The 260,253-nt window shown below is 45.7% G+C and overlaps 2 protein-coding genes across 2 annotated transcripts; both read left to right on the top strand.

The window, feature by feature from the left end:
- The first annotated feature begins 105,300 nt into the window (after positions 1-105,300).
- Positions 105,301-217,541, top strand: SYNPR (synaptoporin). The gene is made up of 6 exons (XM_075052549.1): positions 105,301-105,684; positions 105,776-105,841; positions 187,312-187,436; positions 205,591-205,789; positions 214,699-214,890; positions 215,643-217,541. Exons 1-6 carry the CDS (start codon positions 105,667-105,669, stop codon positions 215,907-215,909), a joined length of 867 nt encoding a protein of 288 aa, XP_074908650.1. The 5' UTR covers positions 105,301-105,666; the 3' UTR covers positions 215,910-217,541.
- Positions 217,542-218,478: 937 nt separating this feature from the next.
- Positions 218,479-227,296, top strand: SNTN (sentan, cilia apical structure protein). Its single transcript, XM_075053101.1, has 5 exons — positions 218,479-218,525; positions 223,947-224,081; positions 224,713-224,747; positions 225,510-225,649; positions 227,138-227,296. The coding sequence occupies exons 1-5, from the start codon at positions 218,479-218,481 to the stop codon at positions 227,294-227,296; spliced, it is 516 nt and encodes a 171-aa protein (XP_074909202.1).
- The last annotated feature ends 32,957 nt before the right edge of the window (positions 227,297-260,253 follow it).

The following is a 260,253-nucleotide window of genomic DNA, read 5'->3' as shown; positions in this document are numbered from 1 at the left end:
AGCTTGGCCATGGTTGGCAAGAGCAGAAGAGTTTGCAGAGGTAGGGGCTGGGGGATTTACTCAAACTGAGAGCTCACACACTTAGAAAGGGTCTGTTTCTCCTATGGTTATTTTGGAAATGATGGTGAGCATCTTGATACACCAATGCCCACTGGGAGGAGAGCGCTTTGTTCCCCTCCTGAGCTGTTCAGGAATTGCTGTATTTGGTTGAGTTTTCTCAAAGGAATTCCTCTTTGACCACTCCAAAGGATCATTTTTTAATTATTCACATGGGCAACGCCACAGTCAGGCTTCCTGTGAAATTCCTGGAGAGATCCCCTGGGAAAGTTTTAGGCTCCCACAAATTCAAAGAGCTTGAAAGCTGCTTTTAACCAATCCCTTGCCAAGTTAAAGGAAGACTACAGCTAGACAAAACAAAAAAAAGAAACTCAGCTTCATGCCCTTCACTTTGAATCACCTAGATGTTTCAAACTCTCAGCTACACCCACATTTTTATGGATAAGTTAGAAACGCAGCACCAGGGCACGACGACATAAATCCGAAGCGGAAGCCCGTGGCTGTGGTTTCACTGGTGGGGGCTGCTGCATGCAGGGGACCTGGGGCGACTTTGGAAAGTCAGTGAAGAAAAATGCTTGACTTTTTCCTCTCCATTTGCTACAGGCAGCCAGCTCTGATGAGGGGCTGTGCCGGGGTCCGGTTGGTGCCCACAGGCACAGCCTGCTGCCACCTCACCCTTCCCACTGTGGGCTCTAGCCTTCCCAGGCAAGGCAAACGAGAAAGCTCTGTCTTATAAAGTACCCCTTCGCAACCACCTGCCCTGAGTCGGGGATGTGCTCACCCAAATGAGACGCAGCCGATCCAGGCTTACAGAGAAATACAGCCCAACTACGGCCCTGGTAAAATTATAGATTGATAAAGCTCCTGTAGTTTGCACAGAGAAAGCGATTTTCCCGAGCAGTGAGAGGGCTGGGTCTGTACCGCCGCGTGTGTTGGCTGCGCTCACGCTGCACATTTTACAAGCTGGTAGAGCAACTGCTGGGTGAATTTGTCCCATAAAAGCATATTAATGCAGGGAAATATGCCTCTCTACACCATGGAAACCTCCTCAAATAGTTTGATTACACTTTGATTCTCTAATTTACTGATGGGAAAGGTGCTGAGCTGCACAGATTTCAGCCTTCTAAGTAGTTTGACATCTCTGTACATGATATCGCACAGCAACAGCAACAGAACAGGAAGGTTTGATGTAGGTTTTAAAAGCATCGGTCTGGATCTCTTCCAAGCACTTGTGCAACGTTCGCATTTCCCATTACTCCCCAAGTATTTTTGTTGCATGCAGTATCTTTCAGGTTAGATGTAAAATTTTCTCCTTCACTAAGAAACTTGATCCTGGGGTGATATCAAGCACTGTATACATATATATACACACACAAATGAATATTTCTACATGTAAATAGTGGTTAAGAGGATAATAATAGCAGTAAAATTGCTATAGAACAGCCTCAGACTATTACTTAAAAAGATTATGTTCTTTGTAATAATCCTAGGACACTACTCATTTTAAATAAATAATAGGAATAGTCAGATCGCTTAACTAAAATAATTCTCCTGTATCATGGTTTCTGTGATTCACAGGAACATCTTACTGCCTTGGTCTTGGGCGGTGCTCTGAACTGAACACCATCTGCAGAGATACTACACAGAAACAGAAAAGATACTGTTTAACAGCAAATCAAGCTACAACAGCTAGTCAGTGCCACAGGACGTATTTTTTCAGATTGCGGACTTGCCGAGTTGCTTCTACCACCGCCCTCAGCTAGGGCATGGCTCGTCCTACAGAAAAATCCTATCTCAGCAGGTGGTTTGCAGCAGCTGGTCTGCGATACCAGCAAAGCCCTGGTATCGCACAGGGACGGCCACTCCGCTTTCCCAGGGCTAATATATCTCTCCCCATCTGGCGTTGCCTTGAGGGCAGCACATGCTCCGAGTACAAGGGCATCCCAGCTTACAGCCACACAGGTGCTGGGTGTCCAGGACACCCACCAGCTCCCCATCAGTCTTGGTGGGAGCTTCTCCACCCGGATCATCTTCGCCCTCTGTGTATCAATCAATCACACATCTTTAGGACAAGTCCCAAACTTCAGCAGTTTTGCAGAGCCAGGCTTCGCTTCTCCGACAGGATTGTGCTGATCACGACAGAGCTTATTTCTTCCGAACAGCAGGTTTTGAAGAGCAGGGCTGAAACACTGTTTGAACACTCGTTGCTTTATTGGCCTCACTGGCATAATCTCTGGCAAGCTGATTTACTGTAGCCGTTTTACTGTGTGCAGAGCAGAGGGACCAAGTCTGTATGCCTCCCCGGCAGCTCTTCAGGCTGCACGGGTAGAAGAAACCAGCTCCAGTCAGCCCCATGCCATTACGGTGGGACGGGGGGTAAGGACCAACAAGGTATTGTGGTCCTTGGGTGGGCTGGGAGCGAGGTAGAGAGACACCCAGCTGCACAGGGAAGCCTGGCTCTGTCAGAGCCATCAGGACTGAATCTACTGGGGAGTTCAGCTCCTTCAGAGCCCCTCAGGTGTCTTGCCACCAGGCTCTAGAGGGACCTGGCGGAGGCTTGTAATCTTGGGCGCTGTGCCATACATGCACCGTGCTGTATGTGCTCGGTGCTGTCTGTGCACCCTGCTTTATCTATACCACGCTGTACGTGCATTGCTCTCGCTGCACTGTGTTGGACGTGCGCAGTATTTTATGTAGGCTGAGCTGCATGTGCCCTGTGCTGTGCACACAGGGTGCTGTACGTGTACTGCGCTGTACGTGCGCTGTGCTGCCCATGCCACGTCTGCTGTGTGCATAGCAGCCCCTGGTCGGTGCCCAGCCAGCACGCAGAGGGCCAGCTGGCCTCTCTGAGTATTTGTGGAAGCCGGGCTGGCAAAAACACAATGTGAAAACCACAAGCAACAGCTCGCGCTAATGATGACCAGCCGTTAGGAGGGTTAGCACCACTGCCGAGGGCAGGGCAGTGTTTTACAACGACTACACAGAGGTGGAAATAACTATGAAGGCCAATAACTCTAGTGGTATTTGCGATGAGAACGAAAGAGCCTGTTTGCTCCCCGGACTGATCCAAATTTCCAAACACATCTTCAGGTGGGAAAACAGCCAAAATATTCCCCGCCCAGGGAGGCCAGCAATGGCAGTGGGGAGAAGCAAAGCAACATTGCTCGCTAGATTTCAAACAGCTGGAAAAAGGCTAATATCAGTTAAACCCTGCAGCTTGAAGCACAGTGGGAGGTAAGAAGCTCTTCACTGGGAATAACCATGACTACAAAAAACTGCCAGCAGACTCCACAGTCATCGCAGGAGCCAGCACTTGTATCACCCGGGCAAGCTGTTCCCGAGCAGCCTTTGTGCTGTGCCTTTTCCCTGCAGGATCCCGCTGCTGTTCGGTGCCATCCTGTGCGTGCACAAATGTGTCCGTCACCACAGACAGTAAGGACGAGCCCCAGAGGGCTGCTCCACCATTACACGGGAGGTACTGGGTTTGTACCCGCTCCTGTGTGATCAGAAAATCCGGGGTAGGCAGGCAGGGCCACCTCCCTGCAGAGCGGGAGGAAGGTGTCCCACCTTCCCTGCCCTGTGATGACACTGCCCAAGCTGAAATCAAAGGATACAATCAAATATTTTTTGGCCACGAGTGATGAGAATTGATTTTCGAGGCTGACTGCAGCCTCCAAACCTGAATCTCACCCAGTAATTCCTGACTGAACGTGCCTGGAGTTCAGCAGTGCCTTAGTTCAGGATCCCCAGTCCCAATGCAAGGGCCTGCAGTGCGGAAGAAGCTGGCGTATCCACACAGCTTATTAAATATTGTCTTTATTAAACATCTTGTGCCACCTTTTCAGCCTTTTGTCTGGATTTGGCTCCCATTTCATTGTGCCATTTTCTGCTAGGTGACAGCATCATATACTCTCCTGCATAGACTTGTGTAGGCTCTGGTCAAGTCACCTCTTAGGAGGCAATAAATTATACCAAAGTACCAAAGATGCTAAGCTCAGGATTGTTCTTTGAATGCTTGCCTGGCTTCCTTGCACTATTTTATGTGAAGTTCTACAGCACTGCAAATACACCTTTCTTCTATATAATATTTCCTACGTATGAGATAGCATGTTTCTCTGTCTAAAAATATATAAACCAATAAAGGTGTCATGTTTATTTCTAGCCTTCCTACTGTCCTTCATCTCTTAAAAGTCTTACAGTTGTAGATGAGTGAGAGAAAGCAAGCTCTCAGAAGGCCACTTTCCTTAATGTTTGCTGCCCTTTTTCCCTCTGAAATAGAAAGTGGATGAGTAGGTAAATATTGCTGCAGTTTATCAAGCCCCCTGAGAGCATATGTCACAACATCCATAGCAGACTGCCTCTTGCTATCTAATTTCCCATGGTAATTCACGGCCGAGGAGCTGCTGCTCCTGGTCCCCTCAGCAGAGCATCGTCCCTGCAGCCAGGGTGGACAGGGAGCAGCAGGGCTTCCCGGGGAGCCCTTCCCAACCTCACTGCCACATGGAGGTTGTTTTTTGAGGCAAGGCTCCAAAACTTCACCACCCCCAGCATTTACTGGGATTTACTGTTTCACGTGCTCACGCACCCCCCTTTCAGGGCGATGCGCGGGGGGGATCGGTGCCCGCTGGGATGTGCAGCCTGCGTGGGGAGATGGGGCGAGCATTTCAATGCTGACACTCTCCGGGTGGCCGCGACAAGGATGGGAGCCACCATTTCCCTCACAGGGAACTGCAAGACATTCCCATACTGCTGGTATTTACAGTCTTCTTCGGTTTATTTTCTTTGCAAAACACGTGTCGACTTGTACTCCACTCTGAGAGCTTCTCCCATTTCTGCTTTGCTCTGGTTAAAGAGCAGCACTGGGCCATTTTTCTTGGCATTTCTCTGTTTTTGCCTGCCCTTTTTTTTTATATCTTCTCTTCTTGGCTGCAAATGCCCCTGCATGCAGCTGGCCATGCCTCGCCAGCCGGCTCAGCTGCTCGGGACTGGACGCAGGACGATGTTTGAAATGGCAACTTGGCACTTGACCAGTCATGGAAACAGCTGTGACCACAAACATTTCTGAGACCCGCAGGGAAAGAAAAAAAAAAAGCAATTGCTGCTGCCTGTGATTTACAGGTACCACGGGGGACTGGGCAAGCCACTCTCTCGTACAGCCATATTCACCCCGTCTGTAAAAGTAATCAAGGGACACAGTAATCAACGAATGAGCCAGCCTCTGAAAATGCAAATGCAACATATATTCTTCAAAGATCTAGCACTACTTTTCATTTTTTGCCTTTCAACATAAATCCAGGCCCTTGTCTATTAACAAAAAATTGCTTGGTTGCAGCCCGTTAGAGGTTTCATTAGTGTTCTTGGTGCAGGAAAGCTTTGGGTAATTAACTTACGAAAAAATGGTGCTAGAAAGTGTATGAGATATAAGTTTAATAATACTACACAGATAATGAATCATTCCCTTAATGATATACTGAATTTGTCCAATATTTTTAAAGCGTTTTGAAACCTAATTTAGTCTGACAAGGATGAATATGAGTAAACAAAACATGAAATTTAGCGAGCAGTTGCCAGTCATACAAACACCCCTGTGCTAGTAGCTTCATGTCTTAGACATTTCACTGGTTTCAGTAGGTACTTGAGCTTTTTGATGGGTTGCACAGACTTGGTGTCACACTGCCTGTGCAATGCTCGGCCAGGCCCACTGAAGTACTCACCTTTTCTTTCCCTTTAATTTCCGCCTTATTCTATAACACTATATTTGAAGTTATGCATTTGAATGTGTGGTGTCCTGTTAACATACTGCACTGCAAACTTTAAAATCTCCTGGAGGTTTTGGGTTTGGCAGGCAATATGGAAGTCTAGCCTGTAGGCTGTGTTGGGGCAGTAAAGCAGAGCAGAAGAAATCCCCAAGCTCTGCTGCTTCCAGGTCTCCAGCCCACATGGCCACGATGATAAAACTGCAGTGACATGGATCGTGGGGGTGTTTCAGGCTATGGCCAATCTCCTTTTGTGATAGGTATCTTAAATGTGTCTGATAGCTTCCTGCCTTAGCGGTCTTGATTTGTCTCCTTAGCTATGAAAGGCACCCATGCCACTAATGGAGATGGAGATGTTTATAATAACATCTCCAATGTCAGGAGAGATGTATTGCATCGCAAAAGCCACTGTATTTCACTTGCTTCTGTGTTGTGCTAAGACGCTTTATCTGACAAAACATTTCTCCTAATCATAGAGCACATCCTATAGTGCATCCATAGCTTGAGGTGCCTAGGGAGAAATATCAATGGAAAAAGCTTTGTCAAACCGCAAGATATGATCCATTTATGTTTGACTTCTCCAGTGAATCTTTACATTTCTGGACTGCAGCCATGCTGGCATTTATTTCCACAAGAAATCTCCAATAAAACAGAGTATCTGATATTAATGTGATTGACCTGCTGGCCTTGCTGAAGCTGCAGGTAAGTGAATGTACATTTAATCAATTTTGCTGTGTATGCAGAGGTCATCGTTGTGAGTGGACTCCTGGAGATTCTGTTCAGTTACTACTTCTCTGTAGAGAAGATTTTAGATCCTGATATCATCTTGAGAATGCAAAATGTCCAACAAATGTCTTCCTATAGAAACCTGCTGGGAAGGACCTTGATGCTGCAGATGCACACTGTGCCATGTGCTTTGGAAATGTGGCTTCTTCCCTGTCCCCTGGGCACCATGAGCATCCCTTCACCTGGCAACTGGTCACTGCTGAGAGCACACTCGACACTGCTGGCTGCAGAGCAAGTTATGGTTAGCCAAACGAAAGGTTTTGGTGTAAATAGAGAAGAGCAGCATTCCTGAGAAGCTCAGTGGCTGGGAAATGCATGGACCGGCATACAAGACGAGGAAGATGCTAGCCAGGCTTTGCTTTAATAGAATGCTTTTTTGTATTTAGCACTACAGTAAACTTAACACAGGCTCTGGGGGGCTTTTTTGCTTAAGTAAATACATGACTTTCTATAATAATTTTAATGTGAGCAGAGTTGATGCTTGTGATGTAATTGTATTTTATCTAATATCAGCCTGATCTGATGGCTAGCTATGGATAGATAAGGCCCGCCACGATCCTATGTTCATTAATATGGCACTACTTTCTATGTCATTCAAACTGCAAGTTCCTAGCACAGGGGCTATTTTTATATTTTGAATTTATACAGAGCTTCGCACAAGAGTATTACTAGAAAATAATTACAACCTAGTGACATAAATTAGTGGAGAACTACTTATTGGCTCCTGCGTGGAACAAGCAGTTATCAAAGTGGGTAGCCATATGCTGAAAGATTAAAACTTCTCAGGAATATAACATGTTATTCTCCATTTATTCATAACCTAATATGCTATTTTTTAAGATTCAGACTGTGCAGTGTGAAGAAAATTGATGCAATTTGTTTTAAACAATCTGAGCAAAATGCAAAGAAAGGCACCTCCATCAGAGAGGCGGGTGTTGTCTTTGTGGTTTGCTGGCCTTCGTCTTCTGCTGAAATCACCAGCGGGGCGTGTGACCAACTCGCGTGCTATCCAGACGTGCTGAATTTTGCATTGGGAGCTCTTTATTTAAGAAATGCACAGAAAACCCGGAGTGCCTGTATTTGGGGAGATTATTAAAAAGGGAGTTCCCTCGAGGCTGGCACTGTGTGTTGAGTACAAGTCCCCAGAGTCTGGTTGAGATGCAAGAGGAGAGGTGGCATCCCAGAGAGAAGAGGTTCAGGACAACAGATGCCAGCCCTTGCAAGCCCAGCCTCAGATCTGCTAGCCTAGGTGGCCCAGGGAAGGCAGCAGCCCCAGGGCACCCATCTGAGCCACGGGCTACCAGGTTTCCTTGCTCATCTCACTAATTTTTTGGTAGAGCCACCACGGAGGTGAACGCTTTCCCTGAAGGAAGACAACACACCACCAAATCGTCGCCTGCGTCAAGACCTTCCTGTCAACCTTACTTCCTCTCTCAGAATCCTACCACCGAGAACATTGCATGGTTTTGACAGCAGCAGCTGGGCCAGACTCACATCCTTAAAAGTGGCCATAGGATGACCTCTGATAATCTAGGTTTGTTACCTAAAGGTAGAAACAGAAATAATTGAGAAAGCGTGCTGCCTGTCCAGCAGAAAATACTCATCAATTAACAAACTGACCCCATGCAGAAAAGCCAAAGTTAGAAAGCCCTGGCCCGATTACTCCAACAATGACAAACTGTCTGCATTTTTGGGGCATCCTCTTTTCAGCAATAAGCTGCTGCTCACCTGAGTGCATTTATTCTCCCAGCCCAATAAATGTGTGCAGCTCAGGGTGCAGCTCTGCTGGAGGTGGAAGCTAGGGATGAAAACATGAGAAAGTGTCTGGGGAGGGCTGGCTGAAAGCAGGCAACTCTGCGTACCTGTCAGCACCCACTGAAGCTCTAGAGTTTATTTCAGTTAATGCAAAAATAAGTGGCATCCAACAAGACAGTATTTGGTCTCAGGCAGAGAGGAGTTAACTCCAGGACAGAAATGTAGCCAACTCCTCCAGGAGCATAAGATCAAGTGTTGATCATAATTCATGGAAAGCTGGAAAAAAATCTCAGCTAGTCACACATCCATTTGGTAATTTGAAAGAGCCAGTTTCACAATGCAAAACAATTATGTACCAGGGCAAACTGTGAACGTAACTCAGAAAATACAGAAATACCTTTATAGGTATCCTACTGCAACCAAAGCCTCTGAAAGACCCAGTCCCTCCGCTGGCAAAGGATTCCCGAGATGGTTACGGAAATTGAATGTGTCTCAGAGAAACAATGAAAGGAGAAATGTTTGCATCCAAATAGAAAACAAACAGAAAAGGGGAAAGTCACAATTAGTGTAATTTGGAAATTAGAAACTGGATAAATTAGATAAGGGAAGGAAAAGAATACAAGAGACAGGCTACAGCTACAGAGAAAAGAGCAGTAAGAAAAAGTCTTTAAAATATATTAGGGATGAAGAGAAGCCAAACAATGTCTTTGGACTATTACCAAATTGAAATTATAGAAATGGCAATAATTATGCAGAAAGGCAAATGTTTCTAATGAACAAATATTCCTGTTCTGAATCTGGGGAGAAAAACAACCACAAATGATGCATTCCCATCAGATGATGATGATACAACAATTTGCATAACAGCAGAAGTTCAGGGGGTAGCAAGCAATGGTTACAACAGCTAAGCATCTTCAAATCAGCAGTCTAAATAATTTGCATAGAAGTGTTTTGAAGAGAACTTGCTGTTTTTTCTGGACTGCTAATGCTGATTTTGCAGAGATCACGGAGTACAGGCAAAATTACAGCAGGAGAAGAAAAGCCAGTATTTAAGGGAAAGTTGAATGATTTGGATATTGATAGACCTGCTGAGCTTTGATCCTGGGGAGATAATGGATCCCAGACAATGAGAAACAACTGCAGAAATTAAAAAAAAGGAAGGGATAATATCATTAATGCCCATCAACAGGGGCTGACGAGGAATAGATCTTCTAAAACTAACTGGGTTTTTTTTTATAATGAGATTACAATTTTCCTTAATAAATGAAATAATGTTGATTTAAGCTTCTGTAAAATATTTGACTTGGTATTCCACAATGTAACATTCAAGAAGCCAGTTCAGTACAAAATCAACACAGCACACAAAGTGAATTAAACACGAGCTAAAAGAATTACCTGGCAAAGACTAGTTGATGTGGGTACTTTTCAAGTGGGATCTTCACAGAAATCACTCCTTGGCCTTAAGGCAGGCAATGTTTTACTGGCTACCTGGAAAAAAATCACATGAAATCCCATCAGATCTGGCTGGGTGCTGACCCGTGCTGGGGCGAGCGGTGAGCAGTGGAGAGGAAAGGTCCCTGATGCAGGGGCAGGTGTCCTGCTTAGCTGAATGTGATGAAACCACACACGTTTTCTTTTAGTTATAGGTAAGGTCATGTGCTGAAAGAGGTTGTGGCACTTGTGCTTGGCAAGAACGGGGACGTGGTGGAGCTGTGCCCAAGAGATCATCTTCTGAGAGAGAGAATTGGGTCTGAGGATGGGTAATTAGGTATAAAATAGCTAAAGGGCTAATACAGGGAGGGGGGGCTGAGGCAATTATTTTGAAATACTGTGCAGTGGGAGGGCTGCTGCCGCAGCAGCAAGCTCTTAAGTGCTGAGGTGGATCTGCTTGCAGTGGAAATGTTTTCATCAGGCTTTGCACTGAAAAACAGGATCTTTTATTAGAGTGATGGCACAGCTGGACACTGCAGCCCCTGCTATCAGGACTCTACCTATTGAACCGAGATCTCTGTTCTTTCCAGCATCAAGTTCAATGGTTTTCTTTTTTTAGCAGTTACTTCGGTGCAACAAAACTAGTGTCTCATCTCTTGGAGAGGGCCCAGTCTGGTGTAGGCAGATTCTTCTGTCTTTCCTCTTCCCCTCTGTTTCATAGAGTGGTTTCATCTCTTCCATGATCAACTGCTGAAGCACCTCATCACACATCACTTAATAGCTGGCACGTGTAATGGTTTTTCAGTCATTTGGCTTCCATACAGTAATGGTGGATTTTTGGTTATTTTTCTTTCTAGTAGCTGATGATGGCTAAAGTGCTTTAGGATATATTTGCATCCAAGCAGCTCATTTCACACACCCTTTGGATCACTAACTGCAGGTCCTTGCTGGGGGGGTCCGGGTACCCTGGCACCAAAGGCTCGGCTGCAGTTCAAGTGGGTGATGCACTGCTGCTACAGACAAGGTGAACAGCCTGCTCTCCACACCAACATAGCACATTGCTCCTCTGGGAACACAAAATATTTACAAAGTACCCTCTGGATCCATGCCTCCACATATTTCTTCAAATCTTTTCTCTTAAGCTATCGAGAGCTGTGAAGAGCTGGTAAAAATCAAGTAACCTGAGTTCAGTTCTCATGAATGTCTGGATGTCACAGACCTATACTGAAGCCAAAAATTTACCCCTTATATTAGTGAGGCGATGCCAGCAATCTGTTTTTTGGACTGAACAGGAAGTACTTCCCAGCCTTTTTCTCCCCTTTTTGCTACTCCTCAAACAAAGCCACAACAAAATACCTGAGGTGGTCTGCTGTATTCACGTGCCATGCAGCAGCTTTGAGACACCCACTTTTAGCCCAATTTACTGGGGTGACCAGAACGAGTATTTGAGCTCTGGCAGATTAAACCACGCCGTAATGTCTGCTGGATCCCTCAGACTTAAATTCAGTAGGAAAAGCAGTAGTGTTTGCCCTTCCCGTTGCAGACAAGCAGTGCTGGAGCTGCTGCATCTTAGTCCCTGGCCAAGCTGGGAGGTCATCTCGCTTCGGTCCCACATCATGGCTGCTTTGCTCATGCTTTCTGCCCTCTCGTGCTGCCAAATGCCGTGCAGGGAATCAACCCACCTTCACTTGGTTGCTTCTTTTGGGAATAAAAATGCTCAAGTTTATTGTTTATTGCATTTCTAATGCATACGCACAGCCTTCATACCAGCAAATAGCTTGTTGGGGTGAGGGCCCGTTAATTAAAATTGAAATAAAGAATATATCAACGTGCACCATCGCTGACAAATAAACCAAATCAGTCCTTGGCACCAACATAGAGGTCTGAAAGCAAACGGGGTGCTCATCTCCCCTCCTGATGGCGTGCTGGGTGCCAGCGCAGAGCTGGGCAGCGAGGGAACGAGACCCACGCAGAGGTGACACGCTCACTGTCCTGGAGCACACGTGTGGGTTTCGGCAAAGGCAGGTCTGTGCAGATGCATCTGCCAGTGGGAGGGCGAAGGAGAAGAAAGGCAATTAGAGCCATTATTAATCACTTGTGGACTGACTGATTACATGGCATTAATAAGGAGGGAGTAGCGATGAAAAACGTTGCGCCGACCCATCTGCCTTTGCTTTTACCTCGCTGGGGATGTGCCGTGCTCCCTGGGCAGCAAGGAGCTGGTGGTGATGGGGAGCTCTGTGGGACACAAGGACAGTGGCCCTCACCCTGACCCAGGTACAGCCACGGGGCTGGGGGAGCCTGGCCCCCACGGGACACCCAGAGCCAGCTGGGACCAACGCTACTCCCTCCAAACCAACCCCTGACTACAAGGCACCTCGGTAGGTACCGGCCATCCCACGCAGGGTTCTCCGGAGATGAGTCCTTTGACGGCACATCCTTCCCCAGATGCAGTCATGGGGACACTGCAGGGCACGCGGGCTCAAAGTCAGACCTTGAGGTATTTGTGGAATTAGGGCTGTGCCAAAGGCAACCGATGATGCCGAGCTCCCAAAGTGAGAATCTCCCCAGAGAGATGAAAAATTGCTTTTCCAATTCTTAATATTTTTTTTCCCCCCCCAGCTGAACATAGCAGAGAGATCAGAGTCTAAAAGTAGAGAGAGCTTTTAAACAGCAGATTTCCCGATTGCAGGGAGGGTTGCAAAAGTAATTTGATGGCTGTTTTGACTGAAGATGAAAGCGTATTGCTCAGCCACACAGGAGGCCACAATCCTGTGACAGAAACAGTTACTTTAGAAAGGAGGAAAACCTAAATATTTGATACTGTTTCTTGGAAGTAATGATCAGAGATTTTATTTGGTGTTTTTTTTTAAGGATACTGAATTATTTATTTTCTGATAAGTATTACTTTAAAAAATTCTGGGAAAACAAACGCAAAACAAACAACTTAACAGAGATCCCCGAAAGCTTTCCTGCATAGCTATTATTTCTCATCCTTTTTGCAAGGAAAAGTCTATTTAAAGTTTCTATTTATGATAGTATTCATATGGCTTTATCTGAGCATGTGAAGTATTTCTTTGTTTTGTCTGTCAATGGCTGCCACTGAAATCAAAGGCTTTACCAGGGGGCCAAACCTGTTGTGCTGCTTCATTACATATTAGTCATACCTACCTCTCCTCCAGCAGCTGAAGATCACAGTGTGACTTGTCCCCAGTGAAGTACGGCACCGTGCTGCTCCTCCCACGCCTTGCCAAGAGGGTATTTCCTTTTGATTAGATATTAGCTGAAAGCAGCTCATCTGCAGGATCCTCCTAAATGTCGTCCTCGCTGCGCTAATGAAGCAGGAGTTTGCAGGGGGGAGCATGGTTCCCTGGGGAGGGTGGAAAGCACCCGGCTCTGCTCCGCCGGGCCAGCCCAGGGGCCTGATGTGCACAGCGGAGTCTCAAATAGTCCCAGCTCTCACAAGGGAGGGTGGTTTGGTACATAAGTAATAAGAAATATATATAGTACCCAGCCAGCCCAGCAGCCAGCCCGGCGCACTGGCCGATCTCTTGAGGTGCTCATCTGAAAACTAACTTCTGCTTTCCATGCTGCTCTTCTTTCTTGTGGAAAGCTTTCCACTGCTGAGCATTTGTGCATGAACAAGAGTTGCTTCAGCCTCCGTAATCTGGAAGAAAAGTGAAGCAAGGAGTCTCAGCTCCCAGGGCCAAGAGGAGATCAGGACCCAGCACCCTCCTGCAAAGCCATGTCCCCTGGGGAAGGCAGCACCGACACCTCCCGCTGCTGAGCAGACGGGTGAGGACAGGGTCAGCTGGAAACACAGGAGTGCAAAGTGTCACATCGACCTTTGAGCTTGACCTCTCCAGTATATCAGTTAATGCAAGCTCATTTTATTACCCCGTGCAACAAGCATCACCCGAGAGTACCTTCCACTCCTCCTTCCCCAAAGCAGCAAACCTAAGGCACTATGTCCCCGAGCCGGTCTAGAGACACCTCTGCTCTTCTCTACCCCATGCCCAAGTGTCCTGGCCACAGAGGTGGGGAATACACTTTGCAGGAAAAACTCTACCCACATATCTGGTACCCAGGTGGCTCGGAGCTGGCACTGGGTTCACTGGGGTGTGAAAGCCTGGTTTGGTGTTCTGGGATGAAGCTTCCTTTTCGTTTTGTGGCCTCCGAAAATCTGCATCAAAAAAGTCCCCTGCCCCGGTTTTTATGCAGTCCAGCCGCGGGCATGAAGCCAGGCAGGATGGAGCTGCAGCCATCTCATCTTCTCATTCAGCTGCACTCAAGCTGCTACATTTCTTCTTGTATTCTCCCACTTGCAGGAAGAGGCTCCCAGCATATGCCAGGAACCTGTCACAGATGTTCTTTGGAGCTCATTTACATTTAAGTGTCTTGTCCATAGCAACCTTGCAATTAAATGGGGTGACATTTTCCCCACTGAATCTGAAACCTGCCTGTCATGGCTGGTGACTGACACTCAGAGACCGTCAGTACCGCACGCTGTGTCCTTGGTCCCCAGCAGAAGATGCTGAGAAAAGGAAACCTATGCAGAAGTCAGGCAGCACCCAGTAAACCACAGTTTTGTTCCCATTCCGAGAGCAGAGCAGGAAATGTAGAAGGACGGACAATATTTTACATATTTGATGCAAAAGTATGAAAGGTTCATAGCATAAGGAAATATATAGAAATCATATGTTCGGTCGAGTCTGACTGGTTTGTGGGGATCACCCTGGTGATGGATGTGAGTGCTGGGGCTCTCTGGCTCAGACGCAGCCTAAGCACCAGGATTTGGGGGGAGCTATGGCAATCCTAACCCAGAGCAGCTCAGTGGGGCGTGCAGCTGGTAGTAGAGTCTGTGTGTAATGGGCTTAAGGTCACAACTCTTGCTCACTAAAACTACCAGGCAGACACTTGCGTGTAGGAGTAGCACCACTGAAGTCAATGAGGCAATGGAAGTACTTGCACGGCAGTAGCTTTAAGAGCAGTCTGGGTCTTTTTCTACAACATCGCGGTCCCCTAAGTCCTATTTCAGGAATAGAAAGATTTAGGAACTGAGTGAATTTTGCACAAAGTTATTTCAAGGTATGCCCCCTCCCTTTATAAAAATATTACAGCTTCTAGGAATTTTGAAATCTTTTCTTCTCCATAACCAAATACCTCCAGGGTGGAAGTCAGAGACATATTTGGGGGGTTTACGGTTGGGGTGGGGGTATGACAAGGAGTGCACAGGCAGGGTGGGAGACACACAATGCAGTGACATTATAGTGTGAAAGTCTATGAAATTTGAAAGCCTTTATCAGCCCTAAAGTTGCTGAACATCCCCACTAACATGCACACCTCCAGACACCTGCATGACCACGACTGGCTCTGGTGTCTGTGGGACAGGCAGACGGTCTGGGGACTCGAGCTGACCGGGCTCACTCGTCAGGGATGTGATGTGAACAGAGATCAAGTATCTCAGCTGCAGCAGGAGCCTGTGCCAGCCGTATATTAGGAGCACGCAATAGCCAAGAGTGGGAAACATCACTGTTTCGCTGCCCCCGTACTCATGCTCCGCAGACACATCCTGCCAATAACTTCAGGCCCTTATCAACCCTGCCTTTCTTTTCAGATAGGATTTATTAAAATATTTATCAGAATCTCGGTGCCATTTTTCAGGGATAAAGCTTATTGTCAATCCAAGCAGAAATCAGAAAGGTTTTTGTGCTCACAGGCAGTAGCCGGTGCCCAGCAGCCCACGAGAAGCTTTGCGATCAGATACTACACGTGTGGAACAGCCCAGGGTGCTGCTGGTGGGCACGAAGAAGCAGCTCCAGCCTCTTCAAGAATTTAATACAGTTATCAGTAACAGGGAAACAACATAGCATATGTCTGCCTGCATCTGAGTTTTGGGGTAGATAGGAGCATGTGATCCTTGTGTATTATTGAATTTTTTTCAAAGCTGCTCCTTTTTGATTTTAACAATTTGGGTGAAGACTTGATCTTAGAATGACAATTTTTTCCTAGTGGGCTGAAGATGTTATGTCTCTGCTCTGTTTGTTGCACTGGAAGGGAAAATATGAACATGAAAAAAATAAACACATAAAATGGATTTTGAACCCACATTTTTTGAGTGATTCAAAGTAATTGTAGCGCTTCAGATTTTTCAAGAGTGCTTTGGGTTTCTGGGCTTGCACAGTTTAGAGCAATTTAAAATTAATGGAGTACTCAAAGTTTTTAAGAGCACTTCAATTTGAAAGTGATCAGAGTTCGGGGATGCAGAGAATAAAGTAATTTAAAATAACTGGAAGTGCTTTTCAGAGTGTTTATCGTAACTGGCATAAATGGCACCATGTTCACAGACTGCCAGCACTTCCATCGTGTCCTGTGTGCCACGGAGTTTTATATCTATGACAATCAGCTCTTCAATAAAGTCACCTGTCTGATCATGGCCTCTTAAGAGACAATCTATATTTTTAAACAGCCAAAAAGCTGCGTATGCTTTGGACACCATTTCTTTGTCAAAGGCTTCTTTTCACTTATTTGAAAGGACTTAGGCCCAGCTGAAAAATTAGGGAAATCCTCAAGGTCAAATTGAAATCTGCCAGCACTCTTGCTGCTGGTTGGACTTGCTGCACAACAACCCTCATGTTGGATTTACTGCACAACAACCCTTGCTCACAACAGCTTTCTACCTTTTCTTGCCTCATTACATGTTTAGGCTTTATTGCCAGTTCTCTGGTTTCCCCTGAATGCCTTACTGCAGAAATACAGCAGGAATTGCATTCTCTCCTTTGCATAGGGGTGTCTATAGTCATACCTATAGGTGTGTAGATACACACAGCCTAAAAAAACTGTTTCTGAACACAATTGTTTAACTTAAAGAAGTGAAACAATTAGATGTTACAAAACCAAAACAAAATAAAAAAACCCTTTGAGACTTCCTGGAAAAATACACTTGTGAAGGTATCTTTTCATGCTAGAAGGAAGGTAGATACACTGCAATGAGAGCACTTGCACAAATTACGTCCAATGTAGCTCCTCAATGGACTATCAGGGCATTTCCTTGCGTATCTATTGAAACTTGTGACTAAGAAATTACTTCTCAGTTGTTCCATTCATCTGCAATAAATCTCATGACTGTATAGAGAAAGATGCCATCCTGAAATTACAGCTTTCCTGTCAATGTGCTTGAACAGGTTACCCAGGGATTGTCATTTTTCATCTGAAAGCAGACATCAGAGTTCCTTTTTCAAAGCATTATTTGAAGTAGTAAATGATGTGGAGAAAAGAGCTGACAGCAGAAAGGAAAATAACATTTGCACATCTTGTGCAGCAATTTGAGATGAGGCGGGTGGGTGCTAGAGGAAGAGCCAATATGCAGGGACGTTTTGCGAAACTGCAGGAGGGAAGTTAACGGGGCTTGAACCCCGATTTGACATCTCTCTAAAGGTTCAAAGCTTTTGCTGTTTGTTTTCTTTAAGCAGGCACTTAACAAATCTTGTCAAGAAGAGCTGATAAGATAATTAGTCTCAGAAATAACTCAGACCACAGAAAGTGCCCACAAACCTCAGTACAGTGAGTCCTTCTGCCCACGACTGTGGTTTCTGAACATTGCAAGAAAAAGAGAAGGAGGATTTGAGGAGGATGATTTTTCTGCTAAGAGAGCACTGGAGAGGCAGAAGGAAGAAGCAAAGGGTTCAGCAGACCTGCCCAGTCTTGGAAATGGGGAGGGGAAAATGTGAAATAAAGAGAATTTCAAGGAGAAGTTTGCTGAAGTTTCTCGTCACCAAACCACATAGTCTTAAGAGAACAAAAGAGAAGCAAAAAGGATAGCAGAGAATGCAGAGAGAACCTCAAACGCTAACAGATATTACTGTAGCCCTTCCACTCCCCCACATCAATGCTATGGAGCTATCATCATGCCCTGCCTTTGAGATGCAGCCTGATTTATGGGAAAGCAATCACCTGCATTTGCCTGCACCACCTGATTTGGCAAAGCGAGTGCAGGTGGGAGCTTCCTTCCCCAAGAGATATTCAAAGACCCACCAAACAAAGACACCCAAGCAGCTGGGTTAAAGCCCGTGAATTCCCTGTTGAGTAATGTGTACAACCCAACTGAATGTGGAAAAAGCAACTGGGATGGAGCAGAGCCTCCCACCGAGCGGCCCCAGGAGCCCTGCATGGCCCCAGACCCCAGTGGAGCACGTACCTGACAGCTGCTGACCTTCAGGAGCGAACCAAATCCACCTCTCACGAGTCAAGAGGATGAATCTCTGGGCAGCTTGGAAAGGAACCCTCTCTTACGTGAGGCACGATAGACGTGCAGCTTCTGCAGCCCAGCACGGGGAGATGGAGAACACCAAGTGGGGAGTCATCAGGGACAGGGACAGTCCCCCCACGCCTGCACGAGGGCTGTCTCCTCGCCCTGCTCCTTCACCCGCTCTCCTGTGAGCACAGCATGGTCAGCCACAGAAGAATAACCATTACAACGTTTCTCTCTAGGCAATAGACTGGGAAGGGAGGTTGCCTTGTCTTTTAATGACTCCAACATCCCAGTCCTACCCCTTCCTAATTTGCACTTGATTATCAAGCTGTTTCAAGTTAATCACTCATTGCAAAACTCTGTGCAGTATCAGGTAGCAGCAATATGTGCCCTGTTAATAAGCACTCTTCGTAGATGGAAGATGTGCGTATGCTCACAGGGAATATTGCTGTCCTCTGGAACGGTATAATCAGGCCTGTTTATTTCCTGTGGCCTTGGGAAATAGCTTAAAATTCAGTAGTGCTGCTTTTAGACAGTTGCAGGTAGCTGCAATATAACTTATCTAACCTACGTCCTGACTTACGAAAGCATTGGAGCTTAAAAATGTGAGATACAAAGGGTATTTTTTATGGCATATGATACATAATTCTACATACCTTATTTTAAGATACTTATAGTTAGATTTTTAGAAGAAAAAAAAATATGCCTGAGATGCAAATGTGCAATTTGTGGGACTTGGTAAATTGCCTGCATATCTAGAAGTTGTGAGCAAGTAAAGGACAATGCAAATGATTGCTTTGTGCATGGGTTGTCATTACATTTAACAAGCACCTTCGGCTTTACAGAACTCTGTAGAAAGTCTCTATAGGATAAACAATGCAATTATGTGTGGAAAACGCAATCATATCTCCTGCAGAATAATTTACAAGGACATTAACTCAATAGGCAAATCATAATTAATTAAGAAGCTTAATGTGTTGACTTTTTCATGTCTAATTATACCTCTCTTTATATCAGCTACAGGTAAGAGTCAAAGAAGTGGAGGCAGAATGCTTTTTAAAGAGTTTTCCTGTTTTTTAAAAAAAACATTTCCCAGAGGGATGTGACATGAGAGCTTGAATTATGAAAAGGGTAAAAGAAGTGATGAGATGGTAAAGCAAGAGCTTCAAAATAAAAATTTAAGCATATAGTATAATAGAATATTTTTATCATTGAAATACCTGAAGTAAACTTAGCTTCCCTATTGAAATAAGGTACTTATCTCTCCACCTTTCCAAACACAAACATCAAACAATTTCGCTTCGAATTTAAAACTGTTCTCGTATGATAGGCTTGGACTTTCTGCTCCTCGGGAACTTGCAGGTAGGCCCTGCTAATCAGCCAGAAATGCTGCCATCTTCTTCCATCACTAACTGGATTATGGAGATGAACGGTCTTTTTTTTTTTTTCCAATGTTTTTTCCAATCTCCGGTGAATGTAGCCCTTTGGGGTTTTCACAGCTTTGCTAGGGTGGAGGAGCTCCACTGGAGTGAGGATGGCTGTGATGGACCCCAGACTTTACCAGGACCAGTAAAGGGGCTGCAGATGTCCTCTTCTCTGTCCCTTCCATCCTCCCACGTGCTCCGACTGAGCAGGTGACCGGTGCCCAACACGGGATACCTGTCCTGACCGTGTCTGAACATGCTCTGCATCTTGCTACAGGCACTGACCAGAGGACCACGCTCCTGCGGTCTGACGGATCAGGCCTGGGTGAGTGATGGACCATCCACGAGGTGCAGAGTGCGCCAGGAGCCGGGGCTGAGCCCAGCTGGGAGGACAGACCGCCGTCGTCCGGCTCCTCGCAAAGCCGAAGCCTCTCTACGCGCAGCTGGATCGGAGCAAAGCGCTTGTTCCTCTATCCTCATCGTCGCTGATACGCGATGCTGCCGAGATGCAGCATCCAGCACAGCGGTACCCAGCACGGTGTGTCCCCACCGCGTCCTGGAGCTCAGCACGGCGGGACTGGCCTCCCGCTCCCTAATTAACATCCAGCAAAACCACATCCCTGCTGTGTCATTAGGCTCTGCCTTTACGTGTGTGTTGGCGTGCCTCGTGCGCATGGGGATCCTGGTAGCTAACCTCTTTTACAGAAAAAAACCATAAACTATGATGAGTAGTTTACTTAATGCCTGCTAAACAATGGTCTTTTCACCGGGTGTGATTTCCTGGTTGCAGTCTGGTTTTATTTCAGTTTTACTCTATGGCCCACAGATTCATAAAGGCGGCTTGTCATTATAAAGCACCGCAAAGCACAGAATATGAACTCTTCATCTTCAGGGTTGAAAAAAATGTTTCAAATTGTATGAAGAGGTGTTAAGTTTTTTATGAAGAGCAGGATTTTATATCTATTTAATGAAGAACAGCTTTAAAACAGGAAAAGGGAAAGAAGGGAGGGAAAAAAGAGGGAAAATGTCAAGAAGGAAATAAAAAACTTTTTTAAAAAAAGAAGAAAGATGATTTGCAGAAGAAAATATTTGAGTTACTTCCTAGCCTGCTACTTTCCCCCATCACGGGCTGGTGTCACATCTTCAGTCCCAATTGTAGGCTAATCTTCCAGGCTGCCCATGGCAAGGGACGAGGAATGCAGACTCACTTGCCGCATCCCAGCTGTTGGTGGTATTCTTGTAGGGTTCAAGTCACAAACCTGCTCTGATCCAGAAATCCTACTAGATTTAGCTGTGGCTGCTAGCTTGAAGCTGTCTGACCTGCTTTCTCCCTTCAGGTCTCCCCCTCTTTACAGCTGCAGGCAGAACAGGCAGGGCGTCTTCAGAATATGCAGCCCTGTCCATTGATTTATATCACCACTGGTTTAAATCTGCGTAATTTCTCTGAATATTATTAATTCCCCGCTTTCCCAAGGATAGAATTGCTCACTATAAATCAGAGGTCTTCTTCATAAATTCTTTTTGTCATCTGTGGGAAGCACGGATTGAAGTTCACTTTTGCAGAGTTCTCCACGTACTCAGCATCGGGAAAAATGACAGCAATACAAATACTTCCCAGAAAACCATAAACCACAGAGAACCTTCTGCAAATTCAGCCAAACTCTTTGCCTGCAAGAGCCTTACCGGCTTTCCCCTGTCCCCTGTTTGGCGGCGGAGGTGATTCATAGCTACACAAATAATGCTAAGCACAAAATGGGAGAATGTGAATAGTTTTATCATCACTCCCACCAAGATATTTTTCAGAGAATGAGTAAGTCCTCATCTATTAAACTACGTGTGTTTTATTAGTTCTAGTAAGAATATATTAGACTGACAAGGATCTCAGAGGTATTTGTCTTTTTTTAATACCTAGGCTGCTATTGTAATGAGAGCTCCAGAGCCAGGCGGGCCAGAAACCATTGTGCTTCATCTGGTTAGGAAATTAAGTGATGGACGCAGGGTGCATTCAAATGAGGAATGCCACAGTGGAGACGTTAGGGGAAGATTAGCTATAGCTCATACTCATTTTAAAGCTCTCTCCAGCCAGCAAAACATGGACAAGAGTTGCATTAAAGAAGGATCCCCATAAAATTGTTGTTGGACTCTGGTAGTGGTAACAGAGAAACAGGAGAGAGTTAACAGTAATATCCTTTTAGATGCTGAGGTTTGTTTATTGTGAGCGGTTTGTTTACTGTGAGCAGCTTGTTGTGAAAATTTCATTTTGAGAAGTAGCCTCAGGAAGGCAAATATGTTCGAGACCACCGAGCTCTGGGAGGGGAAATCAGCTCCACAGACATAAGGTGGCACAGACTGAGGATCTCCTGGAGAAGAAAAGGCCAAGCAGACTGGAGGGATAAGAAAATTCAGGATGTTCTGGGAAAGGCAGTTTTTGTCTTTGAAGAAAGTGAAGGTATAATAATAATGGCAGTTACTTCTAGTAAAGTCACCTAAACAAAAGATTTGAGTTAGTTGAAATGGAGGTCTGAGAAGAACTTTGCTCACTGTTTTAACACTTCTTCCTTAGTTGGTGACTCCTGAAGGGTACCTGCAAGCCAAACAAAAATGACATTTTTTCACTGCTGGCAACGTGGCCAAAGCACTCAGCAGTTTCTTTTCCTCACTGCTGAGAGGTATCCTTCATGCATATGAATTTTCCATGTTTGAAGAAAGCTGGTTAGAATAAATGGACTTAATTATCACGCAGAATGAGCTGGAACAAAGATGATTAATTAAGTGAACCCAGAAACCTTGAGGAAAGAAAAAAGCCTATAAAACGTGTGAAGGTGGCCAGATTTGTCAGTAGTGGTGCAAGAGTTTGGAAGTCCCGAACGATAGTGGTGGTACAAAGGGAGGAGGAGAGCAACAGTTTTGCCCAGCCAAGCCTGCAAGCAACAAAAATTACTGAACTAGAAAGACAACCTGTGCTGCTTCAGCAGGGCCATTTCAAAAGAAAACTTTCAGCAACCTCTGCCAATATTTTGCAATGAGCAGACAGCTAATGAAGATCTCCATTTAAAGAAGATACTAATATCGGATGAAAGCTGGCTCACTGGGCATGTTACTCGCCCTGTAGCTCGAAGCTAAATCCTGTAGCTGAAAGCACAGCCAGGCAATGAGTGCGCGGTATCGACGGTTATTAAAGCCCATCAATAGCATGCAATATAGGTAACTATTAACTGTGATTTTAAGAAAGTTTTTGAGCTGTTAAACTCTGACAGTCTGTAAAATTGATTAATCATTCATAGACTAGCAGCTGGTTCTTTATAATCTATAAATTCACTTTTACTAGTAAGTGTAATGACAACTGCTGTTCGCCACGGCAGCCGCACCACCACTGCGTACAAAAACGCAGTCCCCTGCTGACTCTGCTCGGTCACCCCACGATCATCCCCCTCTCTCTGCCTCTCACGAGGAAAAGGAGATTTCTGACTAGCACCTTTCCAACCCTGCCATGCTGAGAAACAAAGTCTGATGCTCCACCCTCCAGCTGGGAGCAGATACGTTGCTGTCATGAGCAGTGTTTTTCCCCATTGACTGAAGATGCATCACAGAATTTAGCTTATTTTCCAAAAGCAATCCCACTAATTATTCATGTAGAGTGAAAACCGGAGGCCTTTTAAAATTTTTAGTGCCTCTCTCTTGCTGGCAAATTGGTTACTGGTTCAGCTCCATTGAAATCACCAGCCAAGGCCAGCCAAATTACTTTTACAGCTTGAAAAGCAGAAAACAAAAAGTCCCTGTTAATTTAATTGGGTCTTTTCAAGTGCTTCAGAGATTTTGTTAGCAGAGGTGCTAACATTATCATCTTGTGCTACTTAAAACCCAACACATTTCTCACTATGTTTTCAAACATAACACTTGATTTTATTTTTAAATATTGATGTGGCCTGTGAAAATTTCTTAGAAATCTTTTATGGAAAGGGCAATTCTGAGCAATTCTGGTTTTAACTTTAAGGGACCTTTCAAGTACTGTGTGTGTTTTTCTCTTCTGGGAGAATGATAGGCGAACACGGTTCTTAATTAGCAAATGCTTATATAACTTGCCTAAATATAAAATTAGACTTTATTTTCAAGCTGCTGACCTACTAGATTTCTTTGTGTCATGTGGAGTTCTGGCACAATAGTAACTGTGAAAATACTGCTAAAATTGGAGCTGCAAAAATTGACTGCTTTATTTTTTGCTTTCTTATGTACACAACAGAAACGGAGGGTCTAGCAACACCGACGGTGCAGAGGAAAGCTGGAGTGGGATGTATCAAGCGTGGAGCAGGGGGGGTTTGGCCTTCTCTAAAAAGACTGAAATCTGTCTCCGTTACAGCAAGGAGTTGTTTTGTACCGGACTGTCTGGGCGGAGGATAAAATCTCTTTAATTTTCAGCAGAGCTGAGCATCTGCTACTTTTAACTCCAGTTCTCATTATTTCTGCAAGCACTGAGAGCATGTTAGTACACAAGACACTATTTGGGAGATTTTATTCAGCCAAACTCAAGCCAGACCCAGAATCTGCATACTTCTGTGAGGCAGGCTAACCCCTTGTTGTACACCCTTTGGGAATATCCCATCTCAGCTTTGCGTCAGGTCCTCGTCCCTGCAGGAGCCCCGGGCCCCCAAGCGCTGAAAGTTGCAGACATCCAGTCCAGAAGATCCAAAGCTGCAGCTCTCCAGACCCTGAATCACAGTCCATGAAAACAGTTTAACTGGGGTTTGCAGGAGACTAAATTAACTGCAGTTCAGGCTTTCCTGTAAATAATTCACTGCTCTGTGAAGTATGGGACTAGTCAATTCAATTTAATATCCCAGTCAAAGAAATCAAATGAAAGGAACCCAATACATATATTGCAATCTTATTTGGAACGTGCTGTTATTTTAATTTGTCTTGTAACCTCAAGCACTGAATAAAAATAATATACCTTCACTATTCCAACTGCCTTAAGAAAGGAAAAATGCTGGAACAAAATGTTTTCCACTCTGAAATTAACTGACAGATCTATTTATTCTTCCATGTATTGATCACAGAGAAGATACAAACATAGTACAAATGGCCCACACATGTCTGAGCATAAGCCATAGATAACCAACCTCGCTAGCACGTGCCTGAGTCTGCAAGGAGCCGAAGGCAACGATCCAGAAGCAGAAGTGTGGATAAGGCATTGACGTCTTCCCAAGGGGCAAGGATGCTGCCAGAGACCAACCACGTGCTTATCAGCCCTGCCCTTATCTCACTGCCGGAAAAGCATTCAAGAAATACTGTGCTGTGAAGACCTGTGTCATCTAAAAGTAATGTTCTCCAGTAGCACCCTCAGGGCATGAAGGTGCAGGCTGGGAGACCCAGGTCACTTGGTCTCATAATTACATGGTGCTGGGCATTTGTTCTTCAAAATTTTTAAATCGGAGCTTTTGAGAAATGCTTAGAAGAACATGAAACCTCCTGTAAAGCTCACGGCTCATGGAAATCCATAAACTCTCTAAAAAGGTTGTTCATACTGGGAATGAGATAGGCCAGTATCTGAATATTGGAGTTTTTGTTTGCTTTAGTGGTAAAACCAAGGAAAACAGAACATTTTGCCTGAACAGTGACTGTGCTAGAAAGTTGAGGACTCCCACCTCATGTTCTGACCTGAAGTTTTTCAAGCTGTGGAAAAAAGTAAAAAGGGAAACCCACCGAAGCATCCGGTGGCTGCTCCTCTGGGTCATCCAAAGAAGCCAGTAAAGAGCACAAAACCAAGCTCTGGCCATCTGGTAAGGAAGAGGGGAAAAGGAGGACAAATGGCAGAGCTCAGTTCTGTCAGTCTCCTCATAAGAAAATGTAATTTGCTGGTCTAATATGTTTTGCTTGACCTAGCTTTCAATAAGTTTGAGTGACACTGTCAAGATCATTTATGGCAGTGAAGACTGGAAAGTCATTACAGTTAAAAGTTATCAAACACATTTTTTTGTAATTTAAGACCAGGGAGTGATTTCATCCTTTCCCTCTTGCAAGCAGGACTTTGCTTGGTGTTGATGGGTTGTAATAAGGACTCAGCATTTATCAAAATATCTCCCTGTCAACTTTTCCTGTAGGACAATTATAAATACAGGTATTTCTAAATTTTTATAAGACTTGGGCTGGGAGTCACCAGCAGCCAGAGATGCTCAGAAATTGGGTTGACCTGCGGCTGCAGGCAAGGAGGAGCGCAGGGCTGAGCTGAGGCTGATAAACATTCCACTTGCTGAATAAGTAAAAATAAGAAAAAAGTAGAAGTCCCATTCAGCAGGTTCTGTTCCCAGCCGTGGTGGCCGAGCTGCTACATGCCACCACGTCAGCAGCCAGACTTCATTTACTTCAGCATCCTGGGCTCTGCAGCAGGTTTGGCTGAAACAGCACTAAGGAGAAGAGCCAAAAATCAATTATGGAGAGTTAATTGATCAGCAATCTGGGTGCAATGTATTGCCGTTCAGTTGTCCATGGGCAGGTGGGAATAGGGTTGCTCTGAATAATGCAGCCGTGCATGGGCATCTCGATGCTGCATTTTGGCTGCTGAACTGGCTAAACGCTGGCAAACCCTTCCAAAGGATTCTGATCCCAGGGACAGTCCGAGGATGCCCTTCAGCCACCCTGGGGCTCAGCATCCATGCAAAATGGGATATTTTTCCCTCTGGACCCTGGGCAGAGAATGCAGCAGAGGGAAATCCCTCCTGGTGCCTCCTCATGGCCGTGTCCTGGCTGCCACGAGCTGATCTTAGGGCAGGACTTTCTCAGCCCCGCAGCGAAACCCGCAAAGGCAAAGCACGGGGCTGGCAGGATTTGAAAAACCTGCAGCTCACAGTCGTTTCACGCTAGACCTCGCCTAGTCCTACCCCAGATGCTAATATACTGAAGTTCACGCTACGCAGAATAAGCGCAACAATATCAATAACCATAAGAATGATAATAAACACAGCAATAACGATAAATATTAATCCAGAGAAGTACCTAATAAATGACAGCATTGCAAAGATATCGGGTAACCTAATGCACAACTAATGGCTTCTTGTGGTAGCAAAATTACAAATAAACTATAAACGATTCGAGCCCAATCTGTGCTGTCTCTAGAGCTGGGAGTTTTTGGAGCTGTGTTCCCTGGGGAGCGTGGGGCCACCAGACCCAGCCTTGGGTCTGTCCCAAATCCTGCACGCTGTGGCAGGATCGCCACATTTATTAACCTTTCTCAACTCAGCATCTGTTACCTGTATCCAAGTTCTGACATTTTGCCATACCAGATGCTTTCAGAAATTCGTGGCAGTAAGCAGGTTCTGACTCATTTTTTTTGGTGTGTTTAACACAAAATTGTATTAAACTGAATAAATGTGTTATAAACTAATCACTGCACGTCTCTAGATGTAGCCCCAAACTCATTAAGCCGTATGTGGACAAGAAGGGCACGAGGCCACCCGGGGAAATATTCACATTACAGGAATTTTGTCACAGCTGCCAGAGCTGTAGGGTGAGTTGGGCTTTTTCCTGTTAAAGAAATGGGTGCCACAGCAAAGGCTGAGAATAGGCGGATGAACAGGCAGACTGGTAGAATGTAGACCTCAGTTTCGCTTCATACCTAGAACAAAACATCACTTGAAGTAATCAGATGTTAAAGACAAAGCAATTACAACAGCCTGATTCATACGCTTCCAGTTTGTAAATGTTTACTTTGTAAATAAATAGCTGAAATATGCTGTTTATCCCAGACATAAGCAATGCCTCAAAAAGTAAAAGCAAATACGAATTATGCATTACAATACTTATATTTCTCATTTTTCATCAGCAGTTTTCATTTTCTAATTTCAATCTGTTGAGAGTACTTAGGAATCTTGCTGCAAAAATACTTAATTGGTTGCTCAAGATTGCTTTCTTGATGCAATATTGAAAGGGAAACAAAATCCCTCACCCTGTTAGGGCTACTCAGGCAATGATATATTTGGGTGTACTTTGACAGATTTTCCTTTAAGGGCCTGGTTACAAATAAATGAACAGTTTTAAACCTACATAATGAACTCTTTGTTCTTTAAGAGCTTTACATTATTTAAAGTCTTTCAGCCAGCTTAGGTCTGCAATTTCTTTCAAAGCATTTTCTTTTAGATACAGTGGTATCTGAAGATGGATGTAAAGGTTAAAATGCAAAATATTAATCTGCTGAGCAGCTGGAAATTGCATGGACTGAAGGTGCCAAACCTAAAATAATTCCTGCTCGGAATTTTCAGTCATTCTGCTTTTTTTATAGAAGTAATTTCAAGCATATTGTGGTGGTGTCAAGACAACACTTTAGCATGGTAGCATGAATAAACTAGCTACTGAACTTTGCACGTGGCTGCAGATCCATCACAGCCCCGGCATACAGCAGAGCTGGCGTGGGGCCAGCTGAGCCGCTCTCTTCTCCGTAAGTTCAGGAGATGTGTGAAAATTTACCATAGTCACTATCTCTTCCCAGAGCACTTCAGACCCAGGAGTCCTTATGGCTGATGTGGAGAAGATCACCTAACAGCAGCTCCCCAGAGCAAATGGGAATGAAGAATGTAAGAAACCCCATAAAATCCATATGGACATAAAGGGCTTCCCACAGGGCTGAAGCTGCGGGAATGGTGATTAAGTATATGCGTTAGCCAATATCTCACTGTATGGCTTGCGCTTTTTGCTCATTTTTTGCTGGACAAAGGTTTTTGTTTAACACTACTCTGATTACAAAAACCAGTAAGTAGAGTCAATAAGGCTGCAATACGTCATGAATTGTCTCAGTTTTAAAGTCAAATGGTGCTGTCTTCTCCCTTCACTGACATAGCTTTGGTTATAAAACTAGAATTAAAGTTGATATTTAATCCCAGCCCTTCCTTAGCTGGGCTAATCACGCGGCTTGATTTGTTGTATGGACTGTGCAGTCACTTGTGGGGTACATTGTAAAGCTGTAAATAATGGTAATAATTGTGGTAATTGAGTGTAAGATTACTCTCCTGCTAACAAGGGATACTCAAATGGTTATCTTTTGATGAAAAAAAAACCAAGGAAAAAAGATTAATTACTATATTTCCATCCCAAGCCTGGAGCAATGATTGGTTAAACTGCAGGGAAGTCTAATTAATGCACCAGCTTTCCCTGAACTCCCCAGTGACATGATGAAAGGCGGTTTTCTAGCTTCTCAAGGAGTAAAAAGAGAGCCCTTCAGAACTGATGGTGCCGAGTGAAGGGGACACCACTGAATTATTGCCAGGGAATGTCAGATAACATTTCACAAACACGTCTGGCTGATCTTCTGATTCCTGGAGTTCCTGGACCGAGTCCTAGATGTGGTGCGGTGGCTGGAGAGCCCCTCGCAGCAGTGGTGCTGACGGGCATCCCGCCATCCCGACGCGTTATCTCCCCCAGCTTCGGTCTCACTGCGACCGCCAGCACCATCCTCCCGCTGCCAGAGGCACTCGGAGGCTCTCAGTTACGGCAGGTCATACGAGTCCCCCTCGGTGTTGACACAGACCCCCTCAGCCCTCCGAAAATGGGAGGTAAATTGCCTGAGGTGAAGCCTGTGTGTAGGGAGGGCTGATGTGCCGTACCCTGTGGAGCCCGACTGACCTGAGCGTGCGTCAGAGCCTCACACATATTGCCCACCACCGCGTCCCACTGAAAGATCCTAGCCCAGGAAGGTCAAAGCATCTCTTGCCCCTAGCTAAATAAAGGACGAAGTGCCATGTAAAAAGCCATACTTTCTGTGTAGCACCTCTCCATCCTGGCTGAGGGAGCCAAGTGGATGAGTCAGGGCTGCGGCGAGGGAGTGGGACTCATCCTACTTTGCTTCTTATCATCCTCATCCTGAAATTAACGGCAAAGCTCCGGATGAGTACCTGTGAGTCAGGTCAGCCATGACATGTCATAGTGTGTGCCGGTACTACAGAATTGGAAGATGATTCCAGCCAATTTACTCACAAATTCTTCTTGAAATCCTCTTCTAGGAATATAAATGTTATGGAGAGGCATATTTCGTATACTGGTTATTTTTCCTTTCTCTTGCTGGAGTAGCCAACCACTAAGCCAGAGGCTGAAAAGCTTGAAGGAGGGTTATCTCATCTGTCCAAAGTGTTTTTTAAAATCACAGGCCTGTAGGGTTGCCCCTGAAATCCCATGCCCTGGTGGAAATCAAGTTCTCATCCATTTTTGTTATGTGCTCTGTGTCCCCTGGTCCTGAGAGTAAAGTGAAGCGGAAGAATTTCATAATGGACTGAAAGACAGATGCTTGCAAGATGTCAGACTGCAGGCACCATCCATGCTTCACCTTTGTGCCTGGTGGCTTCGGAGCTTTCCTCTCTCCCTGTCAGCTGTAGTCTCCTTGCCTTGATCCTTAGGAAACAGAGAGAGCAATAAGAATGTGGATTATTTTTTGCAGGGGCATAAATTGGAGGCCACATCTAAAGATCTCCTGCTTACTGGTAGCTTGAGAAGCTGAAGGAATTTTTTCTGTTCAAGAAACTGAAAGGAGTTGAAAGTGTTTCTGTGCATGCAAATTCACAGTGACACCATTGATTATGATATCAGAAAACAAGAAGCTGAAATAATATATTTGCTAGTAATCCAATTATGCAAAAGAAATAACTGCCAGTCATTCTTATCTGCACTGCGAATGTCACCCACTAACAGACCTGAATATGACCCAAATTGTAGTACTATGCATGGTCATTTAAACTGGGAGGTTTTGTTGTGTATGCATGGATTTCCCTTCCATATAATAGAGACAGACCTTATTTGGGTTTTACTTATTTTTTAAGGACATCTGCCCTAAGGGTATGGACTGTCTGTTACACTCATAGGCTTACAGGATCAGAAGTCATTATTTAGATGAGAAATAACTTACAGAGAGATGAGAAGCTGGAGCTGGTGATAACGTAATTTCCTTAAAAGTTGTTTGTACCTTTAACTATGCCAAAGACTTACTAAACAGCAAAATTGTTTGCATTATACAGTGACATAGGGAAGCTAATCATGGGAAGATATTTTCAAGCTAAATTCATTTATTTATTTATTACTATTATTCTTATTAGCAGACTTATTTGTGGTATCCATCAAGATTGCCACAGAGGTTCATTTATGATCTGATTCAAAGCCTGTTCAGAAATCAGTGAGAAGACTCATTGATTTCAAATAAGTTTGAGTCTGACTTTTAATTTTATTGTCTTGTGTGGCCATTTATTCTAACGTTTCTCCTGCTTATGCATTACATTTCAAGGATTATTTCTTCCTGGATCATTCATTGTACTGCATATCTAATGCCTGAATCACCAAGTGCCTTGGGATATACATGTCAGAACTACTGGTATTTTCTTAGTATGAATTCGAGTTTGCTCTGGACACAGGAATGGGTTGCCATACTCAGTGGCATAAACAGAGCTCTCTCTTGTATGAGAAAAGATGGATCGAGCCCTGCGAGTGTATTGATAGGGACTTTGTGGGCAACCAAAATCAGTTTAGATCAATGACTTTGAGCCCTTTAACTGACCAAGTCCTGATGACTAGCACTGGGGGGAGGGTGATGCTTCAGTCTTCCAAGTGCTGTAGTTTTCAACTTTCTTCCTAATTACCCAAATCTTGTTTGAAAAGCAACATAAAACAGCAACAAGAATCCTTTTCATTCAGCAGCTCAGAGCACTGTGCAGGGATTACTCTGAGCTCTACTATTAGGATGAAGCTGGGAAGATTTTTTTTTTTAAGAAGTAGGCAAAAGCATTTCCGACTGTCATAAGCCCAACTTCTCCTTTCATGTGACACATCTGGGTTATGGTGAGCCTCCCCGAGGCAGATGGCTGGCGGTAGTTGTGTAACGTTACAGTTCAACAGCCCGGCGCCAGGCACAAAGCAGCAAAGGAAGAAAAATATATAGAAAAAATACAAAATCATTTAGCAATTAAAAAATAATGATGCAGGGGATAGGGAAGACGGAGGGTGTTTTTCATCCTGCAGTGGGTCTCATTACCAGAGGAAATGTCGCTTGTTGCTGCTTTTCTGTGCCGAAATGTTATTTTTGGCAGGGCCGAGGCAGCCGAGCAGGCGATGGTGTGCGGGACTCCTGGGGCTGAGCCTCCCAGCCCCACCGGAGGAGACGCATGGTGCTGTTGGCGAGTTGGCAGGGTTTGCTCGGGGCCACGGCATCCAGCCTGCTGCCCAAGGGCTCTTGTGGCCAGTGTGGAGGAAGCAGAAAGCAAAGGCTGAAATCTCCCGCCTGAGGTTTTTCAGGCTCAGACCAGCAATACGGGGAGGGAAATAACCGCGGTTGCCTCTGCCTCGCCCCTGGCAGCCTCAGGAGCAGTGTTGCACTGTGACACGCTCATGCCCTTGAAAAACATTCTGCTCTTTTCAGGCGATGTGAGCGTTTACATTCACTCCACACGGAGCAATTCCCTCTTACCCAGACCTCTGCTCTCGGTCCAGGGTACCGCAGCGCATCACCGTACAAAACCACTACAGGAAACACAGTTTTCCACATTTTTAAATTAATATAAAACAAAGTCATCGAGCAACAGTCGTAACATGAGCTGGGCATTTGAACAGGCATACCTGCCTTTGCATCTGGTGTCCAGCATCCCCACCGTGCTCTGCTCCATATATGCCACAGGTGCCGTTGCAGGGGTGGAGGAAGCCAAGGAGCAAACGAAGGCACCCCTTCATCCTACGGACAAGGCAACGAACAGCAATATGCACTTGCTGAGTGGTCCACAGAGCCACGAAATTTTGGACTACTGTTGTAGTGACCTGGCAACTACAGCTTTCCTCTGACAACAGTAAGCCACAGCTGCAATGATCATTATTCACTGCTCAGAAATGTCATCCCCTAATAACGGATTCACTTTCTGTGCTCGGGTTCCTTTAATGCTTTTATCTTAGCGAAGAAAGAACATGAGTTACTTTTCATTTTAAATAGCCTCCTCTGGTAATGTTATTAAAATGCAAACTGAAGAATGACAAAGTGGACAAACGCTAAATAAAAATGGAAACACCAGCTAGCTCAGAAGCACTCATAGCTTTCAAGAAAGGCAAAATTAAACAGAAAAATAATTCTGGAAGTGATTATGATTTTGCAGAAAGCAGAAAATACACTGTCATTTCTAAAGTCTAGGTTCCCCCTTGTCCCATAGCTTTCTTAATTTGAACATCACATCGTTCACTGTGATGGTGTTTATAAAGTCACGAGAAGGGAACAACAGTTCAGTCACCAAAGCCTGAGAAATGAAACTGCAGATGTGGATTAGCAATTCTCTGTAAGATCCCTTACAGCCTTCCTGCCTAGCCTTGTAGCGCCGTTGCTATTTTTAACCAATTCTTGAAGAATTGCCACCAACCGTCCTCTTCTGTGACCATTAGGAATATCAATAAAAGCACTATCATTAGATAACCTTGTTGAAGGGCAGGTGACGAACGACGTCACCGGAGCGTGGCACACGATGACTGACTGCAAAGCAACCTCTACAGCACTTTTGGAGGATGCGAGGCTCTGCCTCGTCTCTGCTGCAGTGGATTCGTTGCCGTCAGAATCTAGAGGCTCTTCAGCAAAACAGGGCAGTTTTCCCTCTGGCTCCCATTCCCCCCCAAAGCAAAGGGGTTATTCTCATCACTCGCTGCATCTTCTTCCCAAGGTATGAACCATAAATATTCAGCACTCCAAAAGAAACAGCCGTACATGGCTAGGATCACTCAGGGAACATGAAAATATTTACACTTCAGAGCTAGAAAAGCAATTTCAATGCTATAGGACATGATCTGTATGAATTTATTCATATTACTACTTTCCAGAGAGAGAAAATGCCTCTGAGCCTTCCCTGCTACTGAAAAATACTATAGATAATCTATAAACACATAGAAAGTTGATGGTAAGCTATTTCCCTTTATTTTCACAGATTTTACAAAGCAAGCAAAATATTTGATGTTTCAAATGCTATGGTGACATTTTTGGGGGTGCCTTCTTCCCAGAACCATGACTTATGCTTTGGAAAGGGGGGAGGCTGCTTTAGGTAAACAGAAAGGAGAAAATCTGGAGATGTGCACTGGCTGACTGGAGCAAAGAGATGGTTATGGTTTTGTAACAGGACAGTAAAACAATAAAAGCAGAAGAAAAATGCCAGTGGCCCCTTAGAGTAGCCAGGGATAGGGACGACCTCCCCGACCGTGTTCCTTGCAGTGCTCATCAGCTGCAGTGAATTTCCCACACAGCTCCAAGGCTGCAGGTGCCATATTTTGGATGACTTATTTTAATGCAAATTGATCATCCAAATGCTTTTTGCAGTATAAAAATTACAGCCAAGATTAAAGTGCCTTTTAATGATGACTGCTCTGGTTTACAGCCCTGAGACAGCCAGGAGCCTGAGCTTTGGAGAGTATGTCCAGGATCCACAGAAAATTTTCTGGTATGCTGGTAGAGATACAAGACTGACAGACATTTCAGGCACAAGACTCTTTGCTCTTATGAAGCCTACTAATTTTGTGAGTCTGTGGCATCTGAAAGCACACAAGGATGCCAGTTATTGGGAGAAATTCCTTAAAATCAATTCTCTTAACCTTCTTTTGCTCTCACCAATATCAAGTCACTAAAGGAAATTATATAAGAATGGGGGGGGGGAGTATTTTTTAAAATCTCTTTTAATAAAAGTCCAAAAAGAGTTTAGATACAACCAGAAATGTGCATTTCTCCCAGGCATGATTTGGCTCAGGTGTCTGCTATGTGTGCTATGATGGGCATCTGCTACAGTCCTTTGTGCTAAAATCTGGAATTTGTGCCCCTTCTTACTCCATAGTTCCAAACGGGAGGCACCTGACTAATTCTGCTGAGCACAGGAGGTTTAAAATGTCCAGCTTTTCATCCCACTAAGGGGTTGGTTTGTTGAGGAAGACCAAGGAAAAGGATTATATGGGAATTCTGCCTGGCTGGGCACAGCCAGTGCAGACGAAACCCCTGTGGGCTGTGTGTCTCTTTCTTTGGAGCATTAACCTTGTGGGTTTATAGTCCTCTCTCTTTTTTTTTTCACCTTTGATCATTCCTGTAAGCATTAGCCAGTGCTGACAGCAGGAATTTGTGCGAGCACGGCTCTGCCTACCTTTCTTTCTAACTCTTTCTTCAGATTTTCTTTTGGCTCTCCTTAGCCAGAGTTAATTCTGATCCTCCCCTCCTACTACTGGGAAATGACATAGCTATATATTGCTTATCTCCTTTCATATTTTAATGAAGGGCATGAAAGATAATGGCTGAATTTGTATAGCGGCAGAAGAAAGGACTTGGTAGATGACGCTGTTGTCTACACACACACTGGGTCTCTATAAATACAGAAAGTCTGTAATTATCATTAGAAGGTTTGTTAAAATTGAAAAGTAGAGGAATGCCAGTTATCCATTAATGAAAATCTCTCTCTTCCCCTGTTGCCCTCAGAGGAAGCTGGCAAGCTGTTCCCTATTCTGAATATTGTTCCCCTACCTCCATCCTTTTTCCTCCCTTCCTCTCATTTCCATTCCTGTCAAAGCCTGCAATGCCTTCAGCATGATAAACACACTGCTCGTGTTCCTCCACTCCTATCTCACAGAAAAAGATGAGGCTCATTAAGTGCTAGCATTTTTATTTAACACAAATGCATTGTTTCAATACCATTTTATTTCCTGCATATACCCCAGTGACCGTGTGCTCAGAGTTAAATGTCTGGGAGCTTGTGTATGCCAGTCCCAGCCTGGAGCCCACGTTCCTTCTACTCTGAACAGGAGCATCTCCATAGGGGCCAGCAGTGGCAATCGTCACCTTGTCTTTACAGCTGCACCCTGTAAGATGTGGGCATGGTATAATGATCCAGATTTGCACCCAGGTATTTCTTCAGGAGACTGCTTAAAGAACACTTTTTTATATAAATATACACATATGTATGTATATATAGGTATATTGACACACACATGCATGCACACACACAGACACACACATAGAAACACATATATATTTATATATCTATAAATGTATATAAATATATATATAGCGCATATATATAAAAATATAATTGCAAAGCTTGGGATTAAATGTCAAAACCTAGACACAGTTATGGGTGAAACTAGGCAAACTGCTTTGGTAATTAATTTAGATTTTTGAAAGCACTCCATCTCAGTATCAACCATTATTAAAATTTTTATTTCTATAACCAGCTTCACAGTTGACATTAATATTGCTTGGAAGATGAAGTGCAGGATTTTGTACTGCATGATAAACACCAGCGCCAAAACATTTGGACAGTTTCAGAGACTTTTTCCTCTATTTTGAGCTAAGGAAGCCAGCAAAACTAGTCCATTCCCATGAACAGTTTCATTTGTGAAGACCTACTATTCCCAGGGAATATATGCATAATCAAAACACATAATTCATGCTCAGCTCTAACTTCAATCTGAAATTTGAAAAATCAGATACGAAAACTCAGACAAGATTTCTCCTACACTTGCCAGTAGGATGTCTACAAAGAAAAAGCTTTTCTCACTGTGTTTCTCAAGCCCTGTCCTGAGCCAGGAGTGAAGAAGTGAGTAAATATATGCAGTTGTCTGAACATCATCTGCGGGTAAAGAAATGCCCGTTCCGTTAGTGAAACAGGGAGTGACTCATCTGTGCCCTGCAGAGGCGCGTAGCCGGATTGGAAACCCAACAGCGGGAGCAGAAGTCATACTGCTGCTGTGAGTGATTCTTCATCAATGGGATGAGTATGGTGTAGCCCGAGGGGAGATGATTTCCCTAAATATTAGCCATTATTCAATATTGCAGTTTATCCAGTTCTCAGTAAGTGCCTGCTCTCTTTTGGGGCACTTAGCTGAAGCATGACAAGACTTCCGAAAATGTGTAATTTAAAATAAATTTTGGTGAGTCAGTGTTAGACCTCTTTCACAGAGGTTGCGATAATGTCTTTACAGCTCACATTATCTTTGAGCTAAGAGCACATAGAAGTTACCGCCTCTCAGAAGCTGTGGGGTAAGGTGTGATGTGTCAGGGTCCCAAGCACAGGGGGAATAACACAATTTAACGTGCACACAAACTCACCCTTTAATTTATACTGAATATATATTTTAAGTACCTTCACTTTAAAGACCTTGACTTATACATTGTGGACGATGTAGAAATGCCCCCGATCTATTTGACATTTAGACTGGAGCCACAGACCACTGATAATCACATAGCCACATGCTAAAATATCTGCAGCGATGAATATACAGTATTTACATGCACTGATCTTTGGGGCTGTAATCAGTCAGCTGGGGAAAATCTGCTCTGCTTATTGCTATTTGCATCCCTTATTATTATTTTGCATTCAGACGACTAGGCATCAGTTTAGGATCTAAAATTTAGACATCAGTTTTTAAAAATATCCTTCTAACTCTTTGCATGGAAAGGTCACTGTGCTGCTTGTTGTATTGCCAATTCTGAGGATGCCACAGCTGCTGGGAGATGCAGAAGCCCCACTTGCAGACTTTCAGACCCAGAGCATTCGCACTGTTGGACTGTATTTCACATTATCCTTGTATTATTTTTTCCTTTCATCTGAACTGGGATGTTAATCATCAGGGTTATCCAGGAAATGCAGTACATTCACAAGCTGCTGTGTCTCAAGAGTAAGGTAGAAAAGATAAAATTCAGAGAAATATCAGAAATGCAATAAATTGTATCTATATATATGCAGATTTTTATCCTAACATACACAGCTGGTATGTATAATAAAGTTGTTGGAGTTCTCTTCTTTTCAATATACCATACACTTGAGATAATGTGATTATACTAGAATTAAAATAAATATAATTCCATCTCTGAGCACATTTAGCATTGCAGAGGTGAATCTCATTTGGGTATTGTTATGCATTTCATTTCTTCTGAAGCTTTGCTGCCCAGGGCCAGAAACATTTAAATAGGTCAGGGATAACTGCCCTTATCATACTGCATTTAGATGCTCCCTTTATATGACAGCACTTGTTTCACTTTGATCATCAACTTGTCTTGATGTGCATTTCAATAATTATTTGATTAATCCCCTAGAACTACCCTGTAATCCCCCCTTTTAAAAAAATACTGCTTACAAGGGGAGGACAGATCTAGAGACAGCAGAATGACTTGGCAATACTTGCCCGTCCCAAGCTCAAGTTCTCTGTCCCTACTTTTTCATAACCAGAACGAGACCAAGCGGTCGCTTTGACTGCCACAGCAGCAAAGTGTCCTTTCTCACTAACTTGGGATGCAAAGCTCCAAAGGAGTTGCTTAAAACTGATTTTTTTCAAAAAAAACTTTGTGAGCTCCCCCATCACCAAATTGCCCGGAGCACCTTGTCAACCTGGCCATAACCCTGCCTCCCCAGAAAAAAAAAAGGAAAAATGGAAACCCCACTCACATTTGCTGTATTGCTCAGAGCAGGTTTGTCCTTTCCATTGCTTGGGCAAGAGTTGTATTGTTGTATTTGAGTATGCAAACAGCGGCAATGTTAGGCTCTAGTGCTCATCCAGTGCCTGTTTAAGTCAACCAAAAGACCTTCCCCAACAGCAGTGGGAGTTGGCATGGCCCAGAATGGCTCTAATGAGCTTCCAACAGGCACTTATGAGACTTAATTTTAGAGAAATCTGTCTGTAGTTACTTAAACAGATGCTCATTTCTCTAAGCATTACCAACTTGTCTTACTACTTTCCAAGACCAGGCGCTTCTGGATTTATGTTATCAACCAGTGGTAGAAGAAACTCAAAATCCATCAGTTAGGTTGGAAATGGGGAGAATTGCTTTCTCAAACCAACTGGATGCTCTGGGCTTTGAGCCGAGCTGCAGGAGGGGTCCCTGAGGTGGGAGGGGGGCCTGGACTTGTACTGGCCTAATCCTTGGATGTGGCATGGATGGGACCTGGGAGGTCTGAGTGCTGCCTGTAAATAGTAATGTACCAATGTCTAAAATATCCATGTCCAGACAAAAACAGGAGGGTGGAATTGCTGGGGAAATGGGAGGGGAGGAACAAAAGGCATGTTGCAGAAATTGAAATGGAAATTAAATGCTTGTTGGAAAAGGTTTGAAACTGAACATTGGAGAAATTAAATCAAACTGAAACCAAACATTGGAGAAATCAGTGGCCCCCATCTCTGCTTGTTCTCTCCTCTGCTCCATAGGTGTCCAAACGCAGTTGGTTGTAAGAGCAATGCATGTCCAGAGTGATCATATGAACAGCAAAACTTCAGCCAGCAGCACACAAGTCCCATTAGAGAAGGTTATTTGACCTGTGCCATCTCTTCACTTGTGACATATCAACTAATAAATGAGAACATCAGAAACAAGATAAATAAAAAATTGGATATATTAAAAATTAACAAAATGTGCTCACCTCCTATTTATCCTTCTTGTTTAAAGATCAAGTCTTTGGACTTTGGTTAATTGGAGGCAGGGAGTGTGTTGCCCACATTTTTGCAAGCATGAAAAGATTTTTGACCAGAGATACCATGAACACTATCTGACAGCGCAAGGCCGCTGCCAGGAACACGCAGGCATGTCAAATCTGTATTGTTCGTCTCATTTAACATCTGTGGACACATGAATTTTTAACCTGTTTTAAACCAAGTTGCAAGACCACGGCCATTTGGCAGCAAATAACCCCAAAATGACTGGCCGCTGTGTGCGATGTGCAGTATGCTGCACTTGATCAAGAGCTCCCGCAACCGTGCCAGGGGAGAGCTGGCGCATGGCTGACCTTCCCTGCAATAACTCGGGGAATGACTCAGCTGACATAATATTCCCAGGGACAAAATGCCCACTGCAGCTTCAGCAGGAAAAGGCAGAAATGCCGGGAGGCAGGACGGCTGACGGCCACCGCGGGCTGTTTGGTCGATGGGTGATGCAGTGATGGTTGGGGCAGCGGTTGGGACCATGGAAGATTAAATCCCAGCAGGGCAGAGCGAGGCCAGTTGCAAACCCCGGGGATCGAGGGATGTTCCTAAGCTGTAGGCAAGGCCTGAACTCTTTTCTACCACTCCTTGGGAGCGCTGCCCTGCCTAAGATTTTCATTTCATTACCTGACTTGGCAAAAGCCAGGTGTGTGTTTTTCTTCTAAATGATCTTTTCAGCTCTGGTAGTTTACCACAAATTTAAACTAGCAATTCTGGAAACAATTTTGTTTAATAGTGCTCCTGATACTCAGCCTTGCTTCATGGTGGAAGCAGTCAAAGTCATTATGCGCAGCAAGTATTCACTTCTGCAGTCAGATTTAAAGGAACTTGGACGAGATGCAAACACTACCTTTACAAATAAAATTGAGCATTTACAAAAACTTTGTAAATACATGTGGAATTGTCCAGAAATGGTCCTTCTCCCATGGGCAAGCCCCTTTTGTCCCAAGACCCCAAGTGTGCCCTGTCAGCTTGTAATCAGTGGGACTTGTGCCAGCTGCGTACAGGACTCTTAGAGTTACCTTGTCCTCTTTTTTTGATTAATTAGAAATGAAAAATAATTTTTTTGCCTTCTGCCATGCCTTGCCTGTCATACCATCATGCATAGGATATCACACTTGCAAAGTTAGACTTAAATAGTACTTTTCATGAAACATAAAGAATTTTATTGACTATGTAGTTAATATCCCTCTAAAATCTTGGGCTTTTCTGATCCCAGCTGACATATTCGAGTAGTGCGATGTACGTCTCAGTGGTTTGACTTCCCCACAAAGATTTACCTTGCTCATAGGCTCCTACCGGCATGTTGGTCTGAGGCTTAAAATAGAGCTGTCAATACCACTTTTCTTGGAAGAATGCAGTGCTGCTAAGCTGTTATTCAGTATAAAAAGAGTAGGGCTTCCAAAGAAAACATTCTGTTTAACATAGAAAAAAATGACACAAAAACTACTGAATCAACAACTACATCTTTCTCCTTTTTGGTCTCAGTTTCTGCCGTGAGTTACCCTAAGGGAATCAATGGTCTCCCAATGTCAAAAACAAAAGAATAGATGTTATTCATCCTTGCCCTCCTCTGGCAAAGATGATTTGATATGAAATTTGTTTGGTAGATGAGACAAATAACCTTTTGTGACTGCAACTTTTGCATGTGAAGAAGTGGACAGGTCTGTGATGGTTCCTCACGCATCTCCCCATGGCAGTCACACATCGCTTGCATGGCTGTGCAGCCCAGGAGCCCCACGAGTAACGAGGCACGTCTGCCCGGGAGCTCGGGGGGGCACCGCTAGACCCTTGGCTGGGCACACCCTGCACAGGACTGGGCTACCACATGTGGATACAGATGTGCAAGGGGGTCTCTGTGCACTTTGGGAAATGGGCTCTCTGTGCCCTTAACTACTCAAATCCCCCTGAAATCCACGCCGTTTAAGCATCCAGATTCCTTTAGATATCTTGCCGTCGATCCAGACTCAGTTTTGGGTCAGGCTGCTAGACAGTTCTGAGGCTTGTGAAGATGTAAGTAGGCAAAACATACTCCTCAAGCAATTCCTTTCTTCATTTTCCTCATCCTCCCATGTCCTGTTCCGTGCGACACATTTGCAAGTGAGCTGCCTTGCTTCTTGCTTCATGGACTGTTAGGAACGTGGTTTTATTCCCCTATGGAAATCGTATATAGCATGTTCAGAAAAATTAAATATAATCCTTTAGAAGACTTACTTAGTAGGGATATTCATGGGGCACAGACATTTATTACTCTTGCTGTGTCACTAGGAATTTGTCAAGAGATAAGTGATTAGCAAATGATTAGTCATGTCCCTATTAAAATTTCGTCGGTGCTTTCCAAACACAAAGGAAGTAGGACCTACCATAAAGATGCTTATGATTTATGTCACAAGATAAAGAGGGATTAAAGGCTTTTATAAGTATTGCTGTTAACACATTTAATAACACTAAGACCTTAAAGACCAGCCCATTACTCTGACAAAACCCAGTTTGTTGGCTATGTCCTTTGAGATTTTAGGTATGACCTTGGAGTGTTTCTCATGAGCAACTGAAAAACAGAAATGGGGAATGCATAATAATGGCAATTTCCTGCATTAATTCCCCTAATGGGAAAGAGGTTTATGTTTGGGACCAGGGCTTAGGGAACCCAGGGCTTCTTCTGCTTTCCTGCCCGTAACACCTTCCCTTTGAGCTGTCCCGATGGGAGAGAAGCAGCGTGGGAGCCGAGCAAGCCCTGTACAGCACTGCTCTGTGCTTCGGCTTTCACCGCTGCAGGCACAGTCCCTCACAGCCTCTTGGCCCAGGTAATAAAGTAAAAGAAGATGAGAGACTGGGATTACTTCCAAACAGCTTGAGACAGTGTATTGTTACAGGAGGGCCTTGCAGAAAATGTTGTCATTCTTAATTTGCCCATACAGTGCCTCTCTCTCTGGTGTCTGGAAAAGGCAATATCCTTGCTTCTCCCATAAAAAATGAAAGAAACAGCACTGCATTTGAGGTTGGAGTCCTCCAAGGCTCACCTCCTCATAGCTTGTGGACAGGTTACCTTAAATCCCTGGAAGCTGAACTGAGTTCCTCTTCAGACTCTCAGCTTTTTCCTTCTTAAATCTCTGCAAGAACTGGAGAGCTAAAGCCCCACCATTTCCTCCTAGTCGCTAGGATCCAAATAGGGCTTTTAGGACATCTTCCATTCACCTTCTCTCTGGTGCTAAAGGTGATACTAGTAAATAATTGTCATCCTCACAGTACAGCTGAAGACACCAAAAGAGCAAGTGAGTTGCTCAAGGTCAAAGAGAAGAAGGAGATGAAATTTCCTCTGGCCAACTTGCCTTCCCCTTCAGCCCTCAGCACCTTCCTCCTCTTATTATATCACATTAGTAGTACATCTCAGATTTTGCCAGATAAGAGACTTTTTGAGCGTTGTGTCTCTCTACCTTTCCAATCCTCTAGGCACAGTGCCTAATTGACACAAACAGTTGCAGAGCCAGTAAAACCAACACTGTCTGTTCTACAGGTCTGTGCCTGGAGGAAAGCTCTCCCACGTGCTGTCCCTGCTCTGCCGCAGCTTGGAGCTTGGGAAGAGCCTTTCCCTGAGACCAGGCTCCTCCTGCCACTAGGAATTACCAGGGGATTACAAGGAGACAGTCTGAAAGAAGATGAACGTGCACACACCTGTAGCACACAATGCATATACCTATAGCACAACGTGAACCTACCGACAGCATCACCATGCCTGAAAATCCAGGAAAGTTTAAAATGATACCGTTCTATACAAACAGTATTATTTCCCGAAATGGATTCAGAAGATGTTTTGCTTCCCTGAAATCTCTGAGGCTGGGTGTCACTCCCACAAGGCAGCGAGAACCTTGCCTGGGTGCCAGTCCCCTTTCCTTAGGGACTAGATCTGGGCTCTGCTGGAGACCAGAGGAGCAACCGGACATGCCTTGGCCTTAGGGAGCTGCAGAAGGGCCATGGGTTGGGGGAAGCCTCCGTGCACCCACCGCAGCCCCGGCTGCCCCCGCTGCTGCTCTTGCCTCTGCCACCCCAGCTGTGTCCTGGCTTCCCGCTCCTGAGCACCGAGAAGTCCAGAAATGGCATCGCTACCGAGCAGCATCTCCCTGCAGCTCTCCGCTGGCACCGCTGGCTTCTTGCTAGCTTCAGTCTGTGATTTAAATTGGCTCAAGGAGGTTTTCTCAGCATCAGCAGCCTGGCCTGGGAGCAGCTTTCATAAAATGGGGATGTCAGCCCAAAACCAGGGTGCAGAGGTGCTCTGAGCAGACACGGGAAATAGCGGCACGTTCAGCTGCTGTAGAAAACCCAGCCATATGGGTGTTTTAGACAGATAATTACAAATTAGCTTTCTTGGGCTGAGGTATTAAATCCAGCCACAGCTGCCCCACCGCCAGCTCATGACTTTGTTTAAATTTTTATGAGCTGTTCAATGGCTATTAAACTTGGTGCTCTTGCTATTCAGCACAGAATTGTCATAATATGTCACAAGGAGAGAATACTTGAGGAAGAACAGATTCTGGCGACACGCGAGAGGGATGAGCTCCCTGGGCTTTCTGCAGCATCCTTTATGTTGCAGGCCCAGAGCCATCCTGAGGACCACAGGGAAGGTGACATGAGCCCTTCTGTCACTGCCTGCCAGGGGCTGGTGATTGCCATAGTGCAGTGGCATGGCTGAGTCAGGATGGCAGAAATCAGATAAGTTATTTGCAGAGTGAGTCATACCAGAAGCAATTGTTTCCCATAATGAAAACTTGGAAGGGGGTAGGGAAGGTTTTGGAGTTAAATAAGTAATGAAAGAAGCGATGGAAAACCACTGAAGTTGGTGGAAAACTTGTTGATGGCTTGGAGCCACATGCAAAGAGGGAGAGGGCGGCATGCTGAGACGAACACCTGGAAACTGCGGCCTGAGAGATAAAGAGGATGGCTTTGCTTGATGTTGAAAGGCAATCGTTCCAAGAAGAAGAATGAAAGATGAGATTGCCATTACTGAGTGAAATCTACTATTTCCAAAATGTTCACTTCATCTAGGATTTTCTTTTTTTTTTCAGCATTATTGCTCCACTTTTTTCACTTGAAATAAATTGCTCTTTCATGCATGCTGAATCCCACTCCAGGATTCCAGGCTATAACCCCAGATACAAGAGGTATTTTAGGCACCTAAGCTTGGACAGATAGACTCACACTTGCCCTCCCAAATCCTGTGCATGATGACCTTTGCTGGATTTTTCTGAAAAAGGTCCCAGTGGAAACACCTCGTGTCAGGGAACCCCAGCATACAGTCAACCCTGCACTGCACCATGTACCAGGCAGGCTAATGGCCACATCTGAATGAATGACTAACCTTTGCTTTAAATTTTCAATGCTAATCGCAGCAGTGACAGCGAAAGTTGTTTAAACTTTCATATTTTGTAGCTGTCTAGAGGGTTTTTGATGAAACACTGAAGTGAAGATCTTCTGTGTGTAAGATCAGGGCAAATAAAAAATAAGCTGCATTTTGTTTTGATCTGACACCAAGATGGCTGAGTTATACACATCTTAGCTCTCCTCAGCAAGTCTCTCAGATTTCTGCTGAACAAATACAGTCATTAAGGTGATATGCAGCCTCACAGACTCATTTAAGCTACCCTAACCCCAAACCCAGCCCTAGCAATCTGGAGTTCTTCAACCTGATTGACTTTAAGAGGGCTAATTCCTCATGTAACAAGCTTTCTGGTGTGTACTGCAGTGCTGTTGAGCACTTTGTCTGACACTTCACGTCATCTTCTACTGTTAGAGTCCATGTTTTTTGTTCTCAACTTTGCTTTTCTTTGAACTTAAGCCATTTCTGCTATTGAGGTTTCTGTCTGAGTGTGAGACTGTGTTGCCTTTACCCACCTTGAAGGTAATATTTTCAGGCCAATTTGGAAACAGACTCTACATATCACATTCTGAATTTATTTTCATTGCTTCTAAGTTCCTGCACAGATTTCCTCTCTAACTAATCATCTTTGCAATTAATTTTGTACCTAAGCATCGCCTTTACTCCAGTGCCATGCTTAGCTCAGTCCTTCTGCCACAACAAAATCTTCAATGCCCTTCTTACCACAGCCTTCCTCAGTTGTTACTCAGCCGTCAGAGGATCACCAGCTGGGATTTTTCTTAAAGGAAACGGGGAGTTTTGCATTTGATTTTCACAAGGTCAGTAAAATGAGGTGGCAGTAACTGGGATGTCACCAAATGTCTATTCAGGTCTTTGATCCAGAGGTGGCATGATATCACTTCGTATGCTACAAACTGCTGACTTAAAATAAAAAGGTGTTTTGTAAGTTTTAACACATTTGTGGAAGTAAATTTCTTTTGGCAAGGAAGAGGTAAATAACTTTCTACATAGAAAGTTAAATGTCCAATTTTAAAATCCTACACCCAAATGATTTCAGTAACATTCCCTCCCCTCCGTAAGCCAACAAGTGCTTTTGAAAATCCAGTCTCAGTATTGCACTGGACACAGGTAATGAAACTGTTTCCTAATATTGCTTTTCCCTTGGTTGCAAACTCTAGAGACAGATACCAGAGGAAAGGAAATCAATTGGACACAGAAAAATAGGAAGATGATACCTTCTCACTGCAACTAGTGAAAAGTTGGAGACATGTTTGGTCTTGTTGGTTGGTCCCACTAAGTACTGTGCTTTATTTGTATCATATAAACTTTCCATGATGTCAAAACTGTTCATAACGATAGACATAGCATAGGAAGCTCACTCAAGTATTCTCTTCCACATATCCTTTGCTGACATCCATCATCATTTAGAAGAGAGAAGATGAAAATTCCCATTAGACCTCTTTGTTTAATTGCTGTTATTGCTTCAGTCACTTGATGAGAGCTTAAGCAATATGTGCGCTCATCCGAGAATACCCTGTCCGTCAGAGGAGTGTGACATCTATCTAGATGCACCACGAAGATGGTGCACCAGAAAGGCCTATCTGTGGGGAGGGGGTATGAAATGCAGAGCTGCTCCTTGGTGATCAGCTGGTTTAACACAGAGAATCAACCAGCATTTATTTATAGGGTCAAGAGCCTGTTTGTGAGACCGCCGATGCAGCGACAACACTCACCATTTGTTTGCCATTAAAATTCAATTTGTAATCTGTCATTAAAATACTCTTCTGTTCCCAAACCAACTGCTCCCAGAAGCTATGTGAAACTACCCATTCCATACATTAATCTGCGCCCACCTTGGATGTCTGAGAAGCATACGGAGAAGGCAGAGCAGCAAGCAAGCGGCGGTGTCTGAGCTGCGGGGGCTCAACTGCCTTCCCAAGAGAGCTGGCAGGGAGCAGACCCAGAGCATCTGTCCACGTCCCACCGATGGGATGGTGTCCTTGGGCTGGTCCCCACATAATCCTTATAGAGAGGTTCACAGAGGAGCATTCTGAGAAAGCATTTTTCTTTTTTGCGCCTTACAGCTCTCACTGTGGATAATTCAGTTCAGATCGAAGGACACCAGATGCTTTTGGACTCACGTGCCAGCCTTAGCAGGGTGCCACCAAACTCTGCTGGCCTGCCCTTGGAGCAGTTACCTATACCAAGACCAAGCACATGTTTGGTCTGGAAGTCCCTTTAGGTTTAGTGTAGCCAATCTAGGCCACATCTTATTTTTGTCTTCATTTTTTCGGACAATGACTTCCAGGCAAAACACACATAAAAAATAATAGGTAGCTTGCAGATTGGGCACATCCCACTTATACCTGATCCATCTGTCTGATACCCTTTCAGGCACACTGAGCTGCATGCTAAGAGCTTCTTTGGGAAGTTTCTGTAAGCACCACGAATGTGGGCAGAACACCTTTTCCAGCAGGGTAGGAAGCCCTGGTATGTATGTATTTGTTTCAAATAAAAATAATGCGGGCTGTGACAGGCAGTTGGTGTGGTCTGCGCTAGCAGATGTCTCTTCTGCCTTGTGCTTGCAGTAGGCGACAGGACTCATCAGACAGGTGAAATACCAATCCCTCCGACTTTGTCCTCCAGGAATATGCAGGAGCTCAGTCTGTCTGCAGGCACAGCCTGCACTGAGAGGTGCTGTGGAGACCATTTGCCACCAAAAGCCGTCCTGGAGGACACATCTCCGAGTCAAGACATCTCTGCTGCACCCTCCTCCCACAGCTGGGAGGGAGGTGGCTGCAATTGCCCTCCCTGGAGGAATAGGTGCAATCCTTTCTCCTGCTAAGTGTCAGTGGAGGTCTCTAAGGAAGCTACATTGAATATGCGGCTTTGATTTTTCTTCGACCTCAGTTCTACCTAATCAGCTAAACCAACCTGCTGATGAAATGAAAGTGGGCCTGGCAGACAGGAAACTGGGCACGAGAAGTTATTTTTTATAATACTTCAGGATTTGCAATATACTGGATCCAAATTGTAGTATATGCAAGTGGGTCAATTCTCCTTCCTTTAAGAGGGAAAAGGAGCAGAAAAACACTGCAAGACTAAATTTCTGCTCAAATTTCCAGAACAGTTAGGGTAAGTATTTCCAAGGAGCAACAACTACGTAAGTGACATGGGTAGTTTTAGGAAGTACATGTGGGACAGGGTCTGACAAGGGACAGTTGTCCCATGAGGGTACAGATGGCACTCCTAACATCTACAGTGAATTCTACATGTGAATGCATCATCACTCACAGTCTAACCTAACCAACCATATGAGAAGCCAGCGTATGCCAGCCTACATATTGCAGGACTTTTGAGGTTTTCCAGCTCTGCTGTTTGTCATCTTGGAGATGCTTTTTCTTAACCACTTCCCTGCTGGTCTCCCGTGGAGCTCCTTGGAATCAGGATCTCCTGGGGGGGCTGAGGTCCAGCCCAGAGCACGGCAAGGGCCACATCCACCCAAAGATGTGCCTTTCCACACCGAATTGCTGACATTTCCTGGTTGCAGGTGTTGCACACTTTCTAGGGAACACATTGCACTAGTGCTGGTGAGATGTTCACATACAAGTCTTCCAGATGAAAAGGACAGTTTGGGTGACATGAATGGTAATTTGTCTCTGCTGACAATAGGAAAAGCAGCATTTGGCACCTGAGGGTTTGTCCTTATTTTCTTTTTAAAGAATTCTGGCCCTCCAAGTACGTCTCCTGGTTTGTTTTCTCACCATCTGAAAAATGGAGCCCCATGAAGTGATCCATAACAGACACCAAAACCAGAGCAAACCTGCAGCGGAATTGATGCCCTCCAAGCTTGGAGCAGATATCACTAGGACTTTCTGAGTGACTGCTGCATTCATGCGGGAAGGCTTCTGTCTTGACAAATGTGTTTGAATTCTCTGAGTACATCGGGGCATTGCTAGATAAGTATGTAATAGAGGACATCATCTATCATGATTTCAGGGAAGCGTTTGACAGTGTGCCACAAAGGGAATATGATTTACAAAGTAAGACAAAAATGGTATAAGGAAACTATTGATATCACTTACAAATCAGATTGGCAGTTTGAGGGAGAGGATAGGGATGGGACATATAGCAGAAGCAAAAGGCTGGACAAAGGCTGGATTTCTCTGAGTAATGCTCAAAGTAACCCTAATGTAATCACCCTGAGTACTTGGGACAAGGAGAAAAGAGAAAGCAAATGTGTAGAAGCTGAGCAAGCTTGCCTGAAATGAAATTGCATTCCAATATTCAGCAAGGCAAGGGAATAGGAGGCAAAGCAGTCAGGAACCATACTCCACGAGCCATCAATAAAACCTAATTTGGAGGGCGACTCAGCATAGCAGACTCCCACAGGACTCTGCAACCACTCTGCATCAGAGATGGGGCTGCTCTGACCTGCCCCGTTGGGAGCAGGCTGACCAGTAAATATGAACAGAGTGAGTACATTGCTCTTGCAAAGTAATCGAGCACTGGATTACTGAAAGGTACGTATGAAAACCTTGTTACAAACAGGCTTTGCCAAAGTATCTGACTGTCTCTGGCATGGCCATTTTGGCTGAAGGCTGCCCGGGTGCCCTGGGTGCACGTTCCCTGGCACAGGGGCATTTTGCAAAAAATATCTGCCATGAGCTGGTCCACTCACAAAGTCCATCACAGCAGAGGGAGGTATTGGGCAAATGTAAATCATTTGGGATTTAATCAGGCTACTGATAGCGCTGTTTGTGGAAGAGGGATGTTTTTGTTATCAGGCAGAGGGATTGAAACACCTAACCCTCATAATCATCGGACGACTTGTGCGCACCAGTTCTGGTGCACTGAGGTGAGCACGCCACGCTCACCATCACGGGCAAGTTTTCCTGAGCATCTGCCAGAGGCAGGCAGCAGGGGAGCATCACTGATCTCATTTTGGCTGCAAACAGCTGGCAGTTTGGTCCAGCATGTTTTATGAAGAAAGGTCACTTGGAAGAGGGAGGCAGAGAGCTGCTGATTTCCTTGGACCTCTAAGACATGCGGTTGGGGAGTTATTTGTGGCTGCAGCTCAGGAAACCTGGATCAGCTCCTCAACCCTGCCTCCCACCTCACCTTCGTCTCCCTCGTCTGTTAGGGCAGGAAGCTCTCTGGAGCGGGACCGACTTTTTCTGGGGGGTTTTGTGACAGTTTTGCAAGTGGACTTCTGGCCTTTGTGGCTGTTGAGCTGCTATCAAGCAATGCCATCCCTGGGGGGCTCTGGGAAGGTCCCTCCCAGCTCTCTTGCAGCGGGCAGGTCGGGAGCGATGCTCCTTGCCCCCGTGCAGGCTGGCGCTGCTGCCGGGGTGGGTGGCAAATGTCAGACGGTACCAGGGGTGCACAGCCCAACATGGCAGGGGGAAAGGTGCAACAAGAAATTTCTCATTTTCGCTCCTGCAAGGCTGAGGGTGCAAAGCCTACAATTTGTGCTTGTTTTCTGGTTTTTTCCACCGCCTGATTATTGCCAAGTATTTCATATAGACACAGCAATTTAGTTAGATTGATGGCCCTTGTCTCCCTAGTGACAAATGCAATGCCTGCCAGACGCTTGGCTCTAAACTGTCTTTACAATCATTCCGCTTTTTTAAAAGTTTAAATGCCCACTAGAGAAAAACTTAATTTGTCATCTAGATTGGCCTTGGCTAAATTAGTTCATTCCTGAGCAAACATAAGACACAAAATGAGTACACTAGTCTGGGAGGCAAGGGGGCTTCTTATAAAGAGCAGCTACAAGGTGGATTTAAATTCACATCAAGGAAAACCACTATAGAATTTGGGACAGGAAGGTAATGTTGGAAAGCAGATATATACCCAGAAAGCATGTCACAAGAGTCCAGGCTGCATCACAAGGACAGTGTAAGACAGAGGGTGTATCAGTGAACAAGGGAGGGATGAAACCTTGGTCTTGCTGCAGTCACCAGGAGCAGTGTCACAGCGTCTCACCAAGGTGCTGCATCGGCATCAGGGTCTTGTGAAGCTGCACTGTTTGCAGAGGAACCTTCTCCTTGAAGGAGGCACCAGCGTATAAACCACCTGTGGGAGCAGGAGCGGTGACTGACCACCAAGGCTTTATTAGTGACGTACAGGCAAAGGGAATGCTCCTCTTAGAGCATGTAGGATCACCTGGATGCATAAAGCACCTTCCTGCATACATCAGAAATGTTAAGTGCTGGTGCCTCATAAGTATTTGTATTTGAGATCCTTGATTTTATACTTTTGGGACAGTGAAAGTGCAGGGACCTGAGACCCATGGTAAGAAGTATTCACATGCATGCTTAACTGGGTTAAGTCTCAGGTTAGGGACGGAGGCTGCCCACACCGCCAGTGCAAGGAGAGTGGTTTGCACATAGGTGCTCTTTGCTCCTCTGTCCTTGTGAGAGCACAGATGCCCGACACAAACCTCCCGGGTGGCTTTTACCTCCAGTTTGCTGCCCGTGGAGCTCCTGTCCCGCTCCTACCATGGAGAAAGTTGGGCAGTGTGTACTGGAGCCATCCGATCCTTGCTAGTTGCATGGAGCATCTTCTGCACAGGCTTTCCTGGGTAAGAATATTGAGCTGACAGTGCACGTGGAGTGATTCCCTCTTGAAATCTGCCATGTCAGGCCAGTTTCTACTCCCCCAAGAATGGCTCATCTGAAGTGAATGAGCTGGTTTTGGTCAAGCCCTTGAGGAGTAAGAACAAAGTCTTATGCCTTATATAAAAAACAAAACTAGAAGGTTCCCTGGGGGGCTGAAAATATTTATTACTAGGAAAAACATCCCAACCTCCAATTTCCAATTCCATTTATTTTCATGCAACTTTAAAAAAAAAATGCACCCATACACATTCAAAAATACACTTCAAGAATTAATCTCTTCTTAGCTGACACTTTAAATGTCAACTCTGAGCCTGGAGTAAATTTTCACAGGCAAGTTATAAAACCCTGAAAACAGGATTTAATAATGGTAATGCTGACAAAGCCTCAGCCGCAGCAAAGCTAGTAGGTGCCTCTGTGTATACCCACCAGACAACTGGGCTGAAAAACAGATAGAGGGAGAGCTAATTTATTGTTACTAGCTAGCTAGGTGCACCTCTGAAAGTTTCGTAATTCGTAGACCTTCCTTTTCAGACTGGTAGAAGTCTGGATCTAGAGACAGATTAATGATTCTAGTTTCTCCACCTGTGTTATTCTAGTAGACTCGCTATGGCAAACTGGTATTGTCATTGTTAATGGGCCCTGCATACCTATTTCTCTATGTGCCTCATGCAGAATGTGCTCCATTGTGCCCATCAAAATAATTTTGTTAAAAATGCCGGAGCTGAGCCTGCCGTGCCTGTTAGTAGAGCCGAAATGAAAAATATCTGGCAGGAGCTGAGTCTGGAGCAAACAAGAATTTACTTAGACTAGGGGACAAAGTACGTTCTGATTTAGTGTTCAGCTCGGGTGCATGTTTTATGCATGTACATATAGAAAGGGAAAATTCATTGATTTTCTTCAGAGCTAGTTTATGTCTTGATGGAGCAAAGCATGTAAGTGCCTGCTTAAGTCTATTCCTGTTCAATAAAGTGTTTAAGCAGCTGCCTATGTCCCACTGATACTAATATAAGATTTAAGTGTCTAGTTAGAGTGAAATGCTCTCAGAAGCTTTGTTGTATTGAGTCCTGATGCATGTTGCTGTATTCTGGACATGGCTGGTACACAGCCTAAGGAAGCAGCAATGAAGACCAGAGCAGTCATTACCTTCTCACCACATGATGGCTTGTTCAGACTTTCTCCAGATAAAGCCCTGGGGACATATTTTAAGTGTTGTCAGCACACGTATGCAGGGGTTTATTTTTAATTCTTTCACAAGTTCTCAATCATGTGAGTAGCTCATCCCCAGAACTGCAGCAGAAATTTGCAGGATCAAGACTGGAATGGGAATGCCCTCCAACGCAGTGATGGGCGTGAGAAAGCCAGCACCAGCCCTTCTGAGGTTATCCAAACCCCTCCTCCTCGTTTTTGCCTCTTTTTTTTTTTTTTTCTCATCTGGAATGGTCTGGGAAGGGCTTTTTCTCAGAGTTACTTGGTATTCAGAATGATTTTTACAGCATGTTGCTGTATTTTAGGCAGTGCCGCAGGGGGCTGCTTTGCATGGGTGGGAGAGAAGGGGATGCATGGGCCACTCCTGCTTGGGATTGTAACACACTGTGGTGTGATGTAACGGATGGGTAATAGCAAGGGAAACCCTAAAAATATTTGGCATATTTGTGAAACTGCCTTCTTTGGGAAGGAGGCCATGGCAAGCCCCTGGACAACCTGCCACCCTACAACCAATGGTGTTTTGAACAAGGTAATGAGTCTGCTGGCAGCATCAGGGAATTTGTGCAAAATGATCAATCCCCCCCAAAAAACAATAAAAAAATATGGAGTGCTATTTTTGAGGATCAAAGTCACCTAATAATTTTGCTGGCAATGTCTATGAATGAAAACTGGCCAATTTTTCAATGTCAAGTTCACTTTTCCAGCTCCAGTGGGAGATTCAGGGTTCAGTCCTGCTTGGGGCACATCACAGTGGTTATTGTCACCGTTATTTCTTGATTTATCCCTAGGAATAGGCAGTTCAGCAGAAGCAACAGCCCTCAGGGTCTGACCTGCACGCTGCTAGAGGAAGAAAGTCTAGAACTGATGACGAAACCTTGTTGCTTTTCCAAGCTTTGTAACAGCTTTGGGAAGGGTTCTTATTTTTGCTTTCTCCCATGCAATCAGCGCTGAGATTAAAATTTACTGTTGCTGCTATTTCCAGAGAAGAGTTGGGAGCTGAGCTGAGGTTTCCTTTTTTTCAAGTGGTTTTTAGTGTTGATAATGCGGAAGAGTCATCTGTGACAATTTTGTTTTTTCTGTCAGTGTAGCTTCCTACATGGGATTTATTTTTACAGCCAGGATCCTTCAGAATATTTCTTTTTTTCAATTCCATTTTCATTTAGCAAAGCAGCTTCTGTGGGTTGTCCCCACACAGACATTTTTATGCACTCTAGAAAGCTGAGTTGCTTTGCTGATTCTGGAAATGAATTGCCATCTTCTGCGCATTGCAACAGGATTATTTAAAATCCATATTAGTGTTGCGGATTTCAATAGGAATTTTGCCTTGGTCATTGCCAATATCAGTCTATACAGAGATTTGAGTTGCACACAACAATGAGGTTTTTTCTGTGTGTGATATCCGTGGATTACTTGACCATGAAATTCATTTATCAGATAAAACATCATTGTCTCTTCTTTTCTTTCTGGTCATCTTTCTTCCTCTTTTTTTTTTTCTCTTTTTCCATATCTCATCTTATGTTAAAGTAGTAGATAACTTGTGGCAAGGATCATCATGTTTTATTAGCAATATTGCATGCCAATTTTGAGTGGAATTTATATACCAATGTAAATCTTTATGTTTTAGGGAAAGGAATAGCTGTGTAATAGCAACTGTAAGCATTTAGCTGTCCAGGAGCTCATTAGTCTTCTATGCTTCCCTCGAGTCAAATTAAATGGTGAACACCAGTGAGCCCTTATATCACACAACAAAGCTTTCCACGGGGCATGGGATTACACAGTCGCAGTGCTGTATATAGTACCAAGCCTCTGGTATGGATGTTGCAATGTCTGCCATTATACTTTAGATACCAAGCAAATAAAACCATGTATTTCCATAGAAACTGTAATGTATTGCCGAATACCGCCCTTAAGTATGCAAAAATCTCTTCTAGTACAGTCAAGTGAGGCTGTTACTATATTCTAAAGAAGAATTTGGTGCCCTATGCTGATAGGTAAATGCCAATCAGTTACATATATCCCAATAGCTGTATTTCACCTATTATTTCGACCTTTGCGTGGTGCATGATGACTTCTACACAACGTGACTTAGTGAGCACCCATGGCGCGGGGCTGGCTGGACACCAGGACCCAGACTGAAGGACTGCCAAGGAAGGGGCACCTCGAGAAACCTGGGTTGCTTAAAATTAAAGATTTTTAAAAAGGTGTCATTGCACAGCCACTAATAGTCACAGGATTAAACAGCTAATATGAGAATAGTGGAGGGAGTAGTAATGCCTGCTGTAATGTAGTCTGTTGTCTCCGTTATTCCCAGGCAGATCTCTAATTTTAAATCATCGTTGCATCTTATCTTTTCCCTCATAGAGTAAGTGCAATTGCCATGTGCCCTCTCTGAAACCCTGCAGGTGGAAATGGGAGACTAATGCATTCTTTGTCCCAAGGGCAAAGTAACTCAGGTTTAACCAAAATGAGAATAATAACCATTAGATGAAACAATCAAAGAAAAAAAATTGTCTGAGTACACCTGAAACTTTTTGTTTGTCTTGGAATGAAAAGCTCTGATTCACTGTAAACAATTTAATGATTTCCTTTCATTAAAAATTCAGGTCAGATTTTAAAAGAAGAAAACCCTACTCTTTCAGATGAAGAGTCCGGTAGCAGTTTGAAACTGTTGAGACAAAATGCTTTACATTTCCAAAAACTTTGTATTTTTAAAATAGACAAAATGCCATATTTCCCCCTATTTATTTGCCCCCCAGTTCTTTTCAGGTGGAAGTTTCACATGCATAGGTTTTTTTCCCTCTGAAATGCACCTTGTGCAGAGATTTTAATAGTTATTTAAATGAGTAAGATCATTATCCAATAAATAAATTTTGCTGCATGCAAAATGCTAAAATGCTAGCAGAACCCAGAAGGAAGCATGGCAATGGTTTCCCTGTTTCACTTGCAATCAAAAACTCTCTATAGGCCGGGAAAGTATCTCAGTGTTTTTTGCTTCCTGATCTTTATTACACGGAAAGAATCTGCCATACGTGGATGCTCCTCCTTAACGATCATAATGGTATTTCCAAACATTTAATCAAGTCGACTGGGAACAAAATGAGGATAGAAGTAAATTACGTGCTGTCTGTTGGAGAACATGGCGTCTTGGCTTTAAGAATTTGGATAAGATTTGGGCTAAGTTTATTTACTCATTTCTAAAAAATTTCTTCCGCTTTGAACTGATGTTGGTGTTAAAAACCTTGAATTTTTCAGTATGTTTCAGTTCCAAAATCTCCTGTTTCAAGGCAATGTTAATAATTAATGACAGTAAACAAGTACAGTATATGAAAGCACTGCCCAAAATTACAGCTTGAAAATCACTGTCTTTTAATGCACCCGTGTTCACGCCGCTGCATCACTTTTGGGGGTTCAAAGCCAGGAAATCACCCTATATCCTTCTCTGGAATATTGAAGTGTTTAATGACTCCCTTACACAAATGCTTAGGAAATGAACCGTCAGTGCATAGACTGGCTGCTGGCTCTTTACATGCCATTTTTCATGTTGTTCTGGCTTTTATTAACTATTATAAAATTCAGTCCTTCAGGTCCAGCCATACAGAATATCTTCTAGGGCAGCTGGGCTTGCTCTCAAATGTAAATACTCCCGCAAGAGGCTCTGCAGTATGCTAAAACTGAAAAAATCAATATGTATTCTAATAGACAGGAACAAATTGGGTCTTAAAGTGTAAATAGGGCTGTGTGAAATACAATAAAGTAAATTTAGCTAGTGAACTGTATTAACTGCGGTGATTATTCTGCATTCAGGGAGGATAATTTATGTAATGATCATCAGTGCTGTTGGACTTTCCACCATAGATCTTGAAGGTCATCGGCTGAGTTGGGACCTGAACCTTTCCAAAGGTAAAGAAAATCTTTTCAATTAGATTAAACCTCATTATTATTTTCCAAGCCGTCTCACCTCCGTTACACAGCTGACTTCTGGAAACAGTGCCGGATGGTGTCCTGTAGTCTGAAAGCACACCCGACCGTGCGGCGTTTGCCCGGTCCCTCGGGCCAGCAGCCCCATCACAGCGCAAGAGCTACAGCTATTGAATCACCAAACCACGATTTATTGACTTCCTCAGCTCAGGACTGGTTTTCTCTATGGCAGATGTAGGAGAAGAAAGAGTTTGGGAAATGTGGCTCCCTTCCTCTAGGCTGTACTTGCAAAAGAAGGCTGTGATTTTATGCTAATAAATAACAAGCAAATGCATTTCCAAAGTAACAGGTTTCTGCCTTAGAAGTGCTCTTTTAAAGAGTTGCTTTGGATGAAGTTTTTGAAATCTGAAGTGAATCATTTTGACTTACTCATTTCTCTATTGTGTCAAAATACTTTGTTTCATAATAGCTCGAAGCTGTTTCACCTGGACTTTGATATAGTAGAATATTAGCTGTAATAATAGGGTAAGTACTAGACTATAGCTGTTTCCATGTTATTGAAACAAAAGTTAGTGCTGTATCAGAACTACATGATCCAGTATTAGTGAAAGGAAATGCTCCCATGTTCCCAAACCAAATAAAAACAAAAACCATGTTTACAGGAAAATTCTAGTTTGGTTTTTTTTTTTTTCCATTTAGCATGAAAACAAACCTCAGGATTTTCTTCAGAGCTGAAAACCTGACCAGTGTCCCCTGTGATTGCCACATGTGCAGGTTCAGCTGCTGAAGATGTGCTAGATGAAGTCTTCAAATGCAGAGCATCTTGCCAACACCCAGCACCAGCCTCTAGTCTTAAGGCAGCCTTTGGGGACCTTCACCCTGAATTGAATCTGGTCCACACTCTTCATTATTTTATGGTACTCTTTATCACAGCTCCCTGACTACACGACTGACATATAACACAAGCGAAAAGGTAGGATGGTAGAGAAAAGCCTTATTGCATTAAGGAAGAAAAGATTTTGTTACCAGTATGGATAGCTACCGCATTGATTTGAAAATAATAAACATCAGTAGAAGTAGAAGGAGGAACTGTGCCTGATAAAATAAGTAAACAAAGAAAATGAGAGAAAGTCAATGACTCCTAAGAGGAAAAGGCAGGTCCACTCTCCCTGCAAATAGTCCTAGAAATGATCCCAGGGGCTTTCAAAGCAATGCCCTCACTGCTGCAAGTGCAATATGGCGTAAGCAGCTTGTTGATCTTTAAAAAAACATTTTAATAAAAATAAATTGGTCAAATAATACTTCTGAAATTATCTTGCTAATTTCTGTGTAGTTAAGACCTGAAACAATTTCTATATTTAATGACATATACTGTATGAGTAATGTCTTGTTTGTTTTGGAATGATCTGCTAGCATTAGTGCTTCACAAAATAAGTACAGCTAAAGGGATTTCTAATTGATAAATCTGACTGCATTTTAGGCATGGCCATTAGACTAATTAAAATCCAGTGTGACCAATGCCTTTCAGTTGATTTTGATCGTAAGTATACTCAACAAAGCTGTTTCCATTGCCAGCTCTGTAACACCAGCCTGGCACCCAGTCCAGCTGGGTTTCAGTAATTTCCACTTTTTTGCATATTCTGCTGTTCAGCCTTAAGGTATTACGGTGTTATTTAGATGTATTTTCTTATGAGAAGAAAAAGTTACGCAGGGTCATATTCTTGTCTGGTGGGAGGTGGCATCACTCCACTGAAACTACTGGTGAGAGTCTGATCCGGAGAGGTTTCGTGATGCAGTTCCCTTGTACTGCATTTCTGCATGTTTGTGCCTCAGTGACTGTTAACAAACCCTGATGGGGTCTTTGAAGGGTGGAAACAGGGTCACCTGCTGCTAATGAAAAGCATGAAGAGAGTCGATGAAAACTAAAGAAAACTGGAAGTGGGAGCTGATGAGAGCATAGGAAATTTGGGGGAGAAATTACCCAGGTACTCCCTTTCTGGTAGTCTGAAGGAAGAATTCCATTTCTATTAACAGTATGGTCCCTAATTCTCCCAAACTCTAACATACTGATTACCTGTGTCTTAAAGTGCTAATCTTCATCTGAAAATAATTTTTAATAGGTCTGTCTGTAATGGTCTTCCTACCTGGGATGAACTTGGCCTGAACCACAAAGGTAAAGAATAATAACAGACTTCTTTCTATCTAGGGGTAAAAATTACAAGAGTATTGTCTAACAGTAATATCCTTCCTTCAGCTGGTTTATTTCACCATAGCATTGCCAGGCAAGGTGACATCTGACCCAGGGAAATGATTTGACACCTGATTTCAGAAACCGACATGTGATGTACAGAACCCAATGGCTTGAGGATCCTTTTATTCCTTTAAAAATTGATTAAAGGTGAAGAACGAATATTTATTTTTGAGTTAAAATGTTAACTCAAATCTTTTTTTTTTTTAATCTTATTTTGCATTCCCTCAATATCTGAGTGCCCTCACCTATAACAAAAGACTTGTTGTGTTTCAGTGTCCTCAGGCAGCAGGACCAACACCCTGGCTTGGTACAAAGCTCCTATTATAACATTTTTTGAATGATCTTGAGCAAAAGCTGAAGGGTCCAGACAGATTTTAAGCCCTGCAGGATCCTCGGCATCCTCAAGAAGAGAAAAGCAGCATTGTGGGGAGGCTTCTGCAGATGACTGAAGGATCTTGGCAAAACTGAGATGCTTTAATAACAGATGGTGGGGAAAAGGCTTAGCCAGTTCTCTTTCCATCATTCTTCAGCGCAGAAGATCCCTCCACATGACATCCTGCACTGTCGTCTCAGATCTATTATTAAATGGCCCTCGCAGTGCATCTGCTCCACTCCCTTCCTCGAGAGACGGTCTCATGGTATTGGGCTTTGATTTCCACGCCGGCATGTCTGGCGGAGCCATCCCACCTCTGCGAGGTTCACAAGGTGGAAACATTTAACTCCTCTCCCAACACAGGCAAAACTCCGATCCAAACCAGCACAGAAATGCAGGAACACAGAGGTGTAGTCACTGCATATCAGGCTATACATCTGCTTCTGCTGCTTCTTTACAAGACCAAGGTGCTCTGTAAAGTCAGTTGTTCTGTGGCACTGGGATTCTCTTCTCTTTATCAGCATTTAGTGAAAACAAACACGAAGGAGAAGGGTGATAACAGAAGGATGACAGTGATACTCTTCCTCTGGGCACAAGCTCCAAGCTGCAGTGTGACCCTTTATGGCTCCATGTGCTACAGACAAAGAGATGAAAAAAACCTAAAATCCTGCATTTGAAAAGAACATTCTTGTAACGGTGCAACACCACGTCCATCACCCTGACAAACAAGCAATAGCTGGAGAAAGAAACCCTCCTGGCACTGGGCATGGGGACAAGCGCCTGTGCCAGGACACCTCAAGGACCCTCACTTCTGCTCCACACAAGAATTCCCTGAAATCCTAAGCCTTTATTAAGATATTTGAGCTTAAAACAGCCAAGGGACATTGAAAATGGGTAGGAACTGGCTCATGGTCAGTTAGAGATGCCCTGGGAAAAAAATAGTCTCCTTTTAATTTGCAGCACGCAGTTTCAGCTCTTGCAGTCTTGGACAGGTTTACAGGACAGTCTAAACTCTACAGTGAAGTATTATACATATTAAAATACTGCCCATTAAAAATCACATTAATATACAGGTAATAATACAGGGAAGTACCGTGGCAACTAATAACGCACAGGAGACACATCTGTCCTTGCACTCCCACCCCAATGGCCAAAGCAGCAGAGCTGAGCCTGAAGTCCCTAGGACTGACAGCGTCCTGCATCCAAACTGAATGACTTGAACAGTAGCCATGCCCTGTCATGCCAGAGCTAAATCTGTGTCCAAGTATTTGAACAAATCCAAGGATTTTGTCCCAGCAATGATTGAAGGAGAGTTTTTCCACGTTCTGAACCTTGAAAGGAAATGTACCAGCCTCGAGCTGGAAAGGACTTAATAATGCCCTAGCACTGGTGAAAAATAGCCCATATATTGCTGTGAATGGTACTGCAGCCCTTTCTGAGCATCTGAGCACAGGAAGGTGATCGAGGTGCTGCTCCCCCAGCTCTGCTAGGCAGGTGGCTGCAGGCAGCCAGCAAAGGCTGGGCTGCAGGAGCTGTGAAATTCCACTTCCAGAGGAGTCTGAGAAAAGCAGATTTAAAAATAAGCAATCAAGCTGGTTTCCTTTGTTAATGACTCAATGATTCACCCAAGATAATGCATTTCAGCTTTGAAGGGCTCCACTCCTGGGAGTAGCTTTCTTTGGAATCCATTGTTTTGAATGAAAATGGGAAACATCTAAAACAAGTACGGATGAGACTGTATCCACTAACTTCTTTTTTTCACCTTATTTTCCCCTTTTTCTCCTTCTCCTCCTCAACCATAGACCTACTCAGTCACTAATACCCCCCTGCCAGGGGAAATAGATGTTTTGCTGTTGTCTAACCTTTTAAAATGCTGACCACCTCCACCCTACACTACCTGCTTTGGCTGGGAAACATAGAGCTCAAGAGATCCCCCAGTCTCGTGACATGCTAATAAACTGGTGTTACAAATTGCAGCCAGGGAAGTTTGTGGCTTTTCTCCCACAGCTACAACAGGAACAAGAGGGACCAGAGGGAATGAACATGCAACATGCCAAATTACTAGCGAGAGCTACGATCCATGTGAGGATGGCATGCGTAAATCCTAATGGCAGACTCTGGGAAAATACATTCAATTCCCATCTTTGCCCTAGGCCCAGTGAATAACTTTGGGCAAAACTCCTGGCCAGCCTGCACCTCTGTTCTCTTGCCACAAGCCGGGGATTCCTGTGTGCCTCAACTTCCCTTTCACCAGGTATGAAATTCCCATTGAGAGGAATGGGGCAAGAGCTTTTACACTGATTTCTCCATACACACAAAACTGTGATGAGGAAAAAGACAGTAAGGAGAGGCAATACCTTTACTGGAACAGCTGGTCCAGCTGGAACAAGCAGGCATGCTTTCAGATCTGCAACCGCTTCTTCTGAGCTGAAGATTTACCTCCAAAGACAAACTGGACCCAGGAAAGGAACAACGTGGGAATAAAGGCTCATTTAAGGCAGGTTTTGTTTCTACCTTTCTTTGTTCTCTTTGCAGTGCTCAGCCCACACAGCCCTGCATCAGTAAGATTTCAGAACTGAAAAAGAGCTTGTGTTGCCTCTTCTTCCAGCTGTTAGAGATGATGTAAACCAAGATGGTACCTCTCCCTACAGGTCTTGTCCTTTTTACATCCTTAGACTACTGGGGTTACGACACAAGAGACACAGGTACTTCACCTTTGATTATCATGATGAGCAGATAAAGGAGTAAACAATGAGCTAAACCCCAGTGGATGCTGAAGCCCTTTAGTTGGATCTGTTGTACCAAAATCCAGGGAGCCAGCAGCCTCTAGCGCTGATCTCTTCGACAAGTGTCATGGTCTCACACCGTTTCATATTCACTTTTTAAACCATCTCCCAAGTTTCTGCCTGCAGGGATCTCACCCTGTGATAATGGAGGAAATGCAGAGTTTTGCAGAGGAACAGTGATGCACTAAATAACCCCTGCCAATCGCAGGCTAGTTCACTGCCAGCTCCAGATGGGTTTTTTAATCAAGCAGAGCAATATTGATGGCCTCTGCTCAAGCTCTTTCACTAATTGCCTTCCAACATGAACTCAGCAAAAGGTATGATAAATCCAAATTTCCACCAAACATAAGGCTGGGATGAAGATATATTTTGCCTGTGTACAGGGAGAAGGCAGCAAACAGGGAATCTTGACACTTAAGTCTTTCTTTTGAAGATGCTTTCACTGACTTCTCTGGACCTTGAAATGCGTAATTTAACATGTTATGCTTTATGTCATTTAAAAGAAGCTGCCAAGTCCTCACCTCCTTACCCACAGTTTTAAGGCAGTCTTTAACACTTCCAGAGGTGCTGTATTAAGTATTCAATGCTCTCTGCTCATTTCCATTATGTTTACTAAGCAGTTAGTACTATTAGGTTACTGCTATTTCTCATACTACAATATGTGCTATGTAAGTTCTCAGATCTTCAGCACTTATCTACAGAAATATCTAATTGATTTCAGCTTCAGGAATTTGTGTTTAAATGGTATTTAAGAGGGAGTATTAGCATAAATATGAACATAGCTATAAACCGGTGAAATATGTTCAAGCATTACAGAAAGCTTGGAACCTGCCAGAAGACCTTTTCCAATTTACCTGTGGTTGCTAATAGGAAATATGCATTAAACATCGACCTACAGATGAAAAGGAGGAGATATTTTAGCTGACATTTTTACCAGCTGAGTTAACTCTGCTCTGTTCTCTAACTGTGATGAAGATGACACTGTTTTCAATTATACACTTTATTCCATGTTCCTGAGGGTTATCACTAATCCACTGTGTCCTTGGAGATTTTCTCAGCTTGGGCTGTGCTGCAAGTTTGGGTGAACAAAGCTAGCTCTTTTTTTATACCCATTTATTTCTCTTTATAATTATTTCCACTCAGGGACCTCTTCATGCCCTCTCTCCATTGCCTTCAGCATTTTCAGCCTTCCAAGGAGAGAGTGAGGAAAGCCCCTTTCTTTCAGCAGCCGTACTCTATTGCATGATTTCAAAGCTCAAACTGCTGGAGAGCTGAAGAGCTGGAGGCACCCTCACCTGCAGAGAGGGTCGGCACGAGGTTCGGGTTAGGTGATACTTGCTGCCCACGGGGAGATGAAGGAGGATGAACGTGGCAAAGCGCTAGCGCAAAGTGCTGCCTTGTGCCAGCTCCTTGGGTTGAAAAAAGCTCATTCTGCAGCCCCTTCCCTGGAGAGATGGCACAGGAGAAAGTGCACGCTTTAATCACCCTGAAAGTGCCAGGCTGAGCAAGCACCAGGGAGGGGAGCTGGTTGCAGAGAAGGTGAGGATGTGCACGGCCGAGACATGTTTGCAGAGGGGAAGCCATCCCGATTTTAGATGTATCTGAAGCCTGTCCTCGAGGCTCAGAGACAACCCTGACTGCATCCAGCATTCAACAGTTCACTGTCCAGCTGTGCCTGCTTATGTTGCCCCTTCCAGTGCTTGGACTCATCCTGAGCATCCCCCTTGACAACCCTCCTTGTGCTCCGGGCGTCTAGGGCAATCTGCCCAGCTGCCCTGGGGCCTGGCTGCTTAACTACATTAAGGGACAGTAATTTCCTGGTGAGACAGCCAACAATCTCCCTCATTTCAAATTTTCTGTTTAATTTCATTTTCTGTTTAAATTAATGTTGTTTCCTCTGTGCCTGTCTCAAAGTGATCTCTCTCCCATAGAGGCTCTCCGGGATTTCTGCCTCGAGCAGGCTGAAGGCGGCTCTGCAGCTTTTGGTGTCCTCAGACAGCAGGTCCCTGGGCGATGCTGCCAGCAGCAGGGTGCAGAGGTGATGGGCACCTCCCTCCCTCCTTCTCCTTCTTTCTGGACCTGGAGAGTCAGAGCATCAGGTGCTTGGCTTTTACTGTGCAAGGGGAGGGAGGTTTGACACGGACCTCGGACACGCTTAACTCTTGCCAAGCACCAGAAAGGTACACACACCTTCCCCGCACGTCCGTGTCATGCTCTGAGGGGATGGCAACTCTGCTTTGTCTTTTTGGTCCTGCAAACTCTGGTTTTGGGAGCAGGAAGGCCCCAGCTCTCCCACGCAGCAAGGATTTGGTTCCATTCCTGCAAGCGTGAGTAGGTTTCTTGTCCTGAAACCAAGACTGTCCTCCAGACAGCCCTTGGGTACATTTCCCAAAGGTTCCCAGGTGCCACCCAGAGAGGTGGTGGGACAGACAGTTCCTGACTCCTTTTGATATAAGCTGGTGTGTGTGTGAATGCCTCAAGGCGCATGGCTGTACCCTAGCTCTCCAACCCAACAATTGCTGCTTTTTACTGAGCTGAGAGGAGAGCCTGGCTTCACACATCTTGCCTTCACTCCCTGACGATTTTTCTGTCAAGGAAAATCACGGTGTTAACCCATCTTTGCAAATATACTTTGAGATGTTTGGCTACAAAAAACCAGCAGTTCCATGCAGGCGTCAGGTGTTTTCATTAAGCCCTATGGGGTGCTGTAATTTTCATTATGTAGAAACCACTCAAACAACTTTGCAAGGATGAGAATGCAGTGCTAATAGGACTTTCAAAGAGGGACAATTTATTGATATTACAGAAGTCTCAGAGGTCAGCCTTCCAATGCGCTCAATACTCCATGGCACACTGAAAATACTGGGTCTCCTGCAGTTTAAGTTATTTGCAGAGTGAAGTGAGGAAAACCTGAATGCACAGAATAGTAGAAGGGTTATGCGGTGCCATGGCATTTGCTTCAGCTCTGTGAGCAGAGAAATAAACCTTCCAGCAAACACTTTTAAGCATTTCTTTGTGTTTTAGGACGAACAGGTTTATACGGCGTGAGGCACGGTGCCATATTCTGTTTTTAAGCACGGTGACGCATCCACCGTAAGCCTTTCTGAAGGTAGAGCAGAGGACCTGCCTGAAGAAACCAGGCCAGAGATTAGCAGGGTGCTCACCTATGGCTTGCTCAGCCTGCGTCCTACCTCCAAGAACAGGGCAGTCTGGGGGGGGCTCTGCCATGTCGAGGACTGGGGTACATCTGGTGCCCCCACGAGGGGCAATGCTACCCTCCTTGGACACGAGTGGGAATCCTGCAGTGACCGATGTCTTCAAGCAGCCGAATTGCAAAGCATCAGGTTCCCTTCTTTTGAGATAATCTTTCAATTCCTGACAAATGCCATGGAGTGAAACAGTCAGGTTTGGAAGTGTGCATGGGCCAAGTTCCCAGAGGCCCGGGCAAGGCGCCCTCACATATGTCCCCTCCTGATTTGCCCACTTATTCGATCTCTTGTTAGACTTAATGAGACAAAGACCAGCTAAATCATCTTGGGATTTTTTGCCACTGATTAGTCAAAACTGAAACCTGCAGCAAAAAGCTTTTCCAACAAAAATAGTGAAAAGATGGGTTTGTAAATGCTGCAGTATTGTGTTTGAACAAAGTGCAACCCTGATTTTTATTTTGAAACAACTTTCATTCTTCAAGTCCATGTAATTTTTCACCTCAGTCTTCTCCATGCAAAGATCTTTCAAAAGGATTTCTTTTTAGCGAAAGTAAATTAACTCACTTGCCCTGAGCTGACTTCTGTTTTCAGTTTGACAAGCCAAAAATGTTCATTTGGATGAAAACTTGGATGAGATGGAGAACAACTTCCTGGCTTTCCAAAATGAGAAATTCTTCATCCATCGATTTCCTTCCCCTAAGTGTGGTGTGAGTCATACTGAGGTCCACCTCCCACAGTGGCTGGTGGCAAAGAACCAGGACGAGATTAGAACAATTAAAATGGATATGAATTGATCAAGTAAAAAGTAGGAAAATCCCAAATGCTTCTCCATTTGCAGCAAGTACCGGTGGCTCCCGTGATGTGCCGACCTCCCCGAGAAGCATTTAAAGATGCAATAAGGATTTTTTGTCAGTAAGGAGTCATTACAGAGTCTCTGCTGAGCAAATGGAAGATCGATCTGGCCTTCCTGTTGCAGCTGGTTCAGGTAGATGCTTCCAGGAGCCCCATGTACTCGCTGGCACGGAGAGAAGCTACGTGGTGCCGTGCAGGGCCCTTCGCATTGGTATTTCCTCCTCCACATGCAAGCAGGAATGAATCACAAAGCATATTATTTCTTATCTAAGTTTCGCCTCTAGGGAATTCAAATGAAATACAGGCACGGAGGAAAGCCTGCTCACTGCTGTGGGAGTATGTCAATACCTTAACTTCAATCTGGAAAGATGAGCTCCCCCAGTTTTAAATCTTTCCTAAGATCAGCCTACCCTGAGGCAGGGTATACAGAAAATACACAAAACTAAGATTTCTTTCTTTGCAATAGAGGCATAAAAAAACCTCTTTTGGGTTAATAGATGACCTGTTGCTTCAAAGTGGAGAGCCCCATCAACCAACACCAAGCTCAGGGGAGCTCTTACTCTCTCTTCTTTCTGTTCAAGTACTCCTCCGTGCGGCTCAGGTCCTACGGCTGTTTAAAATGTGCCAATACGATGTCTGTTCATATGAATCATTAATTACATATAGAATCCCATTTGGCTTGACATTCAATTACGTCTCTAGGCTAAAACTTATGGTAACATATCAAATGCTTTACCATTGTCCAAAAACTGAACAGCAAAGGGATTTTTGGCTGCTCAGGGAATTACTCAGACCTAACTGCAGTGACAGCACAGCAGCAAAATAGAGCAGTTGCTTTCCTCTGGATGTTTTCTAACTTCTTTCCAAAAGAGCATGTTGGCTGGCAAGACCTGGTGTTCAGCTCAGAGGTGGCCAGGGAAGATTTATGTGCGATGGATCCGAGTACGTCCCATAAACAAGGTATGTGGTTTAGTCTAGGACTTAGCAAGGGACCTCAGAAAGAACAAGTAGCCAAAGGACAACACTCAATTTTTTCACCTGTTCAGGACTTAGCCACATTCTCAAATATTTTTTAGCCAGTGGGATCTTGGAAACACTCTCCTGGGCTTTCAGCTTATTCTCACATGCTTCATTATGTCGAATTACCTAAAAGAGCCACTGATGGATTGAAATGCAGAGAGTGGTCTTGGTGTCAGTAAAGACTAAGCAGATGCTTTATGCTTACTCTAGCTGCTCATACGTGGAAGTTTTTTCTGGGTAAATGTTGGACAGCCATTACCTCCTTGTCCTTTAATGACCTCATTTTTCCAACAGAGCTTAGTATTAGACTTCAAAAAAAATCAGGTGGAAAACAGGCCTAATTGTTGCATCATCTCCATTTTTAAGAGAATTGTCTCAAAATACTGCAGTGAGCACCTGCCTCTCACAACCACTGTGAAGATTACCTAAAATTGGAGCAATGCCTTGAAGACAAATCGTATGTAGGAAGGCTAACTATCATTACTGTGTTACTAATAAGGTTATTTTAAACTCAAAGTAGGTCACTGAAGGAGTTTTGTAAAAAGCCCCTGCAAAACACAGTATTTAAAACAATGTTAGCTGAGAACAAAGGACTAACAGTCTCAAATGAAAGAAGTAGACCAAGAATTAGGCAGTGTCTTTTAATGGGCACCGTGCAGCAGCTACCATAGCCCAGGTGCGGCTACTGGCTGTGCCAGAGCCAGCCTGTGTGGTGTGCCTGGTCCTGCACCCGTCAGAGCCCTGCCCTGTCCTATCTCCCCTTCCAGTCCCAATTGCCCCTCCAAAACTCAACGTATCTGAGCCCATCCCAAAGGCCATGATGGAGTTCATCGGCTTTTTGGCTCTGTGCCTTTCTGGGGAGGAGAGAAAAGATGTGCAGCCCAAGTTGGTGCATTATGTGGTTTCTTTGGCTGATTGATTTGTGCATGTCTACAAAATGGAGTGGGGCAAGGGGTTTAGTTGCACTTTGAAAGTTTTATGTAGGATTGAGTCCTTCCTCATGGTGCTGTCACAGAGGGGGCTTGGCAGTGCCACCGGAGCCAGACGGAGCCTGGATTTGCTCCCTTCCCTGTGCAAGGTGATTTGGACAACTGCTCAGATGCTTCCCAAAGATTGGCATTGCTGCTCCCTGGAGAGAGGAGCGTAGGTGTCCCAAGCCTAGAAACCCCACGGGTTCGCAAGCACCAGCTCCTGGCCTCAGAGCCGCACAGCCCAGGTGCCTCGCCTCATCTGTATATCCTTACTTTTTCACATTAAAGAATTGGAGTCCTGACAAATGGGGATGACGGTTAAGCCAGTTTGCTTTTGTCTAAAATCCGGTGTATTAAATGCACTAATAATACAGTTAAGCCACGCAGGATGTTCTCTTTTTGTCTATGTGTCTTTCTTGAGTGGAGAAGACTTGGTCAGCTATGGTGGGAGAGCAGCAGTGAGGAACAGCCCCCTCAATGTGACCCCAGCATCATCATGGCCATGAGGCATGACAAAAACAGCCCATAACCTAAAACCTCCTTAAGGACAAAATAAGCTAGAAACGTGCACATGGGGGGAAAAACCCCAACCAAACCAAACCCACCTCCTACACTTGACTAGCTAAGTTTACACTGTAGTCGCAGCTGTGCTTATTCACGAGCTTATACCGGATTTTACATGAGATTGCACCATATGTGCTAATACAAAAGTTATTTTGCATGTCAACCAGCCAAGATTAGCTTTGCTGATGAAGCCTCTCTCCCCACCCCACAGGCTGCGGACACCCTGGGTGTCACAGTGTCCCAAAGGTTTTGTACACCCACAGACCCTGTTTTGTCCCAAGCAAGAAGCTTATCCTGGGATGATTACTGGAGCTTTTAGCGAAGAGGGTGGATGAGGTACATTACTGACGTAATGATAATAAATGGAGTCTTTCACTAATCCGCATAGTGCAACAAGCCATTGCCCTTCCATAAAACGAGCCAGATGCTGATGGTATGATTTAAACCTGGGAAAAGTACAAGCATTTCAGTTCATCCTGGCTTTTCAAAAGGACAGCCTTGCAGAAGAAGGGACCTTTTCCCCTAATTCTCCATGCATGAAGTTGCATGACACCTCACAGGCAACCTGGACTTAGCTTGTAACTAAACGGGACCAGACCAGGGCAGACCAGGGGGGGAAGGCTGGTGCTGGATGAGCTGCTGGTGTAGCACCAAAATGTGGCTGCAACATGCAGACCTGGCTGGAGAGTGGCTGGTTGTGGTGTTTGATTGCAAATATTTGCCAGGAGGGAAGCTGAGCTGCTCTGTGGGGCGATCCGTAATTAAGTTCAGGTTAAGGACCACAAGGTCCTGTGCAGTGCTCTGTCATCTGTTTTAATCAGACTGCGAGAGATAATAAACCCCCTTGTCTGGAGTGCAACCTGAGGGGAGAGGGGACTCATATCTGACAGAAAGACAAAGTGCAGGTTAGTGCTAAGTGACTGATCCACAGCAGCCCCCTCGTGCCATTGGGGCTGCTTGCTTTTTTCCTCTGAAACGGTTATTGCTGCAACATTTGTCTCCAGAAAAGCACAAAAATGGATACCCAGTCCTGGCTGCACCTGGAAAACTTACAGAAAGGAGTGCACGCCAGGGGTTTGTCCGTTCCTGGGACTCTGGCATGATGTTCAATAGCCACGGATGAAATTATCTTCCACAGATGCAGCTGATCCCACTTGAACCCATAGCTTTTCCCATGGCGAGTCCCCCCCATGCACTGATGGCTCTGCTAGAAGAAAGGACCTACCCTGCCACAAGCACCTTGTCCAACGATTTCCATGGAGGTCCCTGCAAACTCAGTTGAGCTGCGTAATCAGTGACTATTTCCTTATGAAATAGCTGAAGTGAAACTCAGAGATGTTGCTAACAACTCATTAAGTCTAAGTAACAGCAGACACCTGAGTGCCTGGATCAAAGATCTTTGTCCAAGCCAACACTGAGCGTGCCAAGCACAGGCTGGGAAGCAGGATAGGTGCATTGGCCCAGCAGCACTGGACCCAGCTGGTTAGGTGTGTGCATTAAAAAATGGGCAGGGGGGGCTCAGGTGCAAGGTCATACCTCAGCTAAGACATGAGTCTTTCTGCAATTGGGAAAAAAGTTGATTTCTGGAGTTTGGAAGGCTTCCTTACCTGATTCACTTCGGCCTTCTAATACTCTAATACTTGCCCATGACTGTACCTACCTGTAAAGAGATTAGGTTGAAATATTATACTGCACCTGAGTCAATGGATTTCTTCACTAGCAGTGAGATACTCCGTTTCTGCAGCCCAGTATTTCCTGGCCAGTGCAATAATCACAGTGTCTTTTAAGTTCAGCTGAAGCAGCTTTCTGGAGCTCCTTGGTACCCACTCTTTATTCACTTCAGTTCGCTGTCCCCCAATTTTTATGTCTTAAATGAGACCCCCAAAACTCTCATCAATTCCTCTTCTGAGTTCTTATTTACAGCTACCCAGTCAAGTAGGACCCCAGATTATTTATTTCTGTAAATAATTATTTAAACCATTTTTATTCCTATATCCATGTACTGACTGCAAACCAAAATATCGTGACAGGTTGGGAGCTCTTTATTTTATGATCCACATTAAGGAATAAAGGTTGGACCAGATGATCTTTCGAGGTGCCCTCCAACCTGGGCTTTTCTATGGTTCTATGAAAAGAACTTAAAAAACCCTTGTAAAATCAGAAATGAGGAGGTTAGGTTTCTAGTTCAACCATTCCTATTAGCTTGAAAGGTATGTGCAACATAAGGTTGTTTTTATACAATATAATTTTAAACCTAATTGTCATTTTAAGATGCAGTAATTAAGAATAAAATCACTACTGATTGGTGTGGCAGCAGCCTGGGTTAGGTACCATGAGGATGAAGTGAACATTAGGGAATGCCACAACAAATTGGCCCTAAATTACATGAAGCTGTTAAAAATATAAAGCTTTAATTATTAGCTCATAACACTAAGTGAGAAAAGAAAACGCTGCCATAATGACAAGGTGCAACACCAGCACATCTGCACTTCATAATCACATTTGTTAATTACGGTGCCACACGCTGATGAAGAGTAATCGGTTGGAGACCGCCGGTCCAGCATGCAGAAAGGCGCTTGCAGGCGGGGAGCTGCCGAAATGCAGGAGGGAGGACCCGGCAGAAGCAGAGAGAGGGTCATCTCTCCTCCCGGGGCTGAGGCACGGGCAGAAAAAGGGTTTGCAGCCCCCCGCTCTGTCCGTGGGCTGCTTCGCTCCCACCCGCCCGGCTTCGGGGTGACACGGGTGCGTGCGCGATGTGCTTGTGGGACCTCGTTTTATTTTGGTCCTCCACCAGCCTTTGCCGCCTGCACGCAGAGGAGACCACGGCGCCCAGCGAAGGAACCCACCCGGCCGCGCTCCCGCTCCTCGCCCGTGGCGTGGGGAGGACCCTGCCGCGGAGCACGTCCTGGGGACCTGGCGGGGAGGCCTTCTGCAAGTACTTGAGATGGATATTAGGCAGGACACTGCCTAATAAACACCTGGAGCCTTTCACATTTGCATTTCACACTCCTCCATACGCTCAGATGGACGTTTTCCCAATTAGCTTAACTTCTGCTAAAGCTGGCAGAACCAAGACAGCAGGAAATATTATCTTGAATGTCAGGGACTTAAAATATAACCTTTTCAGAGCACGGTCAGACTCTGACCACAGCTGAGGCCTCTAAACGATACTTTAAAGGAGATAAATAATATAATAATAGATAATAACAAATGTCAAGTTTGTCATAACTTGAAAATGCAATTTACCTTCTCAGCCAGAGGGAATATAAGCTTGTATGTTGTTCTTTGCCTTTAATGTTCTGCCAGTTAATGTACTAGGTTTCTATAATTATCAACCCTCCTTTCATTATATTGGTGGTTGATTGAATGTTTGGAGATACACACTTGCGCCTCGGCCCACATCTTGGCCCTTGATTTATCAAATCTCAGCAGCCAAGGCTCTGCCTATTTAATAAAGATGGAATGACTCAAGGGAGCTCTGGAGATTGTCGCCATTTGCAACAGAAAAAACAAATTGCCACAGCTTTGATCTGAGCGGTTACCCCTGTCCACAGCACGCTTGTTAGTTAAATCTAACGATAGGATGCTGCAGACAGATTTTAAGAAACTTCTTAATAAAGTTTGGGAGAAAAACGCTTGTAATTGTGTTCTTTGTGCACAGGACTGAAAAACTCCGGGAAATATTTTGCACGCTCCTCAGCACTACCAAAATATCCGCAAGGTCCTGGCTCAGACATGTGCCGGGCTCGGAGAGGAGGGAGGCGTGAGCTGCACTGCAGGCAGGGCTGTGCGCTGCCTGCCCACACACCTCAGCCCACCAGCAGCACTGCGGAGCTGCCTGGCTTTTTGTCTAAGCATCTGCTGGTCCCTAACGGGGCAGGAGCCTCCCCGCTGATGGACTTGTTATATTGAAAGTGCAGGTCCAGGTCAGAGTGGTTTAATCTGCGGGAAAAAAAATGTACAAAGATCCTTTATCTAAAGTCTCTAATGTCCCCCTATTTCACAATGTGTTTTGTGCATAGGTTCTAGAAATGAAAATCTGAAGGCAAGTAATTTACAGAAGTATAGCGTCTAAATGCAAATATTTAAAAAAATATGAGGGGTTTTGGTGCATTGCATATTTTCCCACGCTCACTTGATGTTTTTTCTGACGTACATGGTTTTTGGGATGGAAACCATGGTCCTTTCCGAAATAGATGGTCCCTCCTCCTCGAATATATTTTAAAACTAAAGACCACTTTAAAAAAATGTAATTTTTGAAACACATTATCATTTATAGCCATGTTAACATCTTCTGCAGTGGTGGCTTTTTCGTTCTCCTTAAGACTCCCTTCCCTGAAGATCTTTTATGTTTCCATGTCCAAGAAAATGACGTGAAGCATGTTTAGATATGGTGCACTTGATTGTGTTTTGGGTAGATCAGCAATTGCACGTGTGCGTACCAGCCCCTGCTGAGCTGAAGCCAGTGCTGGCAGCTGTGGTGGGGACAGCAGTGACGGAGATGGCAGGAAGATGGGCTTTATCTGCAGAGCATCACGTGCATTTGTGTCCTTATCTTCAGCGTTGCCAAGAAATACTGTCAGAACGGGGACCTCAATTATCATAAGAGCTCATAAGATAATTAACTGTACAGATAAAAGCAGCGAACAAATTGATCCAAAGCAAAAAGACCGAGAGGGGCGATGTCAACTGTCAATTAGGAAAATATCCTGTTATCTGCAGGCTTGCAGCAGTGCAGCTGCTGCTGTTTTCAAAACAGGGCAAAAAGACGGGAAACCACCAGAGCAACATTAAGGTGGTTCAGATGTTAACTGCAGCATTAATAGCTGTGTGAGTAGTAGAACTTAAAATATGAAATCAGATACTTTAACTACGAAGTCCTGTAATCCAGAAAGTAAAATGTAAAGATACTTCCGAAAGCTAGGAGACTTGATGATTCAGAAAAAGAAGTACCTAATAAAAAGACCTAAGAGGTGGGTCGCATCTTTGGAGCGCAGAGCTCTGCTTCATAATTTTTACAAGTGATTTGAAAATCACCACAGGAGTTGCTCTGGCAAAATAAATACATCTACTGATAAAACAGTTTGCAAGCTTTACATCTAAACAGAAATTAAGGCCAACCGTTTCACAAAGCTAAGTGTGAGAGCAAAGAGGTTTTCATTTGAATGCAGTGTGCTGCCAAAACGTCTCTTGTTCACAAGTGCTATCAAGAAGATTAAAGAGAATGAAGTTTGCATGTTATAAGGCACAGCTAACCTTACTTTTCTCCTGAAATTCAGGTGATGCAAGGTTCCCCATCTGCTCAGATTTGCCCTGCTGTGAGGCTTGCTGTATTACCTCGAATAGACAGAGAGGCACATGGTCCATTAGACAGGCATCTCATCTGGGAGACAGGCTGCCTGCTAGGCTCAGGGCAAGAACACAGAGCAGTCCCACAGCCTGGCCCTCGTGCCATGCTACCCACCCTCACACACCCTCCTCCCTCACTTTCCTCTTTCAGATAAATAAATAAAACATGATTCAGATCAGAGAGAGTCTGAATCACATGCCAAATGTGGTTCTGGAATAAAAATCCCTGGTTTTTAGTAATTATTGTACTTAAACCCCATCCAAAGGCTCTTGCCAGTAAGGGCAGTGCTTGCATGGACTTCAGCAGCCTGCAGCTGTGGCATTTGCTGCTGGAAAGTGTCTGCTGTATCTCCCTGGTTCTCTCGTGTCTCTGAGATAATACCCAGTGCAGCCAGTTGGTCTGAGCAAGTGGCTTCAACAGGGAGCCGGGGACGGTGGCTGGGAGCCATCTGGGTGCATGGATATTAATAATGCCTCTAAAGTCACGGGGTGATTAAGGCAGAAATGATAAGCAGACAGAATCACTGCTTTTGGGGATGCGGCAGCCACCGGCGGGGAGATGCAAATCGTGCAAACTCGAGAGCATCACCAGAGCAGCAGCCTCGTGCCCGTCCCCTTCAGGGACTCCAATTCTGTCCCTGAGGAAGATGCAAACTTGGACAGAGCTGGGTGGCGAAAATCAGCCTCTGGAAGACATTTCGTCTTCTCCTGCAGATTACGAGGCATCTGCTGTATTCTGGTTTTCTGAAATGCTGCTAATATTGGCTATCTCGGCTTGCAAATGAGGGTGAGCCATCCATTAGCATGAGCCTCAGCCAGGGCTGAGGCTGCTCCCAGGCTCTCAGGCTTTCAGATCAAATTGGCTCGTTTTCACCTGCAGACTTGTGAAGGGACTGCATATTCTTTCTATAGGCATCACAGACTGTCTTGGCTCTTTCACAGGTTGTGGGAAAATGGAGCACAGAGCAAGTCTGAGGAGAGGTCTGTCCACTTTAAACACCCGACATAACTGCAGAATTCTTAAACGCCATGAATCTAATGGTAATTTTTTTAAACTAATTCAACAGCACTGTCCTTTCATAAAATAGCAGCTATCGCTCCATTGCAATTTCTAGGAATATGAAGCGTGAAAAAATGCACTTTGAGGAAAAAAGCAGAGAGATGCAAGAAAAAAACACCAAAATAAATTAGGGTGCTTTTTACAATATGCTGCAGCTCAGTTCACCATGAACATCTGGTGATGACTGCTCACAAAGCTGACAAGCAGTCACTAGCACAATCACAGCCTGTATGCCCCTGTGTAGCCTCCGGGGTGATGCAGAAGGTGACCGCACGGCACATTTCTGATGCTTCTTGTGGGCATCCTCATGAACACACTGCTCCAGCAACCTGCAGCATCACCATGTCACCCTCCAGTTCCCGGACTTTAGAAACAGCTCATGCAAAGGAACAGCCCCCTGAGCCCAATTCTGTCTCTGGATGGGTGAGAGCCAAAGGAAGCCTCAGCTTCCCGAGTACGTTGGGGAAACACAGCGCCTGGAGTCTGGGTGTCTGCGGTGGATCATGCATCAAGCAACCCCACGAAGCCTTCGTCTCTCCACTGACTTTTGACTCCAGGGAGACCCCAGGCATGGCTCCTGTCCCCTAATGTTGGCTGAGACAAACTTCCTCCACTCTGGGAAGCTGAGAAGGATTCAGCTTTATATGGGAAGATGTTACCTGGAATCAAACAAGAGACTCATGACCTCAAGTTGGTCTTTGCCTGCTGCAGGAACGTGCCCGGCGCGATGCCGGGGCTCCACTCCCCACCGTCATGGCCATTCCCCCTCAGCTCAGCACCCAGCACCCACCATGCAAAGGTGGCTAAAGCTCACAGTCACCAGCCTCCTTTTACAAGAAGCCTTCACTCGCCCAGAGCATCTCCTGCCCGCTCTTGCTCTGCTCCCACTTCTGCTGGCGCTTTTGGTTTCCCGGATTTCAGCAGGATCTGCCACCTCCCAGCAGCACCAGCAACACAACTGGTGGCTGTCTCTCGCAGCTCCTACCACCCAGACCTGTCTGCTGGCCGCGGGAACGGTTTTGCTGGCACCGAGTCTGCATCTAACCAGCTGCGTGTAAATGCGGGAGGGAGAGGTGCACTTCATTATAGCTTTTCATTATTATTTTTCCCCTCTTCTCTGCTGCTTCTATGAGAAACACTGCCCGTTCCCACCCTGATTCCCTATTAATTTTGCAGAGCTGGGCTGTCTTCTCTTGAAGATCCTGCAGGAGCAAGGAGGGGGAGCAGGAGCAAATTGCATGGCTGTGCTGGTTCTGTGTGTGTGTTTCTGCGTGTGTCTGTGTGTGTGCAGGGGCAGGGGAGGGTGCAGCCTGGATCCTGCCTAATGCCAGGCTGCTCCCGGCTTCATTCACATCTTTCTGTAACTGCTCTCTGGTTAAACCCACAATTTTCATGAGTTAAATCCCTCCCTGCACTTCTTAACACACCCTGGGCTCCAAGAGACTTCCTACACTGCTAAATCATTGCTAGAAAAAGAGCCCTTCACCTAGTGTCTTATTGGATCTGTCCTTCTCCTAAAGGCATTTCCTTGAGATGAACTGAAAACATGTAAGAGCAGGAACCTTCCAAGATGTTTTTTAAGTGTAAAATACCGAGATGACTGAATAGCACAGTTATCTTTTCTCCTTTTCTGCTCAGATACGATCCAAGCTGCACCCATTGTATCAGCCTTCCAAAGATTCAGCCAAGCCGGTGCTCTTTCACACGCGAAGCTGTCACATACACATCACGTCAAATGCAATCATCCAGTTAAGGGGGAACGTTCCTCCTAGACGCCGATGACAGGCACCGAAGTCCCCTTAGGTTTGAAAATCGGTGCTGTGCGTTCCTGCGTTACATAAGCTTCTGCCCTGATCTGCACCCGTGGTCGTCAGCTTGGGAGAGCACCGAGTGCCCGAGCATCACACGGGCTGGGGAAACACGTCTCGGTCGTCTCGCACGGCGCAGGGGGGCCAGCAGCAATGGGCAAACTGCTTCTCTCTTCCATCGTTTATTATCGTATATTTCCTTTTTTTTTGCCTTCCAAGAGACTCTCGCTATCTCAGACATCCTCGTCATTTTTCAGAGTATTTTTAATGCATCTTCCCAATTTTCCCTTCAGTTGTCTTTCACATGTCACAGCTCATATGGCTGGGGCTCGTTGTAACGCCATGTGTGTCTCTCCATTTGTCTTCCTAAATCCCTGCAGGTTTTAGGGGTGGTATTTCGGTATTTCTGAGTTGTCTTCTCTTTGTACTGTAACGTTTCATAAGAAAACTTGTTGGTGTTGAGATCTGTCAAGAGAGAGAGACAGCAATGAGTTAAACAGCTTCACGTACTTGGGAGAGCGACGACAGCATATGAAGAACCAAGTGTTCAGAGAGCCTTGGGATAGGAAAAACCAAAGAGGCATAGAAATCGCAGGTCAAAAGTGGAGCCCCTTCTTCCCTTGCCATGTGGGCCTTTGTAACATTATATATTGCTCTGCAGTGCTGCAGAGCCCAAACGTACCTGAATGTGGGGTATTGGGTAACAGCTATTTCCCTGTGAAACTCCTCACTGATGCTTGTTGAACACCTGCATACATCAATAAATACATGAAAAATAAAATAAATTAAAATTCCACAAATAAGTTGTGCTCAGGGAGGAGTAAATAGGTTTCTTGGGTAAACAAAGTTCAAAGCATTTTGTTTTGGCTGAAAGTTTGTAAGCACTGTCTGAGCAGAGGATCCCTTCCAGATGAAGACGTCTTCCTGATCAGGTCTTGGCAGTTCTTCTTTTCCCTCTCCTCCCCAGCTGCTCTCCTGCACTTCTTCAAATAAATTATGCAAGGATTTCTCTGATGGTCCCTCACTAATACATCATGGCTTGGATTAGTCTCTTTGCCAATATTGATAGCAGCAGCAGTTGCTCTCAGGCTGAGCAAGGTAGTGAAGTGATACCTCTTGCATAATGTTGATCTAATGAAGGTTCATCATTTATTAGATGGAGGGAAGAGAGCGGAAAAGAGCCAGAAAAGTCTTCTAAGCAAAAAGGGGTTTAATTAGCTCTCCAAGCCTCTAAGCCAAAGGAGAGCTTTCAAATCAGAAGCTGCATGCTGTGACTCTGAATTACGCCGGACCCTGTTTCAGCCCCATAGCAGCAGAGAGCATAATTGAACCAAATCTGAATTTCCTGATCCTTCCTATTGCATTTTCTTTCTGATAAGCAAAAAAAATAATTAGTTTGCAGATGTAAGACAGAGACACCCTCTCACCTCCCAGCTTCAGACTCTTTCTACTTCCCACTAACAAACCAGTGTGTTTAAAATCAATGCAGTCTCCTTACAAAGACCTTCCCCTTCGTCTCAAATTTTGCTCCGCTTCAGAGAGAGAAATCACATCAACGCTTCAGAAGTCCCCTGTTCCTCATTTCTCTGTAACAGCCACGGAGAGGTCTTTTTAAAGGGATTTTAGACTCTTTTTTGTGTGAAACAGGCACAAGAAGCAGTTTAGCAGCAATGCTTCCCATGAAGGCAGCACTCTCCTACAAGAAGCTCAGAAGAAGCGGAGAACTGGCTTTCCTGGACACACAGCCAGGGCAAACCTCTGCAGTGCTCCGACATGGAGCCGTTCCTGCATCCCCATCTTGGGCAGCATCCCCGGCTGGAGGCACAGGAGCATGCACTCACTCAACCGGGGCAAATTAAACACGCAATCTTGAAACCAAGCTGTCTTCTCTGAACTGAGGCATGAACCTGCCCTGGATAAAAGAGTTTTCTAGGAAATTTTGGCAGGTTTCCATGCAAAAAGTGCTTTTTTGCAGGTAGGATCTCACAGCATTATACTCTAAAACATAGAGAGAAAGAAGAGACCTACTCCAAAGAGCTGACAAGTGTCAAGAGGTGGTTCCTGACAGATGAGGGAGCAGGAGGAAACAAATCAAAAAGGAGTGGGGAAATAGGTCACGCTGTTGCTATTTTTGTAAGCATACTATTGATTAACCAACAGACTCAAGCAGTGCTTAAACTAGATATGTGCTCATGTTCCCTTGACTTTTTAGTGATGCTTCGTTAAAAAAAATTTACATTCCTGTATGAAACTCTCACAGCCCTGAAAGCATGGCCAAGCTGAAGCAAGTTCTCTGGGCCCCAGCTCCTAGGCTGGGGGCAAGAAAGTTTGTGCAAACTATCAGTGCATTAGTGCACGAACCTCTCCTTTTGTTAAACTCAGCACAATACTACAAATAGTTGGACAACGTGCAGACATTTGAATGGTATTTGTATAGAAAGTTCTAAAAATATTCCACTGTTATTTTATGCTCAACTGCTGTTGAAATCAATCAGGTAGTACTGTAGGTAACAGAGTACTTAACAAATATCCAACAGTTATATTATGGTAAATTTTCCTCAAAATACATGCTTCAATATTCAAATAATCAGCAGGGACACATCAGAAGAGCCCCATACCAAGCTGAAAATAAACCCCTAACTGGCATCAGCCACACAGGGCTGCTCTGTGGTGGTTGGCATTACGCCTTGCCCATAGCTTGGCACAGGCAAGTGTGGGCTTTAGTGGCACTGGCCATAATTAATATCTCCTTGAGCGCGGTGCCAAGTCTTCCAAAGCCAAGTTGCACACCATGCCAGGCACTGAAGTGCATGCTCTCGTGTGCTGCCATTTTCTGCCCGTAGAAGGCACCCAACAAAATGATGGGTCCTTCTCGTTGGCAAGAAAGATCTTCTCCAGCTGTGTGTTGGCTTGCTCTGAGGAGGAGGACAGACTACCCCGAGAGCTGTACCCTACCGAGGCACTTGGAGAAACAGCCAAGCTTGGTGCTCTTCTCTATTGCTTTCCAATCCTGCTGTTGAGTGCTTCTGTCTGAAATTCCTTCAGCTTTCTAAGCCACGGGACCCGCTGGGCTTTTTAGGAACATATTAAAGGAGGAAAAGTGCTTGCAGGCAACTAAGGGAGCCCACCAGCATTGGCAGAGATGATGACAGGAGTGCAGGGAGGCTCACAGAAGCTTCTATGAAGTTGATATAATTTTTGGAGGTTTTTCTACATTTATTTCATGAAGATAGAGATGATAATATAGCCTTTTTCATTAAACACTCTGGGATCCCTATAAGTTCCCCTGATGGAAGGTGCTACGAAGGTGGCTGAGATTTGCTCTCATTCAAGTCTCTCCCCCCTACAGTCTGGGTGTGCTGCCCCCGAAACATTATAAGCCAGTTGGAGTGCTGGGACCCATTCAATGACCAGGCACCCAGTGGCCCTTCCCTGGAATAACGTGGTCAAGAACAGTTACCTTTCAAAATATCTTAATTACCAGGTCAGCCTTGGAAATGATACCAAGCAAATCACTGTGTATATGAAATATCTAGGAAAATTCTTTGTTTCTGAAGCAATTTTGAAAGACGAAATGGGAAAAAGTTATTAAGCCTTTCTTTCAAAGGGGGAGCCCTCTGCTAGCTCTCTAAAAACCAGAGAAAATCAAAATGACTGGGGATGAAATGAATATGGATGGCTGGTTGCTGCGTTGCACTGATAAGAGCCTCTCCAGTTCTGCTGGCAGCGCCATCCGTCCTCCTCTCGGGCTCCCTGCATCCCTCCTGCTCCCCGAGGCAGCGCCCAGCTGATGAGAGCCGCCCTCACGGTGAGGAGGAGTGTGAGGAGGAAGGAGCAGAGCCAGCAGCACCATCACAGGGGCTTTGGTTTTTGGAGCCCCCCCCCCTCCACGCGCTGCTTTTGTAGCTGGATGCAAACACGCAATATCACCGCAGCAGGGCTCAGCCCTCTGCCGAGGCTTTCCCCTCTCAGCCCCACAATTTGAAGGGAGGGGAGGCGCAGAGGGACCGGCAGAACAAAGCAATGGTCTCAGCTGCAAACCCAATAGGCATCTGCAGGCCCTACGGCGTCCCCGTCACCTGGGGACGGAGACAAAGGGTCTGGAAGAGGCACTTGCTCTGCCCCTTCAGCTGCAGCAATCTCACTGCCCCAGAAAGTTAATCAACCAAATATTGTTCTTTCGTACTTAATCTACAACTGCTTATTTTTGCCAATTATCCTAATTTCCCTCTCGCCCCCACCCCCCCCAGTGCTGCCAAACCGCCGGGAGCCCCCCTGTTGGACACGCAGCCCCGTGGCCAGCAGAGCCTTTAGGTCTCAGCATCGCTCAGAGGCGCGCTCGGTGGGGCCGAGAGAGGTGCCGTGCCGTGCTGTGCCATGCCGTGCCACGCTGCCTGTCACCACCGACATCGCCTGCTGAGGCAAGGAGCCGTGCTCTGAGCTGAGCAGGTCCCACGGGCACTGTGCCGCTTGCGGCTGGGGCTGCTGGGTGAGGTGCTTCCCTCCAGCACCGCACACAGCCTTGGGTTTGCTCAGCTAAAGCAGCCTAGCTCTCATAGACCCCCCTCAGAGCCCCCCAGCACCCTAATACTCCCACCCAGCACCTCTTTGCTCGAGATGAGGGCTCACCAGTGCCCAGTTACATCCACGTTAGCATTAGAAGCAGCTCTCTGCTGCTACGTCCTTGGATCCCATTTGCCTGATCCACATTTCATGCCTCTCAGTCTGTTAGCAACAGATACATGGAGAGCAATCATTTCCAAATAATAAGATCCTGACTTACAGTAGAAATGCTCATTAAGTGCATTACCTGGTGCTTTGGTTCTACTAAATTACATCCCATATTTATTCCCCAGTGGTCAGATATTCTCTGTGGTGAAAATGCCTCCAGCTTTCCTTCCTTGCTAAACTTCATTAGCACACACTGTTTGCAAAGGCTGTTAATACATGAAACAGGCTCAAGCCTGGGCTGCTCTTTGAGGAACAACCCCTTTACCATCTCTTTAGCCTGATATTGTGCTAAAAAAGATGCTGATTCCTCACCTTTATCCAACTTTTTGAAATCATCACCCAGTTTTCACCCAAGTCCTTTCTTAACTATCATAACCAATAAACTCCCCGAGGGACACCATCAGCAAGCAATTTGCAGATGTCCAAGCCTGTTAAACCTGCCTCACTTCTCTTGGTTTACAGATCAGTTATTGTATTTGACTGACAGTGATGACAACCTCTTTAATGCCTCTTTTCCCCAGATCCTTGGAGGCTTCAGCGCAATTCGCTGTTGAGTAGTTCAAGGTAATAAACTTTGGTGGAAGCAATTAGAAGTGCTTGGCTGCAAGTAGCTGTGATCATGTAAGGGAGGAAAAAGCCTATGTTTAGCCCATCCCTAGCAAGTTGTGGTCCCTTGGCTCAACGGTGTTGTTGCCATCCTGCCTCATTCCTCCCATGGGCTGGTAATGAGCTACATTCTCCGTGTTCATTACATGAAGATGGTTCTGGTGTTATAAAAAGAGCTCTGTGTTTAAGCTTATATTCAGCAATTTAGCACCACTCCTTTGCCTGCCAGCATACGGCATGTTTGCACAATATAAGGGAGTTTCTTTACAGACAGTGAAGTATTAAGATAGCGATAGTTGGCCCAGTTGGGTGGTGTGCTCCAAAAGTGATGCCAAGTAATGGGTGGGAAGTTTGAAGCCCTCACCCTCAACCAGACCATCAATGCTGCACAGCATGGTAACTCAGGAGCATGGAAATGCTAAAATAGCATGCAAAATCAGTCCCTCCCCAAAGCCTGTGCACCCCACCTGTGCACAGACACTGGTCTAATTTCTTTTTTCCTTCAAGTCCTCAGATGGTTATTCTTCATTAACATAGCGCATGACTTTCATATACTTGCCAGTTCAGCCACCAGCTCAGACAGAGGTACTTCCAAGTGCTGTTGTACGTTTTCTGCAGCCTGTTCATCTCCTTCAACAGAAAATGAAGGATTGAGAGAACTCAAACTGTTTCTGAATTGAGAAAATATGCGCCTGCGAAAGCAGCCCAAAGCGGGTCACCTCAAACCTCAACTCAAGGTAGGAAAACTGGCTCTGCTGGGAATAACAGGGGCAGAAGTGGAGCCCCATTCCCTGAGTGTGTGGCTTTCCTGGGCCACCCAGGTACAGCTGTACAAGGCCTGGGGTTGGATGCTCTCCTTCCCATCCACTCTTGACACTCACAGTTTTCTTTACATTAGTTCTAGCAAGCATAAGGCCATAAAAATGGATGGCTTGTCGTCAGCTCTGCTGATATCCTGTGACTGCACAGATGTTTGATCCAGCAAGAAGGGAACAGAGCACAACAGCTCCTTTCAGCAGCAGCCCCAGGGCATATATTTACAAGCGATGATTTTCTGATACATTGCCCCTCACCATGTGTCCCACTTAGCAGCTTTCCAAGAGTCCCTCTCCTATTTTTCCACATCCCTCTTTAACTGGAGGACCCCAAACTGGATGATTTACACCAGGTGCATTGAGGAGAGGGGGAAAATCGCTTCCCTTGATCTGCTGGCAAAGCTTTCATGGAAGCTTTTAGGTGTACTTAGCCAGTAAAGTTAGGAAATCAAATTCCCCTGCCTTCTTCGGGGAAGTCAGCTCCATGCATGTGCATTTTGTGAGACCATTTGACCCGTCCGAAAGAGCCAGATGCTCCGTACCAGCCTTCTGTCACCAGCTGTCGGATTGGTACCGCTGCCTTTTTCCCTGGGCAAAGCGGAGGGCTTTAAAGAGCAATTTTACCTGCGACCCTGAATTAGTGCAGGAGGACCAAAGCAAGCACAGTGAGATTTGGGAAGGAATGACAGACTCCCAGGCCGGGGATGGATTCAAAGGAATAGGGGTGGGTGGGAAAGCGGAGACGCGGCTCTCGCAAAAGGAGACGTTCGGCCCCATCAAGTGGCAGCTCCGCAAATTGCAGGGAAACGCCGGCTAAATGAGTTGTGCTGGAGGATTAAATAGCGACGTGTTTCACTTTCCTATTGCGCTGCCACGATCAGAGTTACCGGTGCTATGCTCTTTTGCAGATGAAAAGGGTGTTGGCCAGTTTTAGCAACACCGATTTAAATAGTTGAGTTTGCTAAAGGGGAAGCTTAGAAATAGTCACTTTCTCTGCAACAGTAAGTTCAGTTAATTTAAGAAGTACTAACTTGTTTTTTCCAAGTACCACTATTTATAATAGCTGTTCTTCACTGAAAGCGTTTGTAAGGTTCTAGTATAATATACATGCAATTATTTAGTGTAACGCTTAGAAATGTAGCTAAGATTACAGTATGTGTCTGTGCCTCACACATAAGAGCGTACAACTATCCCATGTGCTGCATAAAAGTGGGTTACAAATAATACAGTTTTGGTGAAAGACAACGTGGTTGGTTTTAGCTCCAGCTGAGACTGCAAACCACCCCATTGCCTGACCCTCACCCAGCACAACCCAGGCAGGGGCACAAGTGCAACCTTGCAAATACAGTTTCCCACTATTGGAAGCTTAGCACAAAATGAATTTTGGATTATTAGATGTATTACCCATCGCATGAACTACAGGCTTAGAAACCTCAAGTGCATATTTCAGCACTTGAACATTGTCACAGCCGTAAATGGATATGAGACAATGCTGTGACTGGCATTGAGGTGTTTTCCAGAGTTACAAATCCTAGAGCTTGTGATGAATCAACGAATAGTTGAGATGCTTGATGTCCTGATTTCTAATGCTGCCTACACAGGTAGGGAAGAGCAGAGAACAGGCTCTGCTGTTAGCAAGTCCCTGCACCCCAGCTCAGCTCCATTTCAAGTACACTCAAGAAACCTTCATAGGACAGAAAGTCATGAGAAAGTCTACGAGACTCTGGCACAGAAGAAAAGTTTCCAGTGGCCCTTGCTGTGGCTCACAAGCTGCATTCCCTCCTCCACATGCTGATCTGCCAGCAATGAAATGGCTCCTTGGCATTGCTACAAGGTGCCTGTCTGGCTGGGAAAGCAACTCCATCTCCAGCTGGAGATCCCCAGTTTAAACTCAACCAACCTGAGACCATTTGTGATTACCACCAGCATACTCAAAGTCTTCCCATCAGTTAGGTACTTTTCTTCTCAAGTACCTGTGAAGAACTTTGAAAGCAATTCTGTGATTGAATCTGTTAATTGTTTTCTCTCCTCCTCACCTTCTGTTATGTTCATGTAAGGAAATATCAATCTAAAACCTACTTCTTCTGTGCAAATGAATGCAGACACCTAAAGAAAAGATCAGCTGATTTGCGTCTACCTCGCCATGAAGTATCCCATAAGAAAAACCCTGCACCTCTGCTACCGAAACCCCAAAATTTCACTTTTGTTGAATATTGATCATGATGCTCTTGCTGCTTTTGGATTCAGAGCACAACTTTTCTGATGGATCACACGCACAGAAAGCCACCACGCCAGGCACCCAGCTAGAAGGACTTTTCCCGTTGCCTTGGCTCCAGCAGTGTGTGCTGGCCAGTGCAGAGATTTAACAGAGGGCAGAGAGACCAGGCCTGAAAGTGATGCAGGCTCCAGCAACCTCCCTTGAAATTCAATATAATTCCAATAATCTGCTAAAAGGTCACTGAATAGTGAGTAATTCAGCACAGAGCCGATAGCAAGATGATAGTGTTCCTGGCACACAGCCTACGCGCTCTCACAGATAGCTTGCTAAGTGAGGCCATTTTCCCTGAAAGACAAAGCTTAGGCTAGAAACACAGCCCTCTCACTGGGAACTGGGATTTTCGGTTTAATTTCATGTTAGAGGATTTCTAACGCCCCCAAGGCACCCAGCTGGATCCTGGAAAGAGAAAACGAGCGGATGCATACGCCTAACCGCTGCGCCAGAAAGTTACCACGCGTCTGAAATAGCAGCCAAAAAACAATAGCATCGCTGGGGAAATCACTCGTCCGGCGGGAGAAAGCAGGGCCCTTGTTTTTGGGTGCGTTTGGGCAAAGAGGGAAGTTGCCCAGAGGGTGCTGTGACTGGGTGCCTCCCCTTCTGCGCTGCCACAACGCCTGCCCGCAGCCGGCAGCTCTGCAAAGTGCCCGCCGGCTGCTCCTGCGCCGAATCGTGGCTCTCGCAGGTGCCTGATGCTCGTGGCATACCCACCCAGGAGGGTGACCCGAGCTGTCCCCCCGTGTCCTCGCTGCTGGACAGTCTGGTGCTGGCACCTGCACTGCCTGAGCACCAGATAGTGCCTCTTGCAGCACCTGGGGGGATGCATCCTCCAGCGCAGGGGAAAGCGGTTTCTCTCCAGCCCAGCCGCAGCTGACTGGTGCGTGCGTAAGGCATTTGGGGTCAAGTCCTCAGCCGGCATCAAGGACCTTCATTCCTGAGGTCAGTTTTTGAACAAGGACCCAGTTCAGTCTGAGAAAACAGCTGAGTTTTGTGTTGAGGCAGGGCAAAATATGTAATTGCTGCTTTGCTCTAACAAACTCACTGTTCTTTACATTCCCAAGGATCTCAGACAAAACCTCTGATCTACTGTAATAAATAGAGCATGAAAATCAGGTTTGGGCTTCAATTTTATCCATGACGTTAGCTCTGCCTTCCTTTTTTTCTCCTGCAGGGTGAACTCCTAATAAAAAAGGCAAAAGTCAGTGCTAATAATCTGGGTATTATTTTTCCCTTCCTTTCTTTCAAACCTGAGTAAGGTGGATTTCAGCAAGAACAGATTTACAGTTCAGAGCTCTCCCACAAGCCCTAAGTCACTGCAATATTGGCATGTCCTAACTGCAGGATCTTCCCAGTTCCCAGCACCAGCAAGGATCTGCCTAACTTCCAACTTCTCACCTCCTCCTGCAGAGAAATGCCCGATAAAAAAGTAAAATAAAATACAAAAATCTATTGATCCACCTCTTTCCTACCAAGAAGCCTCGTTTTCTCAAAATGGAAGGGTTACATGGGAATTATCCACTTCTGCTAGTTTTTACAAGGTTTCTGGGGCCTGGGAGAGCACTGACATTAGAGGCCCCAGGTTTGGGTCACTCACCCAGGACACAGGACACATCTCCTGCCCCTTCCACATCCTCACCAGGCAAGGCTTTTTATAGTCTTTTATATCCAGGCCGATATCCACCCTGGGCATCCAGGGTGGGAGGTAGTTTGCCAGAGAGCTGCTGGCTTTGGGACACGCTGGGAGCATCCCTGAACATACTCAGCTCCTCAGAAGCAAAGTTGGGATAAAGTCATAGTCAGGCTCATCCAAAGCTGTAAAAAGCCTGATGGACTCATCTCACCGCGTGTTTTGCTGTACTCGCTCATCAAAAGCAAAGCATGGCAGAGAGGCGTCTCGCTCTTGAAAGGGACTGGCAACGAGCGTGGGTGGAAACACAGTCGTGGCTCTGATCAGGTTATCAATCATCCCTTCACGACGTGGCCGTTGGTGCCACTCAAGTCGCTGCTTGACTGAGCGTCCCGCAGTTGCCAAAAAACCACATGGCCCAAGCAGCTGCTGAGCAGTCAGCCAAGCAAATGCCAGGGACGGCGAGGGGAGAAGCAAAGCCTTCAACCACTTCTCCTGATTAAGAGAAGAAGTAAATTTGAATTTGGTGATAGGCTTGGTTATTACCCCCAGTTTAACTGATCGGGGGGGTTTTGTCCGGGTTGGATAGCTGCGGAATTCAACCCCAGTGGGGAGCCCGAAGCGCAAAGTGCTGTGGGACTGTCTGTGCAAACCCAGGCAAGGTCCTGGCTTTGCAAAGTGATTTGTTGTAGAGATCAGAGTTATCTTCTAATTCAGGAGGTGAGAATTAATGGCATTACTTAAATAATATTGCATGGTGGTGAATTAATAGTGCCTGGATAGTAAACCAGTCCCTGGCTTGGCAGAAGTCCCCCTTTGATGCTCATCTAGAGAAAGAAATACTGCCTTCCAGAAATTCATAAGCAGCAGTTCCTTTGCATCACAAAAGTCTCCTGTTGCTCCGATAACATTTTCCAGAGGATTATTTTGGAACAACTTGCAGGATCAAGGCCTCTGTGTGACTGCATGGTCCATTTGCTAGCTACAGTCCTATTAGTGCTCCTTTCAGCTCCGCTTTCTGTGGGAAACCTTGCCTGTTGCTAATGCTGCTGACCTCCCAAAAGGCTTTGAGGTCCAGTGATGGCAAACGGTGTATAAGAGCAAGATGTTATTGCAATTAGCCAGAGTCGTTAAGCGCATCCTCGCAGGTAATGAGTACATGACATATGTCTGTACAATAATTCAGCAGCTTAGGAGTGTTGAAAAAGAGTTTGTGTTTTCTAAATGCCTTAGGTTTTAAAGAAGGGAATGAGGCCACAGCTGCTTTTCACAGAGGAGCCACGTGAGGGTGAGGTTGAGAGATGCTGAGGCTGTGGGAAAGGACAGACCTCGCCTAGCATCTCTCTTCATCCCCGTCATTTAACACCCTTTACGTTCAGACCATCCAAGGGAAGGCTGTCCTATGGTGAGCTTTTGCCCTGGAGGTAACATTTAGGTGATGAAACCAGCCACCCTGGGGAACTTGGGAAGTCACGACGGGAGGGTGGCGGAGGACCCATGTCCTGAACATGCCCACGGGGCCGTGCCCAGCCACCACAACAAGACGGGTCTTGATGTGGGCTCCTAAAAGTTCCAGGACTGAACCGTGACGTGAAGTGCCCTCAGCTCCTGCTGCCAACACAGATGTCCGTGCTGGCTTCTCCCGCGTGGCACGGTGCTTCTCACGTCAGCGGCAGGAAACCCTCCTCTCTTTAGCTGTTCTGTCCGGGTTGATCCGAACAGTAAACGTACAGCTTGAGTGTGAATCAACATCATGATTCATCCTTCCTGCAATGTATCCTTTCACTGTGATTAAACAGCTATTCTGTAAGACATGAACTTCACTTAAGACTACATGGTTTATTTGGGTTTGGGAATACAGATGCGGTCCTGCTCAAACTGCCATGCCCGGGAGCCAATGACAGAATATAAAAATAGCTTATGCTGTCAGCATGGCTTTTTCTTATTTGTATTCTGAGTATCATCACTTTGGCAGGCACAGGAAGCTCTTCTTGTTTGCATTTTATTTTGCCTGCAGAAAATTTACAGTTCAAATGACTTCTCTATGCTTCATCAGACTAATCGGATGACAAATTGCTTGAGCTACAGAGAAGAGACCTCAGACAACAGAAAATTGTAATGGAAGAAAAAATAAATGCCTGCTTTTGGTAGGAGCAAAGATTTTGCTTCATACCAATCTCAGTTTTCATTTTTTCCTTCTATGTTAGTGCAAAGCTTTGTGAAATGGAAATCAGATTATTTAATCTGATTACAAGGATCTACAGGCTTGACATCATCATTTTCTTCAGTGACACAAAGCCTCAGAAATGCCTCCCTTCCTTAACTGAAAGAAACAGCTACGTACTCTATTTATGCTGTACTTCCTACCTCCACTGAAGCCTCATAAAGCATCCAGAGAGAGGCTTATTTTGTCCTCATCTTATTTATTGTTTTTGATGGCTTGCTGCTACCCAGAAAGAGCAGTTTAACAAATACCCAAAGATTTGTCACTTTTTCAGAAGGGAATGGAGAGATGGGATGGGTTTTCTTTTCCTTGTCGTGCTGGCTGACCTTGCCTGGAGTGACAGAGCAAAAGCAATAAAGATACATTGCCCTAGTTTTCAATAAGAGCCTTAACACAGACTAAATGTCAGGTTTTGAGCTCTGAACTGCCCTTGAAAATAAGTTTGCTTTTAAATTTCTATGAAATATTATTTTCTGTGCAAGGACTCTCTTCTGGGCTGGCATTCATTTCACAGGCAGAACTGTGGCACCATCTTCTGGATGACTCTTTAGACAATAAAAAATAACCCACCTAAAGAGAAAACGTTTCTTTATCATCCCTAACAATGAGAACAGCTTGAATATTCATTGACTGCACACTCCTGATTACGGCAGGCTTTAAATCATTTAATTATGCCATCCATTTTGGAAACACTAAGAGCTAGTCAAACTCTTGATTGCTGAATATTGTTGCCAGGGAATACAGATTTTGTTTCTGAAAGGGTATTTCTACCCACAGACTGGTAACAAGAAGTGCCCCATATAGTAAACACAGGGGCATAACTCTCCCTGTTGTGAGGTTACGAGCTCAGGTTATTCAGTAATGAAACAGGAGTGAATTATTCTGCCTCAGACTGTTACCCATGAAAAGTTTGCATTTTGTAAGAGGAAAATTGAAGAAAGAGGTGCAAAAGGAGCCTTGAGAAGCAGCCTGGGAATGCCTGTAATTGTAACACACAGCCCAAGATATCTGCTCCAGCCTAACACCGGACTGAGGAATTAGAAAAGTTTACAGACTTCTTATCATCACAGCTTTCCTGAACACAGCTTTAGACCAGTAATTACAGTTAAACCACTAAGGCATCCAACTACCTAAGGATAGCAAGCAGCTTTTTGGCACTAGGGAGTTTTAGGAAGAAGGTGCTCATGGATGGCAGCTCTGCTGCCCCACAGCTGCCAGTTCTGTGCATCCTCCCAGTGCAAGTGATTTTCAAAAAGCATTTTTTTACTAATTTACTGGTGTTATTTTCAGGTGGTTTATTTGGTGGCGACCACTGGAAACTCTGTAACAAGTGAGATTACCGGCTGGATTCCAATTGTTGACTGTGGCTCATCCATCAAGTTAATTTTTTCTTTATTTCTTGCGACACTCTGATGTCTTTTTTGATTCTTTGTGACTAAACCAGAAAGCTCTTTGGATTGTGTTTTGGCTGGAGATACGGGACTGAAGATTCCAGAGGCTTCTCACCTCTGCTGACTTTTCCTCTGCCAGTTACCCGCTGAGAAAGATGGAGTGGGTGGGCTGCAGCTTTCCCCCGCTTCTGCCTCCCCCAGGTGCCGCATCCTGGAACCCTCACTGCACCCCCTTTGGGAACTCACTGCACCACATATCATACAAATCTTGCGTGAAAGGCAAACCCAAATACCCAAACCATACTTGGGGCTGACAGTTGATATATTCTCCACAGCCTCGGACAGCATGAAGTGACAGGCGGAGCTCTCTGCCCCTCCTGCCTCAGGTGAGCATCGATGCTGCTTTTCCTTTGCGATGCAAATGTTTCAGGGTATATTCACTTGCACTATCAGCCCTCATTCTTAAAACCAGAGTACAAAGGCATCAGCCCATCTGAAGGATCCTTTTTTTCTCTGTGCTTGAAACCATGCTCTGTGCTCTGGGAAGCACAAACAACATAGGTAGCTCCCCCCCCAAATGAAGCCAGAGAGCCTTAACTGTGTGTGCCCTATCCATATTGTGCTCTGCCTTTTGACAGCTCTCGTATGTTGTATGTGATCACCATAATCATGTCATTTATCTTGGATGAGTGATAACTGGGTTGTTTTTCATAGTTCTATATCATGACATACAAAATCATTCCGAGGGAGCACCATAAGTGGCGTAGCCTGACATTTATGCTGTGCGACTGAGCTGCTCATTCACGTATGGAGACCTGCTACGGTTCCCAGAACCAGCAGCATATTATCACATCAGATGAGATTTCTGGGGATCATACTGCTATATCTATAAGCACAAGAGACAACTTAGGTTGTCTCCTTCAGTGGCAGCTTGAAGATGCAGTATCTTGCTTGAAATAACGCAGGCCATCAGAGACCCGACCCTGTTCCCAGGAAATTCATGGGACTTGTATCACCATCAGCGTTTCTGGGCTCGCTCTCACCCGTGCTAGATGCAGGCATGCAGCCACTCTTGCAGCATGCAATACTCCATCCCTGCCAAAATCGGCAGCTACAACTGCCCAGCTCCCCCTGGTACGATGGGCAGGACCCCGACCACCCAGCACCGACTGCACAGCCCTGCTCCTGCTGCAGAAATCAGCTCTTGGAACTGCTCCGAGGTCCCCACAGGTCACTGCGTGCCACTTACCCTGCACCACTGTTAATCCTATCAGCGGCAGTTTCTTCACTCAAATGTCCAGTAATTGAAACCACTGGGAATTTTGACTTGCATGCTGGGTTATAGAAAAATATTATGGCTAGGCATTAAACTCCCACTGTGAAAAACGACATATGCCAGAGGAAAATATCAGATATTCCTGCTCCTTTCCCTCTGAGGTTATACGTGGTCAAGGTACAGCAGGGATTGGAGGAACATGGGCAAAGGTTGTCTCTCTCAGCTGGCACAACAGGTATGAACTTTCAGGGAAAAACCATTGCTCAGACCTCTGTTCTCTCTCCCCCAAATTAAACTCTAGCTATGTAGTGGAGCATAGACCTCTGCTCCATTTCTCTCTGTTCAAAATTAAACTGAAGCTATGTAATAGAGCACAGATGTCTGCTCCCTTTCTCTCTCCCCCAAATTAAAGTCTACCTGCACGGAATAGCTCCAAAGAGAGCTTTTTGTGCCGTAGCTATAAAATGTATTAGGGAAAGCATATGCATAGTGTAATTAGGGAGTCTGAACGATGAAAAATGATGTATAGTTTAGGCACTTATTATCCCTGGTGTTATTTTGATGTCTTTCTGTGTCTGAAACTGAAGCAAAAGGGAAGTTCATTTGACATACGAGTGCTTTGCTCTTTCTTCAAAGCCTCTAAAGAATACAGGTCCAGATGCTATGCTGTTGATTAGACTGGGACCAAGAGTGTGCAAATGACATGCAAATGTATTTGCAATCTCTAAATCTTGATGATATCTAGTCATGTGTGGATCACCTTCTTTCTTTTCCTTTTCTCACAATAATGTGCATGACAGGGTCTGACTGCACAGATGTTTAGGAAGAAGCTTTTATCTGTGCAAATTCAAGGGCTCCTTCATGAGTGAGTGTATTCCGATCTGTGCCAGAAGTTCTTATTGAACCATCTTTTCTTGCTCAGCAACTACACAATTACCTATGGCAAATGCAACTGAAGAAAATCGAATATCAAATCTGCTAAACATCCAAACTGTACTTGGTTTTCTTGGCAAAGCTTTTAAACAAAGCATTTTTGTCTCCATTCCTACAGCTCCTAGCACATGACCAAGACCGTAAATTACTCTCCAATACAAGTAATAAATCCCATCTCTGTTTCACTCAAACACAGCCAGCTTTGAGACTCATATGCTTATACAGAGCCAGGCAAGGTCTTCCTTTTTACAGGGAGAAAAGATGAATTGCCCAGATAGTGGCTTTGGGCAGTACGAGGCTCATTTGCTCACATACTCTGGGAGAGGCAGAGCGATGCTCCTGGAAGGAGCCCGGGACCTCAGGGTGGTTTGCTGCGGTTGGAGGGTCTGTTCAGTAGGAGAAAACAGTTTTGTGTGTGGCCAGACTGTGGCCAGCGCCAGAGCTAGGGATGGTAGATGAAATGCCATGATGGTGTTTGGCAGAGAGACTGAAAGGGGCTGTTCTGCACACCCCGGTGCCCACAGAGCTCATGATTTAATCACGAGCCTCTCAATGCTTAGGGATTTTCCTAGAGTTGTGGTGGCTTGAGGTACAACTTCAGGCTTTTGTTTGAGGAAACAAAGGATTTCACCCCTCAAGACCATAAAAAAAGTTGATCCCTCTGTATCCTAAGTTTGACTGTGAAGAATCCTAACTTTATTTTAGCAAAACGTGTTTTAAGGTGCCAGGCCTGTGGTTATGAACGACGAAACTGCACTCCTGAAAGGTAGGTAGACACACCAGAAATGATAGCAACCTCTCCTGGATCCTCACGCTGAAGCTAAGGTGAGTGCAAGAGCCCAATAAAAGCCAAGAAAGGTGCAGACAGTCATACCTGCACCGTGCAGGAGCCGGCAGCGGCTGCAGAAAGTGCCATCTGGTCTGGGATAATCTGCCTTCCCGCACAGCGGCTTTAAGCGAGGGAAATGCCACTGATCTCGGAGGACTTGTTCCAGATTTAGCTCCGCGGGATCAGAACGAGACCTACTGCAGCTGCTCCGGGCTGCCGGCCCCGAAGCACCGAGCAGCCCCGGGCGGGTGCTGCAGCATCCTCCGGACCAGCGTTCCCCCGGGAGAGCCCGGGTACGGTGGGAGTGGGATGGCTGGATGGCTTCAGTGCCTTGTGCCGCATCCGAATGGAAGCGGCCAGGAAAGGACTTTCTGTCGGTTAAATGAACCGTCCCGGGGCAGAAATCTGGCTCACTCCAACGTCTTGATGCACATCCCAGCCCCGCAGCAGCAAATGGGGCTGGAAAGAAGGGTGGTGAGTTAACGGCCCGGCGCTGGTGCTCGACTCAAACCCAGCGGTTTGAAAATCATTCTCTCCGGAGCTCACATCACTCATTTAAAGCGTTTGAGTGACAGCTTTCTCCCCCGCCCCCCCCATCCTTTCATCAGTATGGGGACACCGGTCTTTTTCTTTGCTCTTTGCCATCCCAAACCCACTAAGAATTTCAAAACCAGAGGTGGAAAAAAGCCCCTCCTCTGCCCTGTTGGGTAATGCCACGCAGCAGAGAAATGGAGATGATCACTAGTGCGTGTTGCCAGGCGTGTCAAGGCAGTGTGATGGCAACGCAGAGGAAGTTTGACTAAAAATATCCTCCGTGACAAATTGCACAATAAAACAAAAAAGAAATTAATATTTATAAAATATTTAGGCTTCCCTGATTTTCACTTTGAACATTACATTTTTTTTCCAAGCTCAAATTAACATGTAAATATGCATATAATCAGGCTATTCTTTTTAAAAAATTATTCCTGTCATCACGGAATACAAGCAGGTTTTTCTTTTTGATGCATTTTAGGTAAGAGGTCTGATTCTTACTCATGCTGCATTCTTTATGCTGTGCCAGCAAACTACTCTTATTTTTAGGCCCTTTTTGCTTTACCAAAAAGGTGTAAAAAGGCTTTTGTACAAACGAGGATTGGGAATGAACTGTTCATTTGTGAAATGGAATTATACTTCATCTGAATTATGAAAGATAGAAAAAAATAGCTCAAATATTGGAGAAGTGACACATTAAAATACAAACCTCATGATCTTTAACATGTATTGCTGAAATATTTACAGCTTATCAATAGTTCTCAATTTATGTTTTTCCCCATGACCTAAATGTTTTGCTTTTATAAAAGAAATATGATCATGGATTTCCTCACAACATACTGAGTTGCTCTGAGAGAAAGAGATGAAAGACAACTAAACAACCCCAAATCCTGCTGCTTTCATATTTGCACTGAACAGCATGGAGCAGATTTTGCACTAGATGTCCTGCTTGAGAGCCGTGAAAGTCTTCCTAAGAATCTATTTCCTCTGTTATATACACATAAATTTCATTACTGGTAAGGTTTGTACCAAAAAAAAAAAAAACCAAACCTTTAAAAACACAAAGAATGTTGTTCTATTTTTGTTCATTCAATGAGTTAATTGTTTTCTTCATTTAGTGGCATGGTGATTTCTGGCAATAGAGATTTTATTGTAAAACAAAGAAAGCTGTCCCCCATTTTCATATCAAAGGAACGGAACGTGTTATGAAATATTTTTTGAAAAGCATTTTAATTACCTGACCTGTATCTTTTTAAATTAATCCAATTATTTAAATTGATAGAGTGTTTAATACAGCACTGTAAAGACATCGTCTTGCTTTTAAATCAAAAAGTCCCAATAAGAAGGCATTTAATACCAACCTTTTCACATCAATTACCATGATTTTTACTTCTGAAATGTAGCAACTCCTGTGGGTCCTGGGCCTGCATGGTCAGAGAGTGAATAATGAATGTGGGGGAGATTAGATCTTCAGCTGGAGGAGTCCTTTCTTTTGCTCCTTCAATCTGTTACCTGCCCATGATGGATTTTCTTAAATCTTTTCCTCCAGCACAACAGGACCGGATCAGGTACTTGTACGCACACATACACTCATCCGCTTTGCTTAAGACCTCTATAATATTTTAGGATTAAAAATTCATTGATTTAACACAGTATTCTTTAGGTTTTATGCTTATTTCCCTTCTTCTCCCCACTTCACTCATGTGACGGAGACAAAAAGAGCCCAGCCACGTCGGTCGCTGCCGTCCCTAATCTAAGCCCCAGCAACAGGACTAGGGAGCAGAGCACTCTGGAAGCAATACTCCTGTGTTCTCATGTATGTGTTTGGATTTCAGGTGTGCAGGTAGTCTGCGTTAAAGTCAGGAGGAGAGGAAGGAGACTGTCTCAGGGAGACTCATGAGCCTTTCCCTTTATTTATAGAGCATTCAAACCCAGATTATTAAATACTGCTGAGACACAAGCCTGGGTAAAACAGATTTTGGGATATGCTCCTCTCCATCACAGCAGGAAAAGCTGTTGTCAAAACACAATTGAGCTTTCAGTCTAAACACTACCGGCACTGTCAGATCCATCCTCAGAGAGAAACCATGAAACAGCCTAAGTTTCAGCAGATAATCTTAACACCCTCCCAGGGCACACCTCTGTCAGGAACCGATTCAGCCAGACTCAGTTTGGGGTTTGGACTGAACCCCAGCACCAAACTCTCACCCCACAACTGCTGGTTCACCAGGCTCGCTCCCGCACCGGTGACGGCTGCCGGAGAGCCAGGAGAAAAGGAGTGGAGAAGAGCCACACGGTGAGTTCCCCAGCTGGGAAGTCCCAAGATTTGCTCACTGAAGCCCAGAGTTTCTAATTTTTTTTTTTTTTTTCCTAGATTGACAGCTCCCATGCCATGGTACCTATCCAGGGAGGTGCAGGGATGTACTCACACAGCCAAGGGCAGGTTTCGAGCCTTTGGCCAAGGGGCCAGCAGTAGGTGCGTGGGAACTGCTGTTCCTGGCCAGAGACTGAGTTTGAGACTTGAGCCTTCAGCACGTTTGCACCCTGAGGGCACTTGGGTAGGAATGATGCTTTCTTGCAGGTCTTGTTTTGCTCAGATGAGCAGCTAAACTCTTTCACTCTCCTCTCTGCACCTTTCCCTGTGATTACACCTTTCTCATTCCTGGGCGGCCACAACATTACACAACATCCAGAATTGTACAGGGGTACAAACAGCCCTTTATCCCCACTGAAAATACCACCCCTGAGAATATCCATAACGGTGTCTGCCTTTTCATGGCCATATCGCACTGCTGGCTCATAGCTGTCCCCTGACACGTGAATAGCCACAGCCTGTCCTTCTAGTCACACTTGCTGAGCTCCCTGCTGGAGGCCAGCACAGCTGGATTTGGTCCTTTGGTCACTTTTAAGTGCGTGCTAGGACTGTCACCCACTAAGGTATATGTATGTATATATGGGTATACACACACATTGGGCTTCTCTACAGATCTCCAGCCTCACCAGGAAGTTCTGGTGTATACAGGTCATTAAAATAAACTATATGTCCTTAATAAAGATCAAGCTGCTCTAGAAGTTTCTTCTGCCAAGGCAGGTTTGGAGAAAAACACTCCAATGTCACTACACCACCTTTTGTTGACAACAGCCTGGGGGAGGAAAGGAACCTTCTTTATTTCCTTCTCCAGCCTTCTATTCTTCCTCAGCCCTACCAAATGCTCTCAGACAGCCTGAGCTTATCATTTCTCCCAGATAAGTTATTTCAGAGACTCAAGCCTTTGTTTTCCATCTCCCAGACTGATTCTGCAAGAGCTGCCATAGCCCCCAGCTCCTTCTGCACCTGAAGAGATGTCCTTTCAGGACTTCAGATGTTTCTGAAAACTGCAGCAGGAAATATAGCCAAAAGCCAAAGTTTGAGGAAGAGAGACAAGAGGTGATAAAATTCAAGAACAGAAAGAAAGAAGATGCTGCAGAACTCCTTTCTGCTACTCCTTTTTTTTTTTTTTTTAAGGTCTCAAACCTCAAGATGTTTCTCATTTTTAAAGAAAAACAACCTTCAGCAACAAAAGAAAATGTATTTCTCTTAGGAAGTACATAACTATAAAGAAGACTGAACCAGGAGATGCTTAGTAGACGTAACCAGACTTTGGAACAGAGCTCAGTACATAGTCCTCTACCACACCACTGCCTCATGCAAAGCCCTACCTGCCTCTCTCACTTGCCCCCACCTCCCCCAAAAAAACCCAGAAGGCCCCCTCCGGCACTATAAATAGCCTTCCCACCCTTGCTAATGGACTTAATGATGCCTCTGGGAGGAGCTAACTCAATATAATACCTCCCTCCAGCTAAGCTCTTGTGTATCCTCTGCCCAACTGCAGCTAATTGAGATTCTTGTGCTGGGCTGTGTCTGCTTTCTTTTTAATTGCTCTTTGGTTATATTTGTGTTTTTTTAAAATTTCTTTTCATTTTTTTTTGTCATGCTACTTTTCTACTTCAGTTTTCATGCTGTTTCTTGTATTTGGTAACACCCTTTCTCCAGGGTTTCTGTTAGTGGGCTTTGCCTGCTCTCTGTCCTGCAGTGTCCCCTGGTGTTTCCTTTTCCAGCAAAGAAGGAGGGGGGTCCAAGTTCTTCAAAACAAAAGGCAATTATTTTCTCTGCAATTGCATGGACTGTGGGTGTTTGGACAACTCTAAAAGGCTGTTTCTAAGCAGATGGGAAAGCTAATTTATCCTGATAAAAACTGGGTGTTGTCTGGTAAGTAGGAATAATACACTGGCTGGTTCTCTGTGCTTTACAGTGCTTAAATAATAACTTCAGGAGTATTAACCATTTTCCCTCAGAAACAAATTGAGAAGAGGGGCTTTCCCCTTTCACACTGTTCCTCGGGCAGAGGAGAGCCTGGTCAGGGTTTGACTAGTTGTGAAGATCCAGGCTCTGCTCCACCTTCATGCCAGATTTACCTGTGAGTACCCGAGTCCTTGTTTGAAGGGAGGATGAAGCAGAGCCTGGAAGTCATGGTGGGGAGGGGAAACTTCAGTGCTGCCCATCTGGGGCTGGGGAGAGCCGGCGTTGCGCTGGGGAGCTGCGCCCTTCCCTGCGAGTGTCTTGCAAGGCAAGGAAAAAAGAACTCAACAGGCTGGAATGGGCAGTAAAAGTTGCTTGCTTTTTTTTTTTTTTTTTGCATTTTAATCCTTCCACCACACCTCAAAAAAACTTGCATTTTTTCACTAGTTTCAGTTTGATGAAGCACAAATTTAAAACCCCACAAATTTAAAAACATAGTCCTGGGAGGATGGAATGGATTTCACTGTTCTCAACAGTGTTGTAAATAGTACATCAGCAGGCAGCATGACCATTTCAACAGCTTCAGCCAGATTGCAGATCTGAAGGAAATTCAGATAAAGTTTAGCATGAAAGGGATGTTAGGTGAATTGTTACGAAAAGGAATGTCTTTGGTCATTATTGTTTTAAATAGTTCTCTTTATGACAGGTAATAAATCTTCTGTTTTGAGACGCTACTGATAATCTGACTTCAGCACATGCTAGCAAACTATTCATATTGCTAACAAAATTTCCAGTTTGACCCAGCAAAGTTCCTTATTAAAGCCTGAAGATTTACAGCACTGTTTCTTGTTCAACCCCAAAGATTGAGATATCAGTTGGGAAAACTGTAGTCAGTGTGAGGAAAGCAAAGATATCGTGTGAATTCCCTGCAATGAGAACAAGAGGAGTGGGGCCTGATGTTCAGGGATGTTGCAGGCCATCTCTTTTTGAAATCTGTAGGTTCTTGCTTTCCAATAATTTACACTTGCCTAGTCCATTTTCTGTTTCTGATCCCAAAAAGCGGAATGTAGAGAGCTGCTCATTTCCTAAAAGTTTCTTGAAATCCTGTTGCAGATTACAGGAACTGGTGCCATGCTTAACTCTTCTACCCATCCATCAGGTACTAATGAGATGCCTTTTACAAGAACATTCAAGCGGGTCACTGTCTTTAATGCCTAGCATGGCCAGGCTTCCACCAGTGAAACCTGCTGAGTATTTTGATCTTATTTGGAGCATCCCTCTTGCTGCTGTGACCTTGCCTGGGCTGCACAGCGGATGATGCTTTGCCTCTCAGCCTGGCCCCATCTGCAGCCCTGTGCTTGGGGCACCCTCTGGAAAGGACGATGTGAGTTTGAACTTTCCCTGGCTGGTGAAAGGGGTGAATTTTCCTCCCATATTTTGCGTGAGAGCTCAGACCGTGGGGCAGTAGCTCCTAGCTCCAGGCTGTGGGTGCACATGGAGTTACTTGGGTATGCCTTGGAGAGCGATGGTGTTTGGGATGTTTCCTACCCTTTGCATTTTTATTAGCTGTCTTATTACACAGCCAGCTGTGGAAAATGTCTTCCAACTTGCAGGGCTGTGCTGGTGCGAATTTGGGGATTTCAGTGAGTTTGTTTTTTCCACTTTGTGTTTTGGGAGACTGGCACCTGCTGTGCTGCCAAATTGCAGAGCTCTAATCCAGTCTGAGGGAGGCAAATGGATGCTCCCCTAGCAAGGAAAGAATGAGGGAAATACCTCTTGGGATACAGAGATGTGCATGCAGTATGGCTACCTTGTCCCTTTCTAAACATGTAAGTGGTGTGCATGTCCTTTATACCAGTATTGAGGGGCAAAGTCTAATCCCTTACGCTGAAAAGAGCTTTGCTCGTGCAAAACAGCAACAAGGTGGGTTTAGGGTTTTGCTACTGCTCTGATGCCCTCAAGAGGCATCGGGCCAGGGCACAGGACGGATGTGCAGATGTGTCCCTCGTGGGGCTGGGACAGCTGAGGGCATCATCTCCCTGCAGGATGTGGTGCAAGCACCTTCCTCTGTGGTTACCCCAAAGCAGCTCTGGTTTCTGCAGCTGTACCTTGGAGCTGGTGCACTGACATTTTTCCCTCTTCCTTTAAGAAAAAAAAAAAAATCTAGCATTTAAACATTTCCTTTGGTAAAGGATGAAATGGAAAAGTAGGTCGGATTTGAAGGATCCCAGCCCTGACAGCGTCCCTTCTAGAGCTCCAGACCCAGGTTTTTGGAGAGAGACAGAATATGACTGCAGCGGTGCTTCTCACGCTCATTTGTGCTCTTTGTGTTCCTGTGTACAAAATCACCCTCAAAATGCCCAGGAAAAATTATATCCCCATGCTCTTAAGGAAAGGATTTGGTTGTCAGTAATATATTTATGAAATGAAGCTACCCCTGTTCAGCTCCTTTGAAACTTAGCTGGGTTTTACCAGGAAGCAAGGTTATTTTTTGCTTTTAAATAGTCTAAGCTAAATTAGCTGGAACCTAATTACAGAATGCTTTTGATTAAAGCCAGACAATGCGCTCTGGAAGCTAGGATCAAAAATGACAAGACTTGATGTCAGTGAAGGATTAAGAAGGAAAAGAAAAATTACTGATTAATTTTTAAAATCAAATCAGGATCGTTCTTTGTGCATGGAACAAAGGTCACAACGAAGTCAGGCAAACCTTTTGGACTCCGGAAAACTTGACTTTAATAATATGGCTTTTAACTTCATTTCATGGGCACATAACTGAAATCCAAAAAGAAACACCAAAGATGGTTTCTGCAGCTATTCTTGGCGATCAGGAGAGAAATAATTGTGAGTCTTGTGTGAGATCTAGAAATCTTATTAAGATAGTTTGACTTGTAGACATGATACTTTTTGGTCAACATCAGCTGTGCAGCCAAACAGCTGGCTGCTTGCCTTAATCACTGAACCTTTAGAAAGTGCTCCATAATTATTTTCATATCATACTCTGAAAATAACCCTGCTTAAAGAAATTGTGCATGTTGCTAGAAAAACAAATGCTGATTCAACAAAGCTCCTTTTAAAAATACTTTTGTACCTTTAGCTTAATAATGAGCAATGGCCTCATTGCTCTGCTGATTTGAATCCTGAAGACTTTGTATTGTCTATCTGGCAGCATAGTGAGACGTGCATTTTTTTCCAAGCTATTTTGCTCTGAAACAAGCACACATGGGTTTCTGTATACAGACTCTTTTCAGCTTCTGAGGGTGGAATATTCTGCAATACTGTGGCACGTCAGTTTATTGAGCTTAACATATGGTCGGGGGGGGATTGATGTGCCTGCTTGGCCCTATCCTCTGGACACAAGGAAAATTGGGAAATGACATTCCTTGGGAAATTAGGTTTATTAAGGATTATTTATAGGCAGGGGTACAAACCTAGAATTTGAAAATGGAATGGGGGCGGGGGGGGAGGCTCATGGGTGCTGGAAAATGTGGTACAGTAGCTGGCTGGGACCTAAGGGACAGAGACTGGTCTCTCCCATGGATCCCCCCATGTGATGCCTAGTCACATTGAAGGCAATTCTTGGCTATCCCAAGGCCTCATATTTTGTTGCTTATCTGTTATTAAATTTTAGAGTGAAGACATCAAACAAATGGAGGCAAGCCATGAAATGACTGGCAATTGGCATTAGGATGGGAGAGTGAACTCGCCTGTGCCAGAAAAAGGTTAAAAGCTCCCTGGTGCAGAATACAGCCCCGGGGGAAAATATTGTAACCTAATCAAAATGACTGGTAGCTTTAAAAACAACAGAAAGATCCAAGAGATGGCACCAAGCTCTCCCTTTTTGGGGATAATGTATTGCAACAAATTTGATGGAGACCCCGAGAGGATGAAATGACCCTTGACAGTGTGGATCTTGAGAAGAGTGACAGGTAGAGTGTGAGACTGAGGCCTGGCTGGAGCTGGGAAATCTGGTGTGCTAAGCGCCATATGGTCCTCCTAGCGCGTGTGCGAGACCTCATTTCCACACCCAACTGCTCACAAAAAAATAGCACTGGTGCTATCACCAGTTGCCTTAAACTCGCTTCAAACTGGGTGACCCCACCGTCTGGTCCTCGCTGCTGCAGCCTGGATGACCCACAGGTTGTAGGCTTTGTGCTCTGCCATGTGCAAGGAGAAATGCATTTTCAACTCTTTACTTTTTATAGGTGTGCATGTATATATCTGTATGTAAGTATATCCGGCTTACACTTAATGTCCAGTCTAGCAGAACAAGAGATTGTTCCTTACCATTTCCCCATTAGCAGATGGAAGTAAGATTTAAACCAAAGATGTCCCAAGCAAAGACAAACCTCTACTGTCTTTATTCAGCCCCTCAAGGCAGGCACGGCTCTGCCTGTCGCGGTCCTGGGCCGGGGCAGCAGCATCACTATCATCCCCAAAGTTAGTGTCCTTGTCTTGCAATGACTGTTTCTCTGTTCCCACAGGGACAATTTGATCCTGAGCCACGTGCTCAGGAGTGGTGCCGGCATAGCTGTGCTTGCATTGATCTGCTGCTTGCATTGATCCCACGCTTTCCAGCACAGGGTAGTCTGCAGTCCACGGGTGTGGAGCAGAAGGCTGAATTTAGTTGACTCGGTGCTTGGAGGACACAGTAGGAAATTATTTGCCAGAATACAGGTTCAGGCAGGTCAGAAGAAGTCTAACACGGATCTTTCGGTAAAGCCCTGGGATGAAAACATTTCCAAGGTAAGAGTGAGAAGTAGGCACATCTTGATGCTTTGTCTATTGATAGATAACATCTAACAGATGTAGTTCTTGCACTTGCCATTAATCAGGGAATCTTCCCACTCTCTGTACCTAAATGAAAAATCAGGGTATATACTTCCTAGAAACAGGAAAGAAATCACTGCTTGTAGCTGGACAAGATGCTAATCCTGAAATAAGGACTTTAGCTTTTAAACTTACCATATCAGGATTTGTGCCAATTAAATTTATTTTTCTGAAGTGAAGAGGGAAGAGCACTAAAGCAATAGTGTCCCGGGGGGGACTCTGGTCCCCAGCAGTGATGCAGGACCGGCATTGCCACTTCCCCTGGGGCACTGGTGGACCCTCTCCAAGGAAGGGAAATGTTGGGAGGCTCCTGCCTTTAGGGAGCATACTCATGGTGTGAGGTCCTGTCCCTGTGAAACACTTCTGGTCTCCTCAGACTATTTTTCATTCATCATGGAGATTTGTAACTGCACCTCTAATGGCATTTTTTGATTAATGCATGTCAAGCATAGTCTCACAGGAGTGAAAACAGTGAATGCAATTTAGTATTTTGGTGTATAGGTTCTTGCTGTATCTCCAGTAATGGCAGACATATCATCTCTGCTAGTTTGAATGTATGCTTCAAAGTGTGTTTTATTATGTAGTAACAAAAAATTGTGGATCTTTAATGTCAATTGCAGAGCAAGGTTTGTGCTAGGAGGCCCAAGACCTGGGAAGGAGATGCTCTTACTTCTAAGCTAAGTGGGACTGCATATAAAGAGAGCAGCTCTGAAAACCAAAGAGAGTTACTCTGCCATGTTGAAGTACAAATGCTAACAGCCATCTGGAAGACTTAATGGCTAGAAGAGGCACCGAGCACTGACTATAAAATCAGGTTGCTGCCATGGTTCTGCAAGGATTTCCAGCCAAAGGGGGAGCTGAGGTGGGGATGGCTGAGCACTGAAGACCACCAAGCCCAAACACAGCTGGGATGGTAGAAAGGGAATGGAAAATGCAGCATGAGGGAGCTCCTGTAGCTGCTGCAAGCCCAAGCGTGCTGAGCTAGAGAGCAGCAGGGAAACCATCCCAACCCAACCTGGTCCAACCTGCCAGTGGTGAAGGTCTTAAAAGTACTTGCTTTTATTCTTCCGCTTTTGACATTTTTTGAAAGCTGAAGTTCAAGTGCTACTAAAGATCTCGGGATTATAATAGGAGGTAATTAATAAAGGGTGAGTGAATTGGCTTCCAGTTCTCCATGGCAGTCGATGGAGATCGGGCATATGTTTTTTTTCCACAATATACTACCAATTAAATTAAGGAAAAAAGATTTTCCACATGTCCCCAGTCTACTGGTCAGCTATGCCTTTACTAAATGTTTCAGTATTCTTCTAATTGCTCAGGAGGCTTCTGAACTGCTTCAATACATCTACAGCTGTAAGTCTCTCCATGAAAGAAACCTATTAAAGGCAACAGCATACGCGAGTCACGGTAAACCACAGGCAATGAAACTTCCCACAGCCAAGAACTTTGGTGGTTACTCGTGCTGGTGCAAACTAACTATGGCTGATATCAGACACCAGAGCTGGAAAACCCTGCAGGAAGAAGCACGGGTACTGTGTTCTTCTTGGGGACTGAACTCATCTCTTCAGGTGTGAGAGCTGAAGGCAGGAGGCTCGCAGTGACCTGGCCCTGGAGCTCTGCACCGGTGAGACTCTGCCTCCCATGGCACCAGGCCACCAGCTGGCAGTTACTAGAATTGCTGAGAAGGGTTTTGTATTTCCTAGAGGTTATTATTTAAATAAATAAAAAAAAAGTTTACTTGATAACATTTCATAAGGAAAAGCTCTCCATTTTTCTTTCCTGTTTTTTTTTCTCCTAAGGCAGAAAGAAAGGGGGGCACAAAATACAACTTTGGGGTTTTTTTTTCTTGAAAAAATGAAATGTAACTGTAATTGTGACCTCAAAGCTGGTTTAATAGGGTAAAAAAAGATTATTTAAAAGAAAACAACCAAAAAAACCCCTGTACCCAGCCTCATTGCTACCATACACTTCAGCTGTGTTTGTTGCAGATCCATGACTTTACCCCAAATTGTCTGCATCAAATTCCAATGAAGCCTTCAGAAACTCATTCCCCCCCATATGCATCTTGTTTACTCCAAGAATACATTTGGATTTTTTTTTTAAATAGAGCTTTAGTCTGAGCAAAAGTAATTGACTCATTAAACTTTTGCAGATGGCTGATTCCTTACAGGGCATAAAAGCTTCAGGTATTTTTTAGGCAGATATTGCAGTCTCTGACCTACTTAGGGCCCAAATCCTATTTGAGCACTGATGTCCTTCTGGTGGCACAAGTGGCTGTCAAGGTGGCAGTTAAGTGAGTATGCAAATGTTTACAGAATCAGGGTCTAAATCCAGTTGCTGGCTATGTGCTGATAAATAGGGTGATGGGTTTGTGCCCTCAGCGCTTCCCTGAGCCTTTGCTGGGGCAGGACCCTGCTCCATCGCAAAATCCTCATGGTGATGTTTTAATACCACGAGGAACGGGAAACGCTGTCAGCAAGCAAGGGCAGCCCAAGCGTGGATGGACAGAGGGAACCGCTGCTCCCCCCGGGGCTCTGCCACCCAGGATGTGTTATAATTACTAAGGCTATGTTGGGAAAGGAGGCCAGAACAACAGCAAGACAGAAAACGCTGTTCTGCTGTCAAGGAAATGCTACAAAAGCAGGAGGGAGCGAGCGCTTCGAGAGCCGGGGGGCGGCGGGCAAGAGGGGAAAGAAGGACCCGGTGCAATGTGGTGCCGTCCCCTGTCCCAGCTGCCTCCACAAAAATATTAATAGTTTCTTTGCGGGCGAGTGGGGGAGGCAGTTTGTTTTCTTTTTTTGTGCGTTTGTTTTGGTTTTTTTTTCCCTTTTCCCCGACGTCTTCCTTAAAAAAAAAAAAAAAAAAAAAATTTAATACTGATTTAAAAAGTGGCGGAGCTAAGGCGGAGGGGGGGGAGGCCGGCTCGCTGCCCGGGCTCCGCGGGGTGGGGAGCGCGGAGCCCCGCCCGGCTGCTCCGCCCGGCGTGCGCGGGGGCAGCGCCGCGCATCCCCGGCTGCCGGGCGGCTCCGCACCGCTCCGCACCGCTCCGCGGGGCTGCGGCGACATGGAGGCGGTGGACCAGGTACGGGGGAACCCGGGCGGGAGGCGGGTTGGGGGCAAAGCGCGGAGCAGGAGCGGGGGGGGGAGTCTGACTCCTTCTTCTCTGCCCGCAGCTCGCCTCCGCGGGCACTTTCCGCGTGGTGAAGGAGCCGCTGGCCTTCCTCAGGGTGCTCGAGTGGGTGAGTCGCCGCGGGGGGGGGGGTCGGGTAGAGGTTTGGGCCGCGGGGATGGGAGGGTTGGGGTGTCCCTAAAGGGCGCGCACGGCGCTGAGCCCCGCGGAACAGGTGGGAGCCGGAGCTGGGACGGGGGACACGGGGGGGGACACACACACACAGGGGCTGGGGACTCTCATCCTACAGCCGTGTGGCCGGTGGGGTGGGCTGCGGGCTGGGTTTGTGGGTGCCCCCCCCCATCCCCGTGTTGGATATAAACGATTTTTTATTTTTTTTTAAAAAAAAGGGAAAAAAAAAACCCCAAATCCTCATTATGCATTTAGCAAACTTGTCTCTGGGCCGAGCGGGGAAGGAGGCAGATAATTGGTTTGCGGAGCAATGTCACTGTTTGTTGCTCTGATGCTCATTCGTAGTGAAGTCTGCAGGTCAAATGACATTCATCGCCAGTAGGTCTGCGGGAGGAGAGAGCCTCTCTGAACGGAAAGTTCAGAACATGTCATGGAGGATTAATCACATTCCCCTAACGCCGACTGGCTGGGGAATTATGTAAGCCGCGTATTTTGGGGGGCACGTCCCCGCGCGGGTGCGTTTAGCCACATGTTCGCACCCGCCGCGCGCGGCCCGGCCATGGGGTGTTGGCGAGGGGCTGTTTTGGGGTGCTGGGAGCAGCTGCTCGCCCCGGACCCCGTCCCTGCCCGTGGTCAGCAGCTTTTCTCCACTGGGCACCTCGAAACATCAGGTCTCGCAGAGCTGGGTGATGGGGATGTGGCGGTGCCATGGGCTTGGGACGAGGTGGCCCCGCGGCGGGGTGACCCGCGTGTTGAGAATGGCCAAAGTCCTTCGTGTTCCTCGCCCGGAGCTTCTGCAAACCCCCCCGGTGCTGCTGCTCCCACCTCGAGGAGAAATCGGGACGTTCAGGGGTTGAACCCCAGACACCGGTCTGGGGGTGCTTCAACCCCTCCGCAGCGCTCGGCGCGGAGCAGAAGGATGGGGAGGAAAGCTATTTCTATGGCAAATCACTGCTGGGAGCGTGGTCTTTTGACTATCTGCCCAGTGTAGTTGTGTCTGGTGGTGGTGGTTGGGAAGCGAGCTCCTCCGGGAAGGGCTCCGGGCTGGGGGGGGGGCACGGGCTGTTCCCCCCTCGGTGCGTTGGCGTCCTCGGGACAGCGAGTGGGAACTCTTTTCTCTTGGCAGTTTCCTCGGTCTGTAACTTCTTCCAACAGCCGAATATAAAAGCTGCCTTTGTCATGGTTGAAAGCCACATGTAGAACTCTTCTGGCCGCTCTATCTGCACGTTGCCTGGGTGTATATGTATAAATGCACATGCGGCTGTATGTAAACAGAGCTCTTCTGACGTGGTGTATCAGTCCTTGGCGATAAGGGAATGTGGCAGAAGGGTGCAGAGTGTGTTAACATTTAAGATGGTCTGAGAAATTACTTTTTCCCCTTTTGACATGTATGTGTAAGTAGAATTAAGCACATTTTAGTGGATGATACCTCAGAGTGTGGAAGACTTTTTTTTTTTTTTTTTAAATATACTTGAAAGGCTTTTTGGATTACCTAAATTCCAGCTCTATTCACTTCCTCTTGTTGCTCCCATCTTCCTTATCCTCTCACTATGCCTACCAACTGCTATCCGCCTCGCTCTGCCATCTCCAGTCTCAAGGAAGTGTCCGTCTCCCTCAGATTCTTTTTATCAGCCTAATTATCATTTTAAACTTCAAAAAACCGACCAAATGCTCCAGTTGATTCTGCAGCCGCTTCCACATTCCCCGGCAGCCTCGCAGCCCTCAGTATGCTTGATCAGAACAGTCAAATTATACCGCTAATTGCTGGATTTACAGCTGTTTCATTTCAGGTGTTAAATGATGTGTGAGTGGAAGTTTTTTTATGCAAAAAGTGCTGGTGACAGTGGAATTTATTAAACCTGCTCTTGTTAATGCTGATGAGTTTTTTGGAGCTTTAGAGTAATCACCTGTCAGAGGGTGTGACCGGTGTCATGTGAGTGACGTGGCAGCTGAATCATGACACCCAGTTTTACAGAGTTTCAGGATTTGGGAAAGCAAGTGCAAGTAATTTTAATGTTGTCTTCTTTTGGCTTATTTGTCATCTAAAAGGGAGGTGTTAACTTCTGCTTTTAGAAAACTTACGCTTTTTTTAATGCATATTTCCCAGAAAGCCAAGTTTTGGCTTTCTAGTGTGAAAAGCAAGCAGGTAGGACACAGAGGTGGGGGAAGCCCTTTCTGCAATCTAAGAAGGGGAGAACTGGCATTTCTGCCCCGTTGTTTGTGTACTGTAGCCCATATGCTACTCATGGCACCTCTTAACACCTCCCACTCGAGTCCTAGATTGCATCTGCAAAGAAATAAAGTTCATAGCCTAGCTGGTGACGCAGCGATTCTGGGCGTTGGGTGGCTCTTGTGCTCGGGGGGAGGCTTTGTGGTGTTGCAGCACAGATGGCAGAGGTGCGGGGGTTCCTCCGAAAGGCTGGTAGGGTGGAGATGGTGTAGACCGAAAATGTCCTCAGCTGGTCCAGGCAGTCCAGCCTTGAGTTGGCACTCTCATCTTTTGGGGAATTTGGATAGGTCCACGGTGGCTCGGGGGTCAGCACGTCTTTATTAATAAACCTCTTGTACGACAGTGCTGCTGAAATTTGTGTATTAACAAGCGGAAACATTTGCAAGTCTGGAGAGAACTGAGGTGGCTGTAGGTTTCCTGGGTGTGAAACTAACTGTTGCAGAAGCAATCTATAGCTGTGCAAATTCCAGCTTACCTGTAATCTGGCTCAGACGTGGACCTGTGTCTCAAGGAGCAGGGACTTTATCTGACCTTCTTCAATCTTCTACTTTCACTGTCACCTAACACCCAGAGAGAAGATGCTGAGATAAGACTGATTCTTCTGAATATTCACAGCACTGTAACATGTTTTCATTTGTATTTTCCGTGTACTTTGTAATTTTATTTTCAGCCAAGAAACTGCATTTAGAAGCCCTTAAGAGACAACATTGGCTCAGGCCCAGGAAAGGTTAAGAAAAAGAAGAAGAAAAAAAAAAGTAACTTGTAGCAATTAAGCAAGAGTTGCATTTTTTTAACTCTACCTTGGTAATAGATTGTGTACTTGGAGTATGTGGGTCACAAATCATGGCTTGGAAAACCTGCACGCAGCTATACAAGATAGGCCCTGGACGTTTGCAGCTTTGAGTCAACTCTTGCTTCACAGCATGTGCTGGGGGCAGGGAAAAGCTGTTTAAAAGCCGTGTTTGTTCTTGCTCCTCTTTATTCCTCTGGCTGTTACTCCACAGATCTTTGCATGAGAAGAGGGTGTCTTTCTGAAGCTTATTTCTCACGATAATCTGCTGTGGCACTACAACCAGTTGCAATGTCACAAACGCTTTTACAACTTCACTTGAAAAATGACTCTCCTATACGCGCACCTGACAATAATGAATAAGGAAAGATGAAAGAGAAGAAATATGTTCATTCGTCTCCCTGGATTAATTTCAGTCCTGTGAATCTCTGGATACGTTTAGACTGCTTTTATTGGGGTCCGCAAAAAAGGGAGCAAGACAAGCAAGTTTGTCAGCTGGGGTCTATTTGTTTTGCAGTCGTTGCCTCTCTGGAGCCCTACAGAAGCAAATGAAGTGAAAAGGGGGCTCTGCACATGGCAGTGTGCTGGGGATATGAACTACCTCATGCAGGTGCTTACCTGCAAAAATATTTTTGTAAAAATGGAAACTTTGTATCACTAGGCTGAGGTGTTTAATTAACTTCTGCTGCTGCTTCGCTGTGATTTGTCACAAACAACTTTCCTCCTGCAGACCCAAAACAACCTGACACTTACCTGGTTTCCGTGTAAAATAACAGGAGCTGCAGTGCTGTCCGTAACCCCTTTCCCTGTAATCCTTGATAAATAGCAGAGATGCAGAAACTCCACTGTTTTGCAGGTTGGGAGGTGCTGTGATTGCCTGGCTGCTCACCTGCAGGTTGTTGTTGTAAAATACCGTGCAACAAGCTCCCTGCTCCGCCAGCTTGCAGCCCTGCCTAAGCCGATGTGGGCACAGCAGAGGGGGTATTTTGGGCACAAAGTCCGTGCGAGTAGCTCTGTGTAAGCCAGTGCTGCTTGTATCAGGGCAGATGGTGCAGGACAAATCTTGTGGACACTGGGGCTTTTCTTGATAGGACAACTTGGCAGCGGACGTTCGGATGTTCAATGAACCCATGTGTGTCTGAGGAGTTGTTTTAATTCTTGCCTTTGTGCTGAAAAAATACATTCCAGGCCTTGCATGACTGCAGATCATCACTGCTCATGAGCATCTTCATGAGATGTGCCAAATATTTCCAAAGCAGTGCAGGGCATTTGGACGACAAATCCCCATTCATCTCTGGTGGAAATTGGACAAGGCAGAATTGCAAGGCGGTTTGAAAAATCTGTGTGTACATGGACCAAGCTAACCTTGCTTTGCTTCCTTGCCTTCACGGTGTGATCCTTTGACTGGTGGGCCAGGAAAAAGGCCGGGCTGTTGCCAGCCTGGCAAGAGTCAAGCTTGCTTTGATTGTATAGATTCTGAAAGGGTTAGCACCCCTTGCCTTGCAAACAGATGTGTATTTGGAAGGCAAAGGGAATCTGAATCTTGAAAGACTGATAATAAATCTCGTCTTTTGTCCTAATGCTGATTGCTCATCTGGCCATGGAGTGCTTTTGTTGGATTATATTTGCATGCATATGAATGGACATAAGTAGATGCATGCTTTCAAGTATGTCCTAGAAAAGCCTAGATATCTTGAGATGCTGAAAATAAATGAAAAAAAATTAAGAAGGTAATGCTTGCATGAGGCATGGGTGATTAGTGGTTTGCTCTGCATAGTGTATTATGGGCCTCAGATATTTTATAGTTGCTTGAGACTCTTTGTCATGCTTGCTTGTGTGTGTTTGGTTTTTGCTTAACCAGAAGGCTGCTGTCTACTCTGGCATGGGCAGAGACTTTAGGTGATGGAGCAGGGTAACCTTGGTGAAGCTTAGTGCTCCTCTTGGATGCAGGGCTGGAAGAGTTGAGAAGTTGATCTTCTCTGCCCTCATATTGAAAGAAAAGCCTTAATAAAAGGAATATTTCTTTCTGCCTGCTGATGTTGCTTATGCAATGCCAGGATCAGATGCTGCATTTAGTGCTGGGTTCATCCATCTTGATGTGTAAGATGCACAAACACATATGAAAAATGGATTGTCAGTTTTTTTGATGTCTCCCTCGGGATGTAGGTGCCTAGCTGTTCTTGAAAACCTGGTCCCAGTTACTGCCTCAAAGGTCTTGTATGTGTAGCGTCAGGCCAATAAAACATGTGCCACTTAATCAAAAAATGTAAATCCATTTCTATGGTATTTTAATATTAGAAAGGTAATTACCATGTAACTAACGCTTCTCTGTAAGCTGTCATTAATTGGATGATTTCTTATAGGCAGCTTAGCATAATGCATGCAAAATACACTGCAGCTCCGTACAGACAAAAATTGCCAGTGAAACAGCGGGATGTGAGCATCCGAGAGACCCGAGCCCTGTGAACAGGCTTTATCGGTCTTTGTCATTGGACCTACAGCTTCTGGACACATACCAGGGTATCAGTAATCTGCAGGCAGGGAACTCTGTTGAACAAATTATTTTATTAGGAAGAACTGGGAGGTGGATTTTGCCATTAGACACCAGGGTCTGTTGTGAGCGACAGGAAAGATCTGAAAAGTTTTTGTAGTCGCACTGAAGACAGATGTGAAAGCCATATGTTACTCTGTCAGTGGGACTGGGATAAAGGCAGCAGAAGCAATAACAGTGCCTACATGGTATTTTACCTTGTGGTCTTGAAGTCTCAGCTTCTGGGAGTCTTGTGATTCTGAAACCTTTGGCTTTGATGAACCATATGCTTTTAGGACAGGGTAACAGAAGAAGGATGGAAGCCCTAAAGACTAAAAACCCAGAACACAAGTGAAAGGGCAGAAAATCTGTCTTGTGATCCCATGGTTTTACGCAGACTGCAGAGAGCTGCCTGTTCTGCGTGCTGTTCACGTGCATGTTTATCTGTGTGCGTATCTTGTTGGAAACTGAGAACCGTGCTAATCTTCTCCCATCGAAAAGTTGCTGTTAAAATGGTACAAATGCTGGTACAGGCAAGGAGGGAAGGAGGAAAGGTCAGCAATGCCTGACCTCATTGCAAATAAATTATATCTTTCATCTGAAAAGTGACTATGGTTTTCCACTTAGGCTCACATTGTGATTGTGGAAGAGTTGATTTTAAAAGGTCACCTAACAATTCATTTAAATCCTGATGGTTCTCAAGCAGCCCAGAGTGGGACCTGGTATAAATGAGTTATGTAGGATTAGCAAATATAGTTGAGACACAATGCTCCAAGAGGCGGGAATTTTTGGAGTTATGTACTGCTTCCATGGGCACTCCCTGGGTGAAACTGGTAAAATTTCCTCATGGCAAGCCACCTTCTTGATGGCAGAATCTGCTGGCGTTATCCAAATGTGGCTGTTGGAAGCATTAGGAATAGAAGATGAGGAGAGACTCATTAATGCTAAATGTGATTATATATGCAAACCAGGTTTCTATGAAATGAAGAACAAAAATGATCTGACTTTCAAACTAGCAAGAAGATGCATGGAGATAGAGGGTTCTGCCATTAGACATGCATGGTTACAGTCTCCTTGCCAATTTTTGAGGGAGATGTTTCAGCCATCACTCCTGTAAATCAGCATCAGCATAATTGGAGCCCTGGGTAAAAGCCCTGCATGTTGACATCTCTGGATTCAAATGTCGCGGTCCGGGGAGGAGAGGCTTGGAGGTGCTTGTGATAAAACCCTTTCATCATTCGGATCCTGTGGTCCCTGAGTTAACCTGGATTCGTGGCACCAGATGTGATCCCAAGGGGCAGGAGACCTCCTGGTCGCTGGCCGAAGTCTCCCCTTTTCTCCGGGAGAGCGGACCTCCTCCTGACGCAGGAGAAGGGGAGAGGCAGAGAGCAGGTAACGCCGGGCTCTGCACAGGGCTGGTGGTGGAAGGCAAAGTGCTCGCGCCACACTTTCTCCTTTGGCACCGAATAAAAATGGTTAAGTAGTATTGTGGTCCTGGGGTGCAGTGTGGAAAACAGCACTTGGCCGTCTGGCTGGCTCTCCAGCCCAGCAACTGGCCAAAGGGGTCTTAATGGCTGTTACGCTCAGGGGGGATCTGCAGAGTGCCCTAAAAAACATTATGGAAAGGAACATAGTGTGGAGGTGCTGCTTTTAAGGTGTTTGTTCACAGTGGTGTATGTACTGCAAAGTGTGACATAGTTGCTAAGGTGACAGCTTGCTTGCTTTTTGGCAAAAGCAAAAGAATACTGAATATAGACAAATGATAAGCTTTTTGCTTTGTTTAATTTGCACAGTTTTATTTTCTGGCCATTGTAGAGACTTCCTGGGTTTGTCTTTGGAAGCAGTGTTTTCCCACTCGGAATACTTCGCTAGGTTAGAAAAGCTAATATTGCTCCCCATTCTTGAGGAAATGCTTAAATCACATAAAACGATGGGGGTTTCAGTGGTTATAATGGTAGATACAGATTATGGCACTGAAAGGGTTTGGTAATGGCATTCAGTCAAGTAAGGAAGTATTCTCTAAGAACCTTTTATACAAACAAAAAATACTAGGTGTTGCCTCATTAGCAGCTTATGGATGCAGGTACATCCATGAGCGGACAGTCCAGAAGATTTTTGCACTTAGTAATTGCATGCATTTGCAAACTGCTCAAACCTAAGCTGAAATGCATGGTGAGGTGAGAACTCCTGTCGGTCAGGCTCAGAGATTGGTTAGGGTGAGAGGGAACGAAGTCGAGGCAGGGAGTCTTGGCATCGGACTTGGCACGTCCCAGGCATCAGACAGCTCAGTTACTGCCGTGGTTGGGTATTTTCCTAATGCTGCTAGGGGAGAAAGATCAGCAGAGGATTAGACTGACACGGCCCCTCAAGAGAGGGGGTTTCCAGATGAGCAGCCATCTGTGGCATGAAGCAATGTTATGATCCTCTGCATGGAGAGGAAAGCAGAAAGGTCTCACAAGCTTAATGCCAACTTTGGCCCTTAAAGCAGTGGGGTACGTGCACGATCCAGGAAAAACGGCCAGGAAAGGCTGAAGTAAAGTGCCTCATTGCCCTTCATTGTCTTACCTTTCCTTTCTTTGAGATGTTCTAATGGATAGATAAATGTGTTTCTCTGAACAAGCTGTTCTGTCTGTGCCTTTTCCGAAATGCCTTAGCATCTGGGGAGAAGGCTTTGTTAGAGGCAGAGCCTGCGGGAGCTGCTGAGCTGATGCTGTGGTGAGCAGAAAGTGCTGGAGCTTGGGATAAATTTGGGGGGAGCTCTGTGGGCTCCCGTTCCCAGATACGTGCTGGTGCAGATGTCCTGGCCCCAGTTTGGCGGTGCCATCGCAAGGCAGAAGTTAGCGAGGGCATTTTCAGAGTGGTCAGAGATCATGACACCCTACACAGGGCTTTTGCTGGGGGATCGGGGATGTCACTTTGCTAAGAAGACCCCAAAAAGCATCCTCGGCACCGAGATGTGCAGGGGGGAGGGAGTCCCCTGTTTCTCTGTGTTAAGGAAGCAGGAGAAAAACTGTGGAGCAGGAAGATTTCAATAAAGTGTTACACATTTTCAGACCCACTGTCAGAAATAAATCTGATTTGACTCTTTTGCAAAACTCCCGACCTGTCAACCTGATCTTCATTCCATGAGAAATATCAGAGCCTGCTGCAAACAGCCTGACTGAATATTCACTAGAAGTGCTCAGGAACCTGAAGTATTGAGGGTGAAATTCTGCCCAGAAGATCTCGGAAAGAAATGCTGCCTAACATCAGCAAGATCATTGATACATCAGGAAATAATTTATAGTAACAGCTCTTCAGTAGCTCTTTCAATTTCAAAAAGAAGTTTATTGTGCCTGTTTTCAGTCTTCAGTTTTCCTGATGTTAATGCTCTGCCTGCCTGTGTTGTTTCTCAGGTGATGCAAATCCAAGGTATCTTTGGCTTGAAGTGATAAGCCTCAGCTCGTATCCTTTGGCACTTGCACGTCAGGTGCTTGTATTGGGGCCCAATGTTTGACACTGCACTTGCTGATCTTCCTAATATTATGTGAAAAGCCTCTGTGGCACCCCAAATAATACTACAGAAGTAGCAAAAACTTCCTTGCCGGGTTCCCAAAAACCAAGGAGACAACTGGCTTCTTGGTTCAGCCTCCCTGATGTGGGCCATATTATGGCCTATGGCTGCCTTCAGCATCCACGTCAAAATACCCCAGGATGCCAGGAAATATCTTACAGTTATTTAACAAGCAAACTGGAGCCTTGCTTGAACTGTTTTCAGAATAATCTTCTCCCTGGCTGTGTGCTGGAGGTATGCTCGAAGCAAAACAAAACAAGACACGTCCCCCATCTGTGTGTCAGTTTAAAACCGCATAGTTGCTTACCCCTGCTACTCCTCACACAAAGGCTATGTTGCACACAAAAAACAACTGCTCTGCATCAGTTTTTTACCCTATTTAAGAAAACCTTCCTGTGGAGAGAGTGGTGGCTGGGAGCAGTTGAACGTGGCAAGGTCACAGCTCCCTGTTGGGACTGTAAAGGGGAATGGTGCCCGTGGGTGTATGTCGTGCTCAGCCCAATGGGATTAGGTTTGATACTGGAAATTGGCTTAGTGCTGCAGAATACGTATATTGCAATAATTATCCTTTGGAGTTGAGCAGTTTCTCCAAGTGCTTTTTTAGAGACCGTGCTTGAAAACCAAAGCAAGTGTGGGATTCCCCCACCGCCAAATCCAGCAGCTGATAAATCCGGCAGAGCTCTCCTGATTGCCATCTCCAAGGGCAGTCAGCGTGCTGGAGTGGAATTAGGTCCCGGTTTGAAAGAACACGCCTGCCAAAAAATTAAACAATGGATGCCTTCCTGTTTAATTTTAACATTTTAATTAAATTCTCTGCTGCTGTGTGCCTTTGATCTCGGTGAGCTGATGCACATGGTGCCTGCCGTTGTGTCATAGCAGCGTTTTGTTCTAATCTTGCACACAGATGCATTTGAGCACGGATGAAAGTGCAAAAGCTGCATGCTGCCAAGTACCGAGTGCATCGCAAACGGACTTTTCCAACTGGTGGCCAAAGGCATGTGGACAGGGAGATTATTCGGGAGTATGGCTCAATAGAGCTTGTTTTTGAACATATTCTGTCCCCGTTTTTAATCTACTTCTGTGAATGGTGCTGCAAGAAGAATTTCCTTGATGGAATTAGTCATGGAGAGGGTTGAGGCCAGGAGCTGAGATTTTATTGCAAAACAGAATCAGTTTCAAGTGGGATAATTAATAAAGTTTGATCCCTCAGTCAGAGAGCAGAAGCAACACTGTGTGGCATTGGCTGGGGACATCTATTGATTAGTCCCAGTCAAGTGCCCAGTTTGAGAGCATTTGGCAGGCTGCTGGCTTTCTACGCAGCCATGTAAGACGTGGGTACCGAGCGGCACATAGCCAAGCAGCCCCACCGCCGCCAATTTCTAAATGTGTGGAAAAGTCTTCAAATAAAGATGTGGTTACACGTCGTTTCCCCTGCGCTGTTGGTGGCTGGGCTTCGACGATGATGGGAGGAAGGAAGCGAGCTGGGAGCGTGTGGTATTTTGCTGGCAAGAAAAGGTATTAGAGTGAGTTTCCTCATGTGTTACAGCCTGCGGCAGGTGACTGAGGAGCCTCTGGAGTATTTGTCCGTTGTGGTTTGGGCTGTACCTAGATGTCAGGGAAGCATCTGTCATTGCTGCATCAAAAAGAGTCATTGGTAGAACTGATTTGGGAACAGGAATTTCATTTCCTTGGGGGAAAAATAATTTTTAATCTAAGTTTCCACTGATAACTGGAATTCTGGTGAGATCATGAACGAAGACATATTTGTGCCAGAAACTACAATATTTCAGCACAAAATATTTCTGTAAAGAAACAGTGGTGGGGTCGTATTCTCCTTCTCCTCTCTGCACCCTGCTGCAGTGCCCGAGGCTCGCTCCTCCCGGCGGAGTCGGTGATGGATCGTGCCGAGCGTGACCCTCCTGCGCGTCGGGGCAGCGCGGTCCGGCTGTGGAGCCTGATTTACAGAGCAGGGGCAGCACCAGGGGCCAACCCAGACTCCTTGGAGGCACAGCAGTAGTGGTCCCGGGGGAGATACTGCAAGCCCTTAGCACTGGGACTTGCAAAGAAGAGCCAACATCTTTTGAGAGATGACAGCATTTTTGGAAAAAGATAAGCGAGTCCAAAAATGCAGAAAATGGTTTTGGTGGAAGATTTTCATCTGACTTTTAAGACGGTGTGTGCACGCTGGTGTTGTCGTCTCTGCTTGTATTGTGTGCCTAGCCCTTTTTTCGGTCAAACGTGGAGTTTTTCAGAGCTGCACAGAGGCAGCACGGTCCACTTAGGAGAGAATCATAAGCCTCCTTGTTTTGCTGCGTTGGCTCCGTGGGCTGTGCGCGCTCCCGCTGCTGCCGTTGCAGCCTGTCGCTCGTGGCAGGCGGCTCTGCGGAGAGGGCGCCCGTTCCAGCACAAAATCTGTGCCTGTCCAGATTGCGAGGCCCTGGCAGGCAGCAGGAGCTGGCTTCGCGGCGGGCCGACATATGCGGGGGACGCTGGGTGTGCCATGCCGGCAGAAAGCCCCCGTTACGGTGCTTCCCGGGGAGGGACGATGCCGTGAAAGTGAGCTCCTTGCCTGCGGTCTTCCACGGCCTGGCGGCACTCCCTGCTGCGAGGACCAAGTGCTGTCACTGCCTTTTTTTTTTTTTCTTTCCCTTTTTTTCATCCCCTTCATCATGGTTTTGCAGCAGAATGACAGCAACAGGAGACTGAGACGGGGCGCGGGTCTCATGGCAGAACCGATCCAGCGCAGCTTGCCTTGCTGAGGAATTATATAGAAAAGCTCTTTCTGCCATATAGCTCACCGTGGCATAGTTTTTAAAAATAGTTTTCCATCTTTTTATTTATGTGCTCATTAGCACTGGCCACCCATGGGTGCAGCATTGGTTGTTAATGCAGCTGAAGAGGCTCTGACAGAGCTAATGAATGTTTTTTGTGCAGCTTAGTCCCCCAAAAGTAGTGACTCAGCAATGATCAAACATCTCTCATGGGATGAGGCTCTGACAGAGCTAATGAATGTTTTTTGCTCAGCTTAGTCCCCCAAAAGTAGTGACTCAGCAATGATCAAACATCTCTCGTGGGACAAACAGTTCCCAGCTATTCCCAACTTGCAATAAAACCCGTGTGTCACTGGGCTGCTGGGAGGCAGGGCTCGAGTACCCCACATCTGTATTACTTCTGCACAGAGAGATTGCTAAGCATGTCCTGGGTGTTAGGACAAGAGTACTTTTGCTTGGTTTAAAAGAGATATTTTTTTTCTGGGGATTTTTACACTCCACCCCGTGATGCGCTTTGGGATGCATTCAGCTTTCTCTTCTGAATAGGGCTCCAGATGATGGAAATAAATTATCATAAATTAGAATAGATTGCACTCTTCAGCATCTCTACATCTGTCATTATGTTTCTTTAACAGTTCAGTTTAACATTTATACACACTCTGACAGCAGCTACTGGTGTGTATGCTATAAATATTGGCTTGGAGAAGACATTAATGGAGTTTAGGTAAACGTTTGATGCCGCTGAGATTCTGTTCCATATGGTGGTATGCAGCAAAATCGGATTCAGTGTGCCACGTATAGCGCTCATGTATTCCCTATAGACTGGCCTCCTGGCGTTTCATCAGCTTACCGCGTTACCAAGAAAGCGCAGGTGCCTTCAAAGAGGAAAACGAGCTTCCTGCAGTCTATTCTGTTCTTTACCACCTGTAGTGTTTGTGACGTTTAAAGCCAACGTGTAGCATGTACGGTTGGGAAGGGCTCAGGGAAAAGAGACGTCTCGCAGAAGCAGCAGTCGGGAATTAGGCAATGAGCTGTGGGAGTGCTCTGCTTCGAACACGTGTGAGGAAAACCCATGGGATTTTCTGGCCAAGATGCCATTTTGCTAGGCCGTGACTGAATAACAGGGCAAAAGCTTTGCGTGTTGGTTGGTCGTGGTTGCTAAACCTGAAATTTGTGACTCTAAACCCCTCGAGAAACTGTCACCAAAACCACACGTGGGGGGAGCACGGCTTCAGAGTTTGAGCAGTCTGGCTTGTGTCCTGCTGACCTGCAGGAGGACAAATAGCTAAGACCATCACAGCAAGAGGCAGGAAAAAATATATTCTGGTCCCTCTGGTGTTCCTTCCATAGTTCAACAGAATTTGGATGTCTCCCACAAGTTGTTTTTTTTTTTTGTTTCGGGATTATTTTATTTTTCATTTTGCTAATTGCAGCACCTTGATTAGTGTAGCCTGACGATGTGGCTGCCCCCTCTGCAGCATTTCTCTCTGATTTACCCCTCTTCCAAGCTAGCGTGAGGGTACGAAGTGTGCGGTCTGGCTCACCGCTGCGGAGGGGCAGTTGGGGTGAAGCAGCCGGGCAGCCCAGCCTCTGCGCCTGCTGTGGGGCCCTGGGAAACATCTGGCTCGTGCCGGCCCTGGGGCACATCTGCCGCAGAGAGGAGCGCGGCTGCTTCGTTTGCCCCTGTGTAATGCAATGTAAGTAATGAAGTAACCGTGATGTACAAACTGGCTCAAAGCAGGGCAATCCGAAGAGAAAGTGCTCTTCACACTGTAAATCGCTAAAGGTCTTTATGATGCCAGTGAATTAAAAATCCGAGAAGAAAAAACCCTCCAGTGCTGTAAGTTCAAGATGCATCTTTTAAAAGCTGCTGGTGGGGAGGGGAAGAGATAACTTATCTGAATGGAAATGTATTTAAACTCTGTATCTTGTACAGTTCTGGGTTACTGCAGAGAAAACAGTGTATTCCCTGTGACTTGGAGAGATGGAGAAATTTTTGTATAGACTGAATGGATTTCTGTGATAATGTTACCCCTTTTGATCTGAATCGTTAGCCAAATTTTCAGACCTTTGCAGGTTATTTCTTTTAAAAGAAGAAGTTGCTTCAGATGTTTTGGTGATGCACTCGTGTTTATTCGCACTGGCAGTACGGAGGAGCCTGGTTCGCTCCTGCGTCCAGTGAGGGACTCTGCGTCCGCAGCCTCCTTCCCCCCTGGCTGGGCAGAAACCCTTCTCTTACCTTTTCTCAAGTTTCCAGGTTGTATTGTTGTTCTGACTGCTTGTGTGGTTCTTTTGCCTCAACTTTCCTCCTCTTTCTGGCTCCTGCAGAAAAAAATGTTTTGCAAAACCATTAGCAAAATCCTTCTGCCCAGAGCAAAATCTTGCCCATGATTTTCCTTTGAACAGCTAGTTGTGTCTGTCTGAGCTTGAGGCTGGCATTTATGTCTCTTGAACGATGCTATAAAGGAACTAAACTGTATTTGAAGAAAGGCAGCATTTACATTCACCTGATGTTAAAGACATTTTAGCCCAGCCAACAAGATTTCATGGTGAGGCTTGCTCCAGCAAGGAACCCTTCGGCTTTGTCCAAGCTGAAAGAGAAGCTGGACTCCGGGGAGCAGTTTCAAGGCATTGAAACTCTTTTATTGTTATTTGTTGTATTTCTTTTCTGCAGCTTTTGGCTTTTTGAGGCCTGGACACTCTGGGTGCAGCCCCTACCATACAGCTATGACAGTCATGGGTTTTTCCATGATGCCCTCCCAATGAGCATGCTGAATTTGAGAAGGGATGTGCAGCAGGAGGAAATTCATGTAAACAATCTGCATTGGATCACTCGTCATGAGAATATCTCCTTGGATTGTTCATTTCATTAACTGCATTTTTTAAATTTAGCTCTGATCTAGACTGAAAAGATACTCTTGGGTGGAGGGGAGAGAAAGGCGCCCTTATTCTGGGTGGGTTTTTCTGTTTGTTTTCAAATATACATGATGTTCTCATAGGAAATGGGTCTATGTACTTCTATTCCATTAAACCTGCTGGGTTTTAGCATTCACATATGACTGACGTTCATAAACCCCAAAGCTATTTCTTTTAGGCTTTCTGTCCCCATAGTAAACCTGGAGGTGACCCATTCCCAGTTCCTCCTGTCACCTGTAGCTGGCTGAAAGGCCCTTCGGGGTAGGACGGGAGAAAAGTCACACTTTTTGCACTCCAATCAGTGCTGGATCTCGGAGTTTAAAAATATCACAAGTGAAAAACATGGATGTGAGTCATACAGAAAACACCAGTTCTAAGGGAATATTTATATCAGAAAAACACATTCTTTAGATGTTTCCTCCTCCTGAGAGGTAGCCACATCTAGGATTTCTGTTTGAAGTGTTCAATCATAAACATCGGTCCCCTGCTGTGAGTGACCACTAGATACAGGAGACGCCTATTAAATGTTAATAGCTAATACTGTGCCAGAGCTACGTCAGTCATGAGGGTCTGAGTGAGCTTTGCACAAAGGGAAAAGGTGGAGAAGGCTGCGACTTCACTTCTTGGGTCAAGATATTCCAGTGATCACAGTCTGCAGTAAATGCCTCACTTCTGGAAAGTTTGGTGCTTACTTTGGACCTAAATGCTCGTCCACATCTAACACATCTGGTCTCATATTCCAGGACAGCATATCTGCATGTTTCTGGGGGAGTGAGCTCTTTCTTTTCAGTCATCCCCTTTGCCCCTCAGCAGCTGGGAGACTGTGATTTTGTATCAGCTGGGCTTAGTCATATTTTTGAAGCAAGCATGTATTAAAATGCATATGCATTTCCCTGTGTTTTTACAAGATTAATATTTTAAAGGCTATTTAATACCAAATTGCTGAAAATTATTTAAATCTGAGACATGCTGGAGAGATCAGAGAACTCTTACCAACTGTTGAATTAGTAATGTTGAATTAGACGTGAGAAAATCCTTTTCAGTTTAAGTTGCTTTTCTCAGAACTTTTTACATGTGTAATATCTTCGTTCATCCTTCTAATAATTGTTCCAGTTTGGGCTCTCTCTGAGTATCCATGCAGATGTGCACATTGCATACAGTTTAGGCCCTGATCCATCTAGCCAAGCTGTACCTCCTTGTGGACCATCGGGGAGTCCCAAAACCACTTGTCTCAGGGGTACCTTTTCCTTCTGTGGATGCAGTGCAAAGGTTGAGCCCTTCATGGATAATTTCATAATTGTATTTGAAAAATCTGGTTGTGCTGCTGTCTGAGAGAATGGAGATCATGAGTGCTCTTCAGTGTAGACACTTCAGCATTATCTTCCGAGAATCTTAAACTTAAAAATTTGAACTAGAAATAACATTTGCATAATATTTTGCAAGAATGCTACCTTGAGGCTCTGCAAGGGGAATTACAAATATTGCTTTTTTTTTTTCTTCATAACTCTTGGAGGGGTTCAGCCTCTCTCCAGTCCCCCTTGATAACAAGCTGCTGTGAGGGCTTAGCAGAGCAATGTGTGTCCTGGTCACACCAGATGGATCTCATTTGTGTGCTCATTGTCATGATAGGCAGCAAATGGAGTGGAGCCTGAGGCAGCACTTTGCTGCCTGAAGTTGGTGCCTGATGAATTACGGAGATAAATAAGGCGAGAGTCTGCCTTTGCTTTTCCCTTTGAGTGTGCACCTAAGTGTTAGGTGGCCCATGTTTGAAGAGACAATGTGAAATGAGCTTTCAAATATTTCCTTGAAGTTGTCTTAATTATTTCATTAGAATGGTAAGGAACAAAGCAGAAGAATCAATACGCCTAATTATTACATCTAAATGCAAGAGAAATTAGCCAGTGAACTCTCTCTTCTCTGGGGAGGATTAATCTTCCTATGCTCTATTTCAAATGTCTTCCAGAAAAATGAAAGGCTTATCACCTAGGAAACACGCGGTCCTAATCGCCCAGGTCTGGCACTTGGATTTGCAGACGGTGAGGGGACTTTTAGTTGGTCTTCTGAGGCACAAAATTAGATTGTTTTGCTTGTGTTTAACCGTTGTGGTTGGAGTTTTGCAGCTGGGTGATTTGAATGACAAACGCTAGCAGGGCATGCACCACGTGTCATCCAGATACGCCTTGGCCGGCTCGGGGTGAGCTGGTGGGACCTACTCAACTCCGAGCAGTGCCATGGGGAGGGCATAGGATGGATCCTAACGTGAGGCTGTCAATGGGGCAGTGCGAATTAGCTCAGCTTCTCAGCAATGAAGTGCCGTACTGATGCATCTATAATGCTTACAGAGCTATCTCCTTTACCTTTGCACTGTACAATATATGCTTCTTTGACAGCTATATGAGACTCCAAGAAGATATTTTGCTGTGGCCTGGTGGCAAATAGCCACGAGACGCTTACGGGTGGTCCTGGTGGGGTTTGATTCTTCACCCTTGAATTTAGTCACTGAACTGAAATGACAAAAGTATCTCCTGCATACTAGGTTTAGTATGGCAATAAATTCTGGTTCTAGCTCCTTGCTTTTGACTCGCACCAAGCCAATGCTATCTCGTGATACTTTCTACTAGGTTGCCTATAACAATTTCAGGCTGTGACGCAGATGTAAGATGATTTCAGATGAAGTGTTAAATGAATAAATGAATCTTTATATAAAATGTGTTTAACCCCCGCCCCCCATAAGGTCTGACTTTCTTTAGGTTTTGTCATTTGTTGTCATGTGTTGTCCTGGTGGAAATCCAAGTCTGGAACTACTAAGATGTGCTTCCCCAGAATATTACATTTTTGCACAGGCAGATCATGCCCAGGAAGAGAAGGGTTAGGTTTATTCCTTACCTGCAAACCCACCTCAGTGTAAAGAAGACCCAGCAGCTAAAATATGAAGTCTAAATAGAAGGAAAAAAAGGCCATTTCTTTGCATAACACTGGGGAAATCAGCCTTACAGTTCACAAACTGAGATGACAGCTCGCTGTAGGGAAAACTTCAGTCCATCATTATTTTGCATTTTTTGGTTGCGTTACTCATGGCAGTTTATTAATTAGTTTCTGTTTTGCACTCTTTCTTAAAAGAAAAAGATTTCAACTCATTATGTATCACCCTTGTACCTTTCTTCCTTCCCAAATTACTCTTTGTATCATGGTCAGTTCCCATCTTTCCTGGCTGTCGAGTTGATTAACTGGGTGATGCTGACTGGAGGGCATGGGATGGGCCACTGATGCACCACCTGATTATGTGGTCATGGAAACCCCCGGAGGTATGACCTCTGTTATCAAAATAAATTGGGATTTTCTGCCAACTAATGGTTGGTGAAGCTTGCACTAATGCTAGATTCTGCTGGATGATGCACTATGGAAGCCAATTAGCCTTTGCTGATAAGCTAGGCTTTGATTAAGCTTTTCCAGGCTTTCTCATCACAAGAAACATGCATTACTCATTGGACATGCAAATGCATTTGCAGTGTGTAATTACAAAATTTTCTAAAGGAGCGACCTATTTTAAACAGGGCTTTTGTTTCACTCCTCTTCCTTCGTTGTGCTTACCAACTCAGTCACACAGTCTAATTCAGCAAACGTAATTGACTGGTTTTAGGAGTTAAAATATCCTGTTGTTGAATGTTTTATGCTTCAAATGCCGAATATAATGAAGACCACCGCGGTGGGTACGTAAGCTATCTGCAGCCACTCTGAAAGCCTTGCCCTTTGCAGCGAGCCTTTGGGAAGCAGTGGGCTGGCCATGCTGTGATCTGCAGCCTGAGCCAATTTAAAAGTGATCTTGTCCTGGTAATGCTGAGAACAAACTCTTTTGTAGCCATAGGCAGGGATAAGTTATCCTGCTGAACGTGCAGCTCGTTGCACTTGATGGGAATTCACTTATTGATCCAATTAGCTCCAGACCTGTTTACAGGGTGATTGTGGATGAAGCAATGTAATTAAAATTGATTATGGCTGTGTATCATGTCTTTAATCTTTGACACTCAGGATTTGGATATCATGGTATGCCTTCTGTAGCTGATAATGGATTCTGAAGAGCATCAAGGAGTTAACGTATTTTCACACTCCTTAGGGATACATTTTCTCTGTTACATTCTCATTTATGGTGTTGTTAACTGAGTGACAGTATCATGTTTCTTACCCGGTCATACATATTATGATAGCGTTAGTCACTTCATCTACGAGCTTGTGTGAGCTTGTATATCTGCATCTGCATCCATGTGATGGTGCTTTAGAAAAAAGCCTAGGAAATGGAAATTTTGTTTTCAGGTCTAATTCATAGTTACAGTCCTCGAGTATAACAAAGGCATTCCTATAGGTAGATGCATATACTTCCTATTTGTGGCGCCTTTAGTTCGTTGCATGCCTAATAAGATGGAAATCAGTTTTCCTATTCAGAGTTACATACTGTGCTACGCTGATGTGATCTAAGTTTGGCATAGTTAGCATTTTGTGACTGAAATGCCTTGCAAAATTCTCAAATCGGAGCAGAGGGAAAGAAGCGCAGGGGTGGGCAGTGTAATGCCCCGTCTGCGCTCTCCCCGCTGTACATCTCATCTCCTGTGGCATGGCTGCGGAGTCAGAGGTGAGCCAGGGCAGGAACAGAGCTGCTCTGTCTGCTGGGCTGGCGGGGAGGGATGCCATCCAGAGGGACCTCGACAGGTTGCTGGAGATATGGGCCCACGCGAACCTCCCCAAGTTCCACAAGGCCAAGTGCAAGGTCCTGCTCATGGGTGGGGGCAATCCCAAGCACAAACACAGGATGAGTGGATTGAGAGCAGCCCGGAGGAGAAGGACTTGGGGGTTGGTTGACGAGAAGCTCAACATGACCCAGCAATGTACGTTTGCAGCCCAGAAAGCCAACTGTATCCCGGGCTGCATCAAAAGAAGCGTGACCAGCAGGTCGAGGGAGGGGATTCTGCCCCTCTGCTCTGCTCTCGTGAGACCCCACCTGGAGTGCTGTGTTCAGCTCTGGGGTCCCCAAAATAAGAAGGATGTGGAACTGTTGGAGTGAGTCCAGAGGAGGGCCACGAAGATGGTCAGAGGGCTGGAGCACCTCTCCTGTGAAGACAGGCTGAGAGAGTTGGCGTTGTTCTGGAGAAGAGAAGGCTCTGGGAAGACCTTATAGCAGCCTGCCAGTACCTAAAGGGGGCCTGTAAGAAAGCTGGAGAGGGAATTTTTACAAGGTCATGTAGTGATAGGACAAGGGGTAATGGCTTTAAACTGAAAGAGAGTAGGCTTAGATTAGGTATAAGGAAGAAATTCTTCCCTGTGAGGGTGGTGAGGCACTGGAACAGGTTGCCCAGAGAAGCTGTGGGTGCCCCATCCCTGGCAGTGTTCAAGGCCAGGTTGGATGGAGCTTTGAGCAACCTGGTCCCGTGGAAGGTGTCCCTGCCCATGGCAGGGGGGTTGGGACTGGATGATTTTTAAGGTCCCTTCCAACCCAAACCATTCTATGATTCTATGATATGCACTGTCTTGTGCACTTTCTCCCCCAAACTGCCAGTGTGGCACCAACACCTGGGGTAGGGGTAGTGCTCTGGCAGTGATTGCCCTTGCTGCAGGGGGACCAAATCTACTGCTGCTCTCATAGAGCCCCTGACATGCAGTCCAGAGCCCATCAGCATTAGTGCCTTGGTGCTTTAGCAGATGCTTTTTTTTTCCCTCTTTTTTTTTTCTTCTTTTTGCTTTTTGGGGGGGAAGAGAACCAAGGATTTGACCTCTGCAGAAAACTGGTTGAGAGTCATTATAAGCCCCAATCCTGGAGGAGTTATCTTGTGTGTGATACAGGGTTTTGTCCCTTTTGCAGATTATGATTGACTTTGGCTTCCCATACCTTAGCACAGGGGCTGGTGGGTTCAAGAAATGCTTGATAGGAAGGTGTTCTTAGAGCGTGGGCATCCATCACTTGTGGGGCTTTGCTCTCCCAGCCCTTTTGCTGAGCCAGCTCCCTCTGCTAATTGCGCAGATAATCCCAGGGTTTCAGCTAATGATCACAGAGCAGACTTCTCTTCTTGCTCTAAAGTCATGTGTCTGTCCTCTTCCAAATTAGCAGTTTTCAAGTGTCCCACTGGACGTTTGGCCTAAAATAGTCTGAACACTTCTACTGTTCTGTTGTTATCGCCAGCTTTCATGCATGTACACAGGCTCCGGTGAGGCCACAGTCTAAACACGTGCACCGTTGCAGCCTTTATTTAAGTTAAATTCTATCTATGGGAGGAATTTTGCAAGGGAAGCTTCCAGGACTGATGTTTGAGTGTGAATATCTGAATTACGATTTAAATTCTACAGCATTTAGGCTTAAAAAGACTTTTTATAAAATCTTAAGAATTGTAATTCTTTCCCATTCTATCAATAGTAACTGCAAACTTGAGCATATGCTGCAAAAGGCATGGAGGCAAAGCACTCAGAGAGAGAACACAAGTGCCTTTTTCATCTGAGGAAAATTAGCAAAAAGGAGACAACTTCCAGCAAACTGTGGCTTCCGATCTGCAAGCTGATAAAATCTGCATATTAGTCACAAGTTATTTTCCAGATTTCTAGTTCATTCTGTTTTCTTAATTAAAGATGCTGAAATTCTCTTTCAGTCCTTTCAGTCTCTGTTTCATAACTAGTATACTTGGGGGGTGGGGGGGGAAACAAACTCAAAATCATCACCACTACCATTATTATAGCTCACATCTGGCAGGTTGTGATTTATTTTTGTCTCAACCAACAAAGATGCCAAGCTGGTTTTTATTCAGGAGTAAATCTAAGGAAGAATGCATTCTTTTATTGGGACCACATATTATAAAAATGAGATTTTTTTCCCAAAGAGAAGGTGTGGTTTTATGACAAAAAACACCACAAGATTAAATTATTAAATCCAAACCCTTCATTACGTGGGTTTTGTGCTCAGCACCCCAGCACATCCAGTATTTCCACACTGGACTTTTTAAAATCTAAGGTAGATCTGCACATTTTATGCTGGCGTGGAAGCACATAGCCATTCTGAGTCTGTCAGAGGTGGATGTGTGTCTGTCCAGGGCTTGCTCTATGCTGAATTAATTGCTGTGAGGATTAATAGTACTTCACTGGTTTCACTTGCCTATCAAGGGGTTTAAGTGCCATAAGCTTTTCCTAATTATAAGAGATGTCCCTGGCTTGGGGAAGGGGTAACATCACTTGCCTCGTCTTGTAATAGTGCAATCAAAGGCTCAGGGAAACGGCTCCTTATCAGAAAAGACAGTCCCTTTTGGTGTAGCAGTAGTGTCATCAGAGAATCAGCTTTTCTGCCAGAAATAGCAACCACTGGCTACAGCATGGGCATTGCTGCTTAGTATAGTATGTAAGAGTATTTTGGCTGCAAAGCTTAGCTTTTTACAACTTTGTAGCATTACAGTGACCAAGAAAATCTCTTGCTCTTTGCTTCAGTCACAGAAGGTGTTTTCTGCACTTTTCTGGCATGTGGTAGTTTGTAAGAGTTGTTCAGGTGGTGCTGCTGAGCCCGAGTTTCTGCCACATCGCCTCTGGAAAAGCATCCGCATTCTCAGTTTTGTCCATAGAGCAGCTGGCACAATCAGAGCAAGTACCATAAAATCTGTTGGCTCTCATGGTTTCCTAATACTCCTCTAGTTTGGTGCTCCCTGTTGTTAGCATATGTAAATTTTTGATTAGCATTTGCTGTGTTTTCTATCCTAAATTTAAATTTTATTCACTTCCATAACATGGAGGGATGCACAATGGGGAGGGTGCATCAGAGGATATCAGAGAACATACACCGAATTTGCAGACTGGGAATATTGACCTACAAGCAGAAGACAGCCTTCAGCAAGGGCCAGTTTAATGTGTACAGCACATACTCCCAGTTCAGTTTAGTTAGTTTGTGGCAGAAAACCTTTCCCCTGTATTATGCATTATTTTTCCTGCCGAGGAACCATCCGTACTTGTGCCTTTCACTGGCTGATTTTCTTCCTTGCACTCCTCTCTTGCCCCATTTTCACTGCTGTCAGCCCGATCATTGCCTAGAGATGTATGTGCGTTGGTCCATCACTCATGAGGAGGATTTTTTTGGTTGAAACAAGACTTCCCGAAAGAGCTAACATAGGATTCGTATTTTATTCTTCAATCTGTAACAGTGGAACTTAAAGATTCTCCAATCCACTCTGACTGATGTGAGAGTTGAACTGGATCTGCACACTAGATACAGCAGTGAAGACTTTTTTTTATCCCCTATGAAATTCTAAAATGCCATTAAAGTGGAATGTTTGTAGTAATTTTGTGTGTGTGTATGCATAAAGACCATAAAGAGAAGTGAACCTTAGAGATTTGATGGCATTTGTTATCCTAGAGCTATTTTTTCACAGGGTCCTTCTACCACATTTCTAGACCTTTTTTATTTTCTCTTAAAATGTACTCTGATATGTTTTGCATTTTGGAAGAATAATTTTCCCTCCACAAGATGAAACACCATCCTGTCATCTAATTTATTTCTTTATTTTTTTTACTTGTGGCAAGCTTTTAGAAGTTAAATGCTGAATTCATGGTAGGCTAGGAGGAATACATGATTATGTTAACCTTTATGCATTGTTCTGTACTGAAAAAGTCCTCTGTTTATTTTCTGTTAAGGCAAACTAGTTGATTTGCCCATGCAAGATTTTACCTCCCCAGTGATATGTCATTCATTAATAAAGACAGTGTTTTCTAATAGCTATAGCATTCTGTCTTTTTTTATTTTTATTATTTTCAGTGTGACCTTCATGTTGGTTTTGTCTGTTGTTAGGTTGAGGAAGTAACAATGTTCTGCAGTGTTAGAACACTACCTATAACATCGGTGTTGGGGTATAAATTGTGACTATTGTTGCTGCACAGTGTGCGGAGGTGACAGGTGATTTCCGTGCTCCAAGGTACCGCTCTTCTGAAAAGGCCGATAGAAGTAACGCATCTCTTGGCTGAAGGAGGATTTCAGGAAAAAAAAAATGCAAAGAAACATTTTACAAATGCAGCCTATGCTGGAGGAGTTGGCTTAAACAAACTGGTTCAGCTAACGCCTCAGTGTCCGCACCTGCAAAATCCAGGTGGAAATCGTGCTGGGTTGGGTACCAATTCTCTCTGAGTAATTTCTGCTAGGTGGCATCACCATAGATTGCCATGACCATCATCTTGACTTTGCAGCAAATGTGTCGTTGGCAATGGATAAAAGTTGATTTTTATGGTTTTTTTCATGTTATTGTGGTAAGATATTTACAGTCACTGCTCTGGATGCATGCAAGAGAGAGAATGAGAGACTGTGTGTGTGTGTGCCCATAATGGAGCTGGGCTGGTATCTGTCACCTGAGCAGGATACGTGCTGCTTTTCAGAGCAGTCGCAACTGGGAAACTGCCATGCTGATGCTGTAATATTAGATCTGTGGAAAAGATGGCTGGTTGCTATGAAAGTTGGACCTCCTACAAAAATAAATGCAAAATTTTTGGATGATGGGAGAAGCTTAAGACATGGTTCACAGGGCAGCAGCTCCTCTGGATCCAAGCAAGGCAGGTGAGACAGCCTGATTTGGTGGTGACACTGGATAACAAGCCTTTGGCATGTGCCCTTGCCCTGCACCTCCTGAAGGCACGGAGGCTTCTGCTTGGGTGCTGGGATACCGAAAAGCCTGCAGGAAACCTTCCCTGCAAGCTAGAACTACTGTACCCATTTTAAAAATGAATCTCTATACTCATAATTTAAATTTATCTTACCTCTGATATGCTTGAAACTTCACTACCTGAAATGTGCAATGGAGACCCATTCTGCGGGGCGCTGTAGGTAAAAAAACCAACTTATTGCCATGGATGCATTGATTTTTACTTTCTAAAGGCAGAGACTGTGATTGCAGTGTGTGTCCCCCAGGAACTTGTTTAGAGCAGATATACCCTCTAAAGATTTAACGATCAGAAGCATTTTCCCCTTGTTTCACTATTACTTTTTTTTTTTTTTAAGCGAAAGCTTGTAAAACATGGGCAAAATGTAAAGCTGAAAGGAAGAGAAGCCAGGAATACTAAAGAGAGAGAGAGAGCGCTTGCTTGAAAGTGTTGGCCAAGCAGCTGTTCATGCCTCCTATTTAGCATGAATGGAAGACATAGCCCTGATTAAAAATGGTAGGTAACAGCTGCACAGCCTGGGCTAAGGATTACCAGATGGTTAACTGTGATTGACTTGTCTCCATGGAGCTCAGTGGGGAGGGAGGAATGGAATATCTGAAATGTGATGAACATGCTAGGTACACAATTTTTTTTATAATGAATGTGCCAGATTTGTTTACATGCTTCTTGAATAAAATATGGCTGCTAGTTTGACTTAAGACAGACATCTTTAGTACATGCTATGTTGCAAAACCTTGCTCTTTTGATTGTAGGTGTGATGATTCCCCCTCATCTCCCCCCCCTCCCCCGGTGCTGTGATACAGCATAAAATAATTGGTTGACAGAATGTTGATTCTGCAGCACGAGGAGGATTTGCACAGATGGGAGTCAAAATATGTCTCCTTGCCTTATGCTAATGCCACCATAAAGGTTAGGGAGAAGTTCAGAGCTGCATGTGGAATCCTTGTGCTGCTTTAGCTGTTGCAAAGTGTTTAAAGTCAGTACCTGAAGGAAGAAGATCTGGACCCAAATGCTCTGGTTGTCTGCTCCTTCTGTTTTACAGCAAAACGGTACCAGTGCTTGCTACATATTCATAGTACCATGGTGCTTATGTGGCTGCTTTTCCTTGACATGTGCCCATCATGGCCAAAGTGGGATTTTTTTTCTAGCTCGGAAAGGGCTAGAAATCACAGATATCTCTTAAAAATACCGTGGCAAGAGGATGACGCATCAACATGACTCCAAACAGCATCTTCTAACGGGGCTTGGCCAAATTTCTCCCAAGTGCCAAACAATTGGCACTTGCGTAAGCAATATGTTCTGCAGAGGCCATGGCCGTGTGCAGGGTGGTGTGTTCATCCTGCAACCTGCTGATGGGGGAGAAAGCAGGCATCGGGCAGGTCGATGGCCAGAATGCCTCACCCGTCTCTTCTCCTGGGTGGTTCTTGGGAAGTGACTGCTCCGTGACTCGGTTTCCCATCTCCTCCCTCTGATCTCGACCCCTTTGCTACAGGCTGCAGCTCTCATGGTGTGGTTTTGGAGGAGTCTTGGAGCCATGGGGGTCTTGGGCAAACGATCCCTCATGCTTCCAGCCTTTTCTTCCATGTGACTGCCCTGACTTTCATGGGAGATGGAAATTGCAGGTAACTAAGAATAGAGGCCAGTAATTTGGAAAGTAATACCTTGGCATGTCTTTAGGAAAAAAACCCCAGTAATAGCAGCAAATAATTTAGAAATGCCAAGATAAATACTGTGTTTGAGGCAATGTGTCACCTCCAGCTGAGGGAAGTGGGAGACATTGGTCGTGTGTTTCTTTATCCTCTGTGTTGAATATTTTCACTTTGTGTTTGCATTAATTTTTTAAAGCAAATTATAAATATGTCAAAAAGATGGAGTTGTCAATTATGCCAACTCATTCCCTCAGATCTGAGTGTGAATGAAATTGTGATGCAGATTTGTCTTCAGAAATGCTTTGTTACCTAGAAAACATTACTTTCAACCCTATGACACTTAGTACAGTCTCACCTGAATGTCGTCACTGTATATAAACACAAATAAAATGCTAGTTCAGGCTTCTGATATTGATAAGCAAATACTTTATTTTGACTTTGTTGGAATTTTTTGCTGTTTTGGCAATATCAGAGCCTCCTTCCTTCTCCTTTCCAAAATACAAACCCAAACCAAGACCTCATCTGATTTATTGAAAGTGGCAGTCTTAAAAGCAATGATTTAAAGGCTCATTATCCTTAAACAATACACCTAAGTGCCAAAGGGAGGAGGTTGGGCTGGGGGACGGTGGCCAGCACCTCTGCCTCTGTGTGGGATAAAACATTGGCTGTGGGTTTCACGGTCCCGGTGTAATGAGCGTCCTGGCTGCAGTGGGACAACCACATTTCCTACGCCTTTCAAGTGCTGAAGGAGAAGCTCATGAGGAAAAAAACCCCACGTTTGCCAGGCTGAGCGTGAAGCCCATGAGGTTTGTGGTGCCTTCATAAGGGACAACAAGCTTTCGGTCATCTCCCCTTGGGCATCGAGCTGTTTGGATGCTGGGGTGCGGTGGACACCCATGGGTGGCTCACTGGAGCAGATAGTGGGTGCTTGTCAGGGGTCCCTGTACCTCCCTTCTGTGTGCTGCTGGAAGTCCAATTTCTGGGGAAAAACTCATCCTCGGCATGGTCTGCTTCTCAATGTACTAGACATTGAATTAATCTTAACGGTGTCATAGGCCAGGTAATAGATAGAAGTGATAAATCTGTTAGCAATCACACCAAAAAGGCTGAAATATTCTGCGTTTGTGGAGGTTAGACACCATTTGTGGAAGATAAATGTTTATGGTTGGGCCGCGCCTTGCAAAAAGAGCAAAAGAGGAGGCCAAGGAGGGCTTTCCTGCCTGGTGTTTGATTTTAAATTGTTTTCTGATAGCAGGGAAGGGTGCGAAAAAGGGCTGGTGTGATGAGAACTGGAGACTGCTGTGCAAGAGGGAGACAAAGAGGGCTTGGCTTGGTTTTTCTGGTGTAATGGGCACACTTAAAAATAACTTTGCTCTTTAAACAGCTGTTTGAGCTGATGAACCAGGTTTGTGTGGCCATAGGCACACCGTAGGTTAGAGGAACACAGCAGCCCTTGGGAGAACGAGGTTCCTCTGCCAGCATGGTGGGATGAAAGGAAGCAAAGCCAGTTTTGTGAGAAAACTAAGAAATTTATGACAGTGATGATGTGGTGGTTCCTCAGCAGCAGGAGACTTGGTGACCCTCACAGTTGTTTCCAGCCCCGTGGGAGCCAGGAAAGCGCAGTGGTTGTGAAGCCCTTGGGACAGGACAAGGCAGAGGGTGGCCCTGGTCACCACAGCCCGGCATTTCCTTCTGCAGCCACCACCGCGCCATCAAGGGGTTGTTGCGGAGCGTGGGGCATGGGAGGAAAAAACCCTGCCCTCCCCCTGCACGTGAGGGTAATTACTTCCTCGGTGATGCTTGGCAAAGCCACGTGTGAAACAGCCTTCTCGTCTCACCGGAAAAAAGGCAAGACTGCCAAAATTTTGTCTGTTTTGAGTCAGGAAGAAATGTTGAAATCTTGAAAGTCTGTTTGCCTTGAGAAAGATACCAACACCCTAAAACTCAGATCTGGTCAACTGGAGTATTTTGATCCTTTATATTTTCTTTTTTATGTGTGTTAAAATTTTGTAACACAGTATTTTTCAACTAAAACTTCATTTTGAACACTTCAGAACAAGAATTTTGACAATGTAAAAAATTTCGCTACAGAACATGTCATCCTTCCTGTCTACAATGATTTGTGACAAATCAAAGTTTAAGGGGAAAACACACATGCACAATAATAGTTCTTTGGGAAATTCCTTTCTAGTTGCATTGCTTAATACATTATTTCAATTTTAATGGAAAAGGAAATGGCTAGTATAGACCTGTGTTTTGAGAATAAATGGCAATTTCTCTTGAGGCTCAGTCAGCCGGTCTCTTGTTGATGGGAAGGGAGGATGGGTCTTCTGCTGTCCCAACAGCACTTGGAGGAGCTCTCGGGAAATCATCTCCCAGCGCTGCCCGCCGTTAGCAGAAGCCAGGAGGTTTCGGAAGGACGTGGCTGATGGCACCGCTGTCACAATCCCGGTGGGACACGTGGCTTTATCTGCTGAAGAGTGAAGAAATGCTGAGACATTTGGAAATGGAAAGACAAAACTGAGGAGCCAGCAGCTCTGCAACCTTGGCCCTGTGCAGCACTGTGTCCCGTACTAGTTTTGTGGCTAATATTAATGGGAAAACATGCCTGGCCATCAGAAAGTGGTGAAAGTGAGGGGAGATAGAGCTGTACCGGTGAGCTGTCTGCCAGTGTAGCTGTGGCTCAGGCTTTCCTGTTTGCTTTCAAAATGGTCCGCAAATACGTGTTAATAACACGTCACTGAAGCTACCCTTGAAGGTAAGTGCCTATGACCATGTTTTTTATGTGTCGTTTACTGCTGCATGTTGTAAATGCCAATATATGTGAAGTCAAGTGTTTATACCACATTGCTTCGGCACAGTATTTTGTTCTGTGGGTGCAAGGATGCTTGCCGATGTCTTTGCCATAAAATATTTTCATCTTAGTGAGCCGCACGTCAATAAGTGCTTGATAGCAAACAAAAAATATCTGACTGCTTTTTATGACTCCATCATAAAAAAACAGATGCAAGTGGTTTTTCTTTTTAGTGTTGTGTGCTGAGCTTCAGGCTTTGGAAAAAACAGTGCCGTCCAAACCTATTTACATTCTGTATTTTGCCATTTTACTCTCAGCACAAAACGCATTGTCTCCATGTCATTCCATCACGTATAGCTCCTTGCTTGACATTTTCCCAGCAATATTTCTAAGCAGACTTTTTGTCCCCAATAGCATAAACACTGTGGATCAGGATTTATGCTTTGTAACTCAAGGCCTGGTGCTCTGTACTGAGAATAACATCTCGACATGAATAAAAGCTTGGTGTCCGCATGTCAGGTGACTACAGCATCCTGCCTTCTGCACCGTGGGATTTGTCTCAGAAAGGGTATGATGAATTAGCTCTTTGGCACTTCACTTCTACATGTTGTAGTCTGCTTTATGGGTGCTTGGGTGACTCACTAGTACTCACACAGTGTAAATCAAATCTCTCTCTCACTGGCTGAATGCTACCTTGAATGTAGACAAGAAGTTCCGAAATTGTCTTGTTAGAGACCGCCCTGTTTATCAGCTTAAATTAACTGTTAAAATGAATTGTTTGCGGTGATACAGAAAAATGTGGACAATTGATCCAGTATAAGACAAGCATACATTGATTTTTGTCTAAACTTATTCCATGTTTCTGCGAGTATAAAGCAATATAGAATTGGCTTAAAAGAGATTGCATCTATAAGGTGTGATTTTTGCCTTAGCCAGATTAACTAAAGTAGTAGAACCTTGCCATTGCCCTGCTGCAATATAGAATACATCTATGTATAGATTATAGAAAATACATGTATGGAGGGAGAATATATATATTTACACACACACGCATGCACATTCATAGAGAAATTAAGTAGACAGTGCATGTGTGGCTGGCTGTAAGAATCTGGATTTGAAGCATCACCTCTGAGTTTGAAATCTGTACCAAACCTTAATGGGGCAAGATGTCACTCTGCTGCAGTTGGTATTTTTGATGTGCCAAGAGTAGACTGCATTAAACGAGGCTGGATTAAATCTCGTCAGTGCTGTACAGGTCATTAGCAATATGGGCTGGCCCTTGGCCCACCTCCTTGCCCCAGTATTCATAGTTTCTTTCAGTTGGATGTTTCCATGTAGTCATCCTTAAGAGTAGTCTATGGATGGAAAATAAAGACCCTTTCTGAGCTGGCTCGCAAAGACTGCTATAGTGCAAGCCCTGCTTTTGGGGTCGTTCGTGCTGAACGTGTGCAGACATCCCAGCATTGCTCTCATGATGTGCGTGATCCCTAAAGCCCCGTATTTAAAGCTTGGATAGCATGGGGAAGCTGGGCAGCAAGTTTTACATGCATCTGTGCCTTGCATGCCTGTATTTTTGTCTCTGAAAGCAGCGTTCCCTCTGTCACCTGTCTGCGACGTAAGGTGGTGCTGGGCTCTAATACTGGTCCTGGGCGTATGTTAAGCCTCATGGGGCTCAGTGCCATTTGCACACGTGGAGAGGTGCCTCAGGACCTTGCTGCCCAGATACATCGCCACTTCTTGTGGTACCCTCTGTGTTCGTACAGCACAAAAATCTCATCACAGGGGATTAGAGGGTTTAGTTCTGCGTTGCACGGTTGAACCAGTTAAGCTGCACTTGGTTTATCCACGTGCTCAGATATCTTGATGAATTCATCCTGCCCTACAGCATCTGCACATTCTGCTGAGAATTAGATTTATGTTTTTAAATTTCTTTAAAAAACCTTAAATAAACTAACAGAGTTGAGCAATTGATCTGGATTAATGGGGACCAACTCTATTAGCCTAATACAACACTAATCTGATTCCAAACTGTTAACATATTAAAGCTGCTTAATTTTGTGTTTGTTTGACACAATGTAGTAATCCTGTATGATTTAGGGTATATTGTCACAGCTCTTGACTTGCAGTGCCTCACCATTGATAAAAACACAATTAAAACCCTTCAGTATGGGTTAGGCATTCACTTCACCCTTTGCTGTATTGAAATGTGGCTTCTTGTAAGCGCTGCCAAACATCCTCCCTGCTTTTATATGCTGGAGAAAGAGAGTCACCACCTCTGTTTAATGCATGGAAAAGCAAGGGGCAGGAAAGGCTGGTGTTTGCTTATGCAGGAGATGGGTGTCTGAGCTGGGAATTTAATCCAGAGTTCCCGAGTCCCCGTCACTGATTTAATGATGCAGCAACCTTCTTCCCCTGCTGATGCTGCTAACAAAGCTAGGTTTCATCGTATAGCAAGAAAGACAAAAATTCAATGAAGGAAGAGGTCTGGAATTACTTCTAGATTAACCAGTAGGTTAAGGGATAAGAGGATATAGCACTTTGACATATTTGGGCAGTTGTCTGGTGTCGAGCAGTATTTTCTATCTGGTCTGGATACAGCAATGCTCCAAAAAGTGAAAAGCCTCCTCACATCTGCTCACTGTGAAGAGTGGGATAACGAGATGCAAAATCAAAGCAGAACACAAGCCCTCTTTGCTTGTTTGAGCCAGGCACTGTCAGAGGAGAAGGTACCTTCACTGAGAAAATTGCTCAGCCATTTCTGAGTGCTGTTTATGCAAAGGATCTGATCCTGGGCTTCTGAGGAAGGTGCTGCCCTGATCCACTGTGGGAGCAGGGCCAAACCTGGGACATTTCTCCCTCCCTCACTGCACATCTCTGTAGTGCATTATGTTTTTTGCAGCAGAATATGCAGTGTGAAACGTACCATGGGCTCAAAGGCATGATGTGCATTTCCTTGTGCAGAATACAGCATCTTTCTGGCTCCGCAGAGAACCAGAGAGAAGTGCAAGATTTGTGACTCCTGGTGATAAATGAACTGAACATGCCGAGGTCGCTCACTATTGAAGATCGTACCAGAACAATTCAGATAACATGCCTGTCCTAAAACCACAGTTAGCACCTCTGCACCTCTGCTTTTCAGACTGTCAAAATCTCTGCTGTCCCAAATTACAAGGTTTTTTGACACCTTGTACAATACCCTTGAGATTTTGCATTGCTATCAGGCAAGGTTGGGCTGCAATTTTACATAGCATCTTTGAAATCAATACAGATCAGAGGCATCTTTACTTACAGCTTTGCATTGAATTGAGAATTTTCAGATTTTTAAATACAATTGAAAATCTGGAAGGATTTCTTGCAGCTTTGGTATGAAGATCTTAGCTTAAGCTTGATGTAGAGGATGTGGGGTTTGGTGGCCATCCAAAGTGAAAATATTCCTGAAATGGATGCCTTATAAAGTGATGTCCTGAAAACAAAGTAAAACATTTCTGGTCTTGTGTCTGTCTCTTGAATTCAGCATCTGCATGGCCTAATCAAGCATCTGCAAAAAATTCAGATTCCAGGGATTGTCTTGTATGAAGATACAGCCAACATCCTCCCTGAACCTAATGGATAGTGTCCACAGTGATGGTGCCTTCAGTGGACATTATAGTGGTAATCTCAGAGAATACGATGACATGAGGACCTGCCAGATGGATGCTATACGTTCTGGGGTGTTTGACAAAGCTCCGACATTGGGATGGATAATCAGAGGGAGAGAAGGGAAGAACAGAAAGTCCTAATTTTCATATGATTCTGAAGGTTTCAAGGCTGCTGTTAAATTTTGTCACTCTGCAAGGATTTGCTTGCTTCAACCAAAGGACCTGGGGCTTATCGACCAGTAAGGAAGGTCTGTTCTCAGTTAAAGACATTTGTATCCATGGCAGCTCAAATCAGAATAAAAAGAGAGTTTTGAGTCCCTCCGGGAGTGTCTTTCACATGAGGAGGCAGTGTCAAGATGCTGTAAGAATATTTCCTCGTTGATCATCTTCAAAGCATGGCAATGTCTGTAGGCACCGAGTATGGTGGCAGCATTCCCAGAGCTAGTGCTGGGTGCTGCTCTTGTGTATCCCTGCCTCCACGCATGGCATTGCGCTGGGAGCCTGGGATACATTATCTCCTGTGATAACTTTTTCTGTTTTTCAGGTGGTTTTGTAACTGATGCAGAAGTATTAGTAACTCATATTTTCTCTCTAGTTCTTACATTGTGCTGATTGTAGAAGTGTCATGTATGTACACAAAGATATGAGACTGTTTGGAAAGATGATTTCCCCCATCTGAGCTGTTTTTTTTTCCATCGCTTCCACTTCTGTGTTATTTCGGATTGACGTAGGAAGTCTCTGTCTCAGCACCATTTGCTTCAGATACCAGGATAGGTAACTGTGCTTTTTACAGTTTTCGCTTACTTTTTTCCAAGGTACTCTTTAACTCTCACATCTTGTACCTTGCTTTACACATCTGGCGGATAACTCCCCCTCAGCTGGAGTTGTGGGATTGACCCAAACCAGTTCCCCTCTGGAAATCTGGGCCCTAACTGCTCTGTGGGTTGGTTTTTGAGAGTAAAGCAAAGGCTGCAGTCCCGGGTTTCCCCATAGACTAGGGTAGGCTTCGGTCTGCCTTGTTCAGAGGCAGCACACGACACCCCCGAGTCCCCGCATCCTTCATGGGAACCAGAGTTAAACCTCATGGTGGGGCTAGGGTCTCTTTTTCTGTACGGTGGCAGGCTGTGGGAATAACTGCAAACCTAAGAAAATTGATTCTCCGGAGGCACCTGTACTGAAAGCTTTAGTACAAGAACGGAGACAAACAGCATCCGATTTCGGAGGGGGAAGTGGCCGTCTTCTCTGGTTATTGGTGGTATGTGTGAAAATCACCCCCTCGAGTAATAAATAGGCTGAAAAAGGAGCATTTTCCGATGGGATCCGCATTAATCAAGAAGTTGGTGACACCTGGTGGCAGGCTCCGGCCGGCTGCGAAACCCGCCGAAAAACATGCGCTTCTCTGCCTGACCCAGATTCAACAATTACCCTTTAAATGTGCTTCTGCAGAATTTGCTGCTGTTTTCTGACAAGGGCAAAATGCTTCACGTTAGAGTTATTGTTTTCCAGGGGTTTGCAGCGATAAAACCTGGGAGGTAATTGTGTGTAGCGACGGGAGCATCCCGACTCTGATGTGGTTCTTGCCTGCACCGGCAGGATGATGGGCTGAGACCAGCCATGCCTTTTTCTAGCTGCTCGAATTCAGCTGATCCCCTCTCCTCAAATCACCCGGAGTATGTTTTCTGGAAAAGATGAGGAATTTGGGGAATAATAGGCTGTAACAGAGGTTAAGCTCAACTGACTTCTTCCCTGGTATATTTTGGAGTAACTAAATGCCATTTCTGCTTATCAGGATGCGTAAGTTTTGCATTGCTTGTGAGTATCTGGCTCATTTTATAGAGACATAGGGAATCAGTTAAAAAGAAGATAGTAGCATGCTTGCATTTATCCATGCCCACCGTACTTGCCAGCGTCTAACTTGGAAGAATACTTTTGCCCAGTTAGCAGAGGTTTGGCGTCACTAACGGGCAATTTTTGGTGTGAGGACCCTTCCTGCGCACACCCAGAGCCTGCCGGGGTGCACGTACGGAGCAGTAGTTTGGGATGAACAACAGCCACCGTTCGGGGTGATGTTCGCCCCTGCTGAGCCAAAGGGAGAGCATCAGCAAGGGTGCAGTCACGATCCTTCTGCCTCTCAAAGGGTAAAATGGTTCCAGTCCCAAAACCCTGTAAAATGAAAATCAATTAAGGTATTTATGAGGACTTCTTGAAAGTGACTTTTCATCCTTTACAGTCACATCTGGTCCATAGAAGTGTAGCATCATTATATCAGAGGAGTGACATGAAAGGATTATTCAGAAGGTATTGCAGCTGATGTCCTTCTCCAGTGATGGCTTTATTGCAAGAGATTAACTATGAAACATATTTCTTAGATAGCCTAAACCCCCCAGTGTTTTAAGATCAGTGAAATAGAGACTTTTCCAATATCCACTCAGTTCAGTTGTACTAAGGTGTTTTTTTCAGACATTATTTAATGTTTTGGAAGTCTTTTATACTCTTGGTTTAATTAGTTTCCTCCAGTTGAATTTGGATTTTGCATGTTGACTAAGTGATTCTTCCCCAAACCGCCTGAGGCGTCAAGTTGATCTCAACAGAAATGCTGAAATAAACATTATTATTTGGTAGCTGTGACTGTTCAGAGCCGCATCACTGGTGCTGAACTGTTATGTGCTGTGACAGCTCATTATCTCCCTGCTTTCCCAGGCACAGTAATATCAAAATCACTCTATCTGTTTTCTTAGTAGATCTTTTCATTTACCCTGGTGGGCTGACAATAGATTTGTGTCCAGTTTTGTGTGTATTGCTGTTTTCTGTACAGTAGTGTAACCATGTTTAGGTGTACAACATCTTACTTGTGTAGTTTTATTGCTGCAGAGGCCAATGGGTAGGCATGTCCTGGTGTAAGCCTGTTTTATGAAGTCCAGGATATTATTCATATATATATATATAAATTATACTATAGTATATACTATTTTTTTACATATATACACATTTATAATAGTGGGTGAGCAGCTCAGCCTGTGCATGGATGACGACAGCTGTTTCCAGTCAAGGTCAAGTCTGTATATACCTCCCAGAAACAGTTAATAAAGAGCTTTCCTGATCTAAAATACTTAGAGTTGTCTTTTTGAGCTCATCTGGCTTCTGCAATGGACAAAGACAGTAACATCGTCCACTGTAGGCAACTTTTTAATAATACACCAGCCAAGCGTATCTGTTGTGATCCATCGGGTGTTCGTTGGAATCACTGTAAACTTTTGGAACCGTTCTGAATATGTACTAGTTTTTTGTGGTTTTTTTAATGCTCCATCTCAATAAAGGTGAAAAGTTAAGCATTGAAACTCACTTCTATACTGTATTATTCAGATGGAATACAAAGATATAAAAGCCCGTGTTTAATTGGCAGTTTGTCCCTCTTTTAGTTTGGAAGATAGGCTTTCATGCACGTGTGTCAGGAAAGTGGAGTAGAGGGAAAAACGGATATTTCATTCTCTGGCTAGGGATTTGTGTTTCATTGTGCTTTATTGCAGCTGGGTCATCTTGGCAATCAAGCTTATTTTGAATGGGAGTTTCCTGGTTTTGCACAGGTGGCTGTATTTACATTGAATTCCATAAAATATTGCTAAAAGCAAACCAAAATCAGTTATTTCTCTTTGCTTACATATTAGAGGGAACAGTGATGGGATCATAATTGCAGAGACTTTTCCAGGTCAAAAATGCTGTGACTGGGGTTATGCCACATGGATGGAGGACTCCAAATACAGAATGTATTTTCGATAAAACATCTCTCAGCTTGAACAGCTATTGCAGCGTCACCAAGTTGATGAAAGTCACTGATTTTAATTACTTTTTTAAAATTTTTAAGGAAAGATGATGCCTTTTTGTTCATGACCTGGGACAACCTTGTGATTCTGACCTTTTGACCAAGCAGGTAGCCATTTTTACATGTACATAGAGCCTGTAATCTGCATTACATGTATCAGTAGATCATGGCATATTTGGGAAAAAAAAAAAAAAAAACAACGAACCCCACAACCCGAAACCAGATGTCTGGCCTTATCTATGCAACAAACTGCTTTACACTCTCATCAGAAATAGGGATGGAGCCATTTTGAAGGCCCCAGGTCTGCCTGCACTTGTGGTTTAGAAACCACTTTAGAAAGCCACCGGTTGTGGCTGGTGCTGGGAAATAGCACCGCAGGGGAAGGCTTTCCTGCTCTCGGGGCATCCGAATATCTCTGCCCTCAGCAGATCCCAGGTGCAACGGGTTGAACTTTGCTGGCAGCCTGGTCTTTCAAGGCTTGACTAAAGGGATTATGCTCTTGCAAGGCGCTGGACCGAGGAGTTCCACTAATATGATCCGCGTGGGTCTCGAGCCCTTATGGTGATGTCTCTTGAAGCAGTAATGTGATTTTATTTAGTCAGATGGGGGACATTATTCTTAAAGCTCTGAGATAACAAATGCACAGCTTAATGTGCTACAGATGTGCGTGATGGTGAATCAGGGCCTTGGAAAGCTTCCAAAGAGGGACGCTTTGCTGCTGACGGTCGTGTTACATGAGCTCACGTTGGAAACCAGCCCTGTCATCCTTGCGTACTTCGGTGTGGCGTAAATGGCAAGGAAGCTCTGAGGGGTGGTTTGCAGGGAGTGGTCGTTAAGAGCCTTATCTGCTTCTCCTTAATAGTGTTTTCTTTTCCTTCATTTGCAATAAATTTCACTGGTGAAGGAACCAATGAATAATTTTATGAAGATACTGACAGTCATTCCAGACCAGAATATTTTTTCCCTAAATCTTTTTAATTTTCTCAGAAATGCTTGCCTTTTTCTTCAACAGAGTGGATTCATTGCATTATGTATGTAGCTGTTGTCATAAAAATGCTGACAAAAGAATTTGCCAAAATAGCATTTGTTTGCATAAATTTAGCATATAAGAACCTACTTGTGATGAAGTTGAATACAGGGAAAAGCTATTTGGTATGAAGAGCAATGGGCCCCATTTGCTGTGCCATCAGCTATAACTTTGGTATCAGAGACAGCCAAAGGTAGTCCTGTGCCTGGATTAGTGCATATTTATGTATATTATATGGTAAGAGTGGTATTTCAATGGTATTTAAAATAGTGTGGAAGGAGCCTGTGTTGCTGCAGGGAGACATGCAGTGAGATGCTGAGGGTGAAGGTTCACATGCAACCTGTCTCTCCTCTGGGGTGAGCTCCTATTGCCCATGCTGTGGTCAAGCTCCTGTGCTTGGCAGCAGCTCTAGAATTGTAAGGATTCGAGAAACTCGCAATTTCCCATGTTCTTCTCCCATAACTTCCAAAATGTGGTAAATGCATTAATCCCCACTCCCCTGCCTGTTCACCTACTGCCACAGTTTATCTCCCCATCCCCAACACACATGCTGTCTACGGTGTAAGAATATGGAAAAAAACCCAAAACAAAACCAACAGAAAAAAAAACCAAACCAAAAACCAGAAAACGAATATGGGGTAGTTTGAAGGCTCAGCCTTATATTGAATGTACACAGCTCTCAGCCGCATTTAAGTCCTCTTGCTCCTGTCACAACTGAATCTGTGCTGTGGGGGATAAATCCATACGAGCAGAATCTACGTTTATCTGGGGAACTTCAACCACCCTGATATTAAAGGCAAGTACGAGGATGCTCTTTGCATGGGGCTCAATGCAAAAGCTCAGAGGTGAGAAAGGAGGCAGCCTGACCCTCTCTAGCAGCGAGGACTGATGACAAATAAGCGACTGTGTGTAAAAGGCAGGATCACATCCAGCTGTTCCTCAGCAGATGTGTGTATGTTATATTTGGAGTGGTCACACTGGAAGCCTGGCCTAGAGGGGACTGTCTTTGTGGATGGAGAATACAAAAAGAATGAACACGTCTTTCCATGATGCAGCGCAGATCCAATGCTGTTTTCTCAGAAAAATGCTAACAAACTGAGCTCAGCTGCTGGAATCAGCGGCTGCTGCTTGTGAAGCAGGGACAGGTTAGAGAAAATCAAACTCTTCTAAATGAGCTCTACCTCAGCACGACTCACCACTTTGAGGGTGCTGGTGTCCTGGGCAGAGCAGGGAGGCAATGCCTTGTGCTGAGAGCTGCTCGTCTCTGAAATAATCCAGAGGAACCAGGTATACAGCCAGCATAGATGGCGGCTGGAGGATAACTCTGGAGTGGGATTGATGCAAAAAATGTTTGCTGAGAGCTCTTTAATGAACTTCAGTGTCTGTCCTTCATGGGGTCTGCAGTGACCGCAGCTTTCCCTGACAGTAGCAGCACTGTAACTCACTTAGGAGTCTTCCCTTGCTTTTAATAGACCTTTTTTTCTGTGCTTCTTGGTGCTCCGAGATATTAAATTACCCAGTTGTCTGCAGCGCCAGAGGGACGATGCAAAAAGCGCTGCCTCGTCACGAGGCGAACGCTAGCTTTTCTGGGTATAGCAAATTATCCCACACCGAGCTCTCTGTGTGTGCCAAAAGCACCTCGCTCCATGTGCATCTGGAGAGTCAGAAAAGTTAGAAGTTTAAGACACTACTTAAAAAGCCCTGCCTGAAGTCCCTCACAAGGAAGGTGTCATTCTTCGGCTGTTCCTCGCTCGCCACTGCTTTTCCCAGCAGGTAAAAGCGGGGTGCAGGGAGCACATCTCCCACCGGCAGCGGTGCAGGTTTGCCCTGCAAAACTCTCTGCTGTCATTTCCTCGTCTCCACGGGCTTTTTATGGTAAATGCCTCTCTGCATCGCCGGTTTTTCACGGCTCGGCTGCCGAAGCGAGACCCGGGGAGATGCTCCTCAAAGCTGGGCTGGCGCTGCAGAAGTCCTGTGGGTAATCCTACGCTCACACCTTCAGAAACTTGCCTCTGGATATTACATATTGATTCAGGTTAAGGGAATGATAATTGAAAATACTTTTTCCTGGTTACCTATGTGTTGACATCGTACTGCATAGTTTCATTTAGTCACCATAGTTATTCCAAACATTTTAGTGTGTTTTTTTCAGTGACCGCACAAATGGTGCTCCCTTACAGTAGAATTTAAAGCAAAGCATCTGTTTTCTGTTCTGTGTTTGTTCAAGTGACTGTGACAAACTCCCTGGCTTTACAGGCACGCTCCCTGCTTTCCTGTGGTATGTCAAATGAGTTGCCTCCTCATTGCTGATAATCAGAAAATTCCTGTTCCTCTCCCAAGTGCTGTGCTCCTTACCTTGCCCATGAATCTTGCAGGGAAACTCATGCTGTTGGTGTCTGGCACCTACGGGGTGATGTGGGCTGGGCAGTTATTGAGCTGAGCAGCCACCCCCCCCCAGGTGAGGTATGGCTCTGCGACACACTTCAGCCTTCAGATTCATATGTCACCCAGGTAGATACATAAAATAACGTGGTTTATAGTAAATTCTTATTTAAGAAAGTAGAACAACACTGCGAACTGATAAATGGGCAAAAGCAGTATGGTGATTGTAAAGGATTTTTTTGTTCAGCATCTCAGCTAACCTTCAGTTCTTCCCTTTAGGTCAAGCTGGAATCTCCCTCCATTAGTTTGAGCTGAGATTTCTTGCTTATATTTTCTAGAGGTTGCTGCTGTACCTTCTTCTTCCATATGGAGGAGGGAATGACCTGTGCAGGAAACAAAAGCCAAGTCCTGCACCATCCCAGGCAAGAATGCAGCACTTGTTCCTATTTCAGAGTATTTCCTGCAGCTGGATATTGAACTAACCCAGCACACGGTGGGGAGCGATTCTCCTCCATCCCTCCTAAGGATTTAGAGGTTTTTTTCTTAATTAACATGTTGCTTGAACTTAATAACTGGCCCAATTCTGGTTTCTGGTTGCTGTATTCTTCCACAGCCTTCTGAGGACATGCTGTAGATCATATCATGATAGACATTAAGTGAATCATTTTCCTAACAGGTTTGTAACTACCCTTCCTCTGTGAATATTACACAAGAGCAGGTATGTGACACGGGCAGTGAATTTGGGAATAGGATGCTTGGTATAAGCAGTTCTTTCCACAGAAGTGTAACCACACTTGGCATACAGGATCTATTCTCATTTAGAGAAATACAAAGATGATCAAGTAATTGCTCAATTTTGTCCATCCAATGAGTAATAATTTTTCCATGTAATTCAGCTGTTTCACATCCTTTTCAATCTCGAGAATTCATTTCATCCTTTCTTCTGCCCCAGGATAGGATCAGCCTAAACTATTCCCGATAGGGATTTATCTAACCTACCTATTCCCGATATGTCCTGTGATGGAGACCCATTACCTCCCTAAAAGGAACACCATGCTTCAGTACCCTCAACTGCTTATTTCCATTTATTTCATGGCAGTAACATGCTATGAAGAAGATAGAAGTTTGAAACAGATGACTGTCAGTCTTAGGATAGCGTGCTTTGACATAAATTAAGCTGAGTAGCATTTTATATTGTATGTAAAAAGTGCACGATAAAGTATGTAAAAAAAACCCTAAAATATTCATTTACAGCCATAACCACATAACAATTCTACTGCACCTGTTGCTGTAGGATTTCAAGTGATACAGAAAACAAACACTTCAGTTTCTAAACTCAAATGTGTGACTTGGGTGTAACTGGATATATAATAGCAGGCAGCGGTGAACAGTCTTTTAAAAAGCTAAGTCCTAAATAAATGAATAGCTTTTTATTTGAGGGAACTTGAGTGAAGTTGTAGGAGTCCTTGCCTGATAATGGCATGAAAGTGAACAGCAAAAAGAAGCAGGCAGATTTCAGGAAGAGAAGAGAAAAAAGTGGCTTTTTAAGAAGGTGGTTTCCAGCTCAGCAAGCCTTTAACCCATTCATTGATAGAAGCAGGGAAAGTGAAAATCGGTCTGTGCATGCCCTGCTTCTCCCCCTCTCCTCCCCTTTTCCTAAGTATTAGCTGGCATTGGTCATTTCTCAGCTGTGCAATGTGAAGAAAGGGCGTTGAGCTAGGTGGACCTGCAGGCTGACCCTGGGTAGCCGTTCCCGTGTGCCCTATGGAGGATGCCATGGAGTGACTGCTTGGCGCTGTGCCGCGAGTGCCATATTTCTCTCCACATCCCTTTGGACCTCTACCAACTCGTTGCTGAGGTAACGCAGAGCGGCGTGAGGCATGGGTGACATTTATGAGACAATGAGACAAATTCCTCTTGACCTGTAGTAATAGATTTCACAGACGGGGAGGAATATTTTCTTAATTAGGTAGGTTTAATTTTCTTGTACGGATTTCCACTGCCAAGGCATTTCTTCCAGCCTTCCTTTCATAGGAAGGAAGTGTTCATGATGTTGGACTGTCACCGAGAAATCTGGGCTCAGTTCTTGGCTGGGTCACAGGCTTTGTGAGATGCTGGCAAGCGGTTTCTTCTTGTGCCTCAGCTGTAAATGAGGAGATCTTCTTTTCCTCTATCAGGAGCTCAAGGCTGTTCCTTTTAATAATGCACCAGCCTCATTGCTGTGATATAAATAAGGCTTTATTTTGCAAATTGCTGTGCAGTAGTTTGATTCATCACTTCAAAGTTATCTCCAGATTTTCCATTCTTTCTTTATTGAGTGGTATTATCCTGTCTCACATTTTCATTTGCCTTTGCCTAACACTGATGAAGAAGAGATACATGCCGTGATAAAGTACAGCTGCTGGTGTTTGCCTTGCAGGGAGGGTTAAGGTGAAGAGCTTATCTGTTGCAAGTCTGCTCTCTTGTAATCCTAACGTGTTGGTTGGAGCACAAAAAGGACTCTTTCTGAATGATGTCGGAGGCAGCATTCAGCTCATAAATATTTGTGTTTCATCACCGCATCAACGAAAATCTGGAAGGCTGTTACACCCTGTCGGTTCTGTCTTCAGTGACAGTAAAATTTTAATTGGTTTTACTTCTGGTGCTTGTTAACCCAAATGTAATGTCTGCTTTCATGTCAAGTTCAAGGGGAAATGAAATCCCTCCCAAAATTTTGGAAAAAGATTGTTTAAATAGAGGCCTGTTTTTGTGATTAATTTTTTCAAGACAAACTGTTTTCTGCTCTTTGCAGAGGAAAAGCCTCCCACTGCCTTTATCTGCATCCTTAGTTCAGCCAACCTGTAAACAAGGATTGAGCTTTAAAATCAAAGCACCATAAGGACTCAGCTGTGACTTTGCCTGGATTATAGCAATGACAAGATCGCTAAATACCTGCGTTGTGTTATTACTTGCTGGAAGCTCTGTGGAAGAGGCAGCCTTTGCTCTTTTGGTATTTTTTTTTTGTATACCAGCTCTTCCAAAACACGCTGGCCTGTGCGCCGGGTGACACATCCACCCCAATGTTCCCATGGGAAGCTCTGGTCTGACTCTATCTCCATAAGCCCCAAACTGGGACCAGGGTTAATGGAGCAGTGTTTTCCCCTAACAGCAACAGGAGCTGCCAGCCTGCTTGAGATGAGACCTGGGGAGAACGAGGCGGACCTGCAGAAGAGAAGACTGACGAGCAAACCAGGCTCTGGAGGACACCATCGCTCGCCACTGGGTCAGCATCTTCTCTGTTGGTGGAACTGAATCTCCTTCCGATAAACCGCTCTGCACTCGACCGGCTCCAACCTGGGTGTAGGGAGTCCCTGGAGCAGAGCCAGTCCCGGCGCATCGCCTGGGGGCATCCCACTGGTCAGGGGGCTGCTGAATACCCGGGGGAACAGAGAGTGGGACAATGACTAAGTTTAGTTTTTTAACAAAAAAATCCTTCAAAGAGGGGTTGACGTGTCTGAGAACTGCATGTTTTGGTAGCACGTGAGATTTCTGCACAAATTCCTCCGCACGAATCGCTTCTAGGGCCGCTTTCCTGTGAAGCAGCGAGCGTTGGCCGTGCCTCCGGCCGACCCTGCCACGGGGGGGGCTCCTGCGCTGGAGCGGGCTGGCACCAAAATAAATGCCACCAGCAGCAAAGCCAGCTTTCCCAGGAGTCCTGCGTATGGCAGTTTCAAAGCTTCTGTGCCTTTCCTGCGTCTAAACCTCAAGGAGGGGGAGAGAGCAAAATTGCCGTGCTCTAGTTCTTTAATCAGCTAAAATCTTGAAGATTCAGTACAGCCGCCCTGGCTCGGAGTGGGTAGTGACTGAACTCTGCCCTTCCAGGACAATGAAGCTCCAGAGAAACAAGGAAAGCCATTGCAGAAGGAGCCAGAGATTTCTTCCAGCGTGTGGGTACGTGGCCCCAGGTTGGGCCACGCGCGGCATCCCCCCGGGGGAACTGCGTTTCACTCCCCAGCGTTAATTTGGGAACATGCTTGCAGCAGAGAGCTTTAGCCATACGCTTGGAAAACATGATGCTCAGTTTTTAGAGGTCTGGGGTTATTTTGTGATGGCTTAAAAAGAAATAACTGTGATTAGTTTTGCAGCGCCGTGGTTATTTCAGAGGGCTGGCTGAAATCATATGCAATATGACTAATGGCCTGTTTCCCCCATCACCTCCCAGCACGTAATGGATGTAAAAGTGAGGGCAAAGTCTGACTTCTGTTTGATTTTGATGCAACTAGTTTTAGTCACAAACAGCATCAATTCTGCCAAAGATGAGCAAATACAGTTTTTTTTACACCCTTAGTATCACTGTCTAGAAAGCCTTGTTTAAGCCTGTGTATGTTTGAAGTCATGTACTGCAGAATATTACTGAATTTTGTTGCTGACAATCCTTACACAGAGGAACCAGCAAACTCTAGTTAGAAAGAATGAAAAGAAAATTTAATAAAATACTATAATACTACATGACTGACTGAAATAAACATAGGACTAGGGATTTTTTTCCTTATTTCCCACTCTTTCCTTCTCAAGGCACAGTGAAGTATTTGTAGTTTGAGTTAATCCAAAACATGAGCCCTGGTGTCATCTGCTGTAAGTGACCTGGCTGATACAAACTTTTTTAACCCTGCCCCAAAATGCCCAGTATGAACAGTAAGGTGTTGCTGCCAAACTGAGTGTTGAAATCACAGTTCAGGTAAGAACCAGCAGTCCATTTACAACTGTAATTATTAGTCTTAACTGAAACTGGCAGGCTGGAAATGTAAAGATTTTTCCTGCATTGAAATGTCTTCAGGCGGTGGTAGAACATTGCAGAGATCTAGAAAACCTATTGTCTCTAGTGAAATCAGTCTCTTTGATCTCATTTCCATTTGGGGTTTCTACAAAATTAAACAAAACTCTGCAAATATTTGAGAAGAGAATCAAATAGTTATATTACAAATAAAGTGACTTTTTTTTCTATCATATGGAACATGTTTTTATTAAAGGTGGTATTGCTGAATTTAAAAATACTTGCATGTTAGAAGAGGAGAGAATGAGTTTGTTAATTATGTGGATTTGCAACTACTAGGTGATTCTCAGGTTTTAAATGTCACATCTGATATTCTTTAATCCTTTTTTTTTTCCCCGAATGATAACACTTCAAAAATCTTGGCAGCCATATGAGACAGAAGAAGTGAGCTGCAGGTGCAAGGCAGAGAGACGATGGAGGGAACGACCCGGGGGCATGGGGAGAGTGGTCCAACGTCTTCTGACCCACCAGGGAGCGAGCGGCTGCAGCTCCCACCGCCCGTGCCTGCCGCCCCAGGCCATCGCTGGGAGGTTGGCCACCGCCTGTCCCACCCCATCCCCGTTGCACGGCTGCTCACGCCCATCCGCCGCCCACCCAGCCGCTCTGGCAGCCTCGCGGCACTGTCTGCCTCGTGAGGCTGCTGAGAAAGGGCACGTTCCCCAGCCTACAGGCCCAGGTCGTAGAATAAAATCATAGAATCATTTAGGTTGGGAAAGACCTTTAAGGTCATCGAGTCTAACCGTTAATCTAACACTGCCAAGTTCACCCCTAAAGCATGCTCGTAAGTGCCACATCTAGAATCATAGAATCATTTAGGTTGGAAAAGACCTTTAAGATCATCAAGTCCAACCGTCAACCCAACACCACCATGCCCACTAAACCATGTCCTGAAGTGCCACGTCTACGCATTTTCTGAACACCTCCAGGGATGGTGACTCCACCACTTCCCTGAGCAGCCTGTTCCAATGCCTGACAACCCTTTCAGTAAAGAAATTTTTTCTAATATCCAATCTAAACCTCCCCTGGTGCAACTTGAGGCCATTTCCTCTCGTCTTACACATCTTTTAAATAACTCCAGGGATGGTGACTCAACCACTTCCCTGGGCAGACTGTTCCAGTGCTTGACAGCCCTTTGGGTGAAGACATTTTTCCTAATACCCAATCTAAACCTCCCCTGGTCCTCTGCATCAGAGCCCTTGAGCTGGATCCCTTTCCTCCCCGCCACGGGATGCAGCGCTGGCTGCATCCGCAGGCAGCGGGAGAGGCAGCCTTTACAGGCATGGGAAGCATCACGTAGGTGAGGATGGGCACCGTCTGCTCCGAAACTGCTGCATGAAACGGCACCTGCACACTCCCCCCACAGGCTCCTCCTGGATGGCCAGCTATGCCTAAATATTACCTAAGCATGTATTATACATGTCACATTTAATATGATAAAACGTATAGCCAAATGCACACACAAAGATATTTGTGCATTAAATTGTTTGAAGACTCTTGTTTACCACTATTGATTCATGCCAGCTCTGCTCTGATTTTAAATCCATCCAGGCCTTGGTGTTCTTTGGCTTTGATGGTTCATACTCCTCAGATAGCAATTTGTATGTGTTTTATTTATAATCTCATGACAGGCCACAGTTTTGCAGTAACAAAAAGGGTGCTTTACACTTAAAATGATTAAATTGTCAAACAGCTTCTGAGCACACACTGAAAAATTCTCTAAACTAATCGTGTGTTTATGATTTTCATGAGAATTTGCATGTGCAAATCAGATATTTGGTTGCACAACCACCATATGAGTTGCTGCAAATGCATACAAGCAGGTTTGGCAGGTATATTTGGGCTACAGTCAAGAATTGCTATATGCTAAAAACCTGGAGGGTAGCTGGAACCAGGCTCAGTCTTGGTCATTAACATTAGAGGAATGTTATCTTTGTAATGCTGTTTAAACCTTGCCTGGCTTAATTTCATTTTATGCAGGGGTGCTAGTATTTTGTGTTCTCCTTGGTAGGGAGCTCTAGTCCTTTTATATTGTTCTTGAGTTTATTACTCATATGCGTATACAGTTTATTACTTTTGATTTTCATAAGCTTTTTTTTTTCCTAAGTGATCTGTAATTCAGAGTCAGCTTCTATGAAAAAAATGAAGGGTTTTTTTCAGACTGGTTATGAGACTTTGCAGCAGACCTAGAGATACAGTGTAAGTTAAATGAGGCCAGCACAGTGGCCAGCACACCACCGTACATGATACCCACATTTGCAGTTAGAGGGATGACCACGCTGCTGGTGAAAGAAATGTATCTAATATTAGTATACTACTGCTGCTTTACCAGGAGTAATTTGTTAATAATTATTTGGGGAATGGGGACAGTATCCATCTTAGTGCTCTGCCCAACTCTGTTTAAAGAAGGTAACTGCATGCCAAATTATTCCGTGCACAGAAAGGAGTGAAGGAAGTTTATCTGCAAATCTAAATGTTGGTCAAATTTTGCACAGACCCAAAGTTGCCTGTGCTGTGCACAGCCTCTCGGTGAGGCCAAGCCGGGTGTTCAGGGAGGGAGAGAGCAGTGATTGATGAGCTGAGGAGGAGCCTGGCCACACCTGCAGTGAGCTTGGGATTTGTGAGCGTGAAATTAAATCACCAAACCCTGAATGCCTTAAGTTAGTGCAGGTGAGCTCAGGTTAACGGGACTGAAAGTTTAAGAGACTGTCATTAATCACATCTGCAGAGTCTCATTTAGTCATTGCTTTTAAGGGAGGAAGAGAGAGAACAGCAATTTTGACCAAGGCTGGTGCAGATGCAAGCTGAACAGGCGATGTACTCATGTAAGTCAGACCTGCCTGGTCCTTGCTGTTGCCTTTCTCTGGAGCACAGGTCCTGAGCACAGGTATATGGGGTGGGACTGAAAACATGCACAAGGCAAGCTAAAGCGACCAGTGAGTAAGGGGATCAAGAGATTTTAGGGTAATTACATTGTGCTGCATGGTCTGACTGGGGTTTTTATGTAACCAGCGGAAAGAGATAGGCTGCCCCTTAAGGTAATTTAAGGGATGACTTTGATGCCGAGAAAATATCTGGAGCCATCTGATTTTACGTCAGCATCCTTTGGGGAGGTGCAAGAACAGCTTCACAAGTACAGCCTGGGGTGGGACTCTGCAGGGAGGGGAGTTTGGAGGAAAGGGTTTGGTTATGACACTATACTTCATAGACTGGAAGTAACAAGTATTCTTCTGCAAAGCAGCCAAATAGGTATGGGGCTGCAGCAAACTGGGAGGGCTGCCTAATGGGGAGGTGAGGCAATCCTTCCTGCTTTACCCTGTGCTGGTTAGACCTTGGGAAAGCATCCCACTTTGGGCTTCATCCTCAAAGGAAGAGATGATTGAGGAAACAGAGTCCAAAAAGGTACAGCAAAAAATGAGCTGAGAATAGAGGTTGGGGGAGCAAAAGTTGTGGGACTAAAGCTGTTTACTGTCAAGAAGAGAAAACTGCAAGGAGATGAGATCACTGTTTGGGTTCTCCTGGGCTGCTGCAGAAAAAAGGGGAATGGGTAGTTCTCTATGTCTGTGGTGGTTGGGATGAGAAGAAGTGATATTAAGGGATATATAATTTTAAGTTGAGGTTGGAGAAGCACTGGGATAGATTTGCCCTGGGAAGTTGTGGAGTTGCAGTCACTGAGGGTCAGAAGTTAGACAAACATCTGCCAGAAAAGATAGAGCTGACCCTGCCTCAGGTGGGGCGATGGGCTGCCTGGCCTCTGCTCTGAGGCTCCTTCCAACCCTCTGTGCTATGATGACATTGAAAGCGAATTCTTCACAAAAATAAGTCAATGCGTTGCCTTTCCCCTTCAAGGAAGGAGATGCAGGGTGTGCCCAGGAGGAAGAGATGCAGAATAAAGTAGCTGTGGCAAGGGGCAAAACATGACTGAGACCTGAAACCAATATAATTATTATTTCTTTCCTTCTCTTTAAATACTAATAATAGATTATTTTTTTTTGCATGCTATCAAGATAGCCAGTGTTATTCTATGCTGTTGCCTAAGCCATTAATGCACTGTGCTCCGAGTTACATTTTGCAGGCATTTTCTTTCCCCTCTCAGGAGAGATTTTCTTATGAAGTGCCATTGTAGGCAGCAGAGCCAGGTGCTCGGGTACTGTGCAGTGTGGTGCTTTATGAACCTTGTTCCTCAGGTTCTGGAACAAACAGTGACCTTCTGACACAAGATTCCTTTGCTTCCCTACTCAACAGTCGGCAGGTCTGCAGGATGACTGATTTTGATAATAATATAGAAAAGCACACTGTGTGCACTGGGGAAATAAGATGAAAAGGATTTGTGGGTGGTTTTGAGTGGGATTCTTGGGGCCGGCATCCTTGTCCGAGGGAGCTGTCGGTACCAGGAAGGCTGCAGCAAAGTGCAATTAAAAAGTTAGCAAGTGTATACCATCGGAAAACCTTTGCATATAATAGCACAAGTATGTCAGGTTTGGGAATTACGGTCCCTCCCAGCCCTCCTGAGCGAGGCACAGCGAGCTGAGGTCTGGCAGCCGTAGCGGTGGCTGGTGGAGTTGCTCTCTGGAACGTAGATCCTGCTGTAGGTGGAGTGGATGTGCCCTCAAACAGTTCTGCTTGCCCAGCTACCAGGCTTCCCGTGGGCTGTGGTCATCTGCTTGAAACCATAGCTGAACAAAGCCTGGAAAGTTTTGTCTCTTTGGAAGCATTTTTCTTTTTTTTTTCATCTGTTGAGCTGCTTAGCAGCAAGCCTGGGCAGTGGAGTATCAGTGTGGCCCCTAATTTCAGGTCTCTGTGATCAAAGCTTCCTGATGAGTAAAGCCTTTTTATCAACATCAGTGATGGGAAGAAAACAGGCTTTGTTCTCTCCCTGCTGCAGAGGTTATTTGTATTGCCCTGTGCACACTGGATTGCAAGGAGCCGGGGCTGGCCCTGGCTGGCAGTGCTGCTGCTGTGTTGGCAGAGGCTGTCCCATGCCTGGAGGTCTTCCAGTCTTGGTAAAGACCATCAAAGTAAGGAAATGTAGGCTCTCAGTTGGCTTGTTAATGCCTGTGCTTGTCACTTCTAAGTAGAAATATGTTGGGTGGCTTTTGCATATTAACAGGCTTTTGATATTGGACAGGATTGTGGAGAATTCAGAAGCTGCTTGAAAGTCATGGATTTTTTTTCCTTGTCTCAGATATGCTGAGGGTAAACAGCTCTGCCCTCTAGTGCCGTTTGCCAAATCTGTTAAAACCGAATACGTCGTGATCCTGGGAACATGCCTCGCCCAGAGCATCCCTTGGAGCACACTGACCTGTGCCGGTCCAGGGCTGCTCTGGGCATCGTGCTGCGGTCCTGGGAACGGCTGGAACCTGGCAGCTTCCAGGCAGGAGGGTTTTAGCCCCATGCCAGGCAGGGAAGCGTGGCACATGTTGGCATACCCTCTGCATGGCATCTGCAAGTTCATTTCTGTATTTTCACTCAAGCAACCCCGTCGAGTCTGATATTTGCTTTCCCATAATGTTTATTATGCCTTTGAGAGACATGTAGAAGAGCTAAATGATGAACAACCATTTCAGCAGCTTTGCTCTTTCAGCCCCATAAATAATGAATTCATCGGGGTGAGAAAACACATGCCCAGACACAAACACATGCAGAGCCTTGTGGAGGAAAGGGAGTAAGCACGGAAGCTTGAGATCCAAATGCAGAGCCCTGTGCCAGTAAAATGGGAACTGCTTTTTGGAGTGAGAAAGTGTCAGAGCGTGGGTATGGAGTTAATTGCCTCAAGAGGAGACAAAAAGCAATTAGGAATGCAGGCAAGTGCTAGCTGAGGTTTGAAGTGATAGGTTGCTACCTGCTTGGCTTTTGGAGAGGGCCATTAATTTGAAGGGGATGTTTGTTTTATTGTCTGTAAGTCCTGTCTTTAATCATCAGCTGAAATAATTCCATTGTGACTCGGCTTCCGTGGTGGCTGGCTCCCCACAGCCCGATGAGGTGTGCAAATATATTTTGAACCTGCTGGCCAGCTTCAGCTCGATGGGACAGGGTGGTATGGTTTCAAAGAGCCCGCATTTCTGGAAGTTCTGTAAAAGTAAATAAATAAATGAAACCCCACAATTCCCACACTGCTGAGAGTACTTGCAGAGGTTGTGTACGTGCAACTTCTTGTAGACGCCAGAGAATCCACAGTGGAGAGGACTGGAAAGGCAGCCCCACGGGGCTTCCTTACCCCCGGTGCTCACAAAGAAGTCGCTGGATCGGGAGAAGCGAGGGTCGCGTGGTGCGGCGTCGCATCACGGAGCATGCCGCACGCAGGGCTAATGCGAGGGGAAGGGAAGAGCTGGTTTCTTCCACTTCGTTGGCAATTAAAACGGGCAAGCACAGTGGGGCGAGGTCTGGTGTGTGCTGGCGGAGTGTGTCAGCAGAGCCCCGCAGACCCAAGTCTAATCGGCTGAAATGCAGCGCTGCCAGTGCTAGCCAGGGGCTGGGGAGACCGCTGGGATTTAATGCTTCATGCTTTTCTTTGCTCTGATGTATTTTCCCCGATTTCTCAGTACCGCCAGCTCCTGCCTTCAAAAAAAGCGCCTGCCTGCTCTTTTGATCAACAAATTGCACGTGGCTTGACAGCAACAGCCTCTGTCAGGGGCCACGTCTCCTCTTTGGCCGTGCGGGCGTGCACGAAGGAGCCAAACCTGCCGAATGTGAGGGGCGACAGGCTGATTGCCAGCGCTGCCGAGTCCTTATGGTGGTGGTGGAGCTGCAAGGCAGCTGGATGCCTTCAGCCCTCCTCCTCTGCTGGGCTGGTGGTGGACCTCTGGGGTTTGCAAGGGCTCTTTCCCTGCTGATGCTCTTGGGTGCCTTTCCCAGGAATGCTGAGGTCCAGCGGGAGGTTTGAGCCCAGCCGGTGTTGGGTGGGATGCTGGGCAGGGCAGCGTGTGGGGTTTGCTGCTGGTGCCTGCAGGGCTGCCCAAAAACCAGGTGTCTGCAAACTTGGGCTGCGTTGGGAAGGTATGCGAGATGCACATAGTTCACTTGGGTAACCTTAGCAATGTTTTGCTGGCTGGAGAATAGCATCTTTGTGATAACTCTGTGAAGTTCTTTTCTGGAAAAATAGCAAGGAAAAATATACTAGTTTGCAATTAGTGCTTCAAACGCAAGTGCTCCTGGACATCCAGCGGAGCACATAGGCAGCTCTTTGATTTATGAAACACTGAGACTTCAATTCTCTGATCCATCTTAGCTTGATTTGCCCTGATAAGAGCTAGGGCATTTTCATAAAGTTTGATCATCTGCTTATAGCCTTGTCTAAAATGTTTCACAAGTCGGTTCCCAAGATGAGATTATCTTTTATGGAGCTGGAAATTAGTTTGGGGAGGGCTGGACAATTCAATTTGGAGGCACTTTACCACTCAGTGGGTGGTGATGGGGGGGGAAATTCATGCAGAGTTTAAAGATACTGAATTTCTGAGTTTAACTGTGGCTTGCGGTTCTCATGTTGGCATCAAAACCATAACTACTTGACTATTGCATAAATAGCCTACCAATCTGCATGCACTGATTTAGTTTCCCTTGAAACTCAGGCCATCTATGACAACTCTTGATCTGCTGTATTTTTCTCATTGATCTCTGAAGCAAGTGAAGCCTACGAGATCGTGCTGTCTGAGCTCCTTCCTTCTCCCCATAGATTTTGAACTTTGATAGCCTGTCTTAACCAAATTTGACTGGGGGCAAATACTGCATTGCTGTGGGTTTTGTTACCGTAGGTGCTGAGCAGGGACCTGTGCCTGCAGTGACTCACACCAAGGATGACAAATGGAAATGGGGGGAGAAGGGAAAGAGGGAGGCATTAGTAATTCCCAAGTTCGGGAGAAGTTCAGCCAGAGCTTCCCCCAGCGACTGTCAGTTCACTTCTCATCCTCCTTTATATATCTAGTGAGTGTAACGATGAAAGCTCAAATGTGAATGCAAATACAAGGTAATTTTGCAGAGCATCATTCCTATGAGTGCTGCAGTCATTACAGGCTGAAATAATAAAAGTAGGGAGATAATAGCAAAGAGGGAGGAAAACGGAGAGGCGTAAGCAAAAGAGAAAATAAGTTTTCAGCCAAGTTTTGCAAAGAAGCAGAGAGCTAATGAGTTGGAGCTCATCTAGGTGGCAGCAGCAGGCATTGCTTTTCCTACCAAGAGAGGTGATGTGTGTCTGGAGAATAAAAGAGAATTAAAAAGTTGCCTGATTAGTGCATGGGGGAAGAAAGAGCTACAGAAAAGGACTGGGAGTAGACTGGAACAACTGAGGTATCATGGATTTATATGTACTTCAGTTTATTCAGAATGAGTGCCTGATACTGGGCAGTTCATAAAACCAGGCTGCTTTATCTGTCTAATCCCTATCTGTCTTTGTTTTTAAAATACTGTTTGGGTTGTGCAGTCTTGGTCCTGTTGCCGCTACAGAGCGGCCAGGGAAGGAGAACGAAGGTGAGGGCAAAGGGTTTGCCCCAGCCTGGAGACCAACACCAAGACATGCCAGAGTTTGGGACCCTCAGCTTGCCCACCCTGACCCCATTGCCTCCTGGCTGACAGGAGTAAATTTTGGCAGCTGTTAAGACTGAGCCACGGCCTTGGCGTGAGCGCAGGGTGCTGCCCCAGCTGCAGGCAGCACGTGTAGGCAGAGCCCTCCTGCTCGGCTGCAGTACCCCAGACAGTCAAGGTGGACCATGGACATGGGAAAGGGCAAATAGCCCCCAGCATCCGCAGGAACAAGAGGCACCGTGTGGTTTTGGGCTTGTTTATCCTCTGCCCTCTCCCATGAGGTCAGTCCCGGAGAACTGAGTGCCTGGGGGTGGCTGCAGCCTTTTGCCCCAGTGATGGTACCAAGCAAGAGGTATTTTGCATTTGATGTAGGCAGCTCCTTTGCCTTTTTTTCTGTTCTTTTTTTTTTTTTAACGAATCCTGGTCAAGGAAGCTAATAGAGCCAGCAGCTGTATAATTAGTGGGAGCAGGTCCCCGTGTTTGCACGGGGCATTTGTTAGCAAGCCTGTTGCAGGCTGAGCGCGCGGAGGTGCTCGCTTGGCTCGCTCTGCCCTCTTACTGCTGTGCCAGACAGAGACGTTGGTGAAGACAGACACAGGTGGGCTGCTTAGCGTGATGGAAAATAATTAGGAGAGCATTAGTTTTAGGTTGAAATAAATGGGTTGTCCAGCTGTAGCTGCTGTAGAGAGGAAGTTGAATGTTAATTAGATGCCACTAGTAATTATGGTGATTATGTATTTTTTGAGTGGCTGTTGGGAATAGCTCAATTCGCATCCAGAGGGTAACGTGAATGACATTTCTAATCACTTTAAGGAAGAGGGAAGGTACTATTTTTTTAAGGAAAAAAAAAAAAAAACCCAAACGAAAACCACAAGGACAATTACAGTAAAACAAAGCTACAGTAGGATTCAAAGAACTGTAAATGGTTTGATGTAACTGCTCAGGAAAATGAGTGTTAGTTGAAGTAAGAGAAAATGCTTTGTGTTTGGTGCAATAAATACATCCTGCTTTTCTACACAGGAAAAATAGACTGTTGCAGAGATGGGACCTATGCTTGTTCTTCCACCTCCTGGTGCATTTTTTCAACTGAGAGACAAGCAGTCCTCTTGAAAATAACTCTGAATTTATTTTGCTGACTTTCAGGCCTGTCTGATGCTTCTCTCCCCCTCCTTACACAGATAAACAATGATGATGCCAGTAAAATTCATGGAAGTAGTGATTTTGTAAGAGACTATGACCTTATATTGTTTGCATACAGTCAATTTTAATATTTAGACCAGAAATTAATTTTACAGCCTTGTGCATACACAGGGCTACTCTGAAACAGTTGTTCCATGCATATTTATGTAGGCATTGTGATAAAACAAATGCCCACATGTGAATCTATTGAAGAATAGCTGTTGTGCTCTAAATTCAATTTTTCTTTCAGTTGTAGATCAAACCTCTCACTTATACCCACTAGTTAAGAACTGAACTCATTAACATGCCACCCACTGTGTCTGATAACCTAACACCTTCGATCTCAGACAGTCTCAGTTCAAATTCACTCAGCATTATTTGTCAAGATTATTTGTAGAATAAATTTGCATAAATTCCCAACAAGCATGTACTGGACACCCAGACTTTTGTGCAATACTTCACTGGAAATGACTGATTCAGACCCAATAGGTGAGAGCTTGCATGCAGTGTGCAAGAGCGTTGTCTTCCGTGCAAACCCACTAAGTGCTCCTGGGGGTTCCTCACTTCAAGGAATAATAACAAACACTTGAATCTCATACATACGAAAATGTGCAAAAGCCCAGGGACAATGAGCTGATTTGCACAGAAACCCTCTGATGGTTGGACAAGGACAGTCTTCTGCGATCCACAGGGAATGTCCACCTAAAGCACTCGTGCGGCTGCCTAACGTGAAACTTAAGAAATAGAACCGTAGAATCATTTAGGTTGGAAAAGACCCTTAAGATCATCGAGTCCAACCATTAATCTAACACTGCCAAGTCTGCTCCTAAAGCATGTCCCTAAGCACCACATCTACATGTCTTCTAAATACCTCCAGGGATGGTGACTCAACCACTTCCCTGGGCAGCCTGTTCCAGTGCTTTCAGTGAAGATGCACCATTCCCCTTCGTTCACAGGGGAAACACAGTACTTTAGCACCTGACCTTCCTGAAACCGATGTTCGGAAGACCCTGCTGATGACGATTCAGGTAAGATATGATCTGGTTTTTGCATCAGCTATGTTACTTGCTGTCAGGGGCATGACTGATTTTTCTGAGCATTAGGACCGTACAAGATACCCTCATGACATACAGTGGTCAGCATGTCTCGGACAGAACTAAACAGGTATCCCGCACAGCGGCATAGCTAACTTCTTGGTCTTGCACTGCACTGTCTGCCTGGACATCAATTAGAGAGGTATAATCTTTCACCAAATGGCCAACCCCTTACCTTCCTCCAGCTTTTTTCTCCATGTGGAAGTTCTTTGGTGGTCCCTGGTCTGTTATATGGGACCACCTACTCCTTTGGGTGTGACTAGAAGTGCATCCATCACAGGGCCAAAGGGCAAGTGTCCAGCGTCACGAGATGGGCACATGTGGTCAACTCCTGTCCCCTGCACCCACGCACACAGGCCATGTCTGTCGCATGGTGTGTGCCCATCAGAAGCAGCTGTGTTTTGCTCCCGTAATGGAAGTAGTTGTGTGGCAGGGGAAGGATTGCAGATGTGAGGGAGCTGAAGCAGTGGGGGATTGATTGCTGGAGCAGTGGGGTGCCCCACATCTGGGAACAAGCCTTGGGCTAACACCTGGCTGAAAACTTTTGGTGGGTTGGATGCACCCAGAGGCACAAGATTTGCCAAAGGAAAGTCTCCCCTCAACTGCAAACACAACAGCCCTTGCATTCCTTAATTACTTCCATCTAGGAAAGTTGATGGCCTCTTTGATTCAACTATGTTAAATGAAAAGTAGGTGGCAAGATGAATGCTTTGCTTTTGCATCTAAAATCCCACTGCTAATTAGATGTTGTCGAAGCAGCAATGCACTTTTCCTTTTTTCTCTGGCCAACCAGTCAGTTGAAACACATTTTCACCCTTTCATCTATAGTACTTAAATTTGGGGAATAGTGAGACCCAGCATGCATTTTCTTACATGCTCAGACCACTGTGCAAGTTTGAAAGTTGGGCTGGCCTTGGTTTACCTGGTGCTTACACAGCCTGTGCTCTCCTCTTCCAGATTCCTCCTGAAGAATCTGCTGCTGGTTGATGGGAAGTTGCCGAAACACATTGTGCCGCATCGGGAGGAGCACAGGGTAGCCTGGGACTCTTGTCCCTCTTCTTTGAGGATGACGAGTTGACAAGTCTAAATGGACACACCACAAACAGTAGAGTCTGGGGGAGACGGAGGAAGATCAGGAGCCCCCGGCAGCATTTGAGACTTTGAAGAATCGATCCTGAAGGACATTCATCTAGATATTAAGGCCTGTGTTTATAAGAGTGATTGCTTTGCCATGCTCTCCTTGAGGACGTGGCTGAGCATCCAAAGAGGGGATATACGCGGTCACCGCCAGCAGAAGCAGGCTGGCACATGCCACACTATCTGTTCTGGTGCTCTGAGCTTCTCTGCGTGCTGTGCCATCAAAAACACTTGTTCCCGTAGGAACTTTTGGTGCCCCTGTGTCTGGCAGCTTCAGTTTTCCTCGTTTGCCTTTTACTCTTCTCCTTTCATCCTGTACATGGACACAGGGATAGTTCTCAGTCAAGCTGATGGGTTTGCTTCAGCCCTGATACGTCGGTGCTTCCCCGCTTCATCCTTTCGATGTCTAGCACAGATGTGGAGGCTGTGGGCTCTGCTTGCTGGCTGGGGACTGGCAGTTCAGTGACAGAGCCATCGCCAGGGCTAACTTTGGCTATAACGCAGTTTCTCTGGGTCTCTGCAGCTTTCTGGGTGAGGAGATCCATCAGCCTGCGGGTTCATTTGCGCAAACACCGCGGGTGAGAAAACGAGCGCTGCGTCAGGCTGTATTTATTTGAATTCTGTGGGGCTGCTGAGAGCTGTGTCAGCCAAGGCAGTCCCGCAGGCCCTGCTGGCTCCAGGGATGTCATTCTTGCAGTCTTGCTGTCTGCAAGCCGTGAGGACCACCTCCTGGGAAGCAGTCACACACAGAGTTGAGGCTCCTGGGGAGACATCCCCCCCTCTGCCTAAGCCCCAGCCCCTGGGAACACCAGGGCTCTCCAGGCTGGGCTTGCTGGGTGCTCTCCTGGTTTGCCCGAGAGCATCGTGGTGCTGCTTGGCAGCCCGGGCAGTGGCATAAATGATTTTTGCATCATCTTGTCTCAAACAGTAAAGTGAATACGGCAATGGAGGGAGGAAGGAGTAAGGCAGCTCAGGGAAGAGCTCTGTTCCCGCAGATGGTTGCACTGGGCGTACTCAAGCTCTCACAGTGCACACGGGGGGATTTTTTAACCCTGGGATCCCTCTTGAGTGCTGGTAAGGGTGTCTCAGGCTTGCGTGGGAAGCAAGAGTTTCTGTGTGGCTGCAAAGCGTTGTGCTGGGGCTGGTGCCTCCTTGCTGTGGGGTGGGGGAGAAGGTGAGCTTTTTTTTTTTTTTTTTCTCCCACGCAGATTTTTAAACTGCTTCTCTGCTTTTCTCACTTCTGGGTTAATGGACACTGCTGCCGTCCATCCTGAGGATGGCTCCAGCTGCAGACCATGAAGGAAGGTTGCAGTACTGCAGGGTGGTGCAGTATCATCTGCCTGTGGCTGTAATAGGCAGGGTGGTGGCTCTTCCAGGAGGAAAACCACCTCAGCCGAAGCAGTCTCCTGTGATTCCCCCATGGGCCCAGCAGTGCAGCGAATGTGCTGGTGCGCTTTGTGCTGTCGGGCTGTATGCATCAGTTGCAGCAAAGCGAGGGGCCGTTCCAGCCGTGGCTGAGCAGGGTAGAGGCAAGTGGGATGAGTTCCAGAGCTGGTTCAGGTGTGTGCAGAGCCCTGGTTCTGGCTCCCTCCTGGCATGGGCACCCTGGGCCCTCACCCTGGGACATCATTTTGGGAAACGTGTTGTTTCCCATCTGTTCCTCGCCAGCTCTCAGCAGTTTCTGTACGTGCCCACCAGAGAGCAACACTGGCACAGGGTTGTTGTCTCCAGAGACAAGAGACGGTAGGTCTGGGTGCGAGGCTAAATCCATCTTACCTCGCCCCTTCCAGCCCTGTCACCTCGTCCCAAACCGGAGCCGAGCGGTGGGTTTGGCCCCACTGCGCACGCTGCGTTCTGGGCAAGAGGAACATCCCGCCGGGCAGGGAGGACGTGCTGCCCAGTGAAACCCTGACCAGGGACCCTGCCTGGGTCTGCAGCAAATCCACTGTCTTCTCCAGGGAAGGACCATGCCGGGCATTAGCAAGGAGCATCAGTCCAATGCCCAGGGAGCGAGCAAGAGCTTACAGAACTCGGATGGGTAAAAATCTGGTGGTTTATGCAGTCTCCTGAGTAAGTGCCCAGACAAATTGTGCTCATCTCATAGAATCCTGGAATCTTTTAGGCTGGAAGACAGGACTCCAACAGATATCTCAGTGGATGTCTTTGGTGCTTGAACATGTAGTTGGGTGCCTCGCTGTGGTTTCGTATGTGAGATACCATCCCAGTGCTTGGTGTGTGTGGAAGGAAGAAATCTGTGCTTTTCACGCATCCAGGCTTTGCAAGTGTCAGCTGAACTTCAGCGCTGGCCCAAAGTCCCAGGGTAGGCAGTCACATCTGGGCTTAGCCGTGGGGCTCAGCTATGCAACATCAAGTATTTTACCTGAGCTGCTTGGGTCAGGAGGGAGAGACAGACAGGATTTATCTTGTCCAGGACAGACAGACAATACAGGGCGACCGAATCGCCCGCTGGAAGGACCCGTCCCTCTCCTCTGTGCTTTGCTTGAGCCGGAGGAGCAGCGTTCCTCCGTGTGTCCGTGGTGGCTGCAACGGTTCGTGGCACCGCTGAGCCGCAGCCCCGGTACTTGCAGAAATGGGCTTTGAAAGAAAGCTGAGGGAAGAAACAACTCCTTGCTATTTTTATCCTTGCACCAGCCCCCAGGGATTTCGATTGACAGGATTAGTTATGAAGCCAATATTATGAGTTTAACTATGAGTCAAATAACACAACTTCTGTGGGAAGCAGACTAAAAGAGGCAATTATACAGTAGTTTAATAACAGCGCTCTGCTGGCTGGGTAGCTGAAAACTTACAGTTGACAGTAATTAGATTTTTTCATTCTTCCTGTTAAATAGCTATAAAAATTACAATAGAAATTAATCTGATTCTCTTTTATTCCATGCTGTTTTCATCATCCAGTCCATGCCCGTTTGGCCTTCAGATGATTATTTTATATGGTTTTGGTGCCTGGTATTTAACACATGCAGAAACAGGACTTAACATTGAAAAATGCAGAAAGGACTAAGAATAAGGGGGTGGCAGTAACACTCTTCTGAGCATCAGAAATCTAGGTGATGCTTGGATGGACAGTGAGGGCTTTCCGAATTGACTCACCCTGCATAACAGCTGGACTTCACCACAGGAGTTATTCCAAATCATTTAGAATTACAGTAAAAATGAGATGTTAGAAATTAAGCAGTCTTTTGCCTGCCTGTTACTATAAAGTGCCATGTGTAGATAAACCAGAGGGAGGGAGGGAGGTGCTGTGGTGCATCAATCTGTACGCTGGTTGCTTTCTGCCCTCACCTCCCTTTTGGGATGGGATGGGAGTCGATGCAGTGATGTGGTTTGGGGCTTCGCTCCCACCTCGGGCGCTGTGCTGGGATGGCAGCGTGAGTGGTGGGGGGTATTTGTCAGCTGGCAAAGAGCTGGACTTGTACTAGTTCAGGCAAGAACCCGCGTGGTCCCTCAGGTCTGCAGGGCGTCTTCTCTTCCCAGTCTTTGCTGTTCTGCAGCCCGCAGTGCTGCGATGGGCACCGCCGTGCCGGCAGGCTGGGGCTGTACAGGCATCTCATCTCCCCGTCGTTTACATCCCAAGTGATGCTTCCTTGTCAGCTGCCTTCCTTTCAAGCACTGTCCTTGTCTTTTTTTGTGTCTAGACAGCAGTAAGTTTTCTCTTATGCTATAAGAAGTTGAATTACCTTAGCAACTGTGTATTTCCAAACTTGCAGGGTAAAACTTGATGAGCCAGCAAATGTGTGGCATTTTGGCTGCTTATGATCATAGCTTGAAAGCGCTATGCAGCACAAAGGAAAGAGCTCTCAGGTTTGCTCTCATCGTTGAAAGCTCAGGATGTGATATTTGCTTGGAGGCTGAAAGTATTCTTCGCCTTGCTCTCCTTTACTTTATAATGTAAAAGAGCCAGGTATGATAAATGATATCCTCGTCCTGATGTTGTAAAGGGGATTGTGAGGTGGTGTTTTGCAGCTCCAGTGCCTGGTGGGATCTCTGACACATGCAATAAATATGCTCTGCAGTAGCACACCTGACCTCACAGCAGAGCACGTCTCTTATTTTCTTTCTTTTCCTCTGCCGTGGTAGGAACATCACAGTTCAACTTCACACTTGTATTTTAGTTTTAAAACACTCTCGAGATGCTCAGAGCCATTAGCAGGGCAAAGGCTACCTCCAGGTATGCTGCTACCCTATTTGCTTCCACTTGTCGACAGAAATACGCTGTGCTTTTGGCAGATGAAAATGCTCCAGATGGTATTGGGAAAAGTGCAAATGAAAGATTTGATTCCAGCCCTTCCTCACTTTAATAAAATCCTGTTCATCTCTTTGGTAGAGCCTTTTTTTTTTTTCTCCAGGGGCTTTTAAAAATGCATCCCTTCTCCTTTCTCTTACCCCTAACTCTGAGCTTGTGACCTTCAGCTCATCCCTGTGTCATTGGAAGGCGTGCTGCAGTCTGCCATTCAACGCACGTGCCTTCCAACACGTCATTCTGGTGCTGAGATCATAGTCTGCAAAAATTGGATATAATCCATTAATCAGGTTGTCCAACTGTCTCTGTGGTGGGGCCGGTTGCCAGGTTTGGGCCAGGCGGACAAGGTAGCGAGCGGTTCGCGGGGTCTCAGCACCCGGCCATGCACTGGTGTGGTGCAGACCTTCGGTGCAGGTGGAGACAAATATTCCCTCGTGCCCTGGGATCCCACTATCCGCAGCGTAACTGCAGCAGGGGCAGCATGTGGCTTGAAATGCCCCGTGCTGCTCTTGGGCTTTGCCTGCTGCCCAGGCAGGCAACGTCCTCCTCCTGCAAAGCCATGGTAGAAGAGCAGGGAGGTTGAAAGGAGTCACCCTCTGGGGGTGATCCAACCCATGGGGTGCTACCTGGACCTAAATTTGGCTTGGGAGGATGATGGAGAGGAGAGCTGTCATCTCCCCCATTAGCTCTAGCTGGAACGGTACGGTGTGCGTGTTCCCCATCGTGTGCTGTCCCGATGCTCGTGCAGTGCCCGAGTCACCACCTTGCATTAGCTTATTCCAGCACGTTTCCTTGTTACAAAATTAGATCCATTTTGCAAATTGCTGCTGCGCTAGTAATTGAATTGAAGGGTGGTTTTTTTGTTGTTTTTCTTTTTTGTTGTTTTTTTTTCTCTTTTTTTCACTGGAGTAAATCAGGAATAAGTCAACAGAATCAAGCCCTTAGTGCTTTTAGCAACATGCTCATTTAAATTGGATGCAAGAGGGTGTCTGTGTTTACATTTGGCCTGCCAAGAATCTCTGTTTCAGAAACTGGCTTACATAATATGTCAAAATTGGTTTACTCATTAGCATTGCAAACTGCGTGAAACAAGCCACAGATTGATAAACTCGCAGCAATATTTGCATCCAGAGCCGAACGGCACAGGGGGAGGGGAGGTTCATTAGGAAACGTTCCATTTCCACAAGAAAAACAAATGGTTTCCAGTTACGTATCTCAGACTTCGTTAATTTTCTGTCTTCCCAAATTTAAATAAAGATTGAGAGGGAAATGTGAAAGTCTCTGTTGGCAAACGGGCAGCCTATCTTAATATTTCCTGGGCTGGTGGGTTATTTGCAGCAGCGGCTCAGGTTGGCCAATTCTCCTCTTGCCAGCCGGGGCTGCAGCCCCTCTGCCAGGCTCCATCCTGCTCACACAGCCACTGCTGCCTTGATTGATGTTTTCTCTACAGCACAGGTGGGATGGAGGCTCGGATATTATTCATTAGCTCCTCCAAATGTGGAGTGGGCACAGATGTAGTAGTGTGGTCCAAAGGGCCCGCGGCGGTGCTGCCTGCTCCTGCCTTCGCCTGGCCAGGGCGAGCGTGGGTGCGATGCAGCCTTGGGCAGAGCTGAGGACCGTGGTGCTGAAAAAACTCACTCCAGCTCAGGTCCTCCATGGCAAGACCAATAAAACTTCATCTCCACCATACAGCGAGTGATTTTACAGGCATCTGTAAATCTTCACGCGCACACGCGAGCATGAACAGGACTTGCGGGCTAACGTGAGCCACTATGTTAAGAGTAAAGCAGCAAAGCAATGAAAGGGTCCGAGTGTAACCAGTGCTTTTGGGCTCCCGCTATGTGGGCTTTAGGTACCCTGCGGTGGGCTGTGGGAAGAGACAGCAAAGCGCGGTGGGGAGCCAGAGGAGCAGCCCCATCTCATGCTGTCCTCGTGCAAATACTTTCCGTGACTACTGTACCCGGGGAGGAGAAGTCTCTCCCCAGGCTACAGCCCTCGCCATTCCTGGTGTCACCGCATCCCTTATAGCTGCATTGGCCCTGAATCTCCTACAGGCAGGGATTAAATCTCTTCAGACCCTGAGTGATGTGGCAAAGCTGGTGGAAATCTGCTGGATGCGTGCAGCTTTTCAGTAGTATCTAAAGGAGTTTGGAGCTTAAATCCCGTGAAGCTTTTTAGTTTGCTTTGAAACTCCCAACTTAAAAATCAAAAGTGAAAAGCTCTGATACAGCACAGAGGGAGACGTGGCATAACAGCGCTGGCATTGACAGCGGCTGTTTTCATGCTTGGTGATGCTGAGTGGCCCGTCCAGTATTTCAGACGGATTTTTGAAAAGGAATCTAATAAAGCTGAAGAAAGCACCAGCCTGCAGTGCTGCAGGGTCCGCCGCAACCCGACAAGTGTTTTGCCTTGTCAGCAAACACCGACACATCCACTTTCAGCAATGATAGACCTGATCTACAGCATTCATGGTATGTCACCGGTTCAAAAAAAAAAAGCAGGCTTTGAAGTCCTTATGCTGTAGAGCCCCTGTTGCAGCGTTCTTTGAAGGAGGTGTGTGACAGGACAGGTCATCGCCTGCTGCAATTCATTGTGCTCTGGCTAAAACTGCATTCTGGACCCCCACATCCTGCACAGGTGCCCAAGTAGGCACAGATTTTAGAGGGCTGAGACACAGCAGCTCCCAGAAGTGCTTCTGGAAAACTATTTTAATGGATGTTTTGCAAAGTTTTCAGAAGACTTTAGTGAGTTTAAGTAACAGCAGTTGTTAGCTGTGGGAAGGGAAAATAAAATTATCTCACTGGAAAATGAAAATGAGAGGTGTTTGCATTTCACTTACTGTCACACCTTGCAGTGAGAAGCTGGTCACCATGAGATACAGCGAGTTTCAGTGCCAGCTGGAGAGCTGAATGCAATGAAAAAGGCCAGGAGCAATGAGATGTATCAGCTGGGGAGCTCAGGCAGGCTGAGCATCCTCCTGCCATCCTCCGCCAATGTGTGGGAGCAACCCAGGCGCCCACAGGTTGGAGAAGAGCTCTCCCAGAGGTGTTGGGAGAGCCAGCATCACCCCTTGTGCTGATGCAGTGGCTGGTAAGTTTTGTGTGGTCTCCGGTCACCTTTGCCCATTGCTGGCTTTTGGTTTGTGGTCCTCTTTGGGTCCGTGTTATTCCTACAAAACCTCCTCCATGCCTTGTCTGGGCTGCTCTGTCTTCTGTAGAGATGGCAAGGAAGGAGGAGTGAGATGTGTGAGCCCTGTCCTCAGGGAGGAAGGCGTGTTGGCCAACGCTAACCAGGTGAATGCTGAGACGCTACTGCAGCCGGTGTGGTGTGAGCGTGGCTGCAGAGCGCAATTCCTGCGTGGATAAAGCATCAAAGGACTGCGCACAGTGCAGCGGGAGGCAGACCAGAGGTGCTGAGTCGTTCAATCTTTGTGGCTGGGACTCGGGCAGTGTGCATGGTAGCTGGCAAATGCTTTCACGTCTGTTAAAATGCACCGAGCAGCAGAGCAGTGCTTCAGCCTGGAGAACTTTCTCAGCACCGCGATGTCTCCTCGTTATAGCATCAGCCGGCATCAGGCTGTATCTGTTGGAAACGTGGGGCCACATCGTCAGCGGTGACATCTGTCAGCGTGGCAATGTGGGTCCTGCTCGTGGGAAAGGGGCCTGGGAGGTTCAGTGCTCATAAAGGGCTGTTGGAGTCTCCTCTGCGCCTGGATTGTGCTAGAAGCGCCAGCCCCGAACAGATAAATTGAATTATCAGATTAGTTCAGGTCTCCTTGGTTTTGTCTTCACAATTTTCCCTGTGAATTCCAGCTCTTCTTGCACAACGTAAATCCAAAGCCACTGGGGAAAAGCAATTGTGCTCCAATTTTGCTGCGTAGAGAACTGTTGTCACCCAGCAGGTGTTTCTGTATACCAGCATGTAACTTCTGTCTCCAAATAAAAGAGAAAGTTCACCTTGTGTCTCATCCGTTAAGTCACATGCATTCGAAAATATTTGGTGCAGTGTGTAGAAAAGAGAGCAGAGCAGTGATAAACCCCGGCCTGATAAATAAATAGCGTAGAGCGTGATTCACAGTCTCGGTTACACCAAAGAGCGCTGGGGCGATGGGCTGGTGATGACGAAGGCTCACAGGGTAAGCACAGAGCCGGGCGCCTTGCCGAGGGGGACCCGGGGATCCATTTTGTGCTCTTAAAGTCCTGAAGGCAGAGTGGAGACACAGGACCAGCCCCTGGTCCTGCTCTCGTTGGGAGGTTTGCAGTGACAGAGCGTGGGGTTTTGTGTCTTTGTGCAGCTGCGGGGGGCAAGCGAATGGGACAGCTTTCCAAAGGAGTGGCACGCGTTTGCCGCTGATGTGTCCCGTTTGCAAGCAGGTGCCTCTATGTTGGAGGCAATGAGCTTGCCTCCCGCTACCTCCTCCGCCTTCCAACACACACAGGAGTACAGCAAAGGTTTTGTTTGGGTAGATTAATAGCCCAGAAATTTTCCTTTTTGGTGCAAGGGAACCCATGGGTTTCCCGTAGGTTTTTCTCTGGTAGGCAAAAAAGGGCAAAAGCTCAAGTTCCAGGAAGATGCTTTGGAGGTCTGGTCCTGTGCGAGCACAGGAGGAGCTCGGCGCAAAGTATGGGAGACCTGAGAGGTCTTTCCCCCTTTCTGGATGGGCTCCTTGCTGCAGCTGCGGGGCAGCTTTCTGAGATGCCGTGAAAGACATCTCAAAATATAACAGAGAGCCCCAAAAGCCCCCAACCCCAGCAATGAAGAAGCACTGCTCCGATGACAGCCTATAAGTGTCAGAGCTTTGGGGGATCTTTAAGCTTAGTACAACTTTAGCCCAGAATTGTGAACTGTTGCTGTCCTATAGAGCACGCACGAGGACTAAAGCGATGCTGCATTAGCAGAGAGGAAGGGGTTGCATCTCCCAGCCCGCCGTGGTGGTACCTGCACCACAACAAAGCAATCAGCCTCTCACCGAGGAGAAAGTATTCGCTTTCTCTACTTAGGCTGTGCATAGTCATTGTCTAATAATGTGAGCATTTTGCCATCTCTCTGCAAATAAGGCTGAGGCTGCTGCCTGATTGGTATATCATCTCACTTTCTCTCGGCATTGATTTTCTTGCTCTCCTTATTTGCTTCATAAAAAGCGAGGCAAGGAGCTGGTGCTCACTCGCTCCCTCTCCCTCCCTCCCTCTCCCTCTCTCTCTCTCTCTCTCCCCTGTGAGAAGCTTTTGGGAGCCTTTATTTTTAGTATGAGACAAACCTTGCTTTATTTCAGGAGACGCAAGTTGGATTATAAATCCTTTTGTAAATGTGTATGGTGATATTTGCTCCGGTAAGTTATATGCATCTCTATTTATTTGTGTAACTGTACTGTCTGGGGGAGAAGTGGGGTTTTACAGGAATCGTGAAGCCCACAAAATTGTTTTTAGGTTTGGTTTCTTTGTACTGTCATGCTGAGCCCAACTGTTCCATGGTTTTTAGATACATTGAAATATTTTCAGTTTGCATTTTGCTTTGCAGAGGGGGGTACCTGCTTTGAAAACTTGTTTTGCACTTCATTTTACGGCAGAATTGTGGAGAGTGAGGATTAAAGGGTAAAGGAATTCTGACTTACCATGTTCCTTCTGGCATTTTAAATCAAAGATGCCTTAAAAATAATGCAGCAATATTTGATATAAAGAAAATCAGTAAGAGCTATTTAATATTGATCAAGCTGAAGTATGAATATCTGACTGCATATTACCTTAGAAAGATCAATCTAAAGTATGACAGGTTGGCAGCAACATGCTCCTCATCAAAATGTATTAATGAAATAAAGAAAATCTTTAAAGTAATTAAAAAGCAGCTTGCTTTTCAGAGTCTAACATCATTAATACAGGTCAATAGACTGTTGCTCTGACTTTCTGCTCCCTGCCTCTGCTTTGTACAGCTCAGCAACCTCATTTCTCAGCGCTCTCGGCTAACTTGGAGACCTCTTTGTTACCTGTAAATAACAGCGAGGTGCAGTTATTTATCTTTCCCCATCATAGCTCCGGGTGTGCTTTCCAGGCAGTACAAGACAGTGATTGTAATAGTACGGCTGAGGAAAACAAGATGTATAGCTGTAATACTTTCGGACTACATAATAAATACTTGAATTTGCAGCATTATATTGATTAATTTATTGGCACTTTGATTCTTTCACACTTGAATCGTATCCATGGGAGTCGATCGCTTTGGTGTTTCAGAAGTCTTTAAAAACTCCAGTTGTAGCACAAGCTGGAGCTGCTGTGAGAACATGCTTGAGTATATACCTGCTCATATATTAGACCCAGAATAATCTGCCTACTCTCATGATACCAGGGTATGCTAATAGATATATGAAGTGCACTTTAATAAGGTGTTAGAAGACTGTAACTGGAGAAGGTAAGGATGTTGTGCCTGCCAGTCCAAGCTAAACTCTTCCAGAGAGAAATTTTCAGATTACCAATAACTGCTTAGTCATTTGGACCAGTTTAGTTGTTCCTGCTTTTTTTTTTTTCCTTTCAAAACGGAATAGTTGCACTTGCCTGAAGAGCAGCCGATGGGAATATTTTGTGGCGTGCCCCTTCTCAGCAAGCTCACGAGCTCTGCTGGGGTCTGCGCCGTGGCTGCCCAAGCGTGGCTGGGCAGGAGCCGGTGCCGGTGCGCAGCATCCCACGGGCAGCCAGCCGGGCGCAGGGCGCTGTACAGGCAAGCCCACGCGCTCCGTTCCTGAAGATGTAGTTAACAGGCACCCCTGAAAATGTAGTTAACAGGCACCCAGTTCAGTGGCTTTTTCGGTTTTGCATGATTGCTGTTTCGTAAGGACCATATATATTTATACCAGCTGCATAACTTGAATGTATGTGATCGGCACAGGGTTAGAGAACATCGTGCATAAAATGTGTTATGTACCACAGGGTTAGAGAGCATGGTACATAACAATAATTGTCTTTTTCACAGTTGTTTAACTCCTCAGGTGTGGAGGGCATGGGTGTCTGAGCAGTGCACATCTCACACACTTTCTAAGCATAATCCTGCTTGCCTGAGGACAGCGTTAAGCATTTCTAACTTTGCCAAGCCTTGGTGTCTGGCTCAGTGCAGCGTCCTCCAGGTGAGCAGAAGGACGATGGTCAAAGAGCACATTTGGGTGACCCTGGAGGGGAAGGGGCTGGGCAGCATGAACCGAGGAGCACGATTCTTGCTTCCTACACCACAAAACTAAAAGCTTGGGTTTGTTGTGCCACATAACTCATCATAGCAGGGGTGCCAGACTGACCTGAAAGCTGGGCTGCAGTTTATTAAGGAAGCCAGTTGAGCTCATCTTAATAGCTTTGGAGCAGGAAAAGTGGCCAGGGATGGTTGGTTTGACTGCAGACAGAGGGAGGTCTCACCCCTGCCCCTGAAGGCAGGTTGCCAGTGGCCAAGGGAGGGTAAGGCACAAAGTGAATAATGTGGTTAAGTCCATCGCTGCAAGACTTTTCCTTGGCAGAGGAGCTTGTGGCTGAGCAGAAATGACGCCATCAGCCCTACATGCCATCTCTACAGGATACAGCTGAGACAAACTCGGGGGGGAGCAGGAGAGCTTGCCCTGCTCCTCATGTTGTACATACGAAAGTCTTCAGTGCTCGCAGTTTTCCATCTGTTGCCTTTTGCCCATCCTAGCGTGGCAATGTGTGGTGCTCCTTCATCTCCAGCTGCTTGGTGGTAGCAGGTCTGGGGGCAGATTCTTCCCACTTCAGTACCTCCAACCACCACTTGCCTCTCGGACCTTGGAGCAGCCTCCATCGCCTCCTCAGGAGCGCGACATCCTCTCTATAAGAGAGGCTGATGTGCAAACCAGGGCTCGGTGCAGCTGCAGGGACGGGTTCACAGCACAGTGCTTCACAAGCTCCAGGGCTGAAAATGTGAGATTTGTGCCAGTGGGATGGAAGAGTCGCTGTCCCCTTCTAGCAGGTGCATCAGGGTTTGAAAGGAGTTTGAAGCATTATTTTAGGGGTGCCTGGATCCCGGGGAACTTCTTTTCTTTTGAGACTTGTCTCCTTGGCTGCTTCTCTAGCAGCTCAAACAGTTCCTAGAGAAAGTCCTTAAACTCTTAAAATATTGATTTCTGAAATATCTGGCTCCTCCTGAATGCCAGATACTCTTTTTTTAGCCAAGTCCTTGGAAGACTTAATGAGTACTTTCCTCACCTTTGTTAATCCTGTTCAGATCAATAGGCACTCTACAGGGGGAGAGGTATTTGTGCTGATATTGGATAGCAGCTGCCTGTCACTGCTGGTGATGGCAGGTGGTGGTTTCTTCATCATGCCCCTCATGATTAGGAGTTCCTGTACAATTATATGACCATTTTTTTCAGGGAATATTTCCCTCTACGTAGGATGGCAGATGGTAACTTGACCTAGAGTTTGGTCTTTCCTGATTTTGCCTTTGGGCTCTCTTTCCCTCAACAAGCTGAGCACGAGTCGTTTCAAACAGTAGCGTGGTACACCCTTGCAAATACAATATGTTTGTGTGTGGTGGGCTGGGGGCTCAGCCCAGCTAGTCTGAGCAGAACTGGGGTCCCCGGGTCCCTGCCTGAGCTCTGCCTGTGTGGGTACCACCATGGGATGCAGGCGTGAGGAGAGCCGTGGACTGGGGACAGGCAAGAGCCCCGTCCCCGTTGAGCGCATCCCTGCTCCATCATCTAGAGCCGGCGTAAGATGAAGAGATGAAGCTGCTGCCTGCCAGCACAGCACACACACGTGTCCCTACGCGGGACGCAGGGTTGCTAGAGAGCCCAGGCAGGCCCAAAGGAGAGATTTAGCTCCTCGCCAGGGCGTGCGGTGGCATAGAGCCAGCCCTGAAGAAGTTGGAAGGGGCCCATCTCTGTGTCTGGGCTGCAGGCGAGGTTGAGGCTGGGGACACACACGCCTGCCCGGGCTCGCAGGGTCAGCGGGAGCAGAACTGTGGAACGCTTGCTTAGTCTTTATTTAATTTGGTGTCCAGTGCAGGTGGAGGGTCTGACTCTGCTGGTCCTTAGTTTGCAAATGTGATTGTTGCCCTTCACCCGAAGGGCTGCTCAGAGCCCTTGAACCTGCAGTGAAACTCCTCGGTAAGTGAGCTCTGGGTCCAGAGACGTGACCGTGCTGTGAAACCTCAGCCTTCCTCTCCTGTCATGTACCACCTCTTACGTTGGAGGGGAAAAAAAAAAAAAAAAGAAAGGAGAATGAGAAAGATGTGCTGAGCCCTTCTGTAGAGGCAGGGGAAGAGACAGGTGATCAGCATGGGGTACCGTATCTGTATCTGCAGCGCTGCGCCGTTCCTCTCCTCTCCAAGCCGCCGGGTGCCGGGGCTGTCTGTCTGTCCGTCCGTCCGTCCACCCGTGCGGTGCGCAGGCTGTCTGGGTGGAAGGGCTCTGCGCCACCTGAATGGCTGCACAGCGGCTCATCTGTCACTAAACTTCCCCGGCGCCGTGGCAAAGCAAATATGCTGCAGCAGGCTGGAAAGCTGTAAACATATGGGCACTAACAACAGATTAAGTGAGTGATTTAGTCTAAGGGGCTTGGTAGATTACCATAAAATGTATCTTAATTAGAAAAGCAATCAAACTTGCACAGAGTCAACGAGGATGAAACGTCCCTGTTGGCAACAGTGAGCGGTCTGTCCCTCACGCCAGGGGATGGGGATGCGATGGATGTATCTCATGCCCACTTTGGGGGGGTTTGCTGTGGTTTGCCCAATCCAGCTATGGGTGGAGGGTACCCTCAAGCTGGATTATTTGTTCTTTGAGCCATGAGACCATTCCGCGAGCTGCTCAGAATGAGACTGATGGTGAACTCAGACTCCTTTAACAGCATTAACAAACCAGAAGCTGCTGAAGGTGAAAGAACAGAGCATTTGCACATTTTCCTTAAAACTGTGTGCAATTACCCAAAGATATATTTGAGTGTTTGCCATGTATAGCACAGCTAGTCCCAGATAAAGGATTGGGGCTTCTAAGTGCTACCATAACACAAATAATTAATAAGTCTATCTCCCTCGCTGTGTCCTCATCTTTTTAGTGAGCGTGGCCATAATTAGCTTTCACCTGATTCTGAATTTATAGCATGTTCAGTTGCTTTTTTCATTCTGCTTGTGTTTTCTTTGCTTCCTTATTTTATTGGCCCTGGTTTTATTCCACAGGCCTGAATCTACACATAAAAAAAAGCTAGATAATCATCTCCAGCAGTGCAGATATAAAGATTGCAACAGCAAAAAACATACTGGTGCATTATTGGTTTTGTACAAGTGCCTGCTTTTTTGCGGGGTCTGGGAGGATTTGAAGTACATTGGGAAGTGGCACAGAAGATGTACAGCAGCTGCTAGCAGCTGAGAGAAAGGAAAGGATGCCTGGTTATTTCAGAATTAAGTGTTTTGAACCATGAAGGAAATGGAGAACATTCAGGCAAGGCTTTTGCCAAGTTTTTTTTGTTATCTTTTTTTGTGTTTAGAAGCAGGTATGGCTGCAGATTTCAGGGAACGCAAATGAAAGGGCATGAAAAGAAAAAGAGGTAGGCAAGAGGTGTGGAGAAGCACAGTAAGGGGGAGGATGCAAAGGAAACAGGACAACTTAAGCTGTCCAGATGAAGTGTGTCAAGAGCTAGTGAGGTAAGGAATATTTTTTTATTTCAATTTAAGGACACTGTTATTAGCATTTCCTAAAAATATTCATGTTTAGGTGTTGCTTTTTATGATTAAGTGTGGGGAAGGAGAGCAATGCCATCTCTGAGGACAGACTGTAAGAGGAGTGGAGGAAAAGAAGAGGAAAGAGGGGTTTTAATTTTAAAAATGTTTCTTGCTCAAAATGTTCCCTGTGAATTCCCAGCGCTCAGCAAAGCAAACGTTCATTTATAGCCCATCATTTTAATTATTAGAGAAGAAATTATTTTTACCATGTGGGCTGATAGTTAGCCAGGAGCAAATTCTTCTTCCAGCCTTTTACAGAGAGGCGGGTGCTGTGGTCGGAGCCAGGTCCAGTGGAATTTTCCATCCAAAACTGGTTTGAGATGAGTCAACGGGTCCCACGTTTGGGTCCCACCTGCACGGGACACCAGGCAGAGCTCTGGGATGGAGGGCTCGAGCCATCTTCCATCGTAAAAGGTGCCACGGCGAGGCTGCGTCTGGAGCAAGAAGGGGACATCTGCGATGGTTGGATTAACAAAGGACACCCTTAATGGGCCTCAGTGGCCGGGGCTGGGTGGTCCCTGGAGGGCTTTGCAGACATACCGCCTAGAAAACCAGCCGTGCTTTGCCAAAAGCAGAGCCTTGGTTCCCAGTGGTCCTGCTCATATGAGTGTTGTGGGGCTGAAAAAAAGGAAAAAGAAGGCCAGACATCATCTGAAAGATTGCTGCTGGGTGTGTAAGGGGGGTTGGAGGCCCCATTGCTTCGCAATTTGAAAGCGGTCTCAAATTCTCGCGGGACAAGGCTGTTGCGCCAGATTATTAATCCCAAGGGTTTTCTGGATTCCTTCCCAAGCGAAATAATTTTCACCCATTTCCTTAAATCTGCTTGAGAAAGGAGCCAGAGCCGAATGCAGGCATGCGTGCGGGGCGGGTGGGGGTGAGTGGAGAGGCAGCAGATGACACCAAATAGCTACACAGCAGCACGGGGAGCCAAGAGGAAGCTACTAATGGCCTCTGATGAGCACGAACGTGATAATAATGAGGTTAATGCCCTTTCATTCACCCAGAAACATCTTAGAGAACGTATAATCCCTGCTAGTCAATGGGCAATCGTTAGGTCATAAATAATACAGCGTGATTGAAGGACAGGAGCCTTTCCTGTAATAATCATTTTCAGCCGATGCTGACCCAGGGAGGGTTTTGTTGCAGCCCCCACGCTGTGCTGCGCAGCGGGGACCGAGCTGCCGGAGCATTTTCTGGTCAGAGGAGTGCTCCCACCTCTCGTTTCTGCTGAGAGCATCTGTCATCAGGGCAGGAAAATGCTCCACCGGAGCCCAGGTCTGCCAGGTAGTGCTGGGAAAGAGGAGCTGAAGCTAATGGAAAGAACAAAAATGCAAATTAGATAATGAGGCAGTTACAGCAGCCCTCAGATGGTGCTGCCAGGGGCCTCGACCCACCCAGCAGTGCCTGGGGGTGATGCTGGGATTGCTGGGGATGGGGCTGGGCTTCCCAGCTGGGAGAGGTGCCTTATCCCAGCCCAGGGCAGACGGTACGTGCATCGTGTACAACACTGGTTTTGCAAGCTGGGTTTGCGGTGCCCTGCCATCCAGTGCTGCGGCGGAGGAGATTTGGGGTGGTCTTGGTCGTCGTTGAGCCCCTGAGGCTGTATCGACCATCAGGGGTTTAGCGACATTAAGTCCAGGGGCACTTTCCTTTCTCAGAGTGCTTCCCATGTGTGGATATCGCTCAGCCGTAATGTAAATCCCTGTGTTTATTAGAGGGAGTAAATCCTACTTAGTAATAACTTGGATCATGCTCTGTATGCATTTCCGTTAGATCGTGGGCCATTTTGAACCCAGATGCTTTTACATCCACCAAGTGAGCAAGGAAACGAGCAACCGTCCAACCTTTTTTGTTTTATAATTAAATGTTTACACTTGTTACACAATAAATCCCATATAATCAGCCTGTAAAGCCTGCACAAAACCTGTGTTTCCAAGAGGGAGCAGGAACCAAATTACATTTATGCGTGAACCTACGTGTTTGCTGGGTTACTGAATCTTACCTGTTAATAAAATAAGAATTAACATCACCTGTTAGAAAACCTCTCCTTTACCTGACCACAGCTTTCCTTGCTTTTTCCCTGTGGTCGTCACAGGTGGTTGATGCCAAAGCAGCTCATGAGATGATATGGGCACGCGGGGGGACGCCTGGCATGGGCAAGAGGAAGGGGACCCAGCCCGGGGGTGGCTGCTCTCCTGGGCTGGCACTTGCGATGCTCTGGGCACTGTTGCAATGTGGATCCTGGTAGAGACCACCACAGTTGTCTTTTTTTACCAGCAGTCTAGGACTGGAAAAGTTTTCAGGCCCAAAAAGGCGCGCACGTCTCTGCTGAAGTGATATATGTCACAACATGAGTTATTCAGGGATCGTATGTACAAATCTAAACAAATCTGTCCAACTTGTGCTTCCACCTCGTTAAAAGAAGAGGGTACAAACATGGAGTTGTGGAGACTGCAGAGGAAGAGCTGTAGCTTCCAGACTGCTCTACAGCCGGGGGGGAGAAAGGGCTTCAGGTTGTAAATGCAGAAGTACTGCTCTGGGATACATCCCAAATGAGGCAGTGTACACCCAGTAATTACCCCAGGTCCCTGTAAATCTGTCTGCAGCAAGTATTGGTGTATTTTGTTTCATGGAAGACTCGTTGCCAATCTGTCAATGTCCACGTGCAGAAAGCAATTTATACAATAAATAAAAAACCCCAAACCTCAGGTCCTTGTAAACGTCTTCAATTATCTCAAACCTTTGACAAATGGTTAGAGGGGCTGGAAGAGCTTAGCATCTCTGCCCTGCTTGTGTAAGTAGCTTTGTCCTCTGACAACTTTTCATTTCATAGAGTCCAAGAAGAGACGCTCTAAATATGTCTTTATTTTCTGCTTGTTAACTCTTCCATGCATGCTACCAACCTTAGCATTAGCTTTCAACTTTATGGCTGACCCATTAAATACTGGATGAAACACATCTCATCAGCTTGCATTACATTTTGAACTTAATAAATAGGAAAGGCATTACACGGATTCTGTCTGGCCATCTGGAGGAACAATGTTCTTTACCTCAACGAATGGCTATCTAATCCTCTCATATACAGTTGGGTTTTATTCTATTAAAATATAATGAGAAAAGACTACCATACCATTATGTGGTGGAGCTAAATGGGATTTTTAGAATAATCAATGGAAGATGAATAAAAAAGATAAAGATTTTCTTCAAAGAAAAAGAGAGAAAATTGTCTCCTTGGGATTAAAGTATTGTAGAACCAAATTATTATAACATGATCTTTACTCACTAAAAATACCCCAATTTCATTTCCATAAATCTTTCCATTAGGAGTCGAATTAAGTATATTTTTTTTGCTTTAAAAATGCAAAGCATTAAATGAAATGCTGTGCTTTAAACAGAGGATGCTGCAACATTCCTGCCCACTGTGGGGTCAGGTGTTTCCATCCAGCCGGCGGCATCGAGGGCTGCTCTCTGCGGGGTGCCCTAAAATGCCAAACAGGGGTTTGCTGCTGGAAATGCCCCGGCGAAGACCTCAGCCAAGCGGGGAGGTCCTGGAGCAGGTTGGTCTCCTCCAGGTGGGTGGCAGTGGCTGGGGACGTGGCGGCTCACGCTGCGTGGGTCCCGCCGGCCTCGGGGGCTGCTGGAGAACTCCGTGTTTTCCAGCAAGAGCCGTACGTGCCACACGGCATGCATAAGAAAGGGCCTCATTTACTTAGCTCAGTGTAAAGCCATACAAAATTGTTGATGCGGGGATTTCAGGACATGGTTTAGTGGGCATGGTTGATAGTTGGACTCAATGATCTTGAAGGTCTTTTCCAACCTAAATGATTCTATAATTCTGTTTTCCTCCAACGCAACTGTAGTTGCATTTCCATTCCCCTTTGGTGGAAACGTTAAGTCTGAGAGCCAAGTGAAAGCTATGAGGTGCTTTGTGTGAGATCTAGACAGCTTGTATATCCCCAGCTCCACCAAAATCCCCTTCCCAGCTGCCACCACATCCTGGAGGTGCCCGTGGTCTGCAAGTGCCTCCTGGTGTGGGACGGTCACTTGAGTGGTCCTTCTGTGCTAAAACTGAGGCACCGCTGAGGTCGATGTTTGGGCAGACGTACAATGTTCCCCAGACGGGGCATATGTGGTTCTTCAAGCCCCAAACTCCGAGATGTTCCCTCATCCCTGGGCTTTCTCCTCCTTGCAGACCAGGTCTGGGCAGGCATGGGATCGTTCTTTGCAATGCTGCTGTTTATTTTTAAGGGGACACACTAAATCCCAGCAATTAGTGAACGATTGCTTTAGGGTTTATTTCTCAGCAGGAGCAGAATATATTTCAGCTTTCTCCCCGTATAGCTGTTGGAGGAAAATGACTCCTGCTAGTCATCGCCTACCCCCCCAGCGCTGCGTTGGCTGCGATGGCTGCGATGCCATCCACCTCCAATTCATCAACCAGTCAAGTTGATATAATTAGGAATCCCAAAGTCAATAATCTGATAATCTCCAGTGCACAAAGGCTTGTATGTAGGAGAAGTGATTCCAGGAAGTCTGCAGCTCAGATCCGTGCAGAAAAAATGCCAGATTTTAAAAAAGAAACAGGCAGAGACCTGGAGGAGAAAGTGCTTCCTAATCCTTCACTGGTGACATATTTTTGGCCATCAGCTCTGCAGTAAATGTTTTCCCGTACAGTCATTTAGTGCCTTTGAACCTTCCCTTTACAGTCTTAATAATAATGTTCAATTACTGGTTCTGCTCTATAAATAAATAATCTCAGTTTTAACAAGACGCTCTGCTGGGTGAGCGATGCTACGGGGGGGGACGTCTCCGGGGTCCTCGGAGCGGCGCACTCCCTCCCTGCTCTCACGTGTGCTGTTGGCCACAGCGAGCGGCAGAAAGTATAAAGCAGTATAACGTTTGGCAAACGTTTTGCAGTCTCTTTATTACGGCGATCAGGAGAAAGGGAAGCCTTACATCCAGAAATGATGCCGGAAAAATATGTCTTTGTAAAACACTTTGAACGTGTGAAATGCCTAATAAAAGAGTAGGCGTTTCAAATATTTCAGGTTGCTCTTTAACCGTGTCAGGGTTTCCCTTGGCTTTCCAGTGTTAGGGCAGGAGTTGGGAGCCAGGGGGACCTCTCTGGGAATGCATCCAGCAGGTTCATTCCCATTTTCCTCCCTCAACCCCAAGTAAAAATGTTGAAGACCAACCCACGTAGTGAGCTTCATGTCCCTCGCAGCCTGTTTTTGGCCACCACAGCTCCAGGCAAGACAGACACAGTTTCTTTTTAAGATCTTGCCATCCTGGAGGAGTCACTGAGGACCACTCAGGCAGAGTGAGCGTCTCCCCATTGCACCAGGATGGATTTGGGATGCATCCCCAGAGTGGCTCTTTCTCGTCTGCCAGTGAGCTGCCAAAGGCTGCTGCATGGGGCAGATGTGCTCCTGGAAAAAGCAAGTGTCTTATATAAAAGTTTCATCAATTTTAAATGACAGTGTTATCTTCCTAACGGGATGTTTTAGCTGTAACATGCTCTACATAAGCCTTTTAACTCGCCTTGTCAGGAGCCATTCTGTCTTCTGGTGCGCACAGCGAGCCTGTCGCTCAGCAGGCATTGAGGGGAATTGTCGGAAAGCCAAAGTGGAGAAGTGGAGAAGCGATGGGAAATCATCCCATTTTTCCTTTCCATGGCAGGATGAGTGATGTCCAGGGTCATGCGCTGAGGCTCTGCCAACTGTCTAATGCACAGCTGGGACTTCAGCTCCCCCGGGGCATCACACACCCCGAGCCCCCGGCCACCGAGAACGGCTGGGCTGGAAAACGAGGGGACCGGCCTTGAGTCTGGAGTCTGGATAAATAACAGCTCCTGAATACTGAATTAGAGGATCCACTGCCATCGCGTTGAAGCCTGGCATCAGAAGAAGGAGGGCTTCCAGCTGATCCTGTGAATCAGCTGATGAACATTTTTCTGCCCTGAGCTGGTGTGAGGAGCACGTGCCCTGCTGGAAATTATATTGCTATTTTTTCTCAAAGTGCTAAGGAGCCAACTGATCTTTAAAACATGCTAATCTGACCTGACAGTGAAGGCTGTTTATTATTGCACAATACCAGAATAAATATAATTTCTGTTCATTAAGTTAGACTATGGGATTTACCGGACTCCCTTACAAAAACATACTGGTAGCGCAGGCCAAGGCTGCAAGGTCATAGAGGGAATATCCCGTAACAGGAGCAGGGGATGGGGTGTTAATCACCATACAGAAGGGCATTGCGAGCTTCAGAGATGTGCTGCCTTGTTAGAGATGTGTCTGAAACCACGTGGAAGAAGGGGGATCTTCCAGCCGGGCTGGACTGGAGACGGGAGACGCGCATTGCTCCGATCCATGCTGGGGAGCACAAATAATGTCCCTTCCACCCCCTCCCTTCAGTCTATGGCCTCATCGGTAACTGCTTCGATAGCGCATATTGAACGAGCGGGATGCTCGCTTGGGGTGTTCTCTCGCATGGAACGTGGACCATTGATCCAGGTTGGGGACAGGCATTTTCCATTTCCCTGCAAGGGTCCAGGTGGGTGTGAAGGCACCGACCTCCCCAGAGCATCGCTGTTGCAGGAGGGACGGGGTGTGCAGGGGACAGGAGCAGCCCGGCACAGCCGCGGCAGCAAAGATTTGTTGCCTCGAGCGCACCGCGTTTCTCCTGGCTGCTGCTCCTCTGGGGAAGGCAGACGCAGCACTGACCATCAGGGCTGAGCCTTGAGAGGCAGCAGCTATGTGATAACCAGAGGTAACTGTGTGCTGGGGAGATTTATCTAATATGAAGGGGAAAAGCAATATGCATGCACACTGCAGATGGGACTAGCGCTGAGTGTGGATTTATAGGCAAAGAGTAAATAGGAACATAGGGAAACGCTTTCCCTTTCTCCATAAACTTTTCAATTTCAGAGAGGCCAGATTCAATAAAATTATCTCGCAGATGGAGGTTTTATTGAATCTGGCCCATAAAGCTCCCATTATGGGGTTTACAACTGCCATTTACACAAATCCTGCTATAATAAAATACAGTGGTGTTTACAGCATTCCTGCCACTGCCACAGAATTACAGTGTGCACAAAACACGATGAGTAAATCTTGGCTTATTGCACCAGGCGCTCCACTGACAACATAAAGCAGCAAAACTTGGAGGGGGGGAGGGAAAAAAGGAAAAATCCAGAGGTGGGAGGAGAAAGTTGCTTGAGTGAGAGGAGAATTACACCTGCTGCTTGGCCAAGATACCCCAGGGAAATGCCACTGATTTACAACCCTTACCCCGCTCTCCTTCAATGCAAAACATAAATATGCTTCCAAAAGGTGCTGCGTGGCCTCGGCACACAGCTGTGGGGACTGGCCGGGCGTTACTGGCAGCTGGGCGATCCCAGCCATCAGCAGCATCTGATCCAGCCACGGCAGAAAGCCAGGCTGGGGTTGGCTGAGGACTTGCTGAAGTTTGGTATAAAAATCTCCAGCTGGGTCCTTTTCCCTTTCCCACCTGCCTTGGGGATGCTGCCTGGGTGCTTGTAGCAGAGTGTGGGCTGAGGAAGGATGGAAAGTGGTGGGCAACCCTGGGGGGTTGTGGCTGGAGAGGAAAGAGGTTGAAGGGTTTGCTGAATGAGTGAAAGCATCTGAAAAGCTTCTGGTTAAGAGCTCGGCTTGGGGCTAAAGGGTGAGTAAAGGCTAGATCTGAACTGAGGGACTGCGACTTCAGGTGCCTGAGTGTGCTGTCAGAGATGCTCTCAGCAGGGGAGAGGAAAAACTAGGAACTCTGCAGGAGATCCTTTCTGAGAAGGAATAGCCTGAGCTGTGTTTCTGGGCATGGCTTTGTGGCCTTGGTGAATAAATATGGTGGCACACATTTGTACTGATTTCCAATACTTGATTAAAGGAGATTCATTTCAATGGCATATCTCTCCTCCGCTTGTCGCCACGCTGAGAGCTGTAGCTGAGAGGTGATGGCTCTTCCTTTATGGCAGGTCTCTCTCACACTGCAGCCTTTCCGTTCCCTCTTTATATATCACTGCATTAATCTTTGTGCCTCCCTATATATCTGCAAAACACTTGCATTTGCAACTCCATTAATTAGGCCAGAAAGCAGGTCAGCACTAATCTCTTCTGTTCTCCTTAATATATTGTTTTCTGACATCGCCTCACAAATTAAACTGAGATGATTAATACTGATTTTCAGTGCTGTGCTACATGTAAAGGCAGAAACTTCTTGTATTTACAGAGGAAGTGGCTCATTTAGGATGAAGGAACACTCTTCAAGTTACAGTAGAAACATTTATTTCATGGCACATACTCAACAAGTCAATTCACGGTAAAGTTCAGCTTTCTATTTTTCAGCAAGCTCAGCATGAAGAATTCATTCAGTCAAAGTTTTTATCAACTTTCCTTATCACTGGGCACCTAAATACCTTTGCAAATCTATCCTGGGTGATATGCCCTGGTCATATTGGAAGTGAGTAGCAGGGTGGCAACTTGCATTATTCTCCTGTTATTCTCTGTGCCCCATGGTGCTCAGCACATCACCTTGCAGCCGGGAGGACTGTCCCACCCCAATGCTCAGGAGTCGCCCTGTAACCTGGCAGTGTCTGGGGAAAGATGCACATGCAAAGCTGAAGTCCAAGGAGGCTGCTGAAATGCCTGGCTTTGCTCATGCTGTGAATTGGGAGAACTAAGATTAATGACATGTTTTGCAGAGCCTTGTGCAGTGAGGACAGGTGGTGGTTTTTTTCCTATTTATTATATTTCTGTATTGCTTTTACTGAATCATTCGGTCTTTATTTTGCTATTACATCTGTTTGTTGTATAATTTTTCAGTGTTCAAGAACATGTTTTCTTTTCCAGATGTGTGCACTGTTTGTTTCCTCTGGATTGCTGACTTTTAGCTCATTTAATTGTGACTAGGATCAGGCATTTACTTGTCATTTCCCATATCTGCCCCACTGTAGATCTCAGAGTAACTCTGTTAAAGCTGATGGAGTTACTTCAGAACTATAGTGCTACAATCAACAAAACCTAACCTGTCCTTTCATTTAAATTACAACTGCATATATAAACTGTCCCCGCTTCTGCTCAGGGTCTTCCAAGGAAACCTACATCAATGATGTTTTAAGACACCTGTGCCTGCTTCCAATTCCTCTGTTTGAACTGTGAATATAAATTTAAATGCTGATGTGTCTCTGGCCTGCACGTGCCCTCCTTCACCTTTTTCTTCTGGAGGATTAAATGTGATATGGGTTTGCATCAGAACCACCAAGCTCTTTGTTCCTGTCCAGTTTGCCTGAGCTTATCCTAAATCTTGATTATATTTTTTTCTGTTTTGCTGAGTGTCAGTTTACTGCACCTCTATATCCGTCTTGGGTTATGGTAGTAATTTAGGAAAAGTAATAAAAAAATTATTGGGTTTTTTTTTCCAAAAATGGAAGAGCAGCACGATTCTGTGTTTTGCCATATAATGGGATGGCAGCCACATGAACTGTCTTGGTCTACTATTGCTACTCCTGGTTGTTCCATATAAATACTGCCGCCAGTGTTTTATCTGGGTTAAGACTGAGTCATTATGCTCAGTCAATATTCATGCTTCTCTTCTTGTCCAAGCTTGCCTGTCGGTGGGGTGATTTAAATAGCTGCCTGGGTTGCGAATCCCAAATGGGGTTCAAGACAGGAGGGGAGGGCTGAGATGCCTGGCACAGACAAATGGTGATGTCTCTGTCTACGCGTGGCAGCAGAGCTTCACGTTTTGTGGTTCTTTGTATTTGCGTTCAGGAAGGGCGCCGGAGTAATGTATGGCAATGCTTTGAATGCACGGAGTGATGGATAACCTGACCCGAGGGGGCCGGCGCTGCAGCGAGAGCTGCTGCATGGATCTGCTTGTGGTGGTTGCTGAAACGAAATCAAATAAAAATGTTGTTTGTTTTTGACAGCTTTTTGCAATCTTTGCATTTGCAACATGCGGTGGGTACTCTGGAGGACTGCGCCTCAGTGTGGACTGTGCAAACAAGTCAGAGAGTGACCTCAACATTGACATAGCCTTTGCCTACCCCTTCAGGTAACCCCGTTTGGTTCGTGGCGGTTCGTTTGCAGGGAGGCAGGCATTCGGGGGCTGACGCGAAGCCCGTTTTCGGTGGGGTTTCCCATCATTTAGAGCAGCTCTTGATTAAGCACCACTCTGGGGGTCCTGGATTCTCCTCACGATGCTGTTTAGGCTCTGAGTGTGCAGGAGGGGTGAATCTGGCTAGACCTGGTGTAGATGGGGCTGCGGGAACTGCTGGGGAATGGGAGCTCAGCAAAGGAGAGAGCAGCTGGGGGCATGCAGAGCCCTGTAAAGGCCAGGGCAGCTCAGGGAGTGGAAAGTGGCAGGTGAGGAAAAAGGACAAAACCACCCCAAGAAAAAAATGGGGATAAAGAATCCATTAACTGTAGTGTAGCCATTAACTGAGCTGGAAATGAGGGAGGATTCCCAACCGTTGGAGTAGCAAGGATCTGGAAGAGCTACTCCGTGGGGAAGGGGAAGCAAAAGACAAACCAAGTTTGAACCATAATTCTGAAATGCTTTTGAAAATTCTACTAATTGCCTGTCTGCATCTCTTGGTGCCTGAATACTTTAAACCTTGGAACCTAGAGACTTAGGAAAACAGATTTTATGTTGTTTAAGTACATCTGAAAGTTGTAGTGAGGTTAACTATGTATATATAAAGAAAAAATGTTCATGCCATTTAGGACCCTGCTTCAAAAGAACATCCACAGTCTTCTGTTTTTAAAGATGTCAAGTCCACTCTAGAAACCTTTCACTTCTGTATAAGAGATTTCTTTAAGGAATTGAGATGATTAAGAAAAGAATGCATAATCCAATCTCAAGTCTAGTACACTATGACTCTAAAAATTATTTTGCTTCCTTGGGAAATCACATGCTGTTTTGCTTATGATTGCTATGCACAGATCAGATGTAATAGCATCTACTTCTTTAACCTGTTCTAAAATATAGCAACTTCCAAACACTGGAAACTGAATTTGATTCCTTGAACTGTTGTTCTTTCTTGACACACGTTTATAACTCCAAAGGGGCACATTTCCTGGTATTACAAATGTTTATTTTTTGTCTTGAACTTGTCTGCGTTTTCTTTCATTTCGGCTTAGTATGCATGAGATGGGTCCTGAAAATTGAGTTATGTGAATTTGTAATGTGATTCACTTCCAAATAGGTCATTTCTCCAGCATTCATTATGGAATACACCCTACAGTAAAGTGCTTTTAGTTTGCATGATTATGAAATAGTATTTTATGTAAAAAGTTAATAAAATGGAGAGAAGTAGCCAGCAAGTGTCTCCTGCTGTTTTACCAGGCACGTTGACCATCGCTTCCAGAAGGAAGTGGCTGGATCTGCAATTTCCCACAGTCTTGCTTATTAGAAAACTGGAAATAATTGCTGGGTAACTGTAACATTCCAGCATGTTGGAAAGATGCTGCAAATAGGGTTTATTTGCTGAAGGAATCCAACTGAGGCTGTAGCTGGCCCTTGAACCGCCTGTGTGGCTCCCAGCTGTGGATGTGTGTGCTCAGCACGCACAGATAGGGCGTATGGCATGTACAGTGGGATGGCTGGCCACGTGGGGTAAATATACTGTAATTTGCAGGTGAGAAGGGAGATGACTCTTAGCCAACTGGTGTTTTGGGAGAAGCATGAAGATACTTAGGTTTTGTGCAATTTGGAACTTTGTGTGCAAACCTGAGGCACATGGAAAAAGTGTCCAAAGATGTACAGACTGCGTGGGGTAGCAGATGTGTGCCTGGAAAATCTGGCCCAGTGCTACCTGCAGAACTTGGTGTCATTTTACTGTTTTATCGAAATATTCCTGTGACTTCCTCCTGAATTTGCTTTTCTCCAGTGCTCCTTCCACAGAATGGAAAGGGGATGCTCTAAAAACAGAAGTGAGATTAGTTGGGAAAGGTAACATCTCCTATTAGAGCAGTGGGTACCCTTGGAAAAAGCAGGCACACTTTAAGTTCAGGTGCCCTCATCAAGACTGTGACCCTGAAGCTCATCTGTGTGCATGGGCATGTAGGCTTTGTGTAGGTAGGATGAATTTCCCACTAGTTGTCTGGCATCCAGATCTGAATAAGTCCATATTCACGTGGCATTTTCCCTTCAAATGCCTTCAGCGTTCTGATTATTGGCTGACAGCTGGGGGAGGTGTAGGTGGAAGGAGAGATGCTGCCGAGCATCTGACACCATGGTGCTGTTGTGGCTGTCAGCAATGACACTGAAGCAGTCGAATACCTGAGTGCTGGTTTTTATGAGCTGCCCCTTCCAGCATGCCTTGAAATGAAGAAAGCCATGCAGCCGTGCTGCCAGCTGCTTTCATTCCTGTTGCTGTGAGTCTGAGGTTTTGTTTTCTCCTAGAAGTTGAACTGCTAGACCTTGGCTAGTTGATGACTAGGTGTCAAGAGTTTTAAGTAAGTAAACAAAATTGCAAGGTTCAACAGGACAGCTTGGCAAAGCAAGAGGACACGGATGTTTTGGAAATGACATTGAAGGAGCCTGAGAATGTTCCCGTTAAAGCAAGATCAGAATGAGGAGGGGGTTTTCCAGACTGAAAGGCAGGGCATCGCACTGGTGACCATGTGCTTCTGGGGCCCATCACCTCAGATAAAGAAAGGGAGGATGCAGGGGAGCAAAACCAGCGCTGATGGGGTCTGCGGATGTGTGATTAAAACATACCAGTTGCCAAGCTGACTTCAAACCTGTGATTCATGTAGCCCCAGGCCAATCCTCAATGTGCTGAGGAAGCATTGCACTCCACAGCAGGTAGCTCCAGATGCTCCTGCAAACCAAAGAGCATCTCCATACCCTCTTAATGAAGTTTTTCTCAGCCCCAGCCTACAAACTGCAAAAGTCTCCAACAAACAATGTAAATGAATTCAAGAGAAATCATTAGTTCCACCAGACAGGGAGTTTTGAAGGGTACAGTTAAAAAAATCAAGAAAGAATTAATATTAGTTTAAAGTTACTGTAAGATGATAGTTGTGCTTGGCTCCTGCATTATCTTACTGCTGTTGTAACTCTGGCAGCAGGAACTTGTGGAGAAAAAAAAAACAAAACAGAGAAATGCCCTGCATAAGGTGATTGCTTCTCATTTCTGCCAGAATCACATTCTTTTCCCAGTTTAATTCTGGACCTGGATTCATTTGCCCTTTGAAAAGGGGGAAGTGAGGAAGTACAGGTAAGTACGTTAATCAGTAGCCAAAACCATCAGAGTAAACTGGCGAAGTGGTACTTACGCACGGCCAGGAGAAGTGATCCCTCCAGAGGAAAGCCGGTGTGGTGGGTACCTGTGCGGGGCTAACGCGGGGAGGCAGAGCCGTCCCCTCTCTGAGCGTACCCCGTGCCGGGGCTCCTGCTCTGGGTTTGCGTTACTGGGGTGCAGCAACCGCCGAGGAGTCTCTCCGGTGTGACTGCTGAGTAATTGAACCCAAATCTGGTTCCACCATCTCTCCGGGAATAAGAGAGGAGGTGGATGCTTTTCCATCTACAACCACACCGATTCATTTAAGCTTCCTGCAACCCACATCCGTGACCCTGTAGCCACCCTGTAATGTGCAAAGAAACCTGTAGTCCAAACCCTAATACCCCCCAGCAGCATCTCCTGGAGCTCTGCCACACTTTTCTACGTATCCTGCCAGACTCGTCCATGTCCAAGCTGATATTCATAAGGCCATTTCAAATAGTTTTGTTTTCCTCTCATTTCTTCTGCCTGATTCTAGTTTCATCACAAAGGATTTCTTTACCTCTTCATGCTTTAAAGCACAACTCAGCCTTTCTTCTGGATACCTGTATACGTATTTCAAAACTTTACAAGTTCCAATATGGAAAAAACTTCTCTGGTCCCGCGCTAGCAGTTTTTCTCAGCATTAGGATCTGTGCTGGGTACAGTTATCTGTTGCAAATTTGGCACACATTAGGAAGTTCATCAGCTTGACTCTCACCCCAGTAATGATTCTTTGAGCAGGGAAAAAAAAAAAAAATCAGCATCTTGGAATTATTTGTTACTCTCGCGGTCCATCACCCTTTCAGATTAGATTTGTCACTCATCCAAGTGCCCTGAAGCAAGATTTGTTTCTGTAGTAAGGGTCCTGGTGAGGGTCCTATTTGTTTATTTTTATTGTTTTCTTCTGATCCCAGCAACATTTTTATCATGTACTTTGCTGTTCATTGGTTTTACTTTGATAGTAAGTGGTTGAATAGTATACCTACTGTGCACATATTTGTTGCTGGTATTCATCGTTTTAAGGTGCTTTTCAGTCAATCCTCCTAAAAGCAATTTTTTTTGGTTGCCAGCTCAGTTGTCAGGCTTGACTTACTGAGTCTGTAGTGAAGACTTTTGCTACGTAATTGTTCAATGTCACAAACAATGTTTTTCTTGTAACTGGCAGAGTTGCACTGAAATCTTTGGGCTTCTTCAGCTACTGATTTAAATGCAACTTTGCATAGCAGAAGCTCTCTCGTGATGCTGCGCTGCACAGACAGGCAGCACACTACCAGCCAGAGATATTATCTGCTATAATACCATCACCTGCTGCACTGTGGTTATCTCACTTCTGCAAATCCCTGCCCTGACCAAGGGAGGAATGCCTGGCTCAGACCCTGGCTGTAGGGCGATGCTGCCCAGGGCAGGGGTGAGCACCAGCAGCGGAGGGGTTGGGCTGCACAGGTCTGCAGTGCGATGGCAAGGGGGGAGCATTTCAGTACAATCCCCAGCTGTGTTGTCTGTGAAGTCCTCAGGCAGATCCTGAACTAAAATCTCTTTGCCTTTAGCTTTTGGAGGTGCTTCAGGCCAGCCTACATACACAGGGTATCCCCAAGTTAAATGCTGCATGGGAATTCATTTGGAGTATACCTTGATTTTTCTTGTGGCGTTCATCCTGTAGGCTACTTGGAAAATATTGCCCCAGAGGATCCCATGATTAAATTTTAAACACAGTCTCATCTAAGCCAATGGTTAAGGTAAGTATGTGCATAGGTGTTAGGAGAATTGAGCCATAGTTACTAGTGGGACAGAATGGGATTGCCTGGTGGTGCTAACGTGAGAGCCTGATGAAAGAATATGTCTGTGCACATCTTTGTATCACAGCAGCAAGCAAAACAAATGTTGTTTTCCATCTTATTTTAAATCACCTATTAGTATCTTTCCAGTGTGCTAGTAAAACTGTCTCTTGAAGTAATCCTTCCGAAGGAAAAGGAAATTGTATTTTATGGGAGCTTTTCATTCACTCTATAAGCATCTCGTTTGAATAAAGACATTCCCATTGAGCATCCTTTAAAGTGTACGCCTCATCTGCATGCGATGGGTAGGCTAGTCTTTCATTTGAAATATGACAGCCAGATCTAAATTGCCTGCTTAGAAGCTACAGATGATAATTAAGGAGAAAGCAGCTAACTCTTTGTGCTTTGCAACTATCTTTCCTTGGAAAAAGCCTCTGTTAATATTAGCACATTTCTGTGCCAGACTGTACTAGCCTTTGTTTTTTATTATCCGTTTGTAGTAAATCTTGCTTCAGAATTCAGTGGAAAGCATTTTGGCCAAAAGATTATAAATGTCTATTATGGCTGGGAGACCAGGAGCTGCTGATAAATAGGAAGTCTTTAACCTAAGTAGTTGCCTGCAATGCTGACTTTCAGGCAAACTATGGCAGGCTCTCCTCCTCCCAGCTGTCTTGGACTGCCGTACCAGTTGAGGGTGGGAGATAGGAAGGAATAAAGTCATCTAGTCACTTAACTCCCTAAAGTTACTGTTTTAGTTTGCACGTGTTCATCACACAGAAGATGCCCCTTCTGCAAAGGCAAATTGTGGCCTCATAACACTTCTGAGGGTAGATGGAAGCGAAAGCAAGCCAGCAGAAGTTGCACCAGCTTCAGGTGTGCTCTGTGCCAAAATGTAGATGCCCCAGTTCTCAGGCGGATTTGGCAGAGCTCCCGGGAAGGTGAGGGGTGCTAGTTAAACTCTGCGTGACCCATTCAAGCTTAACGAAGGGAGAAATCCCCATCCTGGAGCTCCTTAGATCAAAACACGGTGCCTTTTGAAAAGCTGTGCTTTTGCACAAACGGGAGTCGCAGGGATGGTGGGGTGAAGTTCAGCAGCGAGGAGCACAAGCTGCATCGTCGCAGCGGTCCCTTCTGGCTCGGCAATCGGTTGGTCCGTGAAAGCTGCGTCCATTTAGTCCCTTTTCTTGCCAAACTGTGACCACCTCATCTAGGACTGCCGATCCGGGGTTAACATCTGAACTGACAAGGAAAGGTGTTCAATAATACATCAGGGAAGCTGGGGGTTTTCATCAACAGCCCGATTATATAAACTGGCTCTTTAGGATAGGCGCTAAGGGCTCGGTCATGGCTTTAATTATCTTCTTCCACAACAGTTTCAAACCCTGATCTCAGCAGTGCTTTTTATACCTAATGTTGGCCTCTTGTTGAATAGATTTGCCTAACAAGGACTTCTAGGTTTTAACTACTGTGAGCGGAAACTGGAAATGATGCAAGTGAGGAGCCTAATGTTGCATCCTGCTGAGCAAAATTCAGGAAATAAATCCTTCAGGATACAGATATCTCTAATTGTGACACCTTCACAAAAGTCTCTTCATATTTAATGTGACCTAATGGCGCAAAGCAGACTGAAGCATTAAGATGTGTTTTTAACTAGGAAATACAGAAATTATTTTTTTTTTCTTAGTTGTGATTCGTACATTCTGGTAATTTATACAGCTGTCCAGAAAACTGCAGCTCCCTTTTTTCAAAATCTTTTTTTTTCCCCCAATGGAAACCCAGTAAAAAGATTTTATTCCATATTGACATGAATGCAAGAACTTTCTGAGCTATTTAAGGTATGGCCCCAGCACATAGTTTCCCTGTCGGTGAGGGCATCAGAGACCTTGGTCAAGTCTCTGTACTGAAGCAAGTCCATAAGCAACCTGAACGAGGAGCTCACGTAGCCAAGCTTGAGCGCTTTAATCAATGAGATATTGCCTTAGTTAGAGCTGTTTGCTCTTACATTGTCTCCTGGGCCAGGGAAAAGGTGATACAGGTCTGCAGAATAAATGTATTTCTTTTTAGCTTTGAATGAACATAGTTTTTAATAGGGAAAAATATTTCACATTTTTGTAACCAGCTCTAGTTATTATTAGAGAGTGAATGTCATAATTCAGAGCCCTGATACGATTTTTGTTTATTTGTACATGGCTACAGACTAGTGAAGTAATTAAAATCTGCAAATTGGTGTTCTACAGTGTCCAGGGTCTTCAAGGACCACACTGGCTCTGGGAATACTGTCTTTAGACCAAGAGGATAGTAGAATAGGAGAAAATGTCTGTGCTTTTGTAATTGGACAGCTGTGGTCTGCAGTAGTGGCTGGCTGTTAGAACAATGTACAATTTAGTTCCTGTTGTCAGGGAGTTTGATGAAATCATTGCTGATATGATTAAAACAGATAAAAATAAAGATGACTTCCTGGCTTTTCTAGTTTCGAGTGCCTCTTCCTGACCCCAATTACAGTCTCCAAAACCCACTTTGTAGAAGTCTTTGAGATTGGCGACTTGGCCAAATGATGGTTATTACTGCCAGTTTGCACTTTTTTTTGAACTGTGGATAAATGCGAGTATCCTCTTTCCAGCAGTGAGAGACTGGGAGATGCTTCCAGTCACTTGATGCTTTGTTCCTGCATGAGATCTATAGAAAACCGCCAGAAATCTGATACAGCCACATCTTCACCTTCTCTTTGAGGCTGACCCTGTGCATGTGGTCCTTAGCACAACCGATACACTGGGTCCTACGAAGGAGGAGATCATCCACAGCCCCCACAATTTGCTAGCTGATCTGAATGGCTTAGCTTCTGTACCACACTTATTTTGTACACAGCCAAGAAGCCACAGCCCAAGGCTGGCTACGTAAGTGGCAAAGTCTTTGCTCGTTCACGCCGCTGGTGGGTCGGATGGTGCGCAATGATACGCTGCTTGAGTAGGTGAGAGGAGGAGGTCTGGCTGCCAATATTTGTAAAACTGTGAAGTCCCCAGTCTGTTGCCCAGCCAGGGAGAGGCTGACTGCTCCAGCCAGTAAGCTTGTCACGGGACAGCAGCTCTGCAGACAAGATGACTTTTCCAGATGTTGAGGTCTTCTCAGTTGCCGCTGCCCTCGGTGTTCTCCAGCTTTGACTTTGTAGTTTTTAATCCCTTAAAACTTGAAGCAAACACATCCTTGAGTGCTGACCCGGCGCCGTAGAGGAGGCTTGTCTTGCTTTGCAACTCTTCAGAATGCTCAGCTGTTGTCTTCTTTTACGAACGTCCATGCACAAACATTGCATGAACACAGAGCTCGTGGACGCACAGCTGGCTGGGAAGTACATGGGGAAGGAAAGTGGTAGCAACTTTCTGGAGATGGTGTCTCTGAAGCAGAGAAGGGAGAACACTGCTGCTTAAATCCTTGTTAAATTGTAGAAGCTTTTCTTTTGGCACTCAAAACAATTGGATTCTTGATGAATTTGGATGGTATTGATCCAGACTGGCTTATTTTGCTTCATAGAGGCTGTATTTTCTGCTTAACACTGTTTTAGTGCCAGAAAAATTCTTCATTAATACTTTAGTCAGAATTTGTTCTTAAAGTGGAAGTCACTTTTGGATTTGTTAATACATGCGGCATTTTCATGATTTGAATTTTTAATATATATTCATGACTAGTCTCTGCGGTATTGTGCAGTGATGATGTTTTATCTGTGCCTGCCACAAAGGCTTTTTCTGAAAGTCAGGCTTTTTACAACTTCCCTTGCAAATTTCTTCTTGTGCTTTTTCATGCTGCCAGTACAAAAGCAACCAAAGCAGAAACCCTTCAGCTTTGCTTTGTTTGGCATTTGATCCCGTAGCCCAGACAGTGTGTGGTGACCCAGCTAGGGGACAATCAAATACATGTCCTTCCCCTTTTTCCTGGTCTCAAATGTGCATTCGCTGTGCAGCAGCCCTGAAGGTTTTCTCGAGTCTCTAGGGAACTGGACACGTGGGATGTCTTTGGTCTCCTCTCACACCTGGCTTCTACTCGAATTTATTTGCCAAGAGTTTAATGCAATATATCTTCTTATTCAATAGACTCTGGAGAGGGTGGGTATCCAACCCCATCCAGCATAATCCCACTCAGTGAGGTACCTCTCACTGTCCTGTCTGGACTCCCAGAAGCAACACTTCATGGGTCATTCGGTGTGAAGGTGCCGGCGGTTTGTCCGCAGGTCTGTCGGCAGACCTGCAGGTCTGCCTTGGCTCCTGCCCCGTGTGCTGCTCAGCCTGCGATCGAGCCCGTGGGCTCCCTGAGAAAAGGATTTGATGTGTACTTTGAATGAAAATATTTCAGCTGGGAGTTTTACTGGAGTCATGCTGTAAAACTCTACAGAGGACTTGATTTGATTGCTTTAAGCAATAAGCACAATATACTTGGGAAAATTATAGTTAAAATACAAAGTTAATGTTAAAATACAATACAAAGGAATAAATGTTGCTCCATCTTCTGTAATTGCTCTTGCATTTATCTCAGCTGGCCTCGGAGGTTAAATTGCTGCTTTCAGGGTTTATAGACCTAGATTGAATTGTATGTGAACCCTGCTTCTCGCAGGGCAAAGGATTTATTCTTTCAGGTGGTTCTGGCTGAACATCAGGTGATGCCAAAGAATTTGGATTGATTTTACTTGGGGCTCGTAGCCCATTTGATTGTGGAAGGCGGGGTGGAGTGGAGTGGGCGTGAGTGTTACGAACCGATGCGACCAGCAGCAGAGCGTGTAGGGGTGCAGGAAGGGGAGGCTCAGCAATCTCACATCGCTCCATGCAAAAGCACTGCCTGGGGATTTGATACACCCACTTCTCAGAAATGGTTTTATTAGATTCAATGACTGTTTTTTAGGCCTTTGCTTTACGCTTTCTATTGCTTATGTTATACGTCTAGAGGTTTAGATTTTTGTAGATTTTTCTCAGATGGAAGCTTTTGTTCTGCTCTCACAGAAGCTTGTTGGTTTGGAAGCTGATTCCTATGTCTGTCCAGAGGAGAGGGCAGCAGGAGGGACATCAGAGCTATGGGTTCAGTCAGGACCTCATGGTCGGTCCGGGTATGTGGCAATGCAAATTCATGCCTGTGGCATTTCCAGGCCTCCTAATTTGTGTTGTTGCATGGCCACGATGACTTTTTTTAAGATAATCAAGGGTTACCTTCCTTCAGAGATAGTAGCTAAGCTTCCTAGTGACTAGGAAGCAGTTCACCCCAAGAAAATAGCTCAGCGAAGGGCTATCAGAGAGCAATGCCACCAGTCTGTACCACAAAGAATGTAAGTACCCCATCTGAGAAGGTATTTGGGTTTGTGAAGACCAGTGGAGTGCTATGCTCTGCTCGCACAGCAAGGAAAAGCATGTGTTTCGGAGAAGAGCTGTGAAAATATCTCTGGAGATAAATCTGGGTCTAGATGTAGGCTTGGAAGTGGGGTTGGGATCACCCACTCAGCTTTCCAAGCGCTCCCGGCGGCGTGAGTTCTATAATGAGCCGTTTTATTTCCTTTTTGGTGCTACGGCGGAGTACTAGGGCTTGCATTACTGTTACGTGCACAGTCTGGGGAGGTTCATTGCTATGGCTGGCACGCGTCCGGGACGTTTGTTCCTCCGGGAGTGTAACGAAGCTGTTACGCAGGCTGTTTTCCAAGAGCTTTGGGAATGCGATCACTGGGAGCAGGTCCTGCAAGAGGGATCCCAAGCTGTGGATGCGGCGCTGGTGCCCTCTCCCCACCGCTGCTGGGGTTGTCCCTATTCCAATGTCTTTAGACCCCATCCTCAGATGGGTTTTGTAGCTTCCCTTCGTGGAGACCTGAGCGCCTCTGGCTTGCTGTGTTAACAGGAGAAGAGATGCGAGGTGGAGAGGGATGGAGCAGAGGCCGTGCGTGTCGCGCAGCTCTGGGTGGGCATCGTGGTGTGCCTGCTCCGGGCCGCGGGCGCCGGGGGAATTGCCACCTCTCCCAGCGCGGCGCACGCAGCGTGGTGTGTTGAGACAGCAACTGTGGCTGACAGCTTGTCCTGTTAAAAACAGTACTGTAGGAAAATAGTACTGGCCAAATGTTTGCACAACAGCTATGTGCGAGTGAGGGTTGGGAACATGACAAGTAAAGAAATCGAAAATATGGGGTGGGGGAGGAATATTTTCCATTATTTTGACTGGACATAAACCAGAAAAGAATATAGGTTGCTACAGCTTTCCTGGTCAGCTTCCCAGCGGCATCTTCTGGGGTTTTTTGGTGATGCTGCTCTGGACATGCATTTGGATGGGTATAAGCCACTGAGGGCAGCTGCGACAAGGGGGAGATCTTTAGGATGTTCAAATGTCCAGGCCAGGAGTTAGGAATAAATGTTTGCAAGATGAAGTATGTATTTGTGTGAAACTACTGGTAGCATTGAATAATTCTAGAGAGATAAGGGCTTTGGGATATTTTTGGGAAGAAATTGAGAGGTTTCACTGGGAGGACAAAAGTTCAAAGTGAAATATTTCCAAATACTCTTTGACTAGCAAACTGGATTCATTCTCCCTTTAGAAAGCAAAGAAACAAAAGACCAAGCTTGGATTGCTGAGTGAGCTGGAGAATTTTATTTTTATTTCCTCTCACCAGAGAAAAATGAACTGATCTTGTAGGGAATATAGGTAAGTGGTAGAAACTAATGTGCTGCTGCTTTGGAAGGGGAGGAGACCAAGGAGAGGAGGATACTGAAGGCACCTTTGGGGAGTCTGGAGGGGGTGTTGCTTTTTGGGGGGGTGGTAGAGTGAGGTATGGAAAATTGCTGGGACAGTTAGGAAATATCGATAAGCACCTCACAGTTTCAAATGGCTGTGGCATATGCAGGCAGCGCTGAGATGTGCATCGTGGCAGATGGGCAGTGGGAAAGGTGGGGGACAGGAATGCTCAAGTAAATGGTAATTTCTTCATCTTGGGAAAAGAGCTGTTAGAGAGCAGGCTTCAGGTGAGAAACAGTCTTGTCGCTGCTAGCAAAGGGGTGAAAAACTCTGGGTTTGCCAGAACATCTCAGGTGCAAAAGAGCCAGGGAGCCGTCGCCTCCGTGGTACCTGCTGTCCCACTGCTGGGCTAAGCTGTCCAGGGCTCTGTTAACATTTCAGCTATTGGCCTTCGAAGGGCTGGAGAGAACTTCAGCATTAATGACTTCAAGCAGTTCAAATATGGTATTAACAGGCTGGCTGCCTCAAAAAGAGACTTAACTTCAACAGCTCCAGGACGCCTGGGTGCAAAGATTCAGATCCTATGGGAATTACTGGATAATGGTTATAATTGGCAAAATATATGGACAGAGGGCAACTGCTTGGCAGTGGCTCGCTCTGCGAGAGTTGACGGCGTGTATGAGAGCTCGTAGCATGGCTTCATTGCTGCAGGGTTCCCCCTTCAGGAGTCTGTCCTCAGAGAGCAGGCCTGGGGGGAGCAGGAGAAAGCTGCAGAGCTCGGCTCCATCCACCCTCCCGAAGGCTGGAAGGAAGCTTTTTCCTTGTGTGGGCAGCCTTTCGGATAGCCAAGATTTAGCACCAAACATGCGGGGATGCCCAGCCCCGGGAAAGTGTTCTTTGCAGTGAAGAGCACTGTGTGCGTTGCTTCCTCCTTGAGGAAGGCTGTGAAGAGTGTTAGAAGAGTCAACGGACCTCAATTTCATTAAAGAAAAGACCTTTTCTTCTCTGGCAGATTTCTGCTTTCACCTGAGTCTTAAAGGTTACTTTTAAAGTATTTTTCTTCATGCAGGTGATATCTCTAGGGAAGTCTTATGGGAATGATGAGCTCTTCTGTGAGAGGAAAGGCTCCCATTTATTAGCGTTCTTCCACTAAACCTATGAAAAATCCATATTTGGCATGTTGAGAAGGGGAATGTGCCCATGGACTGGCAGGCTGGAGGCACTGGTGTGAAAGCACATCAGCATAGTCCTCTGAAACGAGGGACCCACAGTGTTTCCAGGGCTAACTGTAAGAAATGCCTTTACTTTGTATCCCAGAGAAAGGAACGCAAAACCCACTGTCATGTTCTTGGGCCTTGACAGAGCAGTTTGACTTGCTAAGGGGCCCTGTGCATTTCAGCATTTCATTACTATATTTTGAAATTTCGTTTTTCCCTCATTTTGGAGATTATCAGCCAAGATAAACATTTCACAACAAATTCCTCCATGAGCGCTACCTGCAGTAACTAATTTCCCGTGGTGTATTTCTCTCATTGCTTTGCAGACAGTAAATACAATTGACAGTTTGACTACCAGAAACAAGCGAGGGGGAAATAAAGCCCAATGAAAGGATAATGGATCTCTGGATTTTTGCAAGCACGTGTGTGGGTGTTGCAGATTTTGCTCAAGCATGTCGTAGACGGGTTGGGGGGTGGATTACAAGATACTATTTTCAGAAAATAGGACAACCTGCCAAAACAGATAGCTGCTTTTTTTTTTTTTTTTTTTTGCCTGTTTTTCACCACATCCTAGTAGAGGAATGGAGAAACACTAACCCCCATTGAGAATTTTTGGAGGCAGAACTTTATCTGTTATTTATTAATCCAGGTGCTGATCAAAGCCCAGGAGAGGAAATCTGTGCCAGTTCATCAATAATACTTGAGCGCGTACTTGCCGTTAATTGCATGTTCTGTTGGTTTCAAGTCTAAGCCCTCTGTTCATTGCTATAGGGGGAGGTTTTGTGAGTCAGACAAGTTTAGATCACTTTGTGCATACTCTCCTGCTTGGGCTCTTCTGCATCTGCTGGTAGAGTGGGACATGGCACAAGATGGGTCTTTGGGGCGGTTGGCTCTGACCATTTTTGTGCTCAAGGATCATCAGGTGGACTTGGCTGCTTGAAAAAAAGAGGGGCTATAATTAAAAGCAAATTGTGGCTTGAATATTGGACTAAGGAAGTTCAGGAAGGAAAAGCAACTTCACATTTACATGGAGAGAGCACAGCTTCTGCTCCCCCACGCACATGTCACAGCTGTGGCTTTGTTCGGTGTGTCTGGCTTCATGTATTGTTTTCAGAGCAGGGGTAATTAGTGTCTGAAAACGTAGCTGCTCTTCGCTATTGTGGAACAATGTAAAAATCCTTTTTTTTCACTGTAAAACATTCCTGCCTTCTTTTGATCTTGTCAAGCTAGACAATAGAGCTGTCTTGTCATCATATTTCCCACGGCAACGGAAAGTTTGCCAAATGGTAGAAGAAATCTCAGAAGCCTTTAATTATTGTGACTTCATCAGTGAAACTTGACTGCCTTTGGTGGAGTTGCTTCAGATTCAAGTGAATTTGAGGGAATTCGGACCTGGATGGCTTGGCAATGGCAGCTGTTGTTAGCAAAGAGACCCAGCAGGCGAAGGGGATGGTGTTGGTAGCGATGAGCAGCAAGGCTGACCTTAGTGCTGCTCTGCTGAGTGTGGGGTGCAAGGTCACATTCCTGAGTCATCAACTTTATTTCTTGATTAATAACAATACTTAGCACAATACAGGGCAAAAAGCACTGTCCAGCTCATTTTTAGAGGAACTTGAGGGGGAAAAGGTTTTTCATTACTTTTTTCCCTAATTAGGTAAATTTATTACTGAAGTGTTCCTTATTTGCATTGTCCATCAATCAGCGAAAATCACTTCTGCTAATGCAGCCCAGCAGTATTCTCAGATGTTAACAAAATGCAAAGGGTCACTCTCGGGGCTCCTGATTTTATTTAGGACATGGAGAGGCAAAGGTGAAATGCAGAGGTGGTGCTGGAGGTACAAAAAGCAGCAGAAGGAAGATACTGGCCAAGGATGACTTGAAGGAAAAGGTGGGGTGTAAAGAATGAGTGATAAGAGAAGATGAAACAAGAATAAGTCACAAGGAAGTAAAAGGCTGAACAGGTAGAATTACATCAAAAGTGGGAGGCAGAGGTAGAGGCAATTAATTTTTTGTGAGTCATCACCAAGCCACCCTGCCCCCAGAAAGGCTGACTCAGCAACATCGGTGGAAAAATCAGAGCTTTCTCTCTGAGATGCCATTCTAGATCAAAGAGGTTTCGATTAGTAAAACTGGATTTTCTGTCACTGATCCTCCCCTGCTTTAAAGAAACTTTTCAAATGCATCTTGTGAAGTCGGCATCCACCCTAACCACCCCAGGGCTTGGCTCACTCATCTCTCTTCCCTGCCACGTCTCCTCTTCCCAGGTCTGAGTCACGATCTATTTTGGGGCCCTTCACACAACTGAGATCTTGGTTGTTTGGGCAGAGGTGAGGTGGCCACAGGAGGCACCAATTACTGCACATCCTCTTAAGAGGCTAGGGAAATCTAAAAAGAAAAGCAAGTGAATAAAAATAACTTGATGGAAGAAGGCTTCTGTGATCTGGTATCCCCGACAGATGCTTGGCCACAAAAGCTCTGCTGGGAAGATACGAGTGTGATGTTAATATGATATATGAACATTTTTTTTTCTGGCTTATGATTCAGAACTAAGGTGCAGTCAGGAAAACAGGGAATAGAAAAGGAAAGTGGTCTCAGTTACTTTACCATGTTTCAGAAAGGCTGGCGGGTTGTTGGTGATTCGACTGGATGGGGCTGTGGTGACTGAGGCCAGTCAGAGGGGCCGGGGCTGGGCAGCAACTCCAGTCTAAATCTTGTTAGAAACATTCCTTAAGTTATTTCATCTTTGGTACGTGCAGGAGTTTGAACTGCTGCTTGCAACACCATGCGTTGCCTGGTGTGCTATTTCAGGACTCCAGGGAAGAAGAAAAATACTACCCTAAAGACATGTTTTACACAATAAAATGCACACAGAATTGCCTTGTTCTTTTTTTTTCCCCCAAAGCAATTGGATTGTATTTAATGTAACTCGGCCCAGTTCCATAGTGCTTGTGCAAGTAATGTGAGGGCCAGAGCAATTCTCTAAAGCCTATTTGCAGTGTGAGGTGGTAACATAAAACCATAGAGCTCCCACCATTGCAGCAAAGCCTGGCTTTCCCGGGAGGGGCCAGAGCCTTCTCGCTGTGCTCAGCTGGAAAAGCAGATACCGCATCTTAAAAAAAGCAGCTGTGGTACCCGAGCGTGGCAGTTCGAACACAGCAAACACGGTTAATTATTTAAGAGCCAGAAAACGCTACTTAAGCATTTGGTGGTTTGAGGGGGACAACCAACAACAGAACCCAACCAAACAAAAAACCCACACAATCTTGAATGCCTCTGTGTTGTGTCGCAAAGTCTGGGCTGATCGGGGAACCCTGGGTCTGCCAGTGGATGGGGAGCACAGGGTGGTCCCCAGGTCTGGCTCTGCGATGACACTGTCGCAGGTGTCCTGCCTGCCCCAGGCTGCAGACCCGCGGGCTGGGTGGAAGGTGGTGAAACCTGGCTTGAACCCAGCCTCGAGCCCTGAAGTAGAGGTAAGGACCTGAGGAGGACCGTGAGCACAGCCCCCCTGGCTGCACAGCATTGCATTCCCCTGGGGAAGGAGGGATGGGGTCAAGTTTCTTCCTGATCCAAAACTCCACAGAGGCTGCCACTGTTTTCAACGGGTTTTGAACCGGCTTCCTGGTTTCGTTCTGTGTCAATACAACACCCAAGCAGCTGGGCATGAGGAAAGCAGAGAAAGCTTTCTTTTCTGACTGTGCAAATCATGCTTTTCAAATCTTTCCGTAATCCTGGTGATGGATAAAACAAACCCACTTTCTCTCCAGGCTGCAAAATTGGCGTGACAGGCACTAGGAAATCTTCCCTCCCCTTTCTTCTCCCCCTTTAGGAAAGAACAATAAGCCCTGACGAAAAGTGTGTATGCACTGATGCCAGGAAGCTTTGAAACCAACTCAGGAAACTGTCTGATCATGAGCATTAGAGTCTCTCTTGTGTGTTCAGTTTTCATCAGACTTCGCTGCGTTCACGTAGGGGAGGCGAGTCAGCCGCTGCTCATCTCCGCAATCTAGGCAGACGCGTTTCTTGTTTTCATCCCACCACTACTATAGCGACAGAAGCTCAGGGAAGAAAATGCCTGAGGCAAACAACCGGCGTTATGCATCAACCGCTGATGAAAAGGTTCTGCCTACGCGTTCGGGTACATTTAGTTTGGACCAGGAAAAGCAAAAAGTCATGCAATCCTCCGACGTCCATTAATCCATCTTCTGTGATTTCTACTGCGGGTACTTTGTTTTCCTCTGGGGACCTAACTTTTTATTTAGTCATATATTCATGGCTGCTGCTGCCGTTGGCTCGCTGTTGCACACATTAATTGCCCTTGAGCAGAGGAATGTCTCCCAGAAGGCCTCATCCTTTCTCTGCACCAGATCATAACTTCTTTAATTGCTGCCGTTAACTTGCTGCTGGCTTCATCCCCTCCGCTCTCCCTGCGTGGAGCAGAACAGCGTGATCCTTCACGGGGCCCCATGCCCCCACTGATGCTAATCTGGGCTATGCAAGGGGACTTGCCAAAGTACCCTCTCCAAGGATCCCCTTTCTCTTTGTGAATCGGAAATTAAAATTATTACAGCAAAAAAGGGTCTGGCAGGAGCTGCCAGACTGTACCACAGATCTATTAGCTCGGTCACTGCTTGCAAACCGTGCATGAGTACAAGGTTAGGGCTTTGGTTGCTTAAACCAGGGCATGTGGACTGTTTCTTTGACCTGAGTCGCATATTTCTGCTGCTGCTTGGTTTTAAAAGCTTTTAATGTAGAGGCACTGTATGGCTCACAGCCCCGTGGGCTAACAGCCACGGATAGCTGTGCACTAGGCGGTTTTACACAAGGAAGTCGTGAGCTTCCAAACACAGGTATCCCATGGCCTTAATATAGAGGATAAGACCTGTTTTCTGCTGCCTTGATTACAAGAATTCAAGAATCAAATAATTTCCTATCTTACCCTTTTTCAGTTGTTGCCATGGCAAAACCCCAGAGAGGAAGGGGGGGATTGTACCAAGACATTGGAACATCAACTTTTCTCTGAGATTGATTAAAACATGTGTTCAGGTCCTCAGTCTCACCTAGATGCTCACATGGAAGGAACCTCACGTGTAGAGCAGCTCTGAAGAGCACAGACTACTTATAGGGCCAGTTATTCAAGCAGAGGATCAATGTGCATCAGGAATGAGATAGGGAGGCAGAGCAAATGTATTTATTTCTTTATTCAGGTAACAGTTTCCTTTTTCTGTACTTCACCTGCTGCTCTTTGGGATGTTTTCCAGGTTGCATCAAGTGAATTTCGATGCTCCCACTTGTGAAGGCAAGCGCCGAGAGAAGCTGTCCTTGATAGGGGACTTCTCCTCTTCGGCAGAGTTCTTCGTCACCATTGCAGTCTTCGCCTTCCTCTACTCGCTGGCTGCCACCGTGGTTTATATCTTCTTCCAGAACAAGTACCGTGAAAACAATAGAGGCCCTCTAATTGTAAGTGTGCATTTGCAGCATTTTCAGGCATAGGTCTTAACCTCTTGCTTTTTTGGTGGTTGAGGCTGTGGTGTGGTCTGGGAGATTCAAATGGCCCAGTGACCAAAGCATCTCTGCATTCACCTGTTTTTTTTTATCTTAATGGTGATTTAAACTTTTATCATCAAGGGTAACAGAGACTATATGCAGGTGGAGTTTAGTCCTAATCTTGTATGTACTTGTGGGATTCCCTGCTTTGCCCCCACTGCCTGCAGTGATGATGTTCACACAAATAATGAACATGTTGTAGGATTGGGGTCCAAGCCGCACATCTGTGACAACAGAGCTTCATCGGTGGGGGAAAAAAGGGAAGAGGAGATCTTAGGCATCATCCTAACAGATAAATAAAACCATGTCCCTGACCAAAGCCTAGCCAGGGAGATTGCTTATTGCTAATTACTGCTGAGTTCAGCCAAATTATTTTCCTTTGGAGACTTATGTGGCTGGTTTGCCAATATTACCTGAGCTCCCAGCTCATTTGTGTCTCCACACTGGTTTATGAGGCTCCTCACTTTCTAGTTATCATTCTATGCACCCGTCAAGCTGTGGCTGTTTGTGCCTTTATTTTTCTTTTTACTGATTCCTGAAGGCTTGTGATAAAAAGCAAGTGCTGCTGTGCATTTGCTTTCTCATAAATCAAGACTGTAAAGCCAGTGAGAGCTATTTTGTTCAAGGTGTCCGTGCATCCCGCCCTGTGAGATACCCCTTGGTCTTGCTAGGCTGTGAAGGGCTGTGTGCTGATCCACCGCTGTGATGAAGTTGGGTCAGGTCTCTGCACCTGCAGGCCGTAGGGCTGCGGCACGCTCTCCCTTCCACGGGCAACTCTCTCCTCCATGACTGCAAGGGTAAGGTTACGCTAAGGTAGAGGAAGTATTTCTCTGAAGTCTTGGTCTGAGGAGAGCAATTCAAAGGGAAGGCAGGGGGAGTTTAGTGAGGACTGACGTAAGGAATGAGTTAGTTCTGGATTTCAGAAAAATCTAAAGTTTTATGACTGACAGAAACCTGACATTTAGCTGAGGCTTGTCCTTAAGTGACTGAAAGCCACCAGTAAAGAGCATCAGAAAATATAACAGAAAGGAAAATAAATCACCAGCACAGAAAGGCTGTACCTGTTAGAGGAAACTACTACAGTAACGATAAGCAAAATATTAAACTGTAGGAAGGTAATCTTAGCATCACGGGGTTTTGAGGGAAAGATTTTCCTGCTGCAAGGAGATGTGAGTTGTTTTATTTAAGTTTGCCTAATTCAGAACTGATGAATTGTTACAGAAGGAAAAATTCTCTTTCCACATCAAAGGAAATGAATCTTCTTCATTCGGGGGTTGTTGGGACCTTTCATCTTTCCCTAGAAAACAGTGAGGAAAGGAGGGGAAATCTTCACAGAGGAGAGGTAGAACAGGCAAGATAAAGGGGTCCCTACAGAAACAGTAAATAAATAAAGTGCCTTGCTTCTGCTTGATTCAGTTGATATCAAGTAATATCTCATTTCAAACTGTCTCATTGAAGAATTAGTTGCAGAGATCTGCCATTTTCATTTTCTTGCAGGAAATAATTCTTTCTTCTGACCAACCACATTATCCTGTGTAGCAATAGAAAAAGGAAAGAGAAAAAATAATACTAACATGTCAGATTATGATGAGGCCGTTTGCCGTTGTCCAGGACTTTCTTGATACAGCTGCTGCAGTCATGTTTGTCAGAGGATACACGGTGCAATCCACTACAGCATTAACGTGGCATTGATTTAATTTGTTCTATGTAATGGATTGTAATTTAATCTACAGGTTAAATTTAAGCAGTCTGTTACCAAAGCTTCTGATTGCAATTTCCCAGTCTTTAAACCAAGCCTAAATTAGCTTATTTTTTCAGAATATAAAGATGCTTCTGAGTTTGTCCTACAGCAAAAGCAGCTCCTGCCAGTGAGTGGTGTTGGGAAGTGGCTGAGGCTTAACGCTCAGCTTATGCCTGCCAGGAGGGGAGTCCCATCGGCCCCAGCCACATGCTCCAGCATCTCCTTTGCACTGCCAGCTCTGTTGTGTTGGCTATTTTTAGAAAAAAGATGCTTTTTCACCTGGACCACATCCTTGCTGGTCTCTCCAGAGGCTGCCCAGTGCAATGATTGCAGCACCACAGCCTGACTGGGACAGGGTGTGAGTCCTGCTGTGCAGTGGAGGTGTAAGGGAAAGGCAGAGCCCCAGGCAGAGAAAAAGCAAGCAGCTGTAGCCGGGAGGAATTCAAAGGTCAAGGGAAACTCAGAACGAAAACCAGCTTCCCACGGCTGCAGGGCTCACCTAAGGGATGTGACACGTTGCACAAAGGAGGCAGGCGACGCATCCTCCAGCTCCAGGCAGATGCTACACTGAACTGACGTACCCAGCAAGATCACACATAGATCAGATCAGATGTGTGAGTATGTCTCATCCCTGAGATTGTTCCTCCCCAAGAAAAGCGCTGCAGAAATCTGTGAGGTGCTTTGTGCACGCCTGAGTCCAGCCAGCGGTCCCCAGCACGTGTCGGCGCAGGAGGCAGGGCAGCCCTCGCTCCTTCTTCTTCATCAGGTGGGATCTGTGTGCCAGGCATCGTTTCCAGACTACCAGTTCTCTACCTCTTACTGAAGAGTTAGAAGACGATAGTTTCATCTGTCCTTGCTTCTGCTGCAGTGCCTGATCACCATTTTGTATTTAAAACCATTCCCGTTTTAAGCCTTGTACTTCCTTTTGGCTTGATATTTGCTCAGTCTGGGGTGACATCTGCCTTTAAGCAGCACCCTCTCAGAGCTGGCTGCCTTTCCTCCTGATAAATTTTCAGGCTTTGAAAAATGAGTATGACAGGAGAAGTGGAGAGAGGGAAAAAAACTTTCACTTGAAATTTTAAAATATTTTTTCAAAAAACCTTTGCACAGGCAGTCAAAGCACCATCAATACATTACCAACTCACAGCGGCCTGACTGGATGCAGAATATATGATTATAAAGACTTTAATGACCGCTAAGTCACGAGAAACTCGCAGAGAAAATTTCAGTCACAAATGTTTCAAGTTTACCTTGTTTATACGGATATAGGGAAACCCAACTGCATGCGCTGAGATCTCAGCAAAGCATCACTTTAACTGTGGAAAAATATTTTAACGTTCAGTGTGAAGTGAGACATCGTGGCAAGGAAATATTTCCAGTTGGAGAAGCCGTTAACTCCTTCCATGGCTGTTTGGGTGGCACCGGCATATCTTACTCACTGCGCAGTGAGCCGTGTCTGTTGCTAACGTTGCCGGTCCGGTTTTGGGGATAAAAATCTTCGTTTTGCTCACACAGGGCACCAGTTGTGTTACTCATCCGTGATGGAGGTGGGAGCCAGCCCTTCCCACAGGGCTGTCAGCAGGGAGCCCTTGCCCTGTGTGCCCTCCGCCTGCACCACTGGCTCCACGGAGAGATCATCTGAGGGGGAGCTTCATACTGGATAGACAAACCTAAGAGAGGATCTTGGATTCCCCATTCCTAAAGGACGAAGGAGCAGTTTACCAGGGATTAAATACCTAATAGATATGTGCAGTGTGTTTCTGAACTCTGCAAACTGCAGCTGTGAATTTAATTTCGTTGCAAACTCCCACCTGATGCGTGTGTACACCTCGGTTACAACAAGTCCAAGCCAGTTTCTCAAATGACTGATTAGTGCTCAAAAGCCAGAAACATTTTAAAGAAATTAATTGGAGATGGTGACTTAGATTTTATTTAATGCGATGTACAGAATCTCACCAGTTTTCAGTATATCTGCATCTCTTGGACCAACCTAGGCTGGTTTCCACTGGTGTAACCCCTCGTACCCTGGGGAGGCATTGCTGGTTTGCAGTGAGAGCAGAGATGAGCTGCACCCTGGGGCTGCCACCCCAAGCACCTCTGTCCTGGTGCCCTGCTTCAGATCTATACGTTTACAGCTGCTTGCAAGCAGAGAGTAACCGACCCAACAGTTAGTCCTGTGCTGAAGTTTTAGGGGATCAGGGGTAGATGCTTCCGTATACCTCTGGAGTAGGAAAATAAAGGAAAGAATAGTCACGGTCGATCAGTACCCATCACTCAGAATTCTTACTTTTTCCATAGTTTCCATACCTCATATGTACTCCATTTAAAATGCACACTGACAATTCTTGTCTTTATGTACTTTCAGGCTTGTCTTTTGGAAGTTATAGATTGGCCATGAAAAACCACATGCATTCATGTATAAATGTAAATCACTTCATTAGTATTACAATCAATTAATATAGAAGCATAAAATTATTTAGCCAAGAAAAGTGACTGACATAGCCCTGAAAAGAGATACTTCATTTTTATAGTGATTACTTGATAATCTCATTCTTACAGTGCATAAAGATGCTTACATGTAAGAAGATGAGATCTTTCCCTTGCATCTGGAGTCCTGTGAATAATCACATTAAGCAGAAAGGCATTTGGTTCTTTACATATGTTGCGGACCAAGTGTGTTAAGTACACTCCTAGTCTGCTCTTTGGAGATGTCTTTGATTAAATGTTTTATTTCCTCCCCTTTGTCCAGTTTTCTAGAAAATGGATAGGAAAAGAATAAAGAGCCATCTGTAGAAACAAAGACTGAATCCTTTGCAGTTAAAAAATGAAATTATGAATAACCTGAATTATTCTTTGCATTTTAAAGAGCTGTTTCAGCCCGCTGTTGTCATCTCCCTTTTGAAACACAAGCCATGGTGACCTTGCTGTACATGCTGGTGCCTCCCAAAGGTCTCTACATGTCCCTGCCAGAAGCAAGCTTGCCAGGCTGTACACCACTGCAAGAAGCGTGTAATTCTTTCAAAGCTTCATTTGGCAGAAAAATCTGGGTTGGGACCTTGTTCAAATGAAAAAAGATCTAAAATGTCACTGTAGGAAGGTGTTTGCTGCCTGCAGCAACCTGCTGTTGGCCACTTTTCTGGGCTAGGGCCGGGGCTATGGCTTTTGCTGGAGTGGTTCTTGAATTTTTAGGTCGGTTGTGACTGTGGCAACAAATCCTCTGAGCGGTTTGCCCCTGCTGGGGTAAAGAAATCTCCCTCTGCTCTTGCGTGGCTGTCCATGAAACCTGTTGGCAGCGCTGCTGGGATAGACGGGCTCCGGCTGGGAGGGTTTATAGGCTTCGGCGTTTGATGAGTTGCTCCCTTGTATGCTGTAAAAGTACGAGAAGGTTTTGTCAAATGAAAAGGTTTTGTAGCGTGAGCGTTAGCGGATGGAAACGCTTGCAGAGAGGCACGGAAAGCCCCGCGTGGAAGCCAGCGACGGGGCCAGCAGCTGCGGTTCAGCGAGGGAGGAGGGAGCGCGAGCGCGGCAGGGATGCCAGGCACCCTCCGGCGAGGCCAGAGCTGAGGTTTTGCATGTTTTCAAACATAACAGCCCAGGGCTGTCCTGCCAAACTTGGACCACGTTGGCCGGGAGGGAGAGCAGGGCACAGAGTGCGCGTGGGGACACGTGCGTTACGGTGCTGCGGGGGGTGCTGAAGCCACCGATCCGCTCGGAGCAGACGAAACTCGTCCCCTTTCCAAGTGGACAAGCAGCTTCTGCAGATGCTTTTGGCTGGGTGAGGTTACGCCGGGCACTGGGGGATCCGAAACTGTGCTCGGGAGACTTAAGTGACTGTAAGTGACTGCCCCCTCCACAGACAGGCATTTTGCAAAAGCCAGTAGCTTCATAGCAAGGAGAAACGTTACCATGAAAAGAAAAGGCATTCACAGTTCTGTTCTAAAACATATAATGTATAAAATTGTTCCAAGTAGGCTTTTTTGGCAAACTCAGTAATAGCAAGTTTCAACTTGAAAAAAGCAGCAAGAATTTTTTTTTCTTGTTACACATACTTCAGGCTCTTAAAAACTCCCTCCTTGGATATTCAGCATATTTTAAATCTTGTTTTCTGCTTTCTCCTACACTTTCCTATTTTGCCTCCTTCCCAAAGGCACCTGTAGGCAGACCAAAGTATCTCAGCTGAGATCTGAGAAAGAAACTTTGCAATTAGGAGTGTAGTGTAACTGTACAACAATACACACTGAAGAGATCTGTAGGCACCATTTCAAGAGAGCAACTACCAAAATTACTTTGTTCCAAAGGAAAAAAAAAACAACCACCCATGCTATGGGGATATTAAACATTCAAATGCAAGATTTGTTTTAGTATGCAGACACTCTGGCTTTAATTACCAAGGAGAAATTCCCCAGATAGACATTAAGCCACAGAACAGCTTAGCTTGAAATTCACTTTTATTTTCAGCATGTCATTATCTTGTAACTCTGTTCCACCAGAGCTGTGAAAATGTTCAGCCAGAAATCCAAACCCACTTGAAAACAAGAGAGGTTCAAGTTCCAGCCAAAGAGAAAGGTTAGCAAAGATTCAAAATAAATAGGAAGACGCAAGTTTGCTCTAGTCGTATATTTTGCTCCTGCACGGCGCAGAGGAGATGGAACAGATCTTCCAAGAGCCCAAGTCTGGTTATGTAGCCTTGGTGAGAGCACTTGCTGAAAAAATCCTGATGTTTCATTAGCCTTTCACTTCTGTCTTCTTGGCAAGCTGCTGGCGAACGGGCTGCATCGTTTCTTCTCCGAGTCCCACCGTCCGATCTTTCCCTTTTGGCTCAGTGTGTTTCTTGCAGCCAGCCAGACTTTACAGTTTTGGGGAGTTCCTGTATAAAAGGACCGATCCCAGCCCCCCCCAGGAGCAGGGACCCTTTCCCCAAGGCTCTGATCTGCTCTCAAACAGAGGAATTCGTGGCAGAGAGGGCAGGATCGGGCAGGGTTAGGCTTGGGTGGACACCCTGGTGCAGGGGAGCAGAGGACGTCAGCAGAAGCCTGGAGGATGGGGTGAGATGGAGAAGACAAGACCTGAGAAATAACATGAAATACATAGTCCCTTTAGGACCAACCAATTTTGGTCAGTTTGTCTCTGTTTTCTTCAAATTTCTACCTGCTGTTACGCATGTATTTTATTGCTATTGCCACCGCACTGATTGCAGAGTCTAAAAGTGTGGTGGCATTGAGAGAGAATTTCTTGTCATTTAAAAAATGTATTCCCCCAAACTCTGGTGTTTCCCCATCTATTGTGTCAATCGGAACCTATATGGGGGCTTGGCATCAAGGTAGATAACATGTCAAGCCTTATAGCAAATAAAGAGCATATCCCATCCATCGTAATCCACAGCTCAGTGAATATCTGGTGTTTCTACCAGCTGGAATTTTTAAGAAATGTTTGCATTTGAACTGTTGCCTCTAGGAGTTCGTTTCTCATTCAGTTACTGCTAGGACATATAAGATACAATAATTTCTTTTGCTGGAAATCTCCCTGAGAAGAAAAATTACTCTGGGCTATATGCCTCTGCCTACCCGGAGTCTCTTTGGGTGTTAAGATCGTTGTCAGCTCCTGGGCTTCACGCTCTTCAAGAGAGCCCATTTGGGCAGCACGAAGGGCGATCAGAGGAGCTCAAAGCTTGGTGGCAGACACAGGCCTGCAGAGAACAAATTGTGGCACTGTTAAAAGAGAAGGATGTGTCCTTTGGGAACGCATCCAAGCACAGTTAATTTAATCCCATCTGCGTGAGCGGAGAAATCCTTTGTTCATGGCTCACTTGTGCGGCGGGTTTATTGACTGGTGCCTCTTCCGTCGTGACGGGGGCTCGCGTCCTCCGTCCCTGCGGTGCCGCAGAGAGCTCCTTCCCCAAATGTCAGGTGTGCTCGTAGAAGGTGAGAATGATGTTTCCTAGGGATCACTTATTTCTTTGGATAGCGACCCAAAACGCTGTGTTCTTAATGAGTGTTTTCTCTTCCTTCCATGTACACCTTTACTTTGTAAGGGGGAAGGGGAAGGAGCCCCCATGGGAGGTGGGATATCAAGACGCAGCGATGCAGTTAGTGGTATGTTAGACTTTGGCACCTCTGCCATCTGTTGTGGGCTGACAGATGGGATGAAATATGACAGCAGAAAGGCTCTTCTGTTTTAGCAAGACACAAGAAAGCTTGAAAAATCACACCTCCTCCCTCCTTTCCCCCCAAACCCACACAACAACAGTGTCACTTGGCCACTTGTTCTGGCTAAGACAAGGAGAAGTTTATGCCTGTGTGTGCTCCTGAGAGTCTTTCGAGGGAAAAGTGAGCAGAGTGGTTCAGAGCAGAGCTGCTCGGAGGCGCTGGATCCCGGAGGGACCGCCACCCCTTCTCCCCTCTCTTCACATGGATGGCAATTAGGAGCAAATGCTTTACCAGGACAGAGAGGAGCTGAGGAGTCTCTGGGCTTGGCAAGTCTTGCTGTTTATTTGTTCGCTCGTGATAATTAGTGGCTGCACGGCTCATGCAGCAGGGACATTTGGCCTTACCTGTAGCTGGTGAGAAAACTCCTCATCTGGTAGCTGAGGATTAGCCAGTTTCAGGTTCTCCCTGAGATGCTGCCGCAGATGGAAACGCTTCGTGTTGGAAACCCACCCCAGCTGTCTGTAGGAGCACCCGGGGCGAAAGCCAGCCCTCAGGAGGGCCCAGCTCCTTTCCCGGCATCTATATTTTTTAATTGATCCCAATTCATCAGCCAGGTGCCGTGAACAGCCACGTTTCCAAGGCAGCTCAGCATCCTGGGTACTGGCCACACGCTTGTGGGAATCTGGCCTTGAGGTTGGAGATGCAAATGGCAGCTGAAGGGCTCTGGCCCATTAGGCACATCAAGAAATTAGCTGAAAATTAACTCCTGAAAATTAGCTCTGTAGGTGATGACAGTAATCGCAACCTTCCATGAAGTAACAAGCTCTTGTTTTTTCCCTCCTCTGATGCAAACTTTCAGTTTTCCGGTAATTTTTAATATTTTTTCTTCCTAATGGACACACCAGTATAATGCTTCTAACTAATTTGTCTTTTAGGATTTCATTGTGACAGTGGTCTTCTCATTCTTGTGGCTAGTGAGCTCATCTGCTTGGGCTAAAGGACTGTCAGATGTAAAGATTGCGACTGACCCAGACGAAGTGCTGTTACTGATGTCTGCCTGCAAACAGCAGTCCAACAAATGCTTGCCTGTTCGCAGCCCCGTTATGTCAAGCCTCAACACTTCGGTTGTAAGTGACTTTGATTATTCTTTTCGCCCTTACCTTGCAAACGTATTTTCATCTCTTTTACCCGTGTATTGACCTCCATCAGCGGGTGTAAACCAGTTAGCTGAAGTTATTTAATTGGAAGTACAGTCTTGCTGCGGGGCAAGGCAGAGCGTGACTCACGACGGCTATCTGCTGGGGAGCAGCAGCGGGGTGAACGTGCAGGGCTGGGACGGGGAGAAAGCAAAGTGGCTGTCCCAGTGCATTGGTTGGCCTGTCTGCTTTTAACCTGCTCGCTGCAATGCTTTTGAAAAGGGGTCTGTGCAGTCCTTTAGGAAGAAAAGGGTTTGCGCCTTACAGATTCCTTTAAAAATCCTCAAAAAACCAACATAAAATAGGTCTTCAGAACGTTTAAAAAAAAAAAAAGAAACCGACCAGGCCAGCTGACCAATTAGTATCTCTCTTTTTAATGATTTTCTTTCAATTTTATCTTTCCACAGTTTCTTTAAACTAGATTATGCATTCGAACAAAAAAGTTATTTTGGCCTAAAACCTCAACTTTTTTTGGAGACAAAAAGGAAAGCAAACACCTTGTGAGCTAAGGGAGGTGAATTTGGGAATTTGCTCCAAAGCTGAGAAAATTTTCCAGCAGGTTTGGGGAGAAGGATGGGCTGGGAGCCGCTTTGACTTTCCCAGGACCCTTCAGGGTCCGTAAGGTTAGGCTGGGCTGTGAGAGCGCGGCTGCCGGGTGACGAGCTCCTCTTCTCCCCCACTAGGTCTTTGGCTTCTTGAACTTTATCCTCTGGGCAGGCAACATTTGGTTTGTGTTTAAGGAGACGGGCTGGCATTCCTCGGGCCAGCGGCACCCTCCGGACACCATGGAGAAGCAGCCCAGCAGCTACAACCAAGGTGGCTACAACCAAGACAGCTACGGGCCGGCCGGTGGCTACAACCAGCCGGGCTCCTATGGCCAGGTGGGTGAATACGGCCAGTCCCAGAGCTACGGCCAGAGCGGGCCAACCTCCTTCGCTAATCAAATTTAGGGTTCACGCAGCACGAGCTCTTGCATCCCTCACATGTAGAGAGTTTAACACGTCTCAAGTTTCAGTGGTGCCAGATTTTTAAGGGTTTTACATAAATTAATACTACAACACGGTGTTCAGGGTCGATCGAAGATCTAAGCCTACCTCCTGAGGCAGATGGGAGGTGGCCGGTGGGCTGGAGTTGGCCTTTTTTTTTTCCCTGACTAGCCAGATACGGCGGATATGCTCATCGCAGGTGGTGACCTGGAGTCAGTGTTGTAGTATGTACTGTAGAGATAACTTTATGGTAGTTTTGTATGTGTCAAGATGGTAGAAGCATTTTGTAGCCTCAAGTCTGTAGTATTTAATATGCATAATATAATTGAATTTCCTTCTGCATTTTGGTGAAAAACGAAAGTGGTTTACTATTATTTCTACAGATTATTCTGTATATCCATGCATGTAACATTGCACCTAAATTTTCAAAACTGCCTGTCTGTGACTCTTCAGAGCATTTGTTTTGGTTATACCTTTTTGTTTCAGAAGACTTTACTATTATTTCAGTTAACCGAGTCATCCGTAATTTAGTGCATGGATAAGCAGTTTCATACTACCAAGTGTCTGGACTGTGTAAATGGAACTTCTCAACTTCTGCCACTACATTTTGTTAACTGTATGTTTAAAAGAAGTATGCATCTTTTATATATTTTGCAGAGTTGAATATATGGCTTACCCAAGTTCTGAATGCTTTGTAACTAAAATGTTTTTCCTTGAAATGGCATTCAGTAGTATATATGGTACCTGACCAATGTTTATTCCATTTAACTCAGCTAAGTATTCATTCTATAAATCACTATTTCTATGGATGTTTTGTGAATCTTTTAACGTGAGCTGTGGAGAATAAGGACCAAGTAACTGTGTTATATGTTTACAAAGGTATTTATTTAACTAAGATAACAGAGGTGCAGATATCAGTATACAAAACCATGTGAAAATCCCCAGTTGCTTGATACAGCAAAACATGAAACCTGCATGTATTGTTGTGACCTTACAAAGCATAAATATTCCTTTATACCCTCTTATAGTAAGAAAACCTTTCCATCCATGCTGTTTCAAGATTGTTCGATATCCCTCTGTTCTGTCACTGCTCTGAGCGCTAGCTTGGTGCTACCGGAGAATGTAACTGGATTGACCAAATAACCCAGGCTCGGAGGAACTCATCCGAAAATAGCCAGAGCCAGACTTGTAGCCCGTTCGGGTTTCTCCCTGGGAAATTCAGCCCTTCCTCACTACAGCATATGGGATGCATTGACACAAATGAAAGCCTGAAGCACAATATACTAATCAAAACTGATCATCTGCATTTCTAAATCAAAGTGTATCAGTATATAATCTTATTGTATGAGCTGTAATGTTGAAAGCATCTTAGCTTAAAACAGCTTAGTCTCTTCTATGATTGTTGTAACCAATTTATGGCTACTTGGTGGATGAATCTATATTGTGATATCTATTTGACCCTAATAAAGTTATTGCATACAATGCATGTTTTCAGAGTATGTTAATATTAAAATGTCACTGCAAAATAACTAAGATAACTATTAAAGATAAATAACTATTCCTGTGCTTGACCTTACTGGTCGTTCATACATAACAGTTAACAATAACAGTTATTCTTATTGTTTTCTAACACTTTTATGGGGATTGTTTTAATGTACAGTGGAGTACGACCCTTCTACAGACATTTGTCATTAAAGGTCAGTATCACAAGTTTAAAAAAAAAAAAAAATTAAAACTCTGCAATGTAATACCTGCCTGCCTCTTCACCTCTCTTTCTACCTGTCAGTAGGACTAGCCCAGTACTGTGCTAATTATCCCAGTTCTGTGGATTGCTGGAAAGCCATGTTTGAGCTGTAGAGAGGACAAACCAGAATATCTAAATGGCCTAGTACTCCAAATGGGAGCAGAATACTATTTTCTGGGTCAATGAAAAATTTTATTTTGGCTCTCAGTTCTTTTATTCCTTGCTTTTTTTAAGTTTGGAAAAAGTTAGATATAGGCAAGCCAGGAGAAAGTGAAATATGTGTGCGGCAAGGGATGGGGATGGGATGTATGCTCTTCATGCCCCCTTCCACATAGTCCAACTATTTTTTATTTTTTTTTCTGAAAAAAATCCACCATGTCTTAGTTGATCACGAATATCCCAGGTTGGTTTATCTAAGCCTCTCCACTAGAAATAGAGTTTTTTGTGTCAACTAGCTTTCTCTTCATGAACTTTTCCACCCAGACCAGCAGGGTCCAAACTTTTCTATCCAATGCTGAGGGTTAGAAACTTGAGTTTTGCTTAGGTTTATTCCTGCATTTCAAACAAGCTAAAATTCCTGTGTAACCATGTGAGCACAGGAACTGCAGCTTTCAAACCCTCAGGAGCTGGCACCCCAGGACAAAGGGCAACTTGAATACAAGATTGGGGACAGAATTAATTAAGACTTATTTTGTGTATTATGTGCGTAACTCCAAATCTAAGATTTTCTCATGAAGGGCAGAGCTGGTGGAAGAGTTGACAAAACTAGTGAAAGAGGCACATGTTTTCATGCAAGACTTGCCCTTTGCTTTACCCACTTGGCCAAATCTTCACAGGTATGTTAGCTCCTTGCTACCACGCAGGATAGTTGAGCTGGTTGTTGTTGTTTGGGAACTATAGTCTTCACTGTGAATTAGGAGGGATGAAAAATCTCTTTATCTATAGCTTCTCAGATTAATATAGATAGTATGGCAGCAGTAAAAGTGAAAACAAAAAGGATGCATGCACTTGCCTGTGTTATGTAAGAAAATGTTTCCTCTGGATTCGAGTCTTATCACATCCTTTGGCAATCATTGAGAAATTTGAAGTTGATTTGAACTGGGAATAGCGACTGTATAGCAAAGTGTTGAGCAGCAAGATGGAAAAGACTGTATTTGATGTTTTAAGACAAATAGCTAAGTAAACTCGAGCATCCTCTGTGAAACTGCTGCTGACAGACCGATTGCTTTCCTACTTCATCATTAGTGAGTATCTCTGCCAGTTAGTTAACTAACTAGGTCAGCCTGGGAAAAAACATGTTCCTTGATCTTCTGTGCTGTCCCTCCTGTTTTCCCATGTGTTTCTCTTTATAGCCCATTTCTCAGCTACCCAAGATGGGAGCGCATTTGCATTATGAAGTGTAGAGCTGTGGAGGAGAGGCAGGTACCTCCGTGAGTGTGGCGAGGGAGCACAGGACTTTCTCTCCAGGTGCCTCAGAGGCCAAGGAAGAGGTGTGCTTGCGTGCTGGTTGAGGGTTTCCCCATTGCTCTTGACCGGGGAGGGGATGCACTTTGCAAAGCTGTAGCATCATACGCTCCACAGCAATGTGCTGGAGAGGGCAGGGAGCGAGATTCTGGGTACCCAGTGGCTCTGCTTTGCTCCCTGACCAGCACATTGAGGAAACAAGGATGAATTTAGATGCAAATCCAGCCCACAGGGCTGTGGCCTTACTTGACAGGGTATTTTTTTATTGTGCGATCCTTTCCCAATGACTGATCAAATCTCCTTCACCATGGCCTGTCGAGCAGCCCGTAACAGCCTCGATGATGGCCAGGACTTGGAGAAAGTTCGTGCTCCTGTTGCATGAATGCATATTGCAATTGCCTGACCTGATTAGGTTAATTATTCCCAATCTGTATATGCTCTCAATCTGAACGAGCAATTCAGGCTCTAGCCCTGAATTATTCTTGGCTGAAACTCTGATGTACTGATGAAAGAGGCAGTTGCATGCAACACACATTGCGCCTGTCTATAGTCTGCTCCTGACAATATCTCCAGAGTTTCACAGTTAATATTACAGGCAGACAAAGAACTACTGAGTAAAAACTGCCACGTATTGTTTCATGCCCTTCTGAAAAAGTTCTTCTCATATTATGCCATACCATGTGATAAGCTTTCAGTCCTCTGTCTACTAGTTTTAAGCCAGATTTGAGTCAAAACCTTTGTATATGTGAACGGATGGGCTACTTAGCTTATGCTTTCCCTGACTTAACTATTCTTTTTCAGGATTTCGTTTTATTGGCTCCTTCTACTAAACCCAAGAGCTTTTCCTCCTGGAATTTTCTAACAGCAGCGATAATCTGTATTTTAGTATTAATATCTGGTCCCATCATTTGTCAATGCCATGCATCCTTAGAATGAAGATCTTAGCATTTTGATATGAGATTTTAATAGTTCAGTGGGGAGGCATCCCATTTGTTGCATTTAGCTACCAGTTTCTTTTCTTACATTTTTATTGTTGTGTCCTCCTTTAGTAAGATTTTAGGGTTTTATTAATATAGTTGCCTTTTTAAAGTCTAGATGTCCTATAATAAAACATTTCTCAGAGGAAAAATTATTTGGTAATAGGATTTTCAGGCATCCTTCTGGAAATGAATACCATACCAAAAACATTGGGCTCATCCCTTATCCATTAGATTGTCAAAGGAACTGGGGGAGCTGGCTGCCTGCACGCAGGGGACCCCCACAGCCACTCTGCTCCTTGACAGCCCCGGTACGAGGCTTGAGCATATTTTGGCCAAACCGCCGTACCACCTCTGAAAAATGCCTGGACGTGAGATGACAAACAGTGTTTCCCTGCAGACAGACCAGTTCTAATAGCTTTTCTTAAATGACATTTCACTTGCTCTGTCTCAGCATGGGATTCATAAATATTTTAATCATTTGTGACCCCAGAGCTAAATTCCAGGCAGAGCTGGGTTATCTCCCGCATGTGCGGTAGGGGAGACGGGCTCTCCCCCTCACCCGGACCCCTGCACCCAGCGTGCCCCACGGGCAGCGTACTGCATTGCCCGGGGGAACGCGGGTCGCAGCTTAATCATGGGGCACCAGTCAGCAAACTGCACCCAGCCCGACCGATGCAGATAAATACTGGTGTGGATTTCACCCTCGAGTGAAATCAAATTGACTATGAGGAGGTATTTTTTGTAAATGGTGGTGGTCAAGAGGCAAATGTTCCTGGGACACGGAGAACATCACTTACGCCATCCCAGCACAGATGGAAGCAGCAGCAGCGCGTACCCCAAAAGGCGTGGTGATGGAGAAACAAATGAGTAGGAAACACTCACTCTGTGATTTTATTTATCCTCTGCTTTTCCCCACCTCCTGGAATAAATGCAGGGGTTCAGGTTTCGGGATGCTTCACAATATGTTTGCATGGATAAACCAGCTACCGGTGAGCAGGAGCCGGTTCAGGTCTGTGACCAGAGGGGTACAGTGACCGTTCGCTAACTTACATTTGTGCAAAGCAGACTGCTCGTTGCAGCAGCACGGCTATCGATCCCTTGAGCTGGTTAAATCCCCCATTAACCTGCGCTGGGTTGTGTCTCCTCTTTGCGTGCCACCGTGCAGGAGAGGAGGAGAAGGTCCGTCTCCAGCGGGGCTGAGCCCGCTTGCCCGTGGGGACACCACGGGTTGTGGCTGGTGTGGAGAGACCAACCACCGTGAGCACATTAGACCTGCTGCTTCTGCTAGCTTTTCCCACATTAAGTAATTGATTTCAAAGGGATGGAGCAAGAAAAAAATAGTATTAGGCTGTGGCAGCCAGTACTGCTTTGGGCTAAGATGGAGTGGAGGGCTTCTCAGTCTCGGCTCTTTGGAAAAAAATAGATGTATCATGTAAGATCAAAATGACCATATTCCGGTCACAAAGAAATCGAGCTATTACCTCCCTGGGTGCAAGTTAGCAGCACTTCTCCCGCAGCTGCTGAAGGGTTTGCTAAAGAAATGAAGTCTGAGTGGCTAACGGTGTGAATGCATCTTCTATTTTAGGTGTTCCCTTGTGCCTCTGTCCCTCTGCTCTGCCTGCCTGCGCGGGCATGCCCACGCCTGCCCCTGCCGAGTGTTGTAGGTCATCTCTAAGGGAGCCGGGGCTCCGTCACACACAACTGTTTCGCAATGCGAGTCTTCTTGAATTGCAGAAAGTACTTAAAAAAGGATGGGAAAACTCTGGGAAAATACCAAAAGTGAAGTAGAGATTGCGGCTTTTTGCAGTAGCAATTATTTTAAGTGAACTGCCTGTAAAGATTTTGCAGTTTTCAGTGTCGTTGGGTTGCATATTTTGTGCAGACAATATTGTTAAGATGTGAAAAATGCTAAAAATTGACCGATGAAAGCACCTGGACCTTTCAAACATAAATAGTGTGTATCAAAATAGCTACAGAGCAGATGGCCTGGCTCCCTGCACACCTTGCTGACCAGAATACTCCAGTAACACACACAGCCAAAATCTTGCTGTCTTCAAAGCTGATCATCTGCAAAGGCAAGGGTTATCCTCATGCTACCCATTATCTGTTAGGCACTAACGCTCCTGCATACGCTAATTAGTATATCCTAGAGGGATAATGTATCCCAGGCTTGCTTGAACTTGTTAATACCCCAGCAAAGCAAATCACCTGCTCTAGAGCTCAGGCACTCAGAAGTCGGTTAGGTGAAAAAACCTGCGAGCTGAAGTCTGATCTACGGTGGAAAGAGCCCAAAACACAGAGGGCTGGGTTTGCCAGCCAGCTCACAGCACTGCCTGTAGCTGATAAACAGGCAACAGAGTCTGTTTCTCACTCTCATTTTTACCTTGGATGCTAAGACCAAACATTACCATTCTGCGGATTAACGGGGATGTAAGGCTTTTCATGCCTTGTTGTATGGTTCAACAGATGTGAAAGGGAATTATCACTTCAACATGATATCAAGACTTTTTTTTTTTTAGCTGATGGCAGATTACTAAGCCTGAATTCTTGTTTAATTTTAGTGTGTTAATTGATGGGATAATGAGCATTGATTATATGTGTTTTGGCTGCGTCATTGCAATTACAGGCTCTGTTTTATTCATGAGCCAGTCCTAAAGAACGCACTAGAGATCTAAGACAGCTTAAACCTCTCAGAAAAAGGCTCTGAATTGTTTGAGTAATGACACTCTTAGATGGAAAATTAAAGGTTCTCTTTTCCCATGCTTTTTAAGATAATTAAAATCCAGGAACAGTAAGGTGGTGAACATCCTTATTCATTAGCCTTCAGTAATTTAGCTTCTTCTAAATGAGGAAAACATTTTAATTCTCTAGGCCATCTGTTGCAGTCTCCTTTGCGTGTCCTGTTACATAAAGTCTCATCCTGGGTAGTTTTAACATCAGTATTGTATCCTTTCACCAGGAATGATGAATAGGATGAGGTAGTTGAAGTCACTACCTCTTAACAGACCACCCTGGGATTAAAAAGGCTGCTTGGTCTTTTAGGTCAAAGTTATCCTGTCTAGACACCTCCAGGCAAAGGATCCGCAGAAAGGAGACCATGCGCAGAGATAGGCAGCGTGACAAGCTGTGTGTTTTCTAATAGCGCTATCCATGCCAATAAATAACAAAGTTCATCGGAGCCCTTCCAGTTCCTCTAATGTGCGACTGCTCTGCCATATGGCTCCGTGCTGCTTTTGGAAGCAGGCGGTATCCGTTCGGGTAGAAACCAAAGCAGAGGCTCCATGCTGGATGCTGCTTTGCAGGCAGTTGGGAGGAAGAACAGATCTCCTCTTTGTGCTGCGCTGGGGGAATAAATATTAGAGCAGGAACGTGCTCACCTAGGATAAATGCTGGGTCAGGAACTGGGAAACGCTCGGTTTCTTACTCTGTCTATAGGAACAACTCACTTTGCAGCTTGGGGCAAGTTACATTAGCCCACGCTAGAAACGTTTCCTATTAAAATGATAATGTGTATAGCTGAATGGATTCGGCGTCTTAGTTATTCCTGATGCAAAGTTACATCCCTACAGATCTAAGAGGATTCAGGCTCCATCAGTTTGGTTTCCTTCTGTCAAATTCTCACATAAAATAAAAGCCATGCTACTTGCCAACCCAGCAGCACTGCCTTACAGGCTCTGCTTTAGACTGATGTATTTAGCCGGCTCTGTGATCACCAGGTAGCGTTTACATTATTGATAGGGCACGGCTGCACGCAGGCTGCTTTCACAGGGCAGAGCTTGAATTCACCTGTTTGCTGTTACTCGAGTTGCTTAGAGATCACAAACACCCCGGCCTCGAGATGTGTGGCTGCAGAGCAAGCGTTCCCAGCACGAAGCAGTACTCGGTCAATCAGCCGGCTCCTGCTTCCACCAAAAAAAGCCCTTCAGCTGCAGCAGGCATGCCCAAGCGGTAAGTCATCACTTTGGTCTTTGCATCTCTGGTGATCTGCCATTTGTCTTGAAATTCATTATCTGGATGTGTTTGTCTCTATCACAAGCAGACTGTTCCGCTGTGTGTTGGCTGCTCCGTAATTAGTTTCCAGCACTTTAGCAAAAGTGAGCAGACTTTAAGTTTAATAGAAAGCAGGGAGGTGCTTCTGACAGATGTGAGTCCTGCTGGAAATAAAAGCTATGTGCCTGCTCCAAACTGGGAGCACTGGTGAGTGGGGGAAAACAGACCCCTCTGCACTTCCGTGGGGATGGGCTTAAAACTGAGAAACTTCCTGGAGCTCTTTCATGTTCTGGAGAAATTACTTGAAGGATGTTGCAATGCCCCTCTCTTAAAGTTATTTAATAAGCACCTTTAATAACAACTCCAGGCTAGTTGCTTCGGTGAAGAATTAGGAGCTGTGTGATGTTGTGTGCTGCTTGTAAAGGCCATTTTCCTTTCCATTGTGAAGGAAAGCCAGTCTCTCTTGGGAAACCCTTAGTTCCTGGGGATTAAATGAAACAGAAATGAGCAAGCTCACTCATGGAGAAAGGATATACACACACACAATTCACCAGGTGATAACTGTGCCTCTCTTCTCTCTCACTACCAGCATACCTATAGCCAAGCAGCTGGCATCAATAAAAGGTAAGGAGACCCATTCGTTGCCCCTTGGGGGTTCAGATTTTCCAAGGCCACAGCCCAAGTGCAGTAAGTGCTGGTGATTTAGCAGAGCTGCGGAGGCTACGTAGACCCTCGGCCAATGCAAGACGGGAAAGTCTCCTGGGTTCCCATGTAATGTGCTCCTGCATTGACCTGTGTCTCCTCTTCTGCCTGCCTTCCCGTTAAAAATCACAGCCCAGATCATCTGTGGTACTTGACGCTAACTGAGGACTGTGAGGATGCGACTCAGGAGTGAGGGGAATGAATCCAGCCCAAATCCCAAGTGTACCGTAAGGCTGAAGTGCAGAGCTGATGCTCAGACACGGGCATTTCTGTTCAGCCAGCCTTCCCAAATGGGCCGTGTTTTCCCCGGTACAGGATCCTGGGAGTCCAAACGCACCCAGGAGATGGCCAGCATGGCCTGTCCCCGTGACCTGGCAGGTCCTTGCTGGATGCCCGGGGTGGGGATAGACCAGATGGGTCTCACGCGTCACCCTGCGTTACTGCCCCAGCTCCGATGGAAAGCTTCCTTTCGGGCTGTGTTTCCGTGGGACGTGAGGCATGTTGCTGGCCCACTCCAAATAAAATCTGGGCCAGGTCCTCTGTGGGTATAAACAGTTTCAGTCTCATTAACTTTAATGAAACTACATAGATTTCCACCCACTCAGGATAGTTCTGACAGGTTCCTTTCAATTATATCTCAAATGCCACTTTTTCTGATAGGCTGATCACTTTTCTCCCCCCCAGCTCTAGGAAAAGGCTCAGACCTTGAAAAAGCTTTTGCTACGGTGGCTTTGGTGTATAACAACTCTGCTGACCCCGAGGGCAAGCTCAGCAAAGCTGAAACCAAAAGCTTGCTGCAAACCCAGTTTGGGGGTTTCATACAGGTGAGGGGGTTTGGGTGAGTGGGTGGCACTGGGCTGGCACTGGCCAAGCGCTTTGGGTGCAGGAATGGCACCTTGGGCTCTGTCCTGCAGCTGGGCAGGCATCAGTCTGTGGGGTAATCCTAAGTGAGACTTTAATGATTTGGTACAAACATCTTCAGTGAATTAGTTGCTTTATGTCGAGCCTGTGTCTAACACAGGGCTAGAGGGGGGACAGCAATAAACCATGGTTGACGTGCCTGCTTGCATTTTTTTTAAAGAAAATAGGGCAATTGCAATCAAAAAAAAAAAAAATCCCAAAGAAAAAAACCCCTCAGACATTGACAAGAGACTGTATTTATGAAGAGAACAAACCCACCACATTTAACAAGGCATTTGGTAGTTTGCCAGAGCACTGGCCCAGTACGAGGAGAGCCAGCCCTGTGCCACAGAGCTGTGTGTGCTGTGGTCACTGGTGGGGCTGCTGGGAGAAAGGGAGCAGAAAGCACCTCTCCGTCGGTCACCCACCCGGGGTGTCAGTGGCAGCCGGGTATAGTGAAAACAGTTGTATTGGCACTTGTGGCTGTAAACTTCTTGCAGATTTTTTTTTTCCCCCTCCTAAATAAAAAAAAACCAAACAATTTTTTATCAAGTGGTAGGAAAAACTATGTAGGACTAGTAAAAAGAGCTCAACGAAGTTCATGAGAGAGATGTTTGGGAATAAATACATTCTTGATGATACCTTTGCTTCCAAGAATAACAAAATCACATGACTGGTTGGGGAGGGGGAATTGGTACCAAATTAGACACTAGGCACCTTATGGAAAAGGACTTGAAAATACCAATGGCCAATCAAATTTGGAATCATGAGATGTTTTGAAGATTATTAAGCTAAAAAAATATCCTGGAACTTTTTTTTTTATAAGGAAGTATGAATAAGAGATGTGATACATAATTTTAATAATCCCTTCCATTCCAACAGTAATGTCCAATAGGACAGAGAATAGCAGCTACTGAAGTTATATCTGTAAAATCAACAGTTTCTGAGAGCTTCACAGTATATTTGAGGACCTGCCTTGAATATTAAGTTTAGGAGGGTGGATTGGTTGGTTGTTTCCTCTCCCCAGTTTTACCAAGAAACAGGACTCCATTTTTTTCCAGCAGTTACCAGCTACATCATCATCATCACTGCCAGATTTTCAGTCATGATTAGGTGTCTTTTAAAAGACGTATTCTGGATTCAGGTGGAAACTTTGGGGACTGGCTGCTCTCCTGTCTGGTTGCAATAATATTTCTGTTTGAGTTTCTTGGAATACCTTTAGAAAAATGAATATGAATGTGGACATAAAAACCTGAATGGGAAGATAGAAAAATACATTAATTTTTACATAGGTGTCTTTCTTTCTTTCTTTCTTTCTTTCTTTCTTTTTTAAATGATGCAATAAAAAAGGAACTTCATGCTTAATATTTTTTTTTCTTTTTTTTTTTTTTCCCATTTAAAATTCTCCATAGGGCCAAGAAAAGAAACCAAAATACCAGGAAATAATTTCTGCCCTGGATGAGGAGTCAGAGAACAAAATTGATTTTGAAGATTTCATGATCTTGTTAGTCAGTCTCACTCTAATGTCTGACCTGCTGCAGGAGATCAAAAATGTGAAAACCACAAAATGATCAGTGCTTTAAAAGAAGAAATGGCTTGGCACTTTATAAGGAAAGCAGGAGTGAACCACACAGAGAAAACACCGAGTGACTGGATACCCTGTGCTGGTTCCTTTTAAATGGAATAAAGCCTTGTCCAAACCTGGCTGAACTCACTCCTCTGTAGAAACGGTCCGGGGAGTGAAGTGTTGGTGCTCCGGTGTAGGTGTCCGCTATGTACGTGCTTTGGGAGGGTGTGCTGACTGGCTCCCAGTGGGTCCCGACACCAGTTAGCAGCTGGGTGCAGCCCCCAGCCCAGCTTAACGGCAGGGAAAGGCAGCCCGTGCTCTCCCAGGGCTCCCTGCACCATTGCGGGGAGATGATGGGGAGACCGCCGCAAAAATGTGCGGCCCCATCTTCCTTCGGGGCAGCAACGTGCACGGCATGGCCGGTCAGCTCCCCAGGGCTTTCCCAGTTACCCCAGGGGGCTTCAACCCTGAGCAGAGCGATACCAGGGATGGGTTTCACAATTGGCAGCGACCACAAAGTCTGTTGCAGCCTTCAGTAAACATTTACTTTAGTCTGCACGGTTTCCAACCCACCGTTAACTCTTCTGAAAGGAGCATTTATTTATTTTTATTTCCTCCTCCAGCTGAACTCTTAATTGAGTGATGGCTATGGAAGGAATTTCAAGTCCAGCATTTGCAGTGCATCTTTGGCAGTGCTGTGCTTGTGTGACCAAAGGGATGACTTAGTTAAGCGTGTCTGTCAGCTGAGTCTGTTGCTTCATGAAACTGTGAAGAGGAGAAACCAGATAAACTAAGAGGTGGTCCAGACTAGGGATGGTGGGGAAAAAGGATGGCCAGTAAAGTGTTTGTATTGGAGCTGAGTGATATTGGCTACCCAGCCATGGGCTTGGTTAGGGCCAGAGCCTCAGTATCAAATGCTTATCATCCTAATCTTTCGTTTGATTCCTACCTATAAGGTCCTGGCTGAGAGCCAACGTTTAGCCCACTGTGACATCCCTTTGGGCCACAAAAAGCAGCGTCACACCCCAGGACCAGAATATCCTCTGTAAAAATTTAACAAGGCTCTACTGAGACAGTTAAGATGAGTGAGCCAGCAAAACATTGCAACCCTTTTCATTTTCTCTTCTTCCTTGCCTGGAAAGGAGAAGACAAGAATGATTTAGCTTTGGTGCATAATTTTTTAAACAGAAAGGGATCAAAACCTTTGGTATTAAAAGAGGGAAATTAATGCCAGCTGAGTAACAAGATCTAACTCCTTGACATGAAAGGGCTCTTAGTGTTTCCAGAAGCTAAGAGGATGTTTTTTAATGGATTTTGGTGGAAAGGAAAGACACATTGCAGTAGGAGGCCGGCAGCCAGTTGTTTTAAGAGGGAAGGTCTGTATCTTTATGCGGTATGGGATGGAGCTGAAAGAAGAAAAGCAAATGGACGCGGTGGGGTTTGAAATGAAGCTCAGCAGGTAAGGTGCTGCTCTGTGGGGCTTGAACCTCAGCCAGGACATGCCCTGGCCTGGAGGCTAAATGTTCACAAATGGTCTTCTACAAAAACCCCCCTCGTATTAGGCAAATCCCTTGCTCTGATGGTGGGTTGCAAGAACAGGCAGTACCAAACGTGCACCAAGAAGTGACAAAACCCGCAAGCAGCCGTTTCTGTCCGTTTGCTTGCTCATGGAGATGTCCCTCCCGTACACCTCCCACTGAGGGACCGGTGGCCCCGTGCTGCGAGGATGACTGCCCCCGTGGGGCACACGTCAAATCTCCCAGAGATGGGCTATGGGAGCACAGAGATGGATGAGGAGGGCAAACCTCTCCTGGAGACCGTCCCTTCTGTGTTCTCTGAGGAAGCCGACCTTGACCAAGCATGCCAGATCAAAAGGAGGACTTAATCTGGTAGCCTCATCCATGCAGGTAGCACAGCTTCATATTGATAATGTGTCCCTAGTGTTGCTCAGTCTCTTCCCCCATCCCCTTGGGTTTTGGCCAGGTGGAAGATCTGTGAAAGTTTAAAATATTAGCTGATGCTCCTTTTCTGGGCTAGAAAGATGGATTGAATGTGATAGTCCCTAGAAGGCTTTCCCATTACTAAAGCAAAGAAAACACAGCACAGCCCTGAAAAGCTTGTTTGGGAGCCACTGGTGACTCTGAAAGCATAAATTTCCTAATATCCCTCTGTTACAACAAAAAGTCAAAAGGAACAATATTGTGAAGCCAATTAAGAAAGAGCTGTTTGAAATTCCTAAGGCACTAACACAGTTTCTGTTATTGCTGAAATGTTTCTTAATCTTGCATGACTTGAATTAATGACTTAAGAGCCTTTTATCAGATCAATTCACTCTGTCATCTCATCCTGTGCAAAGCCTTTTTATTCTAATGCAGTGTGTTGTGAGCTAGCATCCTGAGTCCCGGGCTTCAATCAAAAGCCTCTTCTGCTAAGCACAGCGAAAATCCAAAGTAAGAAGCAATTCCTGAACAACTCAATAGCAAAGATATTCAAATGGTAGGGAAGGAATCAGAGGCACAGAAAAACCAAGTGCCTTGCTAAGTGCATGTAGCAGAGCTGGAACTGGATGCCAGTCTACACTGAGCTTCTTGCACAGAAGACCGTGGCTTTCCACGAGGCACTGTGATAGTTTCTGCAAGAGTTTCTGAACAAAGTGAATGGGGTGTGCAAGGCTTGAACTGCATCAGCCCTTGAAAGTCCCGCCTGATGCTCAAAAGCAGAAGGACGCACTTGGAAGAGCCCCAGCATCTTCTTATAGTTAGGAGTAGGCAGAAGTTTGCAGCTCGGCTGTGGAAGATGCTCTTTTATTAGCTCAGACTATTTGTGGCTGCCCTGAGCACTCTCAGCTAACGGCTTTGAAGCTGATCTGGCGTAGACAGCATGTCTGGCTGCATCCTCGGGGAGCTGGCTAAAAGCTTGCTTAAAAGGCTACTGTTGTGCTTTATTTTGTTCCTAGCTTGCTCCTATTGGAAGCGATGGGAGTTCATCATCGATTTCTCATAGCAGAGCCCACGCAAGTGCTAAGGAGTTGAGCAGGCAGCTAAATTAATGAAATCTGCAGGCTCCTCTCCCTCAGCAACTGTGAACATCGTATCAGGATCTGATACCCCCCTAGAAGTGAAGGCAGCATGAAGAGCAGCTAGTCTAAACCTGACCTCTGTGGGCTTGGAGTTGGGTTGGGATTTGTGCAGCTACGCCATCCAGGTGTAAATAGCCACCCTGGGAGGCTCTGCAGGCTTGGGATCGAAGTTCAAAGTTCTGTTCTGAAAAGTCTGAGTCATCTCTGCAGTTACGTGAGGTTTCAGATGACTGCCAGAGGAGAAATGGGGGTCAGGGAGAGCTTCAGCCTCAGATCTTCAGCTTACATTTCCAAATATCAGCTCAGGAAGGCAGGTTCACTCTCATACTTTAATTAGAACACCCCATGACTTCTTACTTCCTATCTGGCCTTAACTCTGTGGCCTGCTGGACTTGGAAGGTTTTGAAAATCTGGCTTTAGTCTAATCTCTAAGGTGCTCTCCCAGATCGCAGGGAAGCTCTCGTATCCAGTCCACTGACTTTCAGAGGGTGAATCGCAGCAGTTTTGCATGTTGAGCTTTCTGCCGGGAGCCTAGGGCCGCATGCACTGTGCGTGCAACTTTGCATAAATCTTTCAGGAAAGAGAAATACGCTCCCCAACTGTCTCACTGTTGTTGCACCTTCAGTAAGACCTCCTGTCCGGGGCACTGGAGCCTGGATGCTGAGGAAACCTTGCAGTCCGAGAGACATTTTGCCCATCTCCTCCTCCCTCAAAGTAAGTGTTGTGTTACTTTTTCACGTAAAATAAAACTCGCCTTGGTTGCACACACTTTGCGTGTGTGTGCGTGATGCACACCCCCACCTGGGTACTTCCATGTGTCGTGGCCCATGAAAGCTTCTCGGCAGCTGCTGGTTATTGCAGCAGGTCACTTGGCAGGGAGAGGTAGAGGTTTGCATCATAGCCCACCAAGCTAGCAGTTAAATTGTGGCTACGTGGTATGAAAACCTTCAGGAGTGTTGGAATGACTCAGAAAGATGCTATGTGATGCATCCCCTTAGGAGCTCACTACAGAGCAGATGAAAAGCTTTGTCCCACAATGATGTTCTCTCCAAAGTGTGATGGTTTGTGAGCCACAAAGGAGCACTCTGTAACGCCTCCTGGAAAAAAAGAAAATCTTTCTGTTTCAGGCTCAGTCAGGAAAGCTAGATAAAGAAGAGATGGTGTTTTTATGGCTTTCTGAACTGACAGCTTTTAGTTCCTGCACTGACTTTTACTGCAGTCAGTGGTTTACAAGGTTTCCAGCGAAGCTGTGTCTTTTCTGCTTTCTTTATTCATCCGCTGTTCCCTCACCCCGCAAGTGTTTATAGCCCTAGTTCTGAGTCCTCCTCCAGCAAAGGTAAACAGCAAGTGATGTTCAGCAGCCAGATACACCAGGCTGTCTCTCTAATCCCCAACCGCACAAAACAGCCATTAGATTTCGATAGATTCAGAGCCACGGGACTTATCTTTTATTCATCGTTATTGTAGGACTGAGTTTACGCTATGCGTAGCCATAACGAGAGTTGGTCCCAGCATCCAGCACCTACAGAGGAGCTGAAAGCATGATCTCCCAAACTGAGCATAAAGAAACTCATGGGATCGGCCCAAGCCCAGCACCAGGTGTCTGTAGCAGAGGCTGGCTGTGCGTATCTGGCGTAGTGCCTCAGTCGTCGTTCCTCCCATTCAAAGGTCTCAAAAAGGCCAATTTGGAAAGGATCTTCTGTGCAGAGAATCACGGGTGATGCTTGATTCCCCTGGGCCAAAACACAAATCGGGTTTTATAGGGAATGAGCTTGTAATGGCTTGCCAAAGAGCCACTGAGTCTCAAACAGGACCTGGAGTACCGAGGGCCTCTGGGCAGGCAGGGACCCCCTCTGCAGCCCGAGCTGTCCCCCAGGTGATAGCTCCTCACACAACAGCAGCAGGAGCTGCAGCCCCTTGCAGAAATGAGTGGCACCTTCACGTTTCTGACACTCACAGTGCAACCCGTGGAGCCAAGGGAACAATTCCCATTTGTGTTTTCCGCTTCGTTTTATTCCCCTTGCCATGATCCAGCTTTCTTGGTTGCTGTCGGCTGGATCTTGAGGTCTAGAGAAACAGAAACCACAGCACATGGTCCTGTGAAGCTGCTGCTGAAAGCAGTGAGAGACCAGGACCTCTCAGGTGGAGGGAAGCAGCTCCTCAGGTGGGCACGTTTCTAACCCTCCAGTAAAAGCAGCAGCCCAAACAGATGCAGAAGTTCATCAGTGGGCAAAATCAAGGCCCTGCTTGTGCTGGGATGATCAGTAAATGACATACAGGGTACCAGGAGCTCTTCCACCCTTGCACGCAGCAGCTAGTCGGCCTCTGGGCACCCTAGCCTCACTGGAGCAAAGGAGAGCAAGCATCATGGTAACTGATCTTTGGTGAAAGTCTTGCCTTGCTGCATGTGATTCCTGCATGGCTTGTTAAGTATTAGTCAATGTTACAAAACGAAATATGAGCTCTCTGGAAAGGCAGCTAAACCTGGGACAACTCTTTGACGGGATATATTGATGTATGCTAGGTCTCTGCTTGAGTTTGAAGAACCGAGCTGGCTAGTACTGGAAACGCTCCAAGTATTCTTACAGTGGGGACAAGTAGAAGGATCTACAACCCAACCCTGAGACCTTTCCTTTTCCTCTAGTGGTGGCCCAGAGAGCCCTCCCACTATTTCTTTGATTCCTTTTCCCAGGAGTATGAGGTTGGTTTACTTTGACACTGGGGGCTGTTGCAGGAAGCCTGTGTACAGATGTTGACCCATTTCCCACATCTGCTGGTGGATTTCTCTTGATCAAGTTGTTCTGCCTCCATCTCCCCATGATGCTTTTTGGGGGTTGGTTTGGAGACAACATGCGCTAGCAGAGACAGCCAGGTCATTATATGACGGAGTTTGCTTCTCTAAAGTTGGCAGGGGCAAAAACCACATTGGGGACAGAACATCAACAGGTAAATATCCCTCTTTCCTTGGACACTGTAGCTGGTGTCACAGCTTACCTGGGCTTATACGCCACTATGTGGATTTTATAGGGTTTTGCCTAATTAATTAATGAAAACAAATTGCAAAATTACCTTCTTATTAAACTGATCTCACTACGGAAATAAGGCTGATTACCTCCCTGACAAACTTTAATTAGGCAGCTACAACAAACTGTAATAAAGAACACAAATTAAAAACAGATCATACTAGACATGGCTTTGTCAAATGGTGTGTTAATACCAGGCAACACACACAATGATTAAATTATACGGAAAAAGCTTTTTTTCTCCTCTGGTAAAAATCTATCATATTCCTAGAGGATGAAGAGTTTATATAAAAACACCACATTAATAACCAACACATCAGTGGGTGTTTATCAGTAGTTTCTTTCCAACAGCAGCTCTTAACTTGCATGTTCTGCAAGGCTCAGCCATTAGAGCGCTCTTTATCTCTTCTCTAAATTTATGCTTGGAGTACACATGACCCAAGGTTATTGCAAAGCCTCTGAGGAAGAGAAAAGCTTTATTACCTGCACATATACTCCTCAATTTGTCTTTCCTCTTCTGGTTTTTTAGTGCTTGGATTCAGCTCAGCTGAAAACAGAACACAATTTGAGAGCAATTTGCATAAGAATTGTAAGCAGAGGCCCACACAAATTAGGCATTAATTAATGAGCACCTAAAGCCTTCTGCTGAATGCATCCTGAGGCAAAGCAATGCTGGGAGTGCTCAAGCATATGTGAAGGAAAGAGTGGGTAAGCCTGTCAAATAAAAGAGCAATGCTTAATTCTTCTCCAATATTTATTCTAGCCCTTGAGACTGCAGGAGAACTGCAGGCTTTTTACCCCTTTTAGAGGATGATGAGAGCTGCCCCTGTAGCAGAGCTGGGTTAAAAGGAAGGCTCTTCCACATGCATCTGAACTCATCCAGCAAATCCCAGGATAAGTTGAGCTTGGGATGCCAGACTGGTTGAGGAGCAATGGTGCTGCAGAGCCGCAGCCCAGCTGGTCCCCAAGGAGGGAGAGGCTATCCCAGTCCCGCAGCCTGGGCAGCGCATGGTACAAAGTGGGGCTGGGGGTGCTGGGGTGGGTGCTGGAGGTCTGGGATGTGGATAAAGCGCTGATGCCCCGGGACAGGGAAGCAGCACCTCAGAGATGCAGTGGAGGAGGCAGGTCTCTGCTGCCTGATGCAGGGTCTGGGGGAATTTTTCTCCTCTGTGGGAGTAAAGAGATCCCTGATGTAACAGGAGAGTGGGCTTTGGACTTGAAGGAAGCTCAAGGTTGAGTCTGGAGACTTTTGAAATCTGAAGTGACTGTTCTTCTTATGATGTTGGATGCACACAACTCACACGGTGGAAAAGGTCTCCTAAGGAAACTGGCTTTTAACTTTACTGGGTGACAGCCATGCTCTGGACATGCCTGCTGCCTCCCAGAGCTGTTATAGCCAGAGCCTTCAAGAAAGAACATTTTGACCCTGGTTCTTTCCTTTTTTTCTGGCCCAGAAAAATGTTTAGCAGGTCTTCCTTAGGCATTTAACTGGGAGATCTCAGCTGCTGAGTGTTTCAAATCAGCTCAGAAATTCTGATAAAGGGTAAACACTCTTCTTCTGCAGAGTTCTTGGGAGTGAGGTCAGCACGCTGGACTTGCTAGGCTGAGCAGATGCAAGAGCTGTTTTGTACTGCATGCAGGTAGGTAAAATGTCTCCTTGTACCAGAGATTTATTAATATACAAGAAAACAAATGCTGGTATTAATCAGGGGGTAGAGGGGCATTGCTGGTGTCCTTGACCTCAGTTGTGAAGCTGCCTTAAGCACAAAGCTTGCATCCTGGTAGCTTTAGGAAAGTCCAGTCTGGCCTTGCTGCTTCTTTTTGTAAGCACCAAGAGCTTAGGAAAGGCAGGATTGTCCCCTTGAGCTGGAAGCTGTCTGCGTGCTCTTCTGCAACCTGGGAGTATTTTGTTATTGACAATTATTTGATAACGAGATTCCTGGCTAGATGTATGCATCCTAATGAGTGCTATGAGCTGACAGGGGCCAATAGGTACTTTAAGATCAATTGAAGTACCCAATCAGTTTCTTAAAATAATAGGCTAGAGCCTGAATTATTAGCTGATAAAGAAATGAATTGAGAGTGTTATGTTTTTAAACTCCATGGTACCAATTGCTGCAACATCTCAGGTCTCTGCAATGACTCATAAAAACACACACTGCCCTTATGGGCTCTTCTGGAAGCTGCTGTGTGGCTCTCGGCGGGGAGCGGCTGTCCTGGTTGTCTGTCTGTCTGCCTGGCTCGCTGCACGGCTGCGATGAAACTGGCTGATGCAGCCGGGCTGTGTGTGTGCTGCTCAGGGGAGAACAGGAGGGTTTGGCTTCTGGGACCATAGTGGAGCCCAGGCTCAGGGTTTGGCACTCGGTTTGCTCTGAAGGAATGCATTTAACTTGCTGCTAAGATGCTTCTGCTGTCATTGCTCCATGGAGCCCTGCGTGCTGCTGTGTTGTATTCGGTATTGCGGACTGCCTCCCTCCACGTCTGCCCTGTGAGAGTGGCTGGTGCCTAGTACCTGGGAAAAGACTGTAGCAAAGGAGGTGGCCATTAGCTTAGATACACTTGTGTGTATACATATAAAATATATGTGTTAAAAATAACATATAATATATTTTGGCTTATATATACACAAGTTATAATATCTGTAATAAGTATAATATAGAGTTATTAATGTATAAGCCATATATAAAATCTCTCTCTGTGTGCATATACATATGTAAAATCTCATCCAGTTTTCATTATCCTGACTTATCTCACCTACAGACTTTGTCTTGCTTCCAAATGGCTTTCTGGGACACTTATGACTACAGTGAGCAGTACAGATCCCTGGGTACTTCCCTCCTCTGTGGAGAAACTGGGGCTTATTCCTATCCTTGTGGGTTTTGGTTTTTTATCTGTCTAGTTATTAATGCATTAAAGGATCCTCCCTCTCATCCTGTGACATCCTAGCAGCTTTAAGTGCCTTGGAGAGGTGCTTTGTCAAAAGCCTTTTGGCATTAAAATGCTGCTAAATGGAGTAAGGCAATCATTCTGCTGGTCACCGCTCTTTTTTTGTGCTGGTGCGACCGTGCCTTCCTCTGCCAGGAGCCATCCTGCTCCCTCCCTGCTGCTGCTGCTGGTCTTGACAAAGCTTTCCCCCAGTTTGCCAGGGACTGAAGCAAACGGGTCTCCATACCCCCAGCCCTATCCCAGGGCTCTCTCTTAAAACCTGGTATCGTGTTTGTCGCTTCTCATGTCTCTGGTATTGATGTTAACAACAGGGGGGTTGTCGCTCCACCACAGGCACTTGTAGCTAGCATCTGTGGTGGAAGGTCTTTGAAAAATACTTTTTTTGTTGTTTTTAATCTGTGAGCTGAGTACTAGTTTACTGGCAGTAAGAGTGTACAGAGTACAAAGCCAGTCTTTTTCATAGCTTAATATTTCTCTTCTCTCCTGCTAGTTAGAATCCAAAAGGTGCCAAATATTTCTTGAAGGTTTGTGTTTTTCCTGGCACAGGCCACCTTTTTTTTTTTCTTTTTTTTTTTTTTGTCTGATTGTTCAGAAATTCCTCCAGTTTAATATAGCCCATTAGTTTACAGGGAGATGGCAGAGGAAGGGGGGCCATGACAACAGCAGAGACTTGCTGATTTGCCATTTTGTCTGTAACACGCTGCTGTGTTGTAACTGCATCTCGCTGAAGGTAATTACCACAGAAAAGTCATCGGCTCTTTCTCGAGAGACCCCCTTTCACAGGTGCATGGGGTGGGAGCCAAATGCCGAGTCCCACGTGATGTGCGCTCAAGTGAGCTCTGAGACACTGCTCCAAAATCAGGTCTCTCAATTATTCATTAGCTAATGGTTCCTTGGGGACGTAAGGAAGGCTGGGACTTGGGAGCCTGTCTAGAAATACAAGACCAAAAATGCAAAGGGTTTATATTATTACAGGAACAGACGCCCTGGAGATGCTCTGTGTGAACCTGGTTTCAAGGAAGCACACAACCCCAAATCCTCCCCTGTGGTGAGCGGACTGGCTCAAGGAGCAACCGACAAAAACCCGGCCGGCTGAACCCCCAAACTTGTGGTATGGGGCGAGGAAGGGTGAGCAGGGAATCCCTGGGAAGCAACCTTCCTGGGACTGCCACCCTGCTGCTGGAGCTCTGGGAGACAGACTGGTGACGAAAGGTGCCTGTACTGGGGTAACTGGAGTTAACTCACACACTGAGACGTACAGCAACGTGCGTTAGCCCACCAAATCCCAGCTCCCAGTGCTCTGCTCGTAGGCACTTGCCTGTGTTAATAGGGCGAGCTGCAAAACTGCCCCAACACCTGGCATTTGGACCAAATAGCCTACATCAGGTGTATCACCACGTCTCCTGAAGCCGCTGTACTGACCCCTCTCCTTCCATGTGCCTTCTCTACAAGCCCAGCTCCTGGCCCTTTGTGACCGTTGTGCTAAGGGACCTTTCCTGACTCCCCCTGCCCAGACTTTGTCCCAGGGACTCCGTTGTGCGACTGCTACACCGCGGGGCAGGGATGCTGTTGGTCAAAGTATCCCAAACAAAATTGCGTGGAATATTTAACAAGCTTTTTTTCCAGCAAGTTTTCTCTGCTTTACTGCGGGGCTCTTAATCTGATGAATTAATGTAAGACATGCTAATGTACCAGCAAAGACAGCGGGCAAAGATCTGTCTGCTGATCCCAGACATAACAGATTTCAACTGTGCTGCTGCTGAGCATGGTGTGTGCTGATGCCACTAAAAATTGCCATAAAGATAACAGCAGTATCTGTGCTCGCCTCCCAGGAAGGTGCTTGTGGCTTTTCATTTCTCTTCTCCCTCTGTGATAGGACTGCGAGAAATTGTCTTTGTGAGACAGGAGCAGGCTGGTGGGAATCTGTTCCCAAGTGCACAAGACTGAGGTGCATCCTACCAGCCCGTACAACCCGAGACCCCAGCGTGGGTCCCAGGCTCGCTGCAGGGGTCTTTCATTCCTTAAGAGATCCTGGGGGTGGTTTTGTGTGTCTCCAGCTCAGTGCAATACTGGCTTTGCATTGCATCTTATTAAAAGTTAGCAAAAAAAAAACCAACCAAAAAAACCCCAGACCATCTCTGACTCCACCACAGAGCTGATGTCAGGCCAAAGGTGATGGGTGCAGAGCTATTTCACTCTGACTGCACTTTTTGGTTTTTTCTAGTCTGATTTTTACCAGTGCGTTATCAGTCCTTGGGTGGTGACACTACTCCCCTCCAGAAGATTTCTTTTAAAGAGGAGGAGGGTGAACCCCGTCCTGGAGCCTGCTGCGTGCCGTGATCCTCCCGCGCTGGTTGCCCAAGAAGTGCATCCTCCCTGCTGCGAGGGCTCTGGTCCTGCAGCAAGCAGCTGCTATTGCCCAGTGCTGGAGCTTGAGGAAAAAAGCTCCCAGCTCTTTGAATCTGCAATTCAACCCCAGGGAAAGATCTAGATTTGAAGACAAGTCAGTAAGCCCCATGCTCCTGTTACTGGGCTTGGAAGAGGCCAGGTTAAAGTGCTTGGGGTGAGATGCTGCCTTGGTCCTGCTGTATTTGAATAGGTAGGTCATTGGCTCAGGCTTTCCACACATAACCTGTATAAATGGAGGTCTGTTGCTGGGATAAAGGAAAGTCTTATTGTGCTTCTAGAAGTAGCTCTCCTGCGGTCACTGTGTGCCGTGATGTGTTGGCACTTTCACAGCATACAATAACAATCACGAAGCAACTTTACAACTTTGCCGTCTGCTTGAACTTGCCCACAGCAGGCTCTCAAATGATGCATATTGAAATGGAGCCACCTCGAGATGCCTGTGCCTAGAGAGAGACCTCCAACCAGAGAGGACAAGATTGCTCTGTTGCTATTTTGAAAGATAAATGACCCAACTGTGAGTGGCTGTCTGCTCACACAAGGAGCATTTAGTCATTTGGCATAACGCAGAATATCTAAACCATTAAGGTGTGTGGGCTTTGCAGTGCATAAATAAGTTACAAATTAGGGATTCTAAGTGGCTGCTCGCCCCTTGTGTGCAGTGCTCCAAGTGATTACTGTTCTTCTCTTTGTCTAATCAAAGATCCTCAGCTCGGAGCAGGTTTCTAATTTAAACACTTGAGTACAACATATCTCACTAAATTAAATAACCTTTACCCAGACAAATCATTGCAAAATCTGTGTCTCATGCACAATGGATTCTACCCCCACCTTATATATGACTTTTTTCCTTGTCTCTGTAACACAGCTTCTTCTGAAGGGTAAATGATTCCCAATATAAACATGAATAACCTAGGCTGTGCAGTATTGTATCTCCAAACAACTCGTTTTAAGACATCTACTGGAAAATGCAGAAAGTACCCTGTAACTTGAGACATGATCTCTTGGTTTATCAGGTCTCAGGCTCCCCATGCTAAAATCGGAATTCACTTTGGGACAGGATTTGCAATGGGACATCTTTACTTGGGGGCCTCAAACACTTGGCACCCCTGGCATGTCTTGCAGCTTCTGCCTGTATCGCAATACTGGAGTAACTGTCTGAATAAAGTGTGGGTGCAAATATCATAGCGCTGCTCCGTAAAGGAGCCCTCCCTGGATAAACGCAGCTTTATGTAAATGGTGGTCATCAACGCAGAGGGTATCTCTAGAGACTCAACAGCACGTACGTCTTCCCTACACCGCTGCCGGGTCTCAGCTTTTGGCAGTGCTGTCTTCAGGGTTGAACACAGACTTGAAGCCCGTCTGATGAAGAAGCCACGCTACACCTGGCTCTGTTCCAAATTGAAAATGACTTTGGGTTTGTATATAGTAACAGAAGGATATTTACGGTATCCAAGGCCCGTGAAAGCCTATAAATACTAGCTCCTGTGCCTGACCCAACGAAAGAGGGAGCGTGCCGTTCTTGATAAATGGTGTGACCTGGCAAAAGGTACATCCTGGGAGTGAGGGATGCAAATGGAGCATCCTTGTAAGTAGAGGGAGACAATATGGCTGCGTGTGCGCAGGGGGGATAAGATTGCCCTTGCCTATGTAGTGGATGAAGTAATTTAACTTAGAGCCTGACATAAGTGTGTGCTTTAGCTCTAACTCAAAAGAAGGGTGGCTTTGTAGGGTTTCTTTTTCCCTCTGCCAGAGGCAGAGACATCTCAATCAGCTGTAAAGCAGCTGCTGAGCTGCTGCAGCGGGCAGATGAGCACATTAAAGCGCAGATGATGCAAGTTGGCTCAATTTGCTGAGCTGGGAGCTGTGGCCTCTCGATAGATGCTTGAGATGTACTGTAGCAGACATGGGAATGGGTGTGGGAGCAGGCCACAATCACTACATCTGTTCTCAAATAAGCTGTTTCCAGGGGTATATCAGAGCTAGGTGAATGTGTGTACAAGCATTTAGAGTTACAAACACAGGCTTTTGGCTCAAGCTTGAAAGTATGCAGACATATCCTCGTGCTGCCTTGATTCTGTTCCTGTCTTGATGCTTGCTGCAGCCAGAAGATAGATTTTGTAGGTGGAGGTTATCGGTTAACTGGCTTATCCTAAAAGGGTAGTGAAGCAGACCTTTATAGGCAAGAAAATATTCAAATATATGGTTTTAAAAGATCCTTGAAACTGTGGCTTAAAAGGGATTCTTGGGATGGGGTTATGGCAGATGGGACCTTCTGGGACCTGTGTGGAAGGGGTCAGCCCTGTGCTTTGCTCATGGAGGGTCTCTCATTGCTTTTTCTGAATCAGTTCTGGCTTTTATGGAGCTCAGCTGCTCATCATCTTGGAGTGAGTTACATCTTCCACTCTGCAGGGTTTTTGGCCAGGTTTCCCTATGGAGAGTGGTGCTGTCTTGCCAGTTCTGCCAGGCATGGGGATGGTGGTTGGGGAAAACATCTCTGTGCCTGCCCAGTTTTGCCGTGGGCAAAATCCTGTGGGCAGCTGGCAGCCAGGGGCTGGTGTACAGAGGAGCTGCGCTTTCCTTTGGGTATGGTGGAGTTCAAGGGCATCTGTGTTAAGAAGCACCCATATTTCGAGTACAATTCATCACAGACCAGGGCCATTCTGGTTTTATCTATGATTTGATAATCTTTCTGCCTGTTATCTTACCCACACGTGCACAAAGCTGGGGGGACAACCTCCAGCCTGTGCACGCCTTGGCCCCTGGCAAGGAGCAGGATCATTACAGCAGCACCAAAGTCTCAAGGAGAAGTGCCATCCATCAGCAGCAATCGATGTGGAGCTGACACAGTCAGGTGATGAGCTGCAAATTAGATCTCTTTCTCAATAAGCAGTTCATTTACAAAGCATTTTCAGGTTGGCTTTTTTTTTTTTTTTTTTGTCTAAGTGATCAACAACTCATCACTTCTGGGGGTATCCTTCAGACAAGGGTCTGCTTGCAGATCGTTGACTGGAATTGTTCCTGCCTTCTGGTTTTGATCTAAACCATGCGCTGATGAATGAGAGAAATATTTTTAAGGACAAGAGGATGGTGGATGCCATATTTCTGATGTAAACTTTGAATAAGGAGGCATGTGCTAAAATTCATGGAGATTTTGCGAGCATCTCTCAGAAATGCCAATCTTTCCTTGGCATGTGAATAATCCTTAATAATGAATAAAGCTGTTGATGTCCCGAAACAAATGTGAGGCAATAGTTTGCCAAAGGAGCAGATGCTGTGTTGTGTCCCATTGTATGGTTAAAATTCCGAGAAATGGCTTCTCAGCAAAAACTTTGCTTTTCCACCAAGTGGTACTTCCCAGAGTTGTTTCATTCTGCAAACTTCTAGCTCCTCAGAAAAAACAGAGAGCAGTAGAAGTAAGATGATACTTTCTTTCTGTGCAATGAAGATGTTCTGACATCTTTTTTTTTTCCCCAGGGGAAAACATTTTTTTTCATTAGCTTCCTTTAATCATTAGTACCTTTCAATTGAAACTTAGGGGGTTTTCTTTTCATTTTTCCTTCACTTTTTCCATTCTACCCAGGCCACTACTCCCCGCCCCCCCCCCCCCCAACATTATTGTAGGAGATACCTGCGTTTTAGTGCAAAATTGCCCTGGGAGACACCCCACCCGGTCGTTCCTGTTCTTGTTGCCTGGGATCAGAAGGCAAAACCCCTCCAGGTGTGTTGTGTCATAACGGATCAATCTTTGTAGCCTGCTGGCCATGCCAAACTGCCTCCTGTGAGCCCCGTCATGGTTTAACCTTAAAACCTGCCATATTCCCTAAGGACGTCGAGCACCATCACTGCTGTTACAAACTTCTCGAGCAGAGGTGTAACCTGCTTGCTTTGCAGTCACAGTGGGAGCAAGGGGCTTTCGCATGGTTCTAGCATGGCAATATTTTATTTTCACTTTGCAATGGTATAAATGAAATACAAAAGCTCCCATGACAGCTGATCGCGTGTGCAAAGTAGCATCAAAAGGAAATAACTACTCATTTTTGCACTGGCTAATATTTTTTCACTGCTGCTTTGCAAGCTTGTGTTGGTCAATCTGCATCCCAGCGTTGTCTCCACTTTACATGGAAACGTTACAGCCCATGGGCAGAGATTGCAGTGTGCGGACACAGAACAGCTTTTAGCGTAACAGGCTGGTTGAGGTGCCTGAATTCGCCCAGTCCAGGCATGGTGCTGGCAGCTTGGCTGCAACACCCTTGAAATCCAACCAGGCTTTTTGGGGGTCTGAATTTGCAGCTCTTCGTGGTGCATCGTGTGTCACAGAAGGCTGAGGTTTCTTTTCTTCTGAAAGGGTGTTATGAAAGATGCGGGGAGCGCCTGCATCGCCTGGCTGGGGTCCCTGATCAACAACCCAGCCGCTGCTCTTCACTGTGAGCTGATTCACATTTGCCGTTTCTCAGACCTTGAATTGCACCTGTGGGCTTGGCAATAGCTGTGTAGTTTTTAACCCGGGTACTGTAAGTGAAATTAGCACTGTTAATAGCCGCATTATCTAGTCCTTTTAATACATTTTGCTTTCTAAATGGCAAGTAGGATTCTACTGCGTTACACAGGCATGGTACAAGTTCATCCAAAAGAAATAACCAATAACTCTAAGTGCAGTGAGCTCAGGAGAGTACAAAGCACATTACCAGTTACTATCTGAAACCGCATTGCAGAGCTGCTCAAGTCCCTATCATAACAGCTTAGCTGAGAACCGTGTAGGTTTGTCCCACCAGTACCACCGCTGGCTACAATTGCCTTTTACAGAGAGGGCTTGCAAAGTGGCTGCTCATCACTATTCTCTTCAATGTCAGTTGTAACCTGTCAGGCATTGAAATAAAACAAGCTGTTGGCACTGTAATATATTTTTATGCCACCTTTTGTGCATATCACGTATTCCATAGACCACATGAATCTACATAATCAATTTACTCACTGCAAAAAGCTGCAACTCACAGGCTTGACACGGCTAAAATATTAAAACTCCCTAGAGAGGCACTCCCTACCATCTAGACAGCCAGATACCTGCAGATTTCACCCGTTATTCGTCAAGATGATGGGTTTCCTTTGACGTTGCAGGTACAGCCCAGGGCTATGGCATTCAAATGGTTTCCATCTCTTTTTGCAATATGAAATCCAGTGCGTTAGATGATTTTCTCAGGAACTAAACCAGGGTGGGGGGAAATGGTATAAACACATTGACCAAAGATGCTATAGGGGGACTTGAACCCCCCTATCTACCACTGATTGACAGTCCGGAGTCTGTTCCCCATCATTTTAAATACAAAACTCCCCTATGGAGGCAATCAGAGATGCCTGCAGGGCTCCAGCTGGCAGCAGTGCTTTATGGTGCGGGAGGCGAGGCAATGGGAAGCAGGGGACAGATGTCCCAGTTAGGACTGGGGTGGGGGTGGCTGGAGTTACAGCTCCAGGCTGGGTGTGATGCTGGTGGAGGAAGAGATGGAGGAATTGGAGGTGGAAGAGGCGTGTTGGTAATGACAATAGCTTGAAGCACCTTCCACCAGGTGTATTGGCCACCACCTCTCTGGTGATGTCCCAACAAAGCAGATGTGAGAGTCTCTGCTAATTGCTGGAACTTCTGAAATTGAGATGTGTGCCTATGTGTTTTCTCAGCCTGTTAAATGGGCTGCAGAGCTTTGCTGTCTCATAATGCTAAAATGCACTTGTATTCCCCCAACCTTGGAAATCCCTACGCAACAAGAAGGGCTCCCAAGACTGTGCTCTCTCTGATGCACGGGTGCTGCGCTGTGCAGCTCTGTGAGCGGGGGGAAAGGTGTTGCAGCTGAAACATCGAGACGATAAAACTCGACGGTTTTGTGTGTGTTTGGGGAAGCTTTTCAATCGCACTGATCTGTTAGTAGTTTTTTAGAGGACTAGTGTAGTTCAGAGTCTCCTAAAAGATAAAATACTGCTTGTAGTCCATCCTAATACCCAATCCTTCCAAACAGGTATCATTTATTCAGGAAAAATGGGATAGTAAAATGACAGTGACTGTATGCTTGAGAGCAAGTGGTTAGAAGAGTGTAACTGAGCTGTATCAGAAAAGCTGAACAAGGATCCCAGAGACTGATGGCAAACGAATCGCTGGTTGTTCATAGGAACTTCTTTATCTAAGATTAATGACAGGAGGTTAGTGGCATCTTGCTCCAGACCCTTTTTTGGCTCCGGGACCCTTGCCAAAGTTTAGACTCCCGTTCTGAGTGTTGACAGGCGGAGAGAGCACTTCAGAATGTGTTATGGACATAATTAGTTACTGTTATCACAGTTTTCTTAATTAGAATATCATAAAAAGGGGAAGTGTGATGATTTACATGAGGAAGATCGGAAGAGCAGCAATTCTAAAGGCCAGAGACTGAATGCCAGAGAGCTGTATAAAGGTTATCTGCCTTTTGGATGAGGGATGGTGCTCACCTGGGACATTCAGAGGGATGCCTGGAGGTGCTCTCCCTGATGACTGAACTTTTTTTTCAACTTCCCACTAACTCAGCCAAATTGCACAAGCCTTTGTTCAGCAATTGCCCATCCATCTCCTGCAGGATGGCTCACCTCCTGCCAGGATCCTTGCAATGCTGATAACTTGCAAATGTTAAAAGGAAGCTTATTTTTGAAAAAGACAGCAGCTTCTTTCATAAGCTACATTTTTCCTGCTGTTTCTAGACAAGAGAATCTGAGACATCCAAGTTACTTATCTTCATAATTGTGGGGAGAAACTAGAAACCTCTTTTAAAAAGAAAGCAAGCAGCTAAAGAAAACCCGGTTATTTTACTGATATCTTCTCTGGCAGTTCCTTATCAGGGCTGTGCCTCACTTCTCAGACATGCCAATGTTGAAAAGGCAAGGTGCCCGGAGCACAGCTTGGGAAGCACTGCCTCAGCACTGGCTGCTCCCAGCCTCGACACCTGGTTGAAGGCTGCTTCTCTAAGCCGTTTTCCAAATCTCTCTGCCCGGTGAGGAGTCCAGACCAAGCTATTTGCAGGCCTGGCTGTCTCTGCCATGTACAAGGTTTGCTTTGCTATGGCAGGGAGGAGCGTTTGACTGGTTTCGGGGCCAGTTCTCTGGAGCAAAAGAGGCCCACAGTGATTTCTTGGCAATCAAAAGCTTGCAGCAAAAATTGCCACTGATTACTAGAACTGCCACAAACCTAAGAAAGAGTTCTTCCTGAACGACATGGAAATGGTGTGCTTTGGAGGAGAAGGTGCTTTGAGGTTCGCATCTGGGCCGTGCCGCACTGCGTCCCCCCGCGCGGCCCTGCATTGGCAGAGAGAAGCACACGGCAGGGGATGTAACTCAAAATCAATAAACCTGTTTCTTCTGTTGCATTAATCCTTCCTCTGTAAGTAGCGATTAAATTGTTCCCAGGGAACCTGGGACGTGGCAGCCCACGCGTATGCTGCGATCCCAGCTGAGCTGCGGCTCAGCATCCTGGCGTGCCGGTGGCCGTGCGCTGCATCTTGCTCCATCGGGTGGGGGGAGATGGCAGCTCTGCACGTCCCCTGAGCTCCAGGGACAATCCCTCCGTCCTGAGCAACACCTTCCACAGGCAGGAGCCCCTGACAATGACAGGGTCACGCTTTGAGCTCAAGGGAATGCCGTGCAATTGTAAATATGCCTTGCACAGAGCAGTGGTACCAGGATTCATTGGGATTAATTACCCCCCCCCCCTCTCTTCCCTTGACAAATAGTTTCTGGTGAGATTTACTTAAAATACCTAAATGAAATGCAGTGTGACTTTTTTCCCCCCCCATAAAGTAGTGACTGAATCGTAGTTTTCTTGAAGGCAAAAGCTGTGGTTTTTTTCCTAATGGCATTCCCTGTGCATATGGCTGCGTGAACTCGGTCCTCTCGATCTGCCTCTCCTCCACCCGCTCCAGCAGCATGCATGCTCACACATGCACTTGTTGCTTGGAGGTATGACGGTTTCGGGGGCCATGAAATGTCTGTATCCATCAGGGGTAACTGAAACTACTGCTGCAAGTGCTATCTGTGTTTAACCACTGAGCTGAGAAGCTGGGGGAAGCGCTGGGTTTGGGGAAGTGGAGGTTGCAGAACTTATTAAAGCAGCATGTTTGCAGGGACTTTCTCAAACCCTGGTCTAGGGCATGGGAGGCTGAAGTTCAGGCTGTGTCACAAAATAATTATAGCAAGATATTTAGCCCTAGATGCTTGGAAATGTCCTCCTGGGGCTCCTCTGACTATTCAGGAGTGGCTCCAGGGGGGCATTCCCCCACCCCAAATGACCAATGGGCTCTGTGCACCTTGGTAGGACGGGACGTTGCACCAGAAATATTTTATTGGTTTTTTCCTAATTCTGCACCCTAATTTGACCCCTCCAGTGGGAGAGGAGCTGTGCTTGCCTGGTCATGGGAGGGGGGCCACAGGAGCAGGCTGGCCCCCAATGGCACGTCTCACCCCAATAGAAAATTCAGCTTATGGGATGGGAAGGGAGACGGGCAAACTACCCCTTGTTTGCACTCTTCTAACAATAAGGTGAGCCCAGAGACGGAATGGTGATTTTTGAGACACCTTGGCATAAATCTGTGAAGAATGAGCATTTTTGTTCGACACTTGTGCCAGGGATATGTCCCCATTTGCCCTCCGTGTTGGGTGTTTTTCAAGTGTAGGCTGCTAAAGCCCACCACCCCGCATAGCTAGCACCCGAATTACCGTGGCTGGCGTTGTCTTGCAGCTCTCACCCAGGAATAAGACACAAGTATGTGCAATCGTGCCCGGCGTGCCCACGGAGGCAGCGCGCCCACCTATTGTGCCTCGGCTCCACCAGGAAAGAATGGGAAAGCAAGATGGGTTAAAAATGCAACAAACTGTGCACATTTATATGAAGGGTCTGTAATTTTCGCATTTAACACTCCGTTAGATCTAATGGAAAGCTGATATTTTTCTGTAGGTGTGAAATTAACCTTTCAATAAAACTAAAAGCTATCTTGAGCATTTTCAAGCTGAAGTTTAAAATAGAGCAATTATGAAACTTGCTGAAAGACTGCCAAGTTTTCTTGTTGAAAACTGCTGCAAATGAATTATGTTTCCCTTGTGTTTTACAGCACAGTGTGAGGGAACTTTAGTTTGTATTTAAATCTGCTTCCGTTAAAGACTATTTGCAGCTTAAAGAAATGTAATTTTTTTTTTTTTTTGGACAAAGTCGTCAAACTCCATCAGAGAAAATTCCTTTCAATGTTTAATGCTACAAATTGCTAAACATGGCATTGTTTTTATGAATGCCACATGTAGTAATTGTATGTCTTGATGAAAGAAAATTTTCTTTCTGAGCAAGGGCGGCTGATGCTAAACAAAGTAGCTCTCCTTCTTTTGGAGCCTGCTGGAGGCAGGCAGGGGGATGAGGAGAGTTTTGTCTTTCCTTAAATCCCAGTGAAGCCAGGCTTTTTCATGCCATGTCCCATTATCTTCATTTAGGTTAAAGAGAAGCTGAAACATGTATAGGTTTTGCACTCACACACACACGCACGCTCGTGGTGTCTGTGTAGAGGAGGATGTATGCCAACGGGATTGCTACAGGACACTGGAAAAACTAATTGAGCCAGCATCCATTCTGGAAATCCAGCCAACTTTGCATCCTACTCCTAGAAACAGGGGATTAAATACCAATTCATAGCTTGCTGCTCTCTTTTACACAGTGGCATTCACTGCAGACCGCAAGGAAGAAATCCCTGGGGAAGTGAAATCCCTGGGGAAGTGAAATCCCTGGGGAAATGGAGTGTGGGGAAGATGTCGGTCACGGTATCACAGCTGTAGTGTCTGGACAGAGAAGTGGAAGTTGCTTTGCTGGCCAGTTTTCTAGGAAGCAGATTGAACTATCATTGACATATTTCGTATGTCTGTGAAATATGGCTTACAGGATATGAAAAAAAGTTGGGTCTGCAGAAAGGACTTTAAATAAGAAATTAACGTTAAAAATATTCCTGTATGGAAAGGCTTTGTGTCTCTGTATACGGATACCATCATTTCATGTACCCTGACACCTGCAGCTTCAGTTTGATCCTCAAACTAATTCCTCAGTGGCCCTGAAAGCTTGACAAAGCAAGCTGTACTGCTAATGCTAGGTGGTTATTAAAAATATACATGGTTGGAATCATATATTCCACGTAATGACAGGGTACTTCTTTGAGGCATTCATATCGGAGGTCAAAAGCAAGAGACCGTTTATCTATTTATTTTTCCGATTGCATCCTGAAAATGGTACGTAAGAGGCAATAATCTCCTGTTCAAAGCCACCTCCGTCCCCAGAGGTCCTGAGGCAGGAGCAGCAGGTCGTGCTGCCAGCACCGTGGCATGGCAAGCGCTGGTTCCCGCGGTGGTGAGGGTGCCCACTGGTTCTCTGCCCCGGCCGGGGACCCGGGACCCCGTCCCCTCGGAGGTGAGGTGGTCCCCGCAGGGTCTCCGCTGGCGGCTGTGCCGGGCAGCCTGCTCCAGCCCTGCCAAATAGTGACAGGTATCCCCCAGCTTCGCAAAATCAAAGCATTCTGCTGTTTATTCTGGTTTAAATAATTAAAGGCGTGACTACCGCAGCTCCCAGAGCAACAGCGCGCTGTGCACAACTGTATGTCCCACGTGTGTGGGGTTAATTGGCTCAGCATGACCTGCCAGGGACTCACTCCCCCCCAAAATATCTCTCCTCCTTTCCCTGCTGCAGCTCATGTCCACCCAAGCCCTGTAGCACCAGCTGCTTTGTGCCATGTCAACCTTGCTTCTGGCTAGGGGTGGGCTTGGGTCAGGCTAGGTACCACCATAAACAGGGCAGTATGGGGCAAACAAGGCACTTGGGCTCAGTTTTACTTCTCAGATGGTGTTCCCAGCCTTGGTCTTGCTTGAAGAGCTTCCCCATACTTGATAGACTGCTCTTTAGTGCAGAATGAAGCACATCTGGGGACCTGTCCTGGTAAAGACATGTTAGCTCAGCAACAACTGAATTATTTGCAATCACCTCTGTGCCTGTGTATCTAATTAAAAAGAAACCATTAACATGTCAAAGTAACTGATATTCTTGCAGTCTCCATAATTATCCTCCATAAATGTCTGTCAGCTGTACAAGGTTCATATATTGCCATCCATCCTAATAGGATGTAGGCTACTTGCCTGGCTCGTGCAGATGGGCTTGGTGCTACCGGCTTCAGCCGGGTGACGATGATTTACATCACTGGTAACCTGTTTTGATAAATGTCATAGCTAGTAGATAATTGATTCCTTGGTAAAATTCAGCTGAGAGAGTGTCATTGATTCTTGAAAAACACAGCAAAGTGGCTTCTAGAAATGATGAATCACATTTCTGATCTCATTTATGTCAGGCTTGCATCAACACAGTGGTGAAATTTGTTGGGGGCAGGTTCAGCTGTACTGGCGCTGGAGTCAGCATTGATTTAAAGGATGCTGAATCTAGCTCTGCTGTCCCAGAGCCGTCTGTGCAGCCCCTTGAGGGGCTGGCTTCTGAAAACACAGAGGACCTGGTCCACTGTCAATAGTATTTGAACTGGAATGAATCAAGCATCCAGCACAGGTACTGAGGATGGGAAGGAAGTCAGTCCCTAAAGGAGCAGGAAAAGGACTTTTGTCATGGTTGCGTTGTGTGTCGAGTCAGTATAGAAAAGGTGGAGGTCACTCACAGTGCAGAATTAAATGTCGAAGTGCAATGCTCACCATCGGGGCTCCAGCACATAGCAGTGGGCACGTGGGGACTCCGGGTTTCACAGTCAGAATAGTGCTGTGCAGGAACGTTACTTGAGAGTTGGGATTTTTGGTGTATTCTTAGCACACAGAAAATCACTAGCGATTGTAAAGGATAGAAAAATGGAAGGTTTTTTTCCTGAAGGGAAAAAAAAGTGCATTTTCCCTTCATGCACACACTCTGCAGGAACTTGAACGGTGGGAACGTTCTCTTCTCCACGGGTGTTCAGGTGGGGAGGGTGCTGCCCCAGTGGGTAACTCTGGGAAATTACTTGCTCTCCTGTCTGAAATCGCTTGACTGCAGTTCCGACCATAATTATAAGTTGTCAAAAAGCTGCAACAGATATTGGGGTTTTGCCAAAGTTATTCTCGGAAAATGAGCTATACCTGGGCTTGTGCTATAAACAGCACCAAGAGCTCATCAGAAGCTCCTCATTTTAATGAATACTGAAAACGCTGCCACACAACCAACCAGGAGCTTAACAGCAGCCATGGATTTGAGCGGCTCTTGGTTTATGGTGCGTTGCCAATACCAGGGGGAGGTTTTGGCCGCCACTAAATATCCGAGAGTTCCCCTGTAATTCTTCTGTCTCCAATTCTTTTCCTGCAGCCTCATCAGAATGGCCAAATTAGCTCGAATTAGTTGCTAGGATTTTGTGTATCCACTTTGGCTGAATAGTTTTGTATTGCAAGATGCAAGAGGGAAATATTTGTGCTGGATTTCTAAAAGGATTAGATTCTTGTAAAGCTATTAATCTTGGAAGCTGATAAAAAAGATGGAAAATCCAATTTCCTATTTCAGGGTGTAACACTGTTCCTTATGTAGTTAACAGCACAAGAGGCCTCATTTTCATGGAAACATCCACAGCTTTAAGTTTTCTCTTGCCAAGAAAGCAACATTTTCTTCAATACACCTCCTCTCCCCAAGGTCCTTCAAAATTTCTGTTTACATGAAAAACTTTATTCAATAAAGCACAGCTGAGAGATTTCAACCAGCTCTCATTTCAGTCAAATAAATTAACAGAACTGTCTTTACCCTGTAGAATAAAGATTTCATTGGTAGCAAGTTACCCTCTGCTGCTGCCAAGTCTTTCTAGTTTTGAGTTACTTGAGAGTATGGGTGGTGTTTGCTTGGGTTGTGCTGTGTGAAGCTGAGCTGTAGAGAGGACAAGGGGTTGCTGCAAGTTCCTTCACACCTACCACTTGCATCGTTTGTGATTATTATTTCTTATTTTCACCACTGGATCCTGTTTATAAGCACATGTGTAACAGAGATGAAAGTTCTGCTGATTAAATTATGTCTCCTTAAAGTGGCGAAGAGGGTGTGTAGTGCAAAAGGTTCTAAATTTCCCATCACAAGCACAATATCCACAGAGCTGACTGGCCTGCCCCAGCTCCCCAGCAGCAACTGGAGGCCGTCTGGGGAATTTCACAAACTTTTTGGAGGTGGGGTAACTCATTATCAATTATTTCGTGGCTACCCCTAGGAAAAAAATGCCTGTTAAAAACGGATTAAAAGAGAATAAGTTTCTATATTTAACAAGGCCAGACAATATTAATATGCAAGTGCAGGGAAATGGCTAATGAATAGGATTCATTCTTACTAAGGCAGTCTATAACCTCTTTGAGTGCCACAAGTGGTGGGGAAGTCACTGCTGAAGTGACTAGAATTAATGAGCTGTCTCAGGAATTTTATCAAGTTCTCTATAAAAGTCTTTCACTTGCTCTTAAGGAGATGGATATATTCAGAGAAAGGCAGAGAAAAATTTTCTTTGTATCTGCTTAAAGGTTGAATGATCATGAAGGCTATAAAACCCCTGAGCTTAGGAAGCTCTTCATGCTGAATTTTTATGGGAGCTTTGAACAGCATCAGTCCCATTAGTAAAGAAATACATTTAACCTCTTCAATCTGCTGGTTTACCTCCTACGGCTCCAATCCGTCAGGATTCTTCGGTGTATAAGCACGTTTAAAATGAGAGCGGTAGCATGAATAGATCGGACTAGGCATGGGCTTTGATGTAGGTTTTTAATAAAGACACTAGGCTGCAGCTTGCACAAAACTGTTATTACTTAACGTTTTCCCAGGGCCAGATTGATTGAACCATCCTACACTAAACTGATTATTTATGTAGCAATTATAGGAGTTTTAGAGGAAAACAGAAGCTTGAGATGCCTAACGTATTTTGTCAGTGACTGGATCTCAGGTGAAGCTGCCTCATTTCTTTGGTAGCTACATTTAGGGTGGAGTAGAAATGAAGCCCCACTCTTCCCTCCTCTAGAAGGAAGCTGATGCTCACAATTGCCACGTGAAGTAGTTACCCCTCCACATGTCCTACCTTGCAGTAACTGGAGGGTAAAAGCGTATTTACTGGAGTAGCTGTGTTATGGCTCACTGGAAGACAACTTATTCACATGCCCACGTCACAAAATGACGTGTTCTCTTAGATCAGAGCTCGTGAGGAGGGCTTGGATGCATATTCACCCCCTTCTTGGCTGCTGAGCTCTTGGTTTGAGCAAGAGGGGCATCACCCTTCTTTAAAAGTATTTCCTTCAAGAAATTGAAAGGTCTCAAAGGCTCAGGGTACGTGTTTGAATGTGTGTATATATGCATGTATTCATAATTTCCTGTGGCAACTGTCATCCTCTTTTTATTAAAAATCTCTCACATATATCTACAGATATATATAAATTGCGTGTAGGAGTTGCTCTCTCCTGTATCCTAAGAAGAGTGCAGAATAAGTAAAGGAAGATACAGGACAGAAATGTGCTTCCCTGACATTAACATCTTGTGCCTGTGTGTAAAAGTACTATTATAATTAGAGAGCACGAGCAACGAACAGCAATCTTTCTCCTGTTGTTTGCTCCTCTTTTACACTCAGGACCGTGGGTCACCTCCCAGCAAGTACAGGAACCTGCTGGACTGCAGCGGGAGAGTCAGCTGAGGATCTCCCCGCTCCGGCCGGGAAGCGATGCTAGAGGAGCTCCGCTCCAAATACTGCCGAGATGTAAGTGGAGAGAAGGTGGCCAAGGGCAGGTTTGCAAGCCATCCCTATGCAAACAGCAGAGACACAAGCAGAGGGGAAAATAAGTCCTTTTGCAGGGTTCGTTCTTGATTATTTTTATTTTTTTAAATAGGAAATAGGAGGCTTGAACAAAGTGCTGAAAATAAGTAGATGAAAATCATGTGGCACCTGAAGAGCAGAACAAGCGAATTAATTCAGTGTTTGCCAACAGTATACTAAAGATGCAACTTCAGGGTTCAGGAGAGTTTTTTACAACTAGCAAAAAATCGGAAGAAGCATTTTTTAAGAGTTGCCTATGGTTTCAGAAGGGAAATGCAGCCTGTCCAGGGAGGATTCTCTGAAGAGTGGGAACAACTTTGGTGGAACTATCTTTATAAGGAGACAGCTAGCCGAAACACTTTTAGCTAGGAATAAAATAAATACATTCTAGACTGAAAAAAATGTCATAGAAATGCTTCCAGTATCATCAACAGTAAATGCTTTGCTCCTACATAAAACTCTGGGCAGTCCTGGCCCATACATGGAGAAGAAGGATGCTGCAAATCCTGTGGACATAACCCCAACGTTTCTTAGTGTCCTATACTGTGAAGAAGTTAAGGCCAAGCACAGGACACTTAACAGTAACAAAATCCCACCCTTTAGCCTTTGGAGTGAGTGTATTCTCTACTCGCATTGAATGTCACTGCAGCAAAGCCTGAAGTAAGATCTGCACTGGAAAACTTCATTATAAGGTTTTAGTAATATGAAAACTAAATTCCATGGCAAATGTTGGGGCTGACTGGCGTCCTGAGCTGTCTTCATGCAAAATCTGCTGCCAGTTCAAATTAACATCTCTCATAACTAGCCCTGGAATGAGAAGTGATCGTCTGAGTGATGAACAAGCCCCAGTTTCTGTCCTTGTTCATGCCCTGCCCTGAGGCTAATCTACCCTCCTTCATCACAGCTCCTCGAAAGCTTATGGAAAAGGTGTCAAATCATGGTTCATAAGGTTTAAGCAGGAAACAAAAGTATTTTATCATAATTTCAATGTCACTAGTGCCTGCTAGAAGCTTGTATTTGTAGTGCATTTGGTGCCTGCAGCCTTCTGCAGGAGGGAGATGGACTCTCATCTCTCCTGGAGGAGTGCAGGTACTCCGAGCCCTGGGGTTAGCTTGGTCTGCGGAGAGCAGGTAACTGCACGTGTACGTGTCATCCCTGCGCAGGGCACGATGCTAACAGCGTTACTCAGTTGTACCTGGATTAAACTGGAGTATTTGTGTGGTAATGAGTGCTATGGCATACCCCTGCATGTTTAGGTACTTGAGCTCTCCGGCATAGACAGTCGTGTTTAATAATCTGAGGTTTAGAAAAATATATATGCAAAATATAAGTAATGGAAACAAATAAGTATATTTGCAGCATTTAAAATGACATGAGGCCAGGCAGCAATATCTGCTTCTGCAAAGGGCCATCCCACTCTTTCGGAGGTGCGCTCCTCCCGAATTGCCACGGCTGCTGTTGGTGTAAGGATGTTGCCTCCATCCTATGACAGCCCACAGGTCAAAATTTTTAAAAGGCCCTTCAGTGCCTGAGCGCGGAGGCAGGTCCCTGACTGGGATCTTCAGCATGGTTAAGGGAGGGACGGAGGTCTCGTGGTTTTCTCAAGACATTTCTAAAAGTCCCAGTAGGTGATGCTCTCTCTGCATGTAAGCATCTAAAAGCTTTGAACACCTGCCCTGTGAGCCTGTGGAGGCTGAGGGGCTGCTGCAAACAGCACAGATTTTATTTCTGCTGTTTTATGAGCGAGCTGCTGGAGGGAAAGGGGACATGGTGCCTGGGGAGGGCAGGCGAGCCCAGCCAGGGAGGCAGCAGCGGGTGGAAGAAGCCGAGATGCAAGGGCTGGAGGAATGGGAACGAGTTGGCTGAGTGAACTGGGGCAGTGAACTCGTAGCCGGGGTCGATGCGTTGCCCTTGCCTGCTAAGTCACGGCTCTTCTTTTCCTGCCCAGCCTGATGTCGCGGGTCGCTGGGGTGTGTGGTGGTCCCAGGGTGGTGGGCAGCAGGCTGTGGGTGAGAGCGGGGGCTCTGGAGGGACCCCTGCACCGGGCAGCATTGCGGTAAGCTCCCTACCTGACAGGCTTCACATCTTATCTTCCAGCGCAAGTGTCGCGATGCTGGGAATACCAGCCCTGTGTAATTAAGACACAGCGCGTCTCGTTCAGCGGGTTTTTATTCCCAAGTGTTGCTTCTGCTGAGCTCTGCGGGGACCTTTCCCTTGAGCCAGGCCTGAAGGGTGGAAATATGTTCTCAAAAATGCATGCCAGTGCAGGTGATTTTCCAGGCAGCAAATGTCTCTGTGCAAAGCCTGAGCATCCCTGTGTGTCCCCAGGCAGCGGACGAGGGAAAAGCCTGTACACCGGTCCTCACTGGAGACCCATGCTGGGAGGTGAGGAAGGGCCATGCCCTGGCTGGGGTTTTGTCCCCACTGGAGCGAGGGCACGGCTAGCTGTGTAAGGGAGTCAGCACGGCTTATAACTCCTGGGTCTCGGAGATCAGAGGTAGCTGCACAGCCCTACCTCGCAGGCAGGCGACATCGGCTGCCCTGAGCATTTTCTGCTGCAGCCCGTCTGTCCCAGGACCAACCAGCAAAATCCAAGTCAGCAAAGGCATGCCTGCATGACCCCTGCTGTGCCAACTGAACGGCCACCGTCTGTGCAGACTTTCTTGGATCAGAGTTGGTAATTTCTTTTTATCCTTTTTTTCCACCCTCAGTTGGCTTGAAGCAGCTTGACCTAATAGCGTCACTTACCAGGGGGTATTTCCATCACAGTCCTGGGATGTGCAGCGACTGCTGCAGGGTAGGAAAGTTTTCGGCACAAAACTCACCGAGTAGGCGATGTTGGTGTGTCTGGTACCTGTACGCTCAGGGTCCGTCGCTAGTGGTCCTGTGGCTGTGTGGTCTTGGCTGCTCTGCTCCCCTCGACCTGCTCCCGTGCTGGATTGAGCACGGGCTCGGAGCGTGTGAGCCCTCACAGGCACAGGCAGTCTGGACGGACTCCGTGTCTGCAAAGTTTGAACGCTTTGTCTGAATTCCTGAATGAAAAAAAAAAAATAAAGTGAACCACAGTTTGGTTCTGCAGTGGCTTAGAAGCAGAAGCTGGGGAAGGGACAAGTTTCATGTTTTTAATGTTTTTGATATTGCAAACTGGTGAGTTCTTAGTCTCTTTATGGTTAATGAAGTTTTATTGTTTAAAATGTATTTTTAAATTTTAGGTAATAACTAAATAAATCCCCACTGGTACTTAGGGCACCTTCTAAACAGAGTTCAGCAAAGCTCCTTGGTGGTACTGAGCAATAACTGGCCCAGTGCTTTGAAGGTGGAAAATGTTAAAGCAGCACTGTGTCGGCTTCAGGGTGATGGGAGAAAGCCTAATGAGACACTTGCTGGCCTCAGGATGTCCCCACCCCATGCTGTGACAGAGGAATCATTGAAAGTTAAAGGAAAGCCCACTACTCGTTAACATAAGGACTTTACTGAAATTACCCCAAAGCTCTTGATAGGCAAGAAACACATCTTAATAAGCAAGAAGTACAAAAAAGCTCCCTAAAAGTTTAATTGCTGGTCTATAACTCTGGAACTGGCAATCTCGCTTTTAGCGGGTCTGCTGTACAGCTGGATTGTCAGCCACTGAAGATACTAGTTATAATTAAAATGCTGGCAGTTCCTTAATTATAGGCACCGCTACAGTATCATTCGCCACTGTAATTGTTTGGCTTTCTGATGGGGAGCATGAGTAATTATTTTTCTTCAGGATCTTCAAATCAAATATTATTGGAAAGGATACGGTCATCATGTCAGTCTACCGGTGGGAGGAATGTACCATGCTGCTGTGATGCACAGTGTGAGTATTCAGCAGGCAGCTCTGCAGGCAAAACTGCTTCCAGAAAGAAAAGGTTTGGGGTGAGGTTTTCGGCCACCCAGGCTGATGGCAGAGTAGGGTCTGACATGATAAATGCTGGGGTTGCTCTCTTCCTTTGGCTGCTGGAAAGCCAGACGGGCCGCACTGATGGCAGGGAGGTAAAAATGCTGTCCGAGAGCATCTTATGTGAAACCCTACCTCTTTGTCTCCTATTTTGCTGCAAAAAAATTGGAGCACCATCAGTAGAGGAGTTTTTTTAACCTGTTCGATGCTTTGCCTAAATGAGCAGTAGCAGAATTGCACGCTAACTTCAGTGGCCAGATCCTGGCATGCGAAGCCCCGGCGAGTGCGGCTGGGCTGGGGAGCGGAGGTCACATCCAGACGATGCCGCTCGGCTGTGTGACAGAGCCCAGCTCGTCCCAGTGACAGAGCCCAGCTCGTCCCATGGCCGCAAGGACCTGGGGCAACAGCACAATGGCCAGTAAGGGAACGTCAGCTGGACAGCAAGAAGGAAAAATTTCCCAATGGCCAAGCACTGGAATTGGGACCCAGAGAGGCTGTGGGACCTCCGTCCCTGGGGACACTCAAATACCCAGGTCCAGGCTCTGAGCAACCCCACCTAAATCCGAAGCTGGCCCTACTCTGAGCAGGAGGTTGGACTAGACAACTCCAAAGATTCTCTGCAGCCTAAATCATTGACTGATCCTGCACGGCCAGTTCAGGTACCTTACCTTCACCTGCAGGCTAAGGAAAGGCAAGGAGAAGCAGGTCACCTGGTGTGCAGGAGGGACAGGAGGGACGTGCAGCATCGGCGCAACGTGCCCGCACGCCGGGTCCCTTGCACGCGCACCGGGAGCTACTCTGCTGTGGAGCCCCGGGAACAGACACCTCAGAGCGATTCACTGTCTTTCTGGCTTGAGCGCACCATCCAAGGAGCTTTACAGCATTTTAGCAAACAGACACAACCTGCTCCTGTTGCCCTTGCTGGGAAGTGCTGCTGAAATTAATGAGCAGGAGAAGGACCGGGTGCTGAACCCAGCCCGCTGCAGCTGGTCGCAGGCACAGCAACAGGCGGGTAACAATTCGGGGATAACACAACTGGGAATCTTTCTTGTCTCATTTGCACTGATGTATCCATGTAATCACTTCATTTTGGTCGGTTACTATTATTTTTCAGTGAAATTGCTGCTTTCTGCTCCGCGTGCCCGGTCTCTTCCCCTGCCGCTCCCCGGAGAGATGAGCAATTCTAAAGCAAACAAGCAGAAGTTTGACAACGGGTGATAACAAGACAATGTGAAATAGCAAGGTAGCCGAACTTTCCAGTGCTTCCCCAAGTGTCAGGACAAATAATAGCGAGTATTTACTCCTCCACTGAGGCTCTGTGTTTGTATCACTGGTGGAGGCGTGGGAGTGGAAGAAGCGGAGGGGGGTCATGAAGCTGTGGTAGCGATGGGCGTGAGGCTTTCAGCCACAGTCAGAAAGAACAGGAGCCACTGAGATGTGTGTATTGATTTAATCAGTTTAAGCTTCCAGAAGTGCTTTTGTACGGTGTAGCCGGCAGTCTGCAAGGTTTCCAGTTGCAGACGTGTGTGTCTGCATGCACACGTGCACATGTGTGCATATATGTGCACATACAGAGGCTATAGGTCTAGTCCTGGAGAATGGGAATAAGGCAGGGACAATCGGCTCGCAGTTCATTTTCTTTGCTTTTCCTTTCCTTTTTGCTTCTTTTTAATCCTTTCCGCTCTTCCAAGAAAAGAAGCCCACTGGCTCGCATCTCTTATGTGGTCACTCCCTGCAGGCAATGCAGTGGCTTAATGCTACAGCCTGTCTTTGAGCACACTGCCTTGAGGATTTGTTATGTTTTAGCTGTTTCTCCCTATGGAGCTGTGTTCTGCAGTTTCTTCTTGCCCCCATCCAGGCTTGGCCTGCAGCTGGCTGCATACAGGTTACAAGCGTTTTGAAGTCCTCTGCTTGCGACTCGCATTAGCAGGAGAAAGTAAATATTCCCATTGCTCTTTAGCAATTCTCATCCTCGGGCGCTGTTAATGGCATAAACCATCTATCAGTTGGCAGCAGGCTACAGCGGGAACTGGCACACTTGAAAAACCCATGACATCGGATTAAAAAGCATCCATGGGCCAAGTAAACACTGGTGAAGACCAGGCCTGTGGGAGCGGGGAGCAGGCAGCTCCGGGCAGAGCCCGCGGTCCCTCGCTGCGTAGCCAAGGGCTTTCTGCTGGTCCCGCCGTCAAAACTCTGTGGAAATGCCGTGCTGCCAAACCACCCTTTTGCTTTCCTTAGGATTTTGCCCACACGGTGATGTTTTTATTCTTTCTCACTTGATTTTTTTGTTTTATCTGAGCGGTTTTGCAACCTCCCTGCATCATTTTCAGCACAGCCCCTTACCCAGATCCCAGGAGCAGTGTCGTTCCCTTCTTAAGACCTGCCACCACTCTGTCCTCAAAGAGAAGTGCTCGTTGGGTGCCAGCTGCAGCCCTTATGTGATGTCTGGCAAACCAGCATTATGTGAGAGGCCTGAAATACAGGTGAACTCTTGTTTTATTGCATATTATGTTATTTGCTGTAGGGTGGTATAGGTGTACCAGCATTAGATGATGCGCTTGGAGGATTGGGGTCTAGGTTTAGTCCTGTCGAGCTTAGGGAATGCCTCTATCTGCATCTTGAGCAATGCTGCAGTGGAACACAAATCCCCTTTTTCCATCTCTTTACATTCAGTAAGTATGCTGGCTATTTACTGTATTGGAGCAAGGAGATTACATGAGGGTTTTTCCTCATGTGCCTTGAGATCCTTTGTCATTGCTTGGTGTACTT

Source organism: Buteo buteo, chromosome 21, assembly GCF_964188355.1.
Source record: "Buteo buteo chromosome 21, bButBut1.hap1.1, whole genome shotgun sequence".
In the NCBI taxonomy this organism is placed as follows: domain Eukaryota; kingdom Metazoa; phylum Chordata; class Aves; order Accipitriformes; family Accipitridae; genus Buteo; species Buteo buteo.
The sequence above is the reverse complement of the archived record's forward strand: the minus strand, read 5'-3'. Positions and strand labels throughout refer to the sequence as shown.

What these genes read in the sequence shown, in the direction of transcription:
- SNTN (XM_075053101.1), top strand. Translation starts at nt 218,479, where the DNA reads ATGCAAGACTTGCCCTTTGCTTTACCCACTTGGCCAAATCTTCACAG. An exon ending in ACTTGGCCAAATCTTCACAG is followed by an intron (nt 218,526 to 223,946) that starts GTATGTTAGCTC and finishes CGAGTTGCTTAG; the next exon opens with AGATCACAAACACCCCGGCC. An exon ending in GCAGCTGGCATCAATAAAAG is followed by an intron (nt 224,748 to 225,509) that starts GTAAGGAGACCC and finishes TCTCCCCCCCAG; the next exon opens with CTCTAGGAAAAGGCTCAGAC.
- SYNPR (XM_075052549.1), top strand. An exon ending in TCCTCAGGGTGCTCGAGTGG is followed by an intron (nt 105,842 to 187,311) that starts GTGAGTCGCCGC and finishes TGTTTTTGACAG; the next exon opens with CTTTTTGCAATCTTTGCATT. An exon ending in ACAATAGAGGCCCTCTAATT is followed by an intron (nt 205,790 to 214,698) that starts GTAAGTGTGCAT and finishes TTTGTCTTTTAG; the next exon opens with GATTTCATTGTGACAGTGGT.